Source organism: Boleophthalmus pectinirostris, unplaced genomic scaffold, assembly GCF_026225935.1.
Source record: "Boleophthalmus pectinirostris isolate CB_2022bp ecotype Guang Dong unplaced genomic scaffold, ASM2622593v1 HiC_scaffold_18, whole genome shotgun sequence".
NCBI lineage: Eukaryota > Metazoa > Chordata > Actinopteri > Gobiiformes > Gobiidae > Boleophthalmus > Boleophthalmus pectinirostris.
Window position 1 is genome coordinate 9477637 of NW_026571133.1, and position 288358 is coordinate 9765994.

Here is a 288358-nt window from a genome sequence, read left to right on the forward strand (position 1 = left end):
GACCTCTGCAAATACAAGGACTGGATGGAATATTTAAAAAAGTGTCTCCACACGTCTCCAACACTCTGGATAACTAGGAAATGAGGTCCTATGTCCAAAATTCCGAACTGTCCCTTTAATGCCATACTGTGGAACAATCCAGACAATGACCCATTTTTTCCAAGCAGGTATAGCCCCAGAAGAAAAGTTACACAGTGAACATTTAAGTGTCATATAGTTTAATAAATTGAATTCAAATGGAAATATTCAGTTTGCTATAAATACAGTTGTAATAATAATAACAACATGAAGCTTGTGTTTAGGCAAAAGACATTAAAAAGAAGCCATGTTTAAAATACACATTGCCTCAGAAAACCTTTTGCATTTACAAACACAAGGGAATACAAACATTGTGTATTTGTCTAAAACTTGTAATTCTCTTCTTTCCTCCCTTCAGGTGAAGAACACAGTCTAGAATAATGGAGGAAACTGAGGACAGAGGCAGAATGACCAGCCAGCAGGCCCTCTGTGCCCCCCCAGGGACCCCCAAAAAAACCTGCCTCTCCACGCTCAAAGTAAGACCGCGCTTTGAATGCACTGGCTTTCTATTTCCCATTCTTTAGTTATTATCTAATGTGAATTTTAAAGGTGCACTATGTAACTTTTCTGATGGAGGATCTGCTTGGTGCTTGTCTCCATGGAGATGCAATTAAATCCAGACCTTTGCCTGGAAAGTATTGTATTAAATGTATATATCTTAATGGAGACAAACACCACCTCAAGTTACATGTCAGATCTGTGGAGCGGAGAGTAGGAATGTATATTTTCATGGTGTTTCTGAGCAATAGGCTTAAAAACACCTAGTCAGGCTGGTGCCACCTAGTGCCTCTGCTCAATTTCATTTCTCTCCAGCGACTAAGTCAGGAATCAAAATACACTAGACGGTTTGCAAGAACCCCGGAAGTGCAAGTTCCCCAGCCAATCAGCGAAGAGCCATACATTGTGTGTTGGCAACAATTCCCAAGATCGAAGATTTAAAGCAGGAACAAAGAGAATGTTTGGTGAATTTTATCAAGGGAAAAGACATTATTGCCCTTTTTCCTACGGGATTTGGGAAAAGCTTAATATACCAGTTAGCCCCATTAGCAGCGCATTACATACGTCATGACCAAATAGCAGCAATTGGTTAAATAAAAAAGTACCCGCCTACTGTCGAGCAAATGAATCCTAACGCTGCGAGGTCAGACAGTTTCTACGAAGTCAAACTGACTGATGAATCAGGCTACAAACACCTGGACTTTAATAATGCCAAATAGATAAGTGTAATGCCATTTACTGTCTACTCACCAGAAAAGTTACATAGTGCAGCTTTTAAGGTTTATTATTAGTTTCTAGCTCCAAATGCTATGTTCCATCTTGTGACGTCATGTAGTAGTCATTTTTAAATTAATAGCACCTTTTACCTTTTGCTCTGTAGAGATTGGATATTCCGGGTCTGAAATCATCCACATGGTTCTAACGAAGGTGTATGGGGTTTAAAAAAAAAACAGTGGAGCACTTCCTGTATTATCACATGACATCACAATGTGGAACAGAGTGTTTTCTGTTTGAGAGGAGAACTCAGCCTAAATATGCAGGGTTAATATGTTTGTTAAACATGTGTGAATGAAACAAAACACAATTCGGGGTTGTGTTTTTGATATAACACAGATCAGAACACAGCGTGTATGTGCCCTTTAATGTGTCTTAGCTGTTGTGTTGTGTAACTGTACTAGGGATCGTTTCAGTTTAAAAAGTCTTTGTAGAAAACATCAATCTGCGAAAAAAAAAAAAAAAAACTATAATAGTTTATTGTCACTTCAAACGCATCTTTGCCTTATTTTGGTGTTTTGCCCAAAATGTAGGAACACTTCAGATCCAGTTCAAATCAGTTTCTGGGTCATTTTACTCATGACAGTGTCCTGTAAAAGGTGTATTGAATATTAAATGTGATTGCAGTAGTACAGTCATCGGTAATCAGCAGTTAATGGGATAGAAAGATTCAGAAGGTCCCAATATTGTGGCATATACTTTCAGATCTGTCTTTTTTATTCTGACACACCTCCCCTCACAACAGAAGTTACATTTTCAAAGCGAAATGTTCAAAGTTCAACCAAAGTTCAATCATGTTCACCAATTATACTTTGTTATAACTTTTCCTTGGGGTGTGATGCAAACTGAAAGCGCTACTTGCTGTGTGTTACGTTCTGTTTACACTGTGGCATCAGGGGTGTAGGATTTACACGTAAAGTCTATGGGGATGCATGTCGAGGCAGGTCCAGCGTTTGAGCATCAATGCCACAGACGTCAGATGCCAGAGTTGAAGGATCTGAACTTTTGAAATTTGCTGCGTGTCAACACATTTCAAGCGTCTGCCCTTAAACGAAGAGGCGTCCAACTAGAGGCGTTTAGCGCAATTTTGAAGCCTGAACACAGTGTTAGAAGCTTTGTTCCTCACGTTACACTTTATCTGAGCTTTATTTTAACGCAATTTGACGAGAAAGAGCTGACTGAGGGGTAGATGGTTTGTGAGCTTAAACAAGTGTCTCACACATAAAAAATAAAAAAATCTGTAACAATAACCAAATCTAATTTCTAAAGTTTATGAACGCTCATGCTGATCGTAGGCTTCTGAAAATGTGTTACTTAAATCAATTTTGTATTTTTTCTTGAGTTTTCAGATGATCTTAAAACATTTTTGTCTGTGTTTGCAATGTGTGTGTTGTGTCACCATGGTAACTGCTGAGCATCCCACTTATAGATATAAATGTAGAACACTTCCACCATGATATCATCAAGTATCAATTGGGATTCTGTGTTGCAGCATTTGAAATTATTTTGTACAGTTGCATGCAGTTTCTGATTGTGGCTTTCCAAAAAAAATCAAACTTACTTCATAATGTATTATAGTGGCTTCACAGTGACCACAGCTCTTGTTTAGTGCAGTCCACTGTTAATATTCACATTTTATACATATGAATCTGGGACCAGGAGTGCATTGATTTGGTCTAAAACCATTCAGTATATTCAAACATTTTTGCAAAGTATCATTTAAATAAATGTACACATTTCTAAATAAAATAGGATCTTATCAAAGCTGACAAAAATAAAAAATCAAAATCAAATGTCAGAATAGCAAATACATCAACACAACTCTGTAATGTCATTTGAATCACAGAAATGTCTAACTTTTTAAAGCAGTTCAATCAAAATATTGAACTCATAAGCTCATAAACTTGCATATTTCTTGTGCTTTGTTTTCCCAGTTGTTCCTTATGGCGCTGTCATTTTCATTCTTCTCCAAAGCGATGACTGGCTCGTACATGAAGAGCTCCATCACTCAGATCGAGCGACGCTTTGACCTCTCCACCTCCCACGTCGGACTCATTGACGGCAGCTTTGAAATGGGTACTCACTGTCTGCGCTGATGTCCTACAACAAGCTGTGTTCTTGTACTAGATGCCATTATCTCAGATGGTGGGCTAGTGCCTATGTAACTCTGTGAGAGATGTACTGTTTTTGTTTGCCTGGAAATCAGAAAAGACACTTTTTCAATACAAAAATGTGAGTCTGATGATGGTGAGTGTGATTGACAGGTGGATTAGCCAATCAGAGAACTGCATTGGTCCATTCTTATAAATATAAATATGGCTGTTTACAAAGAAAAAAGAAAAAAATAATATATAAAATATATTTCAAGGGAATGATTTTTTTTTTCTGCAGAATCAATGAGCAAAGCATTAAACTCTGTTAAATGGAGTTGAGAGAAATGTAATTGTATTTAAAATGATGGATGACCAATGTGCCACTGAAAAAAACACAAATCTTGATCATATTAAATTTTTGCTGGAGGTGACCTGACTGATATCCCTACGAATAAAGAATACAGAGAGAAATCATTCTGGATTTGAAAGGCAACAAAGTATTGACCTGTCCTCCACCTCATTTTAAATGATAGGCTTCATAAGGGTTCAGTACAACCTAATATTGGTTCATGAACTCCCAGTGAAACCCCCTGACCTCTTCTCTTGTTGTTGTAGGTAACCTGTTATTGTTAGCTGTGGTCAGCCATTTTGGGGCCAAACTGCACCGGCCCAGGCTGATAGCTGCTGGCTGCACTCTGATGGCCATAGGGTCCCTGCTCACTGGACTGACCCACTTCTTCATGGGACGGTAAATATTCAAAAAGGTGCACTGTGTAATGTTTCTGGAGGTCAAATGCCCAATATCCACAGATCTCAGAAGCCTAGGTTTAAGGGTTGGGTCTGGTCAGTACTGAGATGGGAGACCATTGGGAATTAGGTGCCTCAGTAGGAGAGCAGCAGCAAGGCTGGCGCCACCTAGTGCCTCCACTCAGTTTCATTTCTCTCCAGGAACTAGGTCAGGAATCAGAATACACTAGATGGTTTGCAAGAACACCAGAAGTTGTAGACTGCGCACCGGCCAATCAGCGAAGAGCTGTGAAGCCATGACGTTAAACTCAAGCGCCTGTCTGGGTCCCTTTTGTGGTACAGCAACAGTAAACAAAGCGGTCGAGATGGATGTAGACGAAGCCAGACATTCTATGAAAGAGAATGTTTGGTGAATTTTATCAAGGGGAAAGGTGTTATTGCCCTTCTTCCTACGGGATTTGGTGCATTACATACTTCAAGACCAAATAGCAGTGACTGGTTAAATAAAAAAGTACCCGCCTACCGCTGAGCGAATGAATCCTAATGCTGCGAGGTCAGACGGTTTCCATGAAGTGAAACCAGCTGATGAATCAGGCTAGGGCAGCAGTGGCTTCAATGCAAACTGTTGTTGTGTCTCGCTTAGTATGAATGTGTGAATGAGTGACTGGTATAGGGATTGGAGGGGCCTCTGACCAGCCTCATTTCCATCAGTCTGTCCCAGGGCACCTGTGGCTACAATTGTACCTTACCACAGAATGTGGAGTGAATGAATAATCCTCTGGCTATACAATGCATCATTGTAGTTACAGTATTTCTTTCGTGGCTAAGTTCATTTGTTTCAGTTCACTAAAACTACATATGTATGACCATCAAAAGCACTATGATTATAAAAGTATATAAGTATATAGCACTTTTCAAAAAGGTTACAAAATCTATGGTAAATGGTCACATTTTTCTATAGCGCTTTTCCACCTTCAAGGCACTCAAAGCGCTTTACAACAAGGAACCACTCACCCATTCACACACACATTCACACACCAGTGTACGCAGACACTGTGGGCAAGGTGGGTTAAGTGTCTTGCCCAAGGACACAACGACAGCATTCATCTGTGGGACCTGGAATCACACCAGCCAACCTGGTCAGTGGATCTGACGCTCAACCTGTGATGTTTATGTTGAGAGCTGGATTCGAACCACCAACCTTTAGATCAGTGGGCGAATGCTCTACCAACTGAGCTACTGCCGCCCTAACTCTTCTGTCTCTGTTGTGTTCGTCAGATACGAGTACAGCTCAGTGGTTCAGAATTTTCAGAACCACAGTGTGAGTGTGGCTGCCTGTGTGGACCCTCTGATGGAGCCGGAGCTTCAGACCCAGACTCCAGGGGAAGAGGACAAAGGTACAAACACTTACAGTCACAGACACAGACACACTAAAAGTAAAAATGTGAGTAGTAATCTTTCTTAATAATAAAATAATCACAAATATTTAAAATAAATAAGGGTTCAAAGGGGGTCTAAGTCTGTCTCATTAACCCAGAGAGTGTAGGGAGACAAATTCATATATGGATAGAATGTGCACTTATTTGCGCAGCTGGGTAATGTTTTTGTATTTCTTTCTTTCTTTATTTGTTTATTTATTTATTCTGATAAGTATAAGATAGTAATTCACAGGTGTCAAATGCTTTTTTTGGGGACCCAGAGCGAGAAGGACATGGGCCCCATTTATTATTTATTAGAAAGAGGGTCTGAGTCTAAGCCCTTAAGACTCCTCCTATCAACTTCCCCATGATAGTCAAGTATACTAAAAGCCTTTATTAGCATTATGCTTTACTGTGTCTGTGGAATAAAGTCTTTTTCATTATTAAATTAAAGAACCCATATTATTCTATTTTCTAACCTGTCATAATGTTGTTTCCTCATCACAAACAAACCTGGAGTTGTGTTTTGTTTCATTCACATGTGTTTAACTCACAAACCCGGCAAATTTAGTTCTTCTCTCAAGCAGAAAACACTCTGTACCACCTTGTGATGTCATGTGGTAATACAGGAAGTGCTTCACTGTATTTTAAACTGCAGACACCTTCACTAGAATCATTTGGATCATTTCAGATCTCAAATTGCCAATCTCTGCTGTTAACTTGAAAAACTTTCACTGCATAACATCACAAAGTGGAACGGAGCATTTTGAGCTTTGGAAATGTAGACAGACTAATAATAAAGAATAATATGTGTGAATGAAACAAAGCACAACTCCACTTATGTTTTTGAGGAGGTAACAAGATGCACTAGAGTCTATTTTGTACAATATAGGACTGTTAAATACTAACATTTTCTGCAGGTATTTATTGTAATGTTTTCTGTGAAAAGCCTACATAAGTCTATAGAAATTTAAAGACACGTTTTTAGGGTTATAGTGTCTCAAAATGTTCTTTGTGAGCTGATTTGCAAACACATAGTCACCAGAGTTGCACAAAGGAATTCAACCTTATATTGAATCTGATTAAGAACCATAACTCACTGGCTTTTGTCCAACTATGCCAAGAATGCACTGATCCAGGACTGACCCTCTGCCCTGTTTACCGGGATTAGCCCAGATTTTAGTCAGACTTCCATAACAGAGCACAATGAAGATAATATGAGTAGATCTGTTTATTTGTACAAGAAAAGTCTGTTTAATTTGCTGGCCAGGTGAAACTACTGGTGAGACAGGATGTTAAAATTAATTGTGATTATTCAGGTCACAAGATTTAGCCAGGCTGGTGCCACCTTGTGCCTCAGCTCAATTTCATTTCTCTTCAGCAACTAGGTCAGGAATCAAAATACACTAGACGGTTTGCAAAAACCCCGGATGTGCAAGTTTGGGCACCGGCCAGTCAGCAAAAAGCCATACATTCTGTGTTGGCAGTGATTCCCAAGATCGAGGATTTAAAGCCAGCACAAAGAGAATGTTTGGTGAATTTTATCAAGGGGAAAGACGTTATTGCCCTTCATCCTAGGGGATTTGGGAAAAGCTTAATATACCAGTTAGCCTCATTAGCGGCGCGTTACATATGTGACTACCGATTGGTTAAATGATAAAAAAGTACCCCCCCTACCATAACGAATTGTATAAAATAACAATTATGAGAATTTTAGAAGCAAAATTAAGGGTCCATTGTGTTCTGGTGTTAGTGGTCATGTTATTGCTTTGTCTGGAATGTTTCACAGTATGGCATTAAATCTTAAATCTTATTAATTCTATCTTCATAGAGATTAAACCAGGCCAAGTTACAGGTCAGATATGTGGACAGGCAACCCCACTCACAGTTAGAATGCCTGGTTTTTTTTGGTTTTTTTTTTTTCTTTTTTAGGTATTTTGAGCTTTAAACCATCTGTAAATGGGTCCGGTCAAGCGGTAACGGAGGGAAGCAGGCAGATTTTTTACACTCAAATAGCTCTTATTCAGAAACTAGAGGGACTATTGAAATAAGTAAGGTAACAGAATGTAGGAAAGAGTTAACACTCCAACAGGGTAAAGTTAAACCTGCGACATTTTTTCAAGTTGTTGACAAAAAATTTAAAAACTCATGTCGGTAACGGAGGGAATGAAATATGCAGCACTTTTTGGGCAATAAATTCAAACAGTGATAACTAGCTGTTCTCACTTACATATCCTTAACAAACTGGTTTGAATATTTGCTTCATATAGTTTTCTACCATATGGTACAAGATTAGGTTGAAAAACCTCTTACTTTTTGAGTAATGACATTTTTTATTAAGAAAGGTCATGGTAACGGAGGGAAAAGTAACGGAGGGAAAATTGTGCAAGCAAGTAGAAAATGCATGATTTTGCATAATTTCTCAGCTTTTTTCTTCCGAATACTTTAATATTACTTCAAAATGAAAGGAAACTATTTCTATAAAATATGTCAGTCCTTCCAAGCAAATTTTTTATCATTTTAAATACATTTTTTTTGGAAAAATCATGTACCTTCATCAACATTTCAAAGAAAATAACACAAGATATGATGAAATACATCAGTTTATTTACATGATTTGCAGGTCTTTGAAATTTGGGAAATAATTTTTGTTCCATGTTTCATACATGGTCTGTTTAAAACAAATGTAACTTTAGAACCAAAAATGGTACAGAAAAAAGGTAAACAATTTCATAAACTAGAGTACATGTGTTATCTGTTGAGTACATTTTTATATCAGATGCATTAACTTGAATTTTTGGCCTTGCTGTTTACTTCTGCTTGACTGGGCCCAAATGTAAGGTAGAGCTGTTTAAGTCATACTGTGGAACATTCCAGGCAGAGTGGTATTGGTGGACAGCTTCTGGTGGAACTTGGAGTCCTCTGCAGTTATCATTGACTGTAAATGTAAATAGGCAGAGCTAACCCACTAGCCACCGCCAAACAGGAAGTGACCATGTAACTGTAATTCACATTCTATTAGAAAACTGTCACCCTTCACTTTGTATCTGCTGCTGTCACACTTGTCATTTTGATCTTAAAATGTTCATATTAACCTGCTTTGTATGTTCCCGGTGTTTTTATTTTTGAACATTTATTAACTTCTTTCCTGGAGGTCGCTCCCACTAATTTTAGGAACACTTTTGATTGACAGCATTGTGCCCAGCCCCTGCTGAGCCTGAATGATTATCAAACATTATCATGAAATATCAAACATTTCCTCACACTCTTTTTAAACATCGCCTGATCTGCTGTCACTAACCAGATGTGAAAACTGGCTCCACAATTTACAGCCTCTGTATCGTCGGCAAAACTGAGCTCTTGATGTGACACATTTTCGAACATGAAAATTAAGATTTTGACATATATTGTATCTATGAATCTCTGCATTGGTTTTAAAGTAAAATGCAAGTAAAATTTAAGTACTGAAGAATTTTATACATAAAAATACAAATTTGATACATATTAATCTCATAAATATTAAGAATGTTAAGTTTGATGAATAAATTTGAAGATGATGTTAGTGGCAAAGAATGAGCTGCAATTCGAACTAAATGTTTTTACACCTACAGAATTTTTTTCAGAGTATTTGAGAAAGTGCTTGCTCAGATTATATTACAATATGACAGGTAGGGATAAATTAGACTAAAGTATAATGTAAGTATAAATTTTGAGTCCAGGAATTTACAAACGTTTCTTATAATACCAAGAGATTTATAAATTTTTCTGGTCAGCATGCTCTTCCCAGTTTAGATTATCACCGACAATGAAAAATTTGAAACTCGGCTCCAGATTTACTATACAAACTTATATACCGTGTTATAACATTGTTGCTGTTAAAAACATGCTGAAGAGGTTGTATATGTCATCCGTGCATGTTTGACTAATCTAGAGATCTCTCCTGGGTCCTATTCCTGTCAAAGACTCTGCCCTACACTGCAATTTCCACAAATATACATTACAAAAGCATGATATAAAACAGTACACTGTAACTCAAAAACAAAACTGAATTAACCATGTTAATCTGTTGTTTTTGGCAAATATAGCATTCTCAAAACAATAAAAGGTAACACGTGATCTAAATATGTTATGTGTTAGCAGTTAATACCCCACAGAAATATATTACTCTCTCGTTTGGTCATGGGGTTGACAATTGTGACTAATCATTGAATTTTTGTTGTTTTTAACACTAACATTTGGTAGTGTGACATCCTTACTGGCGTAGCTGATATGGAAATGGAAGTAAAATAGATTGAACAATAGTTGGAGATGACCATGATCAGATATTACAAAAACTCTTAGTAGCAGGCTTAGTAATATATTTTTGATAATTGGATTTGCACCACGGTCTGTACAGAAGGAGCTCTTTCCGAACCCACTCTCAGTCAAAGTAACAGTGCTTTTCATTTTGTTGCCAGATGTAATCATTTTCTCTCTAAGAATGTATTATGTTAGTGTATCAGTGCTTTGCTTCAGGCTTTATGGACACAGAGAAAATCTTGAGCCATTTCAACAAAAACTTCATATTAGGGTCATAATGTTATTCAAGCATCTGTTTATATCTGTGAAGTCCATCAAATAAAGGGGAGTTGGTTATAAATATAAATATATGTAACTTCAATATATTCTCAGTATATCCCAAAGTAAATGGAAATATCGAGGTTTCCCATAGATTTCCTACTGAAACTAGAATTACTAGAAAGAAGTGACGTTTTTGGTTGTCTCTTCACATGCATCTGCTTTGTTTTAATTTGCTCTGAGAGTACATTACTAGCCAGCCAGGCGCCACCTAGTGCCTCCACTCAATTTCATTTCTCTCCAGCAACTAGGTCAGGAATTGGAATGCACTAAATGGTTTGCAAGAACCCTGGAAGTGCGACTCCGGGCACCAGCGAATCAGCAAAGAGCTGTGAAGCCATGACGTCAAACTCAAGCGCCTGTCTGGGTCCCTTTTGTGGTACAGCACAACAGTAAACAAAACGTCGAGATGGATATAGATGAAGACAGACATTCTGTTTTGGCAACGATTCCCGAGATCGAGGGTTTAAAGCTGGAACAAAGATAATGTTTGGTGAATTTTATCAAGGGGAACGACGTTATTGCCCTTCTTCTTACAGGATTTGGGAAAAACTTAATATACCAGTTAGCCCCGTTAGTGGCCCATTACATACGTCACGACCAAATGGCAGCGATTGGTTAAAATAAAAAAGTACCCACCTACTGTCGAGTGAATGAATTCTAATTCTGCAAAGTCAAACGGTTTCCACAAAGTAAAACCGGCTGATCGATCAGACTGCCAAAATGCAGGATTGCAATTGAAGTTCTCAAATAACAAACAAAAAGACACAAAAATCAAAAGTAAATTGAGACAAAACAAAACACTGACACTGACACTGACACTGACACTAACACTGACACTGACGACAATGGACCAACAGAGGTCTTCTACAAAATATCGCAATAATCATCATACTGTGAGATGCACATAGTGAAAATATCGTACCGAGAAATTTGGATATCGCTACATCCCTACTTATATCACATTACATGTTATTGTTTCACTGGGAATTTGGATCTATAGTGTTCACTTGTTTCATTTTTGTTTAGTTGATGTTATATGTCTATAGAAATATTACAAAATGGACCAAGTACAGTATGTTAGTGAACAAAATTTACTTTGTTGGTACATTATATGGAGGTGGAAGGATTTGGCTTGATGTTAGGCTGCCGTTCATTCAGTAGGGTTATTATTAGGACATATACAGACACTGGGTTTCATATAATCTCATACATAACTGTTCTGTGCACTTAGAGGCCTGTGTGAGAGACTCCAGCTCCTCCATGTGGGTGTACATGTTCCTGGGAAATGCCTTGCGTGGGATCGGAGAGTCCCCTGTCATGCCTCTGGGAATCTCCTACATCGACGACTTCGCTGAAGCTGAGAACTCGCCATTCTATATCGGTACGAGAGCTGTAACCATGTTGTAATGTTGTTTTCTCATCAAAACAGACCTGGAATTTGTTTTGTTTCACTCATGCAGCCTCTTTTCAAATCAGTACCCCTTTGCACTCAATTTTAGTCACATTTGGGTTAAATTTGTCGTAAATATACTTTATTCTGCATTGACTTTGTAATGTTGTTGTGACTGACAGCTTGTCTCCAGACCATTACGATCCTTGGACCCATGTTTGGTTTCCTGTTGGGCTCGCTTTGTGCCAAACTCTATGTGGACATTGGATTTGTGGATATGGGTAAGAAAAGTACACTCTTAATTTATAGGGCTGTATCGGCAAATGAGAGATTGTGAATAAATCATGTCTAATTGTCAATGATATGGTGTATAACAATGTTTTCTGGGGACCTATATTTTAAAAGTCACAAACCTTCACAACCTAAGTCAATAGACATTATCACAAAATAAAGGTGGATTTGACCATTATTGAACATTCATGAGGACATTTTACTGGTGACTGAGTGATCATGTCTCTCTGAACAATTATTATTACTCAAGATTTAAACAATAAAAAACAGTCATTGAACCAGCAATAAAAGGATCCATAAGTCACCTATTTGGACATTAAATGTAGCCCATTTCTTTTTCTTTTCAACATTTCAATTGAACCAGCAACATTGGAACAAAATAGTCATTAAAATAATTGAAAAGATTAGAAATTATACAAAACATATCTTAATATTTCAACATTTCTAATGAGATAGGTGGGCCTGTTTGCGTTTTTGTAGCGTGTTACAGTCTGGGGTGCAGGAGGAGAGTGCAACACACAGATAAGGCGCAGCATTCAGTCTGTTTCTGTGCTTTGTCGTCAGTTTTGTGAGCACAGAAAATCCAGATTCACACAAATATATAGTAGTGGTAAGAGGAAAAAGAATAGAATTACTGGCCATGCTGAGGACAGGATACTCTGACGAAATGCTTATCCAGAATGACAATAAGGTCACAGACCAGACCCGTATATTGCAGACGGACATGCAGATTGTGACAAGATGACCCACAAAAAAATCTCTTGCAACACACCTGAGGGTCACAACCCAGTCTTTGGGAAACAATGGTTTATAGGGTTTGGAATAGAGAGGTCCACAGCCAAGCCTCTGTCAGTAAAAGCATGTGGTTTGGAGCAGACTTTGGAGGATTTTGTGTGTGTGTGTGTGTGTTAAATGGGATAAATTAAGGCTGTATTTTTTATGTTCTTGAAATCAATACTAAGATCCATATTAAAGATAAATTTTTATATTAGGCTATTTTTTGAACTATGATATAATGTTGTTTTCTCATCACAAACAGACCTAGAGTTGTCACAAAAGACAACTCCAGGTCTGTGATTTGGTAAATTTTTGTACCAAATCACCTACCTCTAATGTACATATAGATTGTTTGTCTTTGTACTGTTGAGTGAGATTTCCCTGTGTCCCCAGACAGCGTGTTGATCACCCCCAAAGACTCGCGGTGGGTGGGGGCGTGGTGGCTGGGATTCCTGGTTTGCTCTGGACTTCTCCTCATCTCCAGTATCCCGTTCTGGTTCCTGCCGCGCTCTCTGTCCAAACAAGAGGACAAAACAACACCCACCTCTGTGTCTGAGTGCGGGGCTGAAGCTGTCCTGGACCAGAAGCAAGATTTAAAACTCAAAGACATAGCTAAAGGTAAGGAAAATTTGTGAAATTGACACTCTGTACTGACATCACATTGCGGGTGTTCTGTGTCTGTGTATTTGCGGAAAGTTACCATGGTATCACAATGCACACATTAGCAAATACTGCCAAAAGTTTAAAGATTATCTGTGTCAAAACAAACAAAATGGTTAAGTATTAAAAAAAGGAAAAAACAAAACATAGAATACTGAGAAACAGCACAGACTAGTGATAGGTTAAATAAATGCAAAAATCACTAAATGCTGGCAATATGAGGTTATATTTTGTTTTAAATGCGCAAGAATATTTGTGGAAAAAATTATTGGATGTGACTGGATCACCTCAAAACGTGAAATATAAATGATTAGCTGTGAGCACGACCCCAGACCCTCTCACTTTTGAACAGAGAGTTTCATTTCTCTCCAGCAACTAGGTCAGGAACTGGAATACACTAGAACCCTGGAAGTTGTAGACCGTGTACCGGCCAATCAGCGAAGAGCTGTGAAGCCATGACTGGGTCCCTTTTGTGGAACAGCACAACAGTAAACAAAGTGGTCAAGAAGGATGTAGACAAAGCCATACATTCTGTGTTGTTCCCGAGATCGAGGATTGAATGGCGGAACAAAGAGAATGTTTGGTGAATTTTATCAAGGGCAAAGACGTTATTGCCCTTCTTTCTACAGCATTTGGCGCATTACATACGTCACGACCAAATAGCGATTGGTTAAATAAAAAAAGTATCCGCCTACCATCGAGCGAACAAATCCTAATGCTGTGAGGTCAAACAGTTGCTATGAGGTGAAACCGGCTGATGAATCAGACTAGGAGAGACAGGCTTGTCTGGCTACATAATTAATGGTCATATTGTTTTCTATTTTATTAACTACACGTTTTATAAATGCAACACTACACACAATCTGCATATTTAGGCTGAGTTCTACTTGCAAACAGAAAACACTGAGTTCCACATTGTGATACCTTGTGGTAATATTAATAGGTAATACTGTGTTTTTATGCTCCATACACTTTCATTCGAATCATTTGGATAATTTGAGCTCTGGCATTGCCAATCTCTACTGAACTAAAGTTAAGAATAACAGGTAACTTGAAAACTATTGCTTCAATCATGACATCACAAGGTGGAACAGAGCATTTTGAGCTTTGGAGGTGTGGACAGACTAATAAAGCAGGGTTACTCAAACATGTGTGAAAGAAACAAAACATGTATGTTGTTTTTGATGAAGCAACAACATTCTAACATGGCAGAAAGCTTTAAAAAAGTCGATTTTGAGTAATATAGAACCTTTAAGCAATCTTTAACTTCTCTACCCTCCTTCGACGGTTACATAACGAGCAGCATAATCACCAGGTTGTTCTATTATAATGCGTGTCTCTGTCTGCAGCCTTCTTACCATCTCTGAAGCGTCTGTTGGGGACTCCCACCTACTTCCTGCTGATTTGTGGCAGTGTCCTGAGGTTCAACTCTCTAATCGGATTCATCACTTTCACAGCCAAATACATCGAGCAGCAGTTTGGACAGTCTGCATCTAGAGCCAACTTTCTCATTGGTAAATTGTCTTTGTGTGAAGCTCAACAATGCTTGCTCCCCCCCTTCCTGGCTTCCCAGTAATTTTTCCTCATAGACTTTCCAAAAAGCTTACTCATGTTTCCAAAGAGCTTGCTCATGGCTAATACTGTAAATGGAAACTGACCAATTTTTAAATTTAAAATCTGGTTCTGTTATTGAAACACATTTTGCAGAACTTTAAACAACTGCATTATGGATATTAGTTAACATGTAGCTGATTATCTCTGCAATATCTTTGAACTCTTTATATTTACATTTTTTGAAAAGTCTGTAGGAAAAATTTTTGGAACATTTATTTCCAAAATTATTTGTAAACCAATTCATAAATGAATTTAAGCATTTAAAGTGAAACTAAACACCAAATCCACTTTTTTGCAGCTATATATGGTTTGTATGGTGTTTTAATTGCATTATCTACTGTTTCTAGTCATTTGGGCAATTTTAGTGCAAGTACAATTGTACTTGAGTTTAGTTTTAGTAATCATCAACCATATTTGTGCTTTAAAGCTACCCTCTGTAATTAGACTGGCGACCTTCACTTATTGTATTCTCACACTTGACCACTAGATGTAGTCTATGTTTGGCCCCATTCACACTAGTACGTATTCGAGTCGCTTTTGTTGCAGATGCAAGAAGCTCTATTTGCCGTCCTTATTGGACCACATCACAAGACTTACACCTTCCTGATTCGCTGGGTTTGTGACATCGGTCATGTGATGTTATTGCAGAAAACTGTTTAAACAAACCACATACAGGAAACAGCGTAGCTAGCATTACTTACTACTTTCACGCTTGCCATCTTCCTCGGCTCGAAATTGGCTGCTGCAACTTCAGACACTCCCTTGTTTTTACTGTCCACGTGACGTCATGATGCCAACCTAGCCATGTGACTAGCGTTTCAGGCGGTTTCGTGTAACTGTGTGGCTAGGGAACAGACACAGAAACAATGTGTCTGGATGCAGTTTCTGATACGATGATACGGTGTAAACTTACTATGAGCCAGCTTTGACAGAAGATCAAAGAGCACAGGCAAGGTGAGGGACCAGGTGAGGGGAGGGGGAAGCAGGTTTCACATCTGCCATCTACTAGTGAAAAAATCTTCTCAGAGTATTTTTCTAGCAGCATACTTTCATACTATTTTTGGTAACAGTACTCTTTGGTACTTTTTGGTTACTCTTTTCACTGTGACAAGTGTAGAAGTGACAAAAACTTTATGTTGACAATATATGATTTGAATTTGTGTTTCTTGCTTGTTTTTCTTATTTTTATGAAAACATTTATTATATATAAACATTTTACAGCTTACATCTTATTGTATAACCAAAAAAATAACCACAATTTCCCTGGAAGTCCACCATAAATATTTCCAGTTCTCATATATTGAACAATAGCTTGATATAGTAATTATTGTGGCTGTCTAATATAGTCTCACCTCTGAAGCTGTGTTGTGTTTCGCAGGAGTGCTGAATCTACCCGCTGTGGCTCTGGGGATCTTCTTAGGAGGTCTCCTGATGAAGAGGTACAAGCTGAGTATCGTCTCGGGGGCACAGCTTTCCTTCGCCTCCTCCTTCATGGCCTATCTACTGATCCTGCTGCAGTTTGGGACCAAGTGTGACAATATCCCTGTGGCCGGACTCACTGTGTCCTACAACGGGTCAGAACCTTAAAAAATATTCATCAGATTAAACATGGTGTGCTATAGGGCTGAACAAAATGAGAAAAATATCTGATTGAGATTATTCTGACAGGAAGTCTGATTGCGATTGCGATTAGATATGTGATTTATGTTTAACAATAGGATTCCATTGAAAATAGCACTGTGTAACTTTTCAGGTTAGGGGGTTCACTAGCCACTGTCGCCATCTAGTGCCTCCGCTCAATTTCATTGCTCTCCAGCGACTAGGTCAGGAATCTGAATACACTAGACGGTTTGTAAGAACCCTGGAAGTTGTAGACCACGCACCAGCCAATCAGCAAAGAGCTGTGAAGCCATGATGTCAAACTCAAGCACCTGTCTTGTGGTTCAGCACAACAGTAAACAAAGTGGTCGAGATGGATGTAGACGAAGACATACATTCTGTGTTGGCAACGATTCCCGAGATCGAGAATTTAAAGCTGGAATAAAGAGAATGGCGAATTTTATCAAGGGGAAAAACGTTATTGCCTTTCCTCCTACGGGATTTGGCGCATTACATACGTCAAGACCAAATAGCAGCGATTGGGTAAATAAAAAAAGTACCCGCCTACCGTCGAGCGAACAAATCCTAATGCTGCGAGGTCAGCTGGTTTCCACGAAGTGAAACTGACTTAAAAATCCCTTAAAAAATATACACACTGACCTCTCACCTGTAAATTGGCCTGGTGGCATCTCTTGCTTACCTCTATGGAGATTGATAAGTTTAATGCCATACTTTGGAACACTGCAGGCAAAGCAATCTCATGTTCATGGAAACGAACAACTGATGGGCCCTTTACCAGAAAAGTTACATAATGTACCTTTAAAGTTCTCATTTTAAAGGGCGCATATTACGCTATTTTCTGATCTATATTATTGTTTCCTCATCATAAACATACCTAGAGTTTCATTCAGAATCTTGTCTTGGGTTTTCTTCACTACCGTTTTGGTTTCCAGTCTGTATTCTGCACAGATATTCCTGTACACTATGGTTATTGTTAAGGTTATAATGCTCCATGTATGCTTTCCCCGCAGTACCCATGGCATCCAGCAGGGCGGCTCTCTCCTGTCGGACTGTAACAGTGACTGCATGTGCTCGACTGAAGAGTGGGACCCCGTGTGTTCAGACAATGGCATTACATATGTCTCCCCCTGTTTGGCCGGCTGCATCAGCTCCTCTGGATACGGCAAGAACACTGTAAACATAATAATAATGCATACATCTGATACTGACACTTTGCAACTGATGTCATCTGGGGATCTGATGCTAACAATAGGTACTGCTCTGTCTGAGGCTCTGTTACACTTTAATTTGAGCTATATTTTTAAAGAAACTGTCAATTGAAAACACATTGTCCTTTGTTTTTATCTAAATGCACTTATGTTCATCTTTTGTAAACCTTTTGTAAATGTGTGATTATCGACACATTTGTCATTTGTTATTTCTTATATTCTTACATTGTTATTTCTTATATTCATATTTCTTATTTTCTTTTATTCTTCTTTCTTGCCCAGGTGTTTAATAACTGCAGCTGTGTGGACATGTCGTACCCGGCGGGCAGCAGCAGCTCGGTAAAGCTGGGCCAGTGTCCTCACGCCAAAGACTGCACCCGGAGCTTTAAGTCGTACATGGCTGTGTCCGTGCTCAGCTCCTTCATCATGTCTCTGGGGTTCACTCCTGGATACATGGTCATTATCAGGTCTGCACTCGCACTGCTCAGGGCTGTAGTACGAAGGGAGACTGGGGGCTAAGCTGGGTCACTGTTCAGTCAGGTTATAGCACTATGGTAACAAAGGAAACAGAGATAACCTGGTCTGATGCAGATTCAGAGTTAAAGAAGACCTATTATGCCTGTGTCTGCTATATATTTATAATCTTCGACACCAAGGGATCCTTATATTCTAATTTGGACATTTTAAATTGAAATATTCATCTAAAATGGCTTAATAACATAAAGAAATCTGGTGACTCCCGTGTTAGAAAACTGTGGTGCCCAGGGGAAGCTGACGTTGCCATAGACGTCATCACAACAAAGACTCAGTACCTCAGATGGCTAGCTGCACATCATGGTAGCAAGCTGCAGATTTTTTAATTTGAACCAAAATGACTACATGATGCTGCCAAATCCTACTTGTTTAAAAAAAAATTACAATTTGATAAAAAATAAACTAAGTACAGAGTAGGGGGCATAGGCTGATAAATGGGGGTTAATCACCAAAATGGCATCTTGAAAATAAATTATTCAAGAATAGGTCTGTTATAAAACAGATCTGTCCTTCTGTCTCTCTTTCTGAACATGAGTGATCAGTACAGCTTAGCTTTGCAAACACGTCTCTAACCAGCTTCGTGACACTTGTTAGCAGAGATTGAAGCTTTGAGAAGCCAGCTCACTGAATTGAAGCCTGACTGTCCAATTAGCTTTGTAGTACACCTCTGAAAATCCATTTTGTAGTTTGTTTTGCTTTCTATAATCAACTTTGTTCTTGCAGATGCATTGTTCCTGAGCTCAAATCTCTGGCTCTCGGGGTAGAAATACTGGTCTCAAGGACTCTTGGTGAGATAGAAGCCCTTTCTTACACTTCATATTTCAATGGTATGGGCTTAGATTGTAGTAGACTGTAGTTACAGTGAGGAGTTTGGAAGCGATATGGGAGTGCTTTAAATTAGGCTTCATTCACACCTGTCCTTAAAGGTGCACTGCACAACTTTTCTGGTGGAGGGTGTGCCACCTACTTGTCTCCATGGAAATGTTACTGCTTTGCCTTGATTATTTCACAGTATGGAAATAAATTTGGTTATCACAATGGAGACAAGTTAATAGTGAGCTCTATGAGAAGCAATCCTGCACACTGTAAGAATTAATAAGGTATTTTTGAGCTATAATGCACCTGTGATCTAATAAATGCTAGACAGATTTGTTTAATGCCATACTATGGAACATTCCATGCAAAGAAATAACGTCTCCATGGAGACAAGCAAGTAGTGGACCTTCCACCTTTGAAGTTACCTAGTGCACCTTTAAATCTGGGTGAAAGTGAAACATTTCAACTCCTATTTAAAATAATATGGTAAGATAAATGAGTGAAATACTGTATGTTGTGTTTCTAGGTGGGATTCCTGCCCCTGTGTATTTTGGAGCTTTGATTGACTCGACTTGTTTAAAATGGGCTGTTAAAAAGTGTGGAGGAAGAGGAGCCTGTCGCATCTATGACTCTGATATGTACAGGTACAAATATACAACAAAAACACTGTATTTGAATATTGTTAAAGGACCTATATTAACCTATTTTCTGTTCCATGTTATAATGTTGTTTCCTCATCAAAAAACAAACTTGGAGCTGTGTTTTGTTTCATTCACACATGTTTAACACACAAGCCTCGCATATTTAAGTTCTTCTATCAAACTAGAAAGACTCTGTTCCACCTTGTGATGTCATGTGGTAATACAAGAAGTGCACCACTGTGTTTTTAAACTCCATACACCTTCATTAAATCATCCGGATAATTTTAGGCCTGGAATTGCAATCTCTACTGAACAAAAGGTTAAAGGTAGCTGTGAACTTGAAAACTACCACTACATGACATCACAAAGTGGAACGGAGCATTTTGAGCTTTGGAGTTGGAAAATGTTTCTACTTGTTGAATGTTATTTGCCAGTTTAGTATTTTAGACAAAAGTAAAAGTTCCATCTGTGCTTTTCCTCTTGGCAGGATCATCTTTCTGGGTCTCATCACAGTACTAAGTGGATCTTCTTACATCTTCATCATTGCTGTGATCGTCCTCCTCAGAAGACAGTACAAAAAACCAACAGCCGAAGGAGTCGAAGTCAAAGGAGTCGAGCTTCGGAAACCAAGCTCTGCTCAAGCCTGCATAATTTTATCTAAAACTGCAAAATTACAACAAGAACGAGCATCAAAACCCACAACTGAAGTCTCAAAAGAAGTGCAAGTCCAGTGTCCACCAGGGGGCAGTAGTCCTGTAACAGAAGATAGTGGGTCAAGTACGAATAACAAGACTGAGTTAGAAGCAACCATATCGCCAAATCAAGAAACTGGTGTCAGTGAGAAATGAACTCTTAAATTATGTACAGTTATGTGTGGAGATTTTTTTGTTTTGTCTTCAGTTAGTCAAATTATGACTTCTTTTCTTGTAAAGTGCTGAAGAAAATATATATTAGTACAAAAATGTTTAGTGCTGGACGCTGCTACAGATTATTACTAGACTAAATTAATGTATGATGAAATATAGACATGTTAATAAATGTGTAAATTGACTTGAGTTAAGATTTCTTTTGTCTGTGTTAAATTGGTTGTAAAGAAATTATTGATAGTAACTTTCTTCTACATCTAGGAAAACGATGTGGAGATGGGTCCTATGATTGCCTTAATTAAGTAAGTAAAATACAACCACACTTCACATATCTTGTTGATGCATAAATGTGGTATGTGAGTGAGTAATGGTGGTTGGATTGGCCCATGGTGCAGATTAGCAGTCGCTTTTGAATGAGTCTAATCAAAGGGTTCTCAAACCTTTTGAGGCCAGGAAACAGTTATCGACATATTCAAAGGGCCCCCTGTCGGTCCCCAAAATGGTATTACAATGATATTGATATCCAAGTCTCACAATACGATATCGTCACTGTATGAACCTCACAGTACAATATTTATTGTGATGTTGTGGGAAAGCTCACAATATGGTGAGGAGGCTCACAATTAGGGAAGTAACAATATCCAAATCTCTCACAATATTTACACAATATTTTCATGACATACATCTCACGGTAAGATATTTATTGTGATATTTTGGGAAGGTTAACAAAACTGTAAATATTCTTCTTTTTCCTTTTAAAATGCCTTGACAAGATTTATTCCAAAGAACCAAGACTTAAAAGTGCTTAGAACTGTTATTTCTTCTCGTAGTCTACACCAAAATGGAGCAAAGGATCATGGTCTATGTAGTTTTCTCTATTGCTGCATCATAACTCTTAATTTAAGCAAAGAGACTTGTAATTCGATATATTGTGATGTCCACGATATTATTGTGAGAACTTTGACAATACGATATCACGATATTTTGGTAAGTGTTACATCCCTATTAAGTCGTGCTTAAAAACAAATTTGGAAGAAAGATTAATTTTTCCTAATATATACTAATTGAACTCATTGTTTGCATTAAAACATTGTATGTTTAAGATTGCATATTGTGAAACATTGTAGTATTCAAGTAATGTTCAGTGTTATCAGCTTTTGACACATGACCTAACATCCTCCAGGTGTCCCCAGACCTCACTTTGTGAACCACTGGATAAATGAATGAATAATAACACAATGCACACATTAGCAAACATAGACAAAAATTGTTTAAGATTTCCTGAAAGCAGAAAAAATGGTTTAAACAGCTCATTTCAGGAGTCTGTAATCAATAAGAGCGCTCATGGTCCTGTTTAGGTGTTTGATTTTCAACAAGAGAATCAGTGAGCGTGACTATCTGAAAAACTGTTGGCCAGTGTAATGTTATTTAAAAGAGACTTGTTTAACTTCACAGATCAGCTCACCTCTTGTAGTTCCAGCTAAATCAGCTCTTTCTGGTCAGAGTGTGCTTAAATAAAACTCAGATCAAAGTCGAACTTGAGTAACAGAGCTTCAGACTGAGCAGTGCTTAAAGTTTGCATCACACCCCCAGAGAATCATCAGACAAACTTTTCCGGAAACCTCGGCATGCTGCACATTACAAAAACGTTATTATGCAGAATTGTTGGCTAAAAGCTCCTGTTACACGTATGAACTTTAAGCAGTCGAAATCACCAGTTTAATGTCATTGCTAGGGCCATGAGAGCTGCATCCAGGCACAATAAAAGCTGCTATAGTCATCACTTTAGTAACAAACCGCAGTGTTGGTGACCGGGGAGTCATGTATTTCCACACATTTAACGGCCAAAAGCTGCTCTCAGATGAACAGTGGGAGGAGGGAATGACGCTAATGGAAACGCTAATGCTCACGTACATTAAAAGTACCATAAATAGATACTGTAATTGGAATATACAGCCAAATCATTTAGACAATACAGTCATGAGGTGTGCAACGTGAGTTTTTGTTTTCATGGTTATGTTTTTGTTATTGCCAGAATGTTTCTCAGTATGGCATTAAAGGTGCTATGTTATGTGAAATTGACTCTTGTGAGCTTTAAGTTATGTTAGAATGTTGTTACCTCCTCAAAAACAGACCTGGAGTTGTTTTGTTTCATTCACCGTGTTTGAGTAATCCTGGATTATTAGTCTGTCTACATCCTCTGTTCCACCTCATGATGTCATGAAGTGGTAGTTTTCAAGTTAACAGCTACTTTTTACCTTTAGTTGAGTAGAGACTGGTGATTCCAGGGATGAAATTATCCAAATGATTCTAGCGAAGGTGTATGGAATTTAACAACAGTGGAGTATTGCCACTTGACATCACAAGGTGGAACAGAGTGTTTCAGAGAGTCGTCCAGGTAGAATCCATGGCAAAGGAGAAATTTTATATGGTTGAATACGTTCATTCATAATTCATCCGGTTCAGAACTAAAGAAGTAACTTGGATGAGCTGCGATACGTATTTGACCATATAAACTTTGGTCCAGTCAACTGAATTTCTCCTTTGCTTCAGCTTGAGAGAAGAACTCGGCCTAAATATGCAGGATTTGTGTGAATGAAACAAAACACAACTCCAGGTGTGTTTGTGATGAGGAAAGAACATTATAACAGATCAGAAAACCATGTAATATACAGACTAAACTTGTCTATCTCCCTAAATCAGGGGTCATCAAACTAAAGCCCCCTTTGACAATCCTCAAAAGCTGTCATGGCCTATTTTTTTTTTTAATTCCTTTTTGGCAAATAATAACACATCTGCATCTTATATTTTGTTGATTTTTTTCAATTAAAAATATATATTCATATGAAGTATTTATATTTTAAATCATTATATGGCGTAGTTACATTTGGAGCTGAATTTGCCACCGAATTTTTATCAACTGACAAGCTGCAGATCAAACAGTGACAGTCAACACATGAGCAGAACGGTGCATTTAAGGACAGCAAAATGTTGAGTGTTAAAGTACAAAAAGTTGACAGAGAGTGCCGAGTTTTCAAACAGCTGTCGGGCGATTATTTTTTTGTTCAGTGTAAGGACCGTGCAGTTTGTCTGGTATGTAAAGAAAGTGTGGCGGTTTTCAGAGAATATAATCTGGGTTGTCAGGGTCAAACTATTCTGTTATACGGCCGACCTGATCCCAGCCCCCATCGCAGTCAGGAGCGATAATGTGGCCCCCAGAGAAAAAAGTTTGGTGACCCCTGCCCTAAATAATAAAGTTAAAAGTTACACTGTGCTACTTTTCTGTTAAAGGGTCCATTATCTATTATTGTCTTCACAGAGATGATTACCTAGAATGTTGCACAGTATGGTATTGAACTTTCATAGGGTTACCTCCATGGAGAGAAGAAGGTGACACCACCAGGCCAAGTTACAAGTCAGATCTGTGGAGAGGCGAGCCCATTCACAGTAAGAATGCCTGTTTTTCAAGGTATTTTTGAGCAGAATGACCACCTATAGTTGAATAAATGCAATGGATTTGTAGTTTTATCTCATACTGTGGAACATTTCAGGTGAAGCAACATCTCCATGGAGTATAAATATAATAATTATATATTTCAAAGCAGTAAATTTTACAAAATGATGTAAGGGTCTCCAACAAAACAGTGACACATTTCCCAAGACATGACTCTTTTAAGTCCTACACATCACATCCCACTGATTCTCCCTTTCATATCCTGCGATGGACATGTAGGGGTGGTTCATGTGAATTTAGAGGTGGAAGATGATGCAACAGTGGCATAGTTAGTAATTATTTGCCCTCCCACTAAAGGGTTAGTAGTTTGACCCATAACAAAACATAATTAAATGCATTTGACTTGAAAATATGCTTCTTAAGAATTATTAAACTAACAACAGAAACTCGTAATCATAAGTACTGTAAGTGGCAGACCCTCCATCAGCTTTGTCTCTTTGGGGATGTTCTTCTACTGTCTGGAATGTTCCACACTATGGCATTAAACATGACTGACAGGATTTATTCAGTTAGGAGTTGTTAGTGCCATCGCTGTTGCTGGAAAAACATGAATTTTTACTGTGAGTGGGACTCCTCACACGACGACCCTGACCTGTAACTTGGACCGATAGCGTCACCACCTGTATACATTTAATGCCATACTGTGAAACATTCAAGGCAACAACAACAACAACATCTCTATGGTGACAAGTAGGCGGCAGTCCCTCCACCTTCGAGGTCCTATATTACACAAAACTGACATGTGAGCTTTAATCATGTGATAATGCTGATACCTCCTCAAAACCCTATCTGGAGTTGTGCTTTGTTGCATTCACACATGTTTAAGTAATCCTGGTTTATTAGTTTGTCTATATCAAGGGTCCCCAACCGGTACCGAGCCATGGGTCATTTGGTACTGGGCTGTGAAAGCGCGAACCCCCCCTCCCATACCCCGCGTGGACCATTCCCCCCTCGTGTACACCACACAGACCGTCTCTCCTCCAGTGTTTCGCAAGGAACGTCGCCCCCCTCCGGTACGCTGGGTGGACTGTCCCTCCTCGTACATCGCATGGGCCGCACCTCTTAATCAGAAATAAACCAGGAGTTTAAACCAGGTCTAAACCAGGTCTAAAACAGGTCTAAAACAGGTCTATATCACCAGAATGCTCTGTTGCACCATGTGATGTCATTTTGTTCAGTTGAGATGGACAATTCCAGGGTGAAAAAAGGTGAAATTATTCAAATGATTCTAGTGAAAGTGTATGGAGTTTAAAAACACAGTGTAGCACTTCCTGTATTACCACATGACATCACAAGGTGGAGCAGAGTATTTTCTGTTTGAGAGAAGAACTCAGCCTAAATATGCAAGGTTTGCGTGTTAACTCAACTGCAGGTACGTTTTATTTTGATGAAAAAACAACATTAAAATCTTAAACCAGGAAACAGAGTAATATGGACCTTCTTCAGATTTAGATTTAGAAGACAGAGTAAACTTTTACCTTTTCATTTCCTATTTCGTGACCTACACAAATTTGTCTCTTCCTAAAAAAAGAATATCTAAAAATACCCTTTAAAAGTCTCCCATTTCGGTGCAGTTGTCTAAACCGGGCGCTCTGACTGTGCAGCACTTACAGCGTTTTGTCCAGAGATTACAGGAATCACTGTAGTTTGTTTGTTTATGAGACCTTTGGGTTTTTGGAGCTTTAGGTTTCCATTAAGATCCACTCATGTTTACTGCTGCGGTACAGACCTGCTGCACTTACAGGCGTGCACATACACACAGAGCCTCCCCACAGATGGAGAGCTGGGACAGGAGCAGCCAAAAGGACATAAGCAAGAGCCAAGGTGATCAGTGGATACAGATAAAGAGATTGGGGAGGATTATGGAAATATAAGAGATTAAGGAAACCATAGGGAGACAGCGCTCTTTCTTAAATACAATAAAATAAAGTAATAATTAAGTGTGAAGTTACATCATTTCAATTAGTGCGATTGTTTGAGGACTAAAAGTGATGACGACAAAATGGATTTAAACAACACATTTTCATTAGGCTGTGATCAATACGAGTGTTCATGGTTCTGTTTAGGTGTTTGATTTTCAAAAAAAAGGTGAAAGACTATTTGATAATGCTAACCAGCTAGTGAGTGCAATGTTATTTGAGAGGGAATTGTTTAGTAGCCTGATTCATCAGACGGTTTCACTGTGTGGAAACCATCTGACCTCGCAGCATTAGGATCCTTTTGCTCGACGGTAGGCGGGTATTGTTTTTATTTAACCAGTCATTGCTATTTGGTCATGATGTATGTAATGCGCCAAATCCCGTCGGAAGAAGGGCAATAACGTCTTTCCCCTTGATAAAAATTTACCAAACATTCTCCTTGTTTTGGCTTTAAATCCTCGATCTCGGGAATCATTGCCAAAACAGAATGTATGTCTTCGTCTACATCCATCTCGACCGCTTTGTTTACTGTTGTGCTGCACCACAAAAAGGACCCAGACAAGCGCTTGAGTTTGATGTCATAGCTCCACAGCTCTTCGCTGATTGGCTGGTGCACGATCTACAACTTCCAAGGTTCTTGCAAACCATCTAGTGTAGGCATGTCCAAACTACGGCCCGGGGGCCAAATGCGGCCCTCGAACAAATTTTTCTTGGCCCTCCGGCTTCCAGGTGATATGGCCCAAATGACCTTGCATCACTTATAAATGAACTTTTTACAGCAAGTTTTTTGAAAATCTACTTTGATAAATTTAATGTGTGGTTTTGGGGATTTTAGAGTGAATAAGGACTGATGTCTCTTTCCAAAGTGTTAAACATGCACATATTTTAATTATTCACTGTACTGAGCACCAGTCTACGGCCCTCGATCGGCCCTCTGCTTCATCTGTGTTTAGAAATGTGGCCCTTGATGAAAAAAGTTTGGACACCCCTGGTCTAGTGTATTCAGATTCCTGACCTAATCGCAGGAGAGAAATGAAATTGAGTGGAGGCACTAGGTGGTGCCAGCCTGGCTACTTATTTTATGGCACAAATCAGCTCTCCTGTTGTGGTTCCAGCTAAATCAGTTCTTTATGGGATAATTGTGTTAAAATAAAGCTCTAATTTGAGCAACAGGGTTTCAGACTGAGTACTGCCTACAGTTAGCGCACTCCCATAATAAAATAAAGTAATAATTAAGTGAGAGATGACATCAATCCAGGTCTAAAAGTGACGTTTTATTGTCGAAGACACACTGACAAAATGAGCTTTTTTTTGTCACAGTAGTAAAACTGCAGTATTACAGTGCATGACAGAAAGAAAGAGCAATATTTTGGATCAGTAATTTATTTATTATTTTTCTGTATTTGCATTTGTGGGGATGTTTTTTGTTGTTAGGATAAGATTTGACCTGTAGAGGGAGATAATACTAAAGCCACACTTTGTATCTGTTTAGCCCAATAACAGAGTAAAACAAAAACTTCTTAACTTCTGTAGCCACAGCTGCCCTGGGGTAGACTGTTAGAAGTGAGAGACAATCTGTGTCGTCAGCCTCAACTACCACCAACCTCATACACCACATTCAGGCCATGTGGGTGTGTCTTGCTCAGTGACACAATGGCGGCATGCTCTGATTGGAGTGGGGTTTAAACCTCTAACCTTTGGGTTGGTGGATGAACTGTAATGGCTGAATAATTAACAGAGCTATGACTCATTATACTGCATATGTATGTTTAAGTGTTTCATTAAGCGATACCTAATGCAGCGCCTGTTTTATTTATGGTATAAGGTCATTTAGAAAAGGGTTTACTCCTTTTTAAGTGGCACAAGTGGTCTTCATTATTCTATATCATTTAATGTAATTGTTTTCAATAGTTATAGCCCTGTATCTCACTTCAAATACGTGTTATTGTGTCAGGGGTATTTCATACATTTTAAAGTTCCTATTACACCAAATAGATTCTTGTGAGTTTTAAACCATGTTATAATGTTACCTCAACAAAAACATACCCAGATTTGTGTTTTGTTTCATTCACACATGTTTGAGTAACCCTGCATTATTAGTTTCTTTACATCTCCAAGCTCAAAATGCTCTTTTCCACCTTGTGATGTCATGAAGCTTCAATACAGCCTTGATCTTTTGTTTGGTAGGGCTGAAATGATCCAAAAGATTTTATTAAAGGTGTAGTTTTAAAACACAGTGGAGCACTTCCTGTATTATCACATGACATCACAAGATGAAACAGAGTTTTCTGTTTGAGAGAAAAAGTCAGTCTAAATATACAGGGTTTCTGAGTTAAACATGTATGAATGAAACAAAATAAGGAAAACAACTTGATACTTAAGTCAAACTCCTGACTTGTTTCAGTTGTGTCTCACGTACTGACACTTCATTAATTAGTACTGTTGTTTGTGTTCCAGTCTGTCAAAATAATGAGCCCCCTTTAATTATTAACAAACATTTATCTTTACATTTATTATTTATTGTATTTAAACTCCATTGGGGTGCCACTGGGTCAAAGTTTAGGTGCCCAGTGCGTCATCAGTAACAGTGGATTGGCACATATGAAGAAAGTATGGCCGCTCTTGACAATCGGCTTCATTCACGTCACATTCTAGATTAATTTGCACAGCAACATGGATATTTGTGAGGTAACAAACTCACGAGGATTCAAAACGACATACTCCCGCTGTAAGGCTCAAATTTACCCAGTAGCGAGAGGACCAATCACAGAGCAGTATTGAGGTTTGTGCAGAAGAACCAAAACAAACATGGCAACGCCGACAGATGTTCTTCAGCCTGTCAACTTATTGGGTTCTTTTTAAAGACACTGTCACTGGTGTTGGTGGTGACGTGCCGTATATCAGCTGTTGTTACTTCCTGTAGGTGTTCATTTCTCCCGTCGCCCAGGCGTCTCTGGAGGAGAGTGTCCCAGATGTGTGATCCAGCGTTTAAACTTGTTGTTCAATTCAATGACCCGTGCCCCATTCTAATCCATAATGTGGTTATTTCTTTTACAGTGGTCTGAAATGGCAGATTTTAGGTTTTACTGCTCTGCTTTGTCTTTTTGTCTTTGTCTCCTGGGACACCCTCCTCCAGAAATGTGGTCAGTGCGAGTGACCTGTCAGGTCCATCCTGATCACGCCTACAGGAAGTAACAACATCTGATATACGACACATCAGCATCAACACCTGTGACAGCTCTGATGATGGGTTGCAGGTTGCAGCCGAAACATGTGAACAAGGCAAATACACCTCATACTGTACTGTCTTTAAAAAGAACCCAAGAAGTTAATGTACATAAGAAGAAAAAATTAACATTTCTGGATTACTTCTTCAGCCTATTTTAGTGTCTATACTGGCTATTTTGTTTGTGAAAAACCTGCATGGGGTAAGAGCTTTGTGTGTTTGTGGACAGGGAAGATGCTTTTCTCACAATTGCCAGTGAAGTTTGATCTTTTTGGCTACTTCTGCTGTGGTGACACTTAAACCAATCAGATTCAAATAGTCATCACAGCGTTGTGCCTTTTCTAGGTTAACTCTATAACATATCATTCTATAATATTTATATCATCAACATTCTCTGGGAGTGTGATGCTCTGTAAGAAGCTCTGTTACTCAAACTAGACTTCACTGAGCTTTATTTAAACACAATCTGCCCAGAAAGAGCTGATTTAGCTGGAACTACATGAGGAGAGCTGATTTGTGCTGTTGAACAAGTCCTTCTTCTCAAATAACATTACAGTCACAAAGTAGCCTAACTATATATATATATATATATATATATATATATATATATATATACACACACACACACACACACACACACACACACACACACACACACACACGCACACACACACACACACACACACACACTAATGTGTACATTGTGTGTCTCACAGTCAACAGGCAGAACACCCCCACCGTGATGTCTCTGCAGAGGCAGCTGCCTGGGCCCCCTAACCTGGAGGGGCCTCCATCCAATTGCCCTCAGTTCCACTAATGACCGAGATCTCAGAGCAATTTGATTTTCTCTCAATATCTCAATATGACATTAAATGAGAGAAGTTTACTTTTAATACTTACTTATAATATGCTTATAATACTTACTAAACAAGAAAACTAAACATGAAAAGACCATCAAAATAGTGTATGATTGTCAAATGTACTTTAACTGTCAAAGCATTCCCCCCTTTCATGTTAGAATGGACTCATCAGCTTGACCCTGATTTGAACATAATCATAGCACAATCATACATAGATGTAAACAAAAATGTAATTGTACTAGCAAAAAAATAAAACTACTTTCAGGTCTGGTTATCTAGTCGGCTGCCTAACTAATAAGACAAGTTTCCAGTCCACCCTAATTCAAATAGAGATGTGCAGGTCTCAAGAACAATAGGAAAAAAACAGACAATAGATATTAAAGAAATTAAAAAAAAATAGCAACAAAACAGTGCATTATAGTGAGGGCCACAAACTCAAGTTCACCTTGGGCCCCCAAATTTCTGACTCCACCACTGTGTCTCTGCAAAATGTAGCTGGAGGACAGCAGACAATATATCTGACAAAATATCTGTACTGGGGCAAGAAAAAAAGGTTCAAACACATGGGTCAAATGTTGTATACATTTGTGGACCATTATTTTGCACATTTCTTCCTAAAATAGTGAATCTCCCTTTAATTTCCAAATTATCCTCTGTCAGTTTATGGCCCGGTTAGTCCCAATAGAAAAACATGACGAATGTAGTGACGTTTTACAAGTTCAAGTATGTCGAAAAGTTTATTGTATTTTTTTTATGCGACCACAGTCCTATCCTACCCACAATCCCCCTCTCCGTCAGAATAAAACATGTCTATATTTGGAGAGAGAGGTGATGTCATGAGTGAGTGAACACGCAGGTATAACTGTAGTCGGAGAGGGAGCCGGCGGACACACGCAGAGACAACAGGACAAAGAGGAGAGAGAGGAGAAAAGTAAGCATATTTTCATTTATTTTAAAATTAGAGTTAAAGATTTGTGCTTGATTGGTTTGTTTGCGCATGGTTATAAAGCTCATATAATCTTATAGGACAAATTTACTGGCTATTTTTAAGTTTCAACTCTATCCACATACTGTACACCTGTTAATTTTTATTTTTATTTTATTTTTTCATTTAAACAAAGCTGCCAATGCCTGTCTTTGTAATTTGCTATTTTTTCTTTGTTTATTTGGGGATTTAGTTATGTTTAGTATGTTTTATTTTATCTGTATTTGATTTACCTAATGTAAATTTGGAATTAAAAAATGGTTAACATTGTTTTATATCTGTATTATCATCTGGTTATTGTTGCTTTCTTGATATTACGTTACTAGTGTATTCCTAAAGCACTTCTACGGCAAAGCTGTATTAACATGTTTTTTGTTTTGTTTTGTTTTTTACCTTATTTCAGAAAACCATTGTTCAGCATGTATCCAGTGAGAGTGACTGCACTGATCCTTTCTCTGTTGATTCTTTTACATTGTGTTTCCTCAGCTCCAAGCCACAGGTGAGAGCTAAAAAAATTAAAACTGCACTATGAGAATGAAATCTAAAGCAAAATGTCAAAATGTGATTAACAAACAAGATTTTACTAACTTTACTGGGCTGAAAAGGGATATGAAATTACTTATCTTTGCGATTGTTAGTGTTTTGTAGATATTAAAAATTGGTACACAAGTTTGTACTTTTACAAATTAATCAAATAAAATGATTAAAAATAAATAAATAAAAAAATTTAAATGTACTTGTTGTGTAATCTTCCAAACAAGAATATTGGTGGTTTTCAGATTCTGACTCTTATGAGGACAGTATTCCCTGCTGATCACTTTACACTTTGCCATGAAATATCCAAAAGAAAAATTCCCAAATGTTGAACCTGCTTATTTCTATTTTCTATTAGAACAAAAATCAGCATTATAACAATATAACTTTTAGCTTCTCCCATCAGTATCAAATATTATTGGCCTATAGAATGCTGTAACGCCATCTGAAAACCGATACTACAGAAGTAAATCAATATCTCTGCACTTTTGTGGCTCATGCAACCATCCATTCATATTTCGTGGTTTATTTGAATCTCAGCCACTCATTTATGACCGCATTTTAGCACATTTCTGATTGGTGACTGTACTTTCATAGCCTGATTCATCAGCCGGTTTCACTTCGTGGAAACCCTCTGACCTCACAGCATTAGGATTCGTTTGTTCGACGGTAGGCAGATACTTTTTTAATTTAACCAATCGCTGCTATTTGGTCGTGACGTATGTAATGCGCCGCTAATGGGGTAACTGGTATATTAAGCTTTTTCCAAATCCCGTAGGAAGAAGGACAATAACGTCTTTCCCCTTGATAAAATTCACCAAACATTCTCTTTGTTCCGGCTTCAAATCCTCGATCTCGGGAATCGTTACCAACAAAGAATATATGGCTCTTCACTGATTGGCTGGTGCCCAGTCTCGCACTTCCGGGGTTTTTGCAAACTGTCTAGTGTATTCTGATTCCTAGTACTTTCATCTGTAATAAGAAAATAAATGTTATCAGTATTGCAATTGCTATAAATACTAATTTTCTTAGTATTGAAAAATGACTGCTCCCCTATGTATTCTAATTATTTTCTACCAAACTACTTTATGTTTATTTATTTATTAAAGGTGCACTACGTAACTTTTTGGTTGGAGGTCCGTTACCTGCTTGTTTCTATAGATATGTCATTGCACTGCCTGGAATGTTCCACAGTGTGACATAAAACAAATCTACCTTACTTATAATCAATTAAAGGTGGATTTATAGCTCAAAAATGTTGAGAAAAACATCCATTCTGACTGTGAGTGAGGTTGCCTCCCTGTAACTTGGTCTTGTTTGGTCTCCATGAAGATAGAAAGGTGTAATGCCATACTGTGAAACATTCCAGACAAGGCAATAACATCTCCATGGAGAAAAGCATTTGACGGACCCTCTATCAGAAAAGTTACACCATGCACCTTTAAATATGTGTTAGTACAGGATGTAAATGTCCATACACATGAAAAAGAGATTAATGATCAATAAAATAAAAATAAAATGTAGTAATATTAGTCAAATGAGAACATGGTAAAAGCACAAACTGTAAACAGATTAAAGACAAATGACAAAATCACAATCTCACAACAACAAGTTAAAATGTTAGTTAAAACATATAGATTAGTCCATGTTAGTGAATGAAAGAATACACAACTGTTTTAAGACGACATAGAAACTGCAAAAAACAATATCTAAGTAAGTTAAAATGACTTCAATTAAGAACATTTTACTTTATTTGAGTTGATTCAACCTGACAAGTAAAATGATCTACCAGTGGAATCAGTGTATTTTTCTTAAATCAGCCAACACTTACTTAACATAACTTATTTTAAATGCAAAAAAGTTGTTGTTTTTCTTATCTTAAGTGTAGCAAGATTGTATTTTCATATTTTAAGCACAAAAAGTCTCATTCCATTGGCAGATCATTTTACTTGTCAAGTGACATTAAATCAAAGCAAGGTAAAACGTTCTTAATTCAAGTCACATTAACTTGACTTGATTTTAGTTTTTGCAGTGCAGTCCTTCATCCATGTTGGACAAAGCCTAAATTTTGAAACTGGAAATGTAAAATGTACTGCTAACTATATTCAGAAATACCAAAACACCTTTCTGAAGTGAATTATAAAAAAATATTTGATGTATATTTGTGTATTTTGCTTGTAGATGAGAGGAAAACAGCTCATGGTCTTATCAAAATGACTCCCAACCTACTACTACTACTACTACTACTACTACTACTACTACTACTACTACTACTACTGAATGAAAGAATATGCATTTGTTTATTTTGGCCTATATAAAGTTACTCCAATCAGTACATAGGTTATTATTTGAAAGTGGAGTCTTGTAGCTTTCTGAAGTAATCTATAAAAAGTATTTGAAGTACTGTATATTTGTGTATTTGCTGTATAGTGCTTGTGGATGAGAGAAAAGCGGTTTAGAGCGTCTCTGAAATTGCTTGCAGAGTGCTGGTGATGCGTTCAGGTCGCATATGAACAAAACTGAAGGAGGGAAACGATTGACTCCCATTTGACAGAAAAGTGGCTCTCGTTGTACAGAAGGGTTCAAGAGGTTTTCCACATCACCACAGTAAACGCTTGTGTGTTGTAGGTACTTGAGTCCAGGGTCCAGTGAGCAGGACTTGGGTCTGGGCTGGTCCATGGCAGAACTCGCCTCTAACCCTTTTCTGGGTCTTTTGAGTCCAAGGCTGGAGAGAGAGCTGTCCCCTACAAACAGGTAACAGCTTAAAAGGCAAATGTGAAGATATGAAATAATTGTGCTTGTGTCTGCTGTAGAGTTATGACTTATGACACCTGTGGATCATTATGTTATCATTTGGACATTTTAAATTGAAATATATTCATCTAAAACGACTTAATAAAAGAAATAAGTCAGCTGAATTTCATGCTACAAAATTGCAGTGCCCAGTGGGAGCTGACATGGCTGTAAACATCGTCAAAATAAAGAGAAGTCACCTCCGATACATACCTGCAGATCAAACTAACCAGCAGCATTTTTCTTTTCATTTGTACCAAAATGACTATGCAACACTTGCAAATCCTGCACATATCACCAATTAAAAAAATAAAACTGGAAAACGAAGTAAATACAGAGCAGTGGGTGTATACCGATGGTGGTGAAAACATGCACAAGTCACTCCAAATACAACTTCCAGTGAGTAAAAGCTCTGAAAATATATATATAAACTCTATTTTGCATAAGAGGTCTGCTTTAATGGACTGTTTGAGTAATATTCAACCATCACAGTTTTTCAAAAGAATTGATACTAATCTATACTAAAACTATAATAGAAAAAGACTTTTGTCTGAACATAGTTTTTAAATCATTGTAGTATCAAAATTAATGTCAAAGTTGTCCTTACTTTTTCTTGGTATCAAACACTCAGTAGCTTGGATATATCTATGTTTTGTCCAGAACTACATGAACAGTGGTGACTCAGCAACAGCAACAGATAATGCACAGATCACCAGGGGACTTAAGGCTTTGCTCATTTTGATAAAAAAGGGGCAAGTGCACATTAAATTAGTGTGTAGCTTTAACGATAATGGGGCTTAAAATAACATTGCAACACCAGTATTTACGTCACATTATGCCTAATTATTTTAAACAGTGAACTGAAAACAATGTAATGTATGTTTGTGTATACTTATACTTCTTGAAATAAGAGGATTTTCAAGTACTGATATGAACTACTAAAAATGTGGACTACTAAGATGAGTTATTGTCACTTCACCCAACTTATCTATGCGTGAATGTGGTCTGTGAGTGATAACGCATAGAGCAGATTGACAGCCTCACTTCTATCACTGACTCCAGGGCAGCTGTGGCTACAGAAATACTGTAACACCATTGAGTGTGAACTAAATCAGTTACATGTTAGTGCTGCACATTGAGAGACTTGTAAAGAGCACATGATACACCACTCAACAGACAACAGGCTAATAACAAAGCGCTGAACCAAAATCTAAAGTAGCACTTGCTCCCTCTGCTGGACAAGAAAAACAATGCAACTCATTTAGTAATTTAAAGGTGCATTTTGTAGCTTTTCTGGTGGAGGGTTTACTACCTGCTTGTTTCCATGGAGATATTTATGCTTTACCTGCTCCACAGTATGGCATTAAACGTATTTATCTCCATGGAGACAAGAATGTGGTGGATATGTGTGCAGTTTAACATAATATATTATTTGATTTTAGCAGCAGCAGCAGTAGTAGTAGTAGTAGTAGTAGTAGTAGTAGTAGTAGTAGTAGTAGTAGTAGTAGTAGTAGTAGTAGTAGTAGTAGTAGTAGTAATAGCCTGGAAATAGTAGGTTTTTATTTCAGTCACAGGTATATTTAAACTATATATATATATATATATATATATATATATATATATATATATATATATATATATATATATATATATATATATATATATATATATATATATATATATATAAAATGTGTTTCTCACCTTCCACGGTGGTAGGTCTCTCTCACCCTCATTCAGCTCGGATCCTCTACCAGAGGCCTGGGAGCTTGAGAGTTCTGCGCAGTATCTCTATCTGCTGTTCCCAGTACTGCACTTTTCTGGACTGAGATGTCCATTGTTTTTCCCGGTATCTGTTGTAGCCACTATATATATATATATATATATATATATATATATATATATATATATATATATATATATATATATATATATATATATATATATATATATATATATATATATTTATATATACTTTTTATAAACAGAATATAGCATCATTTTGAAACCAGTACCTACTAGTGCAAGAGTGTCCAAACTTTTTTCACCAAAGGCCACATATCTAAACACAGACGAAGCAGAGGGCTGATCAAGGGCCGTAGACTGGTGCTCAATACAGTGAATAATTGAAATATGTGCATGTTTATCATGGTAGAATGTCTTTATTCATGCTAAAATCCTTAAAACCACACACTAAATATTGAATATTAGCTTTGTCAAAAAAGATTTTCAAAAAACTTGTAGTAAAAAAAAAAAAAAAATTGTTGATGCAAGGTAATTTTGGCCAATTCACCTGGAAGTCTGAGGGCCAAGAAAAATTTGTCTGAGGGTCGCATTTGGCCCACAGGCCATAGTTTGGACATGCCTATACCAGTGCATATTCACAGGGAACAAGCAAAAAGAAATGTAGAGTAACTGCAGTACTACAGCAGTATTAAAACTCAGAACTCAAGTATCTGTAAGTTCTGCTTTTAAACATCTTATTAAATTAAACCTATCCTGTTCCAAAGATTTACCCTTTAACAGACTTCATGAAATGTCATAATAGTTGTTCTGATTATCTTTTTTTAAAATTATTATTATTTTCCTATATGCTCATTTTGGCTGTCTCTAATTGTGTTCATTTTCCAGTCACCCCCTTCAGAAGAGGAAATGTAACACCGCCACGTGCGTCACCCAGCGGCTCGCGGACTTCTTGGTGCGCTCCAGTAACACCATCGGGACCGTTTATGCTCCGACCAACGTGGGAGCGGCTGCGTACGGCAAAAGGAGCGCACTGACGCCCCCTGTCTTCATGCCCCTCTAGTGCACGCCACATCGAAATAAAGAAAGTGTGAAAATATGAAACTAAACAAAACGGGCACGTATCGACTGTGTTGGTAAATGTTAGTGTTGATTTGAATAATGAACAGTGCCTTTTGTTCGACATGTGAGTTAAAGTGTTGTCTTATGTGATTATTATTGATGGTAAATTTGAGTAGTTACAGTAAAATAAAAGCTGTAATGTCTGTGAAGCAAAGTAATATATTTTTCTAATAAAATTGTACAAAAAAATGTCATGCTTTTTATGCTACACTGCAATAAAGGGTTCAATACTATGCCAGATCTGTTTTACTATAATTGTATATATATTTATTTATATATTTATTTCTTATCACAGTATTAATAAGAAATATATTTTTTTGTTAAACTTTGGGGGCAGGAGTGCTACTTGGATATACAAAAATTGTGCAGAATTGTCCTTTTGGTGCTCTTCAGTGCAGGGACCAGTCTCAAATACAAAGTAGAAAAAACGGAGGCACTCAAAACATAGGAAATAATTAAAAGCCTCTAATACCACATGGCTTTTTTCTACTTTATATTCTCTTGTTATCAGCGTACGAAAGCAAGTTTACATTTACAATTTCACTTACGACTTACTGTATATATAAGAGACAAAATATAAATTAAAACAAACTAAATTTAATGCCTAATTCATTCGTTCCAGAGCTCTATATCATTCAAAACAATGCGTTATACTCTTTTTAAAAGGCTTCAACAGTATTAGACTTTTTAAAATCATCACTCAGGTTATTCCATACACTAACCCCTCTAACAGAAATACAATCACTTTTTTTCTTAGTTTGTACTTTACTTTAATGAAGATAAGAACTATCTGTATTTCAGGCTGCTGTAGAAAACGTTCTTACTAACTGTAATGATTTCCTGTCCCATAATGCATTGCAATCTACAGTTATTATGATATATGTAAAATGTGAAAGCGAGAAGTTGAATACTGCAGAAACTAAAGCCGTTTGTTTTCCTTTAAGTGAATTACTTTTACTTGATTTTCATTGTCTGCCATAGTATTAGTATAAATACATGCAGGTGTTTTGGTGACTGGTGAGTGCGAGGACAGTTTTGCATTGCATCATGGGTAATGATAGTGAAGAGCGGGTGGTGACGCATTAGCCTGGGTTTGATGAGGCCTGACCCGGTCCACCTCAGCCTCTGCACACGGCACGCTCTGCTGACATCATCATAAACACTTTCAGAAAAACACTCAAACTCAGAGTGACATCCTCAACGAACCACAGCCAATTATGACACAGTGACTAACACAATAATTCATGAATTAATACATAAAATAAATATGATAAAAATGTCAACAGACCAAAACATGGCCCACTGCTGTCTATGTACTGTGTGTGGCAGTCCTATGTGTTGGTAAATATAATTCTGTCTGCATACATTCAGGGCAAAGTCCATGTTGCAAAAGTAGGATGAAAAAAGTAGATTTACTACAGCTACTTAGACACTGGACGGTCAACAACAAATCAAATGCATAAATGAGCTACTGAATGTGAATGTCAGGTATGAAAACAAAAAACTGGTCTGGAAAAAAAAAAAAAAAGAAAAAAAGCCACAGATGACCTAAGGCAAACTGATCAAAAAGTAGAGCGAAGAAAAGTGCTGTCAGCCTATACCGATAATTACAATATAAACACAAACCAGGTGAGCGAAGTGTCTTGCTCAAGAACACAACAACAATAAGTAGTGTCAGAAGTAGAGATTTAAACTGTCAACATCAGTGGTTTTGAATTTATTTATATAAATCACATTTGTACAAGTCATTTTTAAAGAATATAAAAGCAATGTTAGAGTGCAATTTACAGTCTAAAAAGTGTATCATGTTTTAATCACTTATTTTACAATTTCATCTTCAACTTGAGTTTTACAAAATATGAAACAGCGATGTACAAAAAGTATATGACAAAAGTATGAAATAACAGGTCCAACATGCACTGCCCTCTGGAAAATGGTTTGTTGGCCCCATAACAGTTTCTACATAATAGTAAAATAGTAACATGGTCATTTACATTTCAAAGGGACAATATTATGTTATTTTCTGATCTAAGTTTTAATGTTGATTCCTCATCACAAACAGACCTGGAGTTGTGTTTTGTTTCATTCACACATGTTTAACACACAAATCCTTCAGTTCTTCTCTTAAACTGAAAACGCTCTGTTTCACCTTGTGATGTCATGTGGTAATACAGGAAGTGCTCCACTGTGTTTTTAAACTCCATACACCTTCACTAGAATCATCTGGATAATTTCAACCCTGAAAATGCCAATTTATACTGAACTAAAGGTAAAAGACAGCTGTTATCTTGAAAAGTACAACTTCATGACATCACAAGGTGAAACAGTATTTTGAGCTATGCAGAAACAATTCAACGTATGTTTTTGAGGAAGGTAACAACACTGTAACATGACTTAAAGCTCACAAGAGTGAATTTTGTTTAGTATACATGCATCCCAAATTTCAGAATTCTGGTCATCGCGCAATGCGTACTCTGAAAAAGTGAGCATTAAACCGCCATGTTTGATTTCCCAGTGGGAGGTGCCTATTGACAAAGCCAATCTTTTAAAGTCTTTTGAAGCATATCGCTTTTGTTTTTGGTTCCAATATTGTCATGATTTTTTAGTTATAGGATTCGGACATCGTAATTCTGTGGTTGTTGGATGTCCTAACAGCGGAAAACGGCTCTAGAAATGGGCTTCCGAATTTTCCAAACTCCATAACTGCAAAAGGGAATCAGATGTGTGTGACTGCAAACCTCCATTCAAACTGTTTCCCTTCCTAACGGAATTGAAAAATAGTGAATGGCGATGGGCAGTATTGATACACAGACAGGACGAAAATGGTAACCTTCACTCACCTCACTGCCTACGAAATCATCCTGAGTTTACAGCACACAATTTGTATGTGGAGCGCCAACAAAGCAAAATCCACATCTCTTGCTCAACCTTGGTTACAAATTTAAAAAGTCAACGCCAAAGCAAAAGGCACCAGCTGTTCTCCAAGAAACATCTTTCACTGTAAAGGGATCAAGACGTGATGTTGCTGTAAAGCCACAAGAACAAGAAAGTGTGAGCTCGGCCTGCTTGTCTTCTGTATCTCTCACTTGACAGATGGGATTTTGCTAAAATATGAGACTATCAGAACCAGAAACAAAAGCGATAAGGTTCAAAAGATCGGCTTTGACAATAAAAGTATCCCACTAGGAAATCAAACATGGCGGTTTGATTCTCACTTTTTCGGAGGGCCCTTCCCGGTAGGCATTGCGTTATGACCAGAAGTCCGAAATTCGGGATGCATGTATAGGACCTTTAAAGTATGTACATGATATTTGTCCCTGAAAACACCAACAACTGTGCTCAGACCATTACAGGTCTGGTTTCTTCATACAGTCACACCCATGTTTATATGTTCAATGGGCTGCTGTCATTTTTAACTGGTCGCTGGTGTTGCAGATCAGAGCTGAGAGAGACTTCAGTTTTAACGTCTGACCTTTTATAAGTTTGAGTCTGCCTCTGACACAGGGAGGTATCCATTCTGTGACACAACGTCTTCGGGAGCAAAAATGACCAGTAACTTTTCCTGTTCTCGTTTGGTTTTGGGCAAATCATCGGATGGAGTGATGAGCAGCTGGACGCGCTGAAGGAAAACATAAAAAATTCAATAAAATAAGGTACAGAAATTAGTTAACAAGTTCAAACTTCACATTTTATGCATGTACAGAAGTATTGACAAAAAGATATATGACAAATGAAAAACTGGAGACTGCAGATTTTTTTCCACACATTCCCAACTTTTACCTGTATTACAATTTGGGAAAAACTGCAGTAAAATATACAAGGAGCAGTTCAGTTACAGGGGGGCAGTACAGGAGCAGCAGTTTAAAGTAACTGTATCTTTATTATTACTGTGACTTTGGATCGTAGTGACACTGGATGTGTGAAGCACTGACCTCTCTCAGGGTGCCCTGTGTGGTGCTGAGTTTGTACACCATCCACAGAGGAATGCAGATCATGGAGGACAGAGCGAGCAGCCAGCCAATCACATAGCCCCACCATGGGTACACGTACTCGTTATTGTACTTCAGAGGAGTGTATTTGATCAGGGAGAAGGCAAAGGTCCCCTGCAAGACAAATCAGAAAATAATGTGGGATCAACAATGAAAAAAAAAAGAGAATACTACTAAGTTAAAAACACAATATTTTTACATCTTTCTCCTAATTTGCCTTACTTGGTCTGGTTTGAAACTTACAATGCAAGTGGCAGGGGTCAGAAACAGCCAGCAGTACTTGATGTAAGGCCCAGGTCTGTATCCAATCATGTCTTCAATGTTGTCATAAAACCGATCGGCTCCTGACATAACAAAAGTGTTGGATGTTGAATTTAACACATTTCTACTTTTTGTTGCTTATAATTTTCACAAAATCTTTCTCAATTAAGAGCCTGAGAACTTGAAACAAAATACAGCATCTCAAAATGTTTTCCCTCTCCGTGACTAAAATTCATGAGAATCATTTACTGAATTGCTTCTCTAGCCACGTTTCCCTATTTCAATGGCTATGGTCAAATATCAGACAGAATTTGTTTCCAAAGACCAACAACTATACATCTACAGTATGTCTGTATCACCAGCACCCTCTGGTAGTTATATTGGTATAAAACGATCTTACCATAGGCCCACGCAATGCACACAGTCTCAAAGATGGACATGAAGAGGAGACACATCCCACTGGCTGCATAATAATCAAAGAGCTGGAACACATACATGCCACCCTAAAAAGAGAAGTAAAATTCAATGAAATAATCAATAGTCCTCAATATATGTATGATTACCCAATTAAACCTCACTGGTAATGTTTGTGTTTTAAAATAAGCAAGCTACAGTTTGTGTAATTAGACTTTGCTGCAATTATTGCACTGATAGAAATGGTATAATTTTGAGGGCTAAACATCAGCTCTTAAATTTATCCAACAAGATTTGCTTGTTCTTAGAAAATGAGGACCGGTTTCACCTCTGCAGAGGACTCAGGTGTCCTGCTCTGCAGAGGTGAAACCAGGTCAGCTGTGTTTATGTTTAAACAAGAGAGAGCTCAGGATCAAATGACAAAAATGTAGTAAAATCCGCCACATGTGCATAGAGATGCATTAGTAAAACAATATAAAAAGGTAAACAAACCTGTTGAATACTTTCATCACAATATACTATAGTGTCATAATGTAGTTTTGAATGAATGCTAAGTTTGGTATTTAGCATCTTAAAATCTACAATGGTTTAACATCAGGCTAAGTAAAACTTCTATGAGGTATGGCACACAATCCAGAGCTCTATAAGGTACAAAATTTGGTCTTATTAATGTATAAATTATTAAAGTATTTGCACATGTTATACAATTATTATAGGGGAATACTATGGTAATAAAAAGACACAATAAAATACATAATCTTTAATAATGTGTGTTACCTCCATCAACATAATGAGCCCCATGAAGAAAGAGACGAGCACCACAAATGCCAGGAAAATCTCTCTGCGATTTTTGCGTCGAAACACGGCCGGATACATGTCAACAATGGCAGTCACCAGGCTCTCCACACACACAAACTAAAGAGACACGCAGGTATTAGCCCCAATGAGCACCATCAGTGACACACACACCCATGTACACACACACACACAACTATTTATGTGAGGTTCAAACCAGTAAGCCTGGGGTTGTAGGGTGATCACTAACCCACTGCACCATTGTAATATTTCATTAAACATTAAAATCTCATGTGTACCTGACTGTCCAGTCCGAGAAACACAATCATGATGAAGAAGAGCGTGGCCCACAGTGGAGAGAAAGGCATCATGGTCACAGCTCGAGGATAAGCAATGAAGGCCAGACCTGGGCCTTTGTAAAAACAACATAAGAGGCAAGATATTATAATAACAACACACAAATAACACAAAAACAGATTAGCTTTCAAATACGTCAACTCACCAGATTCTGCCACTTCAGAAATAGGCACGTTTTGTTCAAAGGCCATAAAACCCAGAATTGAGAAAATGGCAAAACCGGCCACAAAACTGGTCCCACTGTTCAGAAAGCACAAGGCCAGACAGTCTCTGAAACACAAACATGAGTGTGTCTTTAGTCAGTATCAGAAATCTTACAGTGGAATGGTTTGGACATTTGGACAGTTAAATTAGTAGGTAGGAAGTTACGTTTGTGATCTATAAATAATAGTAACGATAATGATTTTTATAGAACACTTTTCCACCTTCAAGACACTCAAAGTGTTTTACATAAAGAAACCACTCACCCATGCACACACACATTCACAAACACTGGGAGCGACTTAAAATACAGTTAATAAGGGTAATATTTGTATTAATAAATCCACAAAAAACAAAAAACTAAAACTAACAAAACATTGGGGTAAGTATCTTGCCCAACAACACAACAACAGCATTCATTTATGGGATTTGGAATCACACCGCCAAACTCTGGGTTCAACCAATGATGTTTAAGTCGAGAATGGGGTTTGAATTTCCAACCTTCAGATTTGAAAACAAACACTCAACCACCTGAGCTACTGTCAGAGAGAAACATAACTTTAAATGTCCAAAAATTCAGAACTTTGTATTCTGAAGCTTTCAGAGACGAGGCAGAAGCAGAGAGAGGGATGAGAAGTGAGGAAGTTTGTGGAAATTTGTGGAAGTTTGTGTTTTGTCCATACGCGTTTTGTCCAGACTTATATAAAGTCTTGTAAATGAATCCGCAGGGCGTGGTTAGGTTTTGCTTATTAAGATTAAGACCTATTCTGAAGATTTTGGTTTAAGGCCAGAGTATGGATATGAGGGATGTAACAATAATAACAAATATCGTGATATCGTATCATCAAAGTTCTCACAATAATATCGTGGACCATCACAATATATTGAATTACAAGTCTCTTTGCTTAAATTAAGTTACGTTGCAGCAATAGCTAAAAAACGATCCACGATCCTTTGCTCTATTTCACTGTACTACAAGAAGAAATAACAGTTCTAAGCACTTTTAAGTCTTAGTTCTTTGGATTAAGTCTTGTCAAGGCATTTTACAAGGAAAAAGTACCATAATAACAGTTTTGTTAGCCTCCACAGAATAACACAATAAATACTGTACCGTGAGATTTGGATATTGTTACATCCCTAATCATGAGCCTCCCCACCATATTGTGAGCTTTCCCTCAATAAATATCGTATCGTGAGGTTCATATCGTGACAATATCGTATTGTGAGACTTGGATATCGTTAGACCCCTAATGGATATACTTTCAAAAATATTTTAATGTCAAATGTTGAATCTTCTGTAGTAGTAAAAGTCAAAAATATGATGACAGTTTCCATGACAGTAATCAAATCATCACAAATGTCCCTGTATTTACCTGTAGCAGTTATTGTTATACTTGTTGTAGCTGCCCAGAGCAGTCAAAGAACCCAAACAGATGGCATAAGAGAAAAAGATTTGAGTGCCAGCGTCCATCCAAACCTGAAATAAACCAAGAAGCAGCACATTTAAATCTCTGTTTACATTGTATAGCTCACGTGCTATATGCTACCACACTAAGATGCTAATTATTGACTCATGTCAATGGAAAATACTAGGACTGGTCGTTGGTTAAGCATCAAACCTGCACATGTGAAGAATACATTATGGGTCACTGATTTGTTGTACTTTGAGGTAAAGAGTCAGAGAAGGCCTTGTGACTGTGTGTGTTTTAAGAGAAGTGCTTATTTGTGCAAACACATCTCTCAAACTCAAATATCAAGAGAAGTAAAACAGCACCTGGGGGTCGGCCAATCGTCCCAGATCTGGATAGAGGTAGAACTGGATCCCAATCGCAGCTCCGGGCAGAGTAAGTCCTCTGATCAGCAGCACGATCAGCATCACATACGGGAATGTGGCTGTGAAGTAGACAACCTGGGAAGAAAAAGGATAGAAAAAATAGATACCTGCACTTTAAATCCCCATCTCATCACTTTTTATTGAAAAAACAGACAAAAAAGTTTGTTTCCTTTTTATTTTTTTATTTTCCTTTTTTTTTTAGATGTTGTTATTGCACTGAAGAAAATGCTCGTGGCCTTATTTTGCTTGTTCCACAGAAACATTCCTTTGGTTATAATATTCCACTGTATGGCATAAAATGTAAATATATCAGCTGCCTCCTCTACAAACTTCCACAATGTTTCTTAAATAATTGATTGAACTGAAAATGTGAACTGAAATTATATATTATTAGGTTCTTTTTTCAGACCAAGGGTTTGTTTTCATACCTTACAGTTTCGACTGCTCACTAACGGTCTTTTCAGCGAACAGCAAAGGCGTGCACACGAGCAACAAAACACAAAGCAGAATAGGCTTACATGATGTTGCTATGACGTGTCTTGTCAGGTGATTTAAACAGGTTTCGGTGCTGTCTTCCTACCGGAGGAGGCAAGACGACTGCTCCATCTGCAGTCCAACTTCCTCAGGACAGTATCCCAGGTGTGTGAGAGTAAAAAAGCCCTCTCGTCTCGGTTTATAGTCCCGTGGTCACGTTTCTGTATTTCGATTGCCTCTTTAATCCAGCGACGATGTCTGTTTTCCTCTGTCCCAATGATGTTTGCTCTGTCCCAGTCCTTAATGTGTGTCTCTCTTATACAGTGGGCAGAAATGTCCAATTTGATTTGTTCCTATTCTGCTTTGTGTTTTGTTGCTCGTGTGCACGCCTTTGCTGTTCGCTGAAATTGAAATACCGAAATGTGCCCACGTGACTATAAACCAGGACGAGGGGGCTTTTTTACTCTCACACACTTGGAATACTGTCCTGAAAAAGTTGGACTGCAGATGGCGCTGTCATTCTGCCTCCACCGGTAGGAAGACAGCGCCAAAACCAGCTGATCGGACTCGTCACAGCAACATCACGTGACTCTGAGAAAGACCGCTAGTAAGCAGTCGAAACTATCAGGTATGAAAACAAACTCTTGGTCCGTAAAAAGAACCTAATAAAAATAAATTATCAGAAGACCAAATGAACCTCGTTGGACTAGAATGATTGAAAGCTGTATTTTCAAACTATCTGGAGGACATACTTTGCCTGTGGATTTGACCCCTTTCCAGATGCAGAAGTAGCACATGATCCAAGCGACCAGCAGGCACAGGGCCAGGTCCCAGTTCAGAGAGCCCATGTGGTCGAGGCCCGAGGAAATCCTCAGAGCTCCTCCTGCAAAAACACAAGTGATAAACAAATATTAAACACAACAATTCACATAGAAGTGGACCATTTTTAGGCTAACAATATATCACAGTCAAATAATAATTGCTATTGAGTTTACACAATTATCAAATCACAAAGGCTGCAATTATTTAGATAATATAACAGAAAAATCCTGTTTAAACCTTCACAAACCTGATCTGAAATGCATGGGATTCTTGTATTAGTTTATTAATTAGTAATTGACTAAATGTAAGGTAGATCAGTTTAATGGCATACTGTGGAACATTAGGGTGACCGTCTCCCCAACCAAAAAGTTACATAATGCACATTTAAGTCTCCTCTCAAATGTTAAAGACTAAACACCTTGAAACTAATTATACTTTTTGAACATTTGATTTATTTTTATTTTAACTTTATTTAACCAAAAGTTCCCATTGAGATTCAGAATCATATTGCAAATCTAATCACAACGTTGGTCAGAAAAAGTCAAAAACTCATCTCTAAAATTTGCTGTTATAATTTCAGAGAAAGGGCAGGTGACTTAAAAAAAATACAGGTGACAGAATCTTAATAATAAACTAATACTAAAAAGCTAATAATAAAATAATAATGAAAACTCACTCCCAAAACTCAATGACTGGAGATGTGGTGTTGATGTAGAAGGTTTGACTGGCTGATGAGTTTCTTCTCTGGAACTCCACACAGTTTGCTGAAAAATAAAAAATAAAAACATAATATTCAGTGTCTTTTTAGAAGTGTTTGGTCAACCCTGTTATTGTGACCAGTTTCCCCTAAAACCACCAAGTCACGAAAAAATAAACCCTGTTCATCTTTTTTGTATTTTTATACATGTATGAATTTGTAATATTTGCACAATGCTGTTCTGTAGTTATTTGAAGGATAGATAGCTGAAATGTGAATTTAGTTTTAAGGAAAGAAATCTATAGTTTCAGGAGGCACTCAAAGTTGCATACACACCAAATAGAAATTAGAACGAAAATGGGACTAAACACAAAGTCTTGACAGAAACTAAACCCGGACAAGTGACAACACATCCTCTGCACTTCAATAAATCAATAAATAAAATAGAAAAATAACAATAATAACATCTTCACCTGTGTTCCAAGTGTTGTTGCATGAAGACCAAGGCAGGTCCCACGAGAAGGAGAAGTAGAGGTAGAAAATGCCCCAGGCCAAAACAACGATGTAGTAGAAGTTCAGCAGTGTCACAATGACCTGTGTGCCATAACCAAGACCTGCCGAGACAGAGGGGAGCGTGAATATGTTTAAATCTACAAATAAATATATAAAACTGTTATAAATGAGTGAAAGACCTTCAAACAGAGGGCTGATTTTCCTCCAGCACGTGATGCCTCCTTCACTTGTGAACTGACCCAGAGCCACTTCCAGGAAAAAGACGGGGACTCCACACGTGAACAGGAAAATCAGGTACGGGATCAGGAACGCACCTAAAGGCAAAATAATATTACTAAAAAAAGGCTTTAAGGATTTATAAAGTACCTTTCAAGACACTCGGAGAACTTTTCAGTGCATTATTCATTCACTCAAGTTCACTCACCTGTCACTGATATGCCACATTCATACTAAGCAGTGTCTTGCCAAAGGACACAATGACAATAAGCTCAGGCATCTCTACTACACTACAACTAATACTACTACTACAACTAGTATGCAGCAGTCTGACAGAGAGTTTGACCCCTGCTGTTATTATTTTGCCTAGAATATTTGGCAGTATAGAGACAATCAGTTGACACTACAGGACAAGGTACAGGTCAGATCTGTGCAGAGGCAAGCCTACTCACAATGAGATGGACGTTTAATGGATTTTTATTGTGATCATGTGATATTTTAACTTGTCTTTACATTAGAACTGCGAGGGATGTCTATGTAAATGAGACGTGTTGGGCACTTTGTTGTTTGCATGCCTTTATTTTATTTTAGTCTAGATTTTTATTATTATATTAAGTTTTATTATTCATAGTTTTATGTTGCACTGCATCACTGAGGCAAACTCCTATTTTGAGAAATTTTATATTTTGACTCTGAATGTTTTTTTTTTTTATTGTTGTTAGTTATTCTTGCAAACTTTTTTAATATGAAACTTGCTAAACTACTAGGGCGGTAACGATATCCAAGTCTCATGATACAATATCATCATGGTATGATATTTATTGCGATATGATGGGAAAGCTCACGATTAGGAAAGTAACAATATCCAAATCTCTCAGTACGATATTTTCAAGATATACATCTCACGGTACGATATTTATTGTGATATTTTGTGGAGGCTGCAAATAAAACTGTGAATATGCGTTTTTTTTCCTCTTAAAAAGACTTAATCCAAAGAACTAAGACTTAAAAGTGCTTAGAACTGTTATTTCTTCATGTAGTCTACACTGAAATGGAGCAAAGGATCATGGTCTATGTAGTTCCCTCTGTCTTTTTTGTGTGTTGTGCATTGCTGCACCATAACTCTTAATTTAAGCAAAGAGTCTTGTAATTCGATATACTGTGATGGTCCACAATATTATTTTTTAGAACTTTGACGATACGATACCACGATATTTTGGTTACACAAGATTTATATTAATATTTTTGTTTGTTAATATGACATTTACTCTGTTCATATAATCAAATGTGTTGTGTTGATGTAATAAAAGTGCTTTATTGTTTTAAAAGGACACTGAGCACTGTGTTGCTGAACACAGTTGCCTGCACTAATCAACTCAAACGAGCTCTCATTAATGATTACTCCAGACAGAGAAAAATGTCCAACCACAGACTGTATATAAACAGTCCATGTGTCCTACATTTGAGTCTGATCTTTTGGTGTTCTTGGTCTCTTGTTTGTATTTAAAATGGTCAGATTTCCGGCTCTATGCTGTGAGCAAAAAGGCAACAACAGCTGTCTGACCCCAACACACAAGTCCTGACCCACGTCCCCCCCGTGAAGAGAAACAGCAGCTAACCAAGCAAATGCCAACATGAAGTACACCTCCTCATAATTAGACCAGGCATTTAGACCAAGAATGTGGAGACGCAAGTTTTACTAAGTGACAAGTTATTTCTCCCAATATTTCTAATTGTAGTTTTAATATGACAAAAGATGAATACATTTTTTTGTTTACATTTTCAGTAGAGATCAGTATTTACCGTAAAATAAGTAGTATTTAGAAGTGATTAGTATTTATCAATGTGCATTTTTGTGATTTTGATCTGCAGTTATGACAAGTTGTTATGACAGTTATTAAGAATTTGGAGACTGTTGTAGTTTTAAAATGACAAAAAGCAAATTAGTTAAATGGAAAAAAAAATACCATAAGCTTTATTTTTTAGTTATTAATTTTAATTATTTTGCGATCGATAATATTGGGTAATTTTACGCGCAACTACATCACACTCACTTTCAAGGGCTATTTTTGAATCCTTACTTATCTGCATTTAAAAAAAAATACTATTATACAGCAGTTATTGTACTTTGCTGTTGCAACAATAGACTATATATCTACTACTTCCAGCTGAATCGACTCCAGTTATTGTAATTTTTCCCAATTTAAACTGTCCAACCTCTCTCTGTAACTGCTGCAGTGAGCCTCGTCATTTTGGTCTTAAAATGTTCATATTAACCCGCTCTAAGTGATCCTGGTATTTTTATTTCTCTGTTTTGTCAGAAAATAAATTCCTAACCCTAATATGAGACCCTGCTCCAAATTTGCCCCTATAAATCAATTTGTAAGCCTCGGTGAGCTTCATTTGACTGGAGCTGAACACTGTGGGTGATGTCACACTCCCTTACTCCACTTCTTTATACAGTCTGTGGTTGCAAAAATGAAAATACCCCATTGTTTGCAGAGACAGAGTTAGAAATTTGGGGGCCCTAGGCGAACTTGAGTTTGGGGCCTTTACTATAATGCACCGTTTTTCAGTTTTTTTTTTTATTTTTATATATATGTTCATTGTCTGTTTTTTCCCCATTGTTCTTGCGAAACGCACATCTATATTAATTTGAATTATGGTGGATTGAAAACTTGTCTTATTAGTTAGGTTGCCTACTAGATCACCAGAACTGAAAGTAGTTTTATTTTTTTGCTACAACAATTACATTTTTGTTTACATCCATTACATATGATTATTATTATTTTTTTCCCTATGATTATTGTTTATAAGTAAACTACTCTATTAATGTCATATTGAGAGAAAATTAAATTGCTCTGAGGCCTTGGCCATTAGAGGCACTGAGGGTAATTGGTTGGGGGCCCCTCCAGGTTTGGGGGCCCTAAGCAGCCGCCTACATTTGCCTAATGGTAGAGCCACCTCTGATTGTCTGACAAATTACCTTAAATAGTGAATTCATTTTGCATGCATTGTAACTGAGATTTTACAATGAATGTACAAAACTTTCTGATTTCAAGTCTAAAAATGCACGTTTTCCAATTGGCTTAATTTATCTTAATTTAAATGCGATAACTTAAGACCTTTTCTATACATACATACATACATACATACACTGCTACATATTTTGGCTACTTTATTTCTATATTTCAGTTTATTTTACTTGTACATGTAACATTTATATAATTATGCCTTATTGGACACCAGTCTCTTGCTATGTCTATTGCTTATTTATTATTAACATTTATATTTTTTCTCTTTATTATTATAATCTATTGTGATGTGTGAGCTACTGTGTCGACGTAATTTCCCTTGCTGATCAATAACGCTTTTCTAAGTCTATGGTCTTTCGTTGTTTTCAAGCTGCTCTATAAATAAAGTTGTATTGAATTGACAAGCACATACCTCCTCCGTTTTTGTAGCACAGATAGGGGAAGCGCCACATGTTTCCCAAACCAATGATGGACCCAGCTACAGACAGCACAAACTCAATTTTATTACTCCACTGGCCCCTCTCCTCCATCTTCTCCACAGAAGCCGGCTGCACACTGGACCCATTGGACTGGCCTGAGTTGACAATTTCTCCTGCAGCGGTCAAAAGTCAAAGGTGAAACTTTTTAAAATGTTGGAAAGTGAAAAACAGGTGTAAATATATGTCACGTTTTACTGTTTAAAAAACATACAAAAGGCAAAATAACATTGTGAGTTCAACCTACCTGTCATGGCAAAGCTACCCTCCTTGTAGTGTCTTCAAAGAGTCTCTTGAGATATTCCAGGCAGAGTGGGAGTTTTAGTATTTAACTGCCCCGTGGGGTGGGGTGGGTAATCCTAAACTTAGGCCAGCCTCCAGTCTGTGGTCTCCCCACATCATGAAGATGGATTTATAAAAAGTTAAAGGGTCCATATTACGCTATTTTCTGATCACCTCATTAAAAAAAAAAGGACTTCAGAAAGATGCTGAAACAATTTTATGGATGTTTTGACATGTTATGGTTTATCCAGTGGTGAAAAAAGTACCGTACTACATTGTGTTACTTAAGTAAAAATACAGATATTGGGGCAAAAATACTCACATAAAAGTATCACATGGAAAAAAAATGCTTAAGGTAAATGTAGAGTAAAAATTAAAAGTATTTGATCCAGATATTGAGGTCTAATGAAGGTTCAAATGTAGTCATTTTAATAAAGATTTGCTCTGAATTTTGTCCACCAGAAACAAATTAAATGATAGTTTTTTTGCCTAGCTGTTTTTATTTGCATATTTTCTTTGCTCAGATTAAGAACATTTGAAAATAAGGCTTTTCAGCAGGTCTCAAATAGTAATAATAAAAAAAAAAACCTTTTACTTTTTAATCCAGCTAAAAATTTACTGAAGTAAGAAGTATCCTCTTTAAAAAGTACAGCTGCATATATACAATGTATACGTAATGTACAGTTCTTTACTACTTTTAACTGTAACATACCACATACATTACATTTAGTTCGTTGTAACTCACCAACCAAATAATAATGATCTAAAAACGCTATAATAATAATAAAACTGCAGATACTTTGCTGCTTGTACTGAGTCTATGTGAAGGAATTTTACTGTAACGAGCAAACATCACATTTTCATTAATTTATGGTGCTTTTTTTCAATGGGAACTTTTTTTTTTTTAAATAATATGAGTTTGAAAGAGTGTAAAAAAGTCTAAATTATAGGGCTGTGGGCGGGAACAGGGGGGTACGTGAAAACTGACATTTTTTGAGCACTCAGGTCTCAAATGTAGGATTTATACTGTAATAAATATAATATTATACTAATATTTTGTTTGGAGATTATGTGGTGTTGTCTGTTGATTAATTCCCATTTAATTCGACACAACATAAAGTTAAGATGCTTTTAAGGAAGTTACGCGCAATACATTAATAAATGATTTGGACTGACCCTTTAGGAAACACTGACTGCAAAAACCTGATTATTATAGAATTTTTGGATCTGAAATATTATTAAATTGAAAAGTAAACAGCAAAATCACCTTCTTTCTGATCATCTCTGATTACTTGGATCAAAGTGTGCAGTTTAGTCCTTTAAGTCAATTAAAAGTCAAGAAATCAGACATTAATCAGATCAGCAGCTGCCGGCAAAGGAACAATTACCCAAAACGTTAAACATCTGTTGGGGCAAATCAAAATAATTGAATGTTAAAAACAGAAAAAAATACAGTAAGATAATATGTAAAAATAATTAAATTTGATTTCCACACATTTGAGGATATCTTTGGATGCATATTTCCACAAAAGTCTGAATCGTTTGTGTAGTAATAAGTTAAAATATGCAGTGTCACGTCCAAACAGGAGTACGATGGTTCTTATGTCATTACATCAGATTAGGTGCACACTTCCAGAACCTTGTGATCTGGTTTCTTCACCTCCTCCTCCTCCTCCCCCCTTACCCCTCTCCTCCCTCTCTTCCCTCTCTTCCCTCCATCAGGGGTAAAAGCAGCTAAGGTCAGTTCACACTGGATTGGGCCTGTCCTGGTCTGGACTCAAACTCCCAATAGGTCATGGAGAGAGAAAGACAGTAAAATATATGAAGAAGTGATAATAATGTTATACAGTGGTGGGTATCTAAAACTTGTGCTCAAATAAGAGTAATGTGACTTAAAAACAATATTACTAAAGTAAAAGTACAAAGCAGTGGTAAAAGAAATCGCTCAAATAAGAGTAAAAAAGTATTTGGGAAACCTACTACATTTGAAGTATAATTTGAAGTTAATGTAATTTGAAGGACAAAACATAAAAAAATGCAAAAATTCTAATATTTTCAAAGGACAGACACAAAAATGAGAAAAACTAAATCATGTCTAAAGGAGTGGTGCAAAAAACATAAATGTTCAAATCATTTCATATTGTCACATAAAGCTTTTGTCACTTGTAAATTTACTCACAGTGGGAAGAGTAAAAGTATGCTGCTAAAAAGCACTTGGAAAAGTACTATTTAAAAACAAAACAAAACAAAAAAACAAAATTAATATATTTACAGGTATTTTACTGTTCAAAAATACACTGAAAAACAAATTCTGTGAACAGGGTTACCTCTCCACAGATCTGTGACTTGTGGGGCGTAATAAAAGATCTGCTTCAGGTGTTTTGTGGAGTGGGTAAGACAGTTTTTAGTGGCAGGATAACTATGACTACTGACATGCACTAGCATAGCACCAGCGACCTGTGCAAATACAAGGACTGGATGGAATATTTAAAAAAGTGTTTCACTCTGTCTAACTAAGAAATGAGGTCCTATGTCTGAACTGTCCCTTTAATATGCTTTGAAGTGTAGACGTGTAAAATACTGATGTTACTGAATTACCGTATATATATCCACAGATAAAAAAAATTCTCTCATCTTAAATTTTAGAAACATTATCCAAATATTTTAAGGATGTTGTTGTAGGCTTTAGGTAATCGTATTTCTAATGGTGCTACTGATTTACAGCAAAAACGCAGAGTCTAAACTTGGGATTGCCCTTTGACCTTTCAGCCAACACATGTCATAGAAATATCCTTCAAATGACCCTGAGCTGAGGACAATATGTAACATCGATAGACTGTTTAAAAGAAGTGGACTAAGCGAGTGTGACGTCACCCACAGCGTTCAGCGCCGCTCAAATGAGGCTCACAATGCTCATGGTTACAGGAGCGAATCTGGAGCCAGACTCTATGTTAGGATTTTTTCTTTTTGAAGGACAAAATAACAAAAAAAAAAATCTGGATCATGTAGAGCGGGTTAATAGGAACATTTTAAGACCAAAATGACAAGGCTCACATCAGCAGTTACAGAGAGAAACGACAAGATCCCAATGTGAGTCAATTGGAGCCAGAGTCGGAAGAAGCCGGAAGAGCCTCCTGGCGAACAAAGTCCACAGCGGCGGCTAGTGCGTTAGTTATGTCCAATCATATATACAGTCTATGGTAACATCACTACAGTTATACATATTTATGTGTTGAAAAGTTTAGATTTAATACTTTTTTAGTCTATATTTTGGCTTGTATTGATATTTGCAGTCACATCACACTGGGGTCTTCTGCCTGTATGCCTGTGTTGGAATATTCAGCAGTTACCATGGTGAAATAACAATACTAGATACTAGATACTAAGGGCCTGTTTACACAAGAACGCTTGCGGGTAAAAATGACAAAATATTTCATTGGAAGTGCCTTTTGTTTAGACAGTGACAGTGTTTTTGGGGCTTAAAAACGCAAAAATCTGAAACTCCCCTCCAGAGTGGACAAGTTGAATACACTCCATCGTAGTGTTTCCGTCTACACTGCCCAAGACGCAAAACTCTGGTCAGATCTGCTCATGACATTTACGTGTTCACGTCATACAATACACAAAAACAAACTGTGGAATTCGACTGGGTATGCATGCCATCCAACATCAGTTTTGCGTCACCATATGCACGCAAATTTCCTAAACGCGGAATAAAAAGTGAAGACACTTTTGTGTTTTCTGTTCTGAGTGTCATCACACAAACGTAGCCTAATACTAGATAGAAAATTGCCTGAAAAAGAAAAAAGAACAATTTAAACAAATTTCCTGTTTAGGTGCGTGTGAAAACTGAAAAAGGTTTGGCTAATAGCTTCTGACGGTAATCTAATTTGAGAGGGACTTGATGGTTCCAAGTCAGCGCACATTTCAGAACCAGTTATTCAGTTTTCTTCAAAACACTGGAGTCGTCTCGGCACAAACAGCTGGGCCAGAAATGAGCCTGTGCAATAAATACTATAAAATTTACATTTAATATTTTAGATGCAAAGGTCCTATATTACAAAAGAAATTATTCTTGTGAGTTTTAAGATACAGTCTTCTTACATCATCAAAAACATACCTGGAGTTGTGTTTTGTTTCATTCACACGTTTGTGTACCATAATCCTTTATTATTCTCTCTACAACTCCAAAGCTCAAAATGCTCTGTTCCCCCTTGTGATGTCATGAAGCAGTAGTTTTCAAGTTAACAGCTACCTAGTCCATAATCCAATGATGTTTATTTAGTCTTTTGATATTTTTTGTTATTAGGTTCTTTTTTCAGACCAAGAATTTGTTTTCATACCTGACAGTGAGCAGTCGAAACTAGCCGTCTTCCTCAGAGTGGTCAGGTGATGTTCCTGTGACGTGTCCACTTAGCTCATTTATACAAGTTTTGGTGCTGTCATCCTACTGGTGGAGGCAGCATGACAGAAAAAGTGCAGAGGGCAATGAGAAAAAAACAATATCAACACAGCAGTGAAATCGTACAGAAAACTCAAACAATTACTTTTCCATCCAAAAGACAAAATAGAACTGGAGCATAAATGTAATGTCATATATGAAATACCCTGCATGTCCTGCAATAAAACATACATCCAGAAAACAGGGACACGGTCAGTACACGGAAAAAGAAACATAGAACAGAATGCGAGAAGGGAACAGCGAAGGCGTGCACACGAGCAACAAAAGACAAAACAGAACAGCAACAACTCAAATCAGCGATCTCTGACCACTGTGAGAGAGAGAACTATATTATGGACTGGGATGGAGCAAACATCACTAGGACAGAGGAAAACAAACATCATCGCTCGATTAAAGAAGCAATCGAAATACGGAAACGTGCTCACATAACGATAAACTGGGACGAGGGGGCTTTTTTACTCTCACACACGTGGGACACTGTCCTGAGGAGGTCGGACTGCAGATGGCGCTGTCGTCCTGCCTTCACCAGTAGAAAGACAGCGCCAAAACCTGTTTAAATCAGCTGACCAGACACGTTACAGCAACATCACGTGACCACTCTGAGGAAGATTAGTGAGCAGTTGAAACTGTCAGGTATGAAAAAACTAACTCTCAGTCTGAAACAAGGACCTAATAACATTAACAGCTCCTTTTACCTTCAGTTGAGTAGAGATGGGAAAATCTAAAGCTGAAATTAATTGAATGATTCTAGTTAACTAGCACTTCCTGTAATCACACATGACACTGCAAGGTGGAAGAGCAGTGTTAAACATGTGAACGAAACAAAACAAAAAAGAAAAGAATATTTTTGATGAGGAAACGACATTATAACAAAGATCAGAAAATAGCAAAATGTAAGCCCTTTAAGTATTATAGAAGACAGTCTAATGCAAAATACAGCAAAACATAAATGTGACAGTTCTAATAAAGAAATGTTCACGGTTAGTATACAGATTCAAATGAGTTCACATGAGACAGAAAATGTAGGCTCCTTTAACTATAATTTGACTAGTTAAAGAAATAGTTTAATACAGGTGAGAAAACAAAACGCCACAATCCATCTTCATTGATTAAAAATTATGTACAATATAAATAAATGGACAAACCCATACGTGACAGTCAGTTTTTTCCCTAGTATTAAATCCCATACATATGAAATACAATAATTTTGAGTGGAAGAGACGAAACAGAAAAACTCAACAGTCTTGCTCTAATGGCCGCACATACAACAGTAAAGGTGATGTCTTTTATTAGAACAGTAGTAATAGTTGTAGCTGGTGCACTTCTATGTGTCTATCCCAAGCAAAATGTGGAGTTTTGTGTTTCTTGGCAACACATCATAATATTTTTTGCGCGTTTCGTACCTCGAGAGCACGTGATAGGAAGGTTTCTAAGGGTTTTGTGCACTACTGATAGATTTCAGTAACATTTTGCATTTCATTGGACGGCATAGTTACCATGACGACTCAAATCAGTATAAGAAAATGATTTTATATGGTTTGAAAACTGAAGAATAAAGTTCATGTTTTGTGAGGTCTGTAACCTAGAAAAGGGTAATACCAGTGATTTCAGTTTTGCAATATTGAGCACTTTTGAAAAAAATTTATCGAAACTCCTTCACTATAAAGCAAAGGTCTCCAACGTGTAGCTCGGGAGGTACCAGTAGCTCTCCACCCCATTCCAAATACCTCGTCAAGGGATTTCTGAATCATAAGTATTGCGCTGAATAACTAAAATTTAATTTAGTTAAAGGCCACTTAAATTACCACTGTAAATGCCAATGCCTAATCTTTGTGCACTAATAAATGGATAATAGTTGTGTAAATGTTTTATAGGCATCAAACTGAACCTCAACTAAAAGCTCTTATATTTACTCAATTTCTTGCGATTGCTAAAATTATTAACTTTCCATTTTCATTTTGTAAAGGTAGCTCACCAGAGGGAAAATGTTGGCGACTTTGCATCACCCCTGTTTGAACTAATCTGAAAATTACATGTGCAGATAAACTAAAATACAAATAATGTATTTCAAAACAACATAAAAAATTGACTAAAAATAGATGTATATTTTTAGATAATTTAAGTATTGATTATTTTGCATGAGAATCAATACTTTTCAAGACCTCAATCTGTACTGATATAGAAATATTTTGGTATCAGCCCATTGCTACTTGGTGGCAGAGTTCAAGCTTTTGAGGAATGAATTTGATCATTTTGTGTTGATTAAAAAGTCTAATGTCCGTGCTCAAATTAACAGTCATGCTAATGTTTGTTTTTCATAACTGAAAATGGAGATTGCTCAATGAGGAAAAAAATATGGCTACTTTTTTGCCATATTGAAAAGTCAGGCTTTATACATACAGGTCAGAGTGACTAAGTTGACGAATGTGTGCTTGTGTAGCCGCGTCTCGTTTCTCTCTCCTCGCTTCCTTCTCCTCTCAGCGATTCTGCAGGAAATGGGTGAGGAAATCTCGCCCACAGAGGAGACACAGGGAGGAGAAAGGATATACACTCCTCACTGAAACCAATAAAGTTTGATTATTTTATCTGATGTCTGCTCCTGAAACCTCCTTCATGTCTACTTTGGGAGAAGGATGTGAGGAAAGAGAAATGAGACGCGGCCTATAATGGTATCTGAGAGGGACAAATTTGCTCCAGGTTTATGGAGTAAGAAAGCTTTCAGAAATATTCATGTGCATAGGATAGAAATCTGTGCAATATTTGGGAAATCCGTGCATATTTGGCTGTAGTGGAGCATAAAATAAATATTCGTAAACTCTTGACTGGGCAAAAGTTTTAGAACACCCTAATTTTTCCAGTTATTTATTGCAATTCAAGTTGTGCAAGACCAATGAAGAGCTTGTAAAACTAAGTACTGAACAGCCAGAGGTTAAAAAAAGATAACGACCCAAAACACAAGTCCAAGCTCTGCCAAAACTACCTCAGGAAAAAAACAAGATGTTGAGCTTGAGAACATGAAGTGTCCAGCACAGTCTCCAGACTTAAACCCCATCGAGCTGGTTTTGGGATGAACTGGACGGAAGAGTGAAAGCCAAGCAACTTACAAGTGCCACACACTTATGGGAACTTCTGCAACAGACTTGGGAAGAACTTTGTGAAGAATATTTGATTTCTATTGCAAAAAGAATGAGCCACAGGTGTGTTCAGCTGTTACATTTGCCAAAAGCGGCTACTTTCACAAATCAAAAGTTTAAAATATGTTTTGGTCAACAGTAAACGGTAAAAAATAGTTTTTCTATTTTTTACCGTGTGGTGTTCTAAAGCTTTTGACTGGTAGTGTACAAAAACTGGTTTAGTCCTCTTAGTTCAGTCCTGGTTTAGTCCTGGTTCAGTCCGTATGCGATGCAAAAATCAGGCATTTCGATCGATGTTTCTTCTTACTCAATACATAATGTTTGTGAAGTGATGACGTATTTTTGACAGTTAAGTCGCGTCTGTGAATTTGTATTTGTACTGAAGAAAGCGTTATCGTACACTTTTCAATTCGTATTCTGATGGATAAAATACACACAATACATTTTCTGTACGACTGGACTCATTCGAGAATTTACGAATATTTATTTTATACTCAACTACAGCCAAATATGCACGGATATCTATCGTATGCACACAAATATTTCTGAAAGCTTTCTTACTCCATACAGGTAAGTGCGATTGTGTTACAACAAAACTGAAAACTTGAATCTAACTTCTGAACTTCGAGCGTAGCCACAGAATTTAGCCAGCCAAGGATTAATGCACAATGTCCTATGAAAAGTACCAATAGTTAATAGAGTCCATACATAATTAGATGTATGTGCGCTAACTGCCCTGAGGCTCCGGCTGTTGTTGTGACGGTACAGAGCTCATTTTGGGGGCAGACCACGATGCTGACGCGGAGGGCTGTATACTGCTACAAACGGCGTGGGACAGTAAAAGAAGACTCTCCTCTCCGGACACCTCCTCCACCGCTAGCGCCCCCTCCAGGCCCAGCTCTGCTCCTGCGACCTTTTGGGAACAGTCTACACAAATGTAGTCCTCGTTTTCGGCCATTTCACACGAGACGCCCACACAGACCTGGTGGAACCACTCATCGCAACCGCCGTCGCACTGAACCCAATCCACCTGGAAAAAAAAACAAACAAAAAAACATCACACATGAAAAAAGGACACACAAAAAACAAGTGCAAGATTCATCATGATCATGTTATTGCTTTCCCTGGAATGTTCCATGGTATGACATTAAACATTTCCATCTAGCATTTATTCATTACGGATGTTTCTATTGCTCAAACTCACAAAAATTCTCTCTGTGAATAGGAGCGACTCTCCACAGATCTGAACTGTAATGTACCGTACTGCTGTAACCTGCTTCTCCCTTGAGATTTTAAACACATTCTGAAATACTTAAGTGCAAAAAGATGTGACAAAATGTGACTTGATAGCTCTCTTAAGTTAATGGTAAAAGGCCTGTGGGTGAGTTTGTAGTACTTTTAAATCTCTTACTACTTAAAAAAAAAAAAATGTGATTGATCAAATACGATCTAAATGAGGGGGGGAAAAAAGACAGGGCAGGGCACTATAAAAATATTTATATGGCCCAACTCTAGGTGTTTAAACTGTTTTAGACTTGCACTTTTTCATGAGTGAAACCAACAATGATCTAGAGGAGAACATCATAGGTAAGTATATTTTTTCTGCACAATCTGCTGGTAGAGGGACTCGTCTGTTCTTTAGCTGTTCTGATTCTACTTTAGCCAGGCTGGCACCACCTACTGCCTCCACTCAATTTCATTTCGCTCCAGCGACTAGGTCAGGACTTGGAATACACTAGACGGTTTGCAAAACCCCCTGAAGTTGTAGACCGTCGAGCAAATGAATCCTAATGCTGCGAGGTCAGATGAATCAGACTAATTCTGCTCATCCCATTATCCCATTATTACAGGTTTTGACTTTAATAAAGACTGCGTCACAGCATCTGACACTGCTGAAGTTTCAGATCAAATTGTTTGACAAAATTGCTTTGTTTTTTGCTCCTATGAATAATTGAAGGGTAAAGTCCAAATGGCTTATGGCGAGGTTTGTAATTTTGGTTTATCTGTTTAAAAAAGTAGTGGTATGTGGCAGCGGTGTGTTCATTCTTCAAAAATCTTAGATACAGTGCATATGAATTATAGACTACAACTACCACCAAGTAATGAAACTTCAATAGAGTAAACCAATGGTCCTATATCATGTTATTTTCTCTGTTATAATGTTGTTTCCTTCTCAAAAAAATGCCTGGAGCTGTGTTCTGTTTCATTCACAAGTTTAACACACAAACCCTGCATATTTAGTCTGAGCTCTTCTTTCAAACAGAAAACACTCTGTTCCGCCTTGTGATGCCATGTAGTAATACAGGAAGAGCTCCACTGTGTTTTTAAACTCTATACATCTTCACTGGAATCGTGGATGGATGATTTCAGTCCTGGAATTGCCAATCTCTACTGAACAAAAAGGTAAAAGGTAGCTGTTAAATTGAAAACTACTACGTATGAATGAAACAAAACAAAACTCCAGGTATGTTTTTGATGAGGTAACGACATTATAACATGGCTAAAAGGTCACAAGAGTTAATTTTGTGTAATATAGGACCTTCAAAACCACTCCACCCAGTCCGACCAGCTTGAACTGCCCTGATTGGTTGACTGATGGAGGCCGAGGGGAAGCGGACAAGCCAATAGTTAACTTTGTCACTTGTTTTCAGTTTTCCTGAAAATGAGCTGCATAGGCCAGTCCTGTTAATACGTTATGTGTAACTCTCCTTAAGGTGTTCCAGTGCTGTTATCAGCTGTTGATATTCAATAAAGTTCCATGTTCAATTTGACAAACGTTCGGTATTAACTTTGAAATATTCAGTGTCATTGTTGTCCTAAACTTGACTGGACTTGTCTGGTCTAAATGGGCTCCTAGAAAACGTTTGTGGCAACCTCAACAGCAGTATCTGAATATCTGGTAATTATTTTTGTTTTTCAACACAATGGTACAGTTTCATTACAACTTATTTATCACCAATTAAGAAAATTATCTACCTATAATGTCTTGCATTATGCTATTTTCTGATCAAAGTTCATCATCAAAACGTACCCATACTTGAGTTTTGTTTCATTCACATTTTTAACACACAAACCCTGCATATTTATTCTGAGTTCTCAAACATAAAACACTCTCTTCCAGTTTGTGACGTCATGTGGCAATACAGGAAGTGCTCCATTGTGTTTTTAATCTCCACACACCTTCACTAGAGTCATTTGGATAATTTCAGACCTGGAATTGCCAATTTCTACTAAACAAAAAGGTAAAATGAGCTGTTAACTTGAAAACTATCGCTTCATGAAGAATTACTCAAAATGAATGAAAGAAAACAACTTTGGCTATGTTTTTGATGAGGTAACGGCATTATAACAAGAATTAACGCTCACAAGAGTAATTTTTGTGTAATATGGGACCTTTAAATAATGAATGACTTTTCTTTTTTTTCAATGTAAAATAGAGTTGTAGAGTAGTAGAGGTGTCGCTTGATGCACTAATTGTAAAATTCTACTCATTTCAACAATTACATCAATAACAACTATTAACAATTTCGCTCAAGTCAGTAGTTTTATGAATTATTTTTCTAACCATTGGCCTACATGGTATACTGGGTGAGTATCATTGCACTAAAGCCCCTTTTGCACATTACCTTATCTTTACACGGCCTCTGGCAGTTCTTGGCTGCACACACGGCATTCTCATCGTTGGAGTCCTCTGCTCCGGACCAGTCGTACTTTGACGGGATGTCCAGTATCTTCTTCTCCTTCCTCTTCTCAAATCCCTCTCTTATTGCTTCTGCTTTGGCCGCTGCCTTCTCTTTCCTCTTCCTCTCCTTCTCCTCCTTGGCTATCCGTTTAGCCAGCTGCTTCATCTCTCTGTTCTTGTCCAGATTGAGTTTTAGCTTCTTCTTCTTGGGTTTGCCCCCCAGACCCAGCTCCAGACCGACCCGTTTGAAGTCTTTAGGTTTGGGGGGTCTCATTTCGCCAAGTCCAGAGGTACCGGCAGCAACAGCCATCAGCATGTGGTGGTGCTCTGCTCTCTCCAGCTTCCTCTTTTTCTTCTTCTCGGAATCCTTCAATTTGATTTTTAGAGGTTTTTCCATCAGGGAGTCATCGGGCTGTGAAACAGACACGGACATATTATTCACAACAGTACAGTACAAGAGTGTAAAAAAGTGGTTCATTTAGCAAGGTTTGACTATGTAATTTCTGATTTGTAAAAGATCCAATAATATGCTTAATGCCTGTCAAATATTTACTGCATGTGTTTGAGTAATCCTGCCCTCTGCTGGCAAAAGCTGTGTCAGCCAACCACAAATGTCAGGACTAGAGATTATCAGGCCAATAGTTTAACTTTTTAGCATATTAGTTACTGGACCTTAAATCTCCAGCACACACACACACACACACAGCTTTACATTAATACCTTCTTAAAGGTTTGTGATAAAAAAAAGGGCTATGGGTAAGTTTGTAATTAATTTAAAATACATAAATTGGGTAAAACATTTTCCTGACTGTGAATATGAAAGCAATTGTTTGTGTTTTATATTTTCAGATGATTTTTGTATTTCTGTACAACAAAAAGAACAACTATGTTAAAGTCAAACATCACAAATTTATGAGTCAGATATGTAATAATATATATATTTTTTCATTTAAAATGTTACAGAATGATTTTACAGTTTTAATCTATCCTAATCTGATTGCATGTCATCATCTGTGCATTAAGATATTGTCCATAAACCCCCCCTCTGTACCTCCATGACCTGCAGGAACCTCTCCTCTGAGGGCGGGTGTGTGGCCTGGAGGATCCTCCAGATGTGCTGGGTCTCGTCCAGGGACACCTCCAGCAGGTCCCCGAGCATCATGAGCTCCTCCAGCTGCGCTTTGGCCTGAGGGGAGAGCTCCAGCACTGGGGGCTCAAGGCTGCGAGGGACCAGGGGCGACTTCCGGGGCTGCTTACGAGGAGTGCTCACGTCTGCAAATGGTCAGACAGAGGATTTACGGTTCAAAGAGGAGTGGCTAAGGTCTATCAATGCAACTTTGTGAATTCCAAATAATAAATCTTGAAAGTCCTACATTATTGGTTGGGCTGATTCCCGCTGATATCTGTGCATACTTTTGTTGAGTCCTTTGGAAAGGCACTTCACCCACCTTAGCCTTGTATGAATGTCATGTGAGTGAGTTATGGTGATCTGTTAATATGGTGAATGCAACAGAGGACTGATGAACAGGACTATATTGAAGCTGCCAATCTGTACCAAAGGCTCCTCTGACCACCACAAATCATTTTCACACTCAGACATTCATACACAGGGAAGGTGGATGATGTGTTTTGCCTTGTTCCAAGATTACTTAATTTGTCTTGTATATTTGAGTATATTTAATATCTTACTCTGGACACAGGACTTGGAGGCTGAGGAGTAAGCATGCTCTGCACAGAAGGAGGGTGTTGTGGTCGGCCACATGTGACTGACCACTTCCTCGGATTTAACTGGGATCTCCTCATCACAGAACAGATACGGCTTCACCTCCCCAGGGTCCTAAACAAGAAGACACATGCACAAAACATTGGTAAGATTTTACTACAGGTATATAGGTTTGGAATACATAAATGCTGGATGGAAACCAAAGAGAAAATGTGAAAGAAAAATAAGAAAAAAAGTATAAACTAGGATTAAAGGAGGACTAAACAGATTCTCTGACCTTCATGTCGTAACCATACGTCTCTCTGATGTCCTCGTCAGAGTCTGTTTCCTCGTCGTCATAGTCGACAGACGGACGTGGTGACGTGGCTCTGCTGAAGCCCGACTGCTGGAACGTCTGAATGTGACCCTGAAATAAACATGATTGTTTTTAAAATGATAACAAAAAAAAGTCCATTATCTATAGATTATTTTACAGCGGTTAACTAAAAAGGTGAGCTGCCCAGTACAACTGATATAAATGTATTACTCCTGTGGTGTCTGTCACATTTTCACTCTAGACTGAATGAACAGTGTGTGTTGAGGCTGCAGGCATCATTTGTATCATTAACCACACAGCATTTAATGTGTATATACCTGAAGATCAGGGTTAGCTGCTGCCTTCTGAAGCTCTGCGTTGATGATCTTCTCAGTTTTCTCTCTGGCTGCTTGTTCGACCATTCGCTGGCTCAGCACAGACAGCTTTGCCAGAGCAGAGGACAGCTCCTCTGTGGCCAGAGCCTGTCGTGCTCTGTCCTGTATCAGTGAGATGAGAATTACATCATTAAATCAAGCAATAGTTTAAAAATGACATCATTAAACTGTAAGATACACTTATGTTATAGTGTACAGTACATCTGTACCTGCCAGCTCATGGCCCTCTCTGTCAGACACTGCAGAGCCTCCCCCTCAGGCAGCCGCACAGGTAACTTCTGTAATAAAACTAACAGTGACAGAATGGTCTCCAGCCTTGGCCTCCTTGACCTTTGACAGAGTGGGCACAGGAACTTTGAGTCTTTTCCGTTGCTCTGCCAGCCCACACCCAGCTTCTTCTGTGTCCCAGTTTTAGGCAGAGGGACACACGCCCCGTGAAACCAGTCTTTGCAGAGTTCACACTGCAGCATGAAGCCGCTGGCAGTCTTTCGACACAAACAGAACTTCACCTCCTCAATGCGGTCGGCCATGGCCATTTTTGCTAAATTTGCCGCTCGGAGAGAATGTATGGCCTCCACTTCTTGTTGCTCTTTGGCTTTAAAAGCTGCTACGACAGTAGAGGGGTCTCTGACCTCCTCGAGGCTTTCCTCCAGATCACTTAGGGCCTCAGGGTCAAAGCCGGCACGCTCCTTTTCCATCAACTCTTTAACACGTTTACGTTTGCTTTTACTGTTGCCATAGACCCCAATATCTACTCTTGGACTCAAGACCTAAGAGAAAACAGGCCCATTTAAAGACAAAATCATTCATCTATAACAAATGAAATAAAATAAAACAATCGTGGCTCTACCTGTAGTAGAGTGTATGTGGAGTTCTTCTTGAGGAAAGTGCGTGCGGTCCTCTCTCTCCAGGCTCTGGCCGCAGACACCTGAGACTCCACCTGGACCAGAGGGTCTAATCTCACCGGGATGGAGCGACCACGGGCCAGCAGGCTCTCCAGCTGCTCCAGGTAGGCATAGCTGCTGCCACTCTGTGAGAAACAAATCACTTCTATGAACACATTATACACAGAGATTGAACAATAAATGCACTAATCAGCTACCTGAATGGCATCCACTTTGAAGGTCCACTCCCTGGCTTTCTGTAAGGCCTCCTGTAGGGCTAGAATATTAGGCAAGTATGCAGGGATATTTCTGGCTTCAAGGACAATGCTCTCCAAAGTCTCCATGCTGTGGCGAGGTCTAAATCAAAACAGTTTTTATTAATATTGCACAGTATATATGCTACACTAATATATAAGTTTCTGTATGGATGCTTATTTGTACCTGGCCTGAAGACAGGCTCTGGCCTTGTCTTCCCAGCGCTCAGACACAGTGAGGATCTCCTGGAGTTCAGCCATGGCCTTCTCCACAGCGTGATGAGGAGCCAGCCCCACACCAGAGTCTATCAACCGCTTCATCAGCTCCAGAGTCACTCTGTAGGGCTCAGCCAAGGTCACACGCACCTGTGATTTATAGGAACAACTGTTATCTAGTTATCTATATCAAGATATCAGCACTAAGTGTTGAATATACAGCTACACAATATCACAAACAGCTAATTTAAGTAACATAATGCCCATTTCAAACAACAAAATATCCTCTTATTTTGTACAAAGAACTGCTAACTCTGTAATTTAAACCTCTCAAACATAAATTATAGGATTCTTTGCTCATGTACTGTATCAGTCTTTTCTCAAAAGGTTAATGCCCCTCTACACATTTAAAATGAAAACTTTACTCCATTAATTTAATCGATGGATAGTGTCTTAGTCTACCAATATTTTAATTTGGCGATTAATTATTGATTTTATTAGGATTCAAAGTATTTATATACACAAGATAAAAAGGGGAGTTAGCTAGACTTTTGGGAGAGACTGCACAGTGTTATCAGTCTTTTTAGATATGAAGGTGCTGTTTCCCAGTGTTTGAGTAATTTTGAGAGCTCTAGTAAGCCCAATAACAGTGCATTTCAGAAATATTGGACTTAGATATGTATCCTAAATGTCTAAGCCCTAAACTAGCCATTTTAGAAAGTCATTTTAGCATCAGTCTTCACCTCATCGAGCCAGCGGGCCTGCTGTAGCTCCTGTTTGAGTCGAGGCAGTTCTGGCAGTTCTACATCCAGACCACTGCCCAGGTCCAACAGACTCTGTAGCTTTGACGAGTCAGGCATCTCGTCCGACAGCGCCACCTGTGCACGCTCATGGAAGTCCTCCACATTCTCCAACAACTCCTGAAACAAACATTTGAATTATGTCATAGCGATCTGTTGAGGTTGTAATAATTCATATAATGGTCAAATTCTTTGCTTTGTTTAGATAGTGTGACAGTCCAGAAGCACTAACTATCTTCTTTAATATTGTGGTTGAACATACTGTATAATTGGCATTGTATAAGGAAAGATGTTTATTTTAAGTTGATATGTTTTCTTGCTGCCAAAACACTTAATAAAATATAAGTAAAAAATGTTATGTCAATTATTATGTGCAGCTATAATACGGAATTGTGTAGCTTTACCTTGACTTGTCTGATCTGGCTGATGATGCAGGGCAGGCGATAAAGCTGGTCGACAAAAGCTTTAAGTTCATCTACTGTCAGTTTTGTGCGGTTTTTGCTACTTTCCGAGCGCAAACGAGTGCTGAAAAGAAACACAAATACAAAACCAATGGAAAAATTAGGAAATTATTGCAACACAATATTATACTATATACAGTGTTGACATTATTGGTTAAGTAATGGTGGGAATCAGAACATCATTACAGTGTGTAATTTATTGCTAAGCAAGGTTTCAGATGACCTTTTATAGGCCCATAATATCTTTTGTTAATGTGCTGATTTTTCATGTAATTCAGTGAGATCATAGGCCAAGTCTCCAATATAAAGGATAGGATCAATTTTCCTATTTGGATGGTTGTTGTGAAAATACTATTTAAAACAATCAGAGTGCTAGCATCTGAAAACAACAGTATAGACAGTATCTTTTTGCATCACAGTGTATTTTTCTGCATCTTGGTTAAAAACTTGATGGCCCTCCACTGACCTGTGCCTCTGTTTTCGCCCGAGCAGCAGCTGAGCAACAGAGGAGCAGGTCTCCGCCTCTTTGACCATTTCCCTCAAACGACGAAACAGCATGTTCTCTGGGTACTTCCTGTCCTCTGCATCCTCCAGCAAAACTTTCAGCTCAATCAGATCTAAAAGACAGGAATAAACAAATAAGTTAAGGTGAAACTAAATACAAAAATGTGATTGTAGACAGTTAAGTAAGTGCAGAGAGGTGTGGGTTTTTGATCACTTTAAACCCTTGTCTGGGAGATTACACTAGACATGTCTGTCACTTTTTTCTTTTTTAATAGCTGCAATATACTCTATATTGAAATTTTGCATATCGCCAAAACAACAATTACGATACTGTCTATTTGATATACCTAACGAAATACCTCTAGATACAGAAAAATGTCCTGTAAAAAGTAAATATTTTCTCTGGTAGAAATAAATACAAAGGAAAAGAACAAGAGCAGAGAGCCAAATCCTGTTACTACAAAAAATGTTTTCTTTTAATATAAGAAATATTACAAAACTTAACAAAATATTGTGCTTGAGTCTGCTATGTAGTTATATACATGGCACACATGAAAATAAGTGAAGATTGCTCAACCATGAACAAATCACTTCAAATCAGAGATATAGAGAGTAAACACCTCTAATATGGTTAAGAAAAGTCGATTTTGCATAATATGTCTGCTTTACAACAGTGACCATAAAAGCAGATTACCTTTCTTGTTCTTCTGATCGGCTCCTAACGCCTCTGTGACTCTCTTTGCCCAGGTATCGTAGGACTGGGCTCGCATTTTGACCCCATAGAGCATATTAGGAAACTCCTCCAGGTCATAGCGATATCTGAAATAAATCATGGACAAAACACAAAAAGTTATGAAACTAAAAGACCAAAGCAACACACTAGACCTAAGAGCTAACAAAACCGCATACTGTATGTTCATGAAATAGAGTCCTGTATGGATTATCAAAACTACAACTACTACTGCTACTACAAATACTGTTAAAAGCAAAATCACCCTTGTTTGAAGCAACAGTTTAAAAACATCTATTAAAACTATCAACAGTATGGATTTATTAAACATTCTAACAGAGGCAGAATTCACCTGAGACATTTGCTGCCCATAGCACAGTCACAGAGCTCGTTGGCGTGGTGGAGGCAGACCAGTCGATCAGGGCTACAGGAGCAGGTCAGGGCTGACAGGAAGCAGGTGGTCTTACATTTATGGCACTGACGCTCATCATCAGGAAGCAGCTCGAACACCTCCTGCTCTGAGGACAAAACGCCCTGTACAGAGACAGAAAACTGGTGAAATAACAGCCAATCTTCATTCTACTTTTAAAGGAGAACTGTTATCTTTCTCTGGTATTTAGCAATAAAATATCACACATAGTAGGCCATTTTTTTAAAATTTACTTCCTGTTCATTGAAAACCTCAATATTGATCTAAAGCGGTTTCAAAATTAAAAACGTATATCTATTGACTTTTTTCAAACTGGACAAACTTAATTATCTTCTTAGAAATGACTTTTTCTGCACACCAGTGCCTTGAATAAACACTCAGTGAATTACTCAAAATACAACTTACAGTAAGCTGGTATTGACAAGGGAGAACAATTACAATATGGTTAAATGCTCTTAAATGTTACATGCTAGAATGCTGTTACCTCATAAAAAAACATACCCAAGATTGTCTTTTGTTTCATTCACAAGTTTGATTCTAATGAAGGTGTCTGGAGTTTAAAAACACAGCGGAGCAAATACTGTATTACCACATGACATCCCAAAGTGGAACAGACTGTTTTCAGTTTGAGAGAAGAACCTAAATATGCAGGATTTGTGTGTGTAAATATGCAACATTTGTGAATGACACAAAACACAACTCCAAGTCTGTTTATAATGAGGAAAAAACATTAAAACGTAGATCAGAAAACAGCATAGTGTTTCTCCTTTAAGTTACTGTACACTATAGAAAACAAAACAACACAAACCATTTCCTGTACGGCCTGACGAAGCTGAGTCTCCTCTTTCATCATTTCTCCCAACTCTTTAAAAACTGCAGCTGCCAATTCAACATCCAGGCTCTCGGGGTCAGCGGCCATTTTACACAGCAGCTCCTCGTGTGAAAAAACACAGTAGCGATGGAGTCTTCTGTAATGAGCCACACACTGACGACCCAAAGGCAACTAAGGACAAGGGAAAACAACATGGTCAATAGAAATAATTACTGGTACTGTTGTGGAGCATTTAAAAACTTTTCTTACCCAGTCTGCAGTGCAAAAGTTAACTGCCTCAGCAAAGTTGTAGCCCTGGTTGAACCCACTGTGGTACGCCCTGGGAAAAGTCACCACAAACTCCCCTGCGCACTGATTCGTCCTATAAACCTGGAATAAATATAAACATACATTAAGGTTAAACAACTGCAATGTGGTCTCTAGATTAAATTTGCAATTCATGTATGTCTACTACTGTTGAAGTTTTTAATTTGTACTTTTATTTATTTGATAAGAGACAGATACAACTGACACTGAATTATGAAATTAACATGTAGTAATCAGATGCAGGTATCCTAGAAACACTTTTAAGACTTTACTTTTTTATCTATCATCTAATCACTTTTTATTTTATTTGTTTATCTATTTTTTTTTTATCTTGATGTAATTATCTGTGATTTTAGGCTGTTATTCTTGTTCTATTTGCTTAAAATTTTTAATAGATATTCTGCTGTTTGCATGTTTTGAGTATCCTTATACTTTCCAGCTGATGCCATTAACATTCTCTGGGGGGTGTGGTGTTAACAGTAGGCACTGCTCTGTCTGAAACTTACTCAAATTAGACAGTGATCTTTAATTTGTGCAATCTGACTTAGTTGGAACTTCAACAGGTGAGCTGATTTGTTCTGTTAAACAAGTCAGTCTCAGCATAAAATAATTACAATAGTCAACAGTTTTAGTCAGTCACCATCAACTTTTTGGCTGAAAGTGAAACACCTAAACAGAGCCATAAACATATGTATTATTCACAGGTTCCTGAAAATGTGTTGTTTAAACCCATTTAGTATTTTTTTTCTTCAGTTTTCAGACAATCTTAAAACATTTTGACAGTGTTTTTTAATGAGTGTATTGTGTCTTCAACACTTTGACATACACATGCATGTACAACACCCCCAGCATGATGTTACTGTATGCTATCCATACTGTTTTGTGTAGGTGTACATACAGGGACCCCATGCTCCATGAGGACGTTGGGGTTCATGATGGTTACGAGCTGATGCAGGAGGTCAGGCTGAGAGTCAAACAGCTCCGGGGCAAGTTTCTTCATCACTGCCTCCAGCTCCTCTGCAGCCGACGCAGGGACTCCATACCAGGTCTTTGGCTCACCCCTGGAAAACAGATAAGGGTAAAGTTTAATGTAATGTATGTAACCTGCTTGTTTCTACGGCTATGTCATGGTTTTTCATGGAATGTTCCACAGTATGACATTAAACAGCTGTATTTTAGATTTATTCAATTACAGGTGGTGTTATAGCTCAAAAATACCAAGAAAATTAATTGTTTAATGTGGGAGGAATCATTGCAATGTAATTCATGATTACTGAACCAGAACTTAACAGTTACCAAGCCAGTCAAAATCACATATTTTCACAAAAAATTTGTGGATCTGGAACCATATCCTGTCTCCCCGATTCCAGAGGCTGTGATTGACAGGCCAATCAGAGAAAAGTATGAACCGTTAAGAATCAAAACAAACAAGGCGGCTTACAAGAAAAAAAATAACTCTAGCTGAGAAACCACATGGATTTCTGCAGAACCAACAAAAGAAGCACTAATCTATTATTATTTTATACTACAAGTAAAAGAAGTTATATATTTTGTTCAGAATGATATGAGAAGTTTCAAAAAGAGACGTCTTCGTTATTTGAGAGGCAAGTGATGCAAATTAGAGGCTGTGGTTAAACCGTTTCAGGTTGGGCCGGAGGTTTGAGGTCCTTTATGGTTTGGATCCAGAAACTCTTCTGGGTTTTAACTGAATGCAGAAGGGACTGGCTGGTCAGGCAACAACAATAGTGGATTCCCACATTCACTTTCATTAATATTGTCTAGTAGATCTCCAGCTGATCAGCAACTCTGAATACGTGCTTCCAAGTTAATGCCTTAAATGTTACACCTCACTGTTTATGTTGCATTGTGTTCAATATTAAGGAAAAAAAATCTTCACATAATAAATTTGAACTATAAAATGAAATGATATCTCCAGTTCTCACCAGTGAAGGAAGTTGATAGAATAGCTCCAGTGGTCCTCGATGTGCCAGCAGAAGGAGGAGAAGCACATGCCCACATAGAGCCAGGGCACCTTCATCCCAGATATGTCCACATTGATGTGTGCCAAGACTGACTGCTCCAGTACGGGCATGTTGTTCAGGTTCCAGCCAGAGTTGGCATAATCCTGAGAGAGAAAATAAAAACATTGTTTAATCATCTAAGAAAGAACATGAATTACCATCTAATCCTAACCTCCAGACATGTCAAAACACATCACGAAATGTGATACAGCTGTCAAACATCAGCTGACACCCAGAAACATGAGTGAAGTAAGTGAGGAGGTGTCAAAACAGAATATGGAAAAAAAAAAAAAAATCACATAAAAAGGACAAGGATTTTGTGGATAAATGTATATGAGAACTAGCAAAAGACCATGTGGTAATATTTGAGAAACTACTATTTTAATGTGCTGAAAATTCCAATATAAAGAATAATAAAAAGTTTATCATCCACACTGGTCTCTGAAGTTTTGTGAAAAACTCTTACAAACTCATCACGGTGAGTAATTAGAATGTTCTGAATGCGTAAAGTAAGTGTCGAATAACTTTGAAATTAACTAGTTAAATGAACTAGTTCTGTTTTAGACCAGAGGTGTCAAACTCAAATTCACAGAGGGCCAAAATTAAAAACGGGGACTGAGTCGTGGGCCAAATATTTATTGAAAAATTTCAACATCATCTGCGTGTTTTCTCTTCTTTTGAGATATGTAATGTTAAACCTTTTCTTATTAAAATAAATGTATAATAATAGTTTTGCTTAAACATTGAATCCAGAACAAGCATAATATAAAATAAAAACAAAATTTTAAATAATGTCTCTATAGCCTGTAGCCGGTGGGCCAGCTCTAATACATATTTGATATGATCTCGCGGGCCAAATATAATTATGTTGCGGGCCAAATTTGTCTTCAAACTTCAGAGTTTTGTAACTGTAACAACAGTTATATATAAAGGAGTCATACATATTCAATCTCTACAGCTAAAAAATTAACATACAACCAAAATTACAAAAAGAGTTCAAAATGGAGTCCAAATGTAAACTGACGGTTATTTTTGAGCAAGTTGGTGGTATATGGTATTTATCGTATTTACCTCTTCATCTCCCAGCAGCCTTCTCTTGCCGTCTCTGATTGGAAACCCACTGCCCACATCCTTGGAGCTGATGTCCGCTCCGTACTCCACAATCACGTCCTCCTCGATGCTGCTCACAAGGCGCCAAAACTCTTTCTCCACCAGCTCTGTGGGCACCATCTGGAAATACATACTCATTATAAATTACCAGTCAAAGGTTTGGACACATCATCTCATTCAGTGTATTTTTTATTTTTTTTTACTACTTTCTACATTTTGTAAACATACAGAAGACCTCAAATGTATGAAGTAAGATATATGAAATTATGTTGCAAATTTAAAAAAGTTAACTACAGGTATTGAACTTTTACTTCATATATTTGACGTCTTCTGTGTGTATATAAAATATAAAATCAAATATACTTTATTGTCTCAGAAGGAAAAAGTGATGACATCTGCAGAACATACAATGAAGACCATATAGACACGACATACAATATTAGAAATACACAAATTTTGCTAAAATAGTCATTAGCATAGAAACAGAGATTAAAAAGGCAATTAAAGTGCAACAGTAGTTTTGGAAGTGCTGCAGTGTGTCTCCTTATACTTAACAGGAAAAATAAAAAAACACTGAATGAGAGGGCATGTCCAAACTTTTGACTGATAGTGTACACTGTTGCACTGATTGCAAACACAATATTCTCAAAGACAGGGTAAACATGAGATACAGAACCACACCAGCTCTGCACGAAATATGACTTACGTGAACTGGCATGTTGAAATAGTCTGATTTAAACTGATCAGCCATCTCCCCAAAGCTCTGCAGAGTGTACTCCCTCACAGCCTGCTCAAACCCAAAGGCCTCCCTGGGTTTACTGCACTCCTGTGGGACAAGAAAGAGCATTCACACATGATTCAGATGAGAGAAGAAAGAACACCGAGTCACATGTCAAGGCAGTTCTTATATAGTTCTCACAAGCACAGTTTTCTTTTGTTTTTTTTCATGGCTGATACAGATTAGCCATGAATGTTTAGACTACAAAGCAACCAATGACGATGAACTTGGGCAGTTATAGAAGGTTGATTTTTATATTTTTCCCAAATTAGGTAATTTAAATTTCCTACAAACTCACCCACAGCCCTTTCAGCACAAAGAGAGCAGAATAATCACATTAACGGCAGCTATCTCTTCATATTAAACTGTTAATATAATGCTTTGTCTGTATTTCTTAGGAAGCAGATTGACCAAAACTAAATACTGGCCTGTGCTGGAGAGCTAAGGCTGATAGCTGACACTCTAAAAAGTCCAAATATCGGCCTGATATATCGGTCTATCTCTACATTGTATTGCACAGTATTGTATTGTTAGATTAATGCCTTCTTGTATCTTAGCTCTTTTTAAACTATATTTTAATATTCTACTTAAATGGTCAGATTTAAATCTATTTTAATAGTTATCTTTAGTTTTGATTGCATATTTTTTAATTCTGTTGGGTTACAACACTTGAATTTCCCTATTGTGAGACATATAAAACATAGAGAAGTAACTATATTGATCAAAAAGGATTACCTTAAAGATAAGATAGTACAGGTAATAAGTGACATTTATACTCTAAGTACAATTATTCAAATATAATATCCACCACCATAATATCAACAATATCTTTTAGTTTGTACCTCAGCCACACATTTTGGGCACCTCCAGTCTCCCTTTGGCACGTCCTGTAGTGGTGGGATGAGGCAGAACGTGTGGTAACTGTCATCACAGCCGTCACACAACAGGAGGCGGTCCTCTTCATCTCCTCGCCCACACACCAGGCAGAGGTACAAGTCAATCTGAGGAAAATATGAGCAAATCTTAATAGTCACATAGCAGGCGGATCGTCTTAAAAAGTGCACTGTGTAACATTTCAGCTCATCTCCATGGAGATGTTATTGCAATGCCTGGATTGTTTTAAAGTATTGTATACTAAAGGTCTTATATTGACTCCTGTGTGATTTTAGCCATGTTATAATGGTGTTACCTCATCAAAAACAGACCTGGAGCTGTGTTTTGTTTCATTCACATGTTTGAGTAATCCGGCATTAACAGTCTGTCTATATCTCTAAAGCTCAAAATGCTTTGTTCCACCTTGTGATGTCATATAGTGGTAGCTTTCAAGTTAAGAGCTACCTTTTATTTTTTGTTTAGTAGAGATTGCCAATTATTTTTAGTGTCCTTGTGGTGTCATTACTTGTTTCAATGTAGATGTTACAGGACAAGTTTAATGTCAAACTGCAGAATATTCCAAAGAAATTACATCTGCATGGAGACAGGCAGGACCCTTCACCAGAAAAGTTACATAGCGCCTTTTAAAGTATGATTTAACTTGTACTTACAAAGTTGACCTCCAGGGTTTCTTTACGCGGCCTCATTTTGATGGCAAAGGCCTGGGCTTTTAGGTAGCGCTGTTTTTTGCTGTAACCGTCATCTAAAAAAACATGGAAATATTATAAGGTATAAATCAGGGATCTCCAACAAGTTGCTCTCCACCTTCTTCCAAGTAGCTCGCCAAGGGATTTCTGAATTATAACTTTTGAGCTTAATAACTAAAATCTAATTATTTACCACACTGGTGCACTAATAAACAAATAATGTTTCATAAGCATCTAACTGTGCCCTGTCTAAGGCTTGCTATTGCTCTTATACTTTCTCAATTTCTTGTGACTGTTAAAATGAGTAGCTCTCTTGCATTTACAATTTGTAAAGGAGCTCATCAAGAGGAAAAAGGTTGACGATTCCTGATATAAATAATGCAAAACATGAAAGAGAAACAGGTTAATATTGTATTAATGAATCTTACCAGTGGAAACAATTTCCAAGCCGACCATCTTGGGACTTGAACCAAAAAGCTTGATGCCTTTGGGATCTTTGTTTTCTCTCTGTAAAACCAACAGCCAAAAGTCAATATAAAAATAATCAGGTCATGTAAAACTAGGTCTGTCATGAAAACAAACTCTGAAGTGTGATATATTGATGAAGTAAATATAAGTATAAGTAAATATAGATGATAATACTGAAACCAAATGATAAAGCAGAATTATGCCCCCAAAAAGTATTCTAAATGTACAATATGGTTAAACTAAACATCAGCTGCAATAATTAAAATACCAGAATGAAACATTTTAGTAGTTAGTTTGTATCTACAGTAAGTCACAGAAGTTCTACAGTTGAAATCTTATCAAATTGTGAAAAACATCCCAAAATTTCCCACCAGTGCAAAGAAAAGATACACACACTAGAAATACTCAAACCCACAAATTACTGTTTCATCTATCATATACTGAACAATAGGTTGATACAGTAATCAAATATGTGTCTTGTGAAACTTTTCTGGAGGAGGGTCGGTCAAATGCTTTTCCCCAAGATGTTATTTCTTTGTCTGGAATGTTTCACAGTATGATTAAGCCTTTCTATCTTCATGGAGACCAAACCAGACCAAGTTCCAGGTCAGATCTGTGGAGAGGCGACCCTGTTCACAGTCAGAATGCAAAAGGTAAGCATTGTTTGAGCTTTTGATGTGTTGAAAGATGAATAATAATGGATTACTCAAACATGTGTGAATGAAACAAAACACAACTCCAGGTATGTTTCTGAGGAGGAGTTAACAACATTATAACATGGCTTAATGTTCAAGAGTCAATTTTGTGTTATATGTAGGACCTTTAAATAATTGAACCAAAATAACACTGACCAACTCTTGTGCATTCAATTATGATTCAATATAGTAAATGCGGAAACCCTAAATATAAGCAGTAATTTTATGCATCAAAAGGTTGCATGCATTGACCTCAGACTTCAGGCGCCTGGAGCGTCTCTCTGCTGGGGGCCTGTCTTTGGTTTGAGCTGCATCGCCGCCATCTTTGTCCTTCTCTTTGTCTTCGTCTTCATACGGCTCTTCTTCCTCCACAGTCTCCTCTCCGACCCCTTCATCCACATCCTCAGCCTCATCTCCCTCCTCGTACAAGCGCTGGATGCCCTGATAGAAAATCAAACATTTAATCAACATTTAGACATAGTGTAGTACCCAGAATAAGACTTGAGTTAGTTAGTAAAAGCTGGGTAGTATTCAGTTACACTAACACACCGTTTTTTCTTTATTTTTACTACTGTCTACATTTTATAGACATACAGAAGACCTCAAATATATCAAATCAAATCCCTTTGCTTTTATTTAGTAGAGTCATTTACATTTTTCTGTCTTCATATATTTGATGTCTTATGTATGTATCTAAACTGTAGAAAGTAGTAAAAATAAATAAAAAAATAAATAAATGAGAGGGTGTATCCAAACTTTTGACTGGTAGTGCACTGTTCTTCTCAGAGTAGAATTCAGATTTTATACTTTTACTCCTACTTGAGTGACATATTTTACAGTGTTACTTGAGTACATCTTTAGTTATTCTTGCCTCTGTGAGTCTATAAGTGAGAGCTATATTTTGACAATATGTAATGATTCGAGGATTTAAGTTTCTTGGAGCCCTCCTCCAACCCTCTGTGGAGAAGAAAATGTTTTTGTGCATTTTGGGGTATTGTCATTCCAATTATATGACATTCATCATCATCATAAACCAGAACTTAAGTTAAAATAGTTGCTCCTAAAAATCACACCTTACATAGTTGCTCCTTACACTCATTTGAGTCTTGAGTCATTTCTTGAGTAATTAATAATTATTTTGAGGTAACAGTACAGATACAAACATTTTCTGTGTGTAAAAGTGTTGCTTAAAAGATTCAGAAAGCTACCAACTTGCAACAGAAGCCATTAAAAGCAGTATAAAGACTCTATACAATAAAACCGAATGCCCCATAATCACATGTATTAATTTGTTATCTTTGAAAATAAAATTGTGTTCTGTGACTGACTTGTGCACATTCTGTTTTCTATAAGTTGTGTATAATTGTATTTATACGACTTACTGTTAAAGTGGCCCCAGACTCAAAGAGCTCATAGGGATAAAGGATTCTCTCATAATGGGAGCGCAGTAATGTCCCAGTGCCTTTCCCTGGTGGAAAACCCATCCGAGTGGCCACTTTGGACCACAGCTTCTCTTTACAAACAGTCTCAAAGCCACCTTCAGAGGATACGATCTGTAAGAGCAATAACATGAATGTGAGGTCTGTAATTCTTTCCTTTGTCGCAGTGAACAGATGTAGACAGTTCTTTATGTACCTTGCTGAGTTGATACAAGTCCAGGATTTTTCTCTCCACATGAGGAAATCGAAGTTTGGATCCTTGCAACTCCCAGAATTTAGCGATTTGATCCAAAAAGTTGAGCTTAACACGAGTGAGAGCCTATAAAATAAATGTTATATAATGTTAAAATTACATTAGTGGAAACCAAATAAAAGGTAATACTGTCAGGCAAACTAGGGCTACAGTTCAATTTTATTAAAATAAACACTTAACAGAAACTAAATCAAGACCAACCCAAGTCTAATGTACGACTTAAAAAAGAAAATCATGAATAAAATCTATCTTTTTGTCCACTTAACATTCATTTCTGTACAATTTTATGGGTTTGCTTTTGTTTGACTTTCCTGGTTTTAGTGTTTTAGGGCAGACAAGGTTAAGTTGAGTTGAGCTGGTTGTTTTTAATACCTCTTATTGTTCTTAAAGGACCCATATCACTCTGTTATCTGATCTATGTTATAATGTTGTTTCCTCATCACAGACATACCTGGTGTTGTGTTTTGTTTCATTCACACATGTCTAACACACAGACACTGCATATTTAGGATTCTTTTGTGGTACTACAGGTGCTCCGCTGTTTTTTCAACTGCATACACCTTATCTAGAATCATTTGGACAATTTCAGCCTCAGAATTCCCTATGTCCACTGAACTAAAGATAAAGGGTAGTTGAGGAAAAACATGACAAAATGGAACAGAGCTGACACAGACAGACTAGTAATGCAGGATTATATGTGTGAATGAAATAAAACAAAACTGCAGATATGTTTTTGGTGAGGTAACAACATTATAACATGGCTTAAATCTCACAAGAGCCAATTTTGTGTAATATAGGACCTTTAATGTTATCTTTAAATCAGCAGCACTTTGGAAACTTTGGTGCTATATAAATAAAGTGGATTTTGAATTGAGAGCGGTGTCGTTGCAGTTGCATTTAATTTCTTGCACTGCCGATATTTTTTAAATGTATTGAGCAGCCCTAAGTAATTAATTCAATGTACTAAATCCCTATGACAAATTCATCATATATCATTGGGCAGGAATCTGGTCTAAGAAGAATCACATTTTTGTCTCATATTTTACATAGACAAATTGAATATTACACAATTATCAACAGTTATGCAGACATGCAACTCACTTCAAGTTCATTGAGTCGCTGAACTCTTGGAGTGAATCGAAAGTTGCGCACATCACAAGCGAAAGGAGGCTGCCAGTCCTGGTTGAAAGAAAACAAAACAATCACACGCTTGAATAATCACTTCATCATGTTTGCTTGAGTAATGATCATGAGTAAGTGATTATATAGGAAAATTTGCAAAACAGGTTGTATTATTATCATCATCACGTGAGTAGGGTGACCACCTGTCCTGTTCTTGGTTGCTCTGCACACTTCATTTCACACCACTAAATCTGGGACTAAATCTGGAACTAAACCTTGACTACACCATACTAAAATTTCAAGCTTGATATTGGGCATCAAGCGCATCAAAATTGATTGAGAATGTGATTTTCAACTTTTTACCATGTGGTTTTATCTTTATCTGTGTAATCCCTCCATTACTCAGGTAGTTCCCACAGTGGTCCATATGCGTATACTAGTCTATGCGTTCTTATACTTGTTCTCATACAGCTCAAGATCATTCCAAAGCTATTCAGGAAAGGTTCATTTCTATCCTGTGAATATGATTTTTTAGTATCGATACCTGCTCAAATGAGTATCTAATTTTGATACTAATTTTAGTATTGATTAGTATATGATTTTTGATACTTTTGGCAACTCTAATGGACCAGGACTAAAAAATGGACTAAACTACATTCACATCAGGTCTAAACTGGGCTCAGACTAAGACCAAACTAGGATACATCCAGGCTCAAAATGGCTCCGTTTGGCTGTGCATATGACCAAAAGTTTTTTTTATTCTGTACTCTTCTCTTTTAATGTTAATTTTATGATGATTATTTATATTTTAATTAGTTTGTATTGTGATGTTAATGTTAATGTCTTTCTTATCCTGTAAAGCACTTTACAAAGCACTCTATAAATTGTTCTATACATATAAAATTACCTTGCCTACATGAATGCACAAGGTCCTGCCCCTAAGGCCACTTATTTAGAGAATGTAGAATTATAAGTGAATTGAAAGTGAGATTTAGCTAAGAAATCAACACATTTGGGATCTACAGTGTAATATATTGGCATCTATATCTATTCCCATGTTCTTTGATGAAAATTCATAACAAACTCATAGGATGTTATTACGGTTATTATCCATGAGCTTAAAATTCCAGAGACTGTCACTCCATGACCAAATTCTATATGTCCCTCTTTTTCAACAATTTGACATGGTCACCCTACATGTAAGAGGAAGGAAATATTGTGGGCATATAATATGTATTTACTACTGTTTACTAAGCATTCAGCAATATACTGTATGCACACACATCTCTGTTTAGCTGTACACAGATGAAGGGCTGTTTCATTAGTCTTACCTCTGGGGGGCGTATTTTGCAGATTCCAGTTTTCTCAGCAATAGGTCTGATCTTATTGATAAAACCCAGCGGATCTGAAAATTCCTCCCAGCTGGGTTCAAAGACAGGGCACTCAGGAGGAGGCACAAACTCAGAGAAAGCAGACATGATGCACGGGTGGTTTTGTGTAGAGACAGCTGGTCAGGTTTAAAAATCCATTATCATTTCCGGTACGTTTTGTCCATATGTTTTTAGTCTCGTTACAGGGCAAGATTTTCCCCGTCCAGAATGATCCTTGTGAAGTACTGACCGCAAATCCATCCACCAAATCTTCACAGGGGCAGTCAGTGATTTACAGCAGCGACTCAAAATCAAAACACGAGTAGTTTTTAGATGGACGCTGTTGAAATGAATGGCAGAAATGAGAGCCTCGCCACCTCTCCCCTGCATCCACGTTTGGGACTGTTGGATGTTGTCCTCTTCAAATACAGCAGAAAGTCCCAAATTGTCAAAGTTTAGCCATACAAAACAAAAACATTGGTTTAGATGGAATTAACTGGACCATAGCGATAGATAGCTCACTCAGGGTCGAGATGAGGGATCGCAATCACAACAGATGAACCTCCGGGTTAGCTGCAGAGTAGACTGGTCAAGACACACTGTCCTGGCTGACAAAGCTCATGTTTCGGCAAATTAATTACACTTTTGTGGTTCGGTTGGTCGGGACCCATGTACGAGACAAGAAGCAGCCGTGCATTGTTGATGATAAACTCTTTACACACACAACACACCCATTCAAGCGCGGCGTTGACATTAGCCTTTAGGTTAGCTAGTTTGGGCTACAATTAGCTTAGCTACTTCTCTTTTCGCACCAGCGCTGACTTTAGTAGATGCCGTCATGGGATCTTCAACAGTATGTCGCTTATTTTACCGTGGTTATATAAAGGCTGTGGCAATTCTTGATTCAGGTTGGCCAAAGTAGATTTGAGTGTTCAGCCGTCGCATCATGTTCATTTTACTGCGTTAGCTGGTTAGCTCTAGCGTTAGCCGAAGGTGACCAATGGGAGAGAAGGGCTGTTGTGACACCTTCAGAGTACCTCCGGTAATTCAACAAAACATAATTATAACATTGAAAAACGTTGTTATACTGTCACGAATTGAACAAAATACAAACTTAATTAAACATTTAAATGTATAACACGATAACAACAATTTTTAGAGCCAGTTAAATACGTTTTTACACAGTTTTTGCTGTTTTGCATAAACGAGCAGAGGAGACTGTATGATCTTTCCTGGGGTCTCCTCTGGTGTGACCACTGACTGTGTGGGAGTAATATGTCCAGAACAAAAGGCCTAGCTCTTCTCAACCTGGAGCATTGGCTCTACTCTGAGCTCTGAGTGTGACTAAGTTCTTGTCCTTTCGGTCTTTACCCAAAGCTTGTAAGAGAAAGAATGTAAAATGACCAGCAAATCAAGCGCTTTGCCTTTCGACTCAGGTCCTTCTTAACCACCACCGTCCAATAAAGCGACAGCATCTCTGCATACGCTCCATCCACTCCACTTGAGGACAAGACCCCGAGATAATTAAACTCCTCCACCTCTACATTTGTTACCTCTTTGTAGACTGCCAGAGCAAATGCAGCTGTACTGCCCTCATCTATGTTCCTACCATTGATAAGGCCTACTTATATTTGGCTAACACCACTACATTTGTTTTGTATTAAAACAAAATGTTATTTAGATTTTGTATTTTCTTTTTATTAGAAATATGACAATATAGAGTTCCAGAGTTCCCATTGGTTTGGGATGATTATTTAGATCACAAAATAACAACTAAAAATAACTATTGATTGAAATAACAAAAAAAATTCAACCTACATTAAAATCCTTTTTTAACTGACCAATGGGAATCAGACATGTTCATAAAGTATTTCACAGTGAATAATATTAAAAAATGCATAATTTTGTCTCACAATTGTAACAATACAATTGCAATATATATACATGAAAAAGTATATTATATATTGTATTTTTTCAATAATGACAGTTGTAAATAAAATCCCTTTACATTTCTGGCAGGAATCAAATTGGTGCAAAGAGGACATCATGGACTAGAGCTCAGTAGTCATCATGAAATGGATACTCTGGATGGTCAGCCCACCTGTGTTGATCAATTTCAAGTAATAAAAACATGAACTCTGAGGTTGAAAGAGATTGTGGAAAAACAAAAGGTTTGTACTTACATGAGCAGCTCAACAAAACGTATGTTCTTGTTCAGGCCCTCTATCGTCTTCATCTCATCCTCAGAAAGACAGAAATCAAATATCTGTCAGAGTGATGACAAAATGTTAATTTAGCAACATATTGATAAGTCAAATGTGACCCACAAACCTCAAAGTTTTCTTTTATTCGAGCAGTGTTGAAACTTTTGGGGATGACCACTACTCCTCTTTGGACATTGAACCTCAAGGCCACCTGAGCTGTGGTCTTATTGTGCTTTTTAGCAATAGATACAAGCACTTCATCCTCCAACATTGGGGGGCATTTGAGATTTACCCTGTGAGAAACCATTGTTATTTACCAGGCCAAATCTTATTTACAATGTCACACTGGTTTAACAAGAGGACCCCGTTGAAAACGAGATGGTGACACATCTCAAAGGGCTTATCCTCCAAACAAATAAATTCAAATTCAAACAATTCAGAGTTTAAACTTTGCAGTGAAAAAATTCCTAGCAAAGATTCAAAAGGTCAAGGAATGATTATGAATTCAGACAACTGTATTTGAGGGCTTGAAAATATTTGTGTTGAATATTTAAAAGGTGAAATATAAAATTTTTAAACTCACTCAAAATGTAAACCTAAAAATTCAACAACTGAAGTTCAAAATGAAATTAGTTAAAACCTGAAAAAATTTAAAACGAAAGATTCTGTGGCATTTAAAATTTAAAATCTGATGCAACAAATAATCCGTGTGCATGTCACCTGCACTCTCCACCAGTCACATTATATTACAAAACATATGTTATAGTTGCTTGAAGTGTAATAATTATGACTTTAGACAGATACATCTAGGTTAGGGTATGACTGACCACCTAACTTCACCATTTTTCTGTCATTTATTATTCTGAGCCAATCACAGATGATCAAAATCTTCATTTATAACTTGTTTAAAATGTTGTCTTACCATGCTGGGTCTCTGGATGTCCCCAGAGGGCTGTATCCCACTATCACAATACTGTTTTGACGACAGTACTCCAGTAACTTTGGCTGAGTAAAATAGGGATGGCATTCAACCTGTTCCCAAAATGAAACATGCATTATTAAAACTGGGATTATAAGTTCTCGCTCTGTTGATATGATATGATCAAAAGTACAAAACACTCCCTTAAGCACATATCGGAGTGTTCTCTACCTTTGTGCTTAAGCACACTTTGTGCTTGTTATTACCTTATCAGAAACATACCAGGAATTGTGTTTTTGTTTTTTGTTTTTTGTTTCATTCACACAGGTTTGAGTAATCCTTTATTAGTCTATATATCCAAAGCTCAAATTATTTTTATATTATTATTTTTTCTGATATAGCTAATGTCTATCTCTGCTGTATTAAGTTTGTACACCTCAATATATGCTGTTTAAGGAATAAGGTGAATTGAATTGAAGACCTGTACTGAAATTAAATCGGTATTTGTGCATTATCTGAAACCCATCTAGGTGATGAAACAGAAAATGGAATTCTAAATATCCAGGGCTATGGCTTACACAGAAAGTAGAGATCAAAATACGGGAGAGGTGTAGCTTTTTATGTCCAAAACAAAAGACTGGATGTCTAATGAAACAGAAGTTTCAAGTTAACATCACTCACACAAAAGGTTTTGTGTAAGGGCTGTTACAGACCCACAAATTCAAATTATTGCAAGTTAGAAAATATTGATATAATGCTTGATAATATATGTGAAACAAAACTGAAAATTGTGTTTGCAAGAGATTCAAATATGGCTAAACAAAAAGTGCCCTGTTAAATAAATGCTGACTACAATTACCAACATATGTCATTTGAAACAAATGGTGACAGAACCTACCAGACTGGGCAAACATTACATGGGTCGTGGTGGCGCTTCAACCTGCATTGATCATATCTATGTATCTGAACCCAATCTCTCCACCAAAGCTGCATCTATACATTTTGGTCTTAAAATGTTCATGTCAATCTGCGCTACATGATCCATTCATATTCATAATATAGAGCCTGACTCCAAATTTGCCCCTGTAACTGCTGGCATCACGAGTTTCATTAGACTGGAGCCAGTCTAATGAAGCAGTCTATGTATCTGAATCCAATCTCTACACAAAGCTGCATTTACCCACTGGATGCAGTGACCACAACATTGTGCAAATTGTCAAAAATGTGACCGCACCCAAAACACGCCCTAGAATTACACAAATGAAGCATTTATCAACAACATTCAGAAATTAAACTGGGACAGTGCGTTACTTGAGGATACGGAGACTGCAATGGAAAAGTTTTCTTTAATGGAAGCTTCTCAGATGCTTTGGAGCTGGAGTGTGGTATTCTGCAGGAAAGCTACCTCGGCCCATTAATGTATTACATTTTTACAAATGACCTCTGGCCCTGAAAAAACTAGTCATTTGCTCAGATGGCACATCAGTGTACACAGCTGTCTTCTCTTCCGGCAGACTGAATAAACTGCTGAAGGAGGAACTAAAGTCTCTGGAGAAGAGTAGACTAAAGGGCTACCCTAAATTCATGTATGATCATTTAAAACAGAATTCAGAATCACATAGACACACGACGGGTTAATGCATTCCAAGAGCCCAGTCTAACTTTCTTCAACAAAATCAGATAGAGCTATATACCAAATGAATGCTCTCATCCCAATATCCCAATATAACTCTTGCATGTCGTGTTTATAATTATACTAATAGGAATACAATGCTTGTTAATTTTACTTGAAATTTAGATAAAATTTATTAAATAATTTTTATGTAATCATGCAATTATGTAAGGATATAAGGTAAATTAATTCATACTATACTATTCCATTTTTAAGACATGTGCTCATGAATTTTAAACTGTAAAGTGTTTTTAAATAATGGACCACAGGAGGATTAGCTGGCCCTTGGGTACAGCTAATGGGGATCCTAATGAATAAACAAATAAACAGCCTAAATATGTAGGGTTTGTATGTTCAACATGTAAATGAAACAAAACACAGCTCTGGTATGTTTTGATGTGGAAATAACATTATAATTTAGATCAGAAAATAAATTTAAAATAAATTGGAGTTTTTTCTTGTGACCCTATGTTACTCAGTGCAACAGTGCAGTATTTAAATGTGCATTGCGTAATTTTTCTGGTGGAGGATTCATCAAATGCTTTTCTCCATAGCTTTGTCTGGAAAGTTTCACAATACTGTATGGCATTAAACCTTTCTATCTTCATGGAGACCAAACCAAACCAAGTTACAGGTCAAATCCTTAAGATGCAACCCCATTCACAGTCAGAATGCCTGTTTTTCTCTGGGTTTTTGAGCTAAAAAATTACAAAGTGTACCTTTCACAATAGGTTAATTACATTTTTGCTTACCTGATTTAACACTGGCCTGTGCTTAAGACCAGGTTTGGTAAGGATTAACTCCAACTGCCGCTTGTTAAAGTTTGACACACCGAGAGATTTCACCAGTCCAGCGTCCTTGCATGCCTCCATGGCCTGTATATTCAAAGGGACATTTTACAAGCAGAAATATAAGCCCACTACAAAGAAATACCTTTGTTTGCAAATCCAGGTAACACAATCTCTGTCATCACAATGCAAACATTTCCAACCCAATTTCAGTAATAAAAGAAAAGCTTGATATTCTATACTAACCCTTTTTTTTTAACAATAGAATGCAATCTCAACAATAAATAAATAACACTATCAGTTTTTAATTTCACCGTATTATTTTACATCAGTTCACTATTAATAAATACAATTCTAATATATGTAAGGGGAAAGACCTGCACACACTGGATTACTGGACATTTTACAAGCTGAAATATAAGTCCACAACAAAGAAAAACCTTTGTTTGCAAATCCTGGTAACATGATCAGTCTAATACTAATACTAAAATTTCCAAAGCAATTTCAGTAATAAAAGAAAGGCTTGATAACCTATACTCACCCTTTTTTTTTTAAATAATAGAATGTAATTTCAGCACTCAGTTATAGTTATCTGTTTTTCTTTCTACCATAAAATTTTACATCAGTTTGACTATTGACAAAGACAATTTTAAATTAATTAAGCATCATCCAATTACGTCCCATCTGTATTTTTTGAGTATCAGTGATCATTAAAATATTAGTATTAGGTTTGATAATAGTTTTAGTGTTGATTATTATCTGGGTTTTTTTTTTTTTTTTTTTGACAAGCCTAGTTAAAGATATACTGTTTAACATTTCTGGTTGAGGGTCAGCCATCTACTTGCTTTGCCTGGGATGTTCCACAGTATAGCATTAAACAATCTTGTATGGATTCAATTACAGGTGTTTTTATTTCTCACTACAACAAAAACCTGGTCAAAACTTAAGTGGCTAAAGTTTAATTTGAAAATAGCCTACTATTTTATCAACAGCGATTGTTTCAGATCACAACATATTTGTTCTAGGGGTGGACAATACTGACATAAAACAAAAATAGATTTTTCCTAGTAACAATATTCATTCAATAGTATGTCAATCAAACAAAATGTGCTAAAACATGTCTTTAAATGTAGTAATTGAGGTTTAAAGGGCCCATATTACGCTATTATCTGATCTGTTATAAAGTTATTTCTTCATCAAAAACATACCAGGAGTTACACTCCACCCTGTGATGTCATATAGTAATACAGGAAGTGGTCCACTGTGTTTTTAAACTCCACACATCTTCACTGGAATCATTTGGATAACGTCAGACCTGGAATTGCTAATCTCAACTCAATAAAAAGGAAAAAGGAACTTGAAAACTATCACGCCATGACATCACAAGGTGGAGCTGAGCATTTTAAGATTTGGATATGCATTCCAGAATGCCAGAATTCCTTGAATGTTGGCAACATTTTGATGAACTAACAACATTATAACATGATTAAAAGCTCACAAGAGTCAATTTTGCATAATATAGGACCTTTAAGTATCACACAAATGTGAAATGACATTCAGAAATATCTAACCTTTGTAGCATCATTTGGAAGATTATATAATGCTATTTCCTTGTTAATTTTGGCAGAGTGCAGCCAAAACTGTCACGGTATGAAAGAAAGACAGGCCTGTAGATAAGAATCTACAGTACAATCATAACAGAATACCTAGTGGACCTGATCGTTCTTTATGCATCACTTCATTCACGATATTATTAATATGTTAATAACACCTACCCATGTCTACCCTGCCTCCATCTTGGCCCATAATATTACTGAGATGGAGGCAAGTCAAATTGCTCTTTGGCTGCAATTCTGTTGTAGACTATAATGAATTGCACAATTGCTGAGGATCATAGACTGAACATGGACTTGTTTTAAGTGGTGGAGCATTAACCCACTATTTACTCACCTCCCATGTAGCCCGTAGGTCTGTTTCATGATATAAATATTTTCCATTGTCATCTTTGGGGTAGTATGTATCTCCAGGCTACAAAACAAAATGTAAGCCATTACTTATGCACTTTGAGGTAAATGTTTGGACAGACCATTTTCAATGCATTTTTCTTTATGTTTGCAACTTTCTACATTTGACATACACACTGAAGACATCAAACATATGATGCAAGAAATATGGAATTATGTAGCAAAGAAAAGTTAAATGGCTTTAATGTTTATGTTTTATATTCAAATCCTCAAAGTAGTCACCATTTGCTTTATCAGCAATGATGCAAATCCTTGGCCTTCTCTCAATGAGCTTCTTAATGAAAATGCCTGGAATGGTTTTCACATTAGAGGTGTGCCTTCACAGGATTAAGAAATGTGCAAAGCAGTGGACAGAGCAAAAGGTGGCTATTTTTAGAAATCTAAAATTTACCAAGTTTTGAGTCATTTTGAGATTATTCTTTGTTTGCTAAATTACTTGTATGTCATTTGTAGTTTTGATGCCTTCAGTGAGAATCTGTAAAAAAACAACAACATTGAAATAAAGTGGGTCCAAACTTTTGACTGGTTATTTAGATAGGCCTACAGCCTAGAATGTTGCATTAACATATTGTATGTAAGTAAACCTTGAAAGCAGTGGGCATCTCCACAATATAAAGATCAACAAAGTCCAACTTCAGCAATTCTAACGTTTTTTCCAAAGTTGGACGAACAAGATGAGGTGGATGAAATGTATTCCAGAGCTGAAACAAAGATTCAAAGTGCAAGACGTATGTTTAGTGAATGCCCTATGCAACTATGTCAAAGTTCAAACGCACCTTTCCACAGTAAAAAATGTCCTCTCGCTTCACAGTCCCATCTGCAATCTTGTCCCTTATGGCTTGTCCCACCTCATCCTCATTAAAATAGACCATAGCTCCATCAATGTGTCTGTAACCCGTTTCAATTGCCACTTTCACAGCGTTATATGCAGTTCCTTTAGGGGTCTGAAGGGAAATGCACATAAACATATTCACGATAGATGTTTGCAAATGCAGAACTTGCAACGACCCAATAGCCTACCTGACGGGGATTCGCGTACGTCCCTAGTCCAATCAGCGGGATTTTATTTCCATCACTTAGAGGAATAGAGTGTCTCTCGGCTGTTAACTCCATAGTGCAGGTCCGCTTAATGTGAAATCCTGAATTTGGGTGGTCAGTCTTGATAAAGCTATGAGAAGAACAGACATTAGAAAACAATTCGAAAACAATTTTCCTCTGTCTATAGCTCCTCCCAATATACTCCCACATATCCGTGCCACACACACACACACACACACACACACACACACACACACCACACACACACACACACACACACACACACACACACACACACACACACACACACACACACACACACACACATACACACAGGCACCCCCATGCACGACCTTGGCCCACACTGGACGCTGCAAATGCCATTAAATAAAATAAGTATTTTTAAGACTAATTGCTGTTATTTTGTGTAGTAAATAAGTCGCCTAATTATAGTTGCAAAAAAGCTCAAGAACAAACCAAACTATTGCATTATGGACATTGTCCGACCGCTTTTTTATTAATGGTTTGAGGATACTTTTGATGGTTCATGTCATCCATTAATTTGAAAAGGTAATATTAACAACAACAAAAACATCAACAACAACAGCAAAGAACTCAGTGATCCTCCAGATTTTGCAAGTTGCTATTTATTAATCTGTTGATATGGCTGTGCAATCTTAAACACTAAACTATCAGCATAAACCTCTTAATACCACGTAATGATTGCATATTAAAAAAAAAAAAAAAAAAAAAGAAAGAAAAGAAAAAAAGTAATCTTATTTTTTCCATTCGCGTATTTTCACAATCGCCTAACCTGTGCAATGTTTGGTCTGTCCGGGATTCCGTAGCTCCGAGGCCGCGGTGTCGTTTGGGTAACAACACAAATGTAGCTTTGAGCTGTTTAGGTTTTCGGCTAATAACCACGGTTTATTAACAGTAGAATGAATCAGGATTTTTATTTTAGTTTCAGAAGTAAAGGTTAACCTTGTTGTAAATATGTATCGTCAAAGAGTTCCGAGAGGATAACCCATTGTTCTTAAATAAGATCTATGTAAATTGGCTGAGCTAGCGGCTACTTTAGCTTTGAGAGGAAAACATCCAGCTGTTACTTTGAAGCTCACATTTCGTGATAAAGTAGTCAAGAAATCATGTACTATGTAATGGCAATCACAAAAGCCGCTGCCTGACGCGTTTGCTCGGACAGATATCCCGAGAATCGGTTTAATTGTGTGAAAGCTGAAGAACCCTTGGGACCTTACAAACATGGAAGCAAAAACTGAGAATGTTGACAACGACGACATTGTGATCATTGTGGAGAATGAAGCGGAGAGTTTGCCAGCAGAGGAGGAGAGGCTCAAGCAACAAGGGGCCTTTGGTCTAATGGACACTTGTCCCATCTGCAAACTGAGTTTCCACAACAGAGAGCCTAAACTCCTCCCGTGTCTTCACTCCTTCTGCAAAAGATGTCTTCCAGCTCCGTACAGGAGCGCAGAGCCGAGGAGGGACCTGCAGACGCATCCTGATAATGCCAAACCACGTGAGAAATAATTATTGTCAGAAATTTGACGAATGGAGAAAGCTAGTGAGCTAAACACTGTAGTTTTTCAGTTGGTATAACGACTTTCTATCGGCGAATAAAATGCAGCTTTTCTTTCTTGGGTCTAGGCACTTAAATTAATTATCAGGTTCATCATTTGTGAATTTACCTTTTGGATATTTCATGGCAAAGAACGGTGTAATCAATAGGAAACCAGTATGAATCTGGAATCTTATGATTTTATGGTATTTTTTTTAGGTGAGGATAATTTAGTATAATATAAAAGTTGGGTATTATAATAGTGTCCTTAAGCAATATTGCATATAAAGATATGTTTGAAATCAAAGCATGAAACACTTCCAGACTTCTGTTTGCATTAGATTAGTCTGTGTAGTTATATTTAAGTTTGTGTTTAAAAGGGTATAGTCCATCTCGGTTGCAAACTATATCTTTTTGTATTATCATGTTTCAGTGGGTGCAATCCTATGTCCTGTATGCAAGCAGGAGTGCTGGGAACTAGATGTGTTGGATAACTTCTTTGTCAAAGACTCTGCGGAAGCCCCAAGCAGCACAATGGAAAAAAACAGCCAGGTTGGTGCATTGTCTCATCTCTTGCCTTCCTCCCTGTAATCAGTGTTTTTAGTTTTCAGATGAGAGAACTACATTCAGTAAAATCCAATGGAAATGGAGGGCAAAATTCAGATCAGTTGCAAATTTATGCAGTATGCAAATTTGATTCTTGTGTGTTTATTATGCACAAGAATCAAATTTGCATAATCTAGGACTTCACTTTCACTTTTTTGAATTACCTTGTGTACGAATTATGTTATTCAAATAACCTTGCCTTGTGAATAGGTGTGCATGAGCTGTGAAGACAACACAGAAGCGACTGGTTACTGCATTGAGTGTGTGGAGTTTCTGTGCGTTACATGCATTGAGGCTCATCAAAGAGTCAAGTTTACAAGAGATCACACAATTCGCCAGAAGCAAGACATGTCTCCAGGTAGCGTGTTTCTAATGTTTTTTATGTTGTGTGTTTTTCAAGATGTAATAATTAAAAACCTATACATCATTTTTTTCCAGAATCATTAGACATCTCCACACAGCGACCTGTGTTCTGTGATATTCATAAACAGGAACCTCTCAAACTCTTCTGTGAAACATGTGACCGGCTCACGTGTCGAGACTGTCAGCTCCTCAGACACAAGGATCACAAGTAAGAGAAAAACTGTGGATGGGTGTTTTTGTCTGATGTCAGTAGTGCAATTAGTTTGTTTGCACATTTGAATTAAATGGAAGTTCTTTGTGATGTTCACCATTTTGTGGAGCAGCAACCACAAGGATTTCACAGGGGTTCAGAAACTCTTTTCCAAGTTTTGTCTTTATTCAAGTCCAGTTTAGTATTAAGGTAGACTTGGTTTAGTCTTACTCTAGTTGTTTTCATTTAGTCATGGTCTAGTCCTGGGTTAAGTTACAGGTTGGATGCCAGTTTGGTCTCATTTTGGTGTGAATGCAGTCTTAGTAAAAGTTGCTCAAGCTGTTTTACCAACAGATGCAACTTCAGTGTAGGACTACTTCACTACTTCTTTAAGCTCTGAGGGAAATGCTTTATGCACATTTTCTAAATATATTTGAAACTGTATTATTAATTACTATGTCTTTACCTTTAGCTACCAGTTTCTAGAAGATGCATACAGAAACCACAAGCAGTATCTTGAACATATGACACAGCAGTTACAAGAGAAAAGAAAAACTATTGAGGAAGTGTCCAACTACATCACAAATGGGTAAGATCAATTATTATAATGGTAATGATAATGATGATAAAAGTGTGGATGTTATCTCCATTGATTAAAGGTCCTATATTACACAAAACGGACTCTCGTAAGCTTTAAGTCATGTTATAATGTTTCCTGCTGAAAAACATACCTGAGTAGTGTTTTGTTTCATTCACACATGTTTGAGTAACCCTTTATTATTAGTCTATCTGCATCTCCAAATCTCAAAATGCTGTCTTCCACCTTGTGCTGTCATGAAGTGGTAGTTTTTCATTTAACAGCTGCATTTAGTTCAGTAGAGATTGTCAGAAATTATCCAAATGATTCTAGTAAAGATGTATGCAGGTTAAGTGTCAAGAAGATCACAGCCTAATTATGCAGGGTTTGTGTGTTAAATATGTGTGAATGAAACAAAACACAATTTCAGGTATATTTGTGATGACTAGACAACATAACATAGATCATAGAATAGCATTGTATGTGCCCTTTTAAATACTGGTATCTATGCATTTTTTTCCCTTTGTAGACTTCAACAGGTTGAAGAAAATCGAAAGGGCGTCACGAATGAAATAAAAAAATCTATCTGTAACCTCATAATGGAGATAAACCGAAAAGGCAAGATACTCATTAACCAGCTTGAGGTATGTTCACATTGGAAACATAATTGGAAATTCATAATATAATAATAATAATAATAGACTAAGTATTTGTACATTGATATTTTTGTACTTTTACCCTCAGGCACTAACCAAGGATCATGAGCTGGGTTTGAAAAAGCAGCAGGATGATGTGAGCTCTTTAAGCAAACATTTGGACCATGTTATCAGGTTTACTAAATGGGCCACAGCCAGTCACAGCGGAACAGCTCTTCTTTACTGCAAAAGATTGGTAAGACTTGCTACAGTACTCTTCCAATTGTGAAATGTTTAAAATAATAATAAAAATACATTTATGCATGAGTTCTAATCAGCGCTTTTAAAAAGAAAGTCATATACGGTTTACAAAGGCAAGAAAAAGACACTAAACGACTGCAAAATAAACTAAAAATAACTGAGACATTATTGGAAATTGTACACAATGTAGAACAAGTTAGTTTTTAAAGTACTATATTACACAAAATTGACTCTTGTGATTTTTAAACCATCCTGTTACCTCATCAAAACATACCTGGAGTTGTGGTTTGTTTCATTCACATATGTTTCATGTAACCCTTTATTATTGGTTTGTCTACATCTCCAAAACTCAAAATGGTCTGTTCCACCTTGCAATGTCATTAAGTGGTAGTTTTCAAGTTAACAGCAAGAATTGTCATTATTTGGATCTCTCAGACCTGTCTAAATTCATTCTATACATTTCTATATAATAAGAAATGTATTACGGTAACTATACTATACTATTTTGTATTGTTTGTGTACAGTGTTCACATGCATTCCACTATGTTTTTAAACTCTCTCTATATATATACACTTTCATTAGAATCATTTGAATATTTCAGCTCTGGAGTTTCCAATCTGCACAGAACTAAAGGAAAAGGTAGCTTTTAACTTGAAAACTACTGCAAGGTGGAACAGAGCATTTTAAGCATTGGAGATGGAGGCTGATAATAAAATAGTTAGTCAAACATGTGTGAATGAAACAAAACATAACTCCAGTTATGTTTTGAGTAGGACATTATAACATGACTTAAAGCTTACAGGAGTCAATTTTGTGTAATGTAGGACCTTAAAGTCACAGGTTTAACCTTTCTTCCTATCCTTCCCCAGATCTTGTATCAGATTCATTACTTGATGCGTTCCAACTGCAGCCCGTCGTTAATCCCTCAGAGTTCAGTTCGATTCCAGTGCCGCTCTGGATTTTGGGCTACAAATGTAGACCTTGGTAAGAAAGTTTTGAATACTAATGTGTTAACTTTAAGGACTTTAGAGATTTTGTCACAAGATCACTTGAGATAAAATTGCCACAAGATTCCATGTGTTTATATTTAGATTGGACAAAAAGGGGTTAAGTGTTTGTGAGTTACATCTCTTATAGTCCCAAAATGCAGGACTAGAATAGCAACAAAATATGAATTAAAAAAAATAAAAAAAATTGTGAGGACAAAATTGGAAACAGCCATCGCAAAATGTATAAAAATCTCATTTTGTCTCGTTCTCGTAAATCCAATCTCGTATCTCATCTCGTCTTGTGGAAATTGAGTCTCGTCCCATGACTAGTTAACTGTGTTTGTTACAGTTAGAATGTTAATAATGTTTTCATTCCTATTTAAAGGCACTATATTCTGCTTAATTCACTTGTTGATGTGAAATGTTGTTCCCCCATCAAAAATATATCTAGATACATACACAATTGTGATACATTCTGCCGCCTCCTCCTTGATCTTGTCAAGTCACTTAGTTTTGCTATTCTATTTTATTTTTTCTGTTGAATTATTCGTATTCCCTTCCGACACAGTTCATTTCAGGTTCTCACGATTATGTAAAATATCCCACAAATGATTATTGTTTTTTGTCCCATCTATATTGAGCAGAGATGGGTAGTACTCAGTCACATTCACTCACTTACATTTACTTGAGATCTAAATTCACTTTTACTTCTACTTAATATTTTTTATAACAATACCCTAAAAAATTATGTGATGTTGTTATTTTTGATGATTTTTCTACCTAATGGCTGGGTTGGCGTGAGACTGTTGGTGTGAAAGTGCAGTTATATCTGTCACAATAACACTTTTTAAACCGTATTATGCAGTATTGCTACAGAGAAATATCTATATACACCTACTTTCTTACTTGAACTCACTTTTTGCCACTGAAACAAAGCAGGATGGTCATTATAAACATAACCAATATACAAAATAGAAAAAACAATAATCCAAATTACTGGGTCAGAATGCCCCAGAGTCTTGTTTGTCCAATAGTGATCCAGTGCATATTTACCAGTTGGGTCATTTTAACCTTATTTTTACTGTGTACTCCTCCCACTGTGATTAAAGGCACACTCACACTAGGACTTTAGAACCGTGCTACTGTACAAGGGTCTATGGCTGCTCACACCTGCAATAAAAGTTAATTTTAAAGCTTTTACAGTACAAGAAAACAGTCTTCCTCTTAACTTAGATTTAGACTTGGACAAAATGTATAATACAAGAGAAATAAGAGAAATTGAGAAATAAGAGAAAAGAAATAAGAGAAATTGCTTGGAGACGGTACCACACACATCACATTATATTACAAAAACAAAGAGTAAAAAACAAATATAAAAAGGTCATAGTAAATTCTGAATAAGTAGCAATAAAAATAGCAAGCGAATGGTGTCAAATGAGGCATAAATATATAAATGTATGTGTACAAGTAAAGTAAAACTAGAAATATAGTAATATAAATTTGTATATAGAGACTATTATCCGTTAAATAATTGTGAGTTGTTTCACAGTTGTGGGGAGTATTATAGTATGAATGTAGTCCTGTATTTCTCACTGTTTGAGTGGAGCTGCCTGTTGGAGAATGAGCTCCTCTGTCCCTCTTTAGTCTGGTGCAGGGAGTGAGTTGTTGTACAGTTGTAGGGAGTATTATCTGTCCCTCTATAGTTTGGTGCAATGGGTCAGTAGGAGTGTCTATGATGGAGAGCAGTTTGTCCAGTGTTCTCCTGTCCGTCACTGTGACAAATGTCTTCAGCTTACAGTCTATCACATGAGCAGCTAAAGAGCAAAGACATAAAGACAAATAAATATAAATAATACAAATAAAAATACAACAAATTGAAATACAGTACAATTAATTAAAAGAAAAGTTGTTGGTAGTAGTAGATTGTTTTTAATTAATTAAAAGTGTACTTTTAAAGGCCTAAACTTAGCTTTCGATTAGGCTTTACCTCTTTGACCTCTTTGCCTTCAATGATAGTCCGTGCCCCCCAAAGAAGGCCCGTTTACCTGCTTATGAGCTTCATCAACCATTGGCCAGAGTCTAATGCCCATCTCTTTTTCTTTTTTTTGACAAGTCGTATCCAAACTTGAGCTTCAGGGCACAAATAAAGTTGTTATTCTTTGATTCTCTTCATACTGCATCCCCTGTGTATCTGGCAATGAATCACCGGGCAGATTTTCTTTTCCACTCTTTGACTGAGTGACCCTGTGACTCGCGCTGATGTGGTAGAGCAATCCCTCTGCTCTGGCATGACAGTGTGACAGAAGTCAATCATGCAGTGCTTAATGTTCTCACCCTCTTGCTCCGGCAGGTTCCAGCACCTGTAATAACTCTTCATTTTATTTATCATTGTGTTTCTGGTGGAGGGTCCGTCAAATGCTTTTCTCTGTGGAGATACTTTTGCTTTGTCTGGAATGTTTCACAGTATGGCATTAAGCCTTTCTATCTTCACGGAGACCAAACCAGACCAAGTTACAGATCAGATCTGTGGAGAGACAATCTCGCTCACAGTCAGAATCCCTGTTATTTATATGTACTTTTGAGATATAAAACCACCTGTAATTTAATAAATGTAAAATTGAGCTGTTAAATGTCACACTGTCCTAAAGAGAAAGGGATGCTATAAAAAGTCAAAAGCCTTAAAGATACTGATGTCGTCCTTTTATAAAAATTGATTGTGTCTCAGCAGTTATCAGGCTTATTCCAGTGTTTTGTCTGTTTGGATATAAGTGAGCAAATTAGTTTGTAATCATAGGACTGCATTAGGCCTCCAATTGTCAAGAAGTAACTTGTCTTAATTTGACTTTAGTAATAAGGAAATAATTCCTCTCTTCATGGTGAGATCTGTTTGCACTCTTTAGAGGCTTCTAATAACAGTGAAATACTCTTGGCTCCTGAATTGTGTTGTCAGATCTATTATTAAGAGTAGTGGCACAGCAGTCAGTAAGAGGGGAAGGTAGAATCTCATAGATAACTAGCCAACAATTGATTCTGGAGCATTCCAAATGTTCCATGTGTACTGGATTTTGTTTGAAGTAAAAGTTCTTCAAACGTCAATAAGGTCGAGAGGGTTAGCGACGTTTGTAGCTACACAGTTTGAGCTCAATGAGTTATGCTGTACAGGAACATTGTTCGTTAAAATCTCCCGCTACAATAATTTTATCAATTAAATAAAATTTATATTATAAGCAATTTTCCAGTCTTCTGTCATCTGCTGTAGATTAGTAAATAACCTTTTATTTTTTGTCCTGTTATTAAACCCATAGACATTTCCCAGTATATATTTGCTTTTTTTTTATCATTAACCAATGTCCTTCATTATCACTTTTTTTATCTTGAACTTTACTCTCAAATTGATTTAAGGAAAATTGCAACACCAGCTGAGTGAGATGTACCATGAGAGAAAAACGTATTTCTACTCCCCCATTGCGTTTTCCAAAAAATGTATATCGTCATTAGTAAAGTGTGTCTCTTGGAAGAAAAAAAACTGTTTACTTTGTTGGTTGTGTCGTAAAAATTAACTTACGCTTAGTGCCATTTCTTAAGCCTCGAACACTTAAAGTAAATAAGGATAATACCATAAAAAGCCAAACCTCCTTGTCAAAGCTTGTCCTCGTCAGATTTCAGAAGCTAAGCAAGGTCAGGCCTGGTTTGTATATGAATGGACAAAACACTCATTGCCTAATATGAAAGTAATGTGGTGGTGGTCGGAGGGGCCGATGGTGCAGATTTGCAGCCTCTTCCATCAGTCTGCCTCAGGGCAGCTGTGACTACAATTGTATTTTACCACCACCAGATATGGAATGAAGGAATAATGCACCAAGCTGTAAAGCGATTCCGACCATCTGGAGAATAAAGAAATATACAGTCCCTGACAAAAGTCTTGTCGCTTATCCATTTTGTAGAAACAAAAGCTTATAACTTAACTTTAAATTAATCGATTGGTTTTAGAAATGTCTCATATGAAAGCTAAAACCCTCCCAAATTATGCTCAATAAACTAAAATAAATTTGCTTCACTGAAAAAAGATTGATAATTTAATGAACACAGAAAGGTCAGATTTTGGCAAGACAAAAATTTTGTCGCCTACAGAAAATTGAACAAATAATTTACTTCAAATACAAAAATATGTTGCATAACGTCAGTGAATTAAGTAGTGGTGCTGTGAGATCCATATTTAATATCTTGTATGACTTCCATGAGCTTGAAGGACGCATCCATGCAATTTGACAATGATTCATACAATTTGTTGATGAAGTCATCAGGAATAGCAAAGAAATCAGTCTTACATGCTTCCCAGAGTTCATCAAGATTCTTTGGTTTTGCCTTCCATGCTTCCTCTTTCATTCTACCCCAGACATGCTCAATGATGTTCATGTCTGGTGACTGGGCTGGCCAGTCCTGGAGCACCTTGATCTTCTTCTCCTTGAGAAACTTTGATGTAGAGATAGAAGTATGCGATGGAGCACCATCCTGCTGCAAAATTTGACCCCTTTTATGGTTGGGAATGTAAGAGATAGCTAATACTACTTGATATTTAAGGCTATTAATATTGCTTTCCACCCTGCAAATGTCTCGCACATCCCCATACTGGATGTAACCCCAGGCCATTATTTTTCTGCCACCAAACTTAACTGTTTTCTGGGTGAATCTTGGATCCATGCGGGCTCCAGTAGGTCTCCTGCAATATTTGCGGCGGCTGTGATGTAATTCAACCGAGGATTCATCTGAGAAATCCACCTTCTGCCACTTTTCCAGTGTCCATCCTTTTAGCAGGCTGTGGGCCTTGGCAAATGCCACATGGTTTTTTAATTGCCTTTTGTTTAGTGCTGGTTTCTGTGCACTGATTCAACCATGGAGGCCATTTCGAGACAGAATTCTACAAACTGTTGTGGTTGACACAGGGACTTGAGGTGACCAGGCCTGGTGGAGCTCTGCTGCATTGGAAAAGGGGCTGGCCTTGGATTTTCGAATCAACAAACGGTCCTCCGGAGCAGTTGTCTTGCGGGGTCTGCTGGACCTGGGCTTGTCAAAAACATCTCCAGTCATTTCAGATCTTTTTCTTATTCTTTGTACTTGACGCTGAGACACATTGAAGGTGTCAACCACCTCAGCAGTGGATCTGGTCTTCAGCCTCTTGATAATTAACGCTTTGGTCTCAGGGTGGATCTTAGTCATGTTGTCAGAGGTCAAGTTGCAGTTGATGTGAAGGTCTGGTGTGCTGGGGGTCTTTTTTATACACACCCACTAATTGATTGATCAGTAACTGACCACAGGTGAGGCTGTAATCTAGGATTGGGTGCATCATATGACAAGGCGACAAGACTTTTGTCTTGCCAAAATCTGACCTTTCTGTGTTCATTAAATGATCGATCTTTTGAAGCAATTTTTTTTTGTATATTGAGCATAATTTGGGAGGGTTTTAGCTTTCATATGAGACATTTCTAAAACCAATCAATTAATTTAAAGTCAAGTTATAAGCTTTTGTTTCTACAAAATGGATAAGCGACAAGACTTTTGTCAGGGACTGTATAAGACTAATGCATTATCTTTATTATTCTATCCGGTCAGCTCTTGCATTTGGCTTATTGAACTGCCAGTTGGTCGCATAGTTTAGTACACCATTGTCTCATAAAGATGCTTTTCCTTGTTTTTTACCGTTTAAAAAGTGTAAAAAGATGCGGAAGCAAAATCTCTTGTTTTTTAGTAAGGTAACAACACCAATATTTCAGCCAAGCACAGTGAGCACCCAGCCCTCATGTCACTCACACCTGCACTGTGCTAAGCATCAACAGCACTGTTTGTTTACATGTCAGACACAGACAGAGCTAATGCTTTTGCAGATAAAAAGCCTTAACGACATGAAACAACAAACAACACACAACACTTTAATTATAAAACAGATATTACGTCACAACAGTTACTCTTTAAGTTACTCTTACTTAAGTAGGACCTTTTCCAAATTTTCCTTTTTTACACTTACTTAAGTAATTCCTTTGATCACTACCTTTTACTTCTACTTGAGTAATGTTATTTTGAAGAAACAATACTCTTGCTTAAGTAGTTTTTGGCTACTCTACCCACTTCTGGATTTGGGCCTTATTTATGGAAGATGGTGCTTCATATGAATAGTTTTTACTGAAGAGCAAAAATGACCTCATTCTCATGCCCTACTTTATCTCGTTATCTGAGATGGTGTATTCTTACTTGTACATTTATATTTTGCCATCTTGTTCTGATAAATTTATCTTCTCCTAGCCTAGAATTTATAATCACACATTTTATTATGACATTCTTTTCCATAATCTTGGTCTCTCCACAGTATCACGTGTGTGACAGTGACTCAACAAGTGACTGTAAAAACCCATTTTAAAATAAACCAATAGATTACACATTACATACTAGGGATGGGCATTCGATGAAATTTTCTTAATCGATCGTCTGAAGAATTAACGATCGATTAGCGATTAATCATCAACATTTTTATATTAAAATGATCATCATTATTATTACTATCTGCACTACTAATCTGCATGAATAAATTCAACTTTTCGACATATAAACCGTAACCACTCTAGAGCCACATCAGCCCGTTTGACATTATAATGTGTTTAATTCAGTTTTGCGCAACTCTCACAGAAACTAAAACTTCATGGCTAATTTGCATAAAGTAAGCAAAGATAAAAATACAGCTCTTGTGCGCTGATGCCATCAACTTCTGTCGGATTAAAAGACATGACTCAGTGGAATACAGGTTAGTGTGACCATATTTGCATTTGTCAAAACCAGGACACCGTACGGGGGGTGGGAGGTGGGGACTCGTCATCGACATTGCGCGACTCTCACCTGGCAACACTTTTTCCCACTGAACAACGAAACATATGTGCTGCTTTGTACACTGTGCACATGGCCTCCCACTTGTCCCGACCGGAACAGAAAGCGTGGAATTTCTTGTACAAGTCATCTATGCACTTCAGTACGTTGCAGGCTGACTGACTGTTTGTGTCTCGCTCCTTCTGAGTGCAGAGAGCTACATGTACAGACCCCTGTTTGGTCACGCTACGCACAGCAACTTACATTTGGTTTGTCGATTAAATTGAACGTAATCGTTGAAATTCTTAATGATTAATCGACTAATCATGCCCATCCCTATTACATACACATAATTTTTTTGTGATTGGGTCAAATTAGATCTGTCTATTTTGGCTTCGTTCATAAACCTTTTGAATTCATTTATTTGAGCAGAGACAATGCACCAAAGACATTCCCCTTATCAAAAAAACAAAATGTTATGTGCCAGGTTTTAGCAAAAAATATTACTTTCCTCTTGCAGGTTGATGTCACATTTACAGTTGAGACGTTGCCGCAAACATCATCAACATTACTTGGGGGTGTGATGGTAACTCTAGACTCTGCTCTGTCTGAATCTTTGCTAGGCTTTAAGATGAGCCTTAGTTTAACACAATCTGACCAGAAAGAGTTGACTTGGTTGGAACTACAATGGTTGAGTTAATTTGTGCTGTTTAAAATGTTTCTCACACATAAAATTACGTTAGCCAGCAGTTTTTTCAGTTTGGCACGCTCACCTTTTTATTGAAAATGAAACACCTAAACAGGTCAATGAACACTTGTATTGATCACAGGCTCTGTTATTTAAATTCATTTTTTGTCAGATCTTAGATTCAAATTAGAATTAATGAGAATTGCCCCTGATCAGACTCACCTTGTAGAATGACTATGATGCCGTCTAAAACACTATACTGTTTTTCAGGTACTCTGGTTGTGGAGAGGGGTACGGCTCGCCCCCCTCTGACAAACCCAACAGTCGGCCCCAGAATCGAGGCGCCCCCAAGTGGACTTACAATGTCAGCTCAGCAACGTCAGACTACACTAGCTCAGCTCCAGATGCAGGTACAAGTCTACTTTTGGAATACTGGCCTTTCTTGGGACTAGGGCTGCACGATTTTGGGGGGAAAAAATCACTTGCAATTTTTCGGATATGTACTGCGATTAAGTTCAGATTTGTGATATGTTTTACAAGTAACATTCTCTTCTGAGTGCGCAAACATGCATATAACTCTATTTTCTGATCTATGTTATAATGTTGTTTCCTCATCAAAAACATGAGCTGCGTTTTGTTTCATTCACACAAATCCTGCATATTTAGGCTGAGTTTTTTTTATCAAACAGAAAACACTCTGTTCCACCTTGGGATGTCATGTTATAATACAGGAAATGCTCCACTGTGTTTTTAAACTCCATACATCTTTACTAGAATCATTTAGACGATTTCCAGTCTCTTCTAAACAAAAGGTAAAAGGCGCTGTTAACTTGAAAACTACCACTACATGACATCACAAGGTGGAACAGAGTATTTTCAGCTTTGAAGATGTAGACAGAGTAATAATAAAGGATTACTCAAAGATGTGAATGAAACAAAACACAACTCCAGGTCTGTTTTTGATGAGGTAACATGGCTTAAAGCTTATAAGAGACAATTTTGCCTAATATAGGCCCTTTAACATTTGAGAGGAGACTGAAATACGTAGAAATATGAACTATGAATACAAGAGTCTTATGAATTTCAGAAAATGTTTGTATGGGTCTAAACTACAGACTTTCTATTATCTAAATATTTGCAGGCTTTCGGATTTGATAAATGCGGCAACTCAAATTGCAGTTTTGATACTATTGTGGTATATTGTGCAGCCCTACTTGAGACAAAGCACTCTTAAGGTTTCCTGCACATTTCGCAAATACAACGTCTCCTATTCCTATGTGTAAGGTGGACAAAATCTCCCAACAGCCCCCTAGGCAGCCTGCTCCAAACCAATGGCCGTGGTATCAAAATATGCGCCTCCCGGGACCCCTTGGCTCTCCAAACACGAGGCCTGTCCACGGAGGCTCTTCCCCGTCCCAGTCCGGAGCAGCTCCCACTTTAGTTCAGATGGGACGGAGGTATGGGAGCGCTCAGACCGCGACAAGGAGCCCCACGTCCACCATGTTCAACAGCAACAGTTTTCCTCCTCCTCAGGTAAGTGCATACGTGAGCACAGGTTTGTTTCAGATAATGACCTGTGCATTATCTGAAACATCTCAAAGCCACTAACCTCTCCTTTGAAGGTAGTGAGGTACAGATCTTAGCCAGAGAAAGGAAATGTTTTGAGAGGGGAGGCAAAGTGTAATTTTTGTAAGAAAGGACACTTCATCTTTGAACAGGAACAGGGGGGCTTAGACGTCATCGATCTTCTGTTTGTAACTCCGTTCTCTGACCTAAAGCAAAACAGGGTAAACAGTAGTAAAAGCCAGTATGCTGAGAGGTGTAAGCGCACCCATCAGGGGCCTAGATCATTATATTAATATGACTGCAGCACAGTTCACTCTTATGTAATGTACAAACAGAAACTTTAATCAAATAGGTCTGTTAGTTTCAGTGTAATTGGCTCCTCCCTTCAGATAGATATAAGGCAGTGTCTTATGGGTCTCAGGGTTCACAGGGTCAAGGAAATTGAAATAGTAATTTCCCAGGCCTAGAAAAGTATCTCTTTTACGCAACTACAGTGTTCTCTTAAGTTATCATTAGGCTATTATGAGTATTTCGGAACGTATGCACCTTTTGTTTACTTTAATTTAATTTAATTTACCTTTTGTGTATTTTGAATGTTAAAACTATAATACCAAACCATGAGGTGAGTGGAAAGGGTTAACATATCATATTTATCCCTAAAAGTATGATCAATTCTATACATGTAGGGTGCCTTAAAGTCATGGAAGATTTACTTTAGGTCGTGAAAAAGTAATGGAAAAGTTTAGAAATTTTGTCAGTGAAAAAGAATGGGAACCTTGGGGTCTTTTTCACTGTTTTACTTATTTGTTGTTTTTAGTTGTTTTTATTATGTTTTGATTTTATTACATTTCTTTGTTTATGTAATGTGCTGTAAAAATAAAGTGGATTGGATTGGCAATCTGACCAGAATTGAAGCTGCTTGGATGAGGGGCAAAAACATTTGTCCAGTTGACATAAAAAGCTTTTTCTTTTGCTATCCTGTCCAGAATATTTACTCATCTAAATATGTGTAATTTGCTTTTTAGTCATTATCTATCCTGTGTTAATTCCAAAAAGAAAAAAGAACCGTTCAGACATCGAAAAGCAGATATCATTAAAGTACTGCTATTGAAAAAAATCTAATGGTACTCAGACCTATAGATCTTCAACTTCTTTTAGCCTTTTACTTACACACACTTACTTTTACATATTTTATATTTTACTTCCACCTCACGGGGGTAATGAATGAATTTGTGTGTTCTTGAATCTTGAATCATATTGGATGTTTGGACTTTATTCACATGCAGTCCTTGAGAGCTCTTATGCAAATACCTGCAAATACCAAACTATTGTTCTGTTTTCAGAGCGTTCCCCGGTACACACAGCCACTCCAGCCTGGAACAGTTACACAGGCTTCGCTACAGCAGGTACGCCAACGTTTACTGGTCATCTTTACAAGTTTTGAGTTCAAACGTTGATGTGGAAAAATGTTGTTTAACCACTGAATGAAATGAAGATCTTTTGTTTATACTTTATGTTTTAAGCTTTAAGAGAAAGCATACAAAAACATCTCAAAAACCATATGCAGAAAGTCACACACAATAATATACATAATGATGGCAGTAATATTAGTTAGTTATTATCCCCACTATCCTTAAAAAATAGAACAAATTAATTAAAAATATGTATAATGTAGGAGGATTAACCATTTGATTAATATTTCTACATACAAATGAAGATCTGAGTCAAAGCGTTACCTTTGTGGTGGATTTTAATGTTTTGCAAAAGGGGGGAACATAGAATGGTACAGAGATCATTCAGGGCTTCTTCGAAATTTGACTTTTATACAGAGAAATGCCAAGGTCAGATTCAGATACAAGTTGGTGCATCAACAGATCCACTTGTAACACAGAACAGTACCAAGAGCTGAGCAAGTGCCTAATGAAGAATTAGTTTTTCTTGTAAGATTTAATTTGTTTACACTGTAACTTTATGCGGGTTTTCTAGCGAGGGCAACCAGACTTTCTGAGAAGGAGTGAGCCAGGTGCTTCCCTTCCTTCTGTAACCATATCAGTCCCCAAACCCAGCGTCTTAACAGCCCAGGCCTTGAATACAACCACCCTCAACACAGGTACCTATTAAATCTGTTACCCCATCTATAAACACATATTAATAATGAGAGATGTTTGTCTTATTAAAACATGTTCATTTCTCTGTAGTTCAGGCAATGCAGAGTTCCTCACTGATCAAGCCCTCTACAACAGACCGGCAAACAGGGTAAGAAACATGCTTTATTTTTATTTCTAGTATAGCACCAAGTAGGGCTGGGAAAAAAATAGATTCATTGAATTTTAAGTTTAAATTGATTTGTTTGGAAGAAATTTTATTTCCACCACTTTCTTACACTGAAAATGTAAGAAAGGCTGTTCACTGCAGTCACAGGGAGCAGTGTTTTACAGGTGATGTGCTCTTCTTTCTTGTATCACTGAGTCACTTGAGTCACTGAGAAGAGAAAAGGAAGGAGTTTAGCACAGGACAGCTTTGACTGCTCTGATGTTAGTGACCCACATCTGCGCGCTGTTAGGATTAGTCTGTTTTGGCTCATTCATAAAATGGAGATGGATTTCCCTACAAATTGAAACAATTATAATATTTGTTGTTATTTTAACATCTTCTGCCACAGTTTTAAACATATTCCTACTTGTCACCACAGAACAGTATCGTGGAAGCCTCCGTCTGAGACTTCTCCTGCTGCAAAACGTCGAAGGAGATTATCCCCTGGACCAATCATCGTCATCAAGGACGAGCCAGAAGACGAGGATGAAGTCAGCTTTGTAAGATTCATTTTTCTAGAATTGTCATTTCAATTACTCAGTATATGCTGCAACTTTATATAAAGCTTTATCTTTTCCACAAATACCTTTCTCAATATTTCACTTTTTTATACACGCATTACAGTTTTAAATACCCCAAAGCCTGTGTTCGCATCCACTTTGTCTTGATAAGCAGAGAGATGAAAAGTGGATTGTATGAAGTTTTTGCATGAACATTTTTTATAAAACAAATGACAGACTGGCAAGATTAATATGGTAAATTTGTGGTTTTACACTACCAGTGAAAAGTTTTGGACACACCATATTTTAGTTTTTTTACTATTTGCAACATTTTATATGCATACAGAAGACATCAAATATATGAAGTAATAAATATGGGATGATGTAGCAAAGAAAAAAAAATGAAATAACTCTCCTATGTAAGTAGCAAAAGGGGAGAATTGTGAAAATGGTAAGTTAAGTTATACTGTGGAACATTCCAGGCAAAAACTAACATCTTTATGGAGTCTAGAAGGTGACAGAGCTTTCACCAGAAAAATTACATAATGCATCTTTTTAAACATTCTCCTAGAAAATATTTGGCATGCACTGTTATTGACTTCATATCTTCTCATTGTTCTGTAGGTTCAGTCCAGTGTAGGCTCCAGTCTTCCTGACAGCAGCACGCCAGCGAAGTCCAAACCTCGCCCTCCGCAGAAGACCTGTCCCTCGGTGAAGGTGACTATCCCAGTGTCCAGCAAACCCTCTGAGAAGGCCACGCCCCAAACCGAGAAGGGGGCCGAGCCAGAGGACGACCCCAACGAGGACTGGTGCGCCGTCTGTCAGAACGGAGGGGAACTGCTCTGTTGCGACAAATGCCCCAAAGTGTTTCACCTCAACTGCCACATCCCAACGCTTAACGAGTCGCCAAGGTAACAAGGAGGTCTCCCATTAGTACCACCAATGTCCCTGTAAGGTTAAAAGGGCCCATATTACGCTATCTTCTGATCTATGTTATCATCTAATGTTGTTTCCTTATCACAAACAAACTTGGAGTTGTGTTTTGTTTCATTCACACATGTTTAACACACAAAGCCTGCAAATTTAGACTTTTAAAGGAAGTGCTCCACTGTGTTTTTAATCCCCATGCACCTTCACTACAATAATTTGGATGATTTCAGACCTGGAATTTCCAATGTCTACTGAACAAAAGGTAAAAGGTTGCTGTTAACACAAGGTGGAACAGACCATTTTGAGCTTTGTAGACAGACCAATAATGTAGTATGTGTGAATGTGTGAATGAAACTAAACACAACTCCAGATATGTTTTTGAGGTAACAACTACTCTAACATGCCTTACATTAATCAGTTTTCCTTAATATAGAACCTTGAATTAAATACAGTGATTACCTGTTGTTGCTGGCCTCATTGGGAGTAATTTAACCAAAATCAATATGTTGAGCTGAAATCAAACATTTAACTTTAGCTTTATTCGTTAGGAACTGTGTTCACAAACCTGCTATGTTTATCTCATGGAACCATAAACATCCTGTCTTAGTCTTATGACTCAAAGTCCTTTCGACTGATAACAGTAACACCTCAAGAGTTGAAAAATATTTATTTTTTTATTAGTTATTTGATTGGGAAAAATGCACATTCACTTAGATAAATATGCCACTATTGGCTGTACAGCTAGTTTTTAACTGCAGTCCCCAGACACGACTATCTGAGGCTATTTGGGTTGGAAACATATAACTTTTATTTATTTTTTCTAACAGTGAATACGTTGAACTTTGTGCCAATTTATAGATATTACAGAAATATTAACCATAAAGCAGGTCAACAAATCTGCAATCTGACACTTGAATAGCAAAGTCTGACCTGTCCTTAGCTCAGTGTTAAACTAAAGGGTTTCTAGAAAGTTTTGTCTCATGAAACCAGCCTATTTGCAGTGCCATGTATGTACTGGTGTTTCTGTTTTTTTTTAATATTTGTCTCTGTGAAAATTGCTAATTTGCTTTATGTGCAAATTATGTAAATTGGGAAGTTTGATCAAATTTATTCTTTTTTAAAATAATGATTCTATATAAAAATTAAAGTACTCCCACAAGATGAAAAAGAAAAAAATATATTATTATAGAAACCGGTAATGTAAGACTAAATCTATTTACATGTAAAAGAGTGGGCTGGATTGCACACCATTTTTAATGTATGTATATATTTACTATCAAATAATGTATAATGTTATGATTTTCTATACAGTCGTAAAGCTTTTAAAGTTGAATTGGTCATGAAGAAATATTAGACTATTACCAAATTTCTTGCTCTAATCTAACTGTTGTTAAAAGATTTGACCACAAGGAGGCACTAACTTCTTAACGTTCAATACAAGATTAACTACAACAATGTGACATCAGTGAATATAATGAGCATTTTAAGATGATTATATGAATATGAACGTACACAAATGCCTGATATAAGGTAAAATGTACTTTATTTTGTATTTCTCTCTACAGTGGTGAGTGGTACTGCTCTCTCTGCCGAAATTTGGAGGCTCCTGAAATGGAGTACGTCTCTGACCGGAAAGACGATCCCGGGACTGAGAAATTCCCCATTGTTGACAGGAGGGTATGATCTATGACTGAATTTCATTTTTTTTTTTTTTTTTAATTCTTTTAAAGATGCACTATGCAACTTTTTGGTGGAGGGTTCATCACTTGCTTGTTTTGAAGGACATTAAACAGATCAACCTTACATTTATTCAATTACAGGTGGTTTTATAACTCAAAAACAGGTATTCCGATTGATCAGACATTTAACATGGTCTGGTTTGGTCTCCATGATGATAGAAAGGTTTAATGCCATACTGTGAAACATTCCAGACAAAACAATAACATTTCCAGAAAAGCATTTGATAGACCTCCACCAGAAAAGTTACACAATGCACGGAAAAAATAATAATATTACATATATCGATGGGAATGAAAAGGAGTAGAAAGTATAGACTTGTAATATCTGCTCCCCTTTTCGCACAAAAAACTTTAATGGTTCAAATTTAATGAATCTGTAGAAACTTATTTATGTGACAATATTAAGGACTTATTAATTAACACAAAAGGACATTCACTCTGTCATCTCACATTTTTTGACCTTGGACTGAAACATCAAACATCAGCATCATGGTTTGGAAGATTATCTAATTGTGAGCATCCTGTTCAGAGTGCACACTTTAAATTCATTCAGAAAAATTGATAAAAAGACTGAAATTTGAACTGTAAAACTAATACAAGCATCACATTTCAGAACATGTTTGTACAGATTTGAACTACAGGATTAGCAGTTTTTATGCAGAAGAAGACAGGATATTTTGTTGTTTGTGGAGGAAATTATAGTACTTTAAAATATTGCAGCCTTTGTGAGCTAACTGCATCCATTCATAATTTGATTCATCTCTGGTATGATCATTTATTTGCTGCAGCCCTGCTCTGTGAATGTTTATATTGAATACTTAAATCTTTGTTTTTCAGAAATGTGAGCGGCTACTACTGCGAATGTTCTGCAATGACATAAGCACGGACTTCCAGCAACCTGCCTCCCCAGCGGTAACTATCGGAGTATTTGAAGTGTACATATATTACCGGTGAAAAGTAAAAAAAAAAACAAAAAAAAACGAAAACACACCTTTTCCAGTTTTTTACTATTTACTGTTGACCAAAACATATTTTAAACTTTTGATTCATGAAAGTGTCCACCTTTGATGTAACAGCTGAACACACTTGTGGCTAGTTCTTTTTACAATAGAAAGCAAATATTCTTCAGAAAGTTCTTCCCAAGTCTGTTGCAGAAGTTCCCATAAATGTGTGGCACTTGTAGGTTCCTTGTCTTTCACTCTTCTGTCCAGTTCATCCCAAAACCAGCACGATGGGGTTTAAGTCTGGAGACTGTGTTGGACACTATCTTTGAGCTTTGAGTTTTGTTATCTTTTATCTTTTTTTAACCTCTGGCTGTTCAGTACTTACCTTTGTACCATTTCAAGCTCTTCACTGGATTTGTACGACTTGAATTGCAATAAATAACTGGAAAAATTAGGGTGTTCTAAAATTTTTGACCAGTAGTGTACATTTGTAACGGTGATTCAAGATGGGACAAGAGCTCACAAGATCGCATGAGGAAAATTATCTTGTGAGATTTTTTCCCCATGTGTTTACATTTGGATTGGAGAAAATAAATGCTGATGAGTTACCCTTTTGAGATTTTTTTTTTTGAGGAAAAAAAAGCAATGCTACAATGATAGTAAAAATATAATAAAATAACTCAGTAAACAGCAAAATTGATCAATGTCAAAATCTGTCTCAATCTCATGGACCCTGTCTTGCGTCTCATCTTTTGGGAATTGTGTCTTGTCCCATCTCTAATGAATATTCTAGTACTAAAGCCTGTTGGTTTTTTGTTGTTGTTTTTAGGAAAGTAAAAAATACAAGGAACTCATCACAACACCGATGGATTTGTCGATTGTGAAGAAGAGGCTGGAGGCCAAGTCCAGTGACAGCGAGTGTTACACCTGTCCTGAGGGTTTCGTGTCAGACGTGAGGCTCATATTCATCAACTGTGCAAAATACTACAAGGTACAATTTCATTTAAAATCTGTGTGTTGTGAACATGCTTACCACTATCAGTCAAAGTTCTGTTCTGTTTTATGTGTGTCTGTCTGTGTCTGTGTGAATTCCATCACCTAGGTATAGGAATGTCATGACAATTACTTTTAATTTTTTAAATTAGGAATAGGACATGATCTTGTGCCATAAGACAAAATTACCACAAGACTGTGCTCACATGTGAAAAATTATCTTGTGAGATTGTTTTTCCTCATATTTTTTACATTTTCCTTGGATAAAAAGGGTTTATTAAAGGGGTTTAACTTTGCAGAGTAAGTCCTCTTGAGAAGCTGTAATTCCAAAAAGCAGTGCTACAATGACTGCAAAACTATAACATGAAATAAACCCAAAACTGTGAATTGAATGGCACAATTCATTTATTAAAAATATAACAAAATCCAATCTTGTCTCGTTCTCGTGAACCGAATCTCATGTCATGCCTCGTCTTATAGAAATTGTGTCTCATCCCATCGCTAGATTTTATAGTTAAATGAATAACAGATAGAACAATACTTTATATTTTGAGGCTTTTTTGCATTAGTATTTAAAGTTTAGTTATTTTTTAATAGTAATGTATAATACAAAAGTCTATTTATCAGGGAAAATAGTGATAGAAAATACTTACATAAATAAAAAAATGCAATTTTTCGATATGGATATATGGAAAAATTTTCTGACATCATGAGGGGTGTAACAATATCCAACTCTCACGATACGATATCGTCACGGTATGAACCTCACGGTACGATATTTATTGCGATATTTTGTAGAGACAAGACTTAACCCAAAGAACTAAGACTCAAAAGTGCTCACAACTGTTATTTCTTGTTTTAATTTGCACTGAAATGGAGCAAAGGATCATGGGCTATGTAGTTCCCTCTGTCTTTTTTTTTTAGCTATTGCTGCACCATAACTTTTAATTTGACTTGCAAGTCGATATATTGTGATGGTCCACGATATTATTGTGAGAACTTTGACGATACAATGTCACAATATTTCAGTTATTATTAAATCCCTAGACATCACTGATACCGATATTAGCACCAATATTAAGTCCATACCTTCCCTTAGCATAACATATATTTAATGTTAAAGATGACTGAACACTTAAGAAAATATTTACTAAACATTTGTGTAATTTTCATTTCAACAGGCTACGTCAGAGGTGGGCAGTGCTGGGCTCTACCTGGAGGAGTACTTTGAGGAACAGCTGAAGCTTGTGTATCCAGACAAAGTGTTCCCAGGTGGGAGAGAGGAAGGCATGATCCCGCCTTTAGAGGACGAGATAGAAGAGGAAGAAACAGAAATTCCACAAAAAGAAGAGACAGACGCAGACATCACAGACAAAAGCCCACCTAGCGTCAGTGATGAAAAACTAGACAATCCTACGGAAAACGAGGTACCTGAAGAGGCTGTGGCAACTGAGAAAGAAGAACAAGCAGCTGTAGATGACAAGACAGAGGAGAAGTCAAGTTCACCAATCGAAAATGTGCTGGAAAAAGACATTGCACTTTCAAATGAGGAATCCACGACGAAAGAGGCTGAACCAGAAACTGAAATGAAAGACGCGGAATGCTCTCCAGAGGTGAAAAACGAAGAAATTGACAAATCACTTGAAATTGCACAACCAGAGGAAAAAGCAACACCACCTCCTTTAGAAAATACTGTTAAATCTGAAACAATTGAGTCCAGTGACATGGATGCACCAAAAGAAGAACAAGAAGAAGAAAAAGAAGAAGAGGAGGAGAAGAAAAGTTAGTTAGAATTTGTCATTAAAAGGTGCACTGTGTAACTTTTCTAGTAGAGGTTATGCCACCTGCTTGAGTCCATGTACATGTTATTGTTTTTCTCTATAGTATGTTAATTTAATTTAACTATCACCATGGAGACGAGCAGCCCACGTCACCAGGCCAAGTTACAGGTCAGATCTGTGTAGAAGTGGGACCTATCGCAGAAATAATGTTTTTTTTTGTGGTAGTTTATACAATACAAGTACAAATACAAGTTATATTTGTTTAATGCCACTGCGGAACATCCCAGGCATAGCAATAATATCACCATGGAGACAAGCAGATGGCGGATGCTCCAGCACTGTGTAACTTTTCTGATGAATCTTCTGCCACCTGCTCATCTCCAATATTTGCTGTTTTGCCAAAAGCAGGGGTTTTCAGATTGGGTGGATGTGAGCCTCCCATTAGAGTAAAGAAACCTGAGCCCCCCCCCCCCCCCCCCCCCCTTTGCCCAAATTCCCATCCGCCTGCCCTCCCCCACACAGGACTTTGAAGTAAATTCATCTTTTGTGTTTCTGGCAATTATGAGTTTCAGTAACAGCTGATATACGTTTTAATATTGTATTTTCACATATGTATATTTTTAAAGTGCTTTCATAAACCATTTTTGTAACAGCAAATCATTTTCAATGTCATGCAGGCCTTATTGAGACGACTTTTAACATCACTGAACATCAGGAGGTCACAGGAATAAACCAGGTTTAAACCAGGTCTAAACCAGGTCTAAACCAGGTCTAAACCAGGTCCAAACCAGGTCCAAACCAGTTTCAAACCAGGTTCAAACCAGGACTAAACCAGGACTAAACCAGGACTAAACCAGGAAAAAACCAGGTCCAAACCAGGTCCAAACCAGGTCCAAGCCAGGACTAAACCAGGACTAAACCAGGTCCAAACCACATCCAAACCAAGTCCAAACCAGGACTAAACCAGGTCCAAACCAGGTCCAAGCCAGGACTAAACCAGGACTAAACCAGGTCCAAACCACATCCAAACCAGGACTAAACTAGGTCCAAACCATGGCTACACCAGGGCTAAACCAAGTCCAAACCAGGACTAAACCAGGTCCAAACCAGGACTAAATCAGGACTAAACCAGGTCCAAACCAGGACTAAACCAGGACTAAACCAGGACTAAATCAGGACTAAACCAGGTCCAAACCAGATCCAAACCAGGACTAATCCAGGTATAAACCAGGACTAAACCGGGTCTAAACTAGAACTAAACCAGGACTAATTTTGAACTTAATAGAGAGAGAGAGAGAGAGAGAGACCCCCGAGCCCGTGGAGCACGGTGTCCGGCAAAATGCGATCGGGTAATGGCTTCAGTTAGCCCCGTGGGAGCTCTGTGCCGGTCCTTTCTGCTGCGGTCACCCGACGTCTACACAGGCACACCTCCGGTCCCACCTCGACACTCAGTCCTGGTGCAATTCTGGTTTAGTCCACGTTTTGTCCCCATGTGTTGCTCTCCCCACTGGCTCTTTGGCGCCCTCTAGGGGAGGTGGGCCTCACCTATTGAAAACCGCTGGCCTAGAATATTCCACAGTAAAGCATTAACTTTCTATCTTGCATTCATTGAATTACAGATGCTTTTAGTAAATACCTCTATATATCAGTGGTGTCTCTTCTCCACAGATTTGAACTGTAACTTGGTCTTGAGTTCTGCTCATTTCCATGGAGATAAGTCTAATATCACCATTTGGAAGATTAATTTCATTACAGGTGTTTTTAGTACGTACCTTACTGTAAGTGCTCTCCTCTCCACAGACTGTAACTGTAACTCAGTCTTCAGGTGTTATCTTCTTGTCTCTGTGGAGATAGATAGGTTTAATGTCACACTGTGAAACATTCTTTTCATTCAATTGCAGATGTTTTTATTAAATATTTTTCTGTAAGTGCTCTCTTCTTCACAGATCGAAACTCTTCGTTAGTGTTGAGGTGTTTTCTGCTCGTCTCCATGGAGATAGATAGGTTTAATGTCACACTGCGGAACATTCCAGACAAAGCCATAACATGTCCGTGGATTGGAATGAAGCAGGTGGCAGAACCTTCACCAGAAAAGTTACACAGTGTATCTTTAAAGTTTGTGACGTTTGAATTAGTTGAGTCTTCCACTTAAAATGCTGCAATGGGACCTTTGAGTTTTTGTACAATGTTTGAAATAGGAACTGTTTTGTACATAATGAGTCGAAACCCTCTTTGTATGATATAATTTTATGTATGTAACTAGGACATACTGTTTGGTGAAGTGTCGTGTTGCATAAAATATTGTACATTTTCGTATTTGCGTCTCACTTGTACATAGAGGCTTGACTGTTGCACTAAAGCTCCAGATGAGATATAGGATGACAATTGCATGCAGATTTGTCTTTGCTATGTTTTTATTTTTTATGTAATTTTTATTATTATTCAGCTTGTTTGAAAATATGAATTATACCCTGATTTGTTTTTCCTTGTGCTTTTGTCTTGTGGTCTAATTTCTTCTTTGAGCCCATATGAACCTTTTTTTTTTTTTTGTTATAATGTTGTTTCCTTGTCACAATCAGACCTGGAGTTTTGTTTTGTTTTATTCACACGTTTAACGCACAAATCCTGCACATTTACTTGAGTTCTTCTCTAAAACTGAAAACACTCTGTTCCACTTTGTAATGTCATGTGGTAAATACAGGGAGTGCTCCATTGTGTTTTTAAACTCCATCGTGATATTGTATCGTCAAAGTTTTCACAATAATATCATGGACCATCACAATATATTGAATTACAAGTCTCTTTGCTCAAATTAAGAGTTATTGTGCAGCAATAGCTAAAAAAAGACACAGGGAACTACATAGACCATGATCCTTTGCTCCATTTCAGTGTAGACTACAAGAAGAAATAACAGTTCTAAGCACTTTTAAGTCTTAGTTCTAGTCTTGTCAAGGCATTTTAAGAGGAAAAAGTCGCATATTAACAGTTTTTTGTTAGCCTTCACAAAATATCACAATAAATATTGTACCGTGAGATGTATATCGTGAAAATATTCAGAGATTTGAATATTGTTACATCCCTAATCGTGAGCCTCCTCCCCATATCATGAGCTTTCCCACGATATCGCAATAAATATTGTACCGTGAGGTTCATACCATGACAATATCGTATCGTGAGACTTGGATATCATTACACCCCTACTCACTAGATTTATTTGGATGATTTCAGGTGTGGAACTGCAAATCTGTACTGATCAAAACGGAAAAGTTAGCTGTTAATTTGACAGCTAACTTTGTTTATGACATCACAAGTTGGAGCAGAGCATTTTGACCTCTGGAGACTAAAAATCCAGAATTAGTCAAACGTGTGAATGAAACAAAATGCAACTCCAGATATGTTTTTGATGAGGAAACAACATAACATGGCTAAAAGTTCATAAGAGTCAATTTTCCCTATTATACGACCTTTAGAATGGACAAAACACCAACAAGCCATCATGGATTTATAATACTTCTGCACCCTCAGGCATTTTTTCGTCCACCGGTGTTATACCACTGGGACTGGGCAATATAGTGCTAAAAACTATTTGTGGCCTTTTCAATGAGCAATGTGCTATGCTGGGAGTTTTGTCATATCATGATTCAGTTTTTCTCTGGTTAATGCAGACCTCAAACACAAACACTGACTGGTATCCTCTGCTATGCCCCAAGTGAGTGACAGGGGGTTGAGCTAATCACAGTCCATGAAAGTGTTATAAAAGCAGATGTCTTTAGTAGCCCTGTCGCAATTATTACTTAATACTATTTTGACTTATCGTTCAGTACATGAAAGCAGGAACAGTATGTTTTGGGGATCAGTATTTATCCTGTGTACATTTTCTTTGCACTACTGGGAGATTGTTGGTTAATTTTTTGACTTTACGATTACATTTAAGATACTATTTAATATTTATTACGTTGCAGCTGGTGTTATAGCTCAAAAATATTTAGAACAGGAGTCTCAAAATCAAATTCAGACAGGGACGATATTTGATATGATCTCGTGGGCCAAATATAATTATATCGTGAGCCAAATTTGGACCCTGGGCCTGAGTTTGACATGCCTGATCTAGAAAAACAGGCATTATCACTCGAAGCGGGGTTGTCTCCACAGATCTGACCTGTAACATGGTCTGATTCTGACATTTTAGACAAAGTAATAACATTTCCACAGAGAAAACCATATGACACATTACAGATACAAACCTACTACTAAAGTGTTTCATTCTACTATTTCAGTTAATGTTTCAGTTTTTGTTTTTTTGTTTTTTTTTTAACAGTATTGTACGTTTAGAATGGGTTATAGCATCTGTGACATTATTTGTTTAAATATTATCATTTATCATCCATATTTACTTCAGCAATATATCACAAATTTGTTATAAAATTTGTTATTGTGACAGCCTTTTTTTACTTTTACAAAATAATATACATTCTAGTTATGTAGTTATTAGTCTGTTTACTAGGTGTTATTTATTATAAACATTATATTTTCTTGTTTTAATCATATTTATTTCAAAATGATCCTGTTTATTACAAAAAGTATTCAAATGTGATTTTTTTATTACTCCCCAAAACTATGACCTTTGCATTTTAAAGACTTAGACTAAATAATTCTGAACTAAATAAATTCTTTATAAGTAGCAAAAAAAGACAGAGACAGGTGTCAAATAAGGCATAATTGTAAAGGTAAATGCACAAGTCAAAATAAAATACAAAATAAGTAATAAAATATAAAACCTTAGCTATATACAAGAGGACATAGGGTTATCTGTTACATAAGGGTGAGTTGTTTTACAGTTGTAGGGAGTATTATCTGTTACATAAAGTAAAAAAAAAAAAAAAAAAAAAGTGAAATAACACAGTAATAATTATCACATTTTCTATTTCTATTTTCTTTTCCAACATTTGTTACCACCTTTGTCGCTTTCTTCCATGGTGGTATGTCCCCGGGCTGCCCTCCCCCTCCCTCCCCGGACGCGCTGCTCTGACCTCCCCGTGCGCGCACCAGAGCCTCGCGCACTCCTCCACGCACCACGGGCTGCGCTCATGTCGTCTCTTTGCGCTTTTCTCAACTAAATTGTATTTTATTTTCAGCGGGAATTCCCTCAGCGTCACACCTTTTCAAGGGACGCCCATGGCACTGTTGTGGACCGGACTTTTGTTTTGCTTTTACGCAGTCGTGCTTGGACAAGGTAAGAAAATCTGACATTATGACCCGCTAATTTGCAACGATTTGTAGAGATTTTTATGATAACAAAATACTCTGATAGCCACTGTCAACAAATATTTAACAAACACTAACAAACTAATTCCATTTACTTTGCCTAAGTTTTCTGGTGGAGTTTGCCATCAGCTTGTCTCCATGGTGATTAGGGGTGCCCAAAAATATCGAAATATCTATGTATATCGTATCGTTTAATGTGACGATACGGTATCGATATTATGGGCTGCTGTATTGATATATTAGAAGAGTATTTTTTGGTATATTATAATTATTTTGTTACAGTGCTACAGTTTTGTTGCTTGTTTAGAGGAAGGAAACTCATTTATGCAACACATTTGACATTTTCACTGTTTTGATGATTAAAATGTTTGTGTTTCTTATGAACTTTGCACAAGAAGAGGTTTAACAAAGACTTTTAGTATCACAGCCATGATTTAGCTTTTATTTTTTAATTAACTGTATCGAATCATTTTAAAATACATCGCATCGAATCAAAAGTGCACTGTATTGAGGTATGTATCGCATCGGCAACATCTTAATGATACCCAGCTCTAATGGTGATGTTACTGATTTGCCTGGAATGTTCCACAGTATGACATTAAACTTAGGCTATCTATCTCCATGGCCAAGTAAAGGTCACATCTGTGGAGAGGCGAGTGCACTTTATCAAGAGCAATTTGTAATTTTAGCGCTTGTAATTGGATAAACACAAGATCGACACATTTAGAAATTTGAATTGTATTGTATTTTTGCTCCACTGTGCCCATCCGGTTTGCCTACATTAATACCATACTGTGGAATATTCCTGGCAAAGAAAGCAAAATATCTATGCAGAAAATGAGATGGCAGATCCTCCTCCAGATATAGCTCCACAGTGTTGATTCGATTCCCTTGTTTTGCAGAGAAGCAGCCTTCAGTGCGACAGTGCTGTGAGGATGGCAGAGTCAGAGGCCTTAAAGGACAGGACTGTACAATGCTCCCTCTCATGTCCTCGGATCACACCTGCATGTAAGTTACACTCCCCACACCTGGTTTGTGCAAATGTACCCTCTAAATACTGTTAGTTATGACTTTGTTTGAAGGAGAATATACTGTACAGTAATGAAGAGGTTTGGAGCAGTGGTGGAAGGTAACAAAGTAAAGTAAAGTACTGTTTTTAAGTAGATTTTTGAGGTATCTGTACTTTACTTGGGTACTTTTTACTTTGCTACATTTGAGAGCAGGTATTTGTACATTTTGCTCCACTACATTTGTTAAAAGGACTGAAAATTAAACATATTTTTCATTTGACTTTAGGGGTTATTTTTACCATATTTTTACCATTCTTATACCTGACTTAAAGTTTTGAATTTAAGCTTTGGTTTTCTAGTCTGATTCATCAGCCAGTTTCACTTTGTAGAAACCGTCTGGCCTCCCAACGTTAGAATTTTTCGCTTGACAGTAGGCGGGTACTTTTTTTTATTTAACCAATCACTGCTATTTGGTCGTGATGTATGTAATGCGTCACTAACAGGGATAACTGGTATATTAAGCTTTTCCCTAATTCTGTAGGAAGAAAGGCAATAACATCTTTCCCCTTGATAAAATTCACCAAACATTCTCTTTGTTCCGGCTTTAAATCCTCGATCTCGGAAATTGTTGCCAACACAGAATATATGGCTCTTCACCGATTGGCTGGTGCCCAAACTCGCACTTCCTGCATTTTTGCGAACCGACTAGTGTATTCCGATTCCTGACCGAGTCACTGAAGAGAAATAAAACTGAGCGGAGGCACTAGGCGGCACCAGCCTGGCTATTGGTTTTCAACAAACAAAAATAAATATTCAAAATTCATAGCAATAAATGAAGGAATTGATTCGTATTGCTACTAAATCTGTATACTTTTAAAAATCAATATCACTACATATAATACTTTAACAAGTTAACAACATGTGATTAAAATCTGTGTGAAATACTCTTACAGAACATTTTTAAACAGGTACTTTAAAAATTTTATGTAAGTAGATTTTTTCACGTAATACATTTGCTTTCATTTGAGTAACTTTTTGCCTCTGTATCTGTACTTTTACTAACAAAATTGAGTACTTCATCCAATACTGGTCTGGAGTAGGTTTGCTTGAAGAAAGCAGTTTTATTCTAGGCCTGTCACCCTAACCTTAACAAATTTTGAAGCACAGTATATTTCTAAGGAGAAATATTGTGTTTTTTAAAGGTCCTATATTACACAAAATTGACTCTTGTGAGCTTTAAGACATGTTGTAATGTTGTTACCTTCTAAAAACATAGCTGGAGTGTGTTTTTTTCATTAACACATGTTTAAGTAACCCTTTATTATTAGTCTGTCACCATTTTCAAAGTAGTTTTCAAGTTAACTCCTTTTGTTTAGTAGAGATTGGCTATTGCTGTGCTGAAATTATCCAAATGATTCTAGTGAAGGTGTTTGAGTTTTAGAGAAGAATTCAGCCTAAATGTGCAGGGTTTGCAGGGTGTGAATGAAACAAAACACAACTCCAGGTTTGTTTGTGATGAGGAAACATTATAACAGAGATTTGAAAATAGCGCAATATTGGCCCTTTAAACTACTTTATACCACAGATTAATGTTAAGATAATCCTAGAAAACCATTTTAAATAGACAGTATCATTAAAAGGCATGAGTTCCAACAAATTAATAGCTAAATGAACCAATAATTAGCCATAAAAGTGACTTATTCAACCCTCTACAGCTCAAGTCATATCGTATTACAAATAAAACAAAAATCTCCCCAATTTGCAAAGTAAAAAGTATCCAAGATAAATATTGAACCCCCCAAAAAATATATATGTAGCTTTCATATATTGACTGTAAATCGATATAGTAATTATAATGACAGGCCTATGTAAGACTATAGGCTCCTTCAGACCACATATACATTTAAATTGACAGTATGTAAGATTTAGATTTTTCATTTCATTACATTTACAAATAACAAATATAATGCTGAGTTATTCGTAATTACAAAAACATTACACATAATGGCGAAATTGTTTATATTATAATTTGGTTTGTGGTTTTCAAGAATATTATCCAATCAGAAAGCAGAATGAGCCTCACATAAGTCTCTCAGTTGGGTTGCCAGTTTCAGTGCTGAAATCAAGTTTGTTTAAACCTAAAATGTCTCTCTGGTCTGAATGCCTAAACCCCAGCATCTGCAGCCAATCATGAATCAGTGCTAGTGCAGCCTCTGTAACTCAGTGAGGGAATTCTGAAGGTTTCTGATGTTTTTTTGGGGGGGGGTTTGCATGCCAATTTTGGTAATTTCTCTGTCTGTAATTTCTCTGACTAAAACCATGCAATTTAATTCTATTCTTACATCCATATAGAGCCTTGCACCCGTGGGACCTGACTCAAAACAGTTTGGCTTGGGACACAGTTTGAAAGCTCATTGCAGGCTTGGGCGGGAGCGGGACTGCACAATGCAGTGGCGGGAGGGTGGGATGATAAACTGCAGTACCACAAATGAAATATGAGTGTGAAGTAAAATATACAAATGACTAATGTCATAACATCATCTCTGCTGGATATTTAATTTGGCGTTAATAAAAACATTTTAAGCAGCCTAAATTTGCAGATGTGGTCTAATCTCACACAGATTTGAGACAATTCCTGTTCAGTTATCCGTGTTTGATAGAGCTTAAGAAAGTGAACGTCCCCAGTTTGAAGGACTTGCGGGCGAGAGCGGGACAAAATATCTCAAATGCATGCGGGAGCGGGAATGAAAATTACATTTCTTTGCAGGAGCAGGCGGGAGTGGGCCTGAAAATTCTGTCCAGCGCAGACCTCTAGATCCATATTGGCTTGATTATGTTTGTTTTCTTGTCAATACTCTTTCATTGCCATTTCATGTCCAATTTAACACATTTCAGAAGCATGGTGTAACTTTTCTGGTTGAGGGTCTATCAAACCTTTCTATCTTCACAGAGACCAAACGAGACCAAGTTACAGGTCAGGCAACCCCAGTCAGAATGCCTGTTTTACTAGGTATTTTTGAGCTATAAAACCACCTGTAATTGAGTAAACGTAAGGTAGAGCTGTTTAATGTCATACTGTGGAACATTCCAGGATGAGCAATGACATATCCATAGAAATAAGCAGGTGACGGACCCTCTGGAAAAGTTATACAATGCACCTTTAAGCTAAAATCAAAATTCTCAAATCAAATTCATGTCACCTCCTATTACGACTTGACTCATACAGTACGCTTAAACCTAACACCGACTTAAAACCTGGTCTAGTCTTTGGTGTTGGGATGGTGCACATAATGATCTAGTTCCCACTGAAGTGCGGGTGATGGTATCTTTAAAAAGCAGGAAATACCCCGGGGGCTACAAACCCCAAATCATGTGTTGAGCCTTAGAGTTAAGCTGCAGGGGAGGGACGCTACATAAAAACTACACAGTAACTACAAGCTTTAAGTGGCCCTGAAGCTCTTTACACAAACAGCCTCTTTTGACCCAGGCGGTGGTTTTAGTGATAGATCCACACCTGGTCCGCACATGGAGGTCAGAACAGGCCACTCCAGGAGCTGTAAAAGTTTTCCTATGTGGGCTATTTCTTTTATAATAACTATAATAACACTGTTTCTTATGGGGGACTTCAGCAGTTTATGCTTTTCAAATGTATGTTGGGGGTCTGTCACCTTCTTGTTTCTATGGATATGTCACTGCTCTGCTTCGATTGTTCCACAGTGTGACATTAAACAGATTTAATTTACATGTATTCAGTTGCAGGTGGTTTTATTGCTTAAAAATACCTACAAAAACAGGACAGGTATTCTGACTGTGAGTGTGATTGTCTTTGCACAGAGCTGACCAGTAACCAGTAACTAATAATATCTACATAGAGAAAAGCAGATGGCGGACCCTCATCCAGAAAAGTTACACAACGCACTGTTAAAAAAAGCCCTGAATGATAAAATAAAGGTTTAATGTTTTACAAAATATGCTAAAATGAAGATGTAAAATACTAGAGGTAGATGGAGAAAACAGAATCTCCTTTGCCATGGATTCTACTTGGACGACTGCGGGATTTTTCTAACAGTAGTCGAGGTAGTGAATATATAAAGTATAGAAATTGTTGAAACCCATGGATCTGTTAAAATGTGCAACCTGTCAAGTCATTGATGTAGTAATACATTCTGTAACAACAATGCTTAAAAAAAAGGCACATAGGGCACCACGTCCTTGTGGGGGCACCACAAAAAATCTGTCTTGTGCGTAGAGGACCTATTAAAAAAAAAAAAAAAAATATATATATATATATATATATATATATATATATATATATATATATATATATATATATATATATATATATATATATATATATATATATATATATATATATACACACACACACACATTTTTTTTTACAACTATATATATATATATACATTTTTTAAACAACTATTTTTTTAAACAACTATTTCTTTTATGAATGACCCAGGATTGCCCAAGAACAGTGTTGTGCAGCGACTGTTGAAACCAGGTTTTGTGATGTTGGGATCAAGATGGCCGAACAGAAGGGAGCCTGTGAAAGACCTTTCCTCCAGGGAGACCTACTGGAAACTCAGCTCTCCAAGGTAATAAGATGTCTATCTATTTACCCTTTACAAATGTCTCCAGTCTCCCTTAAAACAGCAGGATTTTTATTCAACCAAAAATTAAGTCAAATATATTTCTTGTTTAGGTCATGGGTTAGAAGAACTATGCTTTTTGGGTATTTTTTAAATACATGTTGTTCATTGTAAACCTCAATGAACAAAACAGCGTAACAGGTCCACTGACTCAAAACAGCAGAATCAGAATGCACCATCTCTTGACTTTTATTCAGGGCCGGTGCTTGCCATTTGGGTGCCCTAAGCACAAATGGTTTGTGATGCTCCACCACATCACCAAAAAAAAAGTGGGACTGGGAAGAAAAAAGTGAGACTGGGGTGTGACCGGCGACAAAGTACGATTGCAATCAACCGCTACCACTGACTTCTCGCCTCTCTCTGCGCACAAGACAGATTTTTTTTGTGGTGCCCCCACAAGGACGTGGTGCCCTATGTGCTCTGCCTTTTGTGCATGCGCGGAGTCACGGCTCTGCTTTTATTTATGGAAATGGTCTATGTGACATTTTGGAAGCCTACATGTATAATGCAGTGGGTTGCATATGCATAGGGTTCAAACAGACATTTTCTGAGTAGTCAAGTCTCAAACACAGAACAATACAGGTTTATTCATGAATCACTCAAAACACAGCCATGCTGGTGAACGCTGTTAGAAACATGGTTAAAAGGTCAATTTTCACATATTTCTCCTTTATTTTAACTTCTAACTAACACCAAGAAATAGTGCAGTAAACCTTGATGACTTGTCTTGCATTGCAGCACATTTTGTTGGATTGAATGATTAATTGTACTTGAATATTTAGGATAACATTAAATTGGATGAATGCATGTTTTCTTTATAAATCTGTATTATTGTCATATGTATTTTTTCAGCTGTGCTGTGACTGCTGTGTTCTGGGGCAGACAGCGGCTCTTCAGGGTTTGGGCTGTGAACTGGAGGGGGTGATTTTGGGAAAGCTCTGTAAGCACACGGCCAGAGCCTGCTGCAGCCAAAACAACAGCACAGAGACCACCAAAGCGCCTGCTAAAGGTGAAATACTGCCTTCTCACTCTAGCACTCACTAATTTGGCTCTGGTATAATTCTGGTTTAATTCTGATGTAGACTTGGTTTGGCCCTGGTTTACTTCTGGTCTGGTCTAGACTTGGTTCGATGTTTATTCTCAATTTCTTTGTGTGCAAGTGTTGTTTAACTTTTTTTCTTTGTTACATAATTCCATATCTCTGACTTCATAAACTTCAGGTGTTCTGTACTCATAGAAAATGTAGAAAAAAACATTGAACAAAATGATGTATCCAAACTTTTGACTGGTAGTGTATCTTGCAGTTCTACAAAACAAATCAGTAACATTTTGTATAAAATAATTTCTGTTTACCAAGATCGGCATTGCTTTGGCTGTGCACTTGTTGAAACAGCCCCGCAGCAGCTGTGGGGCAGATTGGTGCTCATTGAGTCTGGGTCACATGGATTAGAGCTTTACTCACCTCACCAAATGTTACCTCCAGGACAACTGCGCTGCCTTTTGGCTCCTGTTCAAACACTTAAACATGTGTTAATCTCAAATGTGTCAATTTGGCCAGAGTGATGCTTTTATTTGCTTTGATTTTTTCTTTTTTTTGTAGATCTGGAGAAGAATTTTGAGAAAGATAAAATTGGGACCCCTGCTACAGCGAAGCCAAAAGAAGACGACACACAGTCCTGCAAAGGTATCAGACTGAGGATTATTGAGTCATATTTTTACATTATACTGTACTGCACTGTACCTACCTGATTAAAGACAATATCAGAACATCTGTCACTTTAACCAAAGCAACCCTCCAAAACCCTTAACCCCACTCATAATGTAATTACAGGTTTATACCGGTTAATATGCAATAAAATGTAAAGTTTTATTTATTATTTATTTATTGATGCAGTGTACCTACCCAAATGAAGGACATAACAAATCTAACACCTAACCCTATTACAAGTTATTACAGGTTTATACACATTGAAATGTAGAGTAAAATGTGATCACAGTAATTTCTTTTTCACAATTACGGCTGTGCAATTAATCACATTTTATTGTAATCAAAATGAGATCCAATCATTTCAAATTGTCAGTGGGGGCCTTTTAATTAAACAGCTACAGTTAATGTTTTGTAATTAAAAGATTTTTAGCAGACTTTGGGCTTTGAAGGAATAAGTTTGACTGTTTTGTGTTAAACGGCACTGACTAAATGTGTGTGTTTTAAAAATCTGTCAATACAACAACAAAAAAACATGGATCTTTTAAATCATATCCCCCAACACTTCTAACTGATGAAATACATTGTGAAAAACTTGATTCTTATATTGATCCAAATTACAATTTTGAAAGCAATTTGTATATTAGATATGTCTTATGTATGTTTTGTATGTTTTTAGACTCCATTTGCTCACAGTTGTGTTTGGGGAATGGGACGTGTGGCTGTCAGGACGGATACCAGTTGAAAGAGGACGGTGTGAACTGTGAGGGTGAGTCGTGTCAGTGAAAACACCACACACAGGCAGTGAATGTGTTTAGACTAAAATCATGTTTATTTTCTCCTCAGACGTGAACGAGTGCTTGACTGGCAACCACAACTGTATCTTTGGCCTGTTCTGTATAAATACTGAAGGGTCATTTCGCTGTCAGAGAGAGACAGGCTGCGGGACTGGATACGAACTCATGGACAACAACAGATGCCAAGGTGAGAATACAATAATAAAGAAGAGCCAAATTGTTAAAGGGCCCGTACTGCGCTATTTTCTGATCTATGTTATGTAGGGGTGTAACGATATCCAAGTCTTATGGTACAATATCGTCATGGTATGAACCTCATGGTTGCGATATCATGGGAAAGCTCACCATTAGGGATGTAACAATATCCAAATTTCTTATGATATTTTCACGATATACATCTCACGGTATAATATTTATTGTGATATTTTGTGGAGGCTGTGAACAAAACTGTTAATATGTGACTTTTTCCTCTTAAAATGCCTTGACAAGACCAAAGAACTAAGACTTAAGTGCTTATGTTACAATGTTATTTTTTCATGTAGTCTACGCTGAAAGGGAGCAAAGGATCATGGTCTATGTAGTTCCCTCTGTCTTCTTTTTTTTTTTTTTTAGCTATTGCTGCATCATAACTCTTAATTTAAGCAAAGAGACTTGTAATTCGATATATTGTGATGGTCCACGATATTATTATGAGAACTTTCACGATATGATACCACAATATTTTGGTTATTGTTACATCCCTAATGTTATAATGTTGTTTCCTCGTCATAAACAAACCTGAAGTTGTGTTTTATTTCATTCACACACATTCAACACACAAACTCTGCATATTTAGGCTGAGTTCTTTTCTCAAACTGAAAACACTCTGGTCCACCTTGTGATGTCATGTAGTAATTGGTTTTTTTTGTTGTTTTTTTTGTTTTTTTAAACTCCATTCCCCTTCACTAGAATCATTTGGATAATTTCAGAACTCAAAACTCAAAAAAATAAATAAATTAAAAATACAAACTGTTTTTAAACAACACATTTTCTTGTGACTGTAATGTTATGTGTGAGAGAATTTTTTGACAGCACAAATCATCTCACCTGTAGTAGTTCCAACTAAGTCAGCTCTTTTTGGTTGTGTTGAACTAAAGCTCAGATTGATTAACTTGAGGAACAGAACTACTAATAGAGCAGTTATCAATAAGTTATCAATAGCAAAGTTACAACAAAGTTATCAATAACACTGCCCATATCCAAGCAGGAAGTAGAATTATAAACTTGTCTAATTGGGCTAAACTAGATCAATTTTTTAGCTAAATCTTGAATATAATTACTTTATTAATTTACTGCTATTCTCTAAGGTACTCGTGTTTCCCTCGTTGACTGCTCACTATAGTTTTTAAGTTTATTTCTCCATCTCCTGTATTGAGTCTTAGGTAAAATTTAAGTTTATTTTCTTTTATAGATATTGATGAGTGTGTCCTGGGCACTCATAACTGTGGACCAGAGTTCATGTGCACAAACACAGCCGGGTCATTTCGCTGTCACCCAAAGGAGACCTGTGCCCCAGGGTACATCCAAGACGCCATTGGACACTGCATCGGTGAGTCTGTGGGGTGAAGAGTTAAACTATGTAACTTTTCTGTTGGGGATTTGTCAACAGCTTGACTCCATGGAGATGTCATTGCTTTATCTAGAATGTTCCACAAAATGGCATTAAGCTTCCATCTATATTGCATATATTGAATTATAGATATTTTCATTGTTACAAACATTTGAAAAACATTCATTCTTAGACAGTGAGCATGCTCTTTTTTTTGCAGATATAAATGAGTGTGTGGTGTACACCAGCCCGTGTCCGCCCGGTCAGACCTGTATAAACTCTCTGGGCTCCTTCACCTGTCGCAGAAACACCATCACCTGTGGGCGGGGCTATCACCTGACTGAGGATGGCTCACGCTGTGAAGGTACAGATAAGTTAGCTATGTCAGATTCCAGATAGTTAGTAGTAAAAAAAAAAGGGGAGGGGGGTGGGATAATTATGTCACAGATATTAATCTCAAGACCAAACTTAGCTTTTGGGGGGAGGTGGAATGAAATATGGGATTGTTCTTAAACACTGTAAAGCTCTTTATGTTGCTTTTTTTTTTTTTTTTTGTATGAAAAGCACTCTATAAATAAAGTTTGATTGATTGATCGATTGATATTACTGATGTAGAAACAAAAAAGACTAAAGCTTTCACAAATGAGAGTAATTTTTATATAATTGTTGAGTTTAATTATTATTATTTATTATTATTATTAAAAAATACTTAAAAAGAAAAAAAAACCTCTTTGACTACCACTGCCCCACTGGCACTGAAGGATGAGCCAAATCTATTTCTCCTTTGCCATAACCATAAATGTATTCACTTCCAGTACAGTATTCTTTTGTTGACCGCTTTTGTGGTCATTAATGAATGATTATTTGATTTTAATTGTACTTTATTTCCTCCCCTCTCCTTCCCGTGCAGATGTGGATGAATGCAGAGCAGGTGTGTGCGGAGGCCACGGCTGTGTGAACCTGATCGGCTCTTATCGCTGTGAGTGCAGAGTTGGATACACCTTCAACAGCATCACCAAACTCTGTGATGGTAAGAAGCCACAAGATACACATACTAGACAATGGTGCATGTATTTTATTTTTTGTGTGTCTCTGACTAATTATTATATTGTGTTCAGATATAAATGAGTGCAGGCATTACCCCGGGACTCTGTGTGCTCATAAATGTGAAAACACAGAAGGGTCTTACAAATGCAGCTGCACCTCTGGATTCAAACTGACCTCTGACGGCAGGAACTGTGAAGGTAAAAATGTTTTTCAGTTTAAACTATTACATTTTATCCAACAGCACTGTAAGCTTTGTTTTGGATATTCTAAACTGTGATTTCATATCTTTCTCCTAACACACAGATGTAAATGAGTGCGAGAATAACCCCTGCAGTCAGGAATGTGCCAACGTCTACGGCTCCTACCAGTGCTACTGTCGCCGTGGTTACCAGCTCAGTGACCTCGATGGCATCACGTGTGAAGGTAATTATCAATTCATCAAAACTGGCTAATGAAGGTTACATTCAAAGTTACATCAGAGTTACAGGGCCCATATAGCTGAGACTGAGATGGAGAGGAAAAACTGCATATGATGTACTGGGCTTATCCACATGACATCATCAGTCATAATTTTACAAAGGTGAATTTTGACAAAAAAAACAAAAAAACAAAAAACAAAAACAAAACAAAAAAAACCACAAGATGAATATTGTGAGTTTGTGGAGTTCAGTCCTAACAAAAAATTATAACATTCAAATTTGTAGATTTGTATTATTAATTATATGAAAAATAGTTCATTCTACATGGAGAGAAACAGTAGGCAGGCTGGCGCCACCTAGTGCCTTCACTCAGTTTAATTTCCCTCCAGTGACTAGGCCAGGAATCAGAATACACTTGATAGTTTGCAAGAACCCTGGAAGTTGTAGACTGCACACGGGCCAGTCAGCGAAGAGCTGTGAAGGCATGTCTGGGTCCCTTTTTGTGAAACAGCAAAACAGTAAACAAAGCGGTCAAGATGGACGTAGACGATTCCTGAGATCCAGGATTTAAAACCGGAACAAAGAAAATGTTTGGTGAATTTTATCAAGGGGAAAGATGTTATTGCCCTTCTTCCTTCAGTATTTGGTGCATTACATACTTCATGACCAAATAGCAGTGATTGGTTAAGATAAAAAAAGATTAAAAAAGTACCCGCCTACCTTCGAGCAAACAAATCCTAATGCTGCGAGGTCAGACAGTTTCCACGAAGTGAAACCGGCTGATGAATCAGGCTAGACAAACAAGCTTCTGTGCACCATCTAGGTTAATTAAATTGAAGAACGTGATTCCAACCTACTTGTATCTCCTCCAAATTCCACAAATGAATAAATTTTGTTTTTTTCAGATATTGACGAGTGTGCTCTGCCGTCTGGCGGCCATGTTTGCTCCTATCGCTGCTCCAATGCTCCAGGAAGTTTCTACTGCACCTGCCCCACTACAGGCTACACACTCGCCCACAACGGACGCTCATGTCAAGGTGAATAATTGATCTTAACTAATAATGCATCTGCATTAAACTTAAAGGCCCATGTTATTGTTATTTTCTGGTCTTGTTCCTCATCAAAAACATAAATTTCAGAAAATGCACCACACAGGAAGTGCTTCACTGTGTTTCAAAACTCCATACACCTTCACTAGAATCAGTTGGATAATTTCAGCTCTGGAATTTCCTATCTTTACTGAACCAAAAGTAAAAGTTAGCTGTTAACTTGAAATTTTACCGCTCTAGGACATCACAAGTGGAGCAGAGCATTTAGAGCTTTGTGTGATGGAGACAGACTAATAATAAAAGGTTACTCAGACATGTGTGAATGAAACAAAACCCAACTCCAGGTATGTTTTTGACGTGACTAATGTGACTTAAAGCTCACAAGAATCAGTTTTTTTAGGATCTTTAAAATTTGTAATATATAATGTTTTTCTTCCCTCCAGATATCGATGAGTGTGCCACAGGAAGCCACACCTGTTCCGTGTCTCAGAGCTGTTTTAATGTCCAGGGAGGATATCGCTGTCTTTCCTTTGAGTGTCCTGTGAACTTCCGCCAAGCAGCACCTGGGTGAGATGGATGATTCAGTACTGTATTATTTAATCAAAGGGCCGTGTCTCTGCTCTTTTAAACACAAGCATCAAGTTTAGCCTTGGTTACTGTAGAGCACAATACATGCTATTATGAGATAACAGAACCTTTATCTGTTCCACGATGGGGAAATTCCATTGCAAGTCATGACTTGGACTCGAGTCAGACTTGAGTCACTATTTTACGGACTTGAGATTTGACTTGATAAAATGGACTAAGACTTGGGAGTCGACTTGGACTTGAAGGTCAGTGACTTGGGACTTGACTCGGACTTGAGGCCTGTGACTTGGGACGACATGAGAGGCACTTTTAAATCTGAATTTTTTCTATTCTGAACATAATGATTCACACTAAGATCTTGTTAAGACATTTAAAAAGGAAAAATTTACTAAATTATTTTCTACAACTCTTATATACTCCATAAATACTCATATACAAATATACTATGACTTTTTAAGTACAGTTAATCTTAAAAGTCATATAAATTGCAAAAGTCTAAGCTATATTTGGTACTTTGGTTTATAGACTTGAAATGACTTGAAGCTCAAAGCCGACAACTGACTTGACTTAGACTTATTGGCCAGTGACTCGAGACTCTACTTGGAGTTGTCGTTGACTTGGGACTTGACTCGGACTTGAGGTCAAAGACTTGAGACTTGCTTGAGACTTGCATAACAAAAACTTGGTTCCACCTCTGTCCAGTGTTGTAAAGTACACAAACAACAGAATAAAAAAATGCAATTAAAAAAAATAAATAAAAATATTATAAAAACTGAACCCTAACTACAATATTAGAATATAGTCAAAAATGAGTTACAATACAAAAATGAGTAAAAAATAATAAAATACAACAGTACAGGAGAGTAAAACTATAATGCTTCACAACTATTATGAAGAATAAATGTCTTTGACTTTGGTTATAGAGCAGCAAATTGCAAAAGACGCAATCACAGCCATTTTACAGTAAAAATGCAAAATGCATCAGTTTTCTAAATACAGCCAAAGTTCTCTAAATAAGTAATGTCAAATATAACTTAATAATCAACCTCACCAATTAGACTTACATCAAATGGCATCAATCGTCCTATGCATAAAGTGTTACAGTGCTCCAGTGCAGAATGGTTTGTGCCATAAACAATTAGTTAAATTCATCCTTCACGCTTGGCTAAAATCACAGTAAATATTAAATATATATAAAAACACAAATTTTTTCCAAGACAAACGTACTGAAATTGATAGATAAATACATTACAGTCTATTCATAATTGTAATCTGTAGTGACTGTTGAGTTGTTGCGGTTGGTGGTGGTTTGTCTATTCTTTGTGTTCAGACTTTTATTTATAGCGCAATGGATTTGTTCTGCCCCCTTGAGGTTTGATTTTGATAAAATTATGGTCATGTCCCATATGATTTAGTTATGACAGTTATGTCCTGATAAAAAGGGCCTAATATGTCAACATCATTTCTCTGAGTCCACACTTTTGGGCCCTTGTCTGTCCACCTTTCTACCCTTAAACATCAGAAGTCCTTTTGATTGAATCCGCACCTCCCTATGTCTCCTTTACAGCCGTTGCGAGCGTGTCACTTGTGAGTTTACACATAACCCTGTGTCGTGTTTGTTACTGCCTCTGAGAATCTCCTACTACAACCTCACCTTCCCCACCAACACTCCCGTCCCCGCTGACGTGTTTCGGATGGGACCCTCCAACTCCGTGCCCGGGGATGAGATGGACATCAGTATAGTGTCCGGAGATGAGGAGGGGTACTTTGTGGTGCAGCAGCAGAGCCACGGGGGAGTCATTTCACTGCGACACACACTGACCGAACCCCGGGACTTCCTGTTGACGGTGGAGATGAGGCTGGTCCGATACGGGAGGTCCCATTTATACATGGCCAAGATAGCTGTGTTTGTAACTCCTGAGCAACGCTTCAGACCCACAAGAGCAGCACATCATTAGGAGACTTACTGCAGTTTTCTAGTTCTATTTTCTACTTTTTTCACTTTTATACTCGTCAGACTTTTTGCTGAATTGGGTTCGAGCATTTTAAAGGCCCATATTAAGCTATTTCTTAATCTAAGTTATAATGTTGTTTCAAACCAAAAACATACCTGGAGAAGTTGTGATTTGTTTCAGTCACACATGTTTAACATACAAATCCTGCACATTTCAGCTAAGTTATTTTCTCAAACAGAAAACAAGGAAGTTATCCAATGTGTGTTTAAACTCCTACAGCTTGACTAGAATAATTTACATAATTTCAGCCCTGGAATTTCCAATTTTGACTGCACAAAAGGGTAAAAAGTAGCTCTTAACGTGAAATCTTCATGACATCACAATGTGGAACAAAGCATTTTGAGGGTAAAGTGTTACTCAGACATGTGTGAATGAAACAAAACATAACTCCAGGTATGTTTTTGATGAGGTAACAACATTATAACATGCTCAGTAATATAGGACCTTTGATTTCACTTTTTATTTTATCAAAACTCAGACTTGAACTGAGCAGAACTTAACTGCTGTAACTTCTGCATTTATTCCCTGTAACTCATTTGGGCCAATTACATTTTTTGGAACCATTTTGGAACAACATTTTTTCTATCCTGTGGTTTCCAGGGCCCAAAATATTGACAATAGTAAGTATAAATTGGTTGTAATTTTTCTTTTCGATTCTTAATAGAACAGTTGCTTAAAACTTGCAGTGAACAATCATGAAATTGTAAGTGCATAACTCATAAAAACATGTACAAGTTAAAGCAACACCACGTAACTTTCTGGAGATGGATGAGTTTAATGTCACGCTGTGGAATATTATGGCCAAAGGAACAACATTTCAGTGGAGAAAAGCAGGTTTTCAATGGAATAAAAACCCAAAATCCAAAATAATATGGCTAAATAAGGCCAAAAGTTACGCGGTGGGGCTTTAATTATTGGGTCTGTAAATATGGTTCACAATAACATTATTCTGTCAGACTTGCCGAAAACCACTGCTCTACCTTATGTCTGTATGGCAGCTTTATTGTTCTTATAATAAATAATATATGAAAAAACATACTTGTGATTACTTTATTAAAGCCAACACCAACTCAAATCTACACACCTTTTTGTCTTTACCCAATACATTGATATTTTTGAAACAGTTTCCTCGATATTTTGTTCCAAGGTCGCTCACTGGAACACCAAACTTTGAGCTATATCGAAATTGGAGCTATAATAATAAGCATGGTACTTACTTGGATATTTGCAGCTCTTGTAGTGCTCAAAATTGTAGTCCAATTAGTGGTAAAGTTGTATTACATATCTGGTGATGGATGATGTCTCTAATGTTGATATTGGGGCGTTATCGGATAATTCAGGGTATATGAAAGTCTAGACTAAATATTCCCCTAGGTTGGATGGTTTGGTGCTATTATTTGGACACAGAATCCTAGAATTATGTAAAAATATTTGTCATTAGTGATTTCCAACCTATATTTTGAACATGTTTCTGTATTATTGTACTGTTTTTTTAATTAAAATATGTAAGATTACACTTTTGTAATAATGGAAATGTCAACAATTCTAAATTTTTGTAGCTATTCATGGGTTTTTGCTATTTACAGATGCCATTTTGAGGACTTTTCACCACTCAGCAGTTATATTTAGTTGTTAGATGGGTGTATTTTCAACTAACTATGTTCACAGTCTATTTTCACTTCTATATCAAAGGTCCTGTATTACACAAAATTGACTCTTGTGAACTTTAAGCTATGTTAAAATGTTGTTAACCTCGTCAAAAACATACCTGGAGTTGTGTTTTGTTTCATTCACACATGTTTGAGTAATCCTCTATTATTAGTCTGTCTACATTTTCCAAGCTCAAAATGCTCTGTTCCACCTTGTGACGTCATGAAGCAATAGTTTACAGATGAACAGCTACCTTTTTCCTTTTGTTCAGTAGAGATTGGAGTTTAAAAACACAACTAGGTATGTTTTTGGTGAGGCAATAACATTATAACATAGATCAATAGTGTAATCTGGGCCCTTTAAGTATTTGTTCATGCTTTAATGAGGCTATTAAAGGTGTAGTTATTATAAAGTGGTACCACATTCTGTCTTATTTCAAACTTATCTTCTTCTTCTGTTGAATCTCTTGCAGAAACGACGGCTCTGTGCGTTGCATCAAGTCCTGTCCTCCAAATGACTTCAGCTGCTCCCTCGACCCAGTCCACCTCATCACCTACACTGTGCTCTCTCTGCCAACCTTCAGGGACTTCACTGGGCCAGAAGGTACAGTAGACTCATGTCTCTAACAACGTATTTACATTTTACATCTGTCCTGGTTTGGTCCTGGTTTAGTCCCAGTTTAGTGGCAATTGTAGACAAAAAGCAGGTCTGGTAGATAGAGAGATGTACACCTGATAAAGGTTGTGACTGCATGCTGGCTCCAATGGCAAAAATAGTAGAAAAAAAAAAACAGATTTGCACCACAGATTTTTGTAGGTCCCAATTTTTTATTATTTTAATAGTTTCACAATGCAATTTTGGGGTCAGGCCCTTCGTAATCAGAAATCAAGTCCTCATGCTGTAAACAACATGCACAATAGGTCAAATCCTCCAGCTAATGTGACCCAGTCCTTCTCCAAATCTGGAGATGGGTTGCTGTTTGCTGTTCTCTTGTGCCCATTGCTCTTGACAAGTTGCCCCAGAGACAGTGAAGCATGGGTCAAATGCAGATATAAAAATGCACTTTCTCTTTGCAGAAATTGTCTTCCTCAGGACAGTTGCAGTTGCCAATGCTGCTCCTTATCCAGGCTCCACTGATGTAGTGTTCGACATCCTGTCTGCAGATGACCAGCTCTCTTTTGATGTCATTAAAAGCACATATCAAGGCATGATTATGGGTAAGATATACTATATAAATATAGTTTAAATGTGTCTTTTTCACCTCCTAATATTAACGGCTTTATTTTCCAGGTGTGGTCCGTCAGGTTAAGCCGATCACTGGCCCAAAAGAGATCGTTGTGGAGGTGGCCATGAACTATGTGAAGTCTGGAGCTGTATCTCATCGGAACATTGTTGAAATCCACCTCTTTATTTCCGCATTCTGGTTCTGAGAGCATTTGATGTGACAGAGGAAAATATGGACAATTATGAGGATACAAATTAGACTCAGGCTACTGAAAATTGTTTTGTTCTTTGGCTCATATAACATAATGTGTGATTTACTTGTTTTTGTTCTTAAAAATTTTGGTTTGCAGATCAACACTAGGCTGTAATGCCTATAATGGTCCTCTAGGTCAGTGGTTCCCAAGTTTTTCTCCCAACAACTTGTATAGTTACTCATGGATACACAACAAATTCAAAAGTGTTAAAAATTCACGGTGTTGGTGTTGTGAGGAAAGTGAAGAAATTACAGATATGTTTCAGTATAGTCAAGAGTTATTTCAACTTTGACAGTGCTGTAGAGTAAAATAAGTAGTTGTTGATTATGTGTTGACATAAAATGAGTAGTTGTTGATTGACAGTGTTAACGTTAAAACACTTAGAAAGTGTGTATTGTGAATATTACACTACATCAGTGTTGGGCTTTAGCTTTGGAAGGTGAAATGTGGCTTCTCTCTCGGACTGTAGCTCTCCCGCTGGAAACGAGCTTGCGTGTATGTAACGCGATGATTTAGGACAGTTATAACCTATTTATGAGTTATTTCAAGTGATAAATACAAAAATGCTGGTGGTAAAATATTGTCTCCTACGTTTATTTCATTGTTGTCACCTGTTGTCCGGGTTTTACGTATTTTTATTTATTTTTTTTTACATAGTTTTAATTGTTTTTTTTTTTTTTTTTTTTTTTTACACATGTTTTTACATGGTTTCACATCGCCTCTCTCCTCAAATGAAAGGTAAAGTTAAAAACAAGTTTATATCTCTTATGGCAACGCACAGGCATTCCACGGTTGCCAGTAGTTGTATATATAAACCCCAAAATTGGAATTTTCTGCCTCTGCGCTCCGAGAGGGAAGTCACATTTCACCGTCCGAAGCTAAGCTAAGCTAAGAGCTATTAGCGTTTGCTTTTCAGCAGAACCTGAACTGAACGAGCCTCAAGTCCAACCACCTGAGCTCTCACATGCCCCGGGTCAGATTACTTTACCTTTTTAGGAAACTCTTCAGTTAATTTAATTCATAAAAATACTAAATATATTTGGTGTAATGCTAGTAGCAGTAAGCTAACTAACTTAGCTGTGACAGTCAATGTTGTCATCACTGACGTCCATGAAAATTGGATAAAATAGCCACAAATTGTACTAAATTAAGAGTAACATTACTTAATAATAATAATAATAATAATAATAATTCTCAAGTCTAAGTAAAAGTATTCCGAAAACTACTCCTCAAGTAACTTAAGTTAAAAGTAACTGGACGAAACATCTGATTTGTCATTTAAAGTTAATGCAATTGCGAGGATGAAACATGAAATAGTACTCATGGCTGGTATTTTCACAGTGAGAAGAAAGTACAATACCTGTAAACAGTGACTCAAGTAAATGTATTAGGTCATAATACTTTATGTCATTGTATTGCTTGTGACACCTGCCCTACACTCACTGTATATAACGCGATGATTTAGACATTGTGACCAACTGTTGAGGGCACAGACAATTCCTGCTGTCAGTTGGATTTTGCAAAAACAGTATTGTGTCATATGACTTATTTAAATTGTGTTGATTGTATGATGTGCATTGTTTTAATACAAGTTAAGCTGAAATGGAATTTTGTGGTGGTTTTCATTATTTTACATTTGTAAAAGGGATTATGAACTAGAATGACCACATCATTTACACTGTATTTAGGGAAGAAAGAGTTACTATTGAATTGTGTAACATGAAGAACACTCTTAACTATTTCTACTTCATAAAGTGTTAAAACATAGCAATATAGAGTTATTAGTTTCTCACTATACACTAGTGTAAAAAAAAAAATCTAATCTTAATCAGTGTCAGATTCAACAATGAGGAGTGTGGTTTCATCACTTTACCAGTGCTGAGCCTTCTTCACTCTGGAAAGTGTAGTTTTAACTCATTTTATTGTGGACCCCATATGACATGATAAACATGTTAAAATTAACAGTATACCAGTTGTTGCCCTGTAATGAAAAATATTATTTTCTGGTTAATAAAGATGCTATAGAGCAATAAGGATTATAAAATACTCAAACTTGCACCCCTTCACAAAACTCATATTAACTTCAAAGTTTTTGAAAACCTCTTTGGACCCCTTGAGAATGACCCCTTGAGAATGACAGCTCTAGGTTATGGAATATTACCATGTGTATAATAATATTATTACACGGTTATAATGTTTTGTAAATAATAACAATTGAAAATGTATTAAAATGTTGTATTTTACATGTGTAAAGTTTGTTTTGGTTCGGATGTGGTTGAAAACAACTCCACATGCTCTGAGCCCGCCTACTCTTCCTTTGAACCAATCAGAACACGGGAATACCCGGAAGTGCCGCCTTCGCGCATGAGGCAGGAAACATGGCAGCTTCCAGCAGCATCGCAGAGATGTGTGCTTCCATCTCAGGCATTTTGAATGAAAAACACTGCCCTGAACATCTTCAAATCCTCAAAACCTTTACGACAGCTCTGCGAGAGAAAGAATACAGGTAACGTTACATCACATTTGACAAATACTCGCGCTTTTAGCGTCCAACCAAGACAGCTGAAAAAGTATCAACGTGAGTCAAGATCAGTTTGTTTTTCTGTCCGACAGACATGAAGCTGCATGACATGACAGAAATTATTTTACACTCGGTTCTCACATAATATTTATTAAAAACACGAAAAGTACAAGAATAATAATTGACTCTAAGACTCTGATATACAACCAAAGTTATGTAGAAAGGTTTGAACAGTGTAGCTAAAAGTGTTTTGTTTAGGGATGCGGTGGACGAGGCTGTGCTCTCCCCGCTCCTCCGCGTCCTGACCCGGCTCAGTGAGGAGCTCCGCGCCGCAGTCCCGTCTCAAGGACAGGACAGGTCTGTAACATTAGAGCTGCAGCTGACTGCGGAGTGCTTCAGGGCCCAAAGAAACGCTTGTGTCCAGAGCACAGGTAACCAGTGCCTGCTCAGGTAAATCTAATACAAATGATAAATGATAATAAGGCTTTCTAGTTAAAGTCCTTTTGGATAATTTTTTTACAACCATCTGTCTATTTTTTTTGCATTCTAATGGAAATTGATATTGCATTAGAAACTTTAGTTTATATATATAATTATCCCCAAGGGATCTTGGATTCATAGATGCTACCCTGAAACTTCTAAAATATCTTCAAACCAAAGAGGACCAGGATGGTGTACTTGAACGTAGGTTGTCAGAATGTAACTATTACTATGTATTTTTGTCCTATTTGTATAAGACAAAACTTTTCATCTTCATTATACTAAACCAGCTCTGCGATGTGGGATCCAGTTTATTGGTAATATCGCCGTGGGAAATCAGATGTGTAAAGACGAGATTTGGCAGCTCACCGTCCCAGACCATCTCCTGTAAGTGAAGTGTGCAGCATACTTGACATACGATTTAGTCTTATGTTAACTACGGTACACTGTTAAAAATGTCTTCATTGTTGAAGTGTTTCACTAAACTTATGTTTTAACAGGCAGCTCCTTTGTGTAGATGATGAGAAGACTGCGACCTACGCCTCTATGGTCCTTCACACTTGTTTAGATGAAGCTAAAGTTGAAACACTAGCTCTTCCTGAGAATGTCCCTCTGGCTCTGAAGGTGATGGAGCTCTGCAGGACACAGCCAGACATCGACTGGACGTGAGAACAATTCCTCATGGTTTTATTCATATATATCTTTGTTTTTTTAAATTACTTATGTTGCTGTTATTAAGAACGTTTGCGTAATCTATACCTCTGTTTATTTCTAATAGGGTTCTTATTGCAACCCAGCATTTTCTGAAGTGCACTGTTTTGGTGACGGGCATGTACACAAGGATGCAGCACCATGACAGGTAGTTTATGTTCTACTGCAATGCTAAATCAGTGGTTGTTAATTTGTGGTTTATGTCACAAAGTATGCTTGAAAAGCTGAATAATAAAGTTTCATTAATTGTCTTTGTAAAAAGCTGATCACATAAAAATACACACAAATTTCTTTGGCCTCAACTTGAACAAGTATGAAGTGTGTTTGTGTGAGTGTGAGCGTGTGAGAGAGACTGATCGGTGGGAGTCAGGGGAGACAATGGCTCAAAATAGCAGCCTTATCATTGTCTGTCATTCTACCTGCTACCTGTAAGCTATTTTCTCCCAGTGTAGGGGAGGGAATGAAAAGTGCAATGTTGTGTTTTTACTAAAGACAACCAAACTGTGAACTGAACTGATTGAACCTATTTTCCAGAGTGACTCTGCTGGAGCTGCTGTTGGCTCAGTTGAGAGAGGAGGATTCTGAGTGTGGCATTCCTCCGGCTGTCGCCTCTTTTCTGGCCTCTTCTTTTCAGAGTGGCTGTAGTGCAGTGCTCACTCTCGCCACAGGCTCTGTATCCAGCAATGAGGTACACACTACAGTCTACTACTCTATGTAGTACTGACTAGGGATCTAACAAACAATAACCCAAATGTAGTGATATAGGATTGTCAAAAACCTAACAATGATATCATGGACCATCACAATGTCAAATTACAAAATCTCTTTGCTTAAATTGATTGTTATGGTGCAGCAATAGACAAAACAGGGAACTACATAGACCATGATCCTTTGCTCTTTCAGTGCTGACAACATGAAGAGATAACTGTTCTTAAGCACTTTTAGCTTAGTTCTTTAGATTATAACCAAACCTAAAACTGTTGTCAAGACATTTTAAAAGGAAAAAGTACCATATTTGCAATTTTGTTCACCTCCACAAAATATTGCAATATATAGTGTGCTGTGATATTTGTATATATTGTTAGTACTATCCTTAATACTGACATTTACATAGAGTATTTTATCTTAACAGTGATCGCAATTTAATAATCTGCTTGCATTTCATCCTAGGTCCTGCAGGAGGCGCTGACAGTGATCAGCTTGTTGGATGTTCTTTGTGAGATGTCTTCAGATCACAGAGAGTTCATGTTCTTACAGGACCATCCAGACCTTCTTACTAATACGACAGGTATTTATTTATCATTCAATTTTAAGTTGAGCTGAAGAGGTTAAATGCAAGAATTACAATTTTGTCTGTAAATATTCTTTACATCACTACATCAGGATGTAATCATTTAGCTTAATCTGGATAAAATTGAGTAAAAAATAATATTCACGGGCCTTTCACGATTTAAACAACAAATTCATTCATCAAAAGAATAATTGCTAGAATAATTAGTTGTAGCCCCAATACATTTAACTTTTTTTGTAACTACAACATGACCCACACTTCATTCTCATAGTTATTCCCCACATTAGACTTGCAGTAATGAGATATGTAACTTTGTGAGCTTTTGAAAAAGAAATACACAGAAAGCCACCAGTTACTAGTGGGCAACATTGAAAAAAATAATATCTTGATTAGTGCTGTCATGCGATTAAAAAAATTGAGAGATTAATTAATTATGATCTGTAATTAATTAATCTAATTAATCTCATTTTAATCTCACCTAAAAATTGCTGAGAAAAGCCTTCAATTTGAGGTATTTTCATTTAAATGCATTATTACATTATTGTGGCAGATCAAAAGACTGATATAGATTAAAAAAAGTGACTTTATAAAGTAATTTATTGTTTAACAAATCTCTCCAAATTGGCTGTTGAGCCCAAGTCTCCATGAATAAGAAACTGTTTGCTGTAAAGTAGCAAAGACGAGGAAATCTGAACATAATAACTTTTGTCTACTTAAAGACAATAAAAAGTCCAGTCTTTCCTTAACCATATTAAAAATATTATTGATAGAGAAATGCTTTATATATGAGGTCACTGGTTTTAGTCCTGATTTAGACCTGCTTTAGTCCTACTTTAGTCCTACTTTAGTCCTAGTTTAGTCCTGGAATGGATTAATCCTGGTTTTAGTCCTGGTGTTAGTTCTGGTTTGGTCCTGGTTTAGTCCTGGTTTAGACCTGGTTTTAGTTCTGGTTTTAGTTCTGGTTTAGTCCTGGTTTTAGTTCTAGTTTTAGTTCTGGTTTAGTCCTGGTTTAGTCCTGGTTTAGACCTGGTTTAGTCCTAGACTGGATAAGTCCTGGTTTTAGTCTTGGTGTTAGTTCTGGTTTAGAGGCGCACAGGAGGAAGCGCGGTTTACGCAGCGTACGCTAGAAAACACGATCCACACGCGGCTCACGGGAGCACGTCGGTGTCCGCACAGTGTCTACGGAAGGAAACGTGGTCCGCGCGTTCTCAGGTTAATGACGATGATGAAGGTGTGTGTTTGTGTGTATTTGTGTGTGTTTGTGTGCGTGTCCCCTCATGTGGCAGGTCACTATAGGACAGTAGTGCAGACATGAGCCTATGCAGGTTGTTTTCACCAGTGACATTTAAGTTGTAGGCGATATTATATTAGTTATTTTCTTTTATATTTCACGTCGGGAGAAGAATTTCCAAGACACGAATGTGTTTTTACCTGTGCACTGCTGACTCTGTTCTACTGGCTCTACGACCTCGTCCATTGTGCCTGACGCCGCCAACTTTAACATGACGTTCACATCGCTCTTACTGCGCGCGTTTTGTGTGGGTTTCCGGCAATGAGTGGAATTACCGAAATTAAAAAAAATTATAAATGTGTTTTTTTTGTGTGTGTGTGTGTGTTATTGTCCCAATAACACATAAAAACAGATTTTATAATAAAGCAACTCGCATACAGAAACACTAAAGTTAGAGATTAAAAATGAGATTAACGCGATTAAAAAGCATAACGCGCTAAATATGACTGTAATTAATTAATCGCAATTAACGTGATAATTTGACACCCCTAATCTTGATATATCTCGATAATGATTTTCAGACAATATTACAGTATGTCAGTCCTATATAGATGTGATAAAAGGTTTTAGTTGAGGTTTACGTATCAGCCAAATGGGAAATCACTGTATTATTACCCACAAAATTCCAGTAATATAATTTTAGTATGTTTATGTTAAATATTAATCAGCTCTTTTTGCAGCTCTTTTTTCAGATATGAACAATATCTTCTTGAAAAAATAAAATTTTCTTCTTGTCATTTTTTCTGCAGAGCTCCTGGCGCAGGTTCATGCCATTGGAAAATCCAGTAAGAATATTTTCAGTGCATCTCAGAACTTCTCGACCTTCAGTGGAGAGGCGGGTTCATCTCATCACTCTCCAGTCGTCAGTTTCAAAGCTCATCTCATTAGACTCATGGGAAACCTGTGCCACAATCACACCAACAATCAGAACAAGGTGACATTCATTTTATGCTGTTGTAGTTTATATATTGATTGTCTTTTATAGAAGCAATACCTTTTTTATTTATAGAAAGTCTAAACATAATAATGATGATAATAATACATGGAACTTATATAGCGCGTTATTGCACACTTAACAAACAAGAAGTGGTTCGAAGTTATTTAACGTTGACAGTTGGTTTAAAAGGGGTAATACCATAAAATACCAAATAATTGTCGGGTTTCAATTAACAACTGGGTCCCTGTTTAACGCTGCGTGCAGGTGTATATCTTGATAAATAACCACCGGTTCCAAATAAATGCCTACGTTTGCATAGAAAGTAGCCTATGCCGACACCCCCAGCAGTCGTGCGGACTGCTGCCAAGGAGGCTGCTCGAACTCCCATTTCCTGTTTTTTGTGCTTTATTTAACCGTGATATCATGATTAGTGCAGCGACACCACAGAGAGCATGATGTTTACAGCCTACATAGTAGCAGTTTGACTTCAGTTCAGTCCTGCCTTTACCAGACTGGTTGTGTGACTGAATGGATAGGCTGTATTCTCTGCTCTGCGCCCAATCACCCTCACCTTCACTGAAAAAGTGGCAGAACAGATGACGTTGCTGTGAAATCCCTATTTCGAAGTGACGTAAAAAAAGAAAGGTGGCGCAACATAGAGGGCAGGAAATGGAAGCAGTTTTTAGGGGTTTTGTTAATATTACTTCAGTTTGGCAATTTGGAGGAAGTCAGTAATGTCATCGTAGTTGCTGTGGCAATAAGAGGAAAGTGGTGGCAAAGGGGAGAGGAAAGGAAGGGAACGAGGCGGCAGGAATGGTGCCATCAAGGTAGGCAAAGTAGTTGCCAGGCCATCGTATAACGGCAATGCCTCCTTTGAGGCATGCTGTAAAAACTGTAAATTATAGTCATATCGGTTAAAAGAATTTGAGTATCATATTTTCCTAGTTTTGCTGAGCAAGATTTTTGAGACACATATGTACAGATATATCACTGGAAACAACAACTGTGGCAGACAATTTAAAAGAAAAGTTACATAGTGGATCTTTAACTTTATATTTTCTGACGGAATAACAGAATGTGACTTCACTCTTACTGCAACAGAAAGAGCCACACAATTCCAAAACTATGGTTAGCAATTGGCCTTTTTTAAAATGGTTGTGGTATTACTAATATTTACAAATAAATATAATAATATATTTCCAATGACTGATGATGGTGCAGGGACAAGAAGAGGAATTGGCTTGCATAACTAAGAATTATCGCCGTTGGGTGCTTGAACTCAACTGCTCTTGACTGGAAATGTCTGTGGATGTGGTTACAAGCTATACCGTATATACGCAAATGGCTTTCAACAAAACAATGAAACCTTGAACACGCCCAACCCTGCCCTGACCCCTCCTGATTTTTATCAGTTTTCTGGAATTACCATCTGTCAGCATCGCAGTATTAACAAAAGCATGTATAGATAATAAATAATGGGATGGGGAGAGGGTGGGTTGTGGCATGACATGAGCACAGTCGATCTTAATAGAAACAGATTTGGAGAATGCCTGTGGGATGCCTGCCCTGCTATGGCCTCTGTAATGTCCGCGGATGGTGCTCTGTGGTCCGTCAGTGGTCAAAACTCAGCCCGTATCTGCTTTCACTGTGATCTCTTCCAGTAAACCCAATGTCATGTGTTCACCTTTGGGAGAGTTGGTAATTTAAGATGTACATGTACGAGCTTTGGGATGCATGTTCATGGCAACATCTCCACGTGTTTTGGGGTTTGGATGCGACCAACAACTTAATGTTTTGCAGAGTAGAAAATGCAGGCTTTTGTGTGCTTGAAATCGTCATAACTGTCACAATAGAAACCCCACACTGCTGTATTTGTTTACGAAGATTTGATGACAGTAGCAACATAAGAAGTGTAAGGGCAAATGGAAGCAATGAAAATAATTTGGTCTGTAGAAAGAGACAGAAAACAGATCACTCTTGTGGTGATTTCACAGATGGTTTTGGTTCAATTAAGGTTTTGTAACTATTTTGTCTGTTTTGCATACAAATTTGCATGGTTTTAGATATATAACTGATTCTTGCAGTGACATCACGCTTAGGGGGTAGTGCATGCGTGTCTGTGGTGGAATGTTAAGCAGTTACCGGGGTGACACGATGCACCCATTAGCAAACAATGCCAAAGAAGTTTTAACACTCAAGAATAAATACAAAATTGATTTAAACAATATATTTTCAGATGCCTGTGATCAATGCAAGCGTTTATGGTCCTGTTTAGAGTAACTAATTAAAGAATAATTGGCTCATGCTAGGAACAAATCTGCTCTCCTGTTGTAGTTTCAGCTAACTCAGTTCCTTATTGTCAGATTGTTGTAAAATCAAAACTCAGATTAAGATTAATTTGAGTAACGGAGCTTCAAACAGTACACTGCCTCTAGTTACCTTTACCATCCCAGCTGACATCATAGAAAAAATACACATTACTAACTGTTCTGTATCTTTTAAACAGGTGAGAGAACTTGACGGCATCCCTCTGATCTTGGACAACTGCAGTATTGACAGCAACAACCCCTGTATCCTTATACCAAATGTGCGTGTATGTCCAAGAATTGGTCATTTTTCTCAAGACTTCACTTGGTCTGTCTCGTTTCAATTTCAGATTTTGGGTTATTTAATTTAGACATGCTTTGCTTCCTTCCTTTTTGTTCAATATTGCAATAGACTGAAGCACAGTTCTATAGATTTAAAAGTCAAAAGTAATTTAATGTTTACTGTAAGGCAGACCTGGGCATTGTCCACCTCCTGGGCCACATATGGTCCTATGATTGACTCTGACCGTCTTGTTGAAGCTGAATTTGGAATTAGAAAAGAAACATATCATTTTACCTTATGCATGGACTAAAGCTGCATTTCTTTTATTTTAGAGATGTTTTTTTAATGACATTTTTTGGATGGCAACCTCACTTTTTCATTGCTAAATCATAAAATAGTCTCTTACCAGTCTTACCAGCTTGTCAAAACAATGGTATTTACTGCTTTTTATGAAGAAATACAGTTAATATTATGCAGAACTGAGTTAAGCATTTTGGCCCTCCACAATATTTTTTGTTTTCTCATGTGGCCCCATGTAAAAAATAATTGCCCTCCCCTGCTGTAAGGGGTTGAAAAACAGTTCTATGATTTTGTTGTGTCACAAAAACATATTTGAGTTTGTGCAAATCAAACCACAGGCACTTCAGGAGAATAGTATACTGTAATTATGTACATTATGTAATTTACTCCATTGCGAAATTCCTTAGTCTGTAGTAAGAGATGGCACAATCATCGTCAGCTTGGTGGTTTTCAGAATCTACAATGAGATGACGTTATAGTCCCAGAAGGGGGGCAAGCGCCAGAAATCCCTATTGATTACTCTGTCTCCTCATAAGAAATGTCTGTGTTGAATCTTAGTTTTATCTGAAGGGGCAATGTGCAGTGATATTAAAGGTGCATTGTGTAACTTTTCTAGTGGCGGGTCCGTCAAATGCTTTTCTTTTTGGGTGTTATTGCTTTGTCATGCTTCACAGTATGGCATTAGCGCTTTCTATCTTCATGGAGACTAAACCAGACCACGTTACAGGTCAGATCTGTGGAGAGGCAGCCCCGCTCACAGTCAGAGTGCCTGTTTTTTTGTGTGTTTTTTTTTTAGATATTTTTGAGCTATAAAACCACCTGTAATTGAATAAATGTAAGGTAGGTCTTTTTAATGTCATATGTGTAACATTTGAAGCAGAGCAGTGACATATCCATAGAAACAAGAAGGTGATGGACCCACTACCGAAAAGTTACATCTTTCACCAAGCTAATAAAAAGAGATGTTCCAAATTTCACCAGACCCTAGAACAAGACAAATTTGTATTTTTTATTTGCACTATGTAACTTTTTGGTTTGAGATCCGTCATCTGCTTGTTTCTGTGGATATGTCATTGCTCTTCTTGGATTGTTCCACAGTATGACATTAAACTAGTCAGGCTGGTGCCACCTAGTGCCTCCGCTCAATTTCATTTCTCTCCAGTGACTAGGTCAGGAATCAGAATACACTAGATGGTTTGCAAAAACCCTGGAAGTGCATCAGTGAAGAGCCATATATTCTGTGTTGGCAATGATTCTCAAGATCGAGGATTTAAAGCTGGAATAAAGAGAATGTTTGGTGAATTTTATCAAGGGAAAAGACGTTATTGCCCTTTTTCCTACGGGATTACCTACCAGTTAGCCCCATTAGCAGCGCATTACATACATCACGACCAAATAGCAGTGATTGGTTAAATGACAAAAAGTACCCTCATACCGTTGAACGAACAAATTTCAACGCTGCAAGGTCAGACGGTTTCTACGAACTGAAACGAAGTGAAACAGGCTGATGAATTCAGGCTAACATTAAACATCTTAACTGTACATTTATTAAATTAAAGGTGGGTTTATTGCTCAGAAATATCTAGAAAAGCAGACCAGTAACATGCTCTCTCTGAAGATAGAAATGTTTAATGCCATACTGTGAAACAATCTAGACATCTAGAATCAATCTATCCATAGAGAAAAGTATTTGATGTATTTGAGGAGCATCTGTATCAAATAACATTGCCCTATGTATGTTGTGATCTAATCTGAAACCCTGCAATATAGTAATAATAACAACAATAATGGGTTTAGTTATTGTAAAAAAAATGCTTTTCCCCTTAACAATTTTAACAGTTATCAACCAGTGGGCCATCTTCGCCATCAGAAACCTCCTTGAGAACAACTTGGAGAATCAGAAGTTGGTGGCGTCACTGGAGCAACGCGGCGAGGCTGACTACTCCGCCCTGAGAGAGCTGGGGTTTGAAGTGGAGGAGAGGGATGGAAGTCTGCTGCTCAAAACTGTCAGGAAAGACACATGAAAATCATTGTATAAAGGCAAAGTCATGATCTTCAAACAGGTTTACAATAGGAAGGTATAAAGATAAGAATACACTTAACCTTGTGTTATGTTAAGAGTGCTTTAAAGCTTTAGATTCTTGCTTTATTGATAAGGTGTATTTATAACTTGCATAGATTTCGCTCTGTGCTAAGTGACTGTGAAATACTATTTTAAAAACCCAGAAAATGTTGAGCTGAAACCTTATCTTCAAGTTAAGGAGTTCAATTAATTTCGTTCTAAATGTGGTGTTATAATTTAAGATTGAAGGCAGGGTCTACTTAATTTTTTGAAAGAAATAACCAAACCAAAAATCCTCACATGTGGGAAGGATCCGCAAATATTTTATTGCTGCAAAGTCCTTAATACTGACCACTGAATGTGAATGATTCCACCATTTATAAACTTAATCTTTGCCCTGTTGCCTTATGGATAGACCCATTAATTCTGACAGAAGACAAATGCAAAAAGTATTACAGTTGCGATTAGATTTGTGATATTGATACTTTGCAGTTACATCATACAGGGGGTGTTCTACATATATGTGTATGGCAGGATGTTCAGTTGTTACTATGGTGAAGCAATGCACACATTAGGAATAACTAGGCTACTAAAGATTGTCTCAAAACAAAAAAATACAAAGTGGATTTAAACAACATATTTTGAGGAGGGTACAACCCTTATTCTGACAGACCCCCACTCCGACAGACCCCCACCAGACATTCTATCATTCCGACAACCCTCCATTCCGACACTTTTTGATGCCGCCATCCCGACGTCTTTATGTAATCGTTTTGACAACCTACTCATAGTTTGGAGCATCACCTTTTTTTGCCTTGTATACGACGCGTGGACCTCGCCTCTAAACCAGAACAAAAACCAGGACTAAACCAGAACTAAATTCAGGACTAAACCCAGACTAAACTAGGACTAAAATCAGGACTAATACCAGCTGTAAACCAGGACTAAACCAGGATTAAAACCAGGTCTAAACCAGGTCTAATCCAGGTCTAAACCAGGACTTCCGTACACTGCGTGCGCCACTGCTCCTACGCTACCAATCCTTGAAAATATTTACTTGAAAAGAGCGCCGTCGCAACTTAATAATTACCTTATGTGCAATGTTGAAAAAAAGAATTGCGGAATGTTGAAAAAAAGTTAAAATACCGCCACTCCGACCAAGGAAAAAAAATGTCGGAGTGCAGGAACGTTTGAAAAAAATGGAAATGCTGCCGCTCTGACAATTAGAAGTCAATGTCGGAATGTCAGAATGTAACCATTTTCAGGAGCCTGTGATTAATAAAAGCTAATGCTCAGTAGCTTGTGACTGTAATGTTACGTGAGAGCGGGAGGTGTTTAACAGCACAAATTAGCTCACATCTTCCATTTAAATCAGTTCTTTATGATCAGATTGCGTTTAAACAAAGATCAGATTAAAGTTTAACTTGAGTAACAGAGCTTCAGACAGAGTAATGCCTCCAATTAGCATCGCACCTCCAGAGAATGTTGATGGCATCAGCTGCAAAGTATCAATAACCTTGTGGTACACCCAGTAATTCTGACCACCTGAGGACAAATTCAAAGTATTGTAGTTATGATTAGATTTACAACATATGTTTAAGAAGTAGGACTCCAGGAGCGTCGCATTTGAGAGAAAACTGAACTGATAAACTAAACTACAGGGAAAAAAGTTTATCTGGTAATCTGCTGAGAACATTCTATTATCTAACCATTTACAGCATTTGCGGTTTGATAATTGCATAAACTCAAATTGCAATTTCGATTTGATTGTGATATATTGTGCAGCTCAAAACACTACCATAAAATTATTTCCTACCCTCGATATCAATTTTAATCTGGGCCTAGAGTAAAATTAGCAAATAATCCACTAATGAGAATGCCATATTTACAAAGAAAAGAAGAGAAGAATCAATTTTTGCCTTGATTTGGGCTGGAGAATTGAAGATTTGGTGAACAGAGAGAGAGCATGCTGGCTGTTTTTGGCAACGCTTTTATGTTTAGCTCTTATCCAATGACCTTAACTAACTCCTTACCACAACTTAGAGTAAAACCACCCCCATATGATGTAATAGGCCTATCCTTCCTAATTAAACTGAAGTATTTACCAGAACTATTTACGCACTTCCAGTTATTTATCACTTGCTTTGAACAAAGTCTAGTAGAAAATATTACGCACTGAATACATGGCAGCTTAACCCATTATTAAAGGCTATGCAAAATAAACACTCACTCTTAGACTTGGCGTATATCATCTCATATTAAACAGTGGCATAACCAAAAATGTATGTTTAACTTCTCAACATGATCCATCTTGCTTTTGGCTACATTATAGGCACATGATTAAAGAATTCCCGGTAAGCATGTTTACTATATTACAAATGAATAGTCATCAATCTGTATTATCGGCTTGCACAACACACAACCGCACAGTCCACCTATTCTCTTCACTTTTATCATCTATAGGTTTACAATAAGATGCATATTCATGGTCAAAAAAGGTGAGTGACTGATGCTAACCAGCTTGTATCTGTAATGTTATTTGAGAGGTCAAACTGTACAAAGCTCAGTATGGCAGAGGTGGGACCAAGTCATTGTTTTGCAAGTCTCAAGTAAGTCTCAAGTCCCAAGTCAAATACAGGCAAGTTCAAGTCGAGTCTCGAATCACTGGCCCATAAGTCCAAGTCAAGACCGAGTTGTCTGCTTGGAGCTTCAAGTCATTTCATGTTTTTAAACCAAAGTACCAAATATAGCTTAGATTTTTGCAATTTATATGACTTTTAAGATAAATTGTACTTTAAAAAAAATCATGGTATATTGTATATGAGTACTTATTGAGTATGTAAGAATTGTAGAAATTAATTTTGTTAATTTTTCCTTTTTAAATGTCTTGACAAGATCTTGGTGTGAATCATTATGGTCAGAATAGAAAGAATTCAGATTTAAAAGTGCTTCTCAAGTCACAGGCCTCAAGTCCAAGTCAAGTCCCAAGTCATTGACCTTCAAGTCCAAGTCGGGTGTCAAGTCTTAGTCCATTTTATCAAGTCAAGTCTCAAGTCTGACTCGAGTCCAAGTCATCGCTTGCAAGTCCCCACCTCTGCTGTATGGCTGTCCCTTTTTTGTTACAACTAAGTCAATTCTTAATAGCCACACTGTGTTACAACAAAAATTTAAAGTCTAATTTAAGTAACAGCTTTAGACAGAGCAGTGCCTCTAGTTAGCTAACTAATTAAATAATTAAACATTTTAATTTGTTTCCAATGCAGGAGTCTTTCGTAGTTCTGTCCAGATGTTTGGGTATTCACTTTATGCTACTTTCTTTTTTGGTTAAAGGCAGCACTATGCAATTTTTCTGGTTAGAGTAGATTTACGATGGCCGTCTGTATCCATGGAGATGTCATTGCTTTGCATAGAATATTCCACAGTATGGCATTAAACATTTATCTAGCAGTTAGATTAAAAAAAAAAAACATGCACCGGGGACTACAGGTGGAAATTAGCTCTGGTGCTATAACCTGGCACAATGCATTTCTCCTGTTAAGGTTAATGTATACTGTGCACTGTCCCTGTCTCATAAATTAACTAAATAAATATTAAATTACCTTTTATTGCTCAAACAGTTCATACAGATCAGTTAAATGCCATACTGTGGGACATTCCAGGTAAAACAATAACATCTCCATAGAGAAAAGCAGGTGATGGAAACTTCACCTGAAAAGTTCATAGTGCACCTTTAAGTCCTGGTTTAGCTCTAGTTTAGTCCTTGGATAGACCTGATATAGTCTTAGATTTGTTCTTATTTGGTCTTTTTGATTTTTTTTTAGTACAGACTATGCAAAATAATGATGAAGGCTCCACTATATATTGTACTTGCAGAGCTAACAATGCGCTTTGGTGTATAAACATGGAAATATAATAATTGTACAGACACCCATCCATCCATCCATTTTCGTCCGCTTATCCGGGGCCGGGTCGCGGGGGCAGCCCCGGCGACCCGGGGTACAGACACATTATAGTGAAACTGCCTTAGAGTCTAGTTATTATATTGTACTCATACTATGCGTAACATTAGTCATTGATTAGTTAGCTGTTAGAATATTTAAACGGTCTATATTACAGTATTTTTTGATCTAGTATGTTGTATCCTCATTAAAATTATTCATGGCGTTTTGTTTCATTCATACTGAGTTCTTTTCTCAAACAGAAAACACTTTGTACAGGAAGTGCTTCGCTGTGTTTTTATACTCCACACGCCTTCACCAGTATATTGGATAATTTCAGCTCTGATGAACAAAAGGTAAAAGGTACCTGTTGACTAGAAAACTACTGCTTTGTGACATGGTGGGACAGAGTATTTTGATCTTGGAGATGTAAACAGGTGAATAACAAAGGGTCACTTAAACATGTGTGAATGAAACAAAACATAACTCCAGATATGTTTTGAGGAGGTAACAACATTATAGCATGACTTAAAGCTCACAAGAATCCATTTTGTGTAATATAGGAACTTTATGAGCGATTTGGGCCCAGAGGACATAGACAGCGGTGATAAAAACAGGATTTTGATGAGAGAGTGAGAGGGTGAATCAGACCAGAAGCATTAGTTTGCAGAATGACACCCCTGGGTGCTCCTCGCGTTGCTGGACAAGCTGAATGGTCTTGACACCCTAACAATGCAGCGCTTTACAGACCAGCCCGTACCCAGCCCCACCCTGTTTTTTCTGCCTCCGATTTTTAATGACAAAATGTATTGAAACAATCGGCTGGACTCTGCGCTCAATCCGCCCGCACAGTGTAGGGAGCTTATGTGGTTCCGGTCCCCAGGATTTCAGACGGCTAACAAAACAGCTGTTACGCGCTCCACTGGCTGGCTGCAATGCTTTTCAGGCCCACAGGAAAGAGCCTGTGTCTGCTGAATGAGGTGGCCCGGCCCTGGTCTGGTCACCTATAATGTATTAGAGACACATCAGGCAGGGGCCAAATGCACTGTTTCCCATATAAGAGGCCTTGGACAGACTGCACTGGTGTGAGGCTGTATGCTGTATGTTAATTATAAACTCTGTTAATGCTTTGAATAAGGTAAAGTGTGACATCAGTTTGAGGCGAAGGAGGATCATGTTTTATTTGTAAAAAAAACAACACCGCTGATCAGGTTTATTTAGTAAACACACATTTTACCACATAGAAAGGAATAAAGCCAAGTTGCAATCTTAAGACAGCAATAAGTCTTGATTTAAAAGGACATTAGTAAACACAAACTGAACTCCAGTAATGGTTTGGCTTTTTGCAGAATAGTTTAATGTTACTTAATTACAACTGTGTGCACAGTAGTCCTTGGTTTCTGTAAACACTGGATAAATTACTTTGTTGGCTATGTTGAAACATATAATATGGTATAACATTTACAATGTACAATTTAAGACTGGCTTACATACAATAATTTATTGTTTCTCTGAAAATGCTAACAATAATAAACAATTGTAAATAATGACTCTTTTTTTAATCTTTAAATGACATAAAGTGCCACGTTCCTCAATATAAAATATACTCTTCAGCTTGTTTTGAACGTTACATAAAGCCTAAATAAACATGAGTGAATACATTAAGGGTTTTGTCCAAAAATAGCTTTGGGCCTTTGATCGTCGTCCCCTTGTGGTTGGGGCAGATGCCTAAACCGCTGGAGCCTTGTGTAAGCACAGGCCCATGTGAAATTCCTCATTTGTGGAATGTCCAATGTATCTGAACCTGATTACACCTCTATGGAGCGCCAATGAGGCCTGAACGCTTTTCTCAGAAGTCAAGAGCCCTTCACAAAGCAAACAGTCAAAATATTGGGATGGAAAGTGCCATAGAAGCTGACCGTCGATGCTTTAAATAGTATGTGGGTATTTTAGCCTGGGGCCCCGAGTAACAAGGGCCGGGGCCCCAGGGGAACACATGTTTATGAGGGATCTGTGAAAACTATTCGTCTTGTCCCATGTCACTGTTCAAGTGCAAAGGAAGAAGTTTAAAGAAGATGCTAAAAACGTTCTGGAGCTTCAAAACAAAAAAGCATTTGAATCTGTCATTTGCCCTGTGGGGCCTTAGCATCTTTGACATAAATAGTTTTATTTTCAGTGTTCAAACATACAGTGTGAGTTTACAGTTGCCACATGAGCTACAATTCGCTGTTGTTATTGGCAGTCACATGCATTTCCAGTTCATGCTTCAATATGAACCACCAAATGTCACTTTGTCTCATCTTTCAAAGATGTCTGTCTTTGTTTTGCTTCGGCTCCCAAGCATCAAGCCTTGCATCTTTCATTTTATATTTGTCTTTCCTTAAGTAAATTCCCAAGGATGCCAAAATGTGCAAAATATTGAATAAATACTTCCAAGTTCTTCACTTCAAATTGAAAGTCCGTGTTTGCTGTCTCTTATTTGCATGTGAAGACCTCTGACCTTTCGCTGCAGGTGTTGCACTTGACAAAACAGCACCAGTGAAACTTGCAGTTGCATTGCCACACGCGGGTGTATTGGTGGGAGTTAAACCCTCGCCCACAGCACATGGCGTTGCACCCGTCTGCCCCGGTGGACGTCCCGTTACAGAGCCTGCCTCTTGTGCCCGTACTCCCTGTGACCTTATCCTCCTCGCAGTAGTTTGGGGAGCGCTCCAGATACACCAGGTCTGTGTCTGTGGGCTTCTGGTATCCACGTGCCATTTTGAGACGCAGGAAAGAGGGCTGTCTGAGGCGGGAGGCGCGCACGGCCTCCACCTGCACTGCCTCGCTGTAGCGCTCCTTCAGCAGGTACCCGATCTCCCTGAACTTGGGCAGAGTGATCCAGCACGTCTTGGTGGTACAAGAGCCAGACACGCCATGACACTTACACTCCAGCTTCATACGCTCCTCTAGGATCTGCAGAGGACGGAGAGAAGGGTCAGATACAGGGCTGATACTAGCACATAAGTATTACATTGACCCTATAAAGGAGGCATTTCACCATTTCACAAAAAAAACTTCAAATTATTGCATATTGGTAAAAAGGCAATGTACTGTGTTTTAACAATTCAATATATAAAAAATACGTATTAACAACATAATTAAATTGGCAATACAGATTAACTGGCAATATAGATTCCACTCCCATGGAAATAACTAAAATAGAGTAAACAGTAGTGTGGGAATCATTTGATAATGTTGGATAATACAACACTGAAACAATATGATTTAGCAGTCATATGAACTCGAACCTGGTGAAAATAACTCAATCCAGCCTTAGACTAAACCTCACACTAAAACTGACCTGTGCTTTTCTTCTTCTGTTTATGTATAATGTTACTCTGTGGTCTCGACCTCATTCATATTTAACATAAAATATGAGTTTCCCTTTAAGTTCGCCCCTCACTCTTTTACTGCAGTCTCTTAAATTGGTCTCTTGTCAAACATGTGATTCTTCATATGTGGGGAATGTTGTGATTTGTTTATTTCGCACATTAGTTATATCCACAAATGTATTGTAGCCAGAATGGAAACAACACTTTGTTGGAGTGAAGTCTGACTTTGTCAGAGAATAGCTGCAAACCCAGAAATGCTGACAGGACAGTACAGTATTTTCCCATCCTATTCTGCACCACTGATTAAAAAGACTCAGCAGTGAGCAAGGCTTTCTGCTGGGCCCAGTGTTGTGCATTAGTTGCACTGTTCCTTCCTTTCCTCTATTATATGTAAAATTAATTTCTTTATTTTTGTGTACCTTTCTTCCGGCCTCGTTGTTGTGCAGGTTCATGAGTCTTCGTGCATTCTTCTTGATTTCTCGTGCATCCACAAACCTCCTGGAGAACTCCACTCCGTACTTCACATCTGCGGAGCAGCCTCCCCACTTCCAGCCCTCCTCCTGGTCGTGGTAGCCCTGTTTGTCCCGGTCACAGCCGCACTGGCTCAGGTTGCCATGGCTACAGGCGGCGGTCACCGCATGGGCCACTCCGGCCGCGGTGATGGCGTAAGTGAACGCTGCCTCCCGACTGCCTGGACACAACAACGGCACATTATTTATCATTAGTGAAACTAGAGGAAATATAACAAAACATTTACAAAGCTGGTCCAACGAACAGTGTCTGAGGCAATGCACCCACTGACTTTCTTCACTGTTTGGCCTGATACGGAGCCAAGACAGAAACACAAATACAAGCTTTTATATGTGTTCCCTGTAATCCACTCACAGAATGTATGCATACTGCTTTAAAGAACACTAGTATTAAACTATAACATATGTACATAGGACAGTTTTTCCATTGTAAACAGAAATATTGATCTAAAACATCTTAATAGAATCACTCAAAATCAATCACGTCCCCCTTAACATAATATTTTTTGTCACTTTTAGATGTAGTGTTGCCAATTCACTTTTTCACAAAATTGAGTATGCTTTAAAAATGTGCTCACTGTAGCCTGTTTTAGAGTAGTTGCAGGTCCAAGTCTACAGGGGTGCAAAGTGTGCATTACACCCTCATTTAAAAGTGTTTGCATCTCATTTGAAGGATGCACCATCAGTGAGTCTGGTCTGGACCCGAGCCTGTGTGACTGAAGTGTTTTTATAAGTCTCTCCTCCTCCCTTCTTGGTTTCCTACTCTGTCATGTAGAAAGCCTAAAAGGTTAAATATGCAGTGTATAGGGTGTATCTTAAAACAGACTGCACCTCCTCCCCTGCTTGGACAATGCCATTCTTTTCTCTATTACTGCACGGTCTCTATTCTGTTGCACTGGCTCTTGTCCAGTCTGACAAACTGACATGGAAAACCTATTGGGTTTGTGGTTCTCTTGGTCCATAATTCATAACAAACTCTCCACTCTTCTCTCATCAGACGCAATCCGTGACCCTTTCCATTATGTTGTACAGGCTGCATTTCGGGCTAGTGGGCCTTTACTACAGCCAAGCAGCCATCTCCTGACACTGTGATTTGTTTTGATTGTTGGGTCTGTGCACGCAGAGCTTCATTGTTGCCATCCAGCTGCTGTAGCTGACTTCAATTAGTGGTTAACATGAGGATCTCTGGCCTTTCTCTCTTCCTAATAACTTCACGGGGCTAGCAGGTCAATCAGAATGAGAGCGTTTGCCACACAGAGGTTGGTTATTGTTAAAGCAAGACAGAAGTATGTTAAACCACAAAGGCCCCGACTGCCATATTGAGTATTCAAAAGCTAAACAATTTGTGACTCCAAGTTATTTTTCTCAAGTTATTCTGAAATTTTGAAATACTTAAGCTGCCCACACTCTACAAACCCAATTTAGGAGAGTAAAATTAGACACTGTACTGACAACTGTGATGCATCCCATGTGTCATTAAATGTGAAACTATTTTTGCCTCACTTTTAAAGAGACACATTATGCTAAATTGAGTTAATGAGATTTTGTAGATGTCTTAGCTCATCATAAACGTATTTAAAGTTATGTTTTGATTGATTCAAGCATGTTGGAGTAACCTTGTATTGTCCTGAATTCATAGCTTAAGTGCTCAGAAAATGTCTGTTTTCACCTACCCCCTATCTCCACCCACATCTTTGTACGTCCTGCAATTATTCAGACAATTCAGACTCAAGATCATACTTGTAATGTTCAAAAATTCCACATAATCATATTACAACATTAAAAGCACATCAATGAAACGCTGCTGCTTACTATGGTGAAATCTGCAGTTTTGAGCAGCTCAAAGACCATATTTTTAAGCCATTTTCGATCATGACAACAAAATGCAAAGTATGAGCTCTGTATGTTTTAGTTTTAAAAGTCTTATATTACACAAAATTAACTCTTATGAGGTTTAAACCATGTTAAAATGTTAATTCCTCCAAAACATGGACCTGGAGTTGTGTTTCATTTCATTTGCACATGTTTGAGAAACGCTTTTTTTTTTAAATTATTAGTTTGTCTGCATCTACAAAGGTCAAAATGCTCTGTTCCACCTTGTGATGTCATGAAGTGGTTGTTTACAAGATCACATCTATCTTTTACCTTTAGTTCAGTAGAGATTGGTAATTCCGGGGCTGAAATTATTAAGTGTTTGGAGTTTATAAACACAGTGGAGCACTTCTTGTATTATCACTTGACATCACACTGTGTAACAAAGTGTTTTTCAGTTTCAGAGATGAACTCTAGCCTAAATATGCAGGATTTCTGTGTTAAACTTGTGTGAATGAAACAAAACTCAACTCCGGGTATGTTTTTGATGAGGAAACAACTTTATAACATAGATCAGAAAATAGCCTAATATGGGCCCGTTAAAGCATAATATACCACATTCTGTTTACTCCACATTTTAATTGTGTTAGCAAATGGCCAACACACTTATTCCAGTGGTTTCTTTGAGTTCATTTACATGTCACTGGAGAATAGAGATATTTCCCTTTGACAATAGAAATAAAAGGAACCAGACTCTCTGCTTGTCTCCTCTGTGGAAGACCGTGATTGGTTCCAGAGCTGTGAGATTAAAGATGAATCCAACGCCATAGAAAAACCATAACAAAAACCATAACAAAACATTTTCAACTCAAATGTAATTTATGTAAGTGGTTCCTCAATGAGCTTCTGAGAAAGTCTAGGCGGGCAAGCGCTATGAATTTGACTTTGTTCAAGACTTGAAGCTACATATTCCCCAGGCTTTCCTCATAATCCTTAGTGCAATGTTATGACAACAAAAGGAACTGTCTGCACACAGCGCTAATGACTTTATTTGTATAGACTAGTTTTTCAGTTTCAATACCGATTTCAATATTATGGATGTACAAGTATCTGCCCAAACCTGATATTAACCAATACCAGTGCAGAGATTGAATACAGCATTTATTTTCTTAAAACAAGGTTAATGTAAGGCAAAACTGATCCATTGTGTTATGTAGCTGTTATTTATGCCTCAAGTAACCGTAGACAGAGTGGACTAAAGGAGTGTGACGTCTCCCATAGCATTTGGCTCCAGTCAAATGAAGATCATGAGGCTAGCAGTTATTGAAGTGAGTTTAAACCTGAGTTCCATATTAGGAATAAGAATCTATTTACAAATAAAACAGCTAAAAAGTAAAACCATATAGAGCGGGTTAATGTGAACATTTTAAGACCAAAATGGCGAGGCTCACTGCAGCAGTTAGATAGAGAGAGGGGGCATTTTTTCACAGAGTCAGTGGAGCCGGAAGCCCCCCCCCCATGGTTACTTTATATTTGGACACATTAGCTATGTTCATTTATATAAACTTTCTATGCAAGTAACTGCTGTATAGATAATAACTCAAACATTACAAAATTTTCTGAACCACCTACTACCAGTAAATACTCTTAATACATCAGTTTATATGTCCAGCTAAGATATTGGCTGAACTGATTTTATCTAATCCAGCAAGTTTTTCAGTATTGACACTAATATCCAATTCCAGTATCGGATCGGTGTGTCCATAACATGTAATGCTCTGATTTAACATAGAACTTAGCCTCTAGTCCATTGTACATAAAGTACAATACAACAGTACAATCGCAGTAGGCTATTGTGTGTTTACACCTGAATTACAAATTAGTTTAGTTTTGTTTAGTCTAATGAGACAGTGCACAATATAGATTAACCTTAACAGGAGAGATGCTTTTTACCAGGTTGTAGCTCTAGTGTTAATTTTTACCTGTAGCCCCTGGGCAGGATGATGTTATAGTTCATAAAATCAAACATACAAAGAGAATGTCTTTACAATGACCAAACCATCATAATAATTCTGTATCATCATTCATACCCAGTTCTCTCACCACTTGATGAATTGTGTTCTTTTTGTTGAATTTTGTCACTTTCACTATCCTCATAAATTCCATATTTTCTAGTATGCTTTTACATACAACCAACTCATTACAAATACTCACATTACTGTAACTGACTAGATTTTTTGAGTAATTGAACTTGTTTGAGTGGATTTTTAAACATTGTACTTGTGATTGAGTATATCTTACACATGCAATTATATTTAGCTACATGTAAAATCATAGAAGTTACTGAGTACAGCCTTAATGTATGGTTGTCTCACTTTTATATAGCCTACCTACAAACACACGTAACAGCACCACATCACCTGCTGTAATTGTCCAAACAACGAAGAATTTGCTTATTGCAGTTTCAAACTAGCCTACTTATTTCAGCTTTTAACTGTTGCTGTTTTAAATGCTCCTAATGGTGTTTGTACTTGCACATGGAACACATGAAAACTGGGACTAAACTAGAAACAAAACAAGAACTAGACCATTAGGAATGTAACACAGAAAAAGTAGTAAACTCTAAGTAACAATTTCAGGTATCTGTACTTTACTTGAGTGAATACTTTTTACTTTTACTTCACTACATTTGAGACCGTGTATCTGTACTTTTACTCCACTACATTTTAAGATATAAAATAGAACACTGATTCACTCATTTCTGTTGAACAAATTTCAGCACAAATCTTTATCAAAATCACAAAATTTTTAGTTTTAGATCTCAAAATCTGCGTGAAATCCTTTTTTGCTCTTTACATTTTTTAAACAGGTACTTTAATACTTACTTACTTATTTACTTAAGCAGATTTTTTCATGTAATACTTTTACGTTCACTTGAGAATTTAGTTTGTTTGTTGTTTTGTTGTTTGCGCCGATATCTGTACTCTTACTTACGTAACACCACTTCCACCCCTGCGTTTAGCCATGTAATTGTTCTTGTACTTTTCAGTGCTCTTTCCACCATACAGCCTCGTCAGTTCACACAGTGGTTTACCGTGCATGAACAGTGATTAAAACCTTGTCATGAAGCAGCTTGTTGCAGACAGACTGACCTACTCTGAGCTCTTGTCCGAACACCGTCCTCTCGCCCAGAGCGGAGCAGTTCCAGCGCCCGTATCTGAACTGGTACTGGCACTCGTCGATGCCCAGCTGTGCCCCCTCACCGATCACGATGATGGCGTCCGGGCGGCTCTGGCACAGGGCTCTCTGTCGTGGGGCCAGTCCAGGGATCTTATTGCAGATAATGTTTGCCCCCAAAGCTACCACAGAGGACAGCGCCCTGCAGATATAAAAAATGTAGAGTTATCAAACCACATCCCACTTTGAAGACGAGGCCAAACATTTGTGAGTCACTGCTACAAACTGAGTAACAAAAACTAAAACACTTTAATTATCCTTAATAAAGCATAAACTAAGACTTAAATCATACTAAACTTAGACAAACCTTATTGATCCACAAGGGAAATTACTTGGATGCAGTAGCTCACACATCACAATATAATATAATAAGAGAAAAAATGTACATGGTAATAATAAATTCTAAATAAGTAGCAAAAATAGCAAGAGACTGGTGTCAAATAAGGCATAATTATATAAATGTATACAAGTAAATCAAAGTAATAAAAATACATCTCAGCTATATACAATAGTTTATTGCGAATTATTGAGGCTAAGTGACTACTTTTTAAAACCCCAACTCTTAACAATTTAAGTGAATCATCCTTATACGCTATTTGTTAATCATGATTTAAATCTTTGTTCATGCTTTATTAAGGCTAATTAAGGTGTAGTTATCATGAAGTGGTACCAAGATTTGCACAACAATAGGATAAGTTCTAAATAAGCAAAACATTGAAGCAGAACAATCCGAGAATTCAAACTTTAGTTATATTAAGTTCAGAGAAAAGCATTGCGTTTTTCCTTGCTCAAATGTTTATCTTAAATTATTCCATGTTTTAGGTTATTTCTGGTGACTAAATGTTCTCTCACATTAACAACAAGCAGTTTTATAAAGAAAATTTGGATTCCCTTTGCTTTTTTCACTATATGGCAAATGTATACACTTTATTAAATACAAAATATATTCCACAGTTTTATTATTTAGTTGTTTACAGTAGACAGGTTCAGGATTTCTATGATTTGTAGGTCTTCGGTGCATTTTGCTTAACATAACTCAAGTTGTTTGAAATGCCTAATTACGTGCCCAATTTCAAAACCATGGCACATTTATTCTAAAACCTCTAACACCAATCTTCTGTTTACCCACATTGCTGCCCACAATTTGAAAATCCCTGCCATGATACAAATACTAGAAACCAAATGAACATAACTGACCTAATGAGTGAAGTAACCGTGGCAACATTTAAACTGACATCAAAATGAGTTATGTGTAAGACTTCAAGAAACAAAACAAAGGTCTTTTATTAAGATTTAAGTCAATACATTACTGTCAGCTTTCCACTTTTAGAATGAGCGTGAAGCAAAGCAGTTATTTCACATTGAGGATATGGCTTTCTTAGGAGTGGTGTAGCAATCAACCAGGCTATTGTAATACCATAGGCGCTTATTACATAGGCCTGTGAGCATGAAATAGCCCAAATTCACCCTTTTTCCATATGGCCCATTACATTACTATAGCTATTATTGTATAACGAGGTGCGCCTTCGACAAAGTGCTGTAGCGTAACGTGTAAATCCATCAGAGCAGGTTATCTCATCAGCTTTACAACAAGTGAAATCATTTTGACGATTTAATATCGGATTCGGTCACTCTCTCCGATCACTTTTTATAGGCCTAATAGTCCGCTTATGAGTAAAGACATACAGTAATACAATAGTGAAATGTGGGGAAATCCGTAGCACGTGTTGGAGCCTTATTCCATTGTGAAGTGCACAGCTAATAAAATATGTCCAGAGTCACGCTATTGTAAAACGTGGGAGCTCGGACTTTCGACAATAGACACATTAATCAATTAGTGGAGATGTCAATTACGCATTACATTTTGGATTAGGTTACTACTTCTGTTACATTGATGAGATATAGTGCAAAATGTGTTTACTTTTTCTAAAGGTTGTCAAAATTTATCTAACTTAATATTAATTACTCATTTATGGAGATAGCTTTACTTTTACGCACACTTTACGCACCTGCAACTGCTGAACCAACCGTAATTAGACTATTGCGCGTAAAACTCTTCTTGTGCCACAAGTCTAAGTGACAAAATCTGACACAGAATTCACAGAGATACATTGCATAAAGTGAGACGTACAGGTAGCTACCGCTGGTGAGGATGAGGAAGATCTGTGGGTAGTAGACGGACAGCAGCGCACTGCGAGACGAGATGATGAGCATGGTTGCGCATTGAATAAGTTGGATTTCTCTCTCGCTGTTTACAAATGCGACAAAAGGAAAAATCTCAAAAATGTTAGATCCTTATACGGAGATGAGGGTTTCCACTCGGAGATGTTGAGATGAGCTAAAGGAGCGCTGCGGCTGCTCCTGTCTGCGCTGTCCATGTGCCGGACACCAGAGGCTGCTGCATCCCTCAGGCCGAAGCGCGTCTGTCACCTGGATGCACAGACCAGGGCTGGACCAGACAGAGGGGTGGGCGCGTGGAGGGGAGGTGGGTGCGTGGAGGGGAGGGGGGTGCTGGTCTGGTGGTCAGAGACAGAGGCGTCCCGTTCACATCCCCAAAACAGACAGCGGCGCGTTGAGTACGCATCTGAGTATTCCCACTTCCTTCACACAACATTCAGAGATCTCTTCTCTTCTTTTGTTTCTCCGTGATATGGTAACTCCCATTTGGCATGTTTGTTGTTAGAATTAGACAAATACTTCCCCATAAGTGATGCGGATTTTATTGAACTCAAACGTAATTTCAACACTATTTGTGATTGCTCGCACATATCTTTCATTCATCCAACGGACTGAGCTCGCTTGTGCGACAGCGCGTCCCCTAGTGGTGCGTAAAGGAACATCTGGCACGTGGATTTTTACCACAGTACTATGCTTGTAATCGTGCCTTATCCTCTATTTTCTGTGTTGAGAATATCGCAGATTTTGTTGTTGTTAACAAGTTAATGATGTAAGTTTGGCTGGAACAAAAAAGGAACTACTTTGTCTGAAACCTGTCAACATTAAAATAATTCTAAATGTTATTCGGTTGGCTACCCATCTCAAAACCACAATTTTGTGTATGTGTGTGTGTGTGTTTTTGTTTTATTTTGTTTTGTTTTTTGTTTTTATTTTTTACAAAGGACCAGGTGAAATATTTCCTCCTCTTGACGGTGACATTTTGGAGCCTGAAGTCAGAGTGAGACTTTTGTGGGACACATACCAACACACAGAGATAAACCCAATAAATTTGTCCCAAAGTGAAATATCAATCACTAGAACAAAGAGGGAGCTGGAGATGGGCGGCAACATTTTATTTGGGATCCTCAGAGCTGCCAGTAAAGCATTCTGGGAAATAGAAATGAATTCAAGTGTAAAAAGTGTGCTGTACTGCACAGTCTGTTATTGAGAAAAAAATAAATAAACAATGCAACTGAATAAATCTGCATTTGGATAAATCTGACTGCTCCAGAGGTTCTTAACATTTTAACATGTTTTTCAATAAAATCATATGCAAATTGAAATGCAAACGAGATCAGTTTAATGGCATACTATGGAACCCTCCAGCCAAAGCAGAAACATTTCCATGTAGACAGGCAGGTTGTGGATGTACATGTGATTTTTCTGCTGGAGGGTTCACCACCTGCTTTTCTCTATGGAGATGTTTTCACTTTACCTGTAATGTTCTGGAGTATTGCTTTAAACTCATATGTGTACCTGTAAATGTTTTATTGCTCAAAATATACCTCGAATAACATGCATTTCAAACTGTGAGGGGGATTGCCTATCCACAGATCTTACTTGTAACTTGGCCTTCTCATGAAGATAAATCAATGTTATATGTGTAACTTTCCAAGCAATCTGCAGGTGGCGGACCCTCCACAGAACATACTGCATGTTTAACTAAATCTATTTTGATGAAGAAAAAATATATTTATTTAGGTCAACATTTCAGTTTGATTTGAAATGAGAGAGTATGGAATCTTTGGCCCACATCAGCGGGGTCCAGACCACTCCAGTGTAAGCCCTTTCTCTGTCATCTCTCTCTCTCTCTCTCTCTCTGTCTCTCTCTGTCTCTCTCTCTCTCTGTCTCTGTCTCTCTTTTCTTTCTCTCTCCCCTTGTCTTTCTGTCCAAATAAGCTCCTGACCACACTTTCCAACGCCAGCACAGCACTTAGGCGGCCTGCACTCACTGTCTTGGCTCTGTGTGCGTTCACTGATCTGTTTCTTTTCATATTTTTGCACCAAAGATGAGGCGAAGTGGAGAGGGGAGAGTTAGACCTGAGGAAACATCCAGGACATCTGATCTGATTATTCTGACACAAAGAGTTTTGGGGTGTGTCAAATAAAGTTGTCATAGATTTGATTGAGTAATATTTGAGAATGAAGTGACGTTATATTTATCTAAAAAGGCTGCCAGCGCACAGTGTAGGCGATAGATGAATGACGGGGAATAATAATGACTTATAGACAGTTTTATGTTTCAGGACAGGCCACTTTAGAACCAAGACATATTTTATGCATAGTTGTTTGTGCAATCCACCAGGGGACAGGCTTGCAGAGTAAAAGTATTATAGTGTGGCCAAACCTCCCACCAAGTTTGATGTCATCAGATCTCAGAAGCTAAGCAGGGCCGGGCCTGGTTAGTGCTCGGATGGGAGACCTCTCAGAATGATAGATGGCACAGCGGGGCGTCATGTTGCCTATTGATACTTTGCAGCCGATGTCATCAACATTCCCAAGGCGTGTGAAGCTAACTGTAGGCTCTGTTCTGTCTGAAGCTGTTACTCACATAAGACTTTAATCTGACCATAAAAACTGATGTAGCTGAAACCACAGGAGGCAAGCTGATTTTAGTCTCACACATAAAAGTACAGTCACAAACTTTGGCCAACTGTTTTTACTCACACTCACCATTTTTGTTAAAAATAAATCTCCTTAACAGGGTCATGAATGCTCATATTGATCACAGATAAATATGTTGTTTAAATCCATTTTGTGCTTTTTCTTGAGGTTTCAGATTATCTTAAAACATTTTTGCAGTGTTTGTTAATGAATTATGCCTTCATGGTAACTCCGGAATATTCCACCATAGAGATACATGTAGAACACCCCCAACATGATCAGTTATGAATGTGGTGTGTGAGTGAGTGTTGATAATGGTCAGTGTGCGATGGTGCAGATTGGCAGCCTCAGTTTTGTGAGTCTACAAACAATAGTTACTTACCATGACCGAGTGTGGAGCGAATGAGTTAATGCACAAACATGTAAAGTTATTGTAAAATCTGAGCGTGCTATATAAAATGAATACATTATAATAATAATTATGCTTGGTTGATATGAGGAAAAAATAAACATTATAATGTCATATTGATCAATCACAATCACATCAATCAATCCTGCACATAAACAATACAGGCTTTTAATCATTCCTATTTAAAACATAAAATAGTCCAGTTCCCCTGTCTCTGCTCTGCTCCAAACTCTGCTCTAAACCACATGCTCTTACTGACAGACCATTGGCTGTGGTCCTGTCCATTGAAAAGGCCCAAGACCCTGATCATTGGTGATTAAAAATGACTGAATCTCAATACTGATTAAAACTGAAAAGCGTAGGAATTTTGCAAGTGTGCCATTATAAAAGAACAGAAATTGCAGCATACATGGCTTGTATTTGATAAAGAACGAGAAGGAAATTACAATAAATGATGCATTCCAAAGGACAAACTTATTGCAGTTAATTTTGAGAGACACAGAGACATTATTGTGTTGCCTGGAATGTTCCATGGTATGACCTTACACTATAGACTATATAAAGACGTGAACTAAGGGAGTGTGGCCTCACCTGTAGTGTTCAGCTCCAGTCAAATGAAGCTCATGGGCCCAGCAGTTATATGGGCGAATTTGGAGCCAAGTTCCATATTGGAATATAAATAAATTTATGAACAAAATAATAAAATAAAAGCACCAGGATCACGTAGAGTGGCTTAATACAAACATTTTAAGTCCAAAATGAGGAGACTGATGGCAGCAGTTACACAGAGAGGACGGTGACATTTTTTCAATACAAAGTGAATTGGAATCAGAATTGATGGAGCCGGAAGCACAACCATGCTCGCTTCCTTTTTGGAACGTGGCGGCTATAGCAGGCTATCTGGTTAGTTATATCCATTTATACAGTTTGTGTATTACACTTACAATATATATCTCCATGGAAACAAACAGATGACTGCACCAGGCCAAATTACTGGTCATATCTGTGGAGAGGTGACCCTTATTTCACTTATAATGCAAGGCAAGGCAGGGCAAATTTATTTGTATAGCACAATTTGTACACAAAGTAATTCAGAGTGTTTTACAGAATAATAAATACATTAAAATTACAATAAAAACAAATCAAAACATAAATAATCATCATAAAATTAAAAAGGGAGAGCGACATTAAATTAGAGATGCCTAAATTAGAAATGCCTACATGAATTTTGAGTTATGACACTGGTTTACAATATTGTTACTGTGTGAAATCTCGAGAAAGTTATGGAGGCTATTTCTAGTACTGCCCTTTAATTAGTTTGGACGAGTACGAGACGAGCATTCTTCATCTGTGCTTTTACAACGGCACTACTTTTTATTGATGCTTCGTGAAACATTTTACTATGGATATCAATTTGCACTGTCAGGACTGTGTAAACCTGTACTGGGGAAATTTAATGTAGCTTTTAGCCCGAGCAAGAGAAAACCTGATAAATGTAATGTAAACGGCGTATATCATTGTAATTGCCGCCCCCATCAATGTTTAATTTCGCTGTCTGATTTTGGCAAACACAAATAAACTGAGAAGAGTTGTTAGGACAGAGGAGAACTAATGGACGGGCAAGCGTAAATTATTGCGTATTATTTCGTAATGTGTTATCTGGAGCTGGACTCGTCATTAAAGGTACACTATGTAACTTTTTTGGTGGAGGGTATGCCAGCTGCTTATTGATTTGCCTGGAATGTATAGAATTTATAGTATAGTATAGAATTTAGGTCTTCGATTACAGTTGTTTTATAGCTAGAAAATAACCTGAAAACATGCGTAATTCTGATATGGCTTGCCTCTCCACAGATCTGACCTGTAATGGGGCCCAGTGGTTTCACCTGCTTGTCTCAATGGATAGATAAGTTTAATGCCATAAACATTCAAGACAACACAATAACATCTCTTCGGAGACAAGCAGGTCTGATAGAGGGTCCACCACCGGCACCTTTAAAGGGACAGCCTGGAATTTTGGACATAGGACCTCATTTCCTAGTGAGCCAGAGTGTTGGAGACGTGTGGAGACACTTTTTAAAATATTCCATCCAGTCCTTGTATTTGCAGAGGTCGTTGGTGCTAGGCTAGTGCATGTCAATGGTCATAGTTTTCCTGCCACTAAAAACAGTCTTGCCCACTCCACAAAACACCCGAAGCAAATCTATTATAGCGCGCCAGACTGTCGATGTGAATGTCTGTGTCAATAGAATAATTTTAGGAGTAAAACCAACCTTGCATTTGAAGGATTTATGTCTGAGCAGCAGCAGTGAGTTGTATTTCCTGATAAAAAGCTTGGCAGCGGCGGACTGATATCACCTATCACCTATCTTTCTTTCAGTAAAATTCCGCTGCTGCTAAGAAAATAGTCCCTCAACATGCGATGCAAGGTTAGTTTTATTTCAAACATTATTCTGTCGACACAGACATTTACATCTAACCAGGCTGGCACCACCTAGTGCCTCTGCTCATTTTCATTTCTCTCCAGCGACTAGGTCAGGAATCAGAATACACTAGACGGTTCACAAACACCCCAGAAGTGCGAGTTCAGGCACCATCCAATCAACGAAGATCCATACATTCTGTGTTGGCAATGATTCCTGAGATCAAGGATTTAAAGCCGGAACAAAGAGAATGTTTGGTGAATTTTATCAAGGGGAAAAACGTTATTCCCCTTCTTCCTACGGGATTTGGGAAAAGCTTAATATACCAGTTAGCCCCGTTAGTGGCGCATTACATACGTCACAACCAAATAGCAGCGAATACTTACATAAAAAAAGTACCAGCCAACTGTTGAGCGAACGAATTCTAACACTGTGAGGTCAGACGGTTTCTACGAAGTGAAATTAGCTGATGAATCAGGCTAATGTACATCAACAGTCTGGCGTAATAATAAATTTGCTTCGGGTGTTTTGTGGAGTGGGTAAGACTGTTTTTAGTGGCAGGATAACTATGACCATTGACATGCACTAGCTTAGCACCAGTGACCTCTGCAAATACAAAGACTGGATGGAATATTTTAAAAAGTGTCTCCACACGTCTCCAACACTCTGGCTCACTAGGAAATGAGGTCCTATGTCCAAAATTCCAGACTGTCCCTGTAACTAGACATATTTAATACAGATGGGGGAAGTTAAAATGGTTGTAAAATTGATACTTCACAGCTGATATGATCAACATTTCCTTGAGTGTGATGCTAAGTGAAAGCACTGCTCAGTCTGAAGCTCTGTTACTCAAGTTAGACTTTAATCTGATCTTTGTTTTAACACAATCTGACTTAGACGGAACTACATTATCTCGATGAGTTTTTTGTTGAAAATCAAACACAGAAACAAGACTGTGAATGTTTGTATTGATCAAGGCTCATGAAAATGTGCTGTTTAAATCAATTTTTTTGTTAGTTTTCAGACAATCTAAAAACATTTTTGGTAGTTATTACTAATGTGTGCATTGTGTCGCCATGGTAACCTATAAACATTACGCCATAGAAATAGACAGAACATGCACCCCAGCTTAATGTCACTGCAAAGTATCAATAGCAAGTTCTAGGGTACGGTTACTAATAAATGTGATCAGGTTCAGCATTTGTGAATTTACGTTTTGGACATTTCACAGGAAAGAACAATGGAAGTATGACATCATCACATTGTAGAAAACCACCAATAAGTTAGAGTCGACTTTTTAAACATAATGATTTAACAGGTAACAGACCTTTCAAAAACCCTGTTGTATATCTGTGTAGTCACAACAAAAGCTGGTTAACTGGCCAGTGCATAAATAATAATAACGTAAAGTGTATTAACCATACTTAAGTTTGTCAAAATATGTCTTTAAATGTTTACACTTGCACTTGAAAAACTTTGATTAATTTATTCTGGAAAATGTGTCCTAGTTATTCACCGTGATGACTTTATAAGTGTTTTTCACAACTCTCAGAGACGACAACACAATTGTATATAATGCTTATACAGTAATTAAATACAATAAATTTAACTCAAGTACATGGAAAAAAATCTGGTACAAAACCTTTAAGGAGGAGTGTCAAACTCAAATTCACAGAGGACCAAAATTAAAAACTGGGACTAAGTCGTGGGAAAAATTTCAACAACATCTGCATCTTTTCTCTTCTTTTAAGATATGTAATGTTAAATCTTTTCTTATTAAAATAAATGTTTAATAATAGTTTTGCTTAAACATTGAATTCAGAACAAATATAATATAAAATAATAACAACATTTTAAATAAATAATGTCTCTATAGCCTATCTGTAGTCGGCGGACCAGCACTAATACATATTTGACATGATCTCACGGACCAAATATAATTATATCATGGGCCAAATTTGGACCCTGGGCCTGAGTCTGACATGTCTTGTTCACATGATCAATTTTGGACAAATATTAAGGATGCCCAGTGTAACTTCTAAGATGGGGTGTCCATGTTATTTCTTTGCCTGGAATGTTCCAAAGTAAGGCATTAAACATACTTCTTTTGTATTAGTTAAATTACATTTTTTAAAAAAGTAGCTAAAAAATACGTTAAAAAACATGAATTTTTACCTTGTGCAGACTTGCTTCTCCATAGATTTGACTAGTAACCCATCTCCATTGTGATGATCAAGTTCATTTCCATACAGTGCAGTGTTCCTGCTTTGTTATTCTAAATCATTTTCCTTGTGGATCAATAAAGTTTGTAGTACAAGGCAAGTTTGTGAAGTACAATAAGTCTAAGACTAATTAAGGCAAAACAGTAATATCTCCATGGAGAGAAGCAGGTGGCAGACCATCCACCAGAAAAGTTACACAGTTCATCTTTAATATTATGTTGCACACAAATTATGTACTCAACTTGTTTTCTGAATTGATTTTTTCCATCTGCAGCTTGTTCATATCAGACTTTTATGCTGTTGGCACTTTGCACATTGGCACAAGGCAGTGAAGTGTAATGACGGTCAGTGACACTTATGGGATCATGTAGTTTTTATGTCACAGTTTGTAAAACATCTGGACAAACACATGTTGTGTATATGTGTAATAACTCCGCACACATGTAGGAATGTAGCTGGTGAAGGGTATTTTTGTCTGTGCAGTGTGATGGGATTATGCGAGTGTCAAACATCAAAAACACTGCTCTCCCTGGGGCGAACAGCTCTGATAGTTTAACATGTCAAACCAGGGAGGCACTACTTTGTAATCGCCTTTAATTTACTATTCACAGCATGCCCAAAACATGAAGAACTGACACAAGAAATCACTTCCACATTTGAGTGACTCCAGAGAGCACTTGTTGTCCTTGTTGCAGAATCTTGAACCTTATGGAAAGCAGATGAACCCGGGAATAAAAAGAAAAGAGCTCCATATTTTCAAACAATGCCACGAGTCGTATAAATGTCTCCAAAAAGATCCCTTTTATGTAAATAGGATTTATGTTTTTGGTGAGGAGCACACAGTCGGAGCTGTAAACATCTCACAGATGTGGGGAAAGATGCACAAGTCTGTCACTGAAGTTGTGCAATTCTTTAGTAAAAATACAATAAACAAGGAGGACATGTTGGTCTGATTAAGTTCAAATTTAGCCAATTTACAGTAATTATAGTCTTCATCACATGTGTTACAAAAAGCTATTTCTAGATAATTAAGGGTCCTACATCACACAAAATTGACTCTTGTGAGCTTTAAGCCATTTTATATTGTAGTTACCTCCTCAAAAACATCTGAAGTTGTGTTTTGTTTCATTCACACATGTTTGAGTAACCCTCCAAAAGCCTAAAATGCTCTGTTCCACCATGTAATATCATTCCTTCCTTTCACCTTTAGTTCAGTAGAAATTAGCAATTCCAGGGCTGAAATTATCCAAAAGAGTCTAGCGAATGTGTATAGAGTTTAAAAACACAGTGGAGCTCTTCCTGTATTACCACATGACATCACATCGAGGTGGAACATAGTGTTTTCTGTTTGATATATTCAGGCTTTGTGTGTTAAACATTTGTGAATGAAGCTAAACTCCAGGGATGTTTTTGATGAGGAAACAACATTATAACATTGATCAGAAAAGAGTGTAATATGGGCTCTTTAATGTCACTGTCAAGTCAGTGGAATAAAAGTAGTTTTTGAAGTAACAAAACATTTATTACCCAGTAACCCAACTCTGTAACTCTGTATACTGTCTAGGACTGGATGATATGATAAAACAATTACATAAACATAATGATCGATTATAATTTTTGCTTCAATTCATTCAAGTCATTTCTATTTGTTGTAACAAGACACAATTAATAATATTTTTCTGAACACAAGTAATAGGCCTACAGATGTTTAGCCATTGTTTGTTAATTATTACAAATTGCTTGTTATGCCTTTGAAGTGTGAACTCTGCCTCAAAATCTGAATGAAAATTAAATTAATTAGTTGTTAATTTAATGCTATTTCATGCAATTAAATCATACTGAGTAAACTGTGTCCACAAAATTTAAAACAGAAAATGCACTTCGTTTTATTTCTTTTACAGCTGTGCAACAAGTCAACAGATTAAAGGTACGCTATGTAACTTTTTGGTTGGGGGTCCGTCACCTGCTTGTTTCTATGGATATGTCTCTGCTTTGCCTGGAATGTTCCACAGTACGGCATTAAACATCTCTACATTACATTTATTAAATTATAGGTGGTTTTATAGCTCAAAAATACCTAGAAAAACAGTAATTGTGACTGTGAGCGGGGTTGCCTCTCTACAGAGCTGACCTGTAACTTGGTCTGGTTCAGTCTCCATGAAGATAGAAAGGCTTAATGCCATACTGCGAAACTTTCAAGACAAAATAACAAAACATGAAACACCTACATATAAAAAAAGGCTGAAGAGATGAAAAATAATAAAATATTTAAACATATTAGATAGGAAGAATTTGAAGAGATAAAAAGAGATAAAAGATAGTTTGCATAATCAATATTGGAGCTATGAATTAAAACCTTACCAATGTAACTCTGTGCTAAAAATATACCCTCCTGTCCATGGATGTATTATATAGTTAAGCCACTTTATTTATATAGGTGTAGCACAATTAAAACCAACTGAGAATATATATATTAACAAAAAATTCACAGACTGTTGACCCCTTATCTGTAGCTCATTAAAAATCTAGTCATATTTTAAACACATCCACCAGTTTATTTAATTACATTCTGTGTGCTCTCTATTGGTTAATACAAAAAACGTCTATAATTCCTATTTCTGTGCAAGAACTTGACAAAAATCAATTACTTTTCACACACTTTTGGTCCTTTGTAGTTCCTCCAGTCTCACAGCAGAGGGCGCCCCAAGCCCAGAAAAGCTCTTAGTATCGTGTCCAAGTGAAAAGGGTCAAAATGTCCCCTGCAGTCCAGCAAAGAAATCTGAACAAAACAGCAACTTTTGTACAACCACTTTAACCATAATACCCCCAAACTCAGCATTGTACTTAACTGAAGACAAATGTATGAATGAATCACAAATGTAAACCTATGCTGCAACTTTCTGTCTAATCTATATAATATCAATTTCTTATGAATGGCCTTCTTCTTTTTTTTTTTTTTTTTTAATATAAAATCCATGTGAATTTTTCCATTTTTACCATCAGTTTTGCATTAATTTTAGTTTTCGTAGTGAAGTATGCACGTGCAAGGTGTGTTATTTCAGTATCCTGAAGGGGGCTCTTTACTCCTGCGTTTGGTTTGGGTCCCACTCAGAGAGGTACATCAGCCGACTCTGTCCCACTGTACTGCCCCACTGTAGTTCCACCATCTTGGTTCCTATCATTCAAAATTTTAAACATAAACGGGACAATTTTAGTCTGCTCGAAGAATGCAGCCTGTTTAACTGTATCCATTAACACCAGTGGTAAAATGTAACAAAGTAAAAGTAGTGAAGAAAACTGGATTTTAGTATAAATTTGAGATATTTGTAAGTACATTTTGCAGTGGATACTTTTACTTCACTACATTTAAGAGCCTGTGTCTGTACTTTCTACTCCACTACATTTTTAAACTAGTCTCAAAACTACAAAAGTATTCTTTTGTTATTTAGTTTGAGACCTGTTCAAAAGCCTCAGGGAAGTTCATAGTCTGAGCAAACAAAAATGCAAACACAGAACTGCAAAAAACAGCTAGAAAAACGACTGATTCGATTGTTTCTACTGATCAAAAATGAGTACAAATCTGTATCAAAATCACTACATTTGAAGCTTTATTTGATCTCAAAGTATGCATGAAATACTTTTACTTTTTACTCTTTGAGTACATTTTTAAACAAGTACATTACTTCTTTTACTCAAGTAGACTGTTTGCATGTGATACTTTTTTTTTTTTTTTTTTTAGTAATTGAGTACTTTCTTCTTCCATCACTGCTTAACACCTAAGTAATAGAAGAAATTACTGCAGTAGTTCCTTTTCTCCCCAAGTTGGTAGATAGAGCTTTACTGCACAAAATATAACAAACTTTGGCAGACCAAACAGCAGCAGTATCTGAAATTAATACAAATGACAAATACCCACACATTTTCACATTCATATCAATAATAAGTACCAACTAAGATAATATACAGCTTTCCATGTATTACCAGATCCAAAATGCGACTATATGAAGTCTGAATTAGAGTGAAGCATGGGCAAAAATTAGACTAAATTAGGAGAAAAATCTGATCTAAATTATGAATGAGGTAGTTTGAAATAATACTTAATAATACTTAAAGGTTCTATATTCCACAAAATGGACTATTGTGAAATTTAAGGCATGTTTAATGGTGTTTCTTTCTCAAAAACATACCTGGAGTTGTGTTTTTTGTTTGTGTTGAATAATCCTTTATTATTAGACAGTTTACATCTCCAAAGGTTAAAATGCTCTGTTCCACCTTGTGATGTCATGTAGTGGCAGTTTTCAGGTTCAACAGCTACTTTTTACCTTTAGTTCAGTGGAGATTGGAAATCGCAGAGCTGAAATTATCCAAATGATTGATGAGTGAAGTATGGAGTTTAAAAACACAGTGGAGCACTTCCTGTATTACCACATGACATCACAAGGTGGAGCAGAGCATTTTCTGAACCTAAATATGCAGGGTTTGTGTGTTAAACATGTGTGAATAAAACAAAACACAGCTCCTGGTGGGTTTGTGATGAGGAAACATTATAATATAGATCAGAAAATAGTGTAATACGGGCTCTTAATCTCAAAGAAAGACAATAACGTACGTACACCACAGTCTGAGAAACACTGCTATAATATTTTATTGTGCTCCACCCAAAAACAAAAGTCTCTACAGTGTCATTACTACTTTAAAGACACTACACCCAGAGCAGTTAGAGTGTGTGGATAGTTAAGGCAAGCTGTCAAACCAATGTGACACTACAGCATGTGGTGATCCCAAAGATATGTAAGGGAGGACTGGCAGTTTTACCTCACTGTGTTTGATCATGTTGTCATTTCAAATTCAACTTGACAAAACTTGAATAAGACGAACCTTTGAAACCCATCCAACCTTGTCTCGATTTGCTCTTTCAAGTTCATCGGAAAACGTAACATCAGTATTAAACGGTAAGACTCATAGATGCATTTTGAAAACTTGGAAATCTAATATAATACTGAGTACATCATCTTTGCCCCTCCCTGGTGACTCTCTTAAAGTGATAATACGCAGCTTTCCGGAGGTGGAAAGTGAACTACGTGATTTCATTGGGATGGGATCGAAAGTTAAAACCATATTTCGGCACATTCCCTATGGAGATACTGGGGGCGATTATGGCCAAAGAACCACATTTCCGGGGAAACAAGCAGGAGGAGGCCAAGTAAGAGTCTGGTTTTTGAAGACGCAAGCCTGGTCACAGTAAAGACGCGTTTTGCAGCACAATAAAAACATCTGTCAGTGAAAATGAGTGAAAAAACATGCTTTTCTTTGAGTCTATTTGATTAAAAAAAAGTTGCATTACTGTGGTTTTAAATGTTACATATTTTTGCCCTTTTTACTTCCTCAGTCAGATGTGTTTAATATGCAAATCTGAATATGCAGACTCTTTATTATTGTATCGTAATTTGTTTAAAATGTTTTTTATGTAATGGCTATTGTGATGTTTTCTGCTGGTTTGATGATTGTTTGTGTAAACCAATTTTTAGTGCAAAATCTGTCCAATAAAAAGTGTCTATTCAATTCTCGATGTGGCTACAAAAGCAAATAAAAGCTTCAAACACTGTCCCTTTGTTATGGGACAATACCAATAATTGGCAGCGGCAAATAAAACTCTTGTAAACTACACTCAGTATATATGATGTGCTTTTGTTTGAAAGCGAGACAGAAGTAAAACCACAGATCTGGCTCAAAAATTTCTATAAATGTTCAAATATTCTTTTCTCGAAAAAGTAATGCTGTTTGGGTACATTTGTTTATTTGAAAAATGTTCCTAGTTATTTGTTTTATGGTTTATGCTCTTACTTTTATCTTACAATAGAAAATATGTATATTAGTTACAGTTTTTAAAGTCACAGTATGTGTTATGCTAAATAAACTATGAATGTGTTTATTCCACAGAATTTTCTCTGGAGTCATACAGGTGTCCGTCCACCTCCAGAAAATTACATCACTTCAGGTGGTGATAAAAGATTTGGTAAGATTTTATTTTATTTGCATAAAATTGACACATTCATGACACATGGTTCTCAAAGCCTCAACAAGTCTTAAATAAATAGACAGACTGATAAGAGAGTACAGTAAAGGTAAAATATGAGTATTGTAATTCTGAAGTAACTGCATAGATTCTTCCCCCTCTCTTCCCATTCACACACACACACACACACACACACACACACACACACACACACACACACACACACACACACACACACACACACACACACACACACACACACACACACACTAAATGCTGCTTGGCCCCTTAACTGTTCTGAGCTGTTGTAATGGTTTAAATGGCTCACAGAGGACAGAGCGAGCCGTTACAGTCACATAATGTTAGCGTTGACCTTCTGATTGAGTTTGCTCACAATCACACGGGTCACGGAGGGGGTCACGAACATGGATCATTTCACTTAATGGCTGCTTCCTGTCTGCGCCCATGTATAGGCCCTATACACTGAGGTATAGTGTGGGGTATAGTGACAGAGAAGTATGAAAAGGAACACAACTTTGGACATATTTATACAATTTATTATGAAAATCCAACTTGCTAATTTCCTTCAATTAAAATTCAAATAGGTCAGATAGATCAGGGGTGCCCAAACTTTTTTCTTCATGGGCCACATGTTGATACTCAGTTGTTATATATTTTATTTTTTTAAGCTTTAAAAAAAAAACACTTCAAATTAAACCATAGGCACACATAACACACAATAAAATTTTAAGTAGAAACACAGTTGGAGCAGAGAGCTGATTAAGGGCCATAGACTGGTATTTATTACAGAGGATTATTCAAATATATGCATTTATAACAGGATTGTTTGAGCCATAAAACCTTTATCCGTGTTTAGATACTCAATAAGGAACACTAAATATTTTTTATTACAACTTTATGAAGATAGATTTTCAAAAACTTGCAGTAAAAAGTACTGTAATAGGGACCAATTCACCTGGGAGCCTGAGGGCCAAGAAAAATAGTTCTGAGGGCCAAATTTGGACCCCGGGCCATAGTTTGGACATGCGTGAAATAGGTTGTCCTTGTACTTTGAATGTTAGACTATCCTTCCACTGGAGCTCTTTAACTGTCTCCGTACCACTTTATAATAACTACAACTTAATTTGCCTTAATAAAACATGAACAAGACTTAATTCATCATGAACAAATAGTTAATTACGAATGATCCAGTCTTAGTAACGACATAAAGTTTAAACAATATTACACAAAATTGACTCTTGTGAGCTTTAAGTATGCATCCTCAAAAAGTATAAATCAAGTTGTGTTTCATTCACACATGTCTGAGTAATCTTTTATTATGTGTCTGTCTACATCTCCAAAGCTCAAAATGCTCTGCTCCACCTTGTGATGTCATGTAGTGGTAGCTTTGAAGTTAACAGCTACCTTTTGTTTAGTCTTTTGTTGTGTAGTTCAATAGAGTTTGGTAATGCCAGAGCTGAAATCATACAAATGATTCTAGTGAATGTGTATGGAGTTTAAAAACACAGTGGGGCACTTCCTGTATTACAGCATGACATCACAAGGTGTAACGGAGTGTTTTCTGTTCAAGAGAAGAACTCAGACTTCTATTCAATTCTCTATTTGTTCTGTACATGTGTGTGAGGTGACTGGCCAAAGTTCTACTCAGCGTCCTGTTTTAGGCCACTGTGTTGTGCAGTTTCAAGCATCCCTGAATACAGTAGTGTGACTTCTTTTTCATCATCAATGTTGAAACCTGCATAACCATTGTAGATGACGTATTTGGTGATTGCTCTTTTCACCTGACAACGAGAAAAGGAGGTCCTTGGTTTAGTTCCTGGGCCGAGTGGGATCTTTCTGTGTGGAGATCGACAATTCTGGGGAAGAGCCAATAGTTTTGCGTCTCTACATGGAACAAGATTATTGTCCCTCCCTGCCTCTTGAGAAGGATCATAATTTGCCACCGGTCTGTGACCAGTATTGTTTCTTTGCAGTGACATCAAACAGGGGGTGTTCTACATGTATCTCTAATTGTGGAATGCTCAGCGGTTACCACGGCAACACAAGGTAAGGCAAGGCAAGTTTATTTCTGCAGCACAATTCGTACACAAAGTAATTCAAAGTGCTTTACAGAATAAGAAATACATTAAAATCACAGTAAAAACAAATCAAAACATAAATAATCATCATAAAATTAAAAAGAGAGCGAAAGAGACATTAATTATATAAATTAAAGAGAAGAGTGCAGAATGAAAACCTTTCAGTCATATGCAACTTAACAAAACCGTTTTGAGCCTGGATTTGAACAGAGTCAAAGTAGAATCTGTCTGACATCTTCAGGAAGACTGTTCTAGGTTTTAGCTGCGAGGATCTGAAACCCTGACACAATGCACACATTAGCAAACACTTGAGTTTAAGATTGTCTGAAAACTTAAGAAAAAAATACCAAAAATTTTCTAAATAGCACATTTTCAGGAGCCTGTGATCAATACAAGTGTTCATGGTCGTGTTTAGGAGTTTGATTTTCAACAAAAAGGTGAGCGTGACTAACTGAAAAACTAATTTATGACTGTGATGATATGTTATGTAATGTAAATCAGCTCACCTGTTGTTCTTTCTACTTAATCAGTTCTTTATGGTCAGACTGAGTTACAGTAAAGCTCAGATTAAAGTCTAACAAAGCCTCAGACAGAGCTGAGCCTACAGTTAGCATCACACCCCCAGGGATTGTTGATGACGTCAGCTGCAAAGTATTAATAGGTTGGGGACATTATACATAATTTCCCATCGTCTGGAGTTTGCATGTTTGTGTATTTTCTCTTTCCTATCACTAAAAACAGGAGAAGATGACTGGCCTGCGTCAGTCCTCTCTTGGCCTGGCTTCTGAACAGTGATTCTGAATTTCATAGGGACTTTCCTGCTAAAATAAAACATGAATTATTGCAGTGGTGAGTTGTTTCACTCTTGGCTTTGCACTTTCCTCAAATTATGTTAAGAACGTCATCAGTTATTCCCACGTAGACAAAAGCAGTAGAGGAAGGTAACAAAGAACAAATAAGAAAATACTTTGTTTAGAAGCTGTACTTTACTTAAGTAACTTAAGCTGTACTTTACTTTTAACTTTTATTCAACTACATTTTAGAGCATTTATCTGTAATTTCTACTCCACTAAATCTTTGAACAGGACTGAAAAGTAAAAGTATTTTTCATATAATTTTAGGGGTTGATTGCAGTAACATCCTGACTAAAAGTTTTGAGTTTTGGCTTTCAGTTCATTAGAAAAGTTGAGAAATTGACTCGTACTGTTACTGTTGACCCAAATCAGCATCACTTTTTAAATAAATATAAAAGTGTGAAATATTTTTACTCTTTAGTAAACAAGTAAATTTTTAAACAAGTTTACTTAAGTTTTCCATGTTATACTTTTACTTTAACTTGAGTACTTTTTGCCTCTGTATCTGTACTTTTTCTTAGCTGACAAAATGGAGTACTTCATGCACCACTGGCCCTATATGAAAGAGCTATGGTACTAGAGTAAAGTATTCTTCATATCATTTTAGAGGCAGTAACATTCTGACTAAAGGTTTTGAATTTTGGCTTTCACTAAATACACAAAATTCATTAAAAATTTTTAGACTCATATTGCTACTGTTGACTCAAATCAGCATCACAACACATTATTAAAGTATGTGTGAAATATTTTTATTCTTTACTCTAAAAGTACATTTTTAAACAGGTTTATTAAAGTTTTCCATATCATACTTTTACTTTTACTTGAGTAACTTTTCATGCACCACTAGACAATAGATATTTACCAGCAACAAAAAGTCCTATACTAAAGAGCTATGGTACTAGAGTAAAGTATTTTTCATATAATTTTGTAACATCCTGACTAAAAGTTTTGAGCTCTGGCTTTCACTAAATACACAAAATTCATTAGAAAAGTTGAGAAATTGACTCGTATTACTGCTGTTGACCAAAATCAGCATCAGAACATGTTATTCAAGTATGTGTAAAATATTTGTACTCTTTACTCTAAAAGTACATTTTTAAACAGGTTTACTTAAGTGTTCCACGTCATACTTTTACTTTTACTTGAGTAATGTTTTGCCTCTATATCTGTACTTTTTTTTAGTTAACAAAATGGAGTACTTCATGCATTACTGGACAATAGAGCTATGGTATTAGAGTAAAGTATTTTTCATATAATTTTGACTAAAGGTTTTGAGCTTTGGCTTTCACGAAATACACAAAATTCATTAGAAAAGTTGAGAGACTGACTCAGATTGCTGCTGTTGACCAAAATCAGCATCACTTTTAAAATTAATATAACACGTTATTAAAATATGTGTGAAATATTTTTACTCTTTACTCTAAATGTACATTTTTAAACAGGTTTACTTAAGTTTTCCACGTCATACTTTTACTTTTACTTGAGTAACGTTTTGCCTGTGTATCTGTACTTTTTCTTAGCCAACAAAATGGAGTACTTCATGCACCACTGGACAATAGATATTCACCAGCAATAAAAAGCCCTATACTAAAGAGCTATGGCAAAACCTCTAATGCAAAGCAAATGTGGGTGACTTGGAGACGCTGTGTAGTCCGGTGTCCAGCCAGTGTCACTAAAACTGTACTGGGGCGACAGATGTGAGGATGATGTCATTAGAAAGGGGATAGGGAGTGGGAGGGGCCAATCCTGCGCGGTACAGTGAGTGTGGAGTGGGTGGAGCTTCACACGACGGGAGGAAGAGAGCAGGGTTTTAGCAGACCTCAAAAATCATGCTGTTATACACGTTTAAAAACATGATACTTCTACTTTGGAGGCGTTGTTTCAGTATTTGCACGCTCGGTATTTTCAACATTCGTCTTTGGTCGTCGATATTAGTAGTAGTAGTTGCTGTAATCTTTTTATTCATGCTTTTTATTCAGCTTCCTGTTATAGGGAGCCATTTTGAAGACGGCTGACCAGATAAAATATTTGGTTTTGTTAAAGGGCCCATATTATCTCAACTATTATCTCGTCTATGTTATAATGTTGTTTTCTCATCACAAACATACAGTCTGTGGCGTTGTTTTTTGTTTCACTAACACACAAACCCTGCATGTTTAGGCTCAAACAGAACACACTCTGCTCCACCTTGTGATGTCATGTGGTAATACAGGAAGTGCTCCACTGTGTTTTTAAACTCCGTACACCTTCATTAGAATCATATGGATGGTTTCTGCCCCGGAGTTGCCAATCTCTACAGAACAAAAGGCAAAATGTAGCGGTGAACTTAAAAACTACCGCTTCATGACATCATTAGGTGGAACAGAGCATTTTGAGCGTAGACAGATGATGTTAAAGGGTTACTCAACAACTCCAAGTATGTTTTTGCAGCAACAATCTTTACTTTTCACCCAATAAGCAGCTCTAAATAGTCGTTTTTATGTTAACTTTCACTTCTACTTAAAGGTGCATTGTGTAACTTTTCTGGTGGAGGGTTCGTCAAACGTTTTTGCCTATAGAGATGTTATTGCTTTGACTGGAATGTTTCACAGTATGACAGTAAACCTTTCTATCCTCATGGAACCAAACCAGACCAAGTTACAGGTCAGATCCCCACTCAGAATGTTTGTTTTTCTAGGTCATTTTGAGCTATAAAACCCACATGTAATTGAATAAATGTAAGTTTGAACTGTTTAATGTCATACTGTGGAACATAAGCAATGACATATCCATAGAAACAAGCATGTGACGGACTCTCAAGAAACCAGAAAAGCTACACAATGTACCTTTAAGTAATAGTCTCGCTTGCATGCATGTGGATACTTCTATTTAAATCTAAAAAATATTACAGGCTCTCCAAACTACGCCAGCAATTTGGAGCTATAATTTACTTAGCGCAGTCATCGTTGAAGTTCTCCTTCCCATCTCTTGACCAGCCACAGCATAGAAACCCCATTGTCCCCATGGTCGGCAGTGACAATGGCTGCTTGTGGTCATCTTGAAAAAAGACAGTGAGAAAGAGAAAGGGTTTGAAAACGGGACAGTGCAGTAATGTGCGCAATGTCATGCTAAAGATACAGTGCATAACATGCTCGAAGTGGGAGGTCAGAGCTGAGACTGCATCTGTATAAACCATCACAAGGAAACCATTTCTCCAACTGTCTGCTTTATGTCCATGTCTTTACTCCTCGAGCTCCAAAACACTGATCAGAAGTCTGGCAAACAGTGTTATATTTAAACGGACTAAGCTGTTCCCAACCTGGAATTGTGTTTTGTTTCATTCACACATGTTTAATACACAAACACTGCAGATTTAGGTTGAGTTCTTCTCTCAGACTGAAAAGGCGCTGTTCCAACTTCTAATGTCAGATTGTAATACAGAAAATACTCAGTTTATTTTTAAACTCCCCACCTTCACTAGAATCATCACATGATTTCATCCCTGGAATTGCCTTGAATCCCCACTGAACTAAAGGTAAAAGGAGCTATTAACTTGAAAACTACCACTTCATGACATCACAAGGTGGAACAAACATGCATTCTTACTTTTATCTTTTATATTAAGAAGCAATCACATACCTGGCAGCATATCTTCAAACAGAAAAGTTGTGCAGTGGTGAACCTTTATTTATTTAATGAGACATGGACAGTGCACAATATACATAAACCTTAACAGGAGAGATGCATTTTACCAGGTTGTAGCACCAGTGCTAATTTCCACCTGTAGTCCCTAGGCAGGTTCATTGATTGTATTTAATTGACCTTAGCTATCAGCTATTATTCCTGGAGACCTATGTAGCATGTTTTGGGTGGATGGGGGGAAACTGGAGCGCCCAGAAGAAACCCATCCAGACACAGGGGGGTTTGCAAATGGATGCAAACTCCACACAGAAAGACCCGGGCAATACTCTTCTTTGGGTTTGTCATTTTAAATGTGTTTTACCACACATTAGCTGCTATATACAGCACTTTGAGCTGCTTAAGTTGTAAATGTGCTGTGGAAATAAAGTTTATTGTGGCTTGATCCCAGCTCAGACCGGGGCATACTGCTGCTGCTGCGTCCTTGGACAAGACATTTCTCCCACCTTGCCTGTGTATGGGGTGTGGTAATGGGAATAAAACAGACTGTATAAAGAAGTGGATTAAGGGAGTGTGACATCATCCATGGCGATCGACACAAGTCAAACAAAGCTCACGAGTTTAGGGGTTATAGGAGAATATTTTGAGTCAGTTCCATATTAGGAATTTATTTACTGACAAAATTCCGAAATAAAAACACAAAGATCATGTAGAGAAGGTTAATACAAAAAGACCAAATGACGAGGCTCACACAGCATTTACAGAGAGAGGGGTGACAAATTTCCAGTGTAAAGTCAGTTGGAGCCAGATGCACAGCGATACTCACTTCCTATTTGAAACGTGGCAACCAGCATGACTAGTAAACTATGTCCATTTATTTACAGTGTATGGAGTAAAATGAAACCAAGATATAGTTTAGCCTCAGACCTACAATAGACAAGTAGAAAACTTACGTAAAATAATGCAAATCATCACAATCTTTGGCTCAAACTCCTCTGCCCTCTTCTTCGCACTGTAAAAGCCTGTGACCAGCCTGCTAACTCTCCTTTAAATTTCAGCACCACACCTCGGGCCCGCTTTGCCCCCACCTGCGTTCCCTCGGCCCTCTGTGCTGCCAGGGCCGAGGGGAGGGAATGAATGCGGAGGCTGGATGTTGGTTAATGGTGGAGCGGCACAAATACAGCCCCTTCCTGCATTGTTGTGTGTTTGAGGGAGACTAAGGGGGATTGTGCTCCTGGGCCAAAGCAGGAAAGCAGCTAATAAGTGAGACAACCTGTGGGAATCGAATACAAACTGTACACTATGGAGCGGATTTTCCCCTCTGAGTTTCTGGGCTTGGACTTTTTAAAATTGTAACTATTAAAGGTCCTATATTACACAAAAGGGATTCTTGTGCAGTTTAAACCATGCTGTTATAAAAACATACTTAGAGCTCTGTTTCATTTCATTCGCACAAGTTTGAGTAACCCTTTATTATTCGTCTGTCTATGTCTCCGAAGCTCAAAATGTTCTGCTGCACCTTGTGATGTCATGCAGTGGTAGTTTTCAAGTTAGCGGCTTCTTTTTACTTTTCAGTTAAGTAGAGATCGGCAATTCCAGGGCTGAAATGATCCAAATGATTCTAGTGAAGGTGTATGGAGTTTAAAAACACAGTGGAGTACTTCCTGCATTACCACATGACAACACAATGTGGAACAGAGTGTTTTCTGTTTGAGAGAAGGAATACTTTTTCCTTTAAAATGCCTTGACAACAGCCTTTGGTTCTGTGATAATACAAAGAACTAAGATTTAAAAGTGTTTGTAATAGTTATTTCTTAATGTTGTCTGCACTGAAAGAGCAAAGGATCATGGTCTACGTAGTTCCCTCTGTTTTTTAGCTGTTGCTGCACCATAAGAGTAAATATAAGCGAAGAAACTTGTAATTCAATATACTGTGATGATCCACGGTATTATTGTGAGACTTTTGACGATATGATATCATTATATTTTGGTTATCATTACGTTCCTGCACCTAACCAAACTAGTCACTGTTCATTTTTTTGAGCTACATTTTAAAGAATTTAAGCACATCCTGATCCAGAGCTTTCTCCTAGTGGTATGCACATGGAAGACACTCCATTGTGTAGTAAGTAGCGCTCTTTTTTGTTAAAACTTAAATCACATATTAAAAAAACAAAACAGATATGCACTCTCTTCTTTAAGACCTTGTTCAGCTTATTCCATTTTCTTTTTTCCTTTTTTGTTCTCTCTTTTGTATAATTTATGTTAAGCCCTTGTCAAATTGCTGGAGGGCTTGTGTGCAGTTGATAACTGACATTTATTTTAACTTTTTATGTTCAAATAACAGAAAATGTTAATGGTTTATTTGCAGTACATACTTTAGTAACCAGCAGATGGACAAAGTTCAGACTTTATGAATAAGTTCGGTTCACAAGACATCTCATCATTCGACCTCTAACATTACACACTGAAGATTCTTTCCTAGAATATTTACTTACTAGAATTATTTTTTAAACAGTGGCCTTATTCAAACATACAAGAATAGTATCGCAAATTTGAGGGCACAATCCTCAGTAAATTATATAAGGAATAAGGGAAAGAATCCATGTGTCATTTGTTCATTTGTTTTTCAAAATAAAGCCAAAAATAAGAAAATGAAAAAAACACCTATTTTCTTCATTATTTGTCTCCAAAACCAAAATGAAAAAATGGATAATGATTTGTGTTTTCAGCTTTCGATTTTGTGTTTGTGTTTTGTGTTTAAGTTTCCGTGACTTAAACCACGATGCCAGAAAACTAGGACTGAACCAGGACTAAAACTGAGGTGTGTCCGCTTAGACTGTCAGGTGATCAGAGACCAGGACCAGATCGGGACTGAGACCAGGACTGAGACCAGAACCAGACCAGGACTGAGCGCGGGACTGAGACTGGGACCTGGTTTACTCCTGGTTCAGTTCTGGTTTAGACCTGGTTCAGTCCTGGTTTAGTCCTGGTGTAGTCCTGTTTTAGCCCTGGGATCTGTCCTGTTTTAGACCTGGTTCAGTCCTGGTTTAGTCCTGGTTTAGTCCTAGTGTAGTCCTGTTTTAGTCCTGGTATCAGTCCTGTTTTAGACCTGGTTCAATCCAGGTGTAGTCCTGTTTTAGTCCTGGGATCTGTCCTGTTTTAGTCCTGGTTCGGTCCTGGTTTAATCCGGCATCGCAGTTTAAGTCATGTAAACAGGAAACGACCATTATCCATTTTTTCCATTATTTATTTAAACATAAAATTGAAAACTGAAAAAATGAATCATTATCCGTTTTTTCATTTTGGTTTTGGAGACAAATAATGATAAAATTAGTTGTTTTTTTGTTTTCTTATTTTTGGTTTTATTTTGAAAAACAAATGAACAAATGATACACGGATTACAAAGCATTTGTGGAATTTCTGTTTGGTTATTTCATTCAAAACCAGTGAACAGCCCATAGAGTTGTACTGGCCCCTGCCCTTTATCTCATATAATATAATATTGTGAAGAGGAGCTTCTAAACACACATCAGCAGCACAATAGCCTTTTTGCACAGATTGAGGGCTGTCCTTATTTGGCAGCTGCAGTTCCTCTCTCTCATGGGGAAGTGCTTATGACCTGCGTCTGAGGACACCCTCGGCCTTCTGGGTAGTCATTGACCTGTTACCGCTGGCAACGAATCCCTAACATGCTGTACTGTCAATAATGCCTACAGGTGCTCAACAGTGTGTACAGTATGTGTGCATAATCTTTACAATATCATGTTACAGATGTTGCCAGACTGAATAAACAAAGAGAAAGATTCAGAACAATATAGTAATAAATATATAGTACAGAAGGGAAAGATAAGAGTATTTTAAGTAATTAATCAATACCATATTTGAAAAAGTTGATAATGGGATACAATTAGGGCAGTGCAAAAATATCGAAATATCAATATATCGTATCGTTTAATGTGATGATACAGTATCGATATCATGGGCTGCTGTATTGATATATCACCAAGAGTATTTTTTGGTATATTTTACAAAATTAATTTGTTAAAGTTACAGTTTTGTTGCTTGTTTAGACAAAGGAAACTCATTTACACGACACATCTGACATTTTCACTGTTTTGATGTCTTAAAATGTTTATGTTTCTTATGAGAAGAGGTTTAACAAAGACTTTTAACCATGATTTAGCCATTATTTTTTATTGAACCGTATTAAATCGATTTGAAATATATCGTATCGAACTGAAAGTGCACTGTATCAAGATATGTATCGTATCATGGTCTATGTATCGTATCGGCAACTTCTTAATGATACCCAGCCCTAGATACAAAGTACAGTACTCCAGATGGTTGTATCTAATGTTGGGGAGTAACTGAACACATGTACTGAAAAATATATATTCTGAAAACTAATTTTGAATAACTGTATTACTTTTTCATTTGGCGGTACTCAGAATATAAACATTACTAAATACATGACAGTACTTCATTATGTAATTTTGGTTTGAACTGCACAGTATTAGTGAGAGAAAAAAGAAAACATAGCTCTTGCTCTTGTGACAATAAAAATAAAGCTGTTTGTAGTTATATTATGATTTTAAACTAATATTATGCAATTCAACATCAAAGTGCTCCAATAATACAGTACTCTAATTGGACCATGCATCAGAATACATTACAAAATACACTTGAGAAGAAATGCTAAAAGGAAATGTATTTATTAGCTTTTCTATAATTAAACTTCAGAGCGATAATTTATTTTGGAAGTGGAAAGACCATTTAAGATCATTGTTGTATTGTCTCAAAAGATCTCTGTTTAAATGGCCCATATTACGTTATTTTCTGATCTACAGTGCGATATCCATCCATTTTCTTCCGCTTATCCGGAGCCGGGTCGCGGGGGCAGCAGTCTAAGCAGGGACTCCTGGACTTCCTTCACCCTGGACATTTCCTCCAGCTCCTCCGGTGGGACCCAAAGGTGTTCCCAAGCCAGTCCCTGCAGTGTGTCCTGCATCTTCCCTGGGGAGACAGTGAGATATAATATGTTATTAATATTACATATCCAGAGTTGTGTTTTGTTTCATTCACACACGTTTAACAAACGAGCCCTGCATATTTAGGCTGAGTTCTTCTCTCAAACTGAAAACACTCTGTTCTACCTTGTGATGTCATGTGGTAACACAGGAAGTGCTCCACTGTGTTTTTAAACACCATACACCTTCACAAAAATCACTGGAATTTCCAATCTACAAAAGATAAAAAACTGTTGCTTCATGACATCACAAGGCAGAACAGACTATTTTAAGCTTGGAGATGTAGACAGGCTAATGATACAGGATTACTCAAACATGAATGAAACAAAACACAACCCCAGGCATGTTTTGGATGAGGTAACAGCATTATAACATGGCTTAAAACTTACAAGAGTCCATTTTGTGTCATATAAGACCTTAAAAAATATAAGTTATTCAAGAATTCTCTCATTGAGTTTGTGCGATCTGCCTCAGCTGTCTTTATCTTCAATCCTGCTTAAGGGTGTGATAAGTTACCTATCCATAAACACACCTCATCTGACAAATATTTGACACTTAACCTCTGTAATTTCAATAATTTCAGGATGTAACTGTAAAAACATGCATGCTCATTCAACCTGTGCACTCTCTAAACAAAACTTTATTATAACAATTAAGAACATTCCATGAGAAAGATGAAGGGGGGAGTAACAAGGAAACGGGTGATGTTATAACAATAGCCAAGAGGTTGTCGTCAATGATTAACTATTAAAAGTATATGGTTTTCACTGTTTCCTAAACCATCTTAGATATTAAAGATGCACTGTGTAACTTTTCTGGTGAAGATCTGCCATCGGCTGGTCTCCATGGCGATGTTATTGTTGTGCCAAAATGTGCCGTGCCACAGTATAGCATTAAAATTATGTATGGAGCAAACAGGTGAAGGAAGTTACAGGTCAGATCTGTGGAGAGGCATGCCAGCTCACAATAAGAATGCACGTATTTCATGGTATATTTTTTAGCACTAAAAGCACCTCTGATTGAAAAAAAAAAGAAAAAAAAGAATTTGGAACATCACCATGGAAACAAGCAGAAAAGTTACATGGTGTACCTGCATATTCAACTCATGTCAATTAATTCACATTTACAAATGTATTTTATGTTTTGCAAAAGTTGTTCATGTAAACTGCATTTTGGTTCTGAAATCCAAAAGCAAAATTATCTTGTTACTTTAGTTTAACTTGATTCATATTTTAGTTTCATGCCCATGTTTTTTGAAGAATAATAGATCTTTCGTGTTAGTTTCTGATTGGTCGGCGGGTTTTGCTCGATGGGGCGTGGCGCCGCACTGCAGCCGGATCAATCCAGAAGAGGGTAGGTTTGGTCCTGTCCATATCGAGATTGTCTGAGTGGTTTTTTGGCCTTTTTAAACTAGCTCCTCCCACCGCTCACATGCTCCATGCCTATCCTCCTCTTTCTCCTTGCACTCCTTTCGTTTCTGCAGATGGTCATTGTAAAAGATCTGGCGTGCTGTGGTTTTGGTGCAGAATGCTTGCTTTGTCTTCACTTGGCCCAAAATGTGAAAATTTGCAGCAAAAATGAATGAATGAATGGAAATAAGGTATCTTTTCAATGTGTTTACTTGTTTTATTAGCCAAACTATTTTCTTGCATTGAAAAATTTTGTTTAAGTCTGAATTAATAGTTAAAAATATTCCTGATTAAATAAATTAACTTCTTAGGTTAATTTTAAAGACAATACTGTAGCACTTTGTTGACATGTTTTGGCTGCTATCTGCAAGCCTTCATCAGAACTGTCACTAGTGTCTTTAAAAAGAACCCGAGAAGTTAATGCACAAAAGAAAAAAGAAATGAAAGTTTTTGGATTAGATTAAATAAATGTGATAATTATTGTTTATAATAGAGATAAATAAAACATAAAAACTGTAGCAAGCAATTCAATGTATGCATCTAATATAAGTGAGCCTTTAAGCACAATATAGGCCTAGTGTAATAATAACTTTGAGTGCTAAATAAAATAAAATACTTCAGGTATTTAAAACATATTTAAATCATTAAAGCATGCATAAAACAGGTTGAAAAAAGTTTGCATACTATATTTTTTCTTTTACTTTTTAGCCAGTTGAAAACACTGCACTAACCTACACCACAATTTATATGTAAAAGATATATATGTTTTCTGTTTATGCATTTTAGTGTATGCCATATTTTAAGAGCTTTTCCCCATTGAAAAGATATTAAAATTTTGTTTTAATTGTCAATCACCAATTTCTCACCATTCTGAAACCTATTTAGAAAGTCTTTGCTGTGTACCTGAAGTCAAATAAGGCAAAAGCACCATCTGCATGAACCAGCGTCACCTTTAAATCCCTTTATAATCTATAGCTGTTACCTGCTCATCCCACTGTATAGAGCCACAGGTAGTCTTTGGGACTCAATGGCTGCTTAAATCCCCATGGGCTTTGTGTGTGTGTTGTGAAAGCAGCAGCCTCTCTTTCTCTGTATGAGTACATGTGAAATCGCTGGTCAATATGACATTACCATTCAATACTCTGGCCTCTGTTGTGTAAGTCAACCGAGTGACCCGAGCTTTGACGCAGGCTCTGAGCTAATAGAAATCCATGAAGCAAATTATTTTAGAGCTATATTATATTTGCTCTTTTCCCATTTTATTTATTTTTTATGATTAAGTTTACATTACCAATTATTATGATGCACCGTGTTATAAAAATACACCGAACAGCCTAATTGAGGGAAGATGAGTGTGTGTGTTTTCCATGGATCTATTAAAAAAAGTATCAATAAAGTTGTATTGTACTGTAGGCTAATTGCGTACTGACCTAAATACACCAGAAAATAGATTGTCTAATTTTAGTAACTAAATTCATATTTCATTCATATTTTAGGCTATTACTCTACGAAGTGGACTGGAAACTAGTTAGTTATTTTGTCTACACTGTCCCTGTCTTATTTATAAAAAGGTAAGATGGCTGTGGATTTTTGGCTGTTTTCTTTTTTTTTTCTTCTTCATAGTATGTTTTGTAATATTTTGTGATATAACTAATCACGTATTAACAAATCTGTGTATTTATATAGATCTTTTTTTTTTTTTTAAACATTAGGTTTGCCATAAATAGGCTACCTTACTGCTCTATCAAAATGAAAATACACTAGCAGTCCTTATATTATTTTAGCAACCCTACTACAAATCCAGAACACATTACATCACAAATTCCTGACATAATAAAACAAATATTTTACTAAATTAATTGCCTGTTTCTTGTTTCACTGCGTTGGTAAGGAAGACAGGCCTGTTTCTGCCAGACACTTGTTGTGTGTTCACTGTGCTGGTCCGTAATGAAGCACCCGCCTGTAAAGCTGATAAAGCACAATTATAATCAATAGTTTGCAAAAGGGGGGCTCCGTTCATGTCTGGACACGTCTGGATTCACCTGCGCACCTAATGTTGGATAACTACAAACTTATTAACACAAAGGAGAGACAAAGGGACAAGATCATTACGGGAGACAGCTGTGCAAAATCCTGACTTATTAGCGAATTAGTGAAGTCTTGCAAAAAAAACAAAAAACAAAAACAAAACAAAAAAACAAGCGTGATCACGTGTAAATAAAAAGTTAGCTTAAATTATGTTGTGTTGCTAGTTAGCCGCACTAGCATAAGGCTACAAGGTAAATGTAAGATATTTTCTCTATTTGCAAATTCAGCTGCGCTCTGACTGTATTTGCTTTATAAAATGTTAATTTAGTTCACGTTTTCATGATTCATAATTAATATTGTGTTAATATTAAAATTACCAAAATGAAAATTGCTAATGAAATCTCCAATTCAAATTAATGTGGCTGGGGTTCGTGGAGGAGCAGTGGTCGGGTCTGTGCATAAATTGAAGCAAGCTGGCTAATCTATGTCATTTTTACAAATTATTTTGCATCTTGTTCTTTTTTGCAATGATATAAAATGGTTAAAATGAACTTCGGAAAACTAGTGGCCGACATACGGGACTTTGGATAGAAAAAGTAATGGGTTCAGACTCGAGGCGGGGGCAGTGGAGTGGAGGGATCTGCGTAATACCGCGTTCAATAATCTTTTTCACCAAACCAAGCTCTTTTGTGCACTTTTTATTATCATGTGGATGTCCCCGTGCTATTTACAGATACGAAATAAGCTCTCCACGGTCCTGCGAGCTGACTGCACTCCTCCCGGGCTGGTTGGTTGTATAATAGGCAAGCTTCACCTCATCTGAACTTGGCGCATCTGGTCCACCGGCGGCGCAGTTCCCGGTGCAGTGAGCTCCGTGTCCCCGCTGAACTCTGCTGACGGTCGGCTACGCAGACAGACTCACACGGGAGGAGGAATGGGATTTTCGGTGCTCTTGATGCTTTTTTATGCTTATCTAACTACAAATCCAGCTACTTTGAAGACATTTACAACGTTGTCAGCTTACTAATGTCTGCGTATAGCTTGTTTTTTTGCTTTTTTTGGAGAGACCAGACAATGGAAGTGGACCAGCCGTCTAGGAAACGAAATCCCCGCGTACTGGAGTTTGGACAGCTCGCCAGGAAGGGACACTTTCGTCTTGAACTTGATCTGTATTGGTACGTACGTCTACATTGACCTAGTTTGCGTGTTATGGTGAAAATTACTACAAAATCGCATCAATTTTCACTAAGCACAATTCCGTCACACGTGAAACTTTATTATGGGCTGACGCGCGCTTAAATGGCAGACAGTGCTTTATATTATGCTTAAATTAGACAACAGCTTGCACACCTTTTCAATTTTTAGACAGATTTTGCCATGTAGCATCACATTATTGTTCGCAATGGAAGAAAGGAGGTCCATTTTTACGTGCCCTAGTTTCGAGAAGGCATAATCTTTCTCTTTGTTATCCCCGATGCAAGCAGGGACAGACAGCGCGCTCCGCTTGTAATTCCCGCAAAAAGAGATTACAACTGCGCAATTTGTTAGAAGGTTTAAGATTTGTGCTTGGATGTGCCTTTAATTAAAAAGGCGTTATCCACAGCAATGCGTGTGAGATGATCAGAGTATGTCGACATGGGAACATACAAGTGTGCGGTTTCCCCTGTGGTTTGCGTCTCTCTCTTTGAAAAATCAATTCATATAGAGAAATGCAATAGCTGCAAACTCTGAAATAGGTAAAAGTTAAAATTTTTACAGTTTCAGGGAAGATATTCTAAAATCAGCATTGCACTTGGTCACTTGGGCAGGTGCATTGTTATTTTGCAACATCTAAAGTTATTTCTCAAATAAAAATTGTATATAGCCTATAACATAAGATTTTATTGTGCATTCGCTTGACTTTTTAGAAGAGTGATCAGTTTAATGCAAAACGCTGTACAGGTAAGGCAAGAATAAAAATTTTTGTAAAAGTTGTAGTTGGCATTAAGTTCTCAAATAACACTTCTTAAACTTGAAAATATGGTTTTATTCATCGCTTTATGATTAATGTCATAATCTGGCTCTATAATACACTTGTAACAGAGTATGATTTGTGGTTTAAACCATAGATAACAACTAAAATATGTTTCTCGGAGTGTTTTCAATATTGTTTTGCTTCTTTAGGTTAATATATATGTCAAGAAACATGCGTTAACTTCTCCGTATGGACAGCAGCAATAAAAAACATGTCAAAATCTTTCTTTGTAAATACGTATAAAGCCAAAACACATTACACTACTACTACGAAGAAAAAAAACATAAATAAAACAATATTTAACCATCACTAATATTAGTTTATAATCACCTTAAAGGTTCCCACTCATGCCTGAGATAAACAATTTTAAATCAAATATTCAGAATACTTTGTTTTTTTCGTATTCATGCTATAAACACACACCGAAAGTTACTTAGTTCAGCATAGTTCATTGTAAGTGCGTATTTTAATGTTATTGCAATAGTCTTGTACAAAACCGTATTATCTTATGGCACATCTTATTATTGGTAAAACTGCATAAATAACCACATAAACTTACAAGCTGTGAGCCATCATCACATTTGCATTTCTGCTTTTGTCTTTTTCTTGTAATTTGGAGTGGAGGGATGAGGTCAGTGTGACCTTTTAGCTCTACGCTTTCTGGGATATCGTGTACTATTTCTACTAGTGCTGCAGGTAATTTATTAAACGCAGTGAATGCTAAAAACAATAAAATAATTTTTAATCCAGTCCACTTTATTTCTATGGCACATTTCATAAACAAAACAGTTTTCAAAGTGCTGCACACTACAGATAAAACAGTACAACAGAAATATAAAATAAAGCTCTGTTTATCTCCCCTAGTTCAAATTAAGACGATAAAACTAATAAAATAATAAGAGCAAAATACCAATAAATAAAGATTTGAAGACACTGAAATGGCCGAAACACAGGTAGGTTTTTAAACACTAGTTTGATTAGGCCTGTTGCTATAGTTACTATCTTATTGGTCAACAAGTGAAAGATAGACAATATTTTTCGGGGTTCGTATTTATCATGCATATCTTTTTACTTGCTTTAGTAGTACGGAACATTTTCTTATTTTTTGCAGTAGGCTATGTAGCATTTAACATGTTCTATGGCATGTTATAGGTCAAAAATAGATCCAAACTAACTACTAATGTGGTTTATTGTGATATGTATTTAGAGCATCTCATAATCATTAATAATATCGTTCATTTAAGAAAAGTGTTACAGGGATTTTCATGATTTAGAGTTATTGTTTAAGCAGTATAAATTGGTGTTCAAAATGGTCATTTATCATTTTTTTTCCTCACTTTTTTGCACTTCGGATTTCATTATTTTGACAGACCTAAGATTGAGATTTGTCGAGATTATATTTCTTCAACAGAGAGGTGTGGTGAATCATTAATAACATGGTTGATTTAGAAAAGTGTTACAGGGATTTTCATGATTTAGGGTTATTGTTTAAGCAGTATAAATTGGTGTTCAAAATGATCGTTTATCATATATTTTTTCCACTCTTTCACACTTAGGATTTCGTTATTGTGACAGACCTAGGATTGAGACTTATCAAGATTATATTTCAGCAAGAGAGAGGTGTGGTTTAACGCTTCACTGCAAAGTGAAAGTTAGCAGGAATATTATCTGAAATTGGCCTTTGAGGACTGGTCAATGTGCAAGAGACACTTTATCCAGCGTCCATTTGCTAAGACTTATCCCTGGATTCCCACTCCCTTTGCGTTCCCTCATATCTCAACCGATTGATTGAAATCCTAAACTGCGAGGACGGGTAGGGTGAGTGTGATCCACCCTTTCTATGAATAGTTGATTGGATGCAATGGCAAAGTGGTGTGTTGTTTCTTTAAGGGCATTTCAGGTCGGAGGGCGGGAGGCGACTGGGGACAGCGCAGGGGGAGGATTTTTGCTGGCTGTTCCTTTCTCTGTTGACAAGCTGCACACAGACATGCCACGCCCTTATCAGGTCATCCGGGTCGGTCGATATAATGGTGCTAAGATCAGTATTGGTAATATCAGAGGGGAGTTCCCAGACTTCAGAATCACATATTGGAAATGTATCCGATATTTGGCTCCAATACTTTTCCTATGCTTCCCAAGTGTCTCTGTGCCCATGTGATATTCCCGATATGTCCTCAATAGGCATGGGGCAATGTAGAAACTTGGTGTCATTATAACAGCTAAAATAGTTGTGATTAACGATTGTATCATGATAATTATAAGCATGATAAGTTGCGGATACATTGAAGAGGTTCTGGATAGGCTATGAATAGGTTCTATATTTCAACTATTATAGTATTATACTTTTTTGTAAATGAAAACAACACACATAATATACACAATAATATCCAGTGAATGGTTCTGTTGTTGTAAACCAGAAACTGTATGGGAGTAGGTGTTAATAAGCAATTCAGCCTACTCCTTTTGGGTTAAGTATGCTTTTATGTACACCTGTAATGTAAACTAAATGTAAAGAAAGTCCAAATAAACTAAACTAAACTGAGCACTCTGGTGTTATAATGTTGATAACGTTTGTTAGCGATTATCAGGATTATGCAAAATGTCCCATGAACAATTATTGTCCAAACTTTTTATCATGAAAAAGAGATATTATTATTTCTTGTCCCATCCCCGGTCCTCAAAATGTCCATGTGGTATTCCCAGTATGTCATTTGTAGAAAGGGATGATATTCAATTTTGGTGTCATCATGATTATAACAGTGAAAATAATTGTGATTAACAATCATATCACGATAATTATTAAAGTTGCTGGTAATTTAAAATATTATGCATATGGATAAGTATATGAATAGGCTCCATATTTAAGCTGCTATAGTACTGTACTTTGCTATCAGTGAAAACACATTCTGGTGTTGTAATGGCAATTATCTCTTTATATTAAATTGTTATATGTTAATATGTTATATTAAATGTCCCACGAATGATTATTGTCTACCCTTTTTATCATGATAATTGATTTTTTTGTTTACTGTCCCATCCCTAGTAGGCATGGGGTGATATTGAAATTTGGTGTTGCAATTATCATGACAAAAATAATTGTGATAAGCGATTATATCACAATAATTATTGAAGTTGCTGACAATTTAAAAATGATATGGATATGAATAATTGTAATGTTAATGTTATGAATAGGTTCCATATTTAAACAGCTCTTATAGTAATGTATATGGATGTAACAGTAACCAAAATATCATGATATTGTATTGCCAAAAGTCTCACAGTAATACCATTGGCCGTCACAATATATCGAATTACAGCTTCTTTGCTTAAATTCATTGTTATGGTGCAACAACAGCTAAAAAAACAGAGATCTACACATACTATGATCCTTTGCTCTATTTCAGTCTGATCTATAACAGTTATTAAGCACCTTTAAATCTTAATCATGACAGAAAAGTAGCATATTCATAATTTTGTTAGCCTCCACAAAATATTGCAACAAATATCATACCATGCGATGCATATTGTGAATATATCGTATTGAGAGATTTGAGTCTCGTTCCATCCAGTATTGTACTTTGCTGTAATTTAAAACAATGATGATGTAGAAGAAAACCTCATGAATAAGTGGCTATTTTCTGCACATTCTGGTGATAAAATGGCCGTTATATCATGATTAAATGAAATGTCCCATGAAAGATTATTGTCAATTCTTTTTATCATGATATACGATATTATTGTTTATTGTCCCATCCCCTAGTCCTCAGTGCATCACATCTGTCTTTTTAAACAAACAAGCGAGTGCAAATTGTGACAGAAGAGCAAATTAGCTAAAAAGTTGCTGTATGGTACACAAACTATACATCATAAATTATTATTTAAGTGAAAAGTTAATTAGTGCAACTGACCACAACCTGACATCAGTTTGAGAACAAGAGAAAGTGGATATGGTATCGCCTGAAATAAAAATCCATATCGGATCATCTCTTGTGTTTATTCATGAGTGTCAAATAGACATCTTTTTATAGCACACATTCTCCATTATAATTCAGCTAGTTAGCATCTAACTGTTTTGTTTCCTTTGGGCGTTTGATTGACATATAAAGTTATAAATAGCAAATGTACTTCTTCTAACTCTTCTAGTTTGTGCTCTCAATTCTACCAAATGGTATTGTGCAGAGTGTTGTATAGGGTTGTTGGTAAAATCAGTGCCCAGATACTAATTGATAATAAAACTATCAAATCTGGTTGTGCTTTTGTAAATATATCAATACTGAAAAAATCACATCAGTAGGACAAAACTGGACATTTCCTGAATAGTTTAAATTTAGTATTGACCCATAAGTTTATCTAGTATAATATCACATGGTAATATTACAGAAGCTATCATTTTGTGCTGAAAATGACAGTGTATTGTAAAAAAGGAGTGTTTGTGATGTCAAAATTGGTATTGGACCTTTTCCAGTATCAAAATTGTCGAAATTAGTCGCCTTTCCTGTATTGTACTCACACATATGGGACAAAATTTGACATTTCCTGAGTAGATTTAGTACGGTATTGATCTATACGTTTAACTAGTACAAGACGACATGGTAATATTAAAGAAACTATCATATTGTGTTGGAAATTACAGTCTATTGTTTAAAAAGGAGTGTTTGTGATTGTGGTATCAAAATGAGTATCGAACCTTTTCCAGTATCGAAAATCGAGCTGGAACTTTCTTGTGTTGTGACAACACTAGTATGCACTGTTTTATTGTGTCCCATTTAATATGTTTTAAATTGCGGGCACATCTCCGCGTAGGGCATTTAAGTGCTTGACCTAATTTCGGTGCCAGTGCAGAATTCACTGGTGAAGGCCTTACTCTGTTAGTGTGTGCGTGCGCATCTTGCTCTGGGTGTTTCCTCCTTTGCCTTTCTAACAGGAAGCTGATGTGGGGTTCAAATAAGGACACCGAATAGGCCTTTTCTTTCCACTGTGAATCATTGGAGAGGGAGAGAAAAGGAGAGAGAGACAGAGAGAGCAAGGGAGAGAGAGAAGGAGAGAGAGAGAGAGGGAGGGGAGAGGGAGGGCTGCTGCATTGATTCAGCTCCTCACAATCTGGCCCTCCTCTTTAGTTCTCCGTCTGTCCTCTTTCATGCCTCTACATTTTAGGCCTGTCACGATAACAAAATTTGAAGTGCAATACATTGCTGATGAAAATATAAATATTACAAAACATAAATATATATTATTATTAAAAACATGTGCTGTAATGAATAAATAGCCAAATCAAACACTTCAGCTTTCCTGTTTGCCACCTGTTTGTCTCCATGGAGATTGCATAGCTTGGAATGTTCTACAATATGGCATTAAATGTAGCTATCCATAGAGAACAGCAGGTGACATCAGTAGGTTAAGTTACAAGTCATATCTGTGGGAAAGGGAGCCTGCGCCTACGTTTTTCAATATATTTTTGTTAAATGAATGCAACGTTAAGTGCCATAATGTAACATCCCCGGCAAATCAATGACATCTCCATGGAGATAAGCAGGAACATAGTGCATCTTTAAGTTCTAGTCATAGAAGAAACTAATTTGACCATCTCCTGTTCAAATCATATGGTACTGCAAAAAAAAAATCAAAAACGTTTCCCACTATTACAGCTAAACGTACACACGATAAACAATGAGCCCCAAAACGTTGAAGCCGAGTCAGTACAGTAATTATCCTGACAGGCCAGCTGCCTTATCTGATCATCCTTTTCTTTGTTTTAGTTTCACTCATGTAGGATTGACAAATATGTCCGAAAGGAATGCTGTTTTTTTCAAGGGCAGTTCATGTGAAAAGACGGGGAGGGGGGAGACAGAAAGAGGAGACCAAATGCAAATTAACCACTGCTCTGTGCTGGTGTGTCCAGTTCAAATCTAAAATGACCACTGCAGAGGAAGGGAGGGCTGTAATGACAAAAGTGAATACCTCAATGTTTTTTGGCGTATGTGACGACGGTAATAAAGAAAATATTTTATCAATCCAACAAAACATGATTAAATGTGTCTTAATCACTAGATTAGGTTTAAGAATCAGATAAAGGACTGTAAAATTACCCATAAAAATGCAAAAATACAAAACCAGTCAAATGTTTGGACACACTTTTTCATGTGTGCTGCTTCTTTATTTCCAAGATTATTTACATTGTAGATTCTCACTGAAGGACTCAAAACTATGAATGGACACATGTGGAATGTAGTAAACAAAAGATAAACCTTTTGGTTTGACCACTGCTTTGCACTTTTAGCATAACCCTGACGAGGCACAGCTGTGAAGTGAAAACCATTTCAGGAGACTTCTTCCAGAAGCTTATTGAGAGAAGGCCAAGGGTTTTGCAGATCTGTCGACATGCAAAGAGGATTTCAGTATAAAATATAAAAAAATATGCTTGATGTTGTGTCAAGTGTAAACATAAGGAAAAAAAGGTCTATCCAAACGTTTGACTGCTAGGGTATATCTTTGACCCTTATTTGAAAGATTGCCTTATTATTATTTTTCCAGATGTTCAACTGAATATTATTAATATTTTCATGTATTGCCCATCTTTACTGCTGAGCGAGTTGGATGCAACAAGTCATATATCTTGCATTCTCTTGTTTTCATTGTTAGAATCAGCAAAAATTTAGATAGACAATAGCTTGTTTTACTGTCTTAAAAACATGAGTAACAAATATAGTTCATTTTAAACTTTTTGCAGTGATATAACGTTATTTCTCATTTCCCTTATGCATTCAGAGCATCCAAATTATCCACCACAATCAGGTTAAACGTACTTTCTCAACTTTCAGATGTCAGAATGGTCACGGTAAAATAACTACTATGCTAAGTGCACATTTCCTAATTCTCAGAAAATAAAACTATAGCTAGATGCAGAAAGCACACAGTGGACTTGTTTTGACCTCAGGAGCAGCTTATACAGCATATCTGCACGGGGGCAAGACAAATTTTGGTGAAGTACATGGGAAAAAACAGGTAGAGGCCCTTTAACTAGTTTTAGTACAGATTTTATCCTCGCTTTCACATGACCCCAAGTAAAACTAATCATATCAGTTCCTCAAAGTGTGTATAATTTATTATTGATACAGTGATACACACATTGAAACCGTATAACAGCACTCTTCTTACTTGAGAACACAAATTTGCTGCTCTACCCATCTCTGGTCATGTACATTTGAATGTGAATTTTACAGAGAGCTCCTTGAGATGTAGAATGTTGTTTTCAAGAGGGGCCAAGAAGATACATCATGTAAACAAATGCATATTTATAAATACATAATGAACACATAGTACCGCACAAAATATAATACACCCCTCTGTAGGTCCATTTAATAGTCATCATTGTAAATACAGTGCTAATAGGATCAACAACAATGCCATTCTGGAGGAGCTTTACGAATGGAAGGTACATTAACTGTTAGATACAGAGAGTTAAAAAAAATAAATTTTATGATTATTTATACTGATTTAAAAGTCCTATGTTACACAAAATGGACTCTTGTAACTAGGGCTGGGTATCATTAAGAAGTTGCCGATTCAATACATATCTCAATACATAGGCCATGATACAATATGTATCTCAATACAGTGCACTTTTGATTCAATATGATATATTTCAAATTGATTCAATACAGTTCAGTAAAAATAATGTCTATCTCATGGCTGTGACACTAAAAGTTTTTATTAAACCACTTCTTGTGCAAAGTTAATATGAAACACACATTTTAATCAATAAAACAGTGAAAATGTAAAATGTGTCGCATAAACGAGTTTCCTTCCTCTGAACAAGCAACTAAACTGTAGTGCTATAACAAAATAATTGAGTAAAATATATGAAAACATACTCTTGGCAATATAACGATATAGCAACCCACGATATTGATACTGTATAATCACATTAGGTGATACAATATATCGATATTTCGATATTTTTGCACACCCCTACCTGTGACATGGGTTAATGTTCTTCTCCTCATAAACAGACCTGGAGTTGTGTTTTGTTTCATTCACACATGTTTGAGTAACTCTGTATTATTAGTCTGTCTACAATTCCAAAGCTCAAAATGCTCTGTTCCACCTCATGATGTCATGAAGCGGTAGTTTTCAAGTTAACAGCTCCTTTTACCTTTAGTTCTGTAGAGACTGGCAATTCCAGGTCTGAAGTTATCCAAATGATTCTAGTGAAGGTGTACAGAGTTAAAAACACATTGTAGCGCTTCTTGTATTACCACATGACATCACAAGGTGGAACAAAGTGTTTTCATTTTCAGAGAAGAACCTAATTATGCAAGTTTTGTGTGTTAAACATGTGTGAATGAAACAAAACAGAACTCCAGGTGTGTTTTTGGAAACAGCATTTTAACATAGATCAGAAATTAGTGTAATAGTCCATGGTCCCTTTAATTATTGACTTGAAATGTAAATGCAGCTAAATGAGCTTGATCTGTCTTCCATTGTGGTTTACAGCACTAAAAGTGTCATATTTGTCTCTAAACCATCTCTCACTTGCTGCATGTTTTCAAACAATGAGTTGGCAGATTGTAATTGTTTTCCGTTGACCGCAGCTTGTTCAAAGTCGTGCCCTGTCCCCAGTTTTTCCATTCAAAATCCAAACTATTTAATTAGGCTCTGATCTTTTACCATACAAGTATGTTTAAGGCTGCATTGTGTAATCTGCTTGCTTCCATAGAGATCTCATTGCGTTGACTGGAATGTTTCTCGATATAGCATGCAACTTATCTCCAAGCAGGTGTCACCAACCCAGTACATGTTTTTCGAGTTGTTTTTGAGCTGACATCTGTAATTGAATAGATGCAAGATGGATAATTAAGGTCCTATATTACAGAAAAATGACTCTTTTGAGATTTAAGCTATGTTATAATGTTGTTGCCTCCTCAAAAACATTTATGGAGTTCTGTTTTGTTTCATTCACACATGTTTGAGTAATTCTTTATTATTGGTCTGTCTCCCAAAGCTCTGTTTACCTTGTGATGTCACGAAGCAGTGGTTGTCAAACAGCTGCCTTTTAACTTTTGTTCATAAAAATGGGCAGTTCCTGGGCTAAAATTATCCAAATGATTCTAGTGGAGGTGTGTGGAGTTTAAAAACACAGTGGTGTACTTCCTCTATTACCACATGACATCACAAAGTGGAACAGATTGTTTTCACTTTAGCCTAAATAAGCAGGGTTTGTGTGTTTAACATGTGTGAGTGAAACAAAACACAACTCCAGGTATATTTTTGAAAAGTAAACAACATTATAACAGATCAGAAAATGGCATAACATGGTCCCTTTAAATACCAAACTGAAGAACACGGTGAAAGACATGCTGGTGCACTCTCCTTCAGAAAAGTTACGTAGTGCATCTTTAACAATCTCTCCCCCAAATCACCCCATGTGGCAAACCTTGGTAGTATTTAGGATGTTTTCAGAGAGTATAGAAAACTAAATTACTAAACATAACAGAATCCAGATGAAAAGCCTTGACACGGTACACTGTGTTTGGGAATGTCCTGTCCTCAGCATATGGGACACTCTGCTCACACTGTAACTATAATCTCAACAACTTTTATTACACTCAAATCTGACGCGCTCTTTCTTTGTTTCAGAAGTTAAAGCCGAGAAGAACGCCTAGAGAGATCATTAAAAACAGGTATATATATATATATATATATATATATATATATATATATATATATATATATATATATATTTTATTTTTTTTACCAAACACAATACTGTAGATAGATTAATCAACTAAATTGTGGTAAGTGGTCAATAATTGAAAGTGCAAATAATTATACCCAATAATTCTATGTAACTTCAAAAATTTTATTAAAATTGAACTTGAATTTAGTTGAATTTTCAAAGTGCACTGTGTAACATTTTTGTCACCACCTGCTTGTCTCCATGGAGATGCTATTGTTTTGACTGGAATGTTTAATAGCACAGTATATGGTATTAAACAATTTAATTTAGAATTTATTCAATTACAACGTAGACTGAACATGCGTCTTCTTGTCTTCATGGAAATAGAAAAGTTTAATGCTACTCTGTGGAACATTCTTAAACTGTCCATGTAGACACCAGAAAAGTTACATATTGTAATTTCATTTTGAGAAGCATTAGTTTAGAAGATTAGTTTAGATTTATTTAACTTTTTTGAATTGCTTCAAGACATGTTTCTGACTTGTTGAGTACATCATTTGTTATTTGAAGCTACATATTAGTTAAAACTGCACTTAACCCAGTGTAGATTTTAATGTTTTTCAAGCTAAATTTACTTGTAACCAGTTAGAAATGTCTTAAAATATGTGAAATGAGATATGTCAATGGGGCAATTTAATCTAACCAGATCAATACTGATGCATTTTTGTGCTAGTTGAGTCACTTCCACTAGCAGAAAGTTAGCAACAGAGACAAAACAAAATATGCACAAAGCCACAAAATGCAACAGAAGGGGACTTTGGTTAAAATCATTACGAGAAACAATGCGTCTTTATTCGTCAGCGCTGTCTTTTCGCGCACATTTAAGATTTGTGAGTTCTTAACTACTCCAGCTACACGTCAATTTTGAGCTGCAAGTGCAAACAGATGTCTGCACCGCGATGCCGCTCGTGAGCTGGGTCAATGAGTTCATAAGGAGTGCTGCTGGAGGAAAAAAAGACGCCCCATTCAAACTGTATGTGCTCAAGGGAGGTACTGAGAGAATGAAAACACCAATCCACTTTTAATACTCTTTCTTTAACGGAAAATACACAAAGTACTCAGTTACATATACTAATACTTTAATACTAACTTTGTACAATTTAATCCTGGTCTGGTTCTAGTTTAGTCTCTGGTTTAGTTCTGGTTTAGTCCTGGTTTAATCTGGTGTCTTTTTTGTCTCTCTAACTATTCAGTTACATATACATATACTTTAATAAGTATTTGTATTTAAGTATTTAAGTAACTTTAATACAGTTTTACAGTTTAGTCCTGGTGTGGTTCTGGTTTAGTTCCTGGTTCAGTCCTGGTTTTGTCCTGTTCTAGCAATGTGTCTTTCTTACACTATGTTCTGGTTTATACCTGGTCTGTTTTAGTCCTGATCTAGTTCTGGTTTAGTATGTTCTAGATGTGGTTTAGTCGTGGTTTTGTCCTTTTGTAGTCCTGGTTTAGTACTTGCTAGTCTTGTTTTAATCCTGGTCTAGTTCTGGTTTAGTACTTTCTAGACCTGATTTAGTTTTGGTCTAGTTCTTTCATAGTCCTGGTGTAGTACCTGTTTTGTTGCCTTAGTCCTGGTTTACTTCTGGTTTAGGTCGGGTCTAATCCTGGTCTAGTCTTGGATTGAACTATGGGCATTCTTGGTTTAGTCCCCATTTAGTCCTGGTCTAGTTCTGGTTTAGTCCTGGTCTAGTTTACACTGTACATGCTACTAGTAGTTTTTAGACACCACTTTTACTCCTTTAGAAATATATTTGCTTATATTATAAATATTATACTTTAACTCAATTCAAAGTTTACTTTGTTGACAAAATGAAATTATTTATTTTGCTTGGAACAGTCCTTTAGATATGATTTAGTTTTTATTGGTCTATCCTTGTGGTTTATACTTAACTTTTTCATATTTTACTCCTTTACTTTACTCTCTTACTTGTGTGGTAGCTTCTCAGTTTTTTTTTTTTCTCTTTCTTGATTAATTTCTTAAACACTACTTTGTTCTTCTACTTGTATTTTCTTGTAACACTGCAACATTACTTCAACTTGAGTAATGTTTTTGGCTACGATTCAGACCCACATTTGCGTTCACATTGTAGATTTAATGATATAATTTCAGAAACAGGGCATGGGCCTGTATAACGCTACGGGATATTTTTTGTTGTTGAAAGAAATATAAAAAATTCAAAATGAAAATCCACAATTATTGAATGTTATTATTCATTATTTGAAAGTCCATAAACTTGCCAGACTAAATTTATGGCTTTTAACTGTCAACCATTCCATGTTTGGTGCTGAATAATGGCACCCCCTCCAGAAACTATTATGAAACACTAATTTTACCTTGGTTCATTTGTGGTGACGTGAATAGGCATGTGGATAGGCACAGTAATTACATAGATATTAACCAAATCTAGGTCAAAACATATGCGTTTCTGACAGCCAAAAACAAGTTTGACCATACAATTCAGACCAGAACTTTATCTCAATGCTAAACTATGGGTATTCTTGTTATGAAAATGCATCTTATTTCGTTTTATATTTTAGTTCCTTGAAATTTGGGTCATAGTGTGGCGCATATTCAAGTCAGCTGCAGTGAGACTGAAGGGCGGACTGGTTTGAGCTTGTTAAATTATTGTTGGGCAGAGTCATGTCACATCCCTCAAGTTTTTGTGGATGATCCGTAGAACTTAGTAGTTAAAAATAGTAGTTAGTAGAAATAGTTCTTTTTTTCTCATTCATCATTAGCAATTTAACGATTTGATTTTATTAGATTTGTCCAGTTGAACTACTTTGGGTCTTACCTGGACGACTGAGGGATTACACAGACATATCAGCTTTCAATTTGAATTTCCCGGACATCAGTCAAAATAGGTTTCAAAGGTAAGTTATAGGGGCAATAATTCTGAAATTGCCACATTTCATTTGCCGTCTGGAATCTGTTATCAGTCCGTTGATAACAAGCATTAACAAACAGATGAAAGATGCAGTTGCTGAACTCAAGTTTATGCATTGTTATATAATATTAATAGTTATCTCAAAAATGCCTTTGAATAACTGTATCTAAATTTTATCTGTTTTTTTTTTTTGTTTTGTCTGTTTGCTTTGTACTCTGTTTTATCTCAACTATACAGACACTAAAACAAATACTAAAAACATTTATATGAAAACAGGAGCATTATTAAGTTAAAATAGCAAAAAGGGACAGTGATTTTTTTTTGCCATCGTACTCTTTATTTGTAAATATTCTCTATCTTGAAGCCTTCTATGTATTTTTTAGCCTTATTTCTTGTTTAAAAATCAATTGTACAATAGAAACAGCTGGTCTGTGACTGGTTGACTAATCGAAAAAACTGTTGCTGCCGAGTCAACTACTAAAATAACTTTTAGCTGCAACCCTATTGGTTACACTGCTACCTTAAAATAATAAATAATTATAAAGTAAAGAGAGTTGGCATATGTTTAAAAATTGTAATCAGTGTTTTTAAAATAGAAAAGTTCCGTTTAGCATCAGGGTAGTGGCACTGATTTGCACTAAATGAAAGTAAAATGAACATCACAGACTGGAGCAGGAGGTGGGGGTATTTTCAGCTACAGTGGCCCCAGTTTGGAGCTCTGTCTCTGGGCTCCTGTCTGCTCTTCCTCTGCCTCTGCTCTACGGGGAAGCAGCTCTTGTGTGACCTCTACAGGTGTCCCTATGCACACGGACAAAACTGGAACACTATTTTGGCATCACCGAATCTTACCACTGTCTGTTTTTATTCAAATCAGTTTAGCAATTTCTCTTTGATACTTTTTTATTTCAGTGCATTAATATTGAAACTTGAATTTTAGAACTGACTACAGGTATTTAGGTTATGTTTATCTTAATTTAAAATACCAACTTTTATTGTACACCTCATTTTCAACTACTTTATTGAGAAACAAAAAGAACGTATATACGTATTTTAAATGCTAGTAACTATCCAATGGCCAGTCACTTAGTTGTAGTGCAAATCTACTCTCTGCAACAGTAAAAACTACAAAAAAAGTTTACAATTTACTTAAAACTATCTCAAAACATGGGAGGTAATTTTGTGTTTTTTGGGTAATCCTGTGTGTTGCATTTTTAACATTATTTTAATGTTTAGTACATTATGTTCTTTTCTGACGCAAGCTTGACAAACTAGATGTAGAACTATTTTTGTATTTAATATAAGTATGTTTATTTCTAAATCGAGTCAAACGCATTTTAGAATTTTAAAATACATTTTTGCCAATGTGTAAATACTATGCACGGATTTCAGAGTGATAAAAAATTACGGTCGTTGCCAAACTTCAAAATTTAAATTCAGAACAAACTAATTTTATCTTTTTAATAGTGAAACGTTCTCAAATTGACACTTTTAACACAAGAATTGGAGAAACATGAATAGATTTTTTTATTAAATTACTCATTTAGAATTTACACACATAAAAGCCATTGTTACCTTCTGTTTTCATAAAAAGCTATAGGTGTGTATGACATTTTAGCAGGTCTATAGTTACAGCTCATAATAGACTGGGATCAGGTCTGCTGGAGTCCAATGTCAAGGTATTACTCATAAGGTAATTACTGGGTGAAGTTGGGGCAGCTTGGGTAAGTAATTGTAGATTACTAAGTGGGGACTAACAAGTGGGCTTAAGTAACATTATCCTTAAGTGTGTGTGTGTATGCGTGTGTGTATATACGTGTGTGTGTGTGTCTGTGTTCATAAAGGGTCCGTAATGAGCCTGGAGCTTGCTCTTCTATACAGACAGCACGTATGAAGTGTGGAGAGGCCAATGGGACCCCCTTCTCTCAGTCTGGAGCTACCCTGCCTCTGCTCCATTGTAACCCGGGGCCCTCATTTGAATGGGCCTTTAGTATTTTGTGTGAACAAGTCAGAGCCATTTGCATTTGTTCCAGTCACAAAGATTTAACAGGTCAATAGGGACTACTGGCAGAAAACTAACACGCTAGGAACCCCCCCCACCCACTCTCCCCTTCCTCCTCTTTGGATGTCATGCACCCACCCACTTGTATGTAACTGAAGCATGTGATGTATGTACATATGTGTGTCTTTGTGTAACTGCAGGGGGCTGGCTGAGAAAATACCAGTTAATTCTCTGCAGTCTGTCCACACAAAAGTTTAATTAACATACAATGTAAAGCGCCGACCACTGAAAGAGATAGTTTCACATCCTGCTGACTTTATTTGTTCACTATTCAGTGTGATTAATGAGGCTTTAAATGCGTTTAGGTCCCGTACTGTCTAACTCAGGACTGTGTGTGCCAGAGTAAAATCTGTTATAGTTAGTATACAATAGGGCTGCTAAGTATTATTATTATAGCAATTATTATAGTAGTTGTGAAGTCAGCGATCGTTTTCTGTTTCAAATAAAGATAGAAATAAGGTGACTGAAGGCTTCAAAATAGACAATATTTATGAATAAAGTAATTATTAAAAAGTACTTTAGAGTCTGTATAGTCCAGGTTACAATGACGATTACGATTATCAATATACAACTACTGGTATGAGTATTTGTTATATTTGATTAGTCATGATTAGTAATGATTAGTCGATTATTACAGCCCTACTAACGTGGAACCTTAAGCATGACGTCCTTTGCAAAGTTCACACCTTTGGTACATAATATTAGCTACAGAAGCCTATACCTGCTTTTAACCATTTCTTCTTCCTCAGACTGATAAACAGTAATATAGTCATTATGGTAAGGTGATATGACCAAAACCTTTAACATAATTTAAAAGATAAGATTTACGATAATATAATTAACAGTATACCTATATGTTAAGCATAGGCCTGTCACGATTAATACTATATCAGCTTCAATTTATGTTCAATAGATGGAACAATATAATTTAAAGGTCAGTATTTACCATGTCTGCATTTTCTTTCTGCACCAGCTGGAAATTATTTGGTTATTTTTTGGCTGTATGATAAGATTTGGGCCATAAAAGGTTGAATTATTAACTTCTATGACCTATTACAGATGCAAAGTAAGTACTTCAGTGTTTCATTCTGCTATTTATTTATTTCTTTATTGCAGCTTTAACATACTATACATTTACTGTAGATTTTGTGGTTAGGTGTTTGTGTCAGTTAAAATTAGTTTCTATCGTTTATTATCTACACACACACACACACACACACACACAAACACACACACGTATAATTACTTCAGCTATATACTGTTCAACATTTGTTATCGTAACGTAATTTAGCAGTGGCTTTTATAATATTTATCCCTGTTTTGAGCTATTCATGCTGTAGCTACAAGTACCACTCCTTATAGCTTCCTTACATCTTATCTTTTTTCATTTTCTTCCTCCACAGTCAATGTCAAGGTCTAGATCTTAACATTAACAATAAGCCACAATCTGTGCATATTTCAGTATATCTTATGTGGTATGATAGAAACATATCATATTTAGCCCTGTTTACACACACATTTCAAACTGATATCCAACTTTTTAAAAAATGATCAACTCCACAATTATCAAAATCAAGGGGTCCTATAGCATGATAAAAAAATGAGGCCCCAGTAACATTATTTTGTGATCATCTTGTTTGCAATCCTTTAAATATAGTGAAACAATTAAAAAATCCCAAACAAAATATATAGTTTTAGTTGTGAACCGTTTTCAAAATGCACATGTATACAGCAATTTGAAAACCATTTATTATTTTATGCATGTATTTATTGAACGACAATGCAGTCATACAAAGTCACAGGCAGAACAGGCAGCTGATGCGATGAGTGCGCAGCTAGTGCTAATTTTCAATTCCTGTCTCTGGTTGGGGTTTTCCCTTCACTAAACATTTCAAAACAGTTTAGAAGCACATCTTTAAACACGTTTTTACAACGGTGCAGCTTCGCATTTCAAATACTCCCACATTCAAACACGTACACGCACACACACAGTACTATACAATATTTACAGACGAGTACAACTTTGAATACAGAATTTCTAAATTATTGCTACTATAAATTCAAAACAAAATCTGATATTTGCTCCTGCGCTTCATCAGAAAACGCTTGTATGACTGCAGTTTCTCCACTCGAGCTTAAGTGTGGTGTGTCTGTGCTGAGGTGGCCCTGTGTTTTTCAGGTCCTCTGTTCAAGGGTCCTCAGACAGATTCCACATCAAGTGCCTTTTCAGACACTGCTGCTGCTGTAGCACACTGTGGAAATGTGGGCCACAGATAAGAGATGGGCACTGTATAATGAAGACGTGGTACAAATAGACCTGTCACGATATAAGTACTGGTGTTTCCCAATTGTCTAGTTTCAGATGTCATAACACAGTTTCGTGCTCATGCAAGAACCAATTTTCCCTATTGATTACATTGTACTTTGCCATGAAATATCCAAAAGGTAATTTCCCAAATGTTGAACCTGGTACTTTCAATTACTCACTAAACCCAATATTTATTTTAGCTACAGCAGGAGATGAGGATATTAGACCCCCGTTTGTATTAATTTATGTATACTATAGAATGCAAGAAAGCAATTGACTGTACTATACTTTGCCATGAAATATCCAAAAGGTAAATTCCCAAATGTTTAACCTGATCATGTCTATTACTGACTAGACCCTACACCATGCTATATTATTCAAAAAATCTGCAGTCTGTACTAAATAATGTTGGCCTATAGAAGTTTGTGATGCGATCTGAAACCCAGCAATATTATTAAATAGATGGGGGGCAGATAAAATTAATGTAGTTAAAATTCTGATTCTGGTGTAATACAGTGACTAGATTAGATTAGATTCAAAATTTGTGGCTTTACCTTTTGGATATTTCATGGCAAAGTACAATGTAATCAGTATGAAAACACTGTCTCCTGCCCCTCATCTGAAAACTGGTGGGCCCCCATAGGCTTAAGTTTTGCCTCAAAGTCTAAAAAAGTCAGATTATTCTCCATATATTGTATTGAATAAAGTCTAAACTTGTGGAAAACACTTAGGTACGATACATTGCTGCAGAAAATATAGACGATAAACAATAATAAATAAATAGCAGAATGAAACACTTGAAATAGATACAAAGAATGAAGTACTTTGTATCTATAATGAGTCATAAGTTATTTAGGCTCTTCAAACCTTTATAGCTCAAATATTATCGTAGTACAGATAAAAACAAAAAAATACCCACTAGTACAAGGAAAAAGTACTCACAATAAATACTGGCCCCCAAAACGTACTGTTCCAGCTTTCATATATTGAATAAGTCAATATAGTAATTATCATGATAGACCTGGGTACAAATTCTCCATTTTTGCCTCAGTTTTTTTCCAAAATTATAATTGTAACATGATCTTATGTAATGCCTTGCAAAGACACGGAACATTCAAACAGAATTGTGTACGTTATTTGGACAAACAGAATAAAATGTAATAATTGTATTTCTTTTGTTGGAAATCAGTCACACTTACATAAAAGTAAGGGCATCCACATTATACAAAACATGGATTAAAATAATAAATATATTATAATAATAAAACAAGTGCTCAGAAAAGTATGGCGAGTATCTACGTGAACTGTGGTCCTTTAGTTGTTAAGTCGACCAAATGTGTTATTAGTTGGCTAATTATTTTATGGAGATTATAAGGATTTAACTGCACAACAGAAAAAGTATGGGGTGAGTTAACTGGAGTTTTGGGAGTGACTAGACAGTTTAATCTGCCTTTTCATATATGAAGTTGTTGTACTTTCCTGTGTACATAGATGTTTTTGTGCAAGATCCTAAAAATATTGAGAGCTTTTACCAGTGCCACACCTCGCCCCTTTTTAGCTGACTAATCAATCCACAGCTAATCTTCAGATGACCAGGAATTGCTTCAGTCGTCTACAACCCCAGAATCCACCAATGTACAAGGCATGAAAGTCAGTGCTCCTTGAGTGTCCAGAAAACAGAAAAAAACAAGCCAGAGCAAATTTAGAGAACTACTGAGCTATTTTTGTCAGTAAAAGTCAATGCCACGATTTTACAGGAAGCTACAAACAGAGCGATAACTGAATTCATGTGAGAGTTTTCAGAAATCCACCGCTGAACCAAAGGGGCACAAAAACAGAACTGAAGCTTTTCCCAGAATGCTGTCCAAAAAGGGATCACATGTAATTCTTCATTAATTCACAACATAATGAACATAATTATTGCACATCATCCTCTGAGGATTTTATGACATCCAAAATATATATTTTGTGGATTCTAAATGTTTTTAGTGTGGCTAATATCTATACATGTAAACCAGAAGTGTTTTCAGACCGGACATATTGTCTTATACACCAAGCCCTGGCGGCCATGTTCAGTGCTGCCTCGTGTTGAGCTGGTCTATCCACAGCGTCACTCAGTTCTGTGTTTTGTGGTGATTGATCTTGTTGAGTCGTAGGATGCTCTGTTTGGACCTCGACTCCATTCTCCTCCGAACTGTCTGGACCCTGGTCCCATGTAAAACGTGGTGAGAAGCCAGCGTCAGGTGCTACAAGCTGCTAGCTAGGCCTGTAGCCAGGCACAGAGCGCAGACCTGGCAGCTCTGAGGCTGCGACGTGTGAAAGCTGCACACAAAGAGCTGCTCCATCTGTATGCGCCTGACAGAGGAGGGCTTTTGTTGGGTCGACAGGCACATGACTGCGAGCATCTTAACCCCTGAGCACCAGAGTCTGTGCACAGAGCACCAGACTCCTTGGTGTAAAACTGAACACCAGAGTCTGTGCACAGAGCACCAGACTCCTTGCTTTTATACTGAGCACGTGAGTCTCATAACAGCAGACTCCTCAGTGTAAAACTGAGTACTAGGGTCTGTGCACAGAGCAGCAGACTCCTCAGTGTAAAACTGAGTACTAGGGTCTGTGCACAGAGCAGCAGACTCCTCAGTGTTAAACTGAGTACTAGCGTCTGTGCACAAAGCAGCAGACTCCTCAGTGTAAAACTGAGCACCAGAGTCTGTGCACAGAGCAGCAGACTCCTCAGTGTAAAACTGAGCACCAGAGTCTGTGCACAGAGCAGCAGACTCCTCAGTGTAAAACTGAGCACCAGAGTCTGTGCATAGAGCAGCAGACCCCTCAGTGTAAAACTGAGCACTGAGAGGGAGTCATTACAGACCTGCGCCAGAGCTCTGTGTCTGCAGAGGCAGCGTGTCAATCACGCTTTATTTTCTCTCTTTTTATGTTGGATAAAAGTCCTGTTTGTGGTCTGCAAATTTATACTTGGAGGAAATATTTTAATTAAATCGTAATTAGTCTTTTACTAATTGGCCACTTGCAATAAGTATGTGTATGTTTATAGTTGATCAAAGGAAATCACAGCTGAACTAGAGCCAATGGAGACAGCACTTCTCTGCAGAGGACAGTCAGCCTGTTTAATATTTCCTGTATTTGCGAATTGCAGAAATTCAGATTTGACACTGATTTAGTTATCAAAATCTTTCAGACTTAATAAGGTCGTTTATGGATACTCCTTATTCAGAAAAATTTGTGAGTTTGTAGTTATTATTTAGGAAGGTTTTTTTTTATTATTGCCTCCGGGTCTTATAGATTCATCAATTAAAAGTAAGAAATGTTTCTTAATTAACCTTAAACCTCCTGTTACAAATTAAGCTATTAATACACACTTTGTACAGGTATTTATACAGTTTGATTTTGCTTCAGATACTTTACACATGGACAAATACTTTAATGCTAAAAGTGCGTCTCAGTAATTTATCTGACTCTGACATTAATGAGAACAGAGCAAAATAACAGCAGAGACGTGAGTGTTAAAATAAATCACGTTTTCACATCCCACAGCCTGGTCTCCCGTTGGGGGCTGGAGCGTCAGTTGGTCCTATCCGGGCCGAGCTGGGTCACAGGCCTGGTGCATGGTGCGGTGGGGCGCTGACGTGGCACTCAACTAGAACCAAAGCAGGTCCGAACCCTTTAAGAGGTGGCACCACTGATCTGCATGGGAGCTGGGTGTCTGAAAAATTCTGGTTTAATTATACAGTGGGAGAAAGTTTGATTTGATGCGAGAGATGGAGAACTTCACATGTGACAAGGGAGTAGGTAAGATACAGTAGCATGTGGGAGCTAAGAAAATTGGGAGTTAAGATTTTAGGATACGTTTTTTAGGATACGTTTTTTCAATCATTGCATTTGTTAATTAATTTTCAAGTCATTATTTTGCTAGTAACTTTGACGACTAATACAAAAAATATTATAACGCAGCATACGATAATGATTGTACAGAATTAGTATCTCTTTTTAAGCTAAATATTCTTTATTGCTCTATTTTAGTGGTTCCAACATTTTTTGTGTAGAGTACCCCCTAAACTTTGTCTCATACTCTGAGTACCCTCTACTATGCAAATACATTTTCACTATAGTTGTATCATATATTTCGGTAATTACAATTACTGCATATTTTCTCGTTGAGTATTACTGCGTATGTTTGTGTGTTTTTGTTTTGGCAATATTTTCGTCCAAAATTCTCCAAAACACAAGGAACATTTTTAATTTTCAAACACTATTCAATTTCACCTTCTACTACCAGAGAGGGAAAAAAACTGCTTTTTTCTATAAATACATTTTTTATAATTATTCCCCATGCCCTTCACTTGACCAAATTGTTCTTTTTAAAATTACGAACCAAACTTTTCTAATAAATTTGCTACTTGTAGAATGACCTAGAGAGGGGAGTCTCATGGTTAACTGAAAGTAGGACAGTGGTTTTCCCAAAGCAGTGCCCAAACTCAGAGGAGAGAGGCGTCGCGCTGAAAAGAAGTACATGTCAAAGTGAACTTCTTGGGGAATTATTAATAGTTTATTTCGTATTTAAAGACTTTTTATACTAGTTTGTTAGTTTGGTGTCCTTTTCAAACTTTGCCTTTTTTACTTCTGCTCCCTCTGCCGAGAGACGGAGGTGAGTGGATTAATGATTTTCAAATGTAATCAAATTAACCATTTATATTTACAGGTTTTGCTGTGTTTTTGTTTATTTAAAAGTTTATATATTTTTTACCATTGATATTTCTAATTAAGTTCTAAGAGATCCAGTTTACTCCTCTGTATCACTGTGTTTAGGGAGAAAATAGGGAAAAACTTATGTTATAAAATAATATTACACCTCTGTGTATTTTTAAATTAACTTAATTACACAGTATATTATAATTATGTTGTATTATTAATTATATTTAAAATGAGAGTGTTAGGATCATAACCTAAATTATTTTTTCTAGAACTGCACCAAAAGTAATGACACACAAATGCCTTCCTTTACACACTCACACACGCACAGACAAAAAACTCTGTAACACTGTAATTTAAAGTGAAAAAAAATAAATAAAATCTCTTCATAATTTCAGTTGTTTTAGGTTGTAATAATTTTGGCTGCTGTTTTTATCCCATCATTCTTTCATCACGTTTCTTTTTTATAGTGTACCCATCAGTCTAATTATGTTTAGATAATGATATGTTGGTCTTTAATTGTTTTAATAGTTGTAGAGAATGCGTTAATAATTATTGTAGAAGTTTGAAAAAAAGCGACGTTAAGATTAAATGAAGGTAACCTTAAATTTCGTCTGATCCTGTTGGTGTGTGTGCTTGAACTTGGCTGTGGCCTTAACTTAAAAAGCTCATTTTTCACAGAGATACGTATAATGTGACATTTGTTGTTCTTGGAGTCGAATGAAAGCAGTGTCTGTGAGAGTGTGTTACTCGGGCCCGCCATGTTGTCTTCTCTCTTCCTCCATTTTGTGATCCGGTCTCTGAGTTTGTACCTCATCCATTACATGATTCTCAACTCGGCAATGCATCCGAAGGAAATTCTTTCACACAATTGCCTTTTGTTATTATTTTTCCATTATATTTTTGAGGAAAAACCCTTTTGCTTAGTTTTATATACTGTCTGCGTCCCCATGTGAGTGTCTTTTTAAATACATTCCAATCCGTCAGAAGTGAGCCAGCCTCGTGAGCACGAGGAGCACTGCCTGAACAGGCCTCACTGCTCAAAGGAGGAGCGGGCCCCTGTTTGACAAGGCGTTTACCTCTTTAAGTGATTTGTCCATGTAATGAGTGTGTGAGTGAAGGCAGGCATGTGGTGATAGCTTTTACAGCTCTACTGTGTAAGCTGCTGTGACCTGGAGCCTCCAAAGGTCGTCAGGGGTCAGGGGGGTTAATAGAGACTGATGTACGAGGCCCCAGTGACATCCCAAAGGGGATGGCCCCTTAATCCTTATTAGGCCTCTGTAGTGATCCTTACCTTTCAAAGCAAACAGCACGCTGCCTTTACTGAGGGGCCCGGCCTGCCCCCGGCGTTACACTCCTGACCCCGGGGTCGTGCCCTTTGTTCAAACCTCTTCAGAGTTTGACCTTTAGGGTCACGCTGTAATCGAGAAGTCGTCAAGGCGCGTGCGGCTGAGAGGCCCCGCGCGACCACCACGTAGACAGAGCGGAGCAGAGTTGGAGCGCTGTAGTCGTTTACGCAGAACAAAGTTCAAATCTAGAGTCCCAATATATTAATAGATGTAATTTTTTGATAAAAAAATATTTTTACAGGTTTAGTTCTCAAATAACTCAAAGGTCATGTATTTGACCCCATTGAAAAGACAGCAATTGAAAAATCTGTGTAGTATGTAATGATGACGACTGGACTACACATATTTCAATTTTAATAATTATATAAAAATTTGCAGTATTCCATGAGCCTTTTTAATGCTGCTCGTATGGTTCAGATTTATGAAAATAACAGAGATTTGACCAAAATGCCACTGAAGTGTTTTGCTTGGGCTGAAGAGCCGCACACAGGGAAGTATCTGTTTACTCACTGTAAATTATGTTGATGATATTTTTGTCAGAAACTGCAGCTGATTCAGAAAGACGTCCTCTTAAACCACCACAGAGTCACCACCAAACACATTTTATTTGAGGCAATAAAACAGTGGGCAGATGCAGGCTTATGTAGCAACCACTGATATTTGTAAAACACTTGAAACTCATTTATCATTAACGTATCTATCATGAATATTTGAAAAATGCGTTTACAAAGTGACTGACTTGCAACAATGAAAGGAGGGACATTGTTTGTATTGAACCTGCAGTTTGTTTGAATGCTGTGGTTGTGGACTCTTGGAGGTGTCACACATGGGACTGTTAATATTGGAGTTTCATCAATGGCAGCATTAGCAGAGCGCTCTAGCAGAGGCGAGGCCACGCAGAGGGCTACAGTGTCAGGAGTTGGCAACTGAGCCAAAACCAGAGCAGTATCCTCAAATGAACTCTCCACGTACGGTGCTAGTGACTCTGCCAAGTTTTTTGAATTCTTGCCACATGTTTCAATGGTAAACAACAGACCAACAGGAGCAGTGTCGTGGATAGACAGGCGACCAAGGGACTGCTAATTGCTAAAGAGGCATGCATTAGATGTCAGATTTTGACTTATAATCTGTGTGTAGTTCTGTTTTGTCCTCGCCGTCGTTGCTATTGGCTCGTACACATGGCGAGATGTGACGTCATTGGTCCTCGGATAGCTGTTTAGAGCGTGGTCACTTTTCAGATCAAGAAAGAAAGAATAACATAATATTTACTCAACCATTTTGTACAGTGACAAAGTGTAGCTATCTGGCATGCCTCCGGACTGGATTTCTCTGTAACTCCTGCTAATCTTCTCATCTCTGCTATTGTTTAAACGTGAATATGGCAGTACTGCAGTGAATACAGTGCACCTGAGTTATATTTGACTTTGTAGTGAGTCAAGGACAAGCGCTGCAGTGTAGCACCTTCCTTTTTGGTTGTGTGCAGTTTGAAGAGGCTGCAGCTTTCCCAATCACCATTTTTGCTTACTTACACGAATCGTTTTTACGTTTAAACAAAACTGCTTTTGATTTCTAAAACATTTAACTTGTTAAATACTGGTCAATAGTAAAAAGGACTAGTCATTTGTAATTCCCTTTTTATTATTCCCCTTTTGCTTGATGAATTCAGGGAGGAAAAATATCTATCCGGGCATATTCTTCTAGGAAAGACTCTGGAAAGGGGAGACAACATTTTCGCCATGGTAAATCTGTTGCAAATAGCTGAGGGCCATTACAGCATTCTGGCCACAGTGAGTAGGGGGGAGCTGGGTGGAGCCTTGCCGAGTGTGCGTAACCTTGTGCAGTGTGCAGAGGTGCCTGTGGGGTAGTATCGGTGCAAAAACATTATAAAGGTCCCCTCTTAACAGCTAACATTAACATTATCACTAGCTGTTCACAACATGGCTGTTTATGGCTACATCCTGTTACTGTGCTACGTGAAGGAACAGAAGGGGTGGGTGAGGGAGAGGACTGGACACTGAGCTGAATGAGGAAGGAGGGAGCTGGACTAAAGCAGAGGCGGAGGTGTTGTCCACAACGCGCCCAAAATCTGAAAAATGGGAAATGGAAAATGGGACACTATTGAATCAATACGAAAACTGATATTGAAACTACATACTCATTTTGAAGTATCGATATGAAAAATGTACATAAACTTGACAAATTGAATCTTTCCTGAAGAGTTTTAGACTGAGCTTCATCAGAACTAGTATAAGACCACATGGTAACATAAAGATAGTGATATAATTTTGTGTCAAGTACAGTCTTTTTTTAAATTATCATTGCAGTATTGAAATCGCCATTGACATTATTCATTAGTATTGAAATTGAGTTTGAAACAACACCAGTGGGCTGCTACTGTGGGCACGTCCTCACAGCGAGGTGAGGGTGGCTGTGTAATGGCACTCAGCGGGCGCACTGCAGTAAATATTACAGGTTTTTATAGCACAGTTCACTGTTGCAATCAAGGCCGGGCGGTCGCGCCCAGGTGCTTATCTGGCTTTGATTGTGCGCCAGAGCAGCCGGTGCAGTGCTCAGCTCATTACCGTGTTTGTGGTGGAGAGAAATATGGAGTCAGGAGGGCCGTTTTCCTTCATTTATCACAAACTTTGTTTATTTGGCACCCACAGTGAACACATAGAAGTGTTAATCTGGAAAAAAGTCAATATTATAAAGAGCAGAATCATTACAGTTCATAATTATCAGTCTGGTTTCCATAAGAAATAAACAGACAGTCCAAAGCTATACAGTAATGTGCTCTGATACTTGGCTGCGCAATACATCGCAATCAAAATCACATTTATGGCACAATTATAAAACAGCTATAATTATAGAGCTAATAGAACGTCTGCAAAGAACAAAATATATTTTTTTTATAGAAAACCCTTGTACCTCTACTAATATTCAGAAATTCTTGTGATTCTTTTATTAGTTTATCAGTTCATATTACAATCTTCTCAAATGTTAATACTTCTGTTTTCATGTATTGCAAATCTTATTGCAATCACAGTACTTACCAGAAAAATCGCTATTTGATTCTTCCCCCCCCCTAATCATGATGCTGCCCTAACTGATTCTGTAAAGTCTCCATTGAGCTTTTGGAGTCTTAGCTTCTTGAAAGACCACATTTGTTCTACAGTTACAAACTCTGCCATTGGATACTCCTAGTGTTTGAAATAGTAGTTGAAGTTGCTGTTGCTGTCCTCGTCTGAAATAATCTCTCTCTACAGAATCCTATCTTTATATACCTTTATATGTTTAATATATTGCAGATTTAAACACAATACTTGACAGAAAAATCGCAATTCGATATTTTTTCTCCATAATCATGATGCTGTTTGGAAGAGTTGAAGTTGCTGTTGCTGTCCTAGTCTGAAGTAGTCTCTCTCTCTCTCTCTGCCCCCCCCTGTTGGCCGGCCCCCTCCTACTCGCCTTGCTCATGGGCACGTCACCGCGATGCTGCTGATGGCACGCCGTACGTCCATGTTTCATCATCAGCTGAGCTCCCTCTCCTCCACTCACAGCGCGTTTCGGGGCCCTCCCCTCTGCGCGCTAGCCTCTTTTTCTGTCCATCTCTCTCCTCCTCCTCCTCTCCCTCGGTCCTGGCCACATGCGAGAGGGTAGGCTAGGACGCTGCAGCTCTGAAAAAAAGCGGGCAAAAACGCTCCGCTGCTATTTCTACTGGCAGGCCCTCCCCTTTTGCTGCTGTGTGCCAAAAGAGGGAGGGCTCTGTACTACTCTGAGTCCCAGGATTTTAACCCTGTGGCTTCTCTGCAAGATCTGCTCCTCAATATCGTGCAACAAGTGGCTTTGCTTTTACTCTTCGTTATTGCAGCGCCATTTTTCGAAGGCGGTTTGTGAGAGTCTGCGTTTTTTGTCTTTTTCGGGCATCGTTTGAAAACATTGAAAACTGTTTGTGCCTCTTTGGGTCGTATCCCGTAGAGTTAAACCGAATCGAGTGCAAGGTTTTGGGTTTTTCTTGTGCATTTGTGGTTTGCTTTGCTTTTTCGGCCACGTGCTCTTCCGTTCTGCGCCATGATTTCTTGTCTCGTAAGTGGGATCGTGCGCCCCAAACGCATCGCAAAGACAACCTTTCGTCCTCTGCGTTCGTATAGGACCGTTTTCGTCTTTTTTAGTTATTTTTTAATATTTTTTACTGAAACGGTTATCAAATTTTCGATATGATTTGCCTCATTTTTATGCTCTTATCTCCTTTGCCCTCTCCCTCTTTGGGTCTTTGCCCCACCCTCACTTTTCCTCCACCCTACTCTCTCTCTCTCTCCCTCCCTTTCTCTCTCTTTCTCTCTGTCTCTCTCTCGCTCTCATGGGCAGTCAGTGAAAGGGGAGCAGGAAGGCGGAGCAGTGACGGGCTTTTTCTTTCTGGGACAGGTGCCAATTTTAGACAAAAGACAACAAAAAGCAATAAAAAAGTATGGCGTAGCTCCTACTCGATTTGAGCATAACTTGTTGTAAATAGTGCTTGTTAGAAGTGTATTGGTAGCATGTGTAACACTTTTCCTCTTGCAGGAGTTGTGCTGAGATCCTGAAAGCTGTCTCTCTCTCTCTCATTTCGCCTCCTTCCTCCCGTGAAGGCATTTGAGTTTGGAGCGGGGAGCAGAGGGAGGGGCGGCTGGAGATAGGAAGGGGCAGTGGTAGGTGGAGCTTAGTCTTCTCTGCTCCCGGTTGGCTCTTCTGCATTATTCATATGCCCGGGCCATTGCTGCGATCTGACTGGCTGCCTGGCCTAGCATTCAGTCGACATTCAGTGGCTGTGTTTGCTAACATTCCTCATTCAAAGCCTTGTTAACTGCCAGACGGGAGGAACACGCGACTCCATGGGAAACCCACATGGCCTCCCCATTGTGGCGGGCCCTGACAGCAGAGGAGTGAGAGCAGCAGTTTTTAAATGTTAGAAAGCAGTTAGCAGGACTTGTGCGTGTTAGTGGAGGCTCTGGAAACTCTACTGGACTAAAGGTGGGCAGATTGACAGGGGGGAGATCCAGACAGCGGGGCAGACAGGCAGACGGGAGGCTGGCACTCTGCGACTCTCTGAATGGGGCTCTGCGCGCTGTGCCCGCCTACTCCTTGCAGGGAGTGCAGAGCTGTGTGACTGAATCCAAGCTCCTCTCTGCCCTTCTCCACACAGAACCTCCGGACAAACTGTGCTGCGAAGGGATCCCGGACAATAACCCGAGAAAGAGACTTCGCCGCTTAACCCGAGCGGACCGCCACTGCCCCTGTGCGCGCCCGCCGCCCTGACCTCTTCACGGGTAAGTCCTAGCTCTATGTGGGTGTGGAGTTCTGTCCATGTGTCTCCGAAAAGCTAGTAGGCAAGTCCTGCAGCTCAAATCACAAAATGTTGAAAAGAAGGAGATTCTCTGGACTAGTTCAGGTCTTTTAACAGTGTTCGGACGTTATCCACTCCTGGACTTGTACGTTGGTTGCTAAAGGACTAGCCACAGACTGGAGCATTAACTATCAGGCAAATCCGAGGGAAACGTGGCACTGCTTTCAAGTCCAAACAAACCGGGCTCATCTCTCCCCTGGTGTCCCTTTAGCTGTAGTTTTACCTTGTTTGGCCTTTCTGTGTGAAAAGCAGCTTTAGAGGAGCAGTGCAGGTCTGAGCTGCAGATGGGCTGAGGGCCAGACTAGGCCTGTATGAGGCCGAGCCCCTCCACCACTCTGTCTCTGCCTCTAAAGCTCCAATGTCTCTCCGTTCAGCATCAGACTTTTTACTATTCTTTACAACTCAGTTTTATATTTTCAGAATGTGAACTTTTAGGGAAAATGTAATGTCTAAAATGTGTCCGCAGTGACACGTGGCTGCATCAAACTTACATGAGGAGAGAATCATTACGATCATACTCATTTCTAGCGAGCTATAAATGCAAAATGCATAATATTGGTTTTAAAAGTCTGTGAACATGCATAAACATGACTATGACTTTAAGGCATACAGCGGCATGCATTTCCCTGTTTCTTTATTTGGTGGTAGCTAAGCTTAAGCGCACAGAAAAGAAGTTGTTTGTCATTTTCTATGATAATAACGATGGTAATGTTTAATCATGTGTATTTACGCAAACAATTTTATAAAGATCACAAACAGCACCATCGCCGTTCATTTACAAACCCATGTTTTGTGCAGATTTAAGTCTTAAATGACCACAATTACAGCTCGTAACAATAGTTAAATTGTACCCGCGGGTATAAATACAGTTACCTTATCCGAATTCTTAGCTGGTTTTTGTTGCCCTGTGTGAGGACACCCTGCGCTCGTCAGTATCGACTTTGGCCAATAGGTAGGAGTGGAGCTGTGTGACTCATCAGTGATAGCTACAGACGGTCCTCCTACGTTCTGCGCTTCAGGCCTGTTCAGACGCCATTGGTGCAGAGCCCTGAAGGAAACCCTCTCTCCCACGCCTCGGCTCGGACCCTCAGACCCCAGCCCTTCACAGGGTGTAAATACGTCAGCATTCAAAAAACTGCACGTCACTGTAAAACACCAATCAGCGCACACTGCAGCAAAATAATCAGACTAATTATCCACCATAGAAAATCCGGGGGCTCGGTTCAGCCATTTTTGTAAACAGGCGATTCTCTATATTTTCCTCTCTTTTTTCACCAATCTGTTTTAACGAATGTTAAACGGCTTTAATTAATGTACTTACTTTTTGATAAGAAAAAAGTTTATTTTTAATGCTATCTAATTTTACAAAATTTTACTTAAGCACTATATACAAAAAAATTAATGCAACTGCATATCCTGCTAATTATTTAATTAATTTTAATTAAATTTATTATGGGTTTCTTCATTGCTTGACCTCGCTATTCAAATGAATACAAACCTGTTGCTTTGACAAAACAAAAAAACAGTGCGCATTAAACATTTTTACTTAACAGCCTTAGAAGAAAAAAGAATGATACTTAAAAAGTTTAAAACAAAACTTAAATCAGCCTCTGTATGGTTTCATATGAGTGGAGGCACAGGAACTGGCTGGGACACATCTGATGGGTGAACCCCACAAAGAGCCCTGGTCTCTGATGAATGGGGTTCCCACGCCACTGAGCGCGCTCAGTGTTCACTCTGTAGACTCCAGAGTCCGAGCAGCACAGGTGCAGGTCAGGCCATCGACGCACACGCCTTCGCCAACTTTAGAGCACCTCGGCAATAAAAAAATCATATCTGTGGCGCCGTGTCAAGTTTAGGCACCTTTAAGACTTTTTTATCTAGTTTCTCACTTAACTCTCATACTTTAAACTACTTTATCTATTACTGAATAGTTCTCCAAAAATGCAATCAAGTTGAGAGACAAAACTGAAAGTGAATCTGGTGCTTGTGGTTTCCTGACCTCTCAGTTTCAGCTCTGCTCACCTACAGAACGTGTGTGTGTGTGTGTGTGTTTGTGTGTGTCGAGGTTTGAGTGTGTGCACTCATGCATGTTTATGCAAATTAATAATTCTTTGAAGAAGAAAGTTTGCTTTTCTTAATTATCAGTTCATCTTTTTAAATTTATTAAACATTATAATAATGCATTGCAAGTATTTGTTGCACACACACACTTATACACACACACACTCACACACACACACTTACACACACTTACACACTATGGTTTAAATACGTTGATGCTTTTTAAAATTATTTTATTATTTGTTCTATCGTTAACATTTACAAACGTTTTTTTGCTCCATTAATTTTAATAAATCGAGAACATATTTGTTTCGATTTCACCTTTAGTTCAAATGGAATACACCACCTACAATATTTTTTTACACAGCATGCACAGTAATAAAAATTATAAATACAAACCACATAAATTAAATATATTTTTGTCATTATAAAAAATGAAACTATTAATTCATATTTTATTGTAAATTAAATTATTGTATAAGTTGTTTTTTTTTCTGTACCATAAATACGACAGTCCCTGCTTAATGTATAGAAAGTCAACCGATCTTGAACGGAGTACACTTAAAATCCTGCAGATATCTTCCATATATTTGAGATTCCCTGACGTGCTGTGGCCCTGTGCTCTATGGCCAGTGTGTGGTGGTAACACAGTTCTATCTAAATGTGGACCTGTGATCTCTTCCACATCTGCTCCATGGGCCTTAATGATACACTCTGGAGCTGTTTGGCAAGTTTACTGGACACTGCTCTGACTCCCAGAACTCAACTCTGTGGAAGTGTGTGCAGTCAGTCGCCTATACACTCTTTCCAATTTAATAATAGTTTTTTTTTCTTTTACTTTCAGGAAACATCGTTATTTTGCTGCATTTATGTCACGGTAGGTGTGATTTTTTTAATCTATGTTTTGCGTTGCATTGTTTTTACTAGTTTAGATAGATAAACCAACATTCAAATAGAAATTCAAGTTCAGGTTTGAGTTCAAGTGACCTTTTTTTTTTTTTTTAAGTAGAATTCGTTTGCAGTTAGAGTTGACTTCCTTACACAAATTACACAAACGATATTTTCAGACATAAAAATTCAAATTATTATAAACATTAAATCATAATTCATAAGGTATTGTTTCTGTTAATACGTTAAATCTTGAGTAATGTTGCCTTTTACAATTAAAAATCAAACAATTTAAATACATAGACCGTAATGCTTTGCTCTAATTCACTGCACCCATGTGAAAAAATGCCGTAATTAAATGTTTTTATTAACGATAATTATGAAAATAAATAGATAATAAATAAATATTGTTTTGAAAATATGCACAATTTGAATATTGGTGAGTTTCAAAGTGTGTGGCCACAATCAACACACCCAATATTTTATTATGCAAAACTTGCGTAAACACACACACGCACATACACACACACGTACACACACACACGTACACACACACACACGTACACACACGCACATACACACACACTGTACTCGCTGTAGCATTAGTGGATCATCAAAACCCAACTTCGGCCAAAATGTTGTCTTATATTTATCTGTGTATACGTTTATTTGAGCAGGGACAATACATATTACAAGATTAGTAAAAAGTTACGAAAGTTAGAAGTGAAACCCTGATGAAACTTTCTGGTTCGTAGTGAAACTTTGGCTTTGAAAATCTAAGAAAGTCCAGTTGTTTTCGTTTAATTCGCTGATAAAAGTTAGAAGTCCACTTAAAAGCAGATTAATGGATGAAAATACAAACCACACACACACATAGATTTGTACTCAACAATGTAAGACAGCAACAATGACACGAGACAAGCACAACTAGTATATATTTAAATCTGTACGTTTAGGCTGTAGTCCCTCTGATAATCTGCTCAAACTAAATTAGCGGGAAAAGGAAAGCAAAGCCAGGAGCCTAAAGGTCAAATGAAGATTAGAGGGAAACAGTACACGACGTCTCACCGGCTGGCACCCGCACACTACAAAGCCCTCATTGTCCCATTTGAGCTGCGCGCCCCTGACACCTGTTGGTTGGTTTAGTGAACTGCAGCCAAGGCTCTGCTCAGAGGGATAGAGAGAGGTTTAAAGTGGTATTAAGGCACTTTTTTAAACCTTGAATGATAGAGATTGACATTGTTTATTGGTGTTAAGCAAGAAAAAGTCATTTGGTTGGGTTATACTTTCTAATAACTACACTTTAATTAGCCTTAATAAAGCATTAATAAAGTAGGCTTACTAAATGGTTAAGGGTTAAGAGTGAGTGTCAGGACCTTAATTAAGAAGTTACTTTACCAAAATATTCTTCATAAACAATTTGTTCATTATAAATTAAATCTGTTCAATCTTAGAGCTAGTATAGTGCAGTGTGTAAAAACGTGGTTGAAATAAACTGATAAATCATAATAATAAACTAATAATAATAATAATACATAAGTTTTATATAGCGCTTTTCACGGTAATACAAAGACGCTTCACAATAAAATAACACTAAAACAAACAGGACAGACAAAACAGTAATGAGGAGCAGTCATGTGTGGAGGCTGTAAGCTATGAAGAAAAGGTGTGTTTTGAGGAGTTACACGGAAACAATGTTGGTTTATTTTATTATGTTTAAAATTTCATGAATCATTTATGAATGTGTGTTGATAAAAAATCGAAAAATAGAATAGTAGTATCAATGTCTGAGATTCAAAAGAAGCCTAACTTTTAAAAATAGTGGCAAAGTTTTAAAAGGTAAAAATAAACACACTGACAATTAAAAATGCATTTCTGTACTATACTAGTTCTATTGCTGGTAATAAAAAATAAATAAAAAAAAACATTGTAAAACTTCTCAGAAAAAGTCAAATTTCCACCGTTTGATATTTAATAAAGGTTGATTTGTAGTAAGGAAGGAGAAGCCCAAGGTTTTGCTATTTCGGATGCAGAGGAGATCAGCAGACTTGCACGCAACCACCGTCACAATTTTGTCTTTTCGTGTCACGAGTTGTTTGAACTTTCTTACATCATTACTGGAAAAGTTCGCTATTACATAAAAATCAAATGTTAACCGGCAAAAAACATGGAGGTAGTTAACTTATTTCAGTTTTTATAGTTTTTCCCCTGTGCTGCAGAGACACAGGTTTGACTTCAAAGCCCGGCTTGGGTAATTTCACATCATTTTAGGAACAACTCGTGACAGTTTTACAGTTTGCATTGCTGCATGTGTCCAAATGTTTATGTAATCATGGCATTCAAAAGCGCATAGCTCCAGGGCATTCACCGTAAAGACCCTTATTAGTTCATACTGTCTCCGTATTGCATTTGACCACGTGGTTTTATAGTGGTTTTGATCTGTCTTAAGGAATAGAATATGTTTAAATGTAATATCATACTACAAAAAGCCATACGTGAAGAAAGTGTACATCAAAGAAAAAATATAAGATGAAATTTATTGATCCACAGAGGAAATCTCAAATCAGAAATGCAGCTGTTTATAGCAAGCAAAACGCATAATTTTTAATAATAATAAAAGGGAAAAATATGTTAAAGTACGGATTTAGTAGCTTTGAAGTTGTTTTAATAAGACAAAATCAAATCAAATCAAATGGAAAACCATCAATCAATAGAGGAAATAATCATGGTGTTAATCAAAATGTTGTGTTATTACCTGGCTTTAAAATGTAGCTTTGCACCAATATACAAATAGTGTAATATTCCAAAAATATAGATAGCAATTCCTGGTTTTTAAGAAGAAAAAATCCCTTAGTGATACATTTTTAAAAATTAAACTAAATAATGGGGGTGGGGGGTTCAAAATATTGCTTATAACAAGAAAATAAATGAATGTAAAGTCTGAAATTTAAACACCTACACTTAATATTAAAATTTAGCCTTTATTGCACACTGTACAGAATTAAACAGTGTCAATTAGAGATCAGTTATGCTTTTTTTTTTTTTTTTTTTTTTTTTAATAGTTATTTAGTTAAAATTTTTATTGAAACTCGAAAAATCTCCATTGTAAAAATCCACTTCACTGAACCTGTAAACCGAGCCAGCTTATCCAGCCCAGCTTTAGCGCACATTAGCTGTGTAAGGACAGCCGCCCTACAAAGCAGGGTCACGGTGCTCTGCTGTGTACCTTTACAGTCTTGGACTTGAAGTAGCCAGAGGAGAGATTTGTGTGGCATTTATGGGATAACCAGACTGTAGTAAAACAACCACAAACCAGTATATGCGTGTGTCAAGGGCCTATAGCTGAGTGAAGGGAGTTTTATGGATATAGACCCCACCTGGCCTCCCCCGTAAGTGCAGTGCAGCCCCAAGCGAAACCACAGTAACCACAAACTCCTCTGTCCTAAATCCTCAATGTGTCCTCCTAACAGACTTTAAAGGGCCCATATTACATTATTTTCTGATTTATGTTATAATGTTGTTTCCTCATCAAAAACCTGAACAGACTTGGAGTTTTGTTCCATTCACACATGTCTACCACACAAATCTTGAGTATTTAGGTATTTATTTCTTCTCTGAAACTGAAAACACTCTGTTCCACCCTGTCATGTGGTGATATACAGTATACCTCGATACATAGGCCATGATACGATACATATCTCGATACAGTGAGCTTATAATTCAATACGATTTGATATATTTCAAATTGATTCAATACGGTTCAGTAAAAAATAAAGGCTAAATCATGGTTGTGATACTTTGTGAAACCACTTTTGGTGTAAATTTAATATGAAACACCCATTTTAATCATCAAAACTGTGAAAATGTCAAATGTGTTGCATACATGAGTTTCCTTTGTCTAAACAAGTAACAAAATTGTAGCTGTAACAAAATAATTTAGTAAAATGTACCCAAAAAAAAACTCTTACCGATATATATCGATACAGCAGCCCAAAATATCGATTATGTATCATCACATTAAACGATACAATATATTGATATTTCAATATTTTTGTGCAGGAAATGCTCCACTGTGTTTTTAAATTCCATACACCTTCACTAGAATCATTTGGATAATTTCAGTCCAGGAAAAAACTATCTCTACTGAACAAAAGGTAAAAGGTATCTTTAAACTTGAAAACTACCACTACATGACATCAAAAGGTGGAACAGAGCATTTTGCAGTTTGGAGATGTAGACAGATCAATGAACCAGGTTACTCAAACATGTGTGAATGAAACAAAACATAATACTTGATCATTCAAATGACTTAAAGCTCACAAGAGTCAATTTTGTGTAATATAGGTCCTTTAAAGAACAAAATTACTGGTTTTCAAATTACATCACAACATGACCACTTTATTTTCATAATCGGTAATACAAAAATCAGCTGTTTGCCAGTATGATCTATGGCTATCCATCAGAGGGGCCGACAGCTACATGACGCTTTGTTGTGATGAAGGTTATGGTGACATCCTGTAATGGGGCACGTGGTAATTGGCTCCTAATACTTCTTTGGACACTACAGTTTTCATTTGTAAGTATGTTTACATCAATATTGCAATAAAATGTCCAAAATATAACATCATGATCTACAGATGTCAGAGATTATAACTATAAAGCAGACACAAGGACAGTACATTTTCTTTAATACAGATGGGGCCCAGCTAAAATGAATAAAATGCAGATTTTTTAAGTAATATGCTGAGTTATTGGCTCTTGTTCACTGATAGAAATGGTCAGGTTCAACATTTGCGAATTTTTCTTATGTATTTCTTACGAATACCGTGTAATCTATACGGAAAACTGGCTCTGAAACTGAAAAACTTGCTCTGAAACTGAAAAACTGGCTCTGAAACTGAAAATATTTAGATGTAGACTGTGATAAGATTGAAGACCACTGATACACTAACCCTTAAGCAGGATAACTCTGTTAAACTCTTTGAAATTAACTATATTGCAACTGTAATGAGCTGAAATTTGTAAAATAACACTTATATTTCAGTAGTTATTATAGGGCTGTGCAATTAATCAAATCCTAATCAATCGAGATTCTGTAATTGCTAATGATAATGAAAAGCTTGGTGCAGTTTAATAGAGAGGTTCACAGCCAGTCTTCAATAAAAGCAAGTATTTGAAGCTCAGACTGTGGAGGAAGAAATTTTAATCTGTTATTTAGCATATAAAGAACAGAACACAGGTTTCTGAGGCTGTTTCAATATTATAATCTATTGTTTATGTTTTCTTCAGTATTACATTGCACTTAAAAATTTGGGGCCGGCCTAGTTTATTTATTTATTTTGTCATGTCAGCCAGTCTTAACTGTTTACTATCTATAATTACTTCATTAGTATATGCTATGCTTTCTACTAGTACAGATAAAAATACTCACCAGTGTTTTTCCATTAATACAGATTGGGGGCTCTCCACAGTATCAAATCAAACAGAAAATGCACATCAAGTTTCTTATAGAGGTGCAAATACAAGGAACAGCCATTAAAAAAGTGAAAAAATGCATAGCAGACTCTGATGGCCGATGTCCAAAAGCTTTAAAAAAAAAAAAAATAATAATAATTTTTTGGCAAAAACCCTTTGTCAGATAATTTTTCTTGCTTTCGACCACAGATCAAATATTTATCCATAAGATAAAATTTTCTTCGATAGTCTAAAAACAACCTGGACTATACATTGGCATCATCAAATCACACTTTTTTGCCCATTGTCTTATCATTTATCAATTAGCTATACTGGGCAAAAAAGACATTAATACGAGATATAGATAATAAATGTCATTTTGAATCCACAAATTATAAATAAAATTAAATAATTAAAATCTTGTGCCACCACATATATATTACACTATACCTATATTGCACTATTAGTCAAGAAAACAGTAATTATTGTGACATTCCTTTCTCCTCTGTCCCAATCTGGAACCTCCTCACAACAGCAACTTTAGTGACTCCTAAAACCTACACTTATAATATTTTAATGAACGCTAATGCCAGACAGATTTATATGAACATTAGACAACTAGAAGACAACTTTTCCTGAATATTTTAGAATGTTCTGCATCTATATCAGAAGTAGCTTAAGACCACGTAAAGAAAGTATGGTTGTGTATTCAACACACACAAAATTAAATTAAACTCAATTAAATTAGTGTTTAAATTGAATTAGTCTTTTGCCTTAAAATGATTGTGGTATTGCAATAGGTAAGTCTCTAATGTCAAAAATAGCCTGAAATATTAGTATTTTGACAAGACTATCTTACATACATGTATATTTTAATATCTTTTCATGGTGTATGATTTATTTATTACCACCTTATCCAATACAATATTCATTTTGGGCAGCACCGTCCTCTGTTTTTAAGTGAGTTTGACTTTTTGACCCCCGCAGTAACAGCAGCTCTTTCTAAACCCACTGAGGCAAACAGGAAGTGAACACATACACACTCTGTAAATAAAACATTGTGCTGCTGGTTAAATGTGCTTTTCACTTGAGAGTGATGCTAAAAAAAAACTTTTTCTTGTGGATGTTTTAGTGAAAAAGTTGAGGTGCCAGGTGTATGCGATGTGTATGTGCCGACAAAATGGCTCAAAATTATTTTCTTGGTATTACTGTTGTGATCTTTATTTGTTTATCATATTATTATTTAAAATTTTTGATAAAGGTCTGTTTTTGTTTTGTGCTTGCATTGTTTTGGTAAGGAATTGTAGTAGCATTAAAACATTTGTGAATGATTTTTTCAGTTTTTTTAATCATAGCATTTTATGTAGTATGCATTTATAGTGTAATTTGGATTTAATACTTGTGCCGTTAATTACCAATAGTGAACTGATGCTTAATAGTATTCTAATCAAATTTAGTTTAATAAAAAATGTAATGTGTATTTTTTTTTTTTCCATTAAACATGTAAATTTACCATTACATTATTAGTTACAGTGTGAATATTTGCATGCCTGTGTATTCAGTTTTTCTCCTGCACAGACTCGACTTCAGTCTGTCACCAGAGCGCCACCTGCAGGAGGTGAGCGGTCCTTTGGGGTGAGGTAGTAGGTTGTATAGTTTTAGGGTAATTCCCAGTTTGTAAGATGACTATACAACTTACTGTCTTTCCTGAAGCGATTAGAAAAGCATCGCTACCTCCACCTCCGAGCTCCCATCTCCACCGTTTTTGTATTGTCTTTAGTTAAATATATGTGTGTCATCTTTGTATTTGTAGTTAAGTGCATATTTTTACTGTTTGTAAAATTAATTATATTGTTTTACCTTGTTTTATTATATATATTTACCATATATTTGTTCTAGGATTGTCACATTGTACTTTAAATTGTCTCTGTAAACTCCTACCTGTGCACACTCTTATTTATTATCATATATATTTATTTTTTTATAACACTGTGTAACTTTTTTGGTGAAAGGGAACACCACCTGCTTGTGTCCATGGATGAATGTTATTGTAACACTTGGAATGTTCCACAGTATGGCATTCAACTTTTCTATCATTTATTTACTCAATTACAGGTGTTTTTATTGTGCAAAAATACCCTGAAAAACTTGCATTCTTACTGTGAGGGTGCTCGCCACTCCACAGATCTCACTTGCCTTGATCTAGTGCTGGTGCCTCCTCTCAATTTAATTTCTCTCCAGCGACTAGGTCAGGAATCAGAATACACTAGACAGTTCGCTAAAACCCTGGAAGTGCAAGTTCAGGCAGCAGCCAATCAGCGAAGAGCCATACATTTTCTGTTGGCAATGATTCCAGAGATCGAGAATTTAAAGCCAGAACAAAAACAATGTTTGGTGAATTTTATCAAGGGGAAAGACATTATTGCCCTTTTGGGAAAAGCTTAATAATGTACCAGTTAACCCCGTTAGCGGTGCATTACATATGTCATGACCAGATAGCAGCGATTGGTTAAATAAAATAAAAAATTCCCCGCCTACTGTCGAGCAAACCATTTCTAATGCTGTGAAGTCAGGTTTTCACTTCGTAGAAACCGGCTGATGAATCAGGCTAGGTGATGGCACCATACTGTGGAACATTCCAGGCAAAGCAATAACATCTCCATGGAGACCAGCATGTGACATTGAAATGAGTGGGTACATTTTCTAGCATCTGGCCAGTAAAAATCAGCACTAGAATAATTAGAAAACACAATAATTGGTTCTGATTATTGGTGCGTGTTTGAAATCTGATCACAAAAAACAGTCAGATAATCAATGAATTTTTTTGTGTAACTCTTGTATTTGTATTGTACAATGGATTTTAATGTAACTTTCAATTGTGCGTTCTGTAACTTTTCTGGTGGATGATCCGTCAGATGCTTTTCTCCATGGAGATGTTATTGCTTTGTCTGGAAAGTTTCACAGTATGGTATTAAACCTTTCAATCTTCGTGGAGACCAAACCAGACCAAGTTACAGGTCAGATCTGTGGAGATGCGACGCCACTCACAGTCAGAATGCCTGTTTTCTAGGCATTTTTGAGCTATAAAACCACCTGTAATTTTATAAATGTAATGTTCAGCTGCTTGATGTTGTACTGTGGAACATTCCAGGTAGAGCAATGACATAGACGTAGAAACAAGAAAGTGACAGACCCCCAACCAAAAGTTACATAGTGCACCTTCAACATGTTCTCTAATTTTTGCCTCTTTTTCGTCATCATATACTTGGAATAACTTCACATATCATATTAACATTTTGTCCTTTTTGTCCCGTACACAGTTGTGGGATCAGACAGTCTCCGTCCCAGGTCCCTGCTGTGACCTGGGTGACTTATGATGTTCGTACAGGGTGAGGTAGTAGGTTGTGTGGTTTCAGGGTTGTGATTTTGCCCCATCAGGAGATAACTATACAACCTACTGCCTTCCCTGGAGGGCAGCAATACATCACAGGAGCTCACTCATTCGCCCCGTGACAGAAAGAAAAGAAAAGAAAAAAAAGGTGCTGTTTCAGTAACAAAGAGGGGGATTTGAATACAAGTCTCTGTTATACTGTTCAACTGCATAGCAACAGCTGCAGTAATCAAGGTACTGGTTTGTAATTGGTTGCTTTTTTATTATGTAAATGTTTAAAGTATAAAACATTTAAATACAGAACAAAAATAGAGAGGATTCAAAAAAACCAACAAGTCAAAAGCTACAATTTCAGTTGAGTGCAAGTGTTTTATTGCTGTTAACCTGCATAGCAACAGCTGCACTATTCGAGGAACTGGTTTGTAATTGGTTAGTTTTTATATTTCATTTTTTTTACTATGTATATTTTTAGAATGTGTATTAAAAAATAAAATACAAAGCATAAACATAGAGGATTCAAAAGACAGACAACTCAAAAGTTACAATTTCCTCTAAGTCAGTGTTTTACTGCTGCCAGTATTCAGCTGCATAGCAACAGCTGCAGCATTTGAGGTACTGATTTGTGATTGGTTACTTTTTTATTATTTAAAATTTATTATTTATTATTATAATTTTTTTTTTTTTTTTTTTTTTTTTAAGATTGTATGTCATAAAATATAATACAAAACATAAATAGTCAGGATTCAAAAGAAAAACGACTCAAAAGCTACAACTACAGCTGAGTAAAAGAGTTTTACGGTTGCTGCTCGACTGCGTAGCAACAGCAGTTAGTGGTTTGTAATTGGTTATTTATTTGGAGTTGCTAGGGGTTACTCACATTGAAACTGTCAAAAATATCTGTCTTTTATTGTTTTGTTTTTTTCAATTTCAATAAAGATAAACTGAAAATATATTGTACCTATTCTTTATTCAAGCATATTAAGCTATAAAATATGTTTTTTTTAATAATCAATAAAACAAGACGTACGTGCCCTTTTCCACGTGGACTAACAAATGGACTCAGTTAACTTATTTTCATTGTTTGATGTTCGTGATTGATGATTCACGTGCAGTGTCTGGACAGTGATAAATTAAATTCATAAATCTTGTTGCTATTGTTCACTTTATGGACTCAGTAAGGTTCGTGTTAGCTATATTAAAATAGGTAAATTTGTAATAAATGGGAGCTGAATGGAAAATGAATATGATCTCATTCATAATTCTATAGTTTCAACATTAGTAACATGTATAAACAGCTCATACAGCACACGTTTGGGATTAGAATTATAGATTATATTATACATAATATTTTTTGCATTGTAAACTCGTCGGGAAATATGTTTTTTATTGCAGGATGAACGAACACCCCGGCCCGTAGCTCACTAAAGGTTCGCAGAGAAACAGTAGAGGGCGACAGACGTCAAATGGTGCACAACTTACTACGTACTACAACCACAACTACAGCAGGATGCAAAGCTAAACATGAGTATAAACTTTGAGAATACTGGAAAATAACATGAACGACTATAATTTCCAAAAGCATTCAATATTACAGTTTAGAGTTACAGTCTGCGTGCCACATGATCCATCATACAACATAGGCAACTCCAACTGGTGTCTATTTATGGATTATCTGTTTTAAAATATTTCTTCAATAACCTGCGTGTTTGACTATTTGTTCCATCTGCTCGTTAACAACCAATCAGATGTGGCACCATTTTTTACGCACGCTCATCTCAAGACCTGCGCGCGTCACAAGATTCCTTCCCCCAACCCACCACTAAAACATTTTTTTTTCCAGCTTTGCGATGCCAGAAGAGCTTGGCCTCTTCATTGGTTTGAGCCATAGGTGTGTCGGCCCATAGGGGACTTGTGTGTGGAGTGACGCCCGGCATGTCTCCGTGCGTCCTGACGCTACTTCCTGCTGCTGCGAGGACGTTTGCCTTTCCTTTTTTTGCATTTGCGAGCGCGGCAGTGGTAGTGGACTAGAAGGGGGTGGCTGTCAAAACGTCCCGGGACACAACATAGAACCACGCGGACGGGGCGAGCATACCCGGTACTCTCAGCACCCCTGGACATGGTTCGGATCGTGCACTCAGAGGTACGCAAATAAAACTTAACTTCCACTGTCTCGTAAAACTGCGATTTTACTCCTAGTAGTTTTATAGATTTCATTATTTTGCTCGATAGGCTATTATAGTTTAGATATTGAGTATTAAAATCAATTCACTTTTAAAATTAAGCATATTTAAAACTCTATTTTGGATAAACTTGTTTTTCCAGTGAAGTGGGACGTGTCATCCACATTATGCTCTAGTAACTTGAATATAGTCATTGTGGTGCACGGAAAGTTTTAGCTGTCATCAGTTCACACCTACTTAAATATTATGAAAGAAGTATACCATAACTAGTCATACTTTATCTAGAAATGAATGCAGCTGGCAAGAATGTGGAATCTGCACGCTCGCTTTGTCCAGTTTGGTCACCGTCACAACTTGACCTTGGAGTTGGTTCTTGAAACAGAAACAGCTGAGGACGATTATTCAGATGAAAAAAATAAATAAGATATTATTGATACAAAGCTTAAAGGTGCAACTTTTTGTGGTGGAGGGTCTGTCAAATGCTTTTGTCCATGGAGATGTTGTTGCTTTGTCTGGAATGTTTCACAGTATGGTATTAAACCTTTCTATCTTTATAGAGACCAAACCAGACCAAATTACAGGTTACATCTATGGAGAGGCACCCCACTCACAGTCAGAATGTCTGTTTTTCTAAGTATTTTTGAGCTATAAAACCACGTGTAATTTAATTCATGTATCCATAGAAACAAGCAGGTGATGGACCCCCAACCAAAAAGTAAACTCTACTTGTATGAACTTTTAACCATGTAATTACCAGCGTTTTATCTCAACATTTGTTTGCTCAAAGTTGTATTGTGATTGATTCATGCACGTATGAGTAATGTGGCCTTTATCTTTATTGCTTAGTCTGTTTTCACCTTCCCCCTATCTCCACCCACTTCTGTGTACCTACTTGTTATTGCTAAGTTTCAGAAGCCCTCACAACCTTCTATAGGCCAAGAATATTTAATACAAAGTAAAATTAATAGAGTTAAAATGCAGATTTCTGTCGCAATACAGTGAGTTCTTGGATCTCATCACTAATAGAAATGTTCAGGTTCAGTTTACCTCTTAGATATTTAATAGGAAAGTATAATGTTATCAGTAGAAAAATCTGTATCCTAATATTGCCCTTGTCTAGGCGTATGAGATCATCACATTCTTGAATATTCAGATTTGGGTCATGTAAGGTTCAAAAATATCAGAGAGACCTTTTCTTTTTTTCTTTTTTTTTCTTTTTTCCAACAATAAAAACACTTGTATTAAAATCTTGTGGTTTAATGCCACTGTGAAGATACAGGATTTTCTGTTCTGCATTTTTGAACAAGAAGTCACTGGACATGTTTCTATTATAAAAGGTTCACTGTGTAACTTTTTGGTTGGGGGTCTGTCACCTGCTGGTTTCTATGGATATGTCTCTGCCTGGAATGTTCCACAATATTACATTAAACAGCTTTACTTTATATTTATTCAATTACAAGTGGTTTTATAGCTCAAAAATACTTAGAAAAGTGGGTGAGTGGGGTCGCCTCTCCACAGATCTGACCTGTAACTTGGTCTGGTTTCATCACTGTGAAGATAGAAAGGTTTAATGCCATACTGTGAAACATCCAAGACAAAGCAAAAACATCTCCACCGCTTTTTTAGATCTATATTACAATGAACAAAACGTAAATATATGATCTATGTTGAAGTTAATAGTTAAATACCTTCTTTAACTGAGTAACGCACTGGACTTTTATGGTCATAATGTGTTTAAATAATTTGGTGGTTGCAGGAGCGGACATCTCCAGTGCTCCCCCCAGCTTCCCCTTCCCTATCATCCCAAGATAGACACTTCTATGTCTGGAATAATGACTCCACAGGGAACACAGCACAATGTCCTTTGAGGTGTGGAGGAAGAACACTGCATTCTCACTTTGCTTTGACCCAGTAAATTTGGAAGCAAATAGCTATAAACCACCGAGAGTGACAGGTGGCATATGGCTGGGTGGGTTAGAATTGTAGCCTTAAAGATGCAGTACCCAACATTTTTCTTATAAATTAACTGGAAAAGCAGATATTTGTGATAGAAAACAGCCTACCACCACACGCTGCCTTCATTTAATTATTAGTATCGATTAGTATTAATAGTCTGCAGTAATATCACGCTGGGGGTGTTCTACATGTATGGCGGAATATTCTGCGGTTGCACACAATTGCCTCAAACTACAAAATAAATTTAAACAACACATTTCAGGAGCCGGTGATCAATCTGAACTTTCATGGTCATGTTTAGGGGTTTGATTTTCAGCAAAAATGGCGTAGTAACTAACTGAAATATAATATGTAATAATGTTATTTGAGAGTCTTGTTTAACAGTAAAAATCATCTTGCCTGTTGTGGTTCCAGGTGATTCATGCTACGTTTATATGATGACGGTCTGAACAGAAGACGCAAAAGTGGCATTGCATCTTCACTTTTTATTCTGCTTTTAGACGAGCGTTTTCTGGAGGAAATCTGTGTGCATACAGTGACACAAAAGTGTGTGGAATTCGACTGGGTACACGTTATCTGGCTTGCCTGTAATGAACTCGTGCATCCAGAATTCGACAAAAGTAATTGCAGATCCTTCTCTGTTCACTAATAGCATCTCTGCATATTCTGTACTTTTGTTGGGATGCCTCCTGTAAGTTTATTAGAGCTGCCAGAGCGGCTTGAAGGTCCAACACATGGAAATGATCCGACATGTTTGTTTCTGTGTGCTGTATGTACGCGATATGAGCAGATCTGACCAGAGTTTTGTGTCTTGGGCAGTGTAGACGGAAATGCTACAGAGTGTATTCACTCTTTCCACTCTGGAGGATGTTTCAGATTTTTGTGTTTTTAAGCCCCAAAGACGCCGTCACCGTCTAAACGAAAGGCACTTCCGATAAAATATTTTGTCATTTATACCTGCAAGCATTCTCTTGTAAACAGGCCCTCAGTTTCTTATGGTCAAATTGTGTTGAAGTAAAACTCAGATTATAACAAAGCCTCAGACAGAGCAGTGCCAAAAGTTACCATCAAACCCCCAGGGAATGTTAAAATCAAATATCAGTATGATGCTTTGGGATTAGAAATGATTGACTGAGCAAGGCGTCATCGAGCCTGCTTCACTTTTCTCTCTGAGCAGTTCTAAAGCTGTGACCAAAGTTAATGTATGTTTGTACTAACAATGCGCCCAAGGGTTTGTGAGCGCAGCATGGTCGACAGATTTAAATACATACTTCCTCCTTTTGTGTCAAGTACCCCAGCTTTAGGATAAGCGTGAATCATATCCACATTGTTTAAATGAAATCCCCGTAACACCGGATTGAAATCTAAACATGCAGTTTGTACAAAATTAATGACGCTATAATCATAACACTATAACAAATGTTTAACAAGATCTACAATTTGATAACAATGGCTTCTAATTTATTGCACTTCAAAATTGTTGTACAGTTGTAGGGAGTATTATCTGTTACATAAGAGTGAGTTGTACAGTTGCAGGGAGTATTATCCATTACATAAGAGTGAGTTGTTGTAGAGTTGTAGGGAGCATTATTTGTTACGTAAGGGTGAGTTGTTGTACAGTTGTAGGGAGCCTTTGAAAGTCAAATGTGCTCTCAGTAGGTTTAGTTTGTACCCAGGTCTGCAGCACAGTGACTAAGTGGCTACTGTGCTTCACAGATAGAAGGTTCTGGGCTCTGTGTGGACTTTGCATGTTCTTCATGTGGCTTGGTGTGTTTCCTGCACATACTGCGGGTTCCCCCAGCCCAAAACATGCTCCATAGGTACAGTCTTCCACTGAAGGCTATGGCTGCATATCATTAAGAAGTTGCCATTACGATACATACCTCAATACACAGGCCACGATACAATACATATCTCGATATTGTGACCTTACGATTCGATGCGATATATTTCAAATCGATTCGATACAGTTCAATAAAAACATAATGGCTAAATTATGGCTGTGGTGCTACAAGTCTTTGTTAAACCACTTCTTGTACAAAATTCATATGAAACACCTCAATTATAATCTTCAAAACTGTGAAAATGTCAAATGTGTCGCATGAAAGAGTTTCATTCCACTAAACAATCAACAAAACTGTAGTGCTGTAACACAATAATTTCATAAAATATACAAAAAAAATACTCAAACCCATCAATATTTCGATATTTTTGCACACCCCTAGTGAAGGCAGTCCTGAACAAGCCTAACAACTCCATGGAGACGGATCCCCGCCGGGCATGGCTTTGCGTTGTGGCATTGAAGGATGAGTTAAATGCAGAGGGCAAATTACCCTAAGGGGACAATAAAGTGTATCATAACTCACACACCAGAGACAAAGAGGGTGAAATGTCTTGCCCAAGGACACAGCGACAGTTTGACATGTTCAGAAAATGTCTGTTTTCACCTTTCGCCTATCTTCGCCCACTTCTTTGCACCTACTTGCTATTGCTAGGTTTTGGAGGACATCACAGCTTTCTGTAGGACAATGATATTTAATTAGCTGGATTCATCAGCCGGGTTCATTTCATGGAAATCATCTGACCTCGCTGCATTAGAAGTTGTTCACTTGACAGTAGGCAGGTACTTTATTAAATTTAACCAGTCGCTGCTATTTGGTCGTGACGTATGTAATGCGCCGCTAACGGGGCTAACTGGTATATTCAACTTTTTCCAAATCCCATAGGAAGAAGGACAATAACAACTTTCCCCTTGATAAAAGTTCACCAAACATTCTCTTTATTCCGGCTTTAAATCCTCGAGCTCGGGAATCGTTGAAAACACAGTATGTATGGCTCTTCGCTGATTGGCTGGTGCCCGGACTCACACTTCTGGGGTTCTTGCAAACCACCAATAAATATCGTACAGAGAGATTTGGATATTGTTACATCTCTAATCCTGAGCCTCCCCACCATATCGTGAGCTTTCCCATGATATCGCAATAAATATCTTATCGTGAGGTTCATACTGTGACGATATCGTATCATGAGACTTGGATATCGTTACACCCCTAATATTTAATACAAATGGGAGCAGCTAAAATTGTTATTGTTAAAATGCAGATTTCTGTTGCTGTACAGTGAGTTCTTGGGTCTAGTCACCATTAATAGAAATGATCAGGTTCAGTTGACTTCTTAGATATTTAATGGGGAAGTACAATGTTTTCAATAGAAGAATCTCCAATCTAAACTAAAGTACATTTCATTTCATTGTTCTTTCTCAATATCTGACCACAAAAATCTTTAAATAGCCTACATTCCATTACGCTTTGTTACATGTTTTGGTCATAAATAAGACCTGGTGAAGCTTATCCGTACAGTTTTTTTCCGTCCTCTCTGTGGTGAAGAAATGCATCGTATGGCTGAGGGCTGTAACTTGACACACTTGTTAAACTGCTGTTAACAGTCAACAGATGTTCTTCTTGTTCCATACATGCCTTTATGTGAAAAACAACATCTCCTGCAGTCCCTCTGTTACTAATGCCTGGTGTGTGGATGAGACCGTACCCCTCTTTTGACAAAAAAGTGGATAAACAAGAGCAGATCATCTCTCCATCCCCCCCAGTCTCACCATTGTTGTTTTGATATTCTTCTGTTAGCTTCGCCTTAAAACTTTGTCAAACAATATTATATTTTTTCAGTTGTTCATGTATTTTCCTTGAAGTTTTGTTTCTGCCCCTATTTGCTAATTTGTTTGATATAAATATATTACAAGAAATGCTTTTTAGAAGGTCCTGTATTACAAAACATGGACTCACACATGTTTGAGTAACTCTTTATTATTAGTCTTTCTGTCTATGTCTCCAAAGCTCGTAATTCTCTGCTCCACCTTATGATTATAGTTTTCCTAAGTTAACAGCTCCTTTCACCTAGTCTGATTCAGCAGCTGGTTTCACCTCATGGAAACCGTCTGACCTTGCAGCTTTAAGATTTGTTCGCTCGAGGGTAGGCAGGTACTTTTTTTTATTTAACCAATCACTGCTTTTTGGTTGTGACATATGTAATGTGCCAAATCCCATAGGAAGAATGGCAACAGCATTAATAATTCACCAAACATTCTCTTTGTTCCAACTTTAAATCCTTGATCTTGGGAATCGTTGCCAGCACAGAATGTCTGTCTTCGTCTACATCCATCTCGACCGCTTTGTTTACTGTTGTGCTGTACCACAAAAGGGACCCAGACAGGCGCTTGAGTTTGATGTCATGGTTTCACAGCTCTTCGCTGATTGGCCAGTGTGCGGTCTACAACTTCCAGGGTTCTGGCAAACCGTTTAGTGTATTCCGATTAATGACCTAGTCTACTGGAGAGAAATGAAATTGAGCGGAGGCACTATGTGGTGCCAGCCTGTCTACCTTTTACCTTTTGTTAAGCAGAAATAGGCAAATGCAGGTCTGAAATTATTCAAATTATTCTAGTGCAGATATATGGAGTTTAAAAACACAGTGAAACACTTCCTGTATTACCACATGACATCAAAACGTGGAACAGAGTGTATTTATAGTTTATGAGAAGAACTCTAAATGTATGGTTTGTGTGTTAATGTGTGAATGAAACAAAACACTCTGGGTATGTTTTTGAAGAGGAAACAACATTATAACATGATCAGAAAATAGCCTAATATGGGTTTTGCAGTTTTGTAAATTAATATATTCATTTAATTGTGTATTGTGAAAGGAGCAATTCTTTTTGACAAAACCAGGCCCCTCTGCACTGTCAACATCTGTCTATGACATTTTACTGATTGCAAACACAACATGGTCCACCTCTGCCAAGCTTCGCCATCTGAAAAGCTTTTCACGCTCCCAGATATGAATGTTTGTGAGTACACTGTGATGTGCCAAAGGGTTTGTGAGGGTAGGACTTACATTTAAAGGTCCTGTCTTATTAACTCTTGTGAGCTTTAAGCCATGTTATAATGCTGTTACCGCCACAAAAACATATATCAGGAGTTGCATTTTGTTTCACTCACACATGTTTGAGTAACACTGTATTATTGAAGTCATGAAGCGGTACTTGAGTTCGGAGCACCCCTTGTATTACTGGCTGACATCACAAGGTTTTCACAAGGTTTTACAGTTTGAGGAAAGAACTCAGCCTAAATATACAGGATTTCTGCGTTAAAAATGTGTGAATCTGATCAGACCCACTCACTTGACCTAGAGGCGACGCTTGCTTGTATCAATGGAGGCACTTCTCCATGGAGACACGCACATGGCAGTATGGAAAGTTACACAGTGCACCTTTAAATACCTACCAACTCTTTTCATAGTTAGAAAATACCCCTGGCAGCTTTAATGGATGGATTGGTGAATGTGATTTCAAGTTCTTTTAAATCTCATAGCATCCTGAATGATCCTTAAATGACTGATAAAATATTTGGACACCATCTTTAGATAAAAGTCCCTAACACATTTTTGACAGTAACCCACTTTTGACATATTTTTAGTTTAGAAATACTTGCTAAGTTGCCCCTATATTCATTGAAATTATCTGTTAAACTATTTTAAATTGACACATTCCTTTTTGTGAAATGTATCTGGTCAACCACAGTAACATGTGTGAATAAGCAACATGTGTGAATAAGATACAGTATCACAAACACACATTGAGCCATAGTTTATCAACGAATAGTTGAAACAGATGTTTGGAACTCCACCAACACCTCCTCCTACACATAGTTTTACGTCTAGACAAAAATATACATGACAAATTATCAGACCAAATTAATGATGGGACTTTTGGCTCCTTTGTGGGATCCATATCTTTTTGATCTATTTATATTTAATTATATGACAAGCCAGCGTGAGAACTCATTTAATGACCAACTAATGACCAAGACGAACATTTGTTTAAAAACGTTCAAACTGCCAATTAGGGGGTTTTTGTGTTGCCTGTTCTGCTTCTGTGCTGATTCTTGTGTGGGTTCAGTGTTAATCAGGATAATTGGAAAGAAACAGTTCAGTTCTTTTAAAATGAGATCCAGATTAAGGACTCACCAATCCAACTTTTTTATTTCTGGTACTGATTCTGATACTATAGCTTTAAGTATCTGTTGATATCTGATACCGATACCAGAGATACCGATATGTATTGTTTTGTCTTATTATTATTAGGGCTGGGTATCATTAAGAAGTTGCCGATACGATACAAACCTCGATACATAGACCACGGTACGATACATATCTCGATACAGTGCATATTCGATTCGATATATTTCAAATCGATTTGATACAGTTCAATAAAAAATCATGGCTGTGATACTAAAAGTCTTTGTTAAACCACTTCTTGTGCAAAGTTCATATGAAACATTAACTGTTTAATCATCAAAACAGTGAAAATGTTAAATGTGTCGCAAAAATGAGTTTCCTTCCTCGAAACAAGCAACAAAACTGTAGCACTGTAACAAAATAATTTTGTAAAATATACCAAAAAAATACTCTTGCCGATATATTGATATAATCACATTAAACTATACGATATATTGATATTTTTGTAATTATTGTAAGACAAAACTGATCCAAATGTGTTCTATAGTTTTTTAAGAGATAAATAACAGCTACATAGGTTCAAGCATTATGAAATTTTTTGGGCTGACTACGAACTCTTAATAGTCTTTTTACATCAGTTTATATGTCCATTCAGGATATCAGCTGGAGGCCGATATCCAATGCCAGTATCGTATTGATCCGGATCCAGCCGTTCACGTTAAGAAACTGTCCAAAAAAGCTGAGTCATTCACAAACATCACATCAGACCAAATGAAAGTGACGGACTGCATGCAACAGTTGAATACACCATTAGAGGGATAAAATGTACTTAGTTCTTTGTGTACTTTGCCTGGACGGGCTCCGATTAATGCACTAATAATAGATGGTTCATATTGACTCAATGGGGATAGTTCACGGAAACATGTTTCAACAAGCAGATAAAATAAACAGCCATTCTTCACATGAATTTTAGAATTGAAATGTTAGACCTAAAGTGCCCCCATTACGCTATTTTCTGATCTATGTTTTAGTGTTTCCTCATCACAAACATATCTGGAGTTGTGTTTTGTTTCATTCACACATGTTTAACACACAAACCCCGCATATTTAGGCTGAGTTCTTCTTTCAAACGGAAAACACGTGTTCCACCTTGTGATGTCATGTGGTGATACAGGAAGTGCTCCACTGTGTTTTTAAACACCGAACACCCTCACTGGAATCGTTTGAATAATTTCAGACCTGAAATTGCCAATCTGTACTGAACTAAAGGTGAAAGCAGCTTGAAAACTATTGCTTCATGACATCACAAGGTGGAACAGAGCATTTTGAGCTTTAGATGAGGTAACAACATTTCAATTTTGCATAATATAGGACCTTCCATTAATAATTACCTTATATTATTATTAGGGGTGTAACGATAGCCAAGTCTCATGATACTATATCATCACGGTATGAACCTCACGGTACAATATTTATTGTGATATCATGGGAAAGCTCACGATATGGTGGGGAGACTCATGATTAGGAATGTAACAATATCCAAATCTCTCGGTACGATATTTTCACAATATAGATCCCATGGTATGATATTATCTCAATATTTTGTGGAGGCTAACAAAACTGTGAATATGTGACTTTTTTCCTCTTAAAATGCCTTGACAAGACTTAATCCAAAGAACTAACACTTAAAAGTGCTTAGAACCCAAAACATGCTACAGGTCTCCATGAACAGTTGATAGTCAAGGTCAGTTAAATACAATCAATCAATGAATCTGTCCAGGGACTACAGGTGGAAATTAGCACTGATGCTACAACCTGATGTACAATGCATCTCTCCTGTTAAGGTAAAATGCAAAAATTGTGTGCTGTCCCTGTCTCAAATAAATAAATAAAAATAAAAATAAAATAAATAAAAACTGTTATTTCTTCTTGTAATCTACACTGAAATAGAGCAAAGGATCATGGTGTATGTAGTTCCCTTTGTCTTTTTTTAGCTATTGCTGCACCATAACCCTTAATTTAAGCAAAGAGACTTGTAATCCGATATATTGTGATGGTCCATGATATTATTGTGAGAACTTTGATGATACAATATCACGATATTTTGGTTATTGTTACACTCCTAATTATTATGCAATTATTATATGAAGTTTTATTATTCTTATGCATCCAATATTTGCATTTTCTTATTTTTTTCATTCTCCTCTCTCCTCCCAGTCTGGTGTTTGACACTCGTGAGCATGGCAGGGGACGTGTACAGCCCCCCGTCCCCCCTGGGAGAGTCCCTCCTGGGCAGCCCTCTGTGTGGAGACCTGATGGACGATCTGGCTCAAATCTCTCAGTCCATCGAAGCCAACAGTCTGGGCTTTGACTTCCCCGAGTACCAGAGTCCAGACAGCCCCACTGTGCTGGGTAAGTCATGTGACCTCTCAGTATGATGCAATGTGGGAAGTTATGTGCACTCAAGAAGATTAATGTTGGCAATGTCAGCACACAAAGAGCTTTTTATGTAATGTAATGTGTTGATTCACTAACTTAATAGGTAGCTGATTTCATTGTTTACAGATTATGAATTTATTACTTGACAATCTTTTTAGTAGTAATAGCCACTTCATCTGTTTTTTTAATATGCAAAAATAGAACAATGAGTATTTAGTGTATGGGTGATAAAAATAGAAGAGAAATCTGCATTGTAATCCTTTAAATTAGGTCATAAAAGGATATTTCTGCACTGTTTTACTGTAGCATTCACTTTTCTGCTTTACTCAAACCGCAAGCAAAACACATTCATAAATATGAAATAGGGCTGTGCAAAATTTTAAACAAATTTGAAGTTCAAATTGATTTATTTGTAAGAAAATGCATTTTTATATCCCCACTTTCTTGGAAATTGTGTCAATCAGTGACATCAAATGAAATGTTAGGGCTGTATATTTAATGTAATATTTTGTTTTATCACATTTATAAAAGATTTCCCAGGATCACTGAATAGAAGCTTTTCAGTTTTTACCATTTTCTGTACTTTTGGTAACAATGGAGACAAAATGTGGGAGAAAAAAATCGAAATCAACAATTTTATTTTCAGGAAGAAGCCCAGCCCTAATTTGCAAAAAGCCATCAGATTATAGTGAATAGTAGACAGTTTTTATGTCAATGCCGTCCACCCTTAGAGCAAATATAATGCTTTATTAATTATCAATCAACGTCAATCAGGGTTTCTATACATAATGAGGATCCAACAAAACAAAACAAAACAAAAGCAGTGAGGCGTAACATTAAAAGAGTCAACATGGAAACACTTTGTTCAGTTACAGACATGTACAAACAAAAATGATTCAACTGCTCAGTAACGGATGCACCCTTCCCATCCTCCCTCCCTCCGTCTCACACGCACCGCTGTCCATGAATTTCTCTTCTCACATTTTCAGTGTAGGAGTTTTCAGTTCCTTCCACGTTTTCAAAATTAGCCAGTCACCACCAGTCTAGCACCTATTTCTCTGAGCACTGGTTTGTTTAGATATGCAGTGTTGGGAAGTGACTAAATAAATGTACAGAAAATAAATACACAATCAGAAGCAGGTCCATCAACTGTAATTTGGGAGCCTGAACCCTTACATACGTATATAAATTAATAGGAAAAGGATCCAAATCTGGGCCCCTAAAACACTGGATTTAGTGTCAACAGACCCTTTTGTCCCCTCCCTGCTTATTCCCCTGTTCAGAAGTACAGAAGTATACAGTTACACTTTTATTTGGTGGTGTTCACACTACAGCTTCTTTCCTAAAATGCCATTGTTGTCATTTAAGATTCGTTTAATATGATAATACAGTATCAATATCGTGAGCTACGGTATTGATATATCACCAAGAGCAATTTTTGGTGTATTTTACTTAATCATCTTGTTACAGTGCTCAAGTTTTGTTGGTTGTTTAATGAAAGGAAACTCATTGATGCAACACATTTGACATATTCACTGTTTTGATGTAACAAAGACTTTCAGTATCACAGCCATGATTTAGTCTTTATTTTTTATTGAACCGTATCGAATCAATTTGAAATACATTATATTGAACCGAAAGCTCACTGTATCAAGGTATGTATTATATCATCAGCTTCTGAATGATACCCAGCCCTATACAACATTAGTGAGAAAAATAGAGAAAACTGCTCTTGTGGTGACGATATTTGTGATTTTTTTTCCCGTATACTTCGACTTAGACAATCTTTATTGGAAATTATTTGGATACAGTAACTCACATATCACAATATAATATAATAACCAAGAGAAAGACATAAATGGTAATAATAAATTCAAAATAAGTAGGAAAAATAGCAAGAGACTGATGTCAAATAAGGCATAAATATATAAATATAGGCATAATTACATAAATATCTCAAATTAATGATAGGAAATGCATAACGAATGATGAAACAAACCTAATGCTGCTTTTAAGCCTATGTTGTAACTGGATGTAAAAGTATTTCAAGCACCACTATTCAGAATACAGTACTCTGATTGGACCATGTAATGGAATATGTTACATGATGCTTTCTAATGCAGGTATTCAGTATTCTGTAACTAAATACATTTTCAAAGTATTCTTCCCATCACTGTAGGTAGTGTTCTTGGCCCCTTAGCAGAATGGCCTGACCACTGACCATTTTTGTTTGTTTGACAATTATAAAATACATAAACAACGTATGTAACATTATGCTTTACCTTGCCTTTATAGTATTAACTCAAATATTAACAACTTGATACTGCTTTGTCTGATGCTTTGTTAGACTTTAATCTGGCCTTTATTTTAACACAATCTGACCTGAAATAACTGATTCAGCTGGAATTACAACAGTTAATATTACAGTCAAAAGCTAGATTGTATTAACATGAACAGTTTTTTAGTTAGTCTCTGTCATGTTTTTTGAGATGAAACTCCTAAACAGGACACTTGTATTTATCACTGGCTCCAGAAAATGTGTTTTTTAAAATCCATTCTGTATTTTTATTTACTTTTCAGACAGTCTTAAACGTTTTTGGCTGTGTTTGCTAATGTGTGCATTGTGTCACCATAATAACTTCTGAACATTCCTCCCTACACATACATTCAGAACACCCCCGGCATGATATCATTGCAAAATATCAATAGAGCTGCACTGTCTCTGTCTCTGCTGTAGAAACCCTGACCCCGGCCTCCAGCCCGTCCTCTGGCACGAGTGGGACCGCCCCGAGTCCAGAGGAGTCCACTGGGCCCCTGTCTCTGGAGTGTAGAGTGTGTGCAGATAAGGCTTCAGGCTTCCACTATGGAGTCCATGCCTGTGAGGGCTGCAAGGTGAGTCCAGCCTCTGTCTGTTTGTGTGCGAGGACTCGATGTGCATGTTCCTCTGACCCTATTTACAGACCAAACATAAGCAATGACCTGAGCACTGAGGACAGACAGTGCGTTTTAGTCTACTGTCTGATAATAGATAGATACATAGATATACAGACAGACACATAGGTAGCGAGAGCATGCAATACTTTCATAAACCATGCCAAAACTTACAGATACATGTATAGATACTGTCAAAAGTAATGTATTACTTGGGTTCAGTTCAGTTCAGACACACTTTGTTGTCAGAAGTATCGAAAATCAGATGCCACTAAAACCAGTATTGAAACTAGATACTCATTGTTACACATGATATAAAAATTGTTTGAAATGTTAGTACTTTGACCACATGAGAGAGAGTAGTTTCACAGTAGTGTCCACAGGGAACCAGGTGAACACAACAGGATAAGCCTCACTCTTACTCCACTCTGATGTTTCAATTTTTGACGAAATGGTCCATTCTCTCAGTATTTCCTCTGGAAGGTCTTCTGCCACATTTGCTACCACATATGGTGTAAAAATCCTTTAGCATCTCAACTGTCCATAGCTGGCTCCTTATCTAGTCTCTTGCACATGAGACACTAGGCACAGCTGTTGTCTTATAGCCAAAAAGACAAATGATCTTTTAAAACACAGACACTAAGGTCGTTCTCACACATGTTACCATACTCTCTGGACTGACCCCAGTGCACACTACATTTATTTCTGTTTACTTAACTTTTGGTTCAGTCTTGTTCACATCTGCATCATTCACCCCAAACATGCACCACGAGCCACGTCAAAGTCCATCAGTTGATCTCCAGCAGCACTTTTTTTTTAACCCGGACAGACAGACCCCAGTGTATATGCGGCTGTTCTGTTCACACTGGTCTAAAGTCTTTTACGTCAGCCTAAGTAGTGACACTGTGAAAGTGACCTAAGATTGTCCTTTCTCTGGCTGCTTTCACTCTTGACCTAGTTTGTCCCTGGCGTCATTAGTCAATATTGTCAATAGTTTGGTGATTATATTATCCACCTCCAACTTTTATATCCTGTTTTGGTTTGTAAAAAGAACAATAGCTCTTGGGTTGTTACAAAGGAGGAAGCACACTCCTTTGACGTGCAGTTTAAAGGACACAGACCTGAGCGGAGTCGACCTCGAGCCAGTGGAAAGTTTGTGAAACATGCAGAGGGTCATGTGAGGTTCAGTCGTCACCTCTCCTCCCTTTGGCTGTGCTCCCAAATAGAAACTCAAATACATCAGACAAGACTGAGGTAATATTGGCGCTTATAATGTGAAGCGAGGGCAGAGTTGTAGGTAGGAAAGATGTGAAATTTATCCAGTTTTAATCAAAATGGAGATTCAGTCGTATCAAATTGTCAGTGTAGCTGGTGCACAAAAAGAAACTCAAATACATCAGAACAGACTGTGGTAGGAAACAGCTCAACCTTACATTCTTACATTCTGACTGTCAGCAGGGTTGCCAATCCACAGATCTGATTGTCCTGTTTCAGTTATCTTGCAGTCAGCTCTTATCCAGATATATTAGTTGCAGTAGAAGCATGTAAGCCTTGTGCCTATCAGGGCTATTCAAAGTGGTGTCAGATGGGAGTTGACATGGTGACGTTGTATCATGGAAAGGCTCTGGAGCTGTGGGGGTGTATGACCGGTTCAAGGGGACAAGCTGGAATTTGGGAGGAATGTGGTGACGCTGTGGGGGCTTAACTTTGGCAGAGCTGAACAAGGTTATAACCAGACTTGCTTTAGATCAGTCTGGTACTGTGCGGTAGATGTACATGTAACTCAAGCCCCTATAACATAAAGTGCAATGTGATTATATGTTATTACAGGCATCAACTCTTCTGTGCTATGATTTACTGCACCTAAAGCCACAGTGTGTAACTATTTAGCTCCCCCTAAAATAGACTAAGATAAAAGCTCTGAGTTAACATGTGTCCTTACTCTGAGGGTAGTTAGACTCCCTTTAGACTGGTCTGTTACTGTGCAGTAGACGGTACATGTAACTTACACCAAATAACACAAAGTACAATGTGATTACACGTTACTACAGGCATCAAGTGAGCTCTACAGGGCAGGAACTTACTGTACTTAAAGGGCCTGTACCCATTATTTTCTCTTATATTTGTGTAAAAACTCTCTTGCTCCTGCACAGATATACTGTAAGACGTTCTTGAGGTCAAAATATGTCTGCTGAGTGCTGTCTGCATCTAATTATGAAGGTTTATTGTCTAATAAACACAAAGTCTGTGTTAGCATGCTAGTTGTTAACTTTACCGTCACTCTGCACTGGTCTTTGAAACTTGTGAAAAGTGTTTATAATATATATGTATCCCAGAATAGTTGAGAAGTTGTCAAACCCTCCTATGGATAGGTTCACATCACAATAGCAACAAGCAGGTTTTTTCATTTGTACCATAATGAAAACGGGATGCTGCCTAATCCTACGTGTATCATCGATTAAGAAAATAAAATTGTAGAACGAAGTTAGAGATGTTGTTGCTTTGTCTGAGATGTCCCACTATGGCATTAAACGTATCCATCTTGCATTTACTCAATAACATGGGTTTTTATTGACTTAAAAAACTTTAAAATGTGACTGGGTTTGCTACTGCACAGACCTGACATGTAACTTAGTCTTATGGCTTCAGCTGCTGTTGCTATGGAGATAAATAAGTGTAATGCCATACAGTGGTAGCCTGATTCCACGACCTCGCAGCATTAGGATTTGTTCGCTTGACGGAAGGCGGGTACTTTTTAAAAATTTAACCAATTGCTGCTATTTGGTCATGATCTGTGTAATGCTCCGCTAACTGGGCTCTCTGGTATATTAAGCTTTTCCCAAATCCTGTAGAAAGTAGAACGTTTTTCCCCTTGATAAAATTCACCAAACATTCTCTTTGTTCCGGCTTTAAATCCTCACTCTTGGGAATCGTTGCGAACACAGAATGTATGGCTGTTTGCTGATTGGCTGGTGCCCGGACTCACACTTCCGAGGTTTCTGCGAATCGTCTAGTGTATTCTGATTCCTGACATAGTCGATGGAGAGAAATGAAAATGAGTGGAAGCACTAAGTGGCACCAGCCTGGTTAATACAGTGGACCTTTCCAGGTAACGTCTACATGTAGAGAAACAGGGGACGGACCCTGCACCAGAGAAGTTACACAGTGCGCCTTTAATGATGAGAGAAACCCGTTAGAATGATTAAATGCTCTTAAAAGTATATTTTGCACAGTATGTCCCCTTTCAATGCAAAGAAAAAGCAACATTTCCAGTTATGGGAGCATTGCCCAATCAATTACGGTTGATTATATCTGTGTGTTACTCAGCAGCACTGAATCAGAGTCCAAAGTCGAAACATGTGCTGACAAGAAGTTAACACATGTCATACTCATCACTGCCTGTTGTTTGTACAGACTCAGTCCTTCCCCATTTCTCTGAAAATTACAGTCAGCTCCTTGCACCTCCATGAGCCCAAAACCACATACTAACCATATATTGTGTAACGACTCGCTTATGGAGCTGGCAGTATAGTCAGCGGATGTTGTAACAGGGGCCTTAATCTGCTACTGTTGTCACGATACTAACAGTTCAATTTCTATATAGGGATAGACTTGATTCTCAATACTGATTCTGATACCACGATGATAATAAAAACACTCTTTCTTTAGACAATAGAATGTGGTTTCAGCATTAAATTGTAGCACTTTCTTTTATATTGCTATGTGGTACCATTATATCTGTGTAATTAGTGTTGTAGTGGGGATTTTTAAAGTGGGGCTACGTGAGTTGTGATTGAACCAGGAGGACTAAACGAGGCCTAAACGGGGATTAAACAAGGACTAAACGGGGACTAAACCAATACTAAACCAGGACTAAACGGGGACTAAACCAATACTAAACCAGGACTAAACCAGGATTAATCTTGGACTTGAGAGAGACAAAGAACCCGGAGCCCGTGGAGGAGGGTGTCCACAAAGTGCGATTGGGCGACGGCTGTGGTTAACCCCGTGGGGCGTGGAGCTCTGCACCGGTCCTTTCATCTGTGGTCACCCGACAAACTACGCAGGCGCACCTCCGACCCCCTCTCGACACTCAGCCCTGGTTTAGTTCTAGTTTAGTCCTGGGTTAGACCTGTTTTAGTCCTGGTTCAGTCCTGGTTCAGTCCTGGTCCCACATATCGCATGTCACTATGGGACAGTATTGGAGATTTCATAAGCCATGCAGATTGTGTTCACCAAGTTCTGAGCTATTTTATATTTGTTATTTTTTTTATATCTCATACTGGGAGAACTGGGTGGACGGTGTACCCACGCGTACCACGCCCACTACACCCCTGTGTGTACTCCCTCAGTGGTTCAGGGTGGTTCCGTAGTGGTCCATGGGCGTATACTAGTCTATGTGCTATTGTACTTGTTCTGATACAGCTAGAAATCATTCTAAAGCTATTCAGGAAAAGTTCGTTTCAGTGTGTGGCGTTGTTGTTTATATTCAGGAAATTCATATTGAAAGCCATTTGCTGTTTCAATAAAACTAGATAAAAAAAATAAAATAAAATAAAACATCTCTCTCCTTCAATATGCACCTCCCCTTGTGTTCCAGATAAAGTACACTTTAATGTCCCTGTAGAGAAATTTGTCCTCTGCATTTGACTTAATCCTTAATTTGCCACTTTAATGCAACTTGGGGCAGTGGGCAGCACAAAGCAACTCCTAGGGACCATCTCCAGATCATGAGTAAGGCTTGGTCAAGACTGTCTTAGCTGGAGCATTATAAAGAGCATGTTTAAGTTGAATGGGGGACAAAAGAGCATCCAGACACACAAACTTGTCTGGGAATTTTACCTGGAACCTTATTGCTTTGGGGCAAAAGTGTCAGAGTCTTAGTCACGCCGGTTTAGCAAAGATAGAAGCTCAAGGGTAACTGCCTTCTCCGGTTCCAGAAGTAAAATTTCCGTTGATTTTTCTCAACGACTTTTCGAAAACGTCTAATATTAAGAGACTAACAAGCTACATACTTACTAATATCCATAATAAGTTTGTTTTAAGTTCAAGAAGTAAATTTAAAACACAAAATTCGGCAAAGCACTTTAATAACTTTGCAGCTAACAAAGTTTCAAAAAACATTATAGGTCCTGTGCTCATTAGTCACATCGTAGTCGATTAGCTCTGAGCAATCTTCAAACTTTTTGATTATTATTCTTATTTTTCACAGAAAGTTTATGAGAAAATGAAGGAGAAATTTACTTCTGGAACTTCTGGAGGGTGGGTGGCCACTGTTGAGCTCCACGATTTCAAGAATTGAAAAACATACAGTAAGAGTATGGGGGTGTAATAAATCCTTTTTGTGACAGTTGCAAGTTTCAACCCAACACACATGGTCATATTTTTATGTAAGGGACATTATATTCCCTCTTCATGTATTCACAACAAACGCAGACTCGATACACGTTTTTGTAGTACATTGTCAGCGGATAATGAGTGGATAGGCTGTCCCAGGACTAAATCTTTTTTGGCTGAAACTTAGGAATGCTGATTACTGCGTAGGACAGATGCATTCACACATGTGCAGGCAGACGGTCAATAAAAATACTTTCCATTGCACTCAAACGTAACCCAACCTGACCTGTATTTAAAGAGGCACAATGTAAGGAACTACAGACATGGTACATATAAATTAATATCAAAGAGGCCCATACATTACGCTGTTTTCTGATCCATGTTACACACAAACCCTGCATATTTAGTGTAAGTTCTTCCCTTAAACAGAAAACACTTGGTTCCACCTTGTGATGTCATGTGGTAATACAGGAAGTGCTCCACTGTGTTTTTAAACTCCACACAGCTTCACTAGAATCACTATCTACTGAATCTACTAAACTAAAGGTAAAAGGTAGCTGTTAATTTGTAAACCTTCTCTTCATGACGTCACAAGTTGGAACATTTTGAGCTTTGAAGATGTAGACAGTTACTCAGCATGTGTGAATGAAACAAAACACATCCAAGTTTTGATGAATATTCCAACATGGTTAAAAGCTGAGAGGAGTCGTTTTGTATAATATAGGACGGTAAATAGACAGAATTTTGGACATAGGGCCTCATTTCTTAGTTATCCAGAGTGTTGGAGACGTGTGGAGACACTTTTTTAAAATATTCCATCCAGTCCTTGTATTTGCAGAGGTCACTGGTGCTAAGCTAGTGCATGTCAGTGGCCATAGTTATCCTGCCACTAAAAACAGTCTTACCCACTCCACAAAACACCTGAAGCAAATCTATTATTACACACCAGACTGTCAATGTAAATGTCTGTGTTGATAGAATAATGTTTGAAATAAAACTAACCTTGCATCGCATGAATCATCGCATGTTAAGGGACTATTTTCTCAGCAGTACTGGAATTTTACTTGAAATAGGTAAGATAGGTGCTAGGTGATATCAGTCCACTGCTGTCAAGCTTTCTATCAGGAAATTCAACTCGCTGCTGCTGCTGCTCAGACATAAATCCTTCAAATGCAAGATTGGGTTTACTTCTAAAATTATTCTATTGACACAGACCTTTACATCGACGGTCTGGTGTAATAATAGATTTGCTCTGGGTTTTTTGTGGAGTGGGTAAGTCTGTTTTTAGTGGCAAGATAACTATGGTCATTGACATGCAATAACCTAGCACCAGTGACCTCTGCAAATACAAGGACTGGATGGAATATTTTAAAAAGTGTCTCAAAAAGTGGCTAACTAGGAAATGAGGTCCTATGTGCAAAATTCTGGACTGTCTCTTTAAGCATTTTTAGATCAATATTGTGGTTCACTATGAGGACCATCTCTAGATATGTTATAGTTTATAATTAAATCCCCCATAAAAAGCAGAATCTTCTTTAACAATTAATGCATTTACTTGATTGACGGTTGTACTTATTGTTTTTGTTTACATTTCCTCAGGGTTTCTTCAGGAGGACCATCAGGCTGAAGCTGGAGTATGACAAGTGTGAGCTCAACTGTAAAATCCAGAAGAAGAACCGAAACAAGTGCCAGTTCTGCAGATTCAACAAGTGCCTATCTGTCGGCATGTCCCACAACGGTAACAACCAAAACCATATTACGCTATTTTCTGATCTATGTTATAATGTTGTTTCCACATCAAAACAGACCTGGAGTTGTGTTTTGTTTCATTCACACATTTAACACAAAACCCCTGGATATTCTACTTTCTTCTCTCCATGGAGATGTTATTGCTTTGCTTGGAATGTTCCACCGTAGGGTATTAAGATTATCTCCCTTGCATTTGTTCAATCACTGGTGTTTTATAGCTCAAAAATACCTTGGAAACATGAATTCTTACCACATGCACACTTGCTTCTCCATAGATCTGACCATTAACCTATTTCCATTGTGATCACCAAGTTTACTTCCATACTGGGGGCCTGTTTACACAAGAATGCTTGCGGGTAAAAATGACAAAATATGATAAGATCAGAAGTGCCTTTTGTTTAGACCAGGGGTGTCAAGCTCAAATTCACGGAGGCCCAAAATTAAAAACTGGGACTAAGTCGTGGGCCAAACTTAATATTTATTGAAAAATTTCAACAGCATTTGCATGTTTTCTCTTCTTTCGAGATAATAATGTTAAACTCTTTCTTATTAAAATAAATGTTTAATAATAGTTTTGCTTAAAAATAGAATCCAGAACAAGCATAATATCAAATAATAACACCATTTTAAATAAATAATGTCTCTATAGTCTATCTGTAGCCGGCGGATCAGCTCTAATACATATTTGATACGATCTCACGGGCCAAAAATAATTATATCGCTGGCCAAATTTGAGTTTGCTGTGTCTGGTTTAGACGGTTTAGATGGTGATGGTGTTTTTGGGGCTTAAAAACGCAAAAATCTGAAACCACCCTCCAGAGTGGTAAAGGCTTAGTGCTTTTGTCTACACTTCCCAAGACGCAAAACTCTGGTCAGATGTGCTCATATCATGTACGCGTTTATGTCACATACATCACCACCTCACCGCCTGGCGTGCATACCCAATCCAATTCCACACACTTTTGCGTCACCTTATGCATGCAGATTTCCTCCCAGAAACGTTTTGTCTAAATGCAGAATAAAAAGTGAAAAAGCGACACCACTTTTGCGTCTTCTGTTCAGACCGTCATCATACAAACGTAGCCTGAGGAATAATCGCGGTAAAACGGTAATAATTCACTGGAGACAAGCAGTTGGTGGATCCTCCTCTAGAAAAGTCACACAGTGCAACATTAACTTCAACATTCCCTTACAGCTCATTTGTAGGCAGTGCATCTTTCTGTGTGCTTTGCTGCGTTTTCAGCTGAGAGCCACTGAAAACAAACCCAGTGACCTCCCAGAGCTGTGTGCAGATGAGCCAGATGTGCACTTCTTCACAGGAGCCTGCTTTAGCTCAGTGTCAGGCAGAAAGAGGCAATGTAAAATATGTGGTGGACCGAGGGGGGAGGGCCAAACATGAACTCACTCCTCAAGTATTTACTATGGAGGAAGTTTTTAAAAGCAGTTTACCAATGTTGTACTGTAGAGTGTTTGTCTATTGTACCTTAGTTTTTAAAGAAGTCTGTTTTGTGTAGATCTGACCAGCTTGTGTGTTTTCTGTTTAAGAGAAAAACTTATCCTAAATATGCAAGATTTCAGTGTTAAACATGTGTGAATGAAACAAAACACAACTCTACGCCTGTTTTTTTTTTTTTTTTTAACTTTGTTTTCATTAAGTTTAAGATATCACTGCTTGTACATCATAGTCAATTACAAAGCTGATATGTTAGAATATAATATACAAATGTACAAGTACATTTAGAGACCAAACTGTATAGAAAAAAACAACAGTAATAGCCAAAACAATTATACGTATACAATATTAAAAATAGATAAACAAATGTAATACTACAACAACAACAACAACAACTACTACTACAACAACAACAACTACTACAACAACTACTACAACAACTACTACTACAACAACTACTACTACAACAACTACTACTACAACAACTACTACAACAACAAGTACTACTACTACTACTACTACTACTACTACTACTACTACTACTAATAATAATAATAATAATAATAATAATATAAAATAATAAATAAATAAATAAAAAACATGCACAAGCTTGCTGGGATAATAGAGCAAACATGGGACTCTATCTCTTAACGAAGAGCTGTTAAGTCTCAAATAAGTGTTTTGCTCCATCTGACAAATCTCTCTCACCTTTTCAATCCAAGTATCGGATTAAGGCTCAACCATCCAGGTCTGTTTGTGATGAGGAATCAACATTAGAACATCAGATCAGAAAATAGCGTAATCTACTCTAGGTAATGAGTTCAAAACAACTCGAGATGCTGCAAGTACCTTATGTAGGATTAAGTGCTAGGATACAAGGTGAAATTATATTTGTAGTTTTAGCTGTCAAGGTTTAGCACTTATAGTTGTTGGATTTGATGTGTACGCTAGTAGATCATGACATGTTTTGCCGCTGTAATTATTTTAAAAGTGCACTGTGTAACTATTCACTTGGGCTCTGTTGCCTGGTTATTTCTATGGATATGTCATTGTGCTGCCTGAAATATTCCACAGTATGATATTAAACAGCTCTAGTTTACATTTATTCAATCCCAGATGGTTTTATAGCTCAAATATACCTAGAAAAACAGACATTCTGACTGTGGTCTGGGTAACTTGGTCTGGTTTGGTCTCAATGAATAGAAAGGTTCAATGCCATACTGTGAAAAATTCCAGACAAAGCAATAAGATCTCCATGGAGAAAAGCATCTAATGGACCCTTCACTAGAATGTTACACAATGCCCCTTTAAACTATTGTTCTCACTACTCTGTTATTTTCCTAACTCCTTTGACTTATTCCTGTATTTTTTTTCCTGTCATCTGTATTTTCCCTTTTAATTATGATCTCCTCTTCCTTCTCGTTGGTTGTAGCGATTCGTTTTGGACGGATGCCGCAAGCGGAGAAGCTGAAGCTCAGGGAGGTGTGCAAAGTCCTGCAGAGAGAGACACCTCTGCCATCAGACCACAAACTCCTGATCTCTCAGATCCACAGAGCCTACATGAAGAACTTCAACATGAACAAGGCCAAAGCTCGACTCATCCTCACCGGGAAAACCAGCCAGCCTGTGAGGACAAAGATACTTCTGTTTACTTATAAGTATAATCACATCAGATTTTTGTCATTCAGAAAGGTGCACAAATGTTAGGTTTAGGTGAAGTTTAAGGTGTCTTTATTGGTATCCTTGGGTAAATTTTGGTTTACTGTGGTTAAACGTACATTGTGTAACTTTTCTGGTTAAAGGTCAAATTCTTTTCTCCATGGAGATATTATTGCTTTGTCTGGAAAGTTTCACTGTATGGCATTAAACCTTTCTACGTTTATGAAGACCAAATCAGACCAAGTGACAGGTCAGCTCTGTGGAGAGGTAACCCCACTCGTAGTCAGAATGTCTGTTTTTCTAGGTATTTTTGAGCTACAAAACCACTTGTAATTTAATACATGTAAGGTAGAGCTGTTTAATGTCATACTGTGGAACATTCCAGGCAAAGGGATGACATGTTCATAGAAAAAAAGCAGGTAAAGTTACATAGTGCACCTTTAAGAGGCATTAAATACATCTGCATATGCACACAATCAACCGACAAAATGGATAAGAACTATTAGTTGCACCAAGTGACCTTATTCAAAACTATGATGGTTGCAGACATGAAACTGTCTCTGTTTTGTCTTGATTGAGGTTCAGTTATTGCACAAAAAAGTCAATAGAAACCATAAAATATAATAAAATAATGATAGAATAATAACTGTTGGGTCAAAACAACAATTTTGTTAGAATATGTTCTCTGTACTTGATGTATCCTTTATTGGCCCTAGCTGTGAATGACCATGAGTGATTATGAGATTTGAGCAATGTTTCTGTAATCCATTAACTAATGCTATTACTGTAGCATGCCTTCTACCATAACATGCCTTCAGTGCATTCTGGGGATTATCTCCTATTGACACATAACTGTATATAACCAGTGACACATATAGAGAAGAAAGAAAACTTATATTAAAGTAGTGACTAATATTATTAATTTTACAATATTTGACACAGGTTAGAAAAAATGTCAATACAAAGGGCAATGGAATAATCAACAAAAACAAACCAGAAATAGTTAATTGGAGTATTTATTTTTGTTTATATCATCTACCTCTGCCTGGAAATTAATATTTTAAAGGTCCTATATTACGTTATTTTCGGATCTATGGCTACGTTTATATGACAACGGTCTGAACAGATGAAGTAAAAGTGGCATCGCGTCTTCACTTTTTATTCCGTGTTTAGACAAGCATTTTCAGGAGGAAATCTGCATGTATACGGTGACGCTAAAGTGTGTGGAATTTGATTGAGTATGCATGACCAGAGTTTTGCGTCTTGGGCAGTGTAGACGGAAACACTACAGCGGAGCGTATTCAACTTTTCCACTCTGCAGGGTGGTTTCAGATTTTTTCATTTTTAAGCCCCAAAAACGCTGTCACCGTCTAAACAAAAGGCACTTCCGATAAAACCATTCTCATGTAAACAGGCCCTATGTTATAATGTTGTTTCCTCATCACAAACAGACCTGGAGCTGTGTTTTGTTTCATTCACACGTGTTTTACACAAATCCTGCATATCCACAGTGAGTTCTTCTTTCCCACCTTGTATTGTCATGTGATAAGACAGGAAGTGCTCCACAGTGTTTCTAAACATTTTCACTAGAATCATTAAGTTAATTTCATCTTTGGAACTGCCAGTCTCTACTAAACAACAGGTAAAAGTAGCAGTTAACTTGAAAACCACCACTTCATGACATCACAAAGTGGAAAAGCCTCTTTACCTGTGGAAATATGGACAGTCTAATAATAAACGATAACTCAAACATGTGTGAATGAAACAAAACAACACCAGGTATGTTTTTGATGAGGTAATAACATTCTAACATGTCTTAAAGCTCACAAGAGTGCGTTTTGTTTTAACATCTACATTTTGGTAACAGTACCCACCAGAGAAGAGAATGATTTTACAGTAATGTCTCACCTTCTTGCTTGTTGTTCTGAGTCATGTCTCACCTCTCCTCCCAGCAGCCCTTCATCATCCATGACATGGACACGTTTCAGCTGGCGGAGCGCACGCTAGCGGCCCATATGGTGAGCGACTACCCAGAGCCCACCCGAACCAGCCCCCCTCAGTCTGCGGAAGTCCCTCAGTCTGTGGAGGAGGTCCCAGGGTCTATGGGGGTCCCAGATTCTGTGGGGGTCACAGGTTCTGTGGTAGTCGTGGGGACTGAGGGGGTCCCTGAACCTGCTGAGGTCCATGTCTACGGAGAGGTGCAGCGAAGGGAGGCGGAGGCACGGCTCTTCCACTGCTGTCAGAGCACCTCAGTGGAGACGGTCACTGAGCTGACGGAGTTCGCCAAAGCTGTGCCGGGTTTCCAGAGCCTAGATCTCAATGACCAGGTGGGTTTTTGAATATGGGGTAACTTAATAATTAAGTGTGTAATGATATCAAAGTCTCACGATATGATATCGTCACGGCATGAACCTCACAGTACGATATATATTGCGATATCGCGGGAAAGCTCACGAAATGGTGGCGAGGCTTACGATTAGGGATGTAACAATATCCGAATCTCTCGGTACGATACTTTCACAATATACATCTCAGGGTATGACATTTATCCTTTTATTTCTTCAGATAGTCTTCACTGAAATGGAGCAAAGGATCATGGTCTATGTAGTTCCCTCTGTCTTTCCTCTGTCTTCTATTGCTGCACCATAACTCATTAATTTAAGCAAAGAAACTTGTGATTCGATATATTGAGATGGTCCACGATATTATTGTGAGAACTTTGACAATATGATATCATGAATCATGATATTTTGGTTATTGTTACATCCCTTTTAATAATGCTGTCAACATTCAAACAACAATAGTGTTAATTGCTTGGTCCCCGGGTGCTTGTTCAAATTTACAATGAGAACCCTCCACCAGAAAAGCTACATAGTGCATCTTTAACATAAGTGCTGGTTATTTTCAAGGTGTCAACATTTTCTCACACCTATGTTACTACAAAAACAGGCATCTTGTTTTTCCTCCATAGACTGTGTATGTAAGTGGATATAGCCTATCTGTCGTGTTTCAGATGCTTCCGGGTCCTTCTGACCCTGTCTCAAAAATTGTCATTGATCTTTCCTTAACTTCCACTGTGGTCTTAAAATGTTCGAGCTCCTCTGTTCCTCTAAGGTCTGGTGCAGTGGGTGAGTTGTTGTACTGTTGTAGGGAGTATTATCTGTCCCTCTATAGCAGGAGTGTCCATGATGAAGAGCAGTTTGTCCAGTGTCCTCTTGTCCCTCACTGTGACAAATATCTCCAGCTCACAGCCAATCGCGTGACCAGCTTTACGGATCAGTTTATCAGTCCATCAGTCCGTGCAATGTCCCTTTTACTTTATTTGAAAACTACCAATTACCACTTGCATCGTGAGCTTCATTTGACTGACGCCGAAGCTACGGGTAACGTCACTCTCCCTTAGTTCACTTATTTATGCAGTCTATGGTCTCCTTTTTACAAATTTGGCCTGGCCTGGTGGCATCAACTTTGTGTCTCCATGGAGAAAGACAGGTTTGCTGCTATACTCTGGAACATTCTTGGCAAAGTGATAACATCACCATGGAGAAGTTAGTGTTCCTCCAGTATAAGATCTGTTTCTGTGTGTGATTGTAGGTGACCCTGTTGAAGTATGGTGTGTATGAAGCCCTGTTCACGCTGCTGGCCTCCTGCATGAACAAAGATGGGCTGTTAGTGGCTCGCGGAGGAGGATTCATCACAAGAGAGTTTCTCAAAAGTCTGCGACGGCCGTTTGGGGACATGATGGAGCCCAAGTTTCAATTCGCAACTAAGTTCAACTCCCTGGAGCTGGACGACAGTGACCTCGCTCTGTTTGTGGCTGCCATTATCTGCTGTGGAGGTAATTACAGTGGTTATATCATGTACTATAATCAGTATAAAATGATGTAACGAAAAGATGGCCAAGACATTTTAACATTTCATATAAGCAGATTGGCACAGCAAACAGACTGGATTTTATGGAAGTTTCAATGCAGCAATCAAGCAAAAAAGATTGATACATCAGGATATTTTTTTTAGTTTTCATTAAAAACTAGTTAAAATGACTTTCCATATTAATTTCCTTGACATAAAAAACATAAAAATTATTGCCATTGCACAAAATGTCAAATCTGTATTCTGGTCTACAGTTTAACCCCCAGCTACAGATTGGCTATAGAGACATTATTTATTTAAAATTTTGTTATTATTTTGTATTATGCTTGTTCCGGATTCAGTGTTTAAGCAAAACTATTATTAAACATTTATTTTAATAAGAAAAGGTTTAACATTACATATCTCGAAAGAAGAGAAAACATGTAGATGTTGCTGAAATTTTTCAATAAATATTTAGTTGGGTCCACGACTTAGTCCCAGTTTTTAATTTTGGCCCTCTGTGAATTTGAGTTTGATACCCCTGTGCTAATGTGCGCATTGTGTCACCATGGTAAATCCATAACATTCCACCTTTAGAGATACATGTAGAACACCCCCAGTGTGACGCGACTGCAAAGTATCTGGATCAGATTGTTGTCATGTCTCTTAGTTAAAAATGTGCATGGCATGAAAAAATAATGTGACTGACCTAGACAATTGTAACATACCAATTAAATCAGCATTATTTAATCTGATTCTTTTGTCCAAACTCTTCTCTCAGACCGTCCTGGCCTGATGGACACATCTCTAGTGGAGCAGCTTCAGGAAAGTATTGTCCAGGCTCTCCAGCTCCACCTGCTGGCCAATCATCCCGATGATGCCTTCCTCTTCCCCCGGCTGCTACAGAAACTGGCTGACCTCCGCGAGCTGGTCACCGAGCATGCTCAGTTAATCCAGGAAATCAAGAGGACAGAGGACACGTCACTACACCCACTGCTGCAAGAAATATACCGGGACATGTACTGAAATGTGGATAGCATCAACGTGGACTTTTGTTATATTTGGGTATTTCTAAGAGATGAAGAGTTTTAATTAGGCTGCCAGTAAATTAGACCAAATAGTTTGTTTTAGTGCCTTATAAAAATATTGTTACTCTATGACTAATTTTAACTGTAAATGCATTTCATTAGATCAGAAGCAAATTGGTCCTCCTTTTCCAAATGCCATTAGCTTATATCAATTTATATAATATGTACAGTTTCATATTGAATGTAAATAAAAGTATTGTAAAATAGATAAATAGTACAAAAATAATGGACTTAGATAAATAACCAGAGAACTAGCTCAACACTTTTACTTATAGATCAATGATTGACTCAAAATTGGGTCTCACACACACATACACACACACACTCACGAGAGGTTGAAGTTTTTGATGCATGTTGTTTTAAACATGAAATAGTGAAAATTGTTGGTGTGTATAAAATGTTTCAATATTCTGATTTGTATTTTATGTAAATACTAATGTAGGAAAAATACTGTGAACAAACTGTGATATGCAGAGAAATTTATATCATGATCTTAGCAGGTTACATCGAAGCAATAAGTATGTTTTAGTTTTTCTTTGAATAACATGCAATGCAACAAAACAACACAATGGAAATTAAAGTTAACATAACTGTGTCTGCTTTTCTTCAGTTGTGATTTATTTTTGTTATAATTAGTATCTCCAATTAATTTACCAATGAATTAAAGACCATATTTGTGCATATATGAGTCCATACATTTCACCATACCGTTAAGTAGAAATGATAAAAAATAAATAAATGAATAAAAAAACAAAACAATGTATTATACAATTGTATATTGTATAATTTAAAATATATTTTAAATGCATGAACACATTGTAATTGATCTAGTTTAATTAAAATACAACATACAAATGAATAGCAAATGTTTTAAAAATATAATGTAGAATCATTGATTATATAATTTAAAATAAATTGTACATGCATTAACACATTGTAATGAAATAAATTCAATTAAAATACAGCATACAAATACATTGAAAAAAGTATGTATTTGTTTGCAAATGCTTAAAAATACATTGGTGAATCGTAATTAAAAAAAAATTTATAATATAAATAGACTTAGACTTTCACAATTGCTATTGATCCACAAGGGAAATTACTTGAACACAGTAGCTCACACATCACAGTATATTATAATAACAAATAGTAAAATATATAAATGGTAATAATAAATTCTAAATAAGTAGTAAAAAGATAGCACGAGACTGGTGACAAATGCATAATTATATAAATGTATATGTACAAGTCAAAATAAAATAAAAAAAATAGTAATAAAATAAGATGGAAATAAGGGTATTGTACATGCACTGAAAGATTGTAATTAAGCTAATTAATTTTAATATGTATAATTTTGTAATAATTCAGTCCTTCGGTTCAGTAAAGCTGGAGCTGTTGTATTGACCCTCAGTTCTCCCCCGTGTCAATAGATGGCGCTAAAGCCTCATCAAACAATTACGCTGTTACGCCAACAACAAAACCCGGAACTTGATTTGTTTTTCTGTCAAAATGAGTGAAAGTACAAGCGATCCACCGCCTAAATTATTTGTCTGTGACTTGTGTGGTTTAAACAGCCCGTTCACGTACTACGGCCAGAAACCACCTAACACCAGAGCTATTGTGTAAGTGAAAAAAAACGCTGAAAATCCATGAATATGTATCCGAAGCTAACCATGCTAAAGCTAATACCTTGCAACTTTGCGTGCTCCGTAAGGTTCTGAGGAAATTACTTCAATTTGCACAAAAATATAAAATACGCAAAGAATGGACTGCCCAAGGTTAATTTATTGTTTTCGTGCATTTTTAGGCTACTTGAGGAATGTTTCGTGACTAAAGATCCCTTCAGGCCGGAGAAGGAGAGGTTTCTAATTTTGGGCTCAACCTGCAGCGTGTGCAACAAGTGTGTGTGCGTTGGAGCGGTAAGAAAACAGCTTGTCTGTGCTGCGTCTTCACCTTTACCCTGATTTCTGTAATTATAACTCGAGCAAGATGACTACAGTAATTTCTCCTCTCTTTAAACACAAAATGACTGTTAAGAGCTCTATAATAGTTGTTAAACATAGGCCAATTAGAAAATAAATAACAATTTCAATAATTCTTGCATTACTTCTGCTGTTTTTGTACTTTGTTGTTTAGGGCTGGGTATCATTATAAAGTTGCCAATATGATACATACCTTGATACGATATGTTTTTCGATACAGTGAGCTTTCGATTTGATACGATATATTTCAAATCATTCGATATAGTTCAGTGAAAAAAGGCTAAATCATGGCTGTGATACTAAAAGTCCACTAAGTTTGTGCAAAGTGAATAATGAAAAACATCCATTTTACTCAAAACAGTGAAAATGTCAACACAATTGTAGCATTTACACAAAATTGTTTAGTATATACCTAAAAAATACTTGTGATGATATATCGATACAGGAGCCCACAATATTGATACTGTATCATTAAATTAAACCATATTATATGTGATGATATATCGATATTTCCGTATTTTTGTACAGCCCTATTGTTGTTGCAACTTTGAAATTACACCATTGTGGGGCAAATAAAAGTCATCTTGTTTTCTTTAGAAATTAAGTGAATTTGGAAAAAAAAAAAAAGATCAGATTGCATTTCAAAGAGAATGCATGCCATTTTTATTACTTTAACCACGCTGTAAATATTGCTATGCTGTATTGGGAGGGGTCTCTCTAAGCTCACCAAAAGATATGTTTATGTAACTTTAAATGGTAGTAGTTGTTTGGAGTTTTCCTCCTTTTTTTTTTTTTTTTTTTTTACAGATGTCCAATACTTTATTATAATGTTAATGTAAATGTTAATAATACAGTACTTTTTAACTACAGTAGTCATCTTTTTCTTCTGCTCCAGTTGCCTCTATTTAACCTTGTGCCAGTGGATTGTGAAAATGTAGGTCTGCAGTTTGCCTCAGTTGACTCTGTAATCATGTGGTTTATGTTTGTCCCAAGTGAATTTGATGGATGCCACAATCAAAATCGTTTAATACAGTAAGTCTCGGGTTTTAACATCACCAAGATCTTCCTACAGCTGCAAATATTTGAATATATCTTTATTTTTCTGCAAAAGACTTGGTTTTAAAGTCATCATCAATCTTTATTATAGCCTTTAAACCCATCTTGCCTAGTATGAATGCAGTATATAAAGGAGTAATTGATTAGTAGTGGTCCGAGGGTCCAGTGGCGCAGATTGGCAGCCTTTCTTTTGTCTTTCATCAACTGAACCCGGGGCAGCTCTGGCTAGAATTGGAGCTTACCACCTCAGACTATGGAGTGAATGGTTAATGCAGTGTAAACTACTTTGGATGTCTTCCTTGGATGTTTCACAGTGTGGCATTAAAATGATCTCCCTTGCATTTAACATTTATTAAACTACAGGTGTTCTGTTGCTCAAAAACACTTTTAAAAACAGAATAGACAAATGTAATGCCATACAGTGAAGCTTTCCACTAAAGCACATCTCCATCTCCATGGAGACAAGCAGTTGGCACACACTTACGCACAAAAAACTTGTGGAACTTGGTTATAACCAGGGGAAATCCATGACCGGACTAAACCCAGCCCAAAATCAAACCACAAAGACTGCAAAGTAGAGTTTAGAGCCACTGGTCTATAGCATACTTTTGAAACCTTGATACTGAACTTTCGTGCTTTTTTCTTTCTCTCCAAGGACTGCAGTCTATTCTACACCAAGAGGTTCTGCATGCAGTGTGTGAACAAGCACTTGGACCAGTTCCCCCATCAGATCCGCGCTGAGTTGGCCAAGAAGAGGCAGAGCTCCAGTGCTGCAGTGTCATGACGCCGGGCAAAACCGAGTTCAAATCCAGGACACCATTCAGAAACTAGGACTGAATAGCCTTTGTCATCAAAAAGAGGAAAAGGAGTGTGCAAAACCCATGCCAGTACACTTTAATTTAAACCAACAAGGAAGCTGTTGTTAATGATGCAGCTAATTGTTTTTATGCTTAAATCTGTGCAAAAGCTATCAGTTTTATTGGTAGAATTTTGTGATTTTGGTGTGTGAAGAACATTAACATCAAGTTACACTCAAGTTCACTGTTTATGTCTCTGCATCATGTGTCTTCCACTGACATATTTTTAGTGACCTTTGAACTATTAGATGCAAAATATTAATCTGTAGCGAAGACCAAAAGGATATTTCTAACTTGTGTTTACAACCAGCAAAATTTAAACTTCTCCACAACCATTGCTTAGCTTCAGATCTTTATTTTTAATGATACTTCACACCATTTAACATGTCTTAAGTTGTTTTGACCATATTTCCAGCTACTTGGCTTCTATGAAGTCATTAACACCAATACTAGTGTTACTGAGAAACAATAGATGTGTGACTCTCTGTGTTTGTTTTATCTAAAGATAAATAGTTTCACTTGAACTTTAATTTCCCTCAGTGTGTGCTCTGTTTTATCTTGTCATATTTTTTCACTTGGAAGTATTCAGCCCTGGGATCACCATGTACCGTACTGTACCCATTTGTTGCAGTTTAAACACATTATGGATTAGCAGAGATCCCGGTGATAAGAGTAAAATAACAGATGACCTCGCTGTATTTATCACGAGATGTCTGGCTCTGTTTCAAGGGTTAATTGAAACGGCCTGGTCCTGAAGGCAGCAGCCCCACTGGGTTTTATTGCCAGCGCTGCGGAGGAATGCGCAGTGACACTGGCTCCAGAACATCTTGAACTCCTAAACTCGAGTAGCACTCTCCCGCGCGCTGATGTCCTGCCAATTACCACCACATCTCTCCGCGTTAAATAAGCAGTAGTGTGCTGACATATAGAGCACTCAGAGAAACGTGTCTCTACTGTTCTAGGTCTTCATAAACAGCTTGTTTCCTATCTTGTTTACACGTAATTGGAAGCAGTAAAGCGCGCCGCTCCAGCCCTGGCACCAGCAGTGACAGTCTGACAGCGATAGGCAGCGCGCCAACCATGACAAGGCTTTCTGCAGTGATGTCATCGAATAACAGCAGACACATTTGTGAGCATTTACTTCTTACATTGTTATTGTCCTTGAGTGACCTTGAAGCTAAGTTGAATAAGTCTGCACTGATTTAATCACGTGTATCAGCGCAGTTTCTGTGGCGCAAATCAGATCAGTGTGCGTAAAACCAGCCGGTGCTGCACTGTGATTGAATGAAGTGATAAAGTTACCACCCCTCGGCTCAATGTCCATAAGCAACAGACCTTTTCATTTGTTCCATATCAGCTATTACACTTGGGACACAAGAGAAGACAATGCCAAAAAACAAGACACAATAAAGGCACTAATTCTACCCCATTTATAACGCAGCAGATTGGTACTTGATGTTAATGACGAGATAATTGCTCGTCTGTTATCGTCTGCGTGTATTTTTACACATGTATTGCACCGTAATTACACATTCACGCGCGGAGTTAATCCCATCCAGCTCCAGTTGTAGTTGCCCCTGTTTGACTTTAAGAGCGCACAGTGGGCGGTCCTTACGCACAGACCAATGAATTGGCTTCTCTGTTTTAAATAGTCCTTGATGTCAACTTGCCTCCCTCACTCATAGCTCCCTCTAACGCCATGTTGGCTGTTATGCCTTGACTTGTTGTTTTCTTCTGCTTACTACGGACCTGACAGGAGTGGCTTGCTTTAAAGACCGCAGCGCTGTGTGGGGAGGTTTCTTCTCTGATTTTCATGCCTCTTTTGGATGAGACGCACGGAGGATTTATGCGTCGCTTCCATTTTGTGCATTTAAAAGGAATACGAATTTGGATTAACAGTGTTCACGGGAGCTTTCTTGTCTTATGTGCATAAAAATGTCAGATGTTCGCCTTTCTAATGCGAGTCCGACCTTGGAGAGGGTGGATGCGCGGCTGCCGGACAGTATTCGGCCATCGGTGCGCAGATGCCTTTTCGGCACACCTGACCGAGAGGAGCTGCGGGAGACTTATAATGAATTTAAGCAGGCGGAGGAGCGCCGCTTCAGGGACACCTATAACTTCGACCCCGTAGAGGATAGACCACTTTCTCCCGGAAAGTATAAGTGGGAGGTAGACGAGAACGCGCCGGAGTTTTACCGCAGACCTCCTCACAGGAGAGAGAACCGCGGCAGGAGCAGCCCGCGGGACCAAGTGGAGACAACACCGGGGCAAACGGCAGAGACCGAGCGCTCCAGGAAACGACCATCAGACCCCTCAGGTGACTGAAAACAACCTTATTTTAGTGTGTGCAACGGGATTTTATGCACTTATTTTTTGTAGCTTTATCTTAAAAATGGTTGTGTGCAAAAAAGATGAGAGATAATTTGCCAACACCTAAGTTAAATAGTTGTGAGTGTTTTGTCATGGTCCTGACAACAGTAGTAGCAGCGTTTATAGCGTTGTGTGCATGTCAGTCACAGGTGCCGTCTGACAGTGGACGTGCAGCTCTCCTCGCCCACGTCTCACTCTTTTTGTCTCCATCAGGATCCAGCTGCAGCAGCGAGCCGCACAGTAAGAGCTCGCGCTCTAACGGGGAGCACGAGGGCGACCAGCCGGACCACGGGACCAGCCGAGCGGCGCAGGTCCCAGAGCAGGCGCCCGAGGACCAGTGACAGGTGAGTCCGCTGTCAGTGACAGGTGAAGCGCCTCTGTCAGTGCATTGAGTGAAACTGGTGCGCTTTGTATACGCGCTGCAGAAGTCTTCACGCGGCACTAACACGTCACGAGCCTGTGAAACTGTAGACAGTCATGTTTTCAACAACAGTCATGTTTTCAACAGTTTATTTCCTCTTTGTTCACAGCGCAGCGCGGAGCTGGTGAAATACTGTAGCCTTCTCGTCATCTGACACGCAGCACAGAGTTAAAGCGGCCTTTGGAGGGAGCCCGGGCTGCACAAGCACTGAATATGTACACTATCAAGTTTGGCACTCTTTTGAATATTTCCTCAGAATCAGCAGACAATGTAGCAGTGTGCAAAAAGGATTTTGCTCATTTTTTCTACTACCTACGTTTCAGATGTAGCACATAAAAAGCATAATATGCTTTTCATATGTTTTTTTTTTTTTTTTTTTTTTTTTTTTTTGTCCAATGTTTTTTGTGTGAATTTGACTCAGAAGTTGCAGTGCAATTTCCAACAGAGAAATGTTGTTTGTTGAAAGTGGTCATGATGTAATCTTATTCAGGTAAATTGATGTAAGTTAAATGCAGATTTCAAAGTCAGGGTTATTGGGAAAAGTGGCTTTACTCCCAGTGTTAATGAAGGCCCAGGTGGACTCACTGAGAGTGGTGCTCCATCGGACTGGGACAGCCATCACAAAGTTTACATGCAATTCACCTGTCCTATTTCCCCATTTTGGTTTTGATTTTTTTTTTTTTTATATATATTATATATATATTTGTGGCCAAAGTCAGTGCCTTTAGTGGGAGGGCAGGGGTGGGTGGCTTAACTGCTGAGCAATATTCAATCAGATTGAACAGTATTTGCTAATAGTCCTAAGATAATAACCTTTATTACATTAGGTAGTCGACTTACCCCACATGTCCAGGATGTTCATGTTTCAGTCACTGGGCGACATTATGCAAATATGTGAATCAAAGACAAGTCTTTGTGTCGTGGAATTCATGTGGAACATGTAATTGCACTATTATTGATTTTCATTTGTGAGGGGCAGAAAACAAAGTTACACTGCCTCATGTAAAACTGAAGTGTACCTGTGTGGCTTTTATAAGAAAAACACTGAAAAAATGAAACTAACTTATTTATGTTGAAATTTGTGGGTGTGTGTAAAGCTTTCCAAAGCAACATTTTTCCACATTTGTAAATGTATATTTTCATTATTGTTTTTATGACCAATAAACTCTTGCTAAACTGAGCCCATAATTGATTTTATGGCGTGCTGTTTTTGTGTCTTGATGTAAGCTGATGAAACGTGCACAGTATTTTGATTGTTCTGCTCCACCCTGAACCAACACTACTGTTTAATCATGAGACACACTGAGCTCACAGAGGACAGAGTACAAGAGACCTGAGGCAACGCCAGCGCCTGAAGGGTTAATCTAACCACAACCCAACCCAGCATCTAAACACTTATTTATCTATTTATTTGACTGGCACATTGCACAATAAATACATTGCACAGACCAGATTTAGCTACAAACTCGTTTTCATCAGGAGTCCCTGGGCAGAGGCAAAGTCACAGCAGGAAACAGAGTGCAGGTACTTAAAATGGCCCATGCTTAATGTAACTACAGCCCATTGCAGCTACAGTTAAACATGACACTGCAGTGGTAAAGCTGCACTATGGAACTTTTCTGGTAAAGGATTCATTTGCTGGTTTGTTGAAAAAAAAAAGTGTAACAATCTTACAATAGTTAGTTTAGTTTGCCTATATTTACTGTGCTATTGAAACATAAAGGTGAACTAAATATGTCACTTTTTTTGGTTCAGGGTTTGCCATCTGTTGGTCTAAAGAAGATGACTGAAATGTTCCACTGCATGGCATTAAATGGATCTAGTGTATTCACATGTGTTTTTGTAGCCGCCAGAAAACGTACACAGCGAGCACCTTTAAAGGGTTAACATCACTACAGCCAGCCCCAGCACGAAAGGGTTAAAGTGACTACAACTGAATGTGACGCAGGAGTGACACTGGCTCCACAGCTCTCAGTCCACTTTGTTTATGATAGGTGGACATTTCTTTGGACTTTAAATAGCGTGCAATTTACTTGTTACTATGTATGTTGATTTGCACTGTGGAGCTTTGTTATTGGACTAAAATACATGAGATTATAACTTGCAACAGATGTGCAGGGTAAATTTGTGTACTAGATTAGAAATAGTGGTGCTTTTTTTTTTTTTTTTTTTTTGCAAGATACACCATGTTTCTTAAGTTTGTGAGCAAAAAGTGTCGTGTATGTGTGCATGTTTGGAAAATATTAAGCTGAAAGTAAGTGGTGCATGAGCAGTTTGAGAACCACATTTTAATCTATAACTTTGCACATCTTCGTAGTAGCAGTAGTTCGGATCCAGTATGTGATCCTTCTCTGGCCACTTTCGCCCCTGCTGAAGTCGAAAACAACAAGAGTAAGTTCTGAGGAGAAAAAAAAAAAAAGAAAAGGGGGGGAAAGTTTTGCGTTACTGACTTGTCCGGGATCCAATCAGATGGTAGGAAAGGAAAGCACACCACTCCAGAGGCGGCCAGTGAGGAGCAGGGGGCGGGAGCAGAGACAGTACAGCCTGTTCTTTTCACCAAACACACACCACCCAATTAGTTTCAATGGCTGCGTCTTTCCTGTTGATACCAGCGCTGTGTAGGAGGCAGAGCTGCTCCTACGGCAGAGAGAGAGAGAGAGCAGAGAGAGAGGGAGAAGGAGGGAGGGAAAGAGAGGCCTAATAAAGAGAGAGATAGAGAAGGATGGAGGGAAAGACAGACCTAAGAGAGAGTCAGATAGATTTAAAAACAAAGAGAGAGATGAGAGGGAAGCATAGTCCTAAAGAGAAAGTTAAAAGAAAGAGAAAAAAAGGACAAAAAGAGGAAAGAGAGACCTAAAAAAGAGAGAGAGACAGAGAGGATGGAGGGAAAGACAGACCTAAAAGAGAGTCAGATAGATCTAAAAACAAAGAGAGAGATGAGAGGGAAGCATAGTCCTAAAGAGAAAGTTAAAAGAAAGAGAAAAAGAAGACAGAGAGAGGGAAAGAGAGACATAAGAAATCTCAAAACAAAGAGACAGTTTGAGGAAAGGATAGCCTTAAAGAGAGACAGAGAGAGTCAAAAGAGAGGTAAAGAGAAGACTTTGACTTTTAACAATACATTTATTATATCACGTATGACTTAAAATCCTACAAAACACCAAAAATAACAAAAAAGAAGAGAGAAAGAGAAGACAAAGAGATAGAGAGTAAAAGAGGGAAAGAGATCTAAAAGAGAGAGAGAGAAAGAAAGAGTGAAAAGAGAGAAAATGAACAGAGAGAGAAAGAAAGAGTGAAAAGAGAGAAAATGAACAGAGAGAGAAAAGAGCATGAGAAGGGGCAGAAAAATCAGAGACAGAAAAAGAGAAAAAAATGGGGGTTGCAAAGAGAAAGAAGAGAGAGAAAGCCAAGAAGAAGAGAAAAATCAAGAGAGAAAGAAAGAAGAAGAGAGATGGGAGGGAAGGATAGCCCTAAAGAGAGAGAGAGAGTTAAAAGAGAGAGAAAGAGAAGACAAAGAGATAAAGAGAGTAAGAAAAGAGAAGAGAAGGGGCAGGAGATATAAAGAGACAGACAATCAGAAATAGAGAAAAGGAGAGAAAGATGGGGGGATTGCAGAGAGAAAGAAGAGAGAGAAAGCTGAGAAGAAGAGAAAAAAACGAGAGAGAGAGAGAGTGAAAGAGGGAGAGGTGTAGTACAGAGAGAGCTTTAGACAATCAGAGACAGAGAAAAAGAGTGAAAGATGGGGGACTGCAAAGAGAAAGAAGAGAGAGAAAGCCAAGAAGAAGAGAAAAAACAAGAGAGAGAGAGAAGAGAAGAAAGAGAGAGATCTAAAAATAAATAGAGGGAAGGATAGTCCTAAAGAGAAAGTTAAAAGAGAGAGTAAAAGAGGGAAAGAGAGACCTAAAAAAAGAGAGAGATAGAGAGGGATGGAGGGAAAGACAGACCTAAGAGATCTCAAAACAAAGAGAAAGTTTGAGGAAAGGATAGCCCTAAAGAGAGAGAGAGAGAGAGTTAAAAGAGAGAGAAAGAGAAGACAAAGAGATAGAGAGAGTAAAAGAGGGAAAAGAGACCTAAAAGAGAGAGAGAGAAAGAAAGAGGAAAAGAGAGACTCAAAAAGAGAGAGATGGAGGGAAGGATAGCCCTAAAGACACAGAGAAAGAGAGAGTGAAAAGAGAGAAAATGAACAGAGAGAGAAAAGAGCACGAGAAGGGGCAGAAAAATCAGAGACAGAAAAACAGAAAAAGTTGGGGGGTTGCAAAGAGAAAGAAGAGAGAGAAAGCCAAGAAGAAGAGAAAAACCAAGAGAGAAAGAAAGAGGAAAAGAGAGACCTAAGAAAAGGAAAAGAGAGAGAGAGATCTAAAACCAAAGAGAGAGATGGGAGGGAAGGATAGTCCTAAAGAGAGAGAAAGTTAAAAGAGAGAGAAAGAGAAGACAAAGAGATAGAGAGAGTAAAAGAGAGAGAGGTATAGTATAGAAAGACAAAAGAGAGAGAAATGGTGGTGGTGGTGGTGGGGTAGAGAAAGAGAGAATGAAGAGAGAAAAGAGCACAAGAAGGTGCAGAGAGATATAAAGAGACAAACAATCAGTAATAGAGAAAAAGAGAGAAAGATGGGGGGGTTGCAGTGAGAAAGCATAGAAAAAGAGAAAAAAAACAAGAGAAAAAGCGAGAGAGAGAGAGAGAGAGAGAGAGAAAGAAAGAAAGAAAGAAAGAAAGAGGAAAAGAGAGATCTAAAAACAAAGAGAGAGAGATGGGAGGGAAGGATAGCCCTAAAGACAGAGAGAGAGAGTTAAAAGAGAGAGAAAGAGAAGATGAACAGAGAGAGAGAGAGAATAAAAGAGGGAAAGAGAGACCTAATAAAGAGAGAGATAGAGAGGGTTGGAGGGAAAGACAGACCTAAGAGAGAGAAAAAAAAAGAGTAAAAGGGAGATCTAAAAACAAAGAGAGAGTTTGAGGGAAGGATAGCCCTAAAGAGAGAGAGAGTTAAAAGACAGAGAAAGAGAAGACAAAAAACCCAAAGAGAAAGAAGAGAAAGAAAGCCAAGAAGAAGAGAAAAAAACAAGAGAGAGAGTGTTTTAAAAAGAGAGAGGGAAAAAAGAGACAGACAGAGAAAGACAAAAGAGATGGAAATTGTGGTAGGGTAGAGAAAGAGAGAGTGAAAAGAGAGAGAAAAAGAGAGAGAGCCAGAGAAGACAATCAGAGACAGAGAAAAAGAGAGAAAGATGAGGGGGCTGTAGAGATAAAGAAGAGAGAATGACAAAAAGAATAGAAAAACCAAGAGAGAAAGAGAGAGAAAGAAAGAAAGAAAGAAAGAGGAAAACAGATCTAAAAAGACAGAAAAACAAATAGAGAGATGGAAGGGAAGGATAGCCCTAAAGAGAAAGAGATTTAAAAGAGAGAAAAAAAGAAGACAAAAAAAGAGTAAAAGCGGGAGAGGTATAGTAGAGAGAGGGGGAAAAAGAGACAGAGAAAGACAAAAGAGTGAAAAGAGAGAGAAAACAAAGAGAGAGAGAAAAAAAACTTAAAAAAAGAGAGCAAGGCATAAAGAGAGAACAGACAAACAAGCAGAGACAGAGAAAAAGAGAGAAAGAAGAAGCCACGAAGAAAACCATGTGAGAGAGAGAAAGAACCAAACAGCAAGATTAAAGCCAAAAAGAAAGAAAGAGAGGGAAAGCAAAAAACAAAGAGAAAAATAAAGATATAGAGAGAAAGAACAGGGCTTTTCTCCTCCACACCGCTACAGTCTGAACGTAATGATTGTGTTTAATATTTGCAATTTCAGGTTATTATGGGCGTTACATAAAAGTACGAGTGAAATACTGTGAAATGTGAAATAAATACGTGTATACGAAATAAATAAGTAAATAAATAAATGTGAACAACGAGTATACGAAATAAATAAGTAAATAAAAAAATAAATAAATGTGAACTATGAGTATTGGAAATAAATAAATAAATAAATAAATGTGAAATACGAGTAAAAGACTGTGAAATGTATTTTGTTGTGTCGTTTCACTAATGTATGCATCGTGTTGTGATTTTGCGTAGGCTCTGACTGCATCCACACTGAGCACACACTTTATCAAAACTGGGATTAAAGTGAGCTCAAACCTGCAAATAAACCACACCACATCAAATTTGAGACTAAACCAGGACTAGACTAGAACCAAACCAAGTCTACATCAGGTCTAAACCAGGATCAAACCAGGACAAGTGTGAACACAATCTATATGTAAACAAAGTCCATTTCACCATTTTTATAAATGTGGTTTTCTACAATACAGAAAAGTTAAACATTGACTCAATATTGAACCAGTCTGACCCCAGCCCACAGTTTGAGACTCTCTGTCACATAATACATGTGTGACACTCTTGTTACACATTATCTGCTACTTCCAGTTACTGTTTCCTCATATTTACTCAGACTGATGCAGACGTACACAAATGTCATAAGACCTGGTGGTGTCCACAGAAGTTCTACACCGACATTACTTCTACTTGAGTAATACTGAGTGAAGTAATGATATTCTTAACTTGAGTAAAGGTGACGGATCTTTATTTGAGCAACAGATGATTCAAACACTTGCACTGTACACCTTTTTGAATTTCCTTAGTAAATCTATCGACACCAGATGTATCTATCCACACCTGTACACCCAAAGCTTTTCCTCGGGCCAAACGCAATGACAGTTTGCCCGTAAAAATGTTCTTCTGCCAAAAACTGTATCATTAAATTGACTTGTTGAATATTGGGAAATAGATTGGCCTCCTTCCCATCTCCCTGATGGTCAAAACACAGTTGAATCAAAATAGATCGTAGAAATAGATTTAAATCTCAGAGCCCAAATTATACACCTGGAGGGCCAAGTCTTCTCTGTGTGCCCCACTTTGGCCCTGATCTACACCACAAGCACAGTATGAAACTTTAGCCAAAAAAAGAAACACTAAAATCAAAACATGTTTGTGTTAATTGCACTGAAAAAACCCGTATCTTTACTCTGAAGGAACTTGCATCTCCACGAACCCGACCCTTATTTGGCCTGGAGGAGCGGTTCTCTTGCTTGTTTATTGTGAAATAAAATTTTGTTTGTCCGATCACATTAATTCATAAATAAAGTTTGTATTACATTGTGTCTAAACTGTTTATCAGTAATCTGAACAGTCAATGTAGAGAGCCATCCAACCTATTATTTGTTCAACTTAAAGTGTTGAAAATGCAGGATATTGTTGACTTAAGTCTCCTCAAAGTCATGTATAAAGCAAAGTGCAATGTGTTACCTGTAAATATTCAAAGACTGTTTGAGATGAGAAAAAGCCACTACAATTTAAAAGGAATGTACATGTTTAAAAAAAAAAAACAGATTCAGAACCAGGGTTATGGAGTGAAGCATCACTGTGAAAAGAGTTAATTTATGGAATAGTCGTGACAAAGATATAAAATAATCAAGTACAATGATGGCATTTAAAAAAACACATAAAATCGAATGCAATGTGTATGTATGACAAAGAAAACTAAGCTGTTGTGCATAATAGTGAAGATTTCTGTTTGCAATTGATTAATAATTATGCCTGAACTAAAATGTACTGATTTAAAATGTTTTAAAGTGACTACTGGTGTTGATGTTTTGTCTTGAAAAGGGAAAAGGGGCAGATAACACAAGATTACTCTTCTTCTTTCTGCTCCTTTTCATTAATTTCTTGTATGTTTGTTGTTGTGACACTGTTGATGTGTTTTTTATAGTTTATGAATGAAATAAATAAACAAATAATAAATAATAACTTTTTACTTTTACTTGGTTATTTGGGAGACTATTTTTTCTTAATATTAGTTAGCTGTAGTATTAGTAGTATTTTCTCTGTACTTCATGTAAGTACAAATTTGAGCTTCCCCACACAGGCCTGAGCATTACTGATAAGGTTTTTCAACATAGGAGAAATTGCACACATCATTGCATAGGCCGTACTAATGTGTGGGGTGAAAAGTTTACATGCACTCTGCACAGCCCCACCATGACGGTTAAAAGTGCACTTCTTTCTGTGTGTGTTGACAGACTCCAGAGCTGAATGCACTCCTTAATTCAGATAAAACCTCAGTATTTTAAAGGCGCAGTGAGCCGTGACCTGAGCTGCACAGAGCTGTTAGAGGAGGCGCGTGGAGTCCATCATTACACAGAACCACCCACACACTGCAGACCTGCTGTTTAAAGGTACTATATTACGCAAAACTGACTCATGCGAGCTTTGAGGGCTGTTACTCTTTAAACGGCCTGTATTACATTATTTTCTGATCCATAAACATACTTGCAGTTGTGTTTTGTTTCATTCACACGTTTAATGCACAAACCCTGCATATTTAGGGTTCTTCTCTCAAACTGAAAACACTTATACACTTTCACCTGAATCATTTAGATAATTTCAGCCCCGTAATTGCAAATCTCTACTAAACAAACGACAAAGAGAAGCTGTTAACTTGAAAACTACCACCAAATTTACTACCAGATTTTAACATGTGTGAATGAATCAAAACACAACTCTAATTACGTTTCAACAACAATATTCTAACATGTCTTAAAGCTCACAAGAGAGAATTTTATATAATATAGGACAGACATTCATTTGCCAAGCAGAAGAAAAATAGCATACACAAGCTAGAGTAAATGCTATTTTCAACAACACCCCCGGTAAATAAATACATTTAAAAAAAGTGATCTAACTAAATAACTCTTTTGCAATTTACGTTTATTTGAGAAAGATTCATTTTCTGAGAGTATGCCACCTGCTTTTGTCTCCATACGGATGAGTTTGGTTTCTACAATCTACAATAGTAGGTGCATTTGATCAATTACAGATGTTTTTATTGTCTTGAAAAACACAAAGTTGACAAAAAAGACATATTATTGTTGCCTGGCAAATCCAGAATGACATCTCTGCATTTTTTTATACAGATTCATGTCAGTCATTCACATTATTGGTGGTTTTCAGTTTCTAAACTGTGATCATGTCAGGGATTAGAGGCAGATTTTCAGTTGAACATATTTTTAATTAATGTATGTATGTTAAATTTTTTTGGGTGTGAAATTGAAAAAGTCACACCAAAAATGAGAAAAGTAACATTTTCTCATTTTATATGGAGCATTTTTGTGGAATAATACTAATCCTAATATCTTTAAATTCAAATTCAAGCTATAATATTATTTGAAAACATTAGAAAACCTTCCAAATAAACAAGGTAATTATTATCAATTTATAAAGAACTTTAATCTGAATCTTTTAAATACCTCTATGTTTTGTAATATTTGTGTTTGCATGTATGTAAGTTTTTTCTATTAATTACATTATACTTTGCCATGAAATATCGAAAAGGTAAATTCCCCAAATATTGAACCTGATCATTTCTATAACTGACTAGACCCAAGACCATGTTTTGTATATCACAACAGAAATCTGCAGCTGAACAATATTCCTTTTAGCTTCTGCCCCCATCTGTGTTAAATAATATTAGTCTATAGAATATTGTGATATCTTCTGAAACCCACCAATCAGAGTTGTTTTGTTTTGTTCAGAGACACATGTGAAACGAAGGAGCTCATTGGTCATCATCATTTACAAATAAAATCAACTTTATCTCACATCAGATTATCAGAGTGTAGTGCTTCGCTCATTGATTGTGCAGAAATCGGCAATGTTTTTCAGTCCACTGTTATTGTTCTTGTCTTTATTTTTTCTGATACGACGGACAAAGTGTGTCCCTGATTGGCTAATCCATCTGTCAAGGTTACTTAACGTAACCCTGGTTCTTTGATAACAGAGTGAGGTGGTACCAGACTCACATCTTTGTAAGAAGTGAATCCCAGGCAAGTATTATTCTCTGTTGCTCAAAATTAACTATAATGATTTTGGATGAAAGGAAGCAGAGTGCTCAATTGTGTTTTGTAGCTTAAAAAAAAAAAGTTTAAATCTCACAATAAAGATCTTTTTATTTTATTTACCTACGAAATCCTCAGTACCATTTACCACCCCTGGACAAATGAGGGATTACATCGACTTTACTCTGAAAGACCCACTTCCTCCATCTGTTTCTTATTGGCCATAATTTGTCTGATTTTTTATTTCATTAGAATTTTTACAAGGGCAGGGTAGCTTTGTTTTTCCGCTCAGCTCTGCCTCGTGGTCATGTGGCGCTGGCAGCTGTGGGAATAGTGCAGATGAGGTGCAGATAGTTAACAAGGAAGGAACCCAATGACGAAAGGAAGAGAGGAAGGAAGGAGAAGAAAGAGTGGGAGAAAGAAGAAAGGACAAACTTTTTGGCTGAGGCCGGTTCAGAGCTGGGCCAAAATTACATTCAGAGCAGGATGTAAATAAACGTAAGTGCCAAAGGGAGGTTTGACACTGAGTTTTGGGCCCAGTGACTCATTTCACATTACCTCAGTCCTGCTCCGCACAGCACCTGCAAACTGTTGTATTTTGAGTTGTTAAATGTTCGTAAATAAAAATATACGCTCTGTTTAGGAAGTTGTTTTAAAGGTGCACTGTGTAACTTTTGTTTGGGGGTCTGCCATCTGCTTGTTTTTATGGTTATGTCATTGCTCTTCCTGGATTATTCCACAGTATGACATTAAACAGCTCTACCTCAAATTTATTCAATTACAAGTGGTTTTACAGGTCAAAAATACCTAGAAAAACAGGCTGTGAGCGGGGTCGCCTCTCCACAGATCTGATGCGTAACTTGGTCTGGTTTGGTCTCCATGAATGATTGACAGGTTTTTACAGTCACAAACTATCTAACATTAGTAAATTGTTTTTCCTTTAGTCACTCTTAACTTTTGGTTGAAAATCAAACACCTAAACAGGACCCTGAACGGTCGTATTGATCACAGGCTTCTGAAAATTAGTTGATTAAATCCATTTTGTGTTTCTTGAGTTTTGAGACAACAACAAAAAAGTCAATGTTTTCTAATTTGTGCATCGTGTCACAATGGTAACTCCTGAACATTCTGCCGATACGAGAAACGTGCTCAGTGGCTGGCAGGCAAAAAGTCAGTGGGGTCTCTCACTTGTGTTGACAGTTGCATTGCGTATGTCTATCTTGAGATAACTCGTTTTATTTTGAAGTAGGTTTTGCATTTAATTGTTTTGACGTGACTTCATCATCTTACTCCAAGTCACTGAATGTTGAGGATCAAAAACATTATTTTGAAAAGTTAAAACTCGCCGATAACTGTTGACGATATTGATGTTGTACAGTTGTATGACGATTGTTGATGTTGTACGCCGATAACTGCTGATGATGTTGATGTTGTACGCCGATAACTGCTGATGATGTTGATGTTGTACGCCGATAACCGTTGACGATGTTGATGTTGACGATTGTTTGATTGATGTTGACTGTTGTATGACAATTATCAATGCTGTATGCTGATAACTGTTAACGATGTTGTACGCCGATAACTGTTGACGATGTTGATGCTGTATGCCGATAACTGTTGACGATGTTGATGTTGTACGCCGATAACCGTTGACGATGTTGATGTTGTACGCCGATCACTGTTTACGATGTTGATGTTGTGATGATAACCGTTGACGATGTGATGTTGTAACGCCGATAACTGTTGACGATGTTGATGTTGTACGCCGATAACTGTTGATGATGTTGATGTTGTACGCCGATAACTGTTGACGATGTTGATGTTGTACGCCGATCACTGTTGACGATGTTGATGTTGTACGCCGATCACTGTTGACGATGTTGATGTTGTACGCCGATAACTGTTGACAATGTTGATGTTGTACGCCGATAACTGTTGACAATGTTGATGTTGTACGCCGATAACTGTTGACGATGTTGATGTTGTACGCCGATCACTGTTGACGATGTTGATGTTGTACGCCGATAACTGTTGACAATGTTGATGTTGTATGCCGATCACTGTTGACGATGTTGATGTTGTACGCCGATAACTGTTGACATTGTTGATGTTGTACGGCCATAACTGTTGACATTGTTGATGTTGTACGCCGATAACTGTTGACGATGTTGATGTTGTACGCCGATAACTGTTGACCTTGTTGATGTTGTACGCCGATAACTGCTGACGATGTTGATGTTGTACGCCGATCACTGTTGACATTGTTGATGTTGTACGCCGATAACTGCTGACGATGTTGATGTTGTACGCCGATCACTGTTGACATTGTTGATGTTGTACGCCGATAACTGCTGACGATGTTGATGTTGTACGCCGATAACTGTTGACGATGTTGATGTTGTACGCCGATCACTGTTGACATTGTTGATGTTGTACGCCGATAACTGTTGACGATGTTGATGTTGTACGCCGATAACTGTTGACATGTTGATGTTGTAGCCGACTGTACGACCGATCACTGTTGACATTGTTGATGTTGTACGCCGATAACTGTTGACGATGTTGATGTTGTACGCCGATCACTGTTGACGATGTTGATGTTGTACGCCGATAACTGTTGACGTTGTTGATGTTGTACGCCGATAACTGTTGACGTTGTTGATGTTGTACGCCGATCACTGTTGACGATGTTGATGTTGTACGCCGATAACTGTTGACGATGTTGATGTTGTACGCCGATAACTGTTGACATTGTTGATGTTGTACGCCGATAACTGCTGACGATGTTGATGTTGTACGCCGATCACTGTTGACGATGTTGATGTTGTACGCCGATAACTGTTGACGTTGTTGATGTTGTACGCCGATAACTGTTGACATTGTTGATGTTGTACGCCGATCACTGTTGACGATGTTGATGTTGTACGCCGATAACTGTTGACATTGTTGATGTTGTACGCCGATAACTGTTGACGTTGTTGATGTTGTACGCCGATAACTGTTGACGATGTTGATGTTGTACGCCGACTGTTGACTTGTTGATGTTGTACGCCGATAACTGCTGACGATGTTGATGTTGTACGCCGATAACTGTTGATGTTGATGTACGCCGATAACTGTTGACGATGTTGATGTTGTACGCCGATCACTGTTGACATGTTGATGTTGTACGCGATAACTGTTGACTGTGATGTTGTACGCTGTTGACGATGTTGATGTTGTACGCCGATAACTGTTGACGATGTTGATGTTGTACGCCGACAACTGTTGATGACTGTTGATGTTGACTTGTTGATACAGATGATTTTTGCCTACCAAAATGGCTGCTACCCCGGACTTTACATCATTGTGTTTACTTGTATAGAGATTCATTTAGGACACCCCCACCCGTGTGATGTCACTGCAAGTATCAGTAAGACACTTTTTTGAATGGTCAGTCACATGTGTCCAGATATCAGTTCTTGTAATTTTCATTAAAGGGGTAAAACAAGGTTAGAGACTCCTGGGGTAAACACTCTATCAGGATAATCATAAGAGATCATTTGTCCCTTTGGCTATAACACTGTACAGCTGCTGTGTCTGAACTGAACTGAACCTGAACTGACTATTGCTGGTAACTTCAATCAATATTTATTATTTAAAGCCATAGTACATCCCTTTTTAGCCAACCTTTTTCAGTTTGGTTGTGTTTATTCCACTGAAAAAACATGTGTCCTTATTTTGAGCAGGCTTGCATCTCCACAAACTTGACTCTTGGCGTGGAGAGAAGCGTCCTCGTGGTTGCTTCCATGGAAATGTTGTTCCTTTTGCTTCATTCATGAGGTTCTCGGGACCTGGGAAAAATGTTTTTACCAGATGAAAAATGCACAAAACTCACACAAATCAGAAAAACAACTCGAGAACTCCGGTCAAAACCTTCTCCCCGGGTTCAGCACTTGATATTACTGTTCTGAGGTTAGGGTGAACCAAAATAAGCTCATTTGTCCATTTATCTTTAACACATTTAAGCTCTTTGACTTATTACATTTGTCAGTTATCCAGATCGTAAGAGCAACAAATCTGCACAAGAAATACCCGAGACTACAGCTGTCTGATTAATTACCATTGTGACTTTAACGAGGAAAAATAAACAAATAACATTCACACGGATAGGAGCAACAACAACTCTTAGCCTGCTGGTTAACACTGTTAATGAGTGGGCTTTGTGATTTTATGATCAAATCCTGACTTCCTGAGTTAAAAACACATGAACACAAACAAGTCTGAACCCCGACATCACATCTCACAATCATAAGTTCCAGATGACCATGTGATGCTGCGTTATTTCTAAAGTGTGGGTTTAATTTTCTATTTCAGTTGAGTCATATGTGACACATCCAGAAAGTTGCACACTGTAGCTTGGATGAGTCTTGGCAAGATTGTGTTGCCACTGGACCCTTGAATTTCTCCTGAAGAGGGTTAATAAAATATATTTATTGCTTCATCTATGCCATGATTTGAATTTTCAGCAAAAAAACAATAAACATTAATTTATTATTTTGCTGACCCCTTGAACAATATGGGAAGGGCTCCACTGTGTTTTTAAACTCCATACACCAACAGAGCATTCTGAGCTTTGGAGATGTAGACAGACTAATAATAAACTCAAACATGTGTGAATAAAACAAAACAAAACTGAGGTATGTTATGAATCTAGGTATTATTCGTTCATTCTTTTTTCAAAACAAAACCAAAAATAAGAAAACAAAAGAACAACAATTTTCTTCATTATTTGTCTCCAAAACCAAAATGAAAAAATTTATAAGGATTTGTTTTTTCAGTTTTTCGATTTTGTGTTTAAATGAATAATGGAAAAAATGGATAACAGTCGTTTTCCGTTTCTGTGACTTAAAATGCAATGCAGAAGTTTTGCACCACATAGGGACTGAACCAGGACTGAGACCGGGACTGAGACCAGGACTAAGATCGGGAGCAAACCGGGACCAGACTGGGACTGAGACCGGGTTCTGGTTTAGTCCTGGTTCAGTTCTAATTTAGACCTGGTTTTAATCCTGCTTCAGTCCTGGTTTAGACCTGGCTTAGTCCTGGTTTAGTCCTGTTTTAGTACTGGGATCCGTCCTGGTCAAGTCCTAGTCCTGGTTCCGGTCTGGTCCTGGTGTCAGTCCTGGTCTCAATCCTGGTCTGGTCCCGGCCTGGTCTTGGCCTGGTCCCGGTCTGGTCCCATTCTCAGTCCTGATCAGTCTATGAGGGTGCGCCTACGAGCCTGTCCCAACACTCCTGGTTCAGTCCTGGTTCAGTCCTGGTTCTGTCCTGGTTCAGTCCTGGTTTAGTCCTGGTTTAGTCCTGGTTCAGTCCGTATGCATTGGAAAAGTCCGACATAGCAGTTTAAGTCACGGAAAGAGGAAACAGTCATTATCCGTTTTTTTCCCCTTTTTAATTTAAACACATAATCGAAAACTGAAAAAACAAATCAGTATCCATTTTTTCATTTTGATTTTGGGGACAAATAATGAAGAAAACTGTTGTTTTTTCATGTTCTTATTTTTGGTTTTATTTATAAAAACGAATGAACGAATGATACACAGATTCTTAGTTTTAACATTTTAACATGGCTATAGGACCTTTAAAACATAAACATAGTATTCACATTAAAATCCTCTTTGAGATTTGCGTGACTTTCTTGTTGTATAAAATGTTATAAATAAATCTAACCCACAAATCCATCACAACGAACCGTCCCAGAGTCATGTGTTCATAATACAATAACCATAACCCAGACCCACTGTCAGCATTGTTCATAGCATTACATTTGACAGTCACGTTGTAAC

At 37.4% G+C, this 288358-nt stretch overlaps 12 protein-coding genes across 17 annotated transcripts; 8 read left to right on the forward strand and 4 right to left on the reverse strand.

Annotated features, from left to right (window-relative positions):
* The first annotated feature begins 458 nt into the window (after positions 1-458).
* On the forward strand, positions 459-20648 carry slco1e1 (solute carrier organic anion transporter family, member 1E1). The gene is made up of 14 exons (XM_055153573.1): positions 459-554; positions 3285-3426; positions 4059-4191; positions 5469-5587; positions 11460-11609; positions 11801-11899; positions 13080-13304; positions 14696-14860; positions 16339-16534; positions 17591-17753; positions 18071-18255; positions 19046-19110; positions 19665-19782; positions 20267-20648. The coding sequence occupies exons 1-14, from the start codon at positions 459-461 to the stop codon at positions 20625-20627; spliced, it is 2217 nt and encodes a 738-aa protein (XP_055009548.1). The 3' UTR covers positions 20628-20648.
* A 10920-nt stretch (positions 20649-31568) lies between these two features.
* LOC110165057 (islet amyloid polypeptide) lies at positions 31569-37279 on the forward strand. Its single transcript, XM_020930210.1, has 3 exons — positions 31569-31648; positions 34312-34437; positions 37105-37279. Exons 1-3 carry the CDS (start codon positions 31569-31571, stop codon positions 37277-37279), a joined length of 381 nt encoding a protein of 126 aa, XP_020785869.1.
* A 1963-nt stretch (positions 37280-39242) lies between these two features.
* LOC110165046 (sodium- and chloride-dependent GABA transporter 2-like) lies at positions 39243-51831 on the reverse strand. Its single transcript, XM_055153721.1, has 15 exons — positions 51670-51831; positions 51359-51538; positions 47875-48009; positions 47656-47796; positions 47162-47249; positions 46416-46533; positions 45130-45264; positions 44729-44832; positions 43300-43424; positions 43097-43209; positions 42780-42917; positions 41989-42091; positions 41571-41671; positions 41271-41441; positions 39243-40957 (listed from the first exon to the last, which is right to left on the reverse strand). The coding sequence occupies exons 1-15, from the start codon at positions 51674-51676 to the stop codon at positions 40814-40816; spliced, it is 1803 nt and encodes a 600-aa protein (XP_055009696.1). The 5' UTR covers positions 51677-51831; the 3' UTR covers positions 39243-40813.
* Positions 51832-57187: 5356 nt separating this feature from the next.
* Positions 57188-82654, reverse strand: kdm5a (lysine (K)-specific demethylase 5A). Its single transcript, XM_055153716.1, has 29 exons — positions 81610-82654; positions 80258-80335; positions 79100-79222; positions 78847-79017; positions 77717-77905; positions 76730-76808; positions 76266-76357; positions 75564-75722; positions 74650-74769; positions 73905-74063; positions 72756-72937; positions 71711-71873; positions 70756-70875; positions 70483-70677; positions 69597-69778; positions 69209-69333; positions 68477-68627; positions 67954-68074; positions 67493-67669; positions 66721-66899; positions 66498-66636; positions 66246-66425; positions 65605-66165; positions 65339-65497; positions 64983-65111; positions 64672-64819; positions 64034-64254; positions 62927-63394; positions 57188-60330 (listed from the first exon to the last, which is right to left on the reverse strand). The coding sequence occupies exons 1-29, from the start codon at positions 81754-81756 to the stop codon at positions 60028-60030; spliced, it is 5220 nt and encodes a 1739-aa protein (XP_055009691.1). The 5' UTR covers positions 81757-82654; the 3' UTR covers positions 57188-60027.
* Positions 82655-83502: 848 nt separating this feature from the next.
* Positions 83503-91682, reverse strand: LOC110164799 (aldo-keto reductase family 1 member D1-like). 3 transcript variants are annotated; one of them, XM_055153720.1, is made up of 11 exons: positions 91553-91682; positions 90276-90423; positions 90032-90199; positions 89840-89956; positions 89692-89730; positions 89182-89259; positions 87196-87318; positions 84775-84884; positions 83980-84145; positions 83832-83914; positions 83503-83749 (listed from the first exon to the last, which is right to left on the reverse strand). In XM_055153720.1, exons 2-11 carry the CDS (start codon positions 90366-90368, stop codon positions 83707-83709), a joined length of 1020 nt encoding a protein of 339 aa, XP_055009695.1. In that variant the 5' UTR covers positions 90369-90423; positions 91553-91682; the 3' UTR covers positions 83503-83706. The 3 variants fall into 3 exon arrangements, with proteins under 3 accessions (XP_055009695.1, XP_055009694.1, XP_020785587.2); XM_055153719.1 differs by lacking the exon at positions 91553-91682 and having other exon boundaries at positions 90276-90485; XM_020929928.2 differs by lacking the exons at positions 89692-89730; positions 91553-91682 and having other exon boundaries at positions 83507-83749.
* Positions 91147-116288, forward strand: trim24 (tripartite motif containing 24). Of its 2 annotated transcripts, none has more exons than XM_020930189.2 (19): positions 91147-91830; positions 92303-92421; positions 92686-92833; positions 92914-93046; positions 93501-93617; positions 94135-94249; positions 94350-94496; positions 95372-95486; positions 103302-103441; positions 104316-104564; positions 105941-106003; positions 106584-106707; positions 106796-106853; positions 107290-107410; positions 108035-108321; positions 109906-110017; positions 110917-110991; positions 111853-112014; positions 113198-116288. In XM_020930189.2, exons 1-19 carry the CDS (start codon positions 91557-91559, stop codon positions 113801-113803), a joined length of 3165 nt encoding a protein of 1054 aa, XP_020785848.2. In that variant the 5' UTR covers positions 91147-91556; the 3' UTR covers positions 113804-116288. The 2 variants fall into 2 exon arrangements, with proteins under 2 accessions (XP_020785848.2, XP_055009693.1); XM_055153718.1 differs by having other exon boundaries at positions 104337-104564.
* A 2428-nt stretch (positions 116289-118716) lies between these two features.
* Positions 118717-137582, forward strand: LOC110165025 (fibulin-1). The gene is made up of 17 exons (XM_055153677.1): positions 118717-119030; positions 119965-120070; positions 124547-124682; positions 125589-125745; positions 126337-126420; positions 127121-127210; positions 127288-127425; positions 128689-128826; positions 129047-129190; positions 129737-129856; positions 129945-130070; positions 130177-130296; positions 131198-131329; positions 131785-131908; positions 136067-136197; positions 136671-136811; positions 136885-137582. The coding sequence occupies exons 1-17, from the start codon at positions 118973-118975 to the stop codon at positions 137022-137024; spliced, it is 2085 nt and encodes a 694-aa protein (XP_055009652.1). The 5' UTR covers positions 118717-118972; the 3' UTR covers positions 137025-137582.
* Positions 137583-139446: 1864 nt separating this feature from the next.
* Positions 139447-154742, forward strand: atxn10 (ataxin 10). The gene is made up of 11 exons (XM_020930166.2): positions 139447-139578; positions 139852-140043; positions 140198-140277; positions 140364-140460; positions 140574-140738; positions 140852-140932; positions 141319-141472; positions 141955-142072; positions 144116-144300; positions 146810-146873; positions 149032-154742. The coding sequence occupies exons 1-11, from the start codon at positions 139451-139453 to the stop codon at positions 149214-149216; spliced, it is 1449 nt and encodes a 482-aa protein (XP_020785825.2). The 5' UTR covers positions 139447-139450; the 3' UTR covers positions 149217-154742.
* A 773-nt stretch (positions 154743-155515) lies between these two features.
* Positions 155516-164470, reverse strand: wnt7ba (wingless-type MMTV integration site family, member 7Ba). Its single transcript, XM_020930022.2, has 4 exons — positions 164277-164470; positions 162061-162287; positions 156986-157257; positions 155516-156147 (listed from the first exon to the last, which is right to left on the reverse strand). Exons 1-4 carry the CDS (start codon positions 164357-164359, stop codon positions 155668-155670), a joined length of 1062 nt encoding a protein of 353 aa, XP_020785681.1. The 5' UTR covers positions 164360-164470; the 3' UTR covers positions 155516-155667.
* A 58420-nt stretch (positions 164471-222890) lies between these two features.
* On the forward strand, positions 222891-266578 carry pparaa (peroxisome proliferator-activated receptor alpha a). Of its 3 annotated transcripts, XM_020930104.2 has the most exons (9): positions 222891-223438; positions 226424-226456; positions 247693-247887; positions 250652-250806; positions 257782-257920; positions 260817-261010; positions 262996-263370; positions 264638-264881; positions 265677-266578. In XM_020930104.2, the coding sequence occupies exons 3-9, from the start codon at positions 247716-247718 to the stop codon at positions 265919-265921; spliced, it is 1524 nt and encodes a 507-aa protein (XP_020785763.1). In that variant the 5' UTR covers positions 222891-223438; positions 226424-226456; positions 247693-247715; the 3' UTR covers positions 265922-266578. The 3 variants fall into 3 exon arrangements, with proteins under 3 accessions (XP_020785763.1, XP_020785755.1, XP_020785771.1); XM_020930096.2 differs by lacking the exons at positions 222891-223438; positions 226424-226456 and adding an exon at positions 237139-237452; XM_020930112.2 differs by lacking the exons at positions 222891-223438; positions 226424-226456 and adding an exon at positions 237139-237452 and having other exon boundaries at positions 262999-263370.
* An 855-nt stretch (positions 266579-267433) lies between these two features.
* On the forward strand, positions 267434-270408 carry cdpf1 (cysteine rich DPF motif domain containing 1). Its single transcript, XM_020930259.2, has 3 exons — positions 267434-267605; positions 267791-267902; positions 269677-270408. Exons 1-3 carry the CDS (start codon positions 267493-267495, stop codon positions 269803-269805), a joined length of 354 nt encoding a protein of 117 aa, XP_020785918.1. The 5' UTR covers positions 267434-267492; the 3' UTR covers positions 269806-270408.
* Positions 270409-271545: 1137 nt separating this feature from the next.
* cdkn1ba (cyclin-dependent kinase inhibitor 1Ba) lies at positions 271546-273861 on the forward strand. Its single transcript, XM_020930123.2, has 3 exons — positions 271546-272195; positions 272462-272592; positions 272779-273861. The coding sequence occupies exons 1-2, from the start codon at positions 271802-271804 to the stop codon at positions 272587-272589; spliced, it is 522 nt and encodes a 173-aa protein (XP_020785782.1). The 5' UTR covers positions 271546-271801; the 3' UTR covers positions 272590-272592; positions 272779-273861.
* The last annotated feature ends 14497 nt before the right edge of the window (positions 273862-288358 follow it).

What these genes read in the sequence shown, in the direction of transcription:
- slco1e1 (XM_055153573.1), top strand. Translation starts at nt 459, where the DNA reads ATGGAGGAAACTGAGGACAGAGGCAGAATGACCAGCCAGCAGGCCCTC. An exon ending in CTCACTGTGTCCTACAACGG is followed by an intron (nt 16,535 to 17,590) that starts GTCAGAACCTTA and finishes CTTTCCCCGCAG; the next exon opens with TACCCATGGCATCCAGCAGG. An exon ending in CTGGATACGGCAAGAACACT is followed by an intron (nt 17,754 to 18,070) that starts GTAAACATAATA and finishes TTTCTTGCCCAG; the next exon opens with GTGTTTAATAACTGCAGCTG.
- LOC110165057 (XM_020930210.1), top strand. Translation starts at nt 31,569, where the DNA reads ATGTATCCAGTGAGAGTGACTGCACTGATCCTTTCTCTGTTGATTCTT. An exon ending in TCCTCAGCTCCAAGCCACAG is followed by an intron (nt 31,649 to 34,311) that starts GTGAGAGCTAAA and finishes TGTGTGTTGTAG; the next exon opens with GTACTTGAGTCCAGGGTCCA. An exon ending in GAGCTGTCCCCTACAAACAG is followed by an intron (nt 34,438 to 37,104) that starts GTAACAGCTTAA and finishes TTCATTTTCCAG; the next exon opens with TCACCCCCTTCAGAAGAGGA.
- LOC110165046 (XM_055153721.1), bottom strand. An exon ending in CCAGTCATTGAGTTTTGGGA is followed by an intron (nt 46,534 to 47,161) that starts GTGAGTTTTCAT and finishes AGGAGCTCTGAG; the next exon opens with GATTTCCTCGGGCCTCGACC. An exon ending in GTGCATTGCGTGGGCCTATG is followed by an intron (nt 41,672 to 41,988) that starts GTAAGATCGTTT and finishes TTGTTATGTCAG; the next exon opens with GAGCCGATCGGTTTTATGAC.
- kdm5a (XM_055153716.1), bottom strand. Translation starts at nt 81,756, where the DNA reads ATGTCTGCTTTCTCTGAGTTTGTGCCTCCTCCTGAGTGCCCTGTCTTT. An exon ending in CGATCAGAAGAACAAGAAAG is followed by an intron (nt 68,628 to 69,208) that starts GTAATCTGCTTT and finishes CCTGTCTTTTAG; the next exon opens with ATCTGATTGAGCTGAAAGTT. An exon ending in CGTATGGTTACGACATGAAG is followed by an intron (nt 64,820 to 64,982) that starts GTCAGAGAATCT and finishes CTTCTTGTTTAG; the next exon opens with GACCCTGGGGAGGTGAAGCC.
- LOC110164799 (XM_055153720.1), bottom strand. Translation starts at nt 90,368, where the DNA reads ATGGAGTTAACAGCCGAGAGACACTCTATTCCTCTAAGTGATGGAAAT. An exon ending in ACATTTTTTACTGTGGAAAG is followed by an intron (nt 89,957 to 90,031) that starts GTGCGTTTGAAC and finishes TCTTTGTTTCAG; the next exon opens with CTCTGGAATACATTTCATCC. An exon ending in GAATAAAAGAAAACTTTGAG is followed by an intron (nt 83,915 to 83,979) that starts GTTTGTGGGTCA and finishes TCACTCTGACAG; the next exon opens with ATATTTGATTTCTGTCTTTC.
- trim24 (XM_020930189.2), top strand. Translation starts at nt 91,557, where the DNA reads ATGGAAGCAAAAACTGAGAATGTTGACAACGACGACATTGTGATCATT. An exon ending in TCCAACTACATCACAAATGG is followed by an intron (nt 93,618 to 94,134) that starts GTAAGATCAATT and finishes TTCCCTTTGTAG; the next exon opens with ACTTCAACAGGTTGAAGAAA. An exon ending in CACAGGCTTCGCTACAGCAG is followed by an intron (nt 106,004 to 106,583) that starts GTACGCCAACGT and finishes CGGGTTTTCTAG; the next exon opens with CGAGGGCAACCAGACTTTCT.
- LOC110165025 (XM_055153677.1), top strand. Translation starts at nt 118,973, where the DNA reads ATGGCACTGTTGTGGACCGGACTTTTGTTTTGCTTTTACGCAGTCGTG. An exon ending in CATCACCAAACTCTGTGATG is followed by an intron (nt 129,857 to 129,944) that starts GTAAGAAGCCAC and finishes TATTGTGTTCAG; the next exon opens with ATATAAATGAGTGCAGGCAT. An exon ending in GGACTTCACTGGGCCAGAAG is followed by an intron (nt 136,198 to 136,670) that starts GTACAGTAGACT and finishes TTCTCTTTGCAG; the next exon opens with AAATTGTCTTCCTCAGGACA.
- atxn10 (XM_020930166.2), top strand. Translation starts at nt 139,451, where the DNA reads ATGGCAGCTTCCAGCAGCATCGCAGAGATGTGTGCTTCCATCTCAGGC. An exon ending in ACCGTCCCAGACCATCTCCT is followed by an intron (nt 140,461 to 140,573) that starts GTAAGTGAAGTG and finishes ATGTTTTAACAG; the next exon opens with GCAGCTCCTTTGTGTAGATG. An exon ending in ACACCAACAATCAGAACAAG is followed by an intron (nt 144,301 to 146,809) that starts GTGACATTCATT and finishes TCTTTTAAACAG; the next exon opens with GTGAGAGAACTTGACGGCAT.
- wnt7ba (XM_020930022.2), bottom strand. Translation starts at nt 164,359, where the DNA reads ATGCTCATCATCTCGTCTCGCAGTGCGCTGCTGTCCGTCTACTACCCA. An exon ending in CTCACCAGCGGTAGCTACCT is followed by an intron (nt 162,288 to 164,276) that starts GTACGTCTCACT and finishes TTATATCTGCAG; the next exon opens with GGCGCTGTCCTCTGTGGTAG. An exon ending in ACAACGAGGCCGGAAGAAAG is followed by an intron (nt 156,148 to 156,985) that starts GTACACAAAAAT and finishes CGTCCTCTGCAG; the next exon opens with ATCCTAGAGGAGCGTATGAA.
- pparaa (XM_020930104.2), top strand. Translation starts at nt 247,716, where the DNA reads ATGGCAGGGGACGTGTACAGCCCCCCGTCCCCCCTGGGAGAGTCCCTC. An exon ending in AGACAGCCCCACTGTGCTGG is followed by an intron (nt 247,888 to 250,651) that starts GTAAGTCATGTG and finishes TCTCTGCTGTAG; the next exon opens with AAACCCTGACCCCGGCCTCC. An exon ending in ATGCCTGTGAGGGCTGCAAG is followed by an intron (nt 250,807 to 257,781) that starts GTGAGTCCAGCC and finishes ACATTTCCTCAG; the next exon opens with GGTTTCTTCAGGAGGACCAT.
- cdpf1 (XM_020930259.2), top strand. Translation starts at nt 267,493, where the DNA reads ATGAGTGAAAGTACAAGCGATCCACCGCCTAAATTATTTGTCTGTGAC. An exon ending in CCTAACACCAGAGCTATTGT is followed by an intron (nt 267,606 to 267,790) that starts GTAAGTGAAAAA and finishes GTGCATTTTTAG; the next exon opens with GCTACTTGAGGAATGTTTCG. An exon ending in AGTGTGTGTGCGTTGGAGCG is followed by an intron (nt 267,903 to 269,676) that starts GTAAGAAAACAG and finishes TTTCTCTCCAAG; the next exon opens with GACTGCAGTCTATTCTACAC.
- cdkn1ba (XM_020930123.2), top strand. Translation starts at nt 271,802, where the DNA reads ATGTGCATAAAAATGTCAGATGTTCGCCTTTCTAATGCGAGTCCGACC. An exon ending in ACGACCATCAGACCCCTCAG is followed by an intron (nt 272,196 to 272,461) that starts GTGACTGAAAAC and finishes TGTCTCCATCAG; the next exon opens with GATCCAGCTGCAGCAGCGAG.